Source organism: Fistularia commersonii, chromosome 13, assembly GCF_037954325.1.
Source record: "Fistularia commersonii isolate RoL2024-O1a breed Wild chromosome 13, RoL_Fcom_v1.0, whole genome shotgun sequence".
Taxonomy (NCBI): domain Eukaryota; kingdom Metazoa; phylum Chordata; class Actinopteri; order Syngnathiformes; family Fistulariidae; genus Fistularia; species Fistularia commersonii.
The window spans coordinates 2,720,001-2,945,000 of NC_141296.1; the positions used below are offsets into that span (position 1 = coordinate 2,720,001).

General features: G+C 38.7%; 4 protein-coding genes across 12 annotated transcripts in view; 1 reads left to right on the forward strand and 3 right to left on the reverse strand.

Moving 5' to 3' along the window:
* Nucleotides 1–8,866, reverse strand: part of apbb2a (amyloid beta (A4) precursor protein-binding, family B, member 2a) — a 56,827-nt gene extending 47,961 nt beyond the window's left edge. For 2 of the 5 annotated variants that reach the window (XM_086158264.1, XM_086158262.1), the window contains exons 1-3: nt 8,727–8,866; nt 2,903–4,278; nt 1,866–2,104 (exon numbers count right to left, since the gene is read on the reverse strand). In XM_086158264.1, coding sequence (XP_086014390.1) covers nt 1,866–2,104; nt 2,903–4,247 — 1,584 coding nt within the window. In that variant the 5' untranslated portion in view covers nt 4,248–4,278; nt 8,727–8,866. The remainder of the gene's footprint in view (nt 1–1,865; nt 2,105–2,902; nt 4,279–8,726) is intronic. The other 3 variants (XM_086158266.1, XM_086158263.1, XM_086158265.1) reach the window with 3 other exon arrangements.
* A 1,267-nt stretch (nt 8,867–10,133) lies between these two features.
* Nucleotides 10,134–18,285, reverse strand: dele1 (DAP3 binding cell death enhancer 1). Its single transcript, XM_086158267.1, has 12 exons — nt 18,095–18,285; nt 17,043–17,160; nt 16,217–16,319; nt 15,002–15,149; nt 14,632–14,841; nt 14,459–14,541; nt 14,275–14,365; nt 14,000–14,142; nt 13,229–13,387; nt 11,965–12,057; nt 10,736–10,889; nt 10,134–10,653 (listed from the first exon to the last, which is right to left on the reverse strand). The coding sequence occupies exons 1-12, from the start codon at nt 18,123–18,125 to the stop codon at nt 10,406–10,408; spliced, it is 1,581 nt and encodes a 526-aa protein (XP_086014393.1). The 5' UTR covers nt 18,126–18,285; the 3' UTR covers nt 10,134–10,405.
* Nucleotides 18,286–21,797: 3,512 nt separating this feature from the next.
* bicc2 (bicaudal C homolog 2) lies at nt 21,798–39,136 on the forward strand. Of its 3 annotated transcripts, XM_086158268.1 has the most exons (19): nt 21,798–22,089; nt 23,070–23,113; nt 23,538–23,607; nt 23,746–23,825; nt 23,976–24,137; nt 24,227–24,280; nt 24,481–24,696; nt 24,771–25,022; nt 25,993–26,124; nt 27,015–27,204; nt 27,346–27,479; nt 28,476–28,669; nt 29,363–29,468; nt 30,707–30,746; nt 33,063–33,223; nt 35,149–35,359; nt 35,439–35,605; nt 36,701–36,800; nt 36,898–39,136. In XM_086158268.1, the coding sequence occupies exons 1-19, from the start codon at nt 21,822–21,824 to the stop codon at nt 37,026–37,028; spliced, it is 2,712 nt and encodes a 903-aa protein (XP_086014394.1). In that variant the 5' UTR covers nt 21,798–21,821; the 3' UTR covers nt 37,029–39,136. The 3 variants fall into 3 exon arrangements, with proteins under 3 accessions (XP_086014394.1, XP_086014395.1, XP_086014396.1); XM_086158269.1 differs by lacking the exon at nt 36,701–36,800 and having other exon boundaries at nt 36,898–36,971; XM_086158270.1 differs by lacking the exons at nt 21,798–22,089; nt 23,070–23,113; nt 23,538–23,607 and having other exon boundaries at nt 23,806–23,891.
* A 3,735-nt stretch (nt 39,137–42,871) lies between these two features.
* spock1 (SPARC (osteonectin), cwcv and kazal like domains proteoglycan 1) lies at nt 42,872–194,243 on the reverse strand. Of its 3 annotated transcripts, none has more exons than XM_086158272.1 (12): nt 194,030–194,243; nt 193,477–193,617; nt 139,034–139,079; nt 122,707–122,787; nt 94,988–95,102; nt 91,636–91,768; nt 77,488–77,608; nt 53,482–53,601; nt 52,174–52,395; nt 51,008–51,070; nt 50,291–50,428; nt 42,872–44,182 (listed from the first exon to the last, which is right to left on the reverse strand). In XM_086158272.1, the coding sequence occupies exons 2-12, from the start codon at nt 193,612–193,614 to the stop codon at nt 43,986–43,988; spliced, it is 1,374 nt and encodes a 457-aa protein (XP_086014398.1). In that variant the 5' UTR covers nt 193,615–193,617; nt 194,030–194,243; the 3' UTR covers nt 42,872–43,985. The 3 variants fall into 3 exon arrangements, with proteins under 3 accessions (XP_086014398.1, XP_086014397.1, XP_086014399.1); XM_086158271.1 differs by having other exon boundaries at nt 193,938–194,234; XM_086158273.1 differs by lacking the exon at nt 194,030–194,243 and adding an exon at nt 193,811–193,915.
* Between the last annotated feature and the right edge of the window lie 30,757 nt (nt 194,244–225,000).

Below are 225,000 nucleotides of genomic sequence, written 5' to 3' on the forward strand. Positions count from 1 at the left end.
TGACATATTTATCCAATTGATTTTATTATAAATGGGGCTGTCACTCATTTTGGTCCGGGGGCAACAGACGGCCCATTTTGTTTTAGTGAAAAGGTGGTAAACAGGTAAATTATAAAAATCTTTATTTATGATGAGCTGTTCTTCTAAAAAATGCATGACAAATTAATACTAAAAATGAATATCAAAAAATACCTAAAAAATATTGTTGATTGATAGCAAGTTTAAGAGAAGGTATAATGTTTACAAGGCGATTGTGGTTATTTAATCAATCTTTTTAATTTTGCCTGTTTTTTTTTTTCTCTTTTCTATCATTATCGTATTTATCATTTTTTTTTATAGAAATAAGAAAAGAAAAGATGGTTTTAACAATGTTACTAGATGTTTTTTTTCATCAAAAAATCATATAAAGTTACTCTTCCATTTTTTCCTTGCCCTGTTTTTTTTTCTTTTCTATCATTATCATTTTTATCATTTTTTTTATAGAAACTAGAAAAGAAAAGATGGTTTTAACAATGTTACTAGATGTTTTTTTAATCAAAAAAATCATTTGATTCTGGATTCTTTTCTATCATTATCATTTTTATCATTTTTTTTATGGAAATAAGGAAAGAAAAGATGGTTTTACCCATGTCACTGGATGTTTTTTTTCATCAAAAAATCATATAGTTTTCAAATTTTGAAGCAAAAAAAAAAATACATTTCAAAGTTACTTTTCCATTTTTTCCTTGCCCTGTTTTTTTTTCTTTTCTATCATTATGATTTTTATCATTTTTTTTTATAAAAATAAGGAAAGAAAAGATGGTTTTAACAATGTTACTAGATGTTTTTTTTTAATCAAAAAAATCATTTGATTCTGGATTCTTTTCTATCATTATAATTTTTATCATTTTTTTATGGAAATAAGGAAAGAAAAGATGGTTTTAACCATGTCACTGGATGTTTTTTTTTCATCAAAAAATCATATAGTTTTCAAATTTTGAAGCAAAAAAAAAAAAACATTTCAAAGTTACTCTTCCATTTTTTCCTTGCCCTGTTTTTTTTTCTTTTCTATCATTATCATTTTTATCATTTTTTTTATAGAAACTAGAAAAGAAAAGATGGTTTTAACAATGTTACTAGATGTTTTTTTAATCAAAAAAATCATTTGATTCTGGATTCTTTTCTATCATTATCATTTTTATCATTTTTTTTATGGAAATAAGGAAAGATAAGATGGTTTTAACCATGTCACTGGATGTTTTTTTTTCATCAAAAAATCATTTAATTTTCAAATTTTGAAGCAAAAAAAAAAATAATTTCAAAGTTACTTTTCCATTTTTTCCTTGCCCTGTTTTTTTTTCTTTTCTATCATTATCATTTTTATCATTTTTTTAATGGAAATAAGGAAAGATAAGATGGTTTTAACCATGTCACTGGATGTTTTTTTCATCAAAAAATCATATAGTTTTCAAATTTTGAAGCAAAAAAAAAAAAAAAAACATTTCAAAGTTACTTTTCCATTTTTTCCTTGCCCTGTTTTTTTTCTTTTCTATCATTATCATTTTTATCATTTTTTTTATGAAAATAAGAAAAGAAAAGATGGTTTTAACCATGTCACTGGATGTTTTTTTTTCATCAAAAAATCATTTAGTTTTCAAATTTTGAAGCAAAAAAAAAAAAAAAAACATTTCAAAGTTACTTTTCCATTTTTTCCTTGCCCTGTTTTTTTATTTTTTATTTTTTTGAAACCCACTATATAAAATTTGCAAGATTTGGGGGGGGGGGCACAAAATATTATTCCGAGGGCCGCGAGTCTGAGACAAAAAAAAAAAAATAAAATAAAAAAAAAAAAATGTTGTAAAATCAGCACGCTCAGAATATCGTACGTTGAGGTGAACGCGAATAAACCGCCTGACCTCGCCGGGCGGGAGGAGGGAGTTCTGCGTTCCGTGTTTCTCCGCCGATTCCAGGTCCGGTTCTTGTTTTGGAGACGTGCGCTGGTTACCGGCGGCAACAGGTCGGTGGTACTGCGTGGTTCCGGTGGGTATGTGCCAGAAATAGACCTCTGTTGTGTCTGAGATTTCCCGCCAGCCAGGAGGCAGGTCCCCCTCACCCCACACGTCTGCTGATGAACCACACACACACACACACACACACACACACACACATGAAAACAACGTTGTGTTTCCGATGCGAGCATACGCACGGTCTGCACAGATCGGATAAGCAAACACACGGAAGAAGGTGAAAAGGGTTCATTTCAAGAACGGTCAGACTGTTCCCATTTATTTTCAGTTGTCATAGCAACTAATGGCTCATCCCCTATAGCAGGACCCAGTGGGCAACAGCTTCCTCTCCCTCGCTTATTCCTTGATTTACTCCCCTTTTCTTCATGCAGTTCTTTCTCCATTTACGTCATCTTTCTTTTTTTTTTTTTTTTTTAATACATTCCTGGCAATTATCTTTATCATGCATTTCCCGCGTCTCTTACACATCCTGCATTCAGCGTCGCCTTATACCGACGTTTATTTTGTACGTTTCTTCCCTCACGGGGGGCATTTAAGCTTCCTCCGGTACCGGCGGATTCACTCGCTTTTACTCGAGGAAATGTTTTTTACGTGATGAGCTGTTCCTCTAAAAAAAAAAAAAAATGCATGACAAATCAATATTAAAAAATGAATATTAAAAAAAGACCTAAAAAATATTGTTGATTGGTAGCAAGTTTAAGAGAAGGTATAATGTTTACAAGGCGATTGTGGTTATTTAATCAATCTTTTTAATTTTGCCTGTTTTTTTTTTTCTCTTTTCTATCATTTTTATCATTTTCTATCAGGACCCAGTGGGCAACAGCTTCCTCTCCCTCTCTTATTCCTTGATTTACTCCCCTTTTCTTCATGCAGTTCTTTCTCCATTTACGTCAAACCTGCTTCTCGAGGGGTTTGAGGCGACGGCGACTCCTGGGAGAGGGTGGTCCAGCTGGAGTCTTCGTCCTCGGACGGGGTGTCGGGGGTCAGATCCATCCTCAGGCCCACTTTGGGTGGCCCCGCTTCGGTCCGGGGGTCCGGCGGGGCCGGGGGCGCCCTTTTCCTCGTCGGCGCGCCCCTTTCGTCGGCTTGCCTCGGCTGTTTGGGGGACGAAGGCGGGTACTGCTGCAGGAACTGGTTCTCGTTGTTGGGGTGCAGCTCCACCTTGATCACCCTGGGCTGGGAGCTCCGAGGAGGCTTGGCGGGACTCCGGGGACCCGCCTGGACACAGAGGTCCTCTCTGACCTGGGCGGCGGCGGCGGCGGCGGCGGCGGCTTGATTCTGGAGCTGGTTGTCCAGAAGCCACTCCGGACTGCTGGAGGAGGAGGAGGAGGAGGAGGTCGAGGAAAGCGGGGCTTCCACCACCACCGGTAGCAAAGGTTGCCTCGGCGCCGGGTCGTCCTCCTCGCCGTCGTCGTCGTCTTCCTCCTCCTCCTCCTCCTCCTCCTCCTCCTCCTCCACCACCGGCACCTCTTCCCTCCCCTCCTGGGACGCCACTTTCCCGCCGGGCTTCTCCTCCTTCTGGCTTTCCCTCTCCTTCGTCGGGCTGGCCTGCTCTTTCTCCGGAGACGAGTTCTGCTGCTGCTGCTGCTGCTGCTGCTGCTGCTGCTGCTGCTGCTTCTTCTCCACCTTCTCCTCCTTGCTTCCCCAGTTCAGGTCCAGATCCCACCCTTTCTCATGGTACTCCAAGAAGCTCTTGGTCCTCCTACGAAAGGGAGGCATCTGCGAGTTGTCTTTCCCCGATTCCAGCCAGTCGGAAGTACAGTTGTTGAGGGAATCGTTGTGGATTTTGCTCTCGGTGTTGGCTCTGCTCAGCTGCAGCTGCTGGCTCTCGGCGCGTCGCTGCATGTTGGCGCCGTTCTTGGCCAGTTTGGGATTGGCGGCGTTGTAAAGCGAGGACGAGGAAGAAGACGAGTAAAGGGCCGAACTGGAGGACGACTTGGTGGGGAGACCCCTCCCTCTGTTCCCGGATTGATTTTTAGAGGACAAATTGTCGCTTATTCCCATGGCGCTCCGCACGCTCGTCATGGCGTATCTCTGCCGGCTCTTCGGCAAGGTGGCCGAGCTCCCCGTCTCCGTGGCGATGGACTCCTTGATTATGTCGCGTCCGAGCAGCTGGTTGTACGAGGAGCGGAGGCCCAGGGAGGTGGGAGGGTTGGCGGAAGAGCCGCCGCGATTGGCCAGGCCGACGTTGGAGGGGGAGGAGCCAGAACGGGAAAGAGGCGGAGTTTGTACCGACATCATGGCTGACGGAGGAAACGCTGCGGAGATAAAACTGACGGGAGAGGAAAGACAACGTTAAAAGAAGTTCATTACTTCACCAATCGGGTCGTAAAATAGGACGTGCGGTTAATGAATCAAAAACGGTCGACGCGTGACGTGCACGAATATGTCCGACGCATAAGAAATACTTTTATCTTTTAATATATCTTTTAATATTCAGAACTGTGCAATATTTCATTTCATAACAGCGACACTACAATTTTTCCCTTTATCATACTATTGTGCACTCCTTACCTCACTTGTTACTAAGACACTTTATAGTTTCACTGAGACACTTTATAGTTTATAGTTTATTTTTATTTCTAATATTTCTTTTTCTTTTTATCATTTATTACTGTTATATTTTCTGTAACTCTTATCTTATCTTATCTTATCTCAGGGTAGCGATGGCACCGCAACGTCAAACGACGATATCGCCTGAATCCCGCGTTCGGCAACAGATGTGCGGATAAACTCGCTGCAGGTTTTCCACGTATATTGATTTTTTTTTTTTTTTTTTTTTTTTTTTTCCCCCCCAGTTTTGAGCGCCAGTCGAGCGGGAGGCGGCCGAGCCGTTGACGGCGAAACTCGCGTCCTTCAGGATGCAGAGCGCCGTGGAGGCGGCGTGACCCCGAGGTGTTTCCCGGCCCAGGCGGGGGAGAGTCCAATTATTTTGCGGGTGTGTTTATGATTCTCTCGAGGCCTTTTTTTTATCTGATGTTGAACAGATGGCGTATCTTACTGTACTATAATATAAGAGTTGGCTATAGAGTGGCTGCAGAAGGACACGGGCGTCCTCCCATACAGGTATTTTTCCTGAAACCGCATTTTTCCTGAAACCTGAAAACGGGCAGCGTGTTTGTAGGAGGTTTGATCCACCGCTGGATTACCTGCGACTCAAAACGTCATATTTTAATTACAGGTTGATGTGGATTGAAGAACGGGATTTTTCTTCTGTTGTTTATGGGGTTTTAAATGACACATATTACATTACATTACATTACATTGCATTTGGCAGACGCTTTTATCCAAAGCGACTTACAATAGAGGACATAGAGACTGCAAATACACTTGCAAATACACGATGCACAGGAAATATATACATATATATATGTATGTATATTATATTTGTGGTTGGTTTTTATTTTGTTCCATCAAGATATGTAGATTTTCCACTCCTTTTCTTTTTAGGTGTTTTCTATGTGTCCCGTAAAACTATTTATAAAATTTCCTCTGCTTTTATGCCCTAAAACATTGCACACTGAATCGTAACTGAATCTTTACCAAGTTATTCATTTCATTTTTTTTTTTTCAATCCAACACTTTGTTATATTAGTTATATTAGCATGATAACATTTAATTCATATGGTCTCATTTGCACGATTTGAAATGTTACACACATCAGTCATTGATCTTTCGCTGGTTTGATGACATTGGAAGAGAACCGGTTCACTTTCACATCATTTTGAATAAGAACTGCGTATTTTTCATGCATGTGAGCCAAAACAGGAAAAAGAAAAGACGCAATTACCAAGAAAAAAAAAAAAAAATCTAAGATTGTCGATCATATACTTGTTTTCTTATACTGGATAGGTGGTATCTGATTCATTTTCATAAGTCCACATTTTTCCTTTGTTTTAGTGTAAAGGAGGAAACAGGTAAAAAACAGGTAAAACAGGTAAATTATAAAAATCTTTATATGTAATGAACTGTTCCTCTAAAACATCCATGATGGATTAATGTTAAAAATGAATATTAAAAAAGAACTGATGAACCCTAAAAATATTGTTGAGTTTAAAGAGAAAAACTCATAACCGTGGGGAAATTTGCCACTAGAATTTATTAGAAAATTGATTTATAGCATGTATAAGAGGTGGTATAATGTTTACAAGGCTATTCTGGTTATTAGATCAATCTTTTTAATTTTGCCTGTTTTTTTTTTCCACTGTTTTTATAGAAAAATTAGAAAACAAAAGATGATTTCAACAATGTCAGTAGACATTTTTTCATCCAAAAAAATCATTTTGTTTTCAAATTTTGAAGCAAAAAAATACATTGCAAAGTTACATTTTTTCCTTGCCCTGTTTTTTTTTTTTTTTTTTTGAAACCCACTGTATAAAACCCTCAGATGCGTAACTATCATTCGCATTCCCGTGAAACGTAAAACACTCGGCGGCTGCAGTTTAGCACGTCCTGTCCGCAAACACGATGTGAATCTGATCCTTCTTTTCAAGCCACACTTACACCTAAGGTGTCACTGTAAAAGTGCTAAACACACACTGCATAAAATCCAGTTTGGAGAGCGGGCCGGTACCGCCGTTCTCGTCATCCGGTACCGATACCGAAAGCCGGGGTCGAGCGTTTAGCTGGAGAGGAGGAGAAGTAGCAGCCTGCTCTAGTTAACAAGCTACGCTTCTTATTTATCTCTGGAGGGATCAGCTGCGTGATACTGAATACAGATGGATATGGAAAAAAAAAAGAAAAAAAAAAGAAGACAATGGCTGAGAAATATTAGCATTAAAGCAAAGCGCAGCAAATCTGAATAAGTTGGGCAGTTTATGAAAAAAAAAAAAAGAAACTTTAAAACATATAAACATTTAAATGCAGTTGCAGGTAGAAACAAAAGATATGCCCGAGCACGCAACCATTATATACAAACATCAGTCTGACGCCCCACCCTTTACCACCTTACACACACACACACACACATGCACAATGCTGCAGTCATCATCGGTGCCGTTCCCAGGAACATGGAAAACACACATGCAGCAGATTTTCAACAGTGACAAGATCTTGGGAATAAACAGACACAAGATAGTGATGAGCCAAGACTCCCTTTGTGCATCTGAGCCCTCATCCTCTGCGCCTCCCTGTGGGTCGCCGTCTATCGCCGAGCCAAACAACCACAACAACCTGTTTACCGGGTTCCAGGCACAAACACGACGTTTCCAGGTATGACCCGCCTGCGCTCGGGCTTCTAGTCGTCGATTCAGCACATCATCCGCACGTGTCCAACTCAAGGCCCGCGGGCCGAATGTGGCCCGCCAGAACGTCTTAAAAAGGTCCGACTGTCTCGGAGTGAAACTACATTTCCCGCAATTTACTCGTGAAGGATAAGAAATACAAACGATCCCTAAATGTCCAGGAAGAGAAACGTTGATCCAGAGGGAGGGATGTTTCAAGAAAGATGGGAACGCATATATAGCGTTTTGGATTCGAGCTAGTCAGCATTAAGGAGAAGTTAAGTTTATTTGACATTAAATGTAGTTATATTACCGTTACATGTGGCCTTTTTAGGGAAGCCATTATGCTGATGAGTCCACTGACAGTAAACATCCCGAATATTACGATAGGAGATTTCTGTAAAGTCGATCTTCCGCGCCCCCGAGCGTGGATAATATCTTTGTCTTGCAGGATTCGAGGCGGGAAGTTCTGCAAGGCTGACATTCAGACTTTTTTTTTCTGAAAACGTGTCTCGTACTTTCTGTTTGAAATCGACAAAAATCACCGAGACGGAGGCCTTTTTTTTTTTTTTTTTTTTTTCTCTCATGACTTCATCGTAGCGGGCCAAAGTGCGCGGAGTGCTATTAGCGGGGAGAAAGACGAGAATGACACAGCAGTTCGCAGGACAGTGGACACGTCGACCCACAGGGCTGGTGAAACAAATCCATTGTGTGTGTGTGTGTGTGTGTGTGTCCCGCAAACAGAAGTCATTCATGAGATGCTCATAGAAGAAGCGTCGGGTCGCAAGACGCAGCAACAAGTATCACCCTAAAATAAATCTATCCGATTAAACTGTTTTTTCTCTCCCTCCGATTCCCCGGCCTCGACGTCGGACTATATTTACATTGCCGGCGAGATCTTATTTTTATTTTTTTTTAAAACAATCTCCACAGTGCCCCCCTCCTCATGTTTTGGAGAAACATTTGTCTCCGCCGGTGTGTTTGTGTTGTCTGAACATTGTGTGACTTAAACTGGGGAAACGCCGCGATGTCACAAACATCCTCAGGGATACACACTCGCATCATTTCTGGAGATTTTGGCCTTTTGTTTGGGAAAAAGAGGGGGTGATATTTACCCTTTTTTTTTTGTAAAAGACAAACCCTCCACCCTTCACCCCAATTGTGATCCCTTAATTCACAAAAAGCAACAGATGAGAGCAGGATGAAAATGAACTTGCAAAAGTCAATGATGTCATGGGTGGAGTGCTCCCCCCCTCCCTCCCCGCACACACACACACACACACACACACACATAGACACACACATACAAACTGCTAAAACAAAAGCAGCCTTAGATCATCCACAAATCTGCCATGACGACGAAGATGGAGTTTGTCGTTATCGCGATAGCAAAGCTCCCGCAATGTGCACAAACGCATAACACGCACATCCCCGCCGCCGCCGCCGCCGCCGCCGCCGCCGCACCGGGAGGGGAGTTCATCTATTTCTATCCACTCACCGCCCGGGTCAGCCTCCGTGCTTCGGCGCCTTCTCCACCTCGGTGTGCGTGTGTGTGTGTGTGTGTGTGTGTGTGTGACACAAGCTTTTTATGTGTCAGTCCGCCCGCAGCTGCAGCCCGGCCGCCCGTACAGGATCGGATCACATCATCCTCCTCCTCCTCCTCCTCCTCCTCCCCATCCTGTGGAAGCAGCCCGGCTCCTTCCGCTGCTCCGCGTCCTCTCTGCGCCAGAGCGTCCCGGAGCGGCGGGGCGGAGCTCCGCCCCCTTTCTCTCCCCGCACAGCCAATCAGAGCCGCGGACGCAGCGACGTACGGACGCGTACGTTAAATCTTGCCGGTGTTTATTTTGCAACTCAGGTCATGAAAATCACACCTCGGCGGAGCCTTTACGTCATGGATGCATCCGGATGTTTGTAGTTAGTGACGTTAGAACCGTGTTTAACAAACTTCTTTTCTTTTTCCCTAAAGTCACCTGCAGACTTTCAGTGCACTCATCCTTGCAGATGCACCAAGATGCGCTCAAATGTCTTATCTCACTGTTCGGATTCATATCTAATGTAGCCTTTCGGTCAGGGAAACACCCGGGCGATGGTGAAATGCAGGTGTCGAAGGTGACACCTGGTCCCGCTCAACAACAAAAAGAATTCGTTGCACCCCAAACTACACCCACGTCATTCCCAGCAAACCTCAAAATCAGGCAGAAAACGAGCATCGACGTAAACCCCGACATTTTTGACTCGCGACAATCACATCTATAATGACGTTGACACTCTTCCTATCAGCAAGATTTCACCGTGAATCTTTGAATCTTCAGGCGTCGCCTCCATCTGACCCTTTTCTCCTCCTCTCACACACACCGACTAACTTCATGTCCTCTCATTATGTCCATAAATCTTCTCTTTGTACCAATTCCTGCATCCGTCTACCGATATATTCCCCGTCCCTCCTCTGTATGTGACCTTCTCTCCAAAACATCTAACATGATGGACTCATTCCTGATCCTCTCCATCCTGGTTCCTCCCAAAGAGAAGCTCAACATCTTCATCTCTTCCACCTCCAGCTCTGCCTCCTGTCTTTTCGTCAGCGTCGCTGTTTTTTAGTTAAATTAAATGAACCCGTCACGGACGAACCACGAGCTGCTGCTGCTGCTGCCGTCTAGGAGGAACTGGGAACTGAACCGAGAATGTTGGGTTCTCCCTGTGGATTACAGATTATCACAGAGTGATCGGAGGAACCACAGTACGGAATATAAATTATTTTTAATTTTCTTCGCTTGACAACGCGGATGAAAAAACATCCTCAGATCGCGTCTCGATTCCAAATTTGAAATCCCGACGTTAAGTGTATTCCCCTTAAATGTGAATTTAAAGTCCCGTGCACTCCAGAAAATAAATCCGCAGCTCCAGATTAACGCGAGTAAAGGTGTTTATTGTCAGGAAGGAGGAAAAAAAGTCATAACGTGACCCTTCACCGCATAAGTTACGGGTACGTTCAAGTTAATACGATACTGTAAAGAACCACTTTCACATTATGGCCATTATATTGTAACATCTTGTATTATCCTGGTCACACACACACACTGATACACATCCGCACAGAGACCCATCTTGTAAAAAAAAAAAAAAAATTGCGATTAAAAAAAAATATTTTTGAGTTTAACCGGCACGGACTTGATAAAACTACCCAATCCCTACGGTCCAGCGGCAGGCGGCTCCCTCTGCGCCGGAGGGGTGAAGGGGAGGCGGCGAGGACGACGGCGACGGAGGGACGTCCAAACTCCCGGTGCTCCAGGAGTGAGGCAGGAAGGGAAGGGTGAAGGAAGGAGCGGCGAAGGGAGAACCCACGCCACAGAGCGGCTGCTGGAGGTGACGGTCGCTCAGAGAGAAGCACGGAGATGAACGGATGCTGCGCAACGCGGCGTCTTGTGCTGGAGAAGAAGGAAAAGGTTAGAAAGACGTCTGTTCGTGACGCGTGTTGGAAGAAACTTCCCATCGTGCGGTCGGACTTACCGTGGGTACGACCGCCGGGTGTTAGTAAAGCCTTGGCCCGCTTGTTTCCCGCGCGGGCGGCTCGCTTGTACAATTCCAACGCCGTTTTCGGATTCGGTTGCACCCCGAAGCCGCGCTCGTAACATTGCCCGAGCAGCAACAGAGCGGTGTCATCCTGAGAGGAAATGCAAATATCTCAGAATTTTGTCCAGACATGATCCCAAAAAGTCGGTTAGCGAGTAGACTGAGTGTACATAGGTTCTATTAACATGCATAAGTGTGGTGCAGACAATACGGGACGTTTTCTATTGAGAGATGAGATGAGAACAACTTTGTTTATCCCGAAGGAAATCGTTGTGTCAGAGTTTCAAGCAAAAACATAACAGTAGTAGAAATAGTAGGAAGGAGGAAGAATAAGAAATACAATGACATATAAATTGTCTTAACTGTTAACTGCAGATTTGAACATTCCCCACGGCTGAGGGAAGAGGAATTAAAAAGTCTGATAGCCTCAGGTAGGAAATGATGAGTATTATCTTGAGTATTATTATAAATCTACAGATCAGAGATGAGATGGTGGAGAACTTTAGATTCCTGGGTGTCATGATTGACAACAGACTGGACTGGAGATCCAACACCGAGTCTGTGTGCGGGAAAGGAATGAGCAGATTTTACATTACATTACATTGCATTTGGCAGACGCTTTTATCCAAAGCGACTTACAATAGCGACTTTTTTGTTTTTTTTTTACTATTTCAGGAAGCTCAGGTGCTTTATTGTTTGCAGCAAGATGTTGGAGATCTTTTCTCAGTGTGTGTTTTTTTTGAGGTTGTGTGTTGAAGAATCAGAGCTCCTGCAGACCAGACAGGGTTACGGAGAACTTTTGAGACCGTGTTGGAAAGGAGGGTGCTTGAAAAACTGCCGTCCATCAAGGACGACCCGGATCCACCTCACGCTGGATCGACAGCGGAGCAGCTTCTCCGGCAGAGTCATTTTTTTTTTACTTTTTTGTTTTTTAGCTTGCTGGTATCTCTTGCTGCTGCTGCTAATCAATTTATTTCCCAATCATGGGATCATTGAAGTGCATTTCATCGCATCTTATCTCAAAGAACACACGGTGAGATTCTTATAAATGAATAATTTTGCATGTCAAAACGCTGTAAAGCGAGTTAGCCTTTACTGTGAGGATACACTTGAAGAGGAGGGGAAATCGTTGATAAAACTCTGGAAGCATCTAGAAGGACACTCACTTGGCTCTGTGCTGCCATCTGCAGGTACTTGACAGACTTGTTTTCATTTCTCACCGGCTCCCGAGAGTAAAGAGAGGCCAGACAGATCTGTGCCTGGAAGGAATAACATAAGAGTCTTAAAAAATAAGATAAATAAAATAAAACCCCAACATCACACTCCTCTGAAAGTAATGGAACGCAATGTCGTCTCAAATACAGGTTAATTTTTCTTCACTCGATCTTACGTGACGTTACAGGTCTTTTGCCATCTGATATATTATGCCCATTTTTGTTTATTCATTTTATTCTTGTTATTGCTGTTGTCACTATTTATGTTTAAATAGTCCTTTAGTTCTAGTTGTGTATCCTTCACCCTTACTGTTCCAATATGTTGTCCATTATTATGCCTGATGTTGTCGTTCTCCCTGCAGTCTATCTATTCGTGGAAGTCTTGCTATCTAACTGTCTATCTATCTATATTTATATTCATATTTATTTTCCTTTTTTATTTTTTGACATTATAACTGCTACGCTGCTGTGGCAAAGGAAAAAGGAATTTTCCCAATGGTGATCAATAGTTTATTTTATCCTATATGCCAAGGGTCGGCTGGCGGGTCACATTTCTTTTTTAATTTTTTAGCTAGAACAAAATGAAATATCTTATTGAAATATTAATTTTTTGGGGCATTTTATTTCAACACTAAAATCATTCATGATCATATAGATTTACCAACATTACTTTGTATGTAATCATCCATACAAAATGAAACAAAAGTAAAAAGATGAGGAGTTTCTAAATTCAATATTGAGGATACTTAAAATATGAAAGAAAAAAAAAAATTAAAAATTAAATCAAATTAAAATATTCAAGGAAAATAGTTTGGCGGGCCAGATAAAAAAGCAAAATGGGTCAGATGTGGCCCGCGGGCTGTAAAATGCCCATGTCTGCTATATAGGGTATGCCATATACTGATACACATGATAACGTCTTTAAGCGGCTTTAAGTCCAGATTGAGAGCACTTGAGACGACTTCACAGATTTGTAACTGTTTTATACGTTTTGTATGGCATTTTAATTTCATTTCAAATGTAATTGTATTCTTTTGCTGCCTCTTGGCCAGGACTCCCTTGAAAAAGAGGTTTTTAATCTCAATGGGACTTTCCTGGTCAAATAAAGGAGATATAAAATGAAATAAATAAATTAAACCTTATGGCATCAAAAAAAACCTTTATATCACATTAGTCCTGGGAAATTCATAAAAACAAACATTGTTTTTCCTCCCACCTTGGTTAACCCAGCAGCAGACGCCTGTTCCAGGAGACTAATAGCTGTGGTTAACTCTTCCATACTCTGGTTCCCCCTGCTGGTTAAAAGTAGCTTTGCAAACCGGTACTGAGCCTGTTTGTGACCCCCGACGGCTGCCAGCCTGTAGTAGTGGGACGCCTTCAAGACAAAAGGTAGAAGACATTATAGGAAAACTGTGCTAAAAAAAATTAACTTGGGAATTTTTCAGATATTCTCAAATGTATCTGTAAGACTCGCTATCACAAGTAAGAGTGAAAACGACATTCGTTTGATAGTAAAACATGCGTAAACTCCAAATGTGGTGACTTTACAACGCAAATTCAAATGTGAAGTTGTCACCTGGGGAAAATCAGATTATAAGAGTGATTATAAAATTATAGATTATAAAAAAAAAAAAACTGATCAGATTTCAATACTTGAGATGAAATGACGTGTACTTTAATCATCCCACGGTTGGGAAATTGTTTTGCTCTGGAAATTGTTTAAATTGTTCTATCTGCCAAGACCACAGTGGGTTTAAAAATGCGTGCAAAACCAAGCGTTTGCATTTATCGCGAGCAAAATGTTTGAAAATACTTCCTAGGGCAAGTATGAGGTCAGTCAGTTATGGATGTGGTTTGGGTGATCAGACCACAGAGCGGCTCAGGAAGTGACTTGATGCGTTAACGTTCCCTTTTTTTTCACTTCTTTTCACTTTTGACCTGAACTCTGATATCCGAAGAACTCCCTAAAGATGTAAACTGCTCGCACCTTCTCCTTGTCCACGCGCACTCCTCTGCCCATCTCGTAACACACTCCAGTGTTAAACTGAGCTTTACTGTAACCCTGCTGAGCTGCTGCCAGAAAACAGGCGAAAGATTCCTCGTAGTTTTCGCTTTTAGTGCTTTGGATACCTGTGAAGAACAAAGATATGCCACAAAAAAAAAAAAAAAAAAATTAAAACATCTTCTCCGGGGATTGACAAAATAATGATTGCAGTGTGACAGAGTAACTATTTGAAAACTAGTTCACTTGTAACCAATTACCAATAATATTTAGGATAATGGGTATGTTAGTGTCTCCAACAGTCCTGAAGTTCAGAGCAGCTTCTTCCAGTTGCTCCTCATCTGACATTTCCTGGAAAAAACAAAAATGGAGGAGGCGGCAACAATACAGTCAGTGGTTTGAATAAAGACAAGATTGGTGCCGTAATAGCCTGCTCCGCTTTACCTTGTTATTAGTCTCTTCTGCCGCTGTTATTTCTTGCTTGGGTTCATTTTCCAGATGGAGGTTTGCTGACAGCAGCGATTCATCTGAGTTAGGAAAAAAAAAAAAAAAAAAGCATGAAAACAGGAAAAAAAAAACGCAAATAATTTTACTAGGAAATTCAATTCAAAACTCACCAGCTAAAGGTAAATCCTGGAGAAAAACATGATGGTCTGAGATGGAGAGGTCAGTAGCAGGTGGGTTCTGCTCACTGTTGCTGTTCGGACAGCTGTCGCCTGAACTACTATGACCACCGCTGCCGCTGCCGCTGCTCTGAGCCAATGACTGCTCACCATCCTGCAGACACATTCCTTTCCCTTCTTCTGCAAAAACATCTTTGCTGGATACTAGAAAACCCAAAGAAGATCCAAGTATTACAATTTGCACTTCATCTGGAGAGCTTGTCAGTAATAAGTCCAATAGATCATCCGGGCAGTTGCCTTGTAATGCCATGTGCCATAACTTCAACACAAACGTAAACATTTGTGTTTTGCATCGAATACTTACCGATCTCCAAGAGCATGTGATGACCACAGTTCCTCAAAATTGAAGGTTTTATTGTTAGGGCTCTAGGTGTTGAGCTGGATTCAGTACCAGAAGAGAACTGCGAGTGGATCCTCCTGCAGACATGCAGGAACAGAGCTGCTGCTGCACCCTATGGATAAGATGAGGGTAGAGTCGTCACGGATTCCGTGTGCTTGATCAATGTGCTTGATCAGTGTTTGCCGATAAAAATACTCAGCTTATCTTGGCTTATCCTGGTATTCGATAGTATAAAAGAAAAAGGGTTAACAAGAATATGATAAATACAAAAACTACATGTATTATGTAGCACCGTCAGGTTTCTTTAAAAAAACAAAAAAAATAAAATAAAAAAACAGTATTATTAATAAACCAGGTTTTGTAAATCAGTTAATGATGTTAACATGCACAAATTAAAACTTAAAAAAATCCATTCATAACAAGTTTATAGAGACCCCTACAGTCACTGCAAACTCCAGCTTTCAGATTTGAATATGAATGAAAAATTCAACTGCAAGTTATGAGGAGGATTCAGCTGACAGATAATGTAAATATTCTGGCCTTGTAAGACTGTTAAAACAAAAAACAATGTTGTGAAAGGTCGATCAAAAAAAGTGAAAAAAGGACTATGAAAAGCAAGCGGTAGAAGATGGATGGATGGAATACGAAATGCAGTTTGTGAATGACGCCAGTGAGCGGTGCTGTAGGACTAAAAAACCCTACAGCAGAACGAAATACTTTAACATGGCAGATCACAAGGTCTGACAAGTTTAAAAATAGAAAAAAACAAACAAATAACACTGCTGTTTAATCTGGGGTTCATAACAAAATAACATTAATAAAGACCACTTGAGATTACTCTTGGGGAACATTTTTGCCAAAATATAATGGGAACATATTACTGCTTGTAGTATTGCAGAATTGATGCTGCAAATAACAGCTGATATTTTGACTCCGAATGAGATGTACAGAGATTTAACTTGAATTTGTAGCTTCACTGCATTTACTTTTATTCAGAAAAAAAAAACATTCAAACAAACAAACTCTGGAAAAGCATTTTAACTTGCATTGGCAGTGAAAACAAACGTGTCATTCTTAATACAGAGGGTCACATATGAAGCTTCAAATTAGTTACAGTTTGGTAGGCGCACCATTTACTCATGCAGAGCAGACGTTTTGTTATTGACTCCCAAAACCTACCCATCCGACTGCATCCAGGGCCGTGTAACGGGGAAGGTCCGCGTACCCAAAATGAACAGTACGTTTCTTCTTCTTCTTTTCTTCATCCTCCTTGTTTTGAGAGCTGAGAGAAAAGTTGTAAAGAAAAAAAAACAAAAAAACAATTATAGATGTTTTATTTGGAGTCTTACTATCTATATGCCGCCTTTTACAAGTGTTTTTCTTTCAGTTTGGGGGAAAAAACCTCTGCACCTTGTATTGTTCCTCTGCAACCCTTATCATCTGTCTTCAGACTAAATATTATTCATTTTGCCTGAGCCAGTAATATTGGAAAACCCTGACTTAATTTTCAGTGATACCTTGCATAGGTCACTTTTGACTCCCAACATCTTGACCAGGAATTTCAACTGCATGCACTTAAGAGCTGCTAAATGCATCTCGATGCACACTTGTAAATCTGTTTTCCAAAAATTTCCAACTGCCTGCAAAGCCAGCTTTTTTAGGTCGTGTTTGGTACGTTTTTGAAACAGCAGAAACAAGACGCACAATTGCAAGAACAAATGTGGCTCCTGTTAGCAGATGCTTTTGGGTGATGCAAGAAGTTGAAAGAGTGTTATCTAATGTGCCACGAGGAAGAGAGACAAGTTCAAACATCGGCTAGTGAAAAGAGAAAGGATTAGGATGAGAATAACTTCCGATTGGTTACTCAAAAATGTCCTTTTTCAGCAGCAAGTGCGACACTTGTTCTTTGTTTATTTGCGTTAGCTTGCTTTCTTCTCAGACATTTGTCCTCAGACCGGGTCAAAGTTCTGGCGGTGTTAATGAGAGAATGGAGGTGTGTCGCCACCTGCTGTCAGACGAGTGCAGAGAAGTGGAGAGAACTGTTGAGGTGTTGATGACCTCGTCCTCAACATGGTGGTTCTGAGGAAGTCTCAGCGGGGCGTTTGCATGGTAGCGGTGCAGAACTGGAAAGACAACAGACACAGACAGGAAATTTAGATACGTATGAACGCAGTGTTTCAGAGACAGAGCAAGTAAAATAAATCTGTATGCATATCAATTACGTCATACGGTTTTGTTAAAATCATATCATACTTTCTTACTGGTAGAAAACAAGAGCTTTTTCTGAAGATCAGCTTTTCCACTGGAAAAAAAAGCGATACGCTATGTAATTGGACTGATCAGCATTGGCTTTTTCACTGAAACAATAAATTGCACAGTTTTCATCCAAATCTGGCGATTATTTTACATTGGATATGGTATATAGTAGGCAGTATTTGATAAATCCAATCTAATTTGTACTGATAGAACATGTTATTGTTTTGCTAATGAAGGTTTCTTGATCTAAATGGCCCAAAGGATGAATAAAGATCAAGGATTTGTATTGCTATAAAGGGACGGCGTTTCGACTTTCACTTTCACGTCATTGAATTTGACATCTGTCTGATAAAAAGAATATGTTTAACGTGCTACAAAAAATCCCATGACATTTAAGCTACGCGCATGTTCGCTGTCTTGCATAGGAGATAATTACACCGTATTCAGATTTTAATGTCATCTCATTTCATTTTAATTTTTCGTTATCGTAACATTTGCACAAAGCAGCTGCAGACGTGTTGCTCTTCCGTGTCAAGGCTTTTCCACTCGAGCTGCGCTGCCGGTTAACAATGTTACTACGGATCGCAATTTAAATCTGACAGGTTATTAACAATATAAAACACGTCCGGTTGATGTGTTGCTAATTTAAAAAGTAGTCTAATGGAGTGATATTTGATATAAAATCTCACTAAATGTGCTCTTTGGCGTCACTGTCTTCTTAAAACCTTAACAAGAAGCTAGTTCATACGCAGAATGTTAACATGGCATCCGCGTCTAAAGTTACTAATATATTTCCTTCACCTCTTCCGAAAAGTCCTGTGACTCTCCACATGCTTTCTCTTTTCCTCTACGGCAGCTTCAAACGACGAGTTTTCTTCATTTTCTGTTACATTTAGGCAGACTTCCCTGGCGCTGGACGGCGTTTAAACCGGCAGGTTAGCTTATAAAAGGAAAAAAAATAACAAACTAGCACGGATTGTCCAGACACGAACAATCCGGAAGTGGCACTATGACGCAAATATAGAGTACAGGAGTGGAACTGTCTTGCGCACAGCGCCATCTAGTGGCTGGAAGAGGAATTACAGCTGAATTGTAGAGGCCAAATATTCAGTGATTCAATGATTCACTGATGATTCAATGAGTCAATGAGTCAATGATCTGAGAAGAAGCTAAGATGTATTTTATTGATCCCCATAGTGGAAATTCTTTTGTCACAGCAGTGCAACAATGACAGTATCGATAAATTAGGGTATAAATATAAACAGAGAGACGATTAAAAGATAGCACAAGACATCCACAAATAAAAAGATGAGGGAATGAACAACAACAACAAGGATAAGAATAGAAAACAGAATGGAGAAAAAAGACCTGCCAAAAAGCAATGACAAAGATAAACAGGATGTGAATGGATTCAATGATGCAAGGATTCGAGGATTCACAGATTCACAAATTCACAGATTCAATGATTCAATGATTCAAGGATTCAAGGATTCAAAGTACTTTGGTTTCTGCAGTGAAGCCATATCGGATAACAAGGTATTCAGCAAATAGATAAATAAAAGCAAAAAGACGAATAAAAAAAGGGCTTCCCCTATATTAGTCTTAAAATAATTCCTGAAACATTCTGAAAAACATTAAGATAAGATAAGATAAGATAAGATAAGATAAGATAAGATAAGATAAGATAAGATAAGATAAGATAAGATAAGATAAAATAAATTATACTTTATTGATCCACATGGGGAATTTTTTTGTCACAGCAGTGCAACAATGACAGTATCGATAAATATGAGGCAAAATAGGTGAATTAATAAGGACATTGCAATAAATAAAATAAGTACAATAAGGACAGTGAATGAAAGACGATTGGCAGAAAAATGACAGAAAAAGAAACTGTGAAGTTGTTCCAAGTGCTTAAATATTTAAAGGTGGACGTTGTGCTGTGTGCCAGAGAGTTTTCTGTTGCTAAACTTTAAGACCTTAAAACAGTGAGAATGGAAAACAGAAATACACAAATACATTCTCACATGCATCAAAGAGTCAATAAATCATGTTAATAATTTCAAATAAGTGGATGATACTTTCAATAAATGTTCTCAAATGCAAGAATGCCTTATCCAGCTATGTATCTATCTATGTATCTATCTATGTATGTATCTATCTATCTATCTATCTATCTATCTATCTATCTATCTATCTATCTATCTATCTATCTATCTATCTATCTATCTATCTATCTATCTATCTATCTATCTATCTATCTATCTATCTATCTATCTTGTGCCACACATGATGATATTAAGTCTCATTCCCATCGGACTGGATCGAACCGAGGTGTTGGGATGGATATCGAAGACAAATTAAACATGGCTTAATTAGCTTCTTGACCCGTTGCCATGGTGACACAGTCATCCCCTTGAACCTCGGCATCCTCCTCTGGCTTAAAAACCTTGCTTGCAGTGATTTGTAATGTTTGAAAAAGCTGACAAATGCCAAATAATGATTGCTAAATTGCCCGCGGTCAAATTACTCTGGGCGATATGGAAAATACGGAGTTGAGCAGGAAGCTTAGTCCCACCAGGACTAACTAATTAAACACTTTCACCCATATTTCAGTTCATACCTTAACTCACAACTTTGAGAAATTCCAAGTCGTGAAAATCCATAATAAGCATGGGGTAATTTTTCCCATCCAATGTAGACACCTCTAAACTTTTTCTTGTAAAGCCTCCTAAAAATATACCTGCTTATTTATTCAAAAACGAATTGATCCCAATGTGTTACACTGATAACGTGGTGGCAAACTGCAATATTGTTGGAAAAGCAACCAAATACATTTATTGCAATTCAGTACAATTTAAGCTTTTAATTTGTCAAACCTAAAAGGCCATGTTATGATAGCTAGTGTATATATAGATTTTAATTCTGAATTATCCACAGTAAATGCAGTATTCCTTCAGAGAAGTTTTGGATACCTGTCTTTTGGTTTGGGCAATGCTTTGACATATTTTATTTACTTATTGCTCAAATGATAAATTACCTAACTTTATTCTTGGAATTATATGTTTTACAATTGTCAATGATCTACTCTACAATTAAATTCAAGTAACTGGAAAAATATACAAGGTAAAATTGAATTAACTGACATTTAGAAACAAGGAATATATGTAGTTTAAACGAATCTCACATGCATCAGTGGGTTTCATAAAAAAAACAGGGCAAGAAAAAAATGAAAAAGTAACTTTGCGATTAATTTTTTGCTACAAAATTTGAAAACAAAATGATTTTTTGATGAAAAAAACATCTAATTACATAATAAAAACAATATTTCCTTTTCTTATTTCTATAAAAAAAACACGAAAACGATAGCGAAAAAAAAAAACGGGCAAAATTAAAAAGATTGATTTAATAACCAGAATAGCCTTGCAAACATGATACCTCCCCTTATACATGCTAACAATCCATTTAATATTTCCACAGTAACAAGATTTTCTCTTTTAACTCAACAATATTTTTAGGGTGTAATTTCATCAGTTCTTTTTTAACATTTATTTTAAATATTAAGTCATCATGTGTTTTTTAGAGGAACAGTTCATTACATATAAAGATTTTTATACTTTACCTGTTTACCTCCTTTACACTAAAACAAAGGAAAAATTTGGAAAAATGTTCAAACGTTTCAAGGTTTTCCAAACTTCAAGATTTCCCACAGCAAGAAAAACACAACATTTTTTTTTGTTTGTTTTTTTCTACAAAAAGAGAAGTTCTGATGAAAATGAACAAGAGTTTGACGAATCCAGTGAACTTTTAATTTACTGAAGCGAAGTGTGTATCTTTTCTTTCACCTGTGGTTGTGAAAGATTTTATCTCAGGTACACTACATGCTTTCCTTCTCACACACACACACACACACACACACACACACACACACACACACACACACTCCCTGCCTTTGCCTTCATCTCTGGAATCTTAAGCTCTATACATCTTATTAAGGGAAGGGGAAGGAGGGCAGTTACGGTCAAATGTGTTGGAGCCCAACTGGACAAAGCGTTTATTTTGTTAGCTGTGAGCGCTGGTGTGCAGAATGTGTGTGTGTGTGTGTGTGGGGGGGGGGGGGGGGGAGGGGGGGGGGGGCGATCTTGTCTTATCATAGGCCTTGACTATCTCTCCCCACAATCTATGGACGTTGTAGTGCGGATTACTGGGGATTTTCTCGACGCAAAGTGAGTCTCAGTTGTGGTTGTAGGTTGTATTTGTCTTCCTTGAGCCCCCCGGGTGAGAAGACACGCTCTGCACCATCTAAAGACTCTTCACAGTGAGTTACATTATAAGGCCATTGCAGAAAATCCCTCCTGTTTCACAGGTTTTAACAGCAAAAAGACTAGATTTGTGTACTAATTTAAGTGAAGGGGGTGGGGGATTTTAAAAGGGGTGTTTCTGGCCCCCTCTTTTCTCTTGCTCCTTGTCTCCTTGGTCACACACATCCTTGCAGACACACAAACACCGACGGGGGCTCAGTCCCGCTATGGCCACCGCCGCCGCCGCCGCCGCCGCCGAGCGGAGTTCTCCGGCCCCGGCCACAATAGCGCCCCGGCAGCCTGACTTGGAAAGTAGCTTCGAACCCGGCTCGGCGGCCAAATCCGCCAAAGAGGACAAAGAGGATGACGGTCAGGAGCAGGAAGGGGGGAACCCGGCGCCGGGGCAGGGGGACGCCGGAGGGCAAAGTGCGGACCCGGACTGGGTGGAGGAGAGGTTCAGGATCGATAGGAAGAAGCTGGAGAACATGTTGTACGGTGAGTGCGTTGACGAGACCGGCGTGGAATCGTCGGCCCGACACCTCTCGCTTTCGCTTTGCTCCGAAAAGGGCGGTTTTCTGGAGGCAATTCTGTTTTCGATGCCTATCGAGGCCACCCGCCGCGCTCCTCCTATCTACTTGACCCCGTGGGCGTCTATCAGGGCCTCCAGCTTGCTATTACGATCGCTATAACTGCCATCCTGAAAACTCCCGTCCCCCGGTATCTCCGTGATTTATGACCCGCAACGGCGTATGCATTGAGAAGTCTTATTGCCATTATCATTCCTGTCTGGAAAGCCCAGGTAACTGCCTCTGTTAGTTATCGCAGCTTGGCAGGTTTATAACAAATGCCTCCCCGGTTTTACCGGAGAAAAATGTTTTTTTTTTTTTCCGACAGCGCCCCGTTGCCGCAGATAGGGGCCGCTGTTTGCCTATTTGCGGATCCGCTTCGGATTCGACGGCGTTTTTTCGTCCGTCGGTCGGTTTCGTCGCGTCTCGTCCCTTCAAGGTCGCGATCCGTCGGCTTCCACGCCGTCGCTAAAGACGTCCGACCTCGATCGGATTGTGGTTTTCGGTCGAGTGGGAGGTCTTTGCGTCAGCAAATGCCATCAGTGTGATGAGCTGTCTCCAGTCTAATTTGTGGCTGCCTACAGACACCACCTTCCCTCTCCACCCCGCGCTGTTGTCTTACCATTCCTAAGCTGCGGTCAGGGTTTCCCGTGGCGACGAGAGGGGGCGAGGGCGTTGCCGGGGCTCCTACCGCTCCCTGTAAATGTCACCGCGGAGGGACGGTCTTTCAGACGGCCCACGTTTCCCGTCAACCTCTTGTTCCTTTTGTCCCGGTCGCTCGGCCGATTTCGGAGAGATCCCGCATAAAAATGTTGACGCGTTTTTTTAAACTTTGTGTAAACAGAACGGCAGCAAACGCGTGTTTTGCGTGTTGTTTCATTGACGGCGCTCTTCTTTTGGGGTTTTCAGCTCCGAAGCAAGATGGCGTGACGGGCGAAGAGTTCTTTGAGAGAGTAAGTCCGCGTCTGAGATATTTAATTCACAAGTCAGAAAATAAAAACCAGCAAAGTAGTTTTTGTCGAAGACACTTTTAATCACCGGTGTCCTGGTTAAAACGCAGCCTTCTGATTGGGCGAGAACACCTGTGTCACCTTTTTAACATTTGTTCAGGATGCTGCATCCAGTGATTACAGGTTTTATGGAGGTGAGAATTATAGTCTTTGAAATGCAAATGAGGTTTTGTATTCCTAGACTAAGGGCCGTGTGTCTGTATTTATGTTTCTATTCTGATTGTACAGGGTGTGATTGGTGTGTGTGTGTGTGTGTGTGTGTGAGTGTCTGTATCTTCATAGCATACAATGATAGCTGACAGGCCCTTCCCTCTTCTCGGCGCCGTCTTTTGTTTCTCGCACTCTTCCATTGTTTACTTTTCCACAGGTGATGAAAGAAACTGACACTCAGGTGAAATGGCCGTCCAAGTTGAAGATTGGCGCAAAGTCAAAGAAAGGTGAGAAACTCCCGATACGTCCCCTCGCCTCCCCTTGCACCTCGCTGTCGTTTTTTATTTCTTCCCACACTAAAATTGGTCTTAAACGCGACGTTTTGCGCAGAACCGTAGCCTCAGGATTTGTCTTTTTCCATCCAGATCCACATGTAAAGGTGGAAGGGAAGAGAGCCGATGTTTTGGAAGCCAAAAAAATGATACTAGAAGTCCTGGAAACAAGGGTGAGGGGTCTGGATGATGATTTGTCCTGATAAAAACACAATTTGAAGTGACGTCTCCACCACAAAGTAAAACGTCTCGGGCTTTGTCTTGCGAAAATACCAAAGCGCTGTTGATTCCGAAGATCTAAATCCGGCTGTTTTAATATCCAGGTGAACAAGGTGACTTTAAAAATGGACGTGGCTTATACCGAGCATTCCCACGTGATCGGAAAAGGTGGCGGAAACATCAAGAAGGTGATGGAGGTCACCTCGTGTCACATCCATTTCCCGGACTCCAATCGGCATAATGCGGCAGGGGAAAAAAGCAACCAGGTCGGTTGGATGTTTTAGCGATTGCCTTTACGAGGAAATTCACATCTAGCGTTTGATTATATTTGTTTTTTGTTTTGTTGAACTGTCAGGTGTCTATCGCCGGGCCCATTGAGGGCGTGGAGGAGGCCAGAAGGAGGATAAGAGTGAGTGGTCGATGTGTGATTCAAAACAAAGAGAACAGTCGGATTGATTGTTATTTTTCTCAAAATTCAATTCCTCTGCTCTTGTAAGGACCCGGCGATCAATATGACAACAAATAGAACGTCCGGCGCAAATAAGACGGGTCTGTTTGTCAAAAAGCGTCAGTCTCGCTTCAACGCCGTCGTTTTTTTTTTCGTCCTAGGATCTACAGCCGCTGGCCCTGACCTTTGACCTCCCGGTCAGCCTGACCCCCCAAGTCCTCCCGGACGCAGGTTCCCCGCTCATCCAGCAGGTGGCGCAGACGTTGGGGGTCAGCGTGAACTTCAGGGCCGTGTCGCCTCAGCCTCAAGCGCAGACGCCCTTCTACGGCAGCGGCTGCACCGTCTGGGGCCTGCAGGGCAACGCCGTCGCTATCAAGGTTAGCGTTTTTAGCATAACAACCACCGGCCGCAGATACATCTTCTCATATATCCCTTTATCCTTTCTTGGCAGAAAGCAACTTGCCTTTTGATGGATCTACTTCTGGGGTCAGAGGTCACGGGAGGTATAGTCAGCACCCAAATGGACGTGACCTCGCAGCAGCATCTCTTCCTCCTGGGACAGAACGGAGCTCATTTCTTAAGCGTCATGCATCACACGCAGACTCAGATCATTTTGCCGGACCTGAGCGCTCCTCAGAACCCTCCGTCGCTGCTCATCCAGGGCAGCCCTGACGGAGTGTGTCTGGCCCGGCAGCAGCTAATGGTACCGGGAGGGGTTCGGGGACATTTTCTTTTTTAATTATACCACATTTTGAGAACGTGCATGGTTCAGAATGTCAATCGAAAAACGCGGAATCGAATTCATTTTTCATTTGTTCTCTCAAGAAGTAAACTAATGTGATGTATACCAGTGGCGGACCGTGCATTTCACACCAAGGCCTTCAGTAGTGCTCCATTCATCCCCTTGATAACATTACATTACATTACATTACATTTGGCAGACGCTTTTATCCAAAGCGACTTACAATAGAGGACATAATAACTGTTATATGGGTATAAAACTGTCTGTCTATTTAAGATTTCCCTATTGTTCTTCACCTTTTCGGTAAGTTCTAGATCCACTTTGGTTTCCCCCGGGAAAGTTTTGCACAAACTATAATTGTGTTCATGCAGTTCGCTACAGATGCGGCCCGCTCGCTCTGGCTAGCACGCTGTCTGACGATCCAGTCAAAAAGCGTGTGACACGCTGACGTTAGCGTAGCCTTCTAGAAGGCCTTGGTGTCGCAACTCAAAATCGGATTGGTTGAGGAAACAGTTTCATCGCCTGTGAATCGGATTCTGTTGGCCTCCGCGCCTTTGACTTTGACCCTGCCTGGCAACAAATTACAGCTGAAATTTGATGGGTTAGATGCTCTTTATTTAATGAAAATACATGTTTGGAAGCAGCACACTCAGAGAAAGAGCTATGAAAGGAAGCGGACAGACCATTTGGAATTATTTAATCAGATTCGAGATTCAAAATATAATTGAGATTCAATTGTAATTAAAAACAGTCTGTGATTCAGATTTTTTTCAGGTCAGCAGAGAAGGCCTTGCAGGCCCTGATGGCCCACCACTGATATATACCTTTAGATCTCCCATCGGTAGTTGCAGATTGCCCGGGAGTTTACTTGCATTGGATTTTGGCAGTTTGGATGATTTTTTTATTTTTTTTTTGCGTCTGTCTCTTACAGGACTGTCTGCCCGTATGTTTGATGTTTGACATGCGTGAAGACCTGGAGGCAGATTCATGTAAGCTGGCTCAGATGATGCAAAACCTGGGGGTCTTCATTAGTGTCAAGCCAAAAGTAAAGCAGACCAGCAAGGTACAGTTTATGCTATTGATTGCCTCTATTGCTGTGAACTGTTAGCTTCCCCCTGTTAGCTGTTAGCAAAAAAATTAAAAGCCTCCCCCTAATTTTTTGGAATTCACACGCAGCCTAAGTCAGCACTGGTTTCGTGCCCGCTGGATTTCAAAATGAAACATACCATCAATTTCAATATTTCTCGAAAGAGTCTTTCCCTTTGAATTTTCTGGACTATAAGGCGCACCTGAATATAAGCCGCACCAGCTAAAAAAACAAAACAAATAAATGTATATGTATTGCACTATAAACCGCATGAGATATTCACAAAAAAATATATTTTTTGACTTATGATTATCGGTCACATCCACAAATTTGTCCTAAAAAAGCTTTTTTTGAACAGTGCCTGTAACACGGCAGGACTACTGAATATTAGCCGCATCGGCTAAAAACAAACAAATATATATAAGTGTATTGCGCATGTCTATAAGCCGCAGGCGTCCACGTTGTAACATGAGATATTTACACAGAATTTCTTTTTTTTAACTTTTCATTAAATATGTCCTGGAAATGCCTTTTTCCGGACACTGCCTGTAACACGGCTGATGAAAAAGATGAATAACAACTATGAATCCATCCATCTATTTTCTGTCCCCGCTCTGTCCCACCCCAACCGTTCACGATCTCGGCCTTCCATTTAAGGTATCTTCTTCGGTTTCGGAATTTAACGGCCTCAGACTTTCCCGGCCATTTCATCGATCCGATGCGACGAGGCTAAATGTTTCGCGTGAAGCTCGTCGGCACAAGAGATCCATGAATTAGCCGCATCGTTGTGTTTGAAGAAGTAGCGTCGTTTTAAATGACGGCACTTCACATCGATTCCTGATGAAAAATTATTTCTATTTTTTCAGTCAGTGGTGGTGAAAGGTCTGGAGAGGAACATCCAGTGTCTTTATGAGGCCCGCCGCCTGCTCCTGGGGTCGGATTCCTCTGAATCCACCAAGGTAACCAAGATGACCTCCGACCCCGTGCCGGCAGGCTGCGAGCTAACCAGCTACTGGTTCAACATGCTGCTGCAGCAGCTGCGCATGTCTGAGCAGGGTGAGCCGAGCGTTATTTGGAACTCGCGTTTTACCGTCCCTTCGGACGTATTTGCAAACTAGGCTGTTACGCAGGAGGACAAAAGCTCCTGGAAAGTTTGAAAGATCCCTTTTTTTTTCTTTACAATTTCTTACCCAACAGGCCCGACTGCTGCTCCCGCACCAGAAGCGCCAAGTATAACAAAACCTCGTCCTTCACCTCCGCCCGGCCTCAGCCCTCCTACCGAAGAAGGGAGAACGGGTCTGAAAGGAACAGAAAACCGCCCGCTTGAGAAGGTGTTATATTCTTTATATCGACGCTGCTATCAATCAGGACTGCATTGACACAATGTTCCAGGCCTCTTGTGCCTCCAGTGCCCTCACTTTATTTCTGCACATTAAACTTCAAAAATGGAATTTTAAAATTCCTATTCAAATATTTTTTTTTTGCAGAGGAAATCAAAGCCTGTATTTCATTTTTGGAAATTTCTCTTATATTTTCATTTCAGTTGTTATATGTATTTATATATTATTTGCCCCCACCCCCTCAATTTATGTCTTCACAGTAAACTTAAAATAGAAATGTTAAAAAAAAAAAAAATTCAGAAGAAATCAGCCTGTATTTCATTTTTTCGGAAATTCCTCTTATATTTTCATCTCAGTTGTTATTATAAGTATTTATGTATTATTCCCCCCCCCCCCTTCAATTTATGTCTTTACAGTGAATTTAAAAGTAAAATGTTAAAATATTTTTTTCAGAAGAAATCAGAGCTTGTATTTCATTTTTGGAAATTTCTCTAATATTTTCATTTCAGTTGTTATATGTATTTATATATTTTTTGCCTCCCTTCAATTTATGTCTTTACCATAAACTTAAAACTGGAATTTTAAAAATCCTGTTAAAATATTTTTTTTCAGAAAAAATTAGAGCCTGTATTTCATTTTTGGAAATTTCTCTAATATTATCATTTCAGTTGTTATATATATTTATGTATTATTTGCCCCCCCTTCAATTTATATCTTTAGCGTAAACTTAAAAGTGGAATTTTAAAATTCCTGTTAAAATATTTTTTTTCAGAAGAAATCAGAGCCTGCGTTTCATTTTCGGAAATTTCTCTTATATTTTAATTTCAGTAGTTGTAGGTATTTATATGTGACTGACTAAAAATGCATCATTGGTGTACCCGAGGAACTTAGCTATTAGTTTAATTTGCATCATTGTTTCCCAGATAAATCATATCTCACAAGGTTCGGTTTAGGAAACCAGAACTGAGCAGTGACTTTTTTCATCAGATTCTTGAAAATGAGGACCAGGCTGCCCAATCGGACGACGAGAGCTCGAGGGTTACGGCGATGACATCGTCGGAAGATGCGTTAAACGGCAGGATGGGACTCATGGTTCGGAGGGGAAGTCTGCAGGGTCCAGAAATTAGCAGAGGTTTCAACCAGGGCAGACGACACTCTACAGGGCAGGCGCTAACATACAGGTGAGCATTCTGAGCTTTCTGTTCTGTCTCCTTGCGGAATCTGCATTTTGTCCGTGAAATAATCTTGCAAGATCATGCAAATTTTAATATTTTTGAGCTTTCCTGATTCTATTGTTACCTGCGAAAAAGCCAGCTTGATTCATAATCAGTGGCGTGCAGTCAGGGGAGGCAGGAGAGGCCGTGTCTCACTTGCCAATCTTGGAAAGAAAACAATGTAAATGAAAAGAAGAATGAAATGGTTGTATTTATTAGTGATTTGCAGTATAAAGGTATTTTTCATTTAACTTCAACCGTTTTAGATGGATTTTCACATTTACGGTTCAAATACCGAGAAGAGACGTGCGGTGAGGCTGCGTACTGTTGAGCCTCAAAGATGGCTGACTGTGCTAAGATTGTCTCTCTGTAAACTATTAAAATGTTTAGACACTTTTACTATACGAACAACATTTCCAATGCACAGTGTTTTTTTGTCAACAACTGTATGTGTGTTACCAGTTTCTTGTGCTGAGCGATCATAAAAAGGGCTGCAAAGAGCCACTAAGTGAGGCACAGGGTTGTCCTGCCTCACCGTAGGCGTGCCTCACAAGCCATGAACCTCACCGCTCGTCACTGTTCATAACAATGAGTTTGTCGCATGTAGTCAGAAAACCGTAAAAGTCTGAAAGGTTCTTGTGTGTCCTCTAATCGGGCCAGGATAATTAATTCAGAACTAGAGCGAGGGAGGAACGAGTGGAGGAACGGCCTGAGAAGGGACATGATGCTCGGCCAAGATGTTTGCAATGACTCATCTAACGCCGAGGTGAGAGAAAAAATCCGCTGGCTTCTGGTGCCTTTTCCATTACGACATGAAACGCCGTCGGTGGATAAAAAATGGGAAGAGGGTTTTAGAGATAAGTGTAAGTGAATATGCATTACTGCAAGCAGGTGAGAAAGAAAGAATTGACTTTATATTTGACACGACAAGACTTTCTGACATCCTATACATCTGTGAGAGAGCAAGAAATTGAAATGAAATATTTGAGGTGCTATTGCTTGCGAGCCTCAGAGCGAGAACTTGTTAAAATATGTGAGCACACAATGCTGTGTTAGCTTTAATTCAACAGTGAAAAAAGGTAGAAGGTTTTGGGGCTCACAGGCTGATCTCCTTCATGGAAAGAATTAACTGTATGGAATTCAGGTACAGCAAGTTCGTTTTACAAATAAGTTAAAATAAGAATAACTTTATTGATCCCCATAGGGGAAATTTCTCGGAACAGTTATAAAGTCAGAAATAAAAAAATTTTATTTTCATTTTTTAGAGATTTTTTTAATATAATATAATATAATATAATATAATATAATATAATATAATATAATATAATATAATATAGTTATAATGTCAGGAAAAAAAGAAAATAAATAATAACTTGTATTTTTTAGATAATTTTTTAATATAATATAAAATAATATAATATAATATGATATACATTTATAATGTCAGAAAAAAAAGAAAATAAACATTCATTTTTATTTTTTAGATATTTTTTTAATAAAATGCAATATAATATATTATAGTTATAATGTCAGGTAAAAAAGAAAATAAATATTCATTTTTATTTTATAGAGATTTTTTTTAATATAATACAATATTATATAATATAATATACAGTTAAAATGTCAGAAAAAAAAGAAAAGAAAAATTCATTTTTATTTTCATTTTAGAGATTTTTTTAATATAATATAATATAATATAATATAATATAATATAATATAATATAATATAATACTTAGAATAAATGTGAGGGTTGGAGTCGAACACAAAACAACAGAAAAAACAAGGATAATTAAAATGATAATAATTTTTGGTGTGCTTGTTTGCCACCTGTCACTCATAAAAACACCTGCATCTCCCCGGTAAGTTTAACAAAAAAGCATCCGTGATTTCATGCAAGAATTTGTTCCTGGTGTAAATGAGCTACCTCGCCTCGTCCACAGTGACCGCAGAAATTCAATTTCATGCATTATTTACCTGCCTTATTTCATGTTTGTGCTTTGTAGGATTATGACTATGAGAAGAAGAAACTGCTGGCAACCAGGGGTTCGTATATCTAAATGTTTAATATATTTCCTGTTTCGCCGCGGCTTCCTGGGCTCAGGGCACTGCTAAGGATCCATTTATATTTATTGATCTACAGTTGCTGTGTACTACATGTATAAAAAATGTATTAAAAAACCTTTTGCAGAGAAAAACCCCAGTCTCTCTCGAACCACATGTCGTGTTGGCACATTGAGTGGCTGGTTTAATATAACCCCCCCCCCCACCTAAAAAATAATTTGTTTTTTGCATCGATGCTTAAATAATGTCTGTAAAAAGAAATGATGAAATTCACGAGAGATTTTTGTTGAAATATTCAAACATTTTACCAATGTTACAAATTCTGGATCTGGCGGTATTCACACATACGGCGATCAAATGTCGACGTTATCTTACAGCATGTTCACCGCTTTCATTTATGTTTTTAAAAAAAGGTTTCATGCTTTACTATTCGGTCGGGTGAAATAGCCTTTTTGGTGCGAATGTGGAGGAAACACACAAATATCCCGCACAGAGGTTTGGTTTTGATGGAGAGACCAATTTCGGAGCCGCTTGCTGCCAAGACGACTGCTAAAGAGGACCGGTTTATGGCTCGGACTTTGCCAAAGTTATAATTGAGTAGCGCTGGTGTTCCAACTTACTCCACACAGGGCAGATACACACACACACACACACACACACAAACGCACACAGGCATGCAATCAAGCATAGTTTTGAGTGTACTCTTGTATGGATCCACTGTGTACCCAATCCATCATGCGGAATGAGAGATACCGGGGACGATCCGCGGCCAAATGGTCCTAAATTCCACCAGTGTTGCTTTATGGAATTATGAATTAGCAGTTTGAATGAGCCATCTGCCTTGCAGTCATTAAGTCACCCATATGCCATGGTATGAATGGGAAATTTGCTCAAAAACCACATGCGTACCCACATAAATTACAACACACGCTTTATAGAGCGGATGATATTGCAGTCTTTTTTTCGAGTGCTGTCCAAAGTCTCTCATCCGATAAGGATCCTGAATTACTCTTTAAAGAGAACTGATTTTTCTTTGGTTTTCGATTTGTCCCTAATTTGGTTTTGATGACGAATGCCACGCGGTGACCGATACGTTATCTAACAGCTGCGACGGCATGTTCATTTTAGCATTCGGTACTGTTGAAGCTGTGCATTTTGTAATAAACGTCCAAAATGTAATAACTTTTTTTTTCATTTCATTTTGTAATAAATTACATTACATTACATTACATTTGGCAGACGCTTTTATCCAAAGCGACTTACAGTAGAGGACATAAGCACTGCATAACAATAATATACTGCTGCATTTTGTAATAAATTTTGCCGCATTATGTAATAAGTTATTACATTTTGAGAAGATTATTACAAAATGCGCTTGCAACTTTTTTATTCTCTAGGAAATGTAATAACATGGAATTTATAGAATATTCTTGGTTAATGCAACCTTTGAATATTGTACTGATACTAATTGCTAAGTACTGCTACTAGTGATGCTAATAATAGGCCTAGCTTTACAAACACTTTAATGTAGAATAAAACGCAATTAGCAAACAAATAAACTATGATTTACAATTGCTATTACATAATGCACCATGTTATTACATTTCCTAGAGAATAAAAAGTTGCAAGTGCATTTTGTAATAATATGTAATAACTTATTACATAATGCGGGAAAATTTATTACAAAATGCATTGGGGCAGTTTATTACGAAATAAGGGCTTTATTACAAAATGAAATGAAAACGTAATTACGTGATGGACGTTTATTACAAAATGCGGCTCAACAGGGTCTCGAAGTGAAACACTGAAATGTCGACATATATGTGTGCGTCTTTACGTGGTAAGTATAATAAATTAAAAGACTTGAGGGTTTATCAAGTGCCACAACTGAGTCCATGTCTAAGATAAGATAAGATAAGATAAGAACAACTTTATTAATCCCGAAGGAAGTTGTTGTGCCAGAGTTACAGAAAAAATAACAGTAATAAATAATAAAAAGAAAAAGGCAGCGTTAGAAATAAAAATAAACTATAAACTATAAAGTGTCTCAGTGAAACTATAAAGTGTCTTAGTAAACAAGTGATAAAACTATAAGTGTCTTTGTAACAAATGAGGTAAGGAGTGCACAATAGTATGATAAAAGGAAAAATTGTAGTGTAGCTGTTATGAAATGACATATTGCACAGTTCTGAATATTGCACAGTGAAATGAAATATTGCACAATTTTTTTTTTTTTTTTAGGCTAAATAAGTGAACTTTGGTTGCGCCTCCTTCTGTTTACGTTTGTGCCGCTTCCAGCCATGCAGAGAAAGCCGGTTGTCAGCGAGGTTCGAACCCCGACGGACACCTGGAGCGGCCTCGGCTTCTCCAAGTCGATGCCGGCCGAGGCGGTCAAAGAGCTCCGCAACATTAGCCGCCGCAGCTACAAGCCCTACCTGAGCACAAGCGCCAACCAGCAGGTATAACAAATATAACCCGACAATATATCGGGGCGATGATTTACCCGTATTTTGTTTTTTTTTTTTGGTCAAACCTCGACGGCTATTTTGTGCCGAACCCAGTAAAACAAGCATCCTGGCCGGCTGACGCGGTCTCATTTATCGGTATTTCCCTCCAACAGTCTGAAGCGTTTATCTCACTATGGGGTAAGCAACACCGGTTTGTATGCTCAATTACCCGGAGCCTGATACCATCGCTTCGGTCAGCAAAGCGTTCGCAGCCTCCTGTTTACCTGGGCTGTTTAAACCCGTCTCGACAGCTTTTTAAAGGCCTCCTGAACGGGACGCCCTCCGACTCACCGCGAATAACGGCACGGAGTTAAATTCCCTTCTGAAATCGAGGCGGTCGAGAGGTAGCTTTCGTTTTTCTCGCCTCCTGAGATGATTTCCAACGTGAGTCTCCTCCTGCAATCGACTTCCTGCATTTTTTTTCTTTTTTTTTTGCAAGAATTATTTAGATGCATCTTTGCAAAAGTGTCAGGGTTACTATATGATAGAAGACTATCAGCCAGAATAAAAGGAAAGGAGAACAAGACAGTGGTGAGACCAGCGATGATGTTTGGACTAGAAACTGTCACAATGACCAAAAGACAGCAGGCAGAACTAGAGGTTGCAGAGATGAAGATGCTAAGGTTCTCTTTGGGAGTGACCAGGATGGAGAGGATCAGGAACGTGTCCATCAGAGGAACAGCACATGTTAGATGTTTTGGAGAGAAGGTCAGAGAAGCCAGACTGAGATGGTTTGGTGAGACACTGGTACGGTGTGCTGTAGGGGTAACAGAGAAGTTCTAGTTGGAGGTGGGACTCCATCAGGGATCAGCTCTGAGCCCCTTCTTGTTCGCAGTGGTGATGGACAGGCTGACAGATGAGGTTAGACAGGAATCCCCATGGACCATGATGTTTGCGGATGACATTGTGATCTGTAGTGAGAGCAGACAACAGGTAGAGGGAAATCTAGAGAGGTGGAGGTATGCTCTGGTAAGGAGAGGAATGAAAGTTAGTCGCAGCAAGACAGAATATATGTGTGTGAACGAGAGGAACTCGGGTGGAGCGGTGAGGCTACAGGGAGTGGAGATCAAGAAGCTGGAGGATTTCAGGTACTTAGGGTCAACAGTCCAGAGCAACGGAGTGTGTGGAAAAGAGGTGAAGAGACGGTCCAAGCAGGTTGGAATGGGTGGAGAAAAGTGTCGGGGTACGAAGGGATAGAAGACTATCGGCCAGAATAAAAGGAAAGGTGTACAAGACAGTGGTGAGACCAGCGATGATGTTTGGACTAGAAACTGTTCCAATGACCAAAAGACAGCAGGCAGAACTTGAGGTTGCAGAGATGAAGATGTTGAGGTTCTCTTTGGGAGTGACCAGGATGGAGAGGATCAGGAACGAGGCACATGTTAGATGTTTTGGAGAGAAGGTCAGAGAAGCCAGACTGAGATGGTTGGGTCATGTCCAGAGGAGGGATGGAGAATATATTGGTGGACGGATGCTGGAATTGGAGCTGCCAGGTAAGAGGTCTGGAGGAAGACCAAAGATTTATGGACGTAGTGAGAGAGGATATGAAGGTAGTTGGTGTGAGAGAGGAGGATACAGAGAATAGGGTTAGATGGAGAAAGTTGACTCGCTGTGGCGACACCTGAAGGGAAAAGCCGAAAGAAGAAGAAGAAGAAGAAGAAGAAGAAGAAGATTTCGATGCATCTTTGCATGTTATGTCCAAGAGTTTGGTACATGATTGGGTGTTCATCGCTCATGATCTTGCACTGTGGTCACTGAGTCGCCTGCAAGAGCGGGATGAGCAAACACACACACACACACACACACACACACTGGTATTGCTGTGTGAAGTGTTTGCAAATTGAAGATGTAAAAATGTGGTGCCATTTTCATTCCAGTCCTGGACTTCTCAGACCGGAAAGCTTGGCAACGGGAGCGACTCTGAGAACTGGAGGGACAGACGTGGATCTGCATTTTCATCCCAGCCTCCGTCCTCCTCTTCCTCCTCCTCCTCCTCTTCCTCGCCCTCCTCCCCGCCATCCAACTTCTCTTCATCCGCCTCCTCTTTCCCCACATTTGCGCCGAACAGAGGCAGAACCGACAAACCCTGTAAGTCTTTACAAAACAGACCGAAACGAAAACGCTTTCCTCCACTTTTAAGCTTCTACCGTGAACTTTCCTTTTTCAGCCGAGAGCTTTCCGAGCTCCGGCGGCTACTTTGAAGAAGCGTGCTCATCCAGAAGGGCGTCCACTTGCGGCCGACGAAGCCCCTCACCTCAAATGATCGACGATCTGCCTGAACTTCTCAACCAGCTGGGCTTGATCAAGTACATCGATGTGTTTGAACAGCAGGAGGTGAGTAGCAGTGCTATCGCTGTGCATTGTTAGCGTCACGTATGCATGAAACATGGGGGTAAAAAAAGCTTGTTAGACCATGTGGGAACTTCCTGCGGAGCTGAACACACACAGAAATAACACATAGCAAACACCGTTTGCGCGACAGCCAAAAAAAACATCATCCATCCATCCGCCTCCTGCCGCTTATCCTGTGGGAGATGCTGGAGCCGATCCTAGCTGTCATCGGGCGAGAGGCAGGGTTCGCAAGCACTCACTCATTCGGGGCCATTTCCCCAATTTTTTTGTCTGCGTAGGTTTCCTTTGAGTTTCCTCCCACATTCCAAAAACATGCAGCAGGTTCATTGAAAAAAATGAAGAGGAGAAGGCCAGAGGGAGCTGCACTATGTCTTTGTAGACCTGGACAAATGCATATGCTCCGGTATTGTATGCGGAAGTTTGACGTTGCAGAGAAGTATGTTAGACTGGTGCAGGACATGTATGCTTGCTGTGAGACAGTGGCGAGGTGTGCTGTAGGGGTAATAGAGAAGTTCAAGGTGGAGGTGGGACTCCGTCAGGGATCAGCTCTGAGTCCCTTCTTCTTTGCAGTGGTGATGGACAGGCTGACAGATGAGGTTAGACAGGAATCTCCATGGACCATGATGTTTGCAGATGACATTATGATCTGCAGTGAGAGCAGGTTGAGGGCTACTGTGCGATAGAAGACTATCAGCCAGAATGAAAGGAAAGTGGTGAGACCGGCGATGCTGTATTGCCGTGAAACAGTAACAATGATGAAAAGACAGGAGGCTGAGCTGGAGGTCGCAGAGATGAAGATGTCGATGTTCTCTTTGGGAGCGAGCAGGATGGAGAGGATCAGGAACGAGTCCATCAGAGGGACAGCGCATGCTAGATGTTTTGGAGAGAAGATGTATGGACGTCATGACAGGGGATATAGAGGTAGTTGGTGCGAGAGAGGACGATACAGAAAACAGGGTCTGATGGAGAAGGTTGATGCGACGCCTGAAGGGAAAAACCCAAAGAAGAAGAAGAAGAAGAAGGTTCATTGAAACAAAACTTGGAAAACAAAACATCATGCAGATTGTGCTCCTCTAGATTGACTACCAGACATTCCTCACCCTGTCCGACGAAGATCTAAAGGAAGTAGGTGTATCCACCTTTGGAGCCAGACGCAAGATGTTGTTAGCCATCTCAGGTGAAAAGCTGTTTTTCATTTCACTTTTATTGTTTTTTGCAAGTATCAGATCAACGGGTGCCGTTTGTCTTGACACTTTACCCGTCTTTCTGTCCAGACCTGAACAAGAGCAAGAGGAGGCTGTCGGACTCGTCGGCCGTGAAGACCGGATACCTGGACGGTGGCGCGAGCGGTCGACTCCCCAGAATCGTGGATGTCGAGGTTGCAGCTCTGAGTAACCGCTGGTGAGAGAAGACTTCAAGCTCGTGCCTGAATGATAAAACTTTAACAAATAATCACAAATTGACGCCGTTGGCGGGTCCGATTTCTTTTCTCATCTTATCCGTTGATAAATCTGCCACGAAGAGCAACAAACTGTACGTAAACTTTAGAATCAGTGCCTTTCGTCCTCAGCCGAACCCCAAAGCTTTTTATACAACATCAAAACAAGGATACGATCCTCTAAAACCTCAGATTTGAGGGGAAACGACGACGCACAAATGCACATTTTAAATTTTTTCGGGGGGGAATTTCTTTCGTGCCAGACTGTGCCTTTCTCGTGAAAAATGGCACTTACGTTTGTTACCTATGTTAACCGCTACACTGGTTTAAATGGACATGTTGAAATTAAAGTGAAGTGAAAAAATAAAATCATGTTTTACGCATCGCGATGTGATGATTTCGCATTTTCTCGTACTTATCCCGGCACACCAGATGTTTGCGACGTAGATTTGATTTGTTGGAAATAGGGTACCCCAAATTATGGGCCGCTATACCCCGGGGAACCATGAGCAGATGGGGAATAGACATGAGCGCTACTGAGATATGAGATAAAGTTGGAGAAAGAGACCTGAGTTAAACAACTTTAACTGGTAAAAATGGGCTGGTAAAACCGTAATTTTGGGACTATTGAGCGCATCTAAATACAAGCCGCACCGACTAGCCCAGGGGTCGGCAACCTTGGGGAAAATAAAAATTATAAATGTTTAATTGAAGTGTATTTCATTTGTGTTAATTCCTTTTTTTTAAACTTTAAGTTCTAAGTTGGAAGATTATTGTGATCTTGAAATATTACATAAAATTATATTTATTATTTTTCGACGCTCAAAAATAACGTCACACTGGCGGAAGCCTGTACACCCGCCGGCCGGTAAAGTCCCGATTTGCAGATGCTGTGCGCAGAAGTTCAGGCGCAGAAGTCCCATAAACCAGGTAAAATAAATATTTATGAAGATATTTTGCAAATATTTATTTTTTTATTGTTTACTGACACGGTGATTTTTTCGTCGATTTATTTTTAAAAGTCAGGTCGAGGCTCCGCTACACGCTCTGAAAGCCCAAAGCTCAAAATGAGTTCATTACATAAATAAAATTTAATTTTCTCCGTAATACTCTGTGAATTTCAGAAGCAACACACTTCACACTTATTTACACAAAGTGTAAAGGTAATAAAAAGCAATATATACAGTTGTATCATTATTTTAGACGACAAAAAGTAATTGCGGCTCCCAGCGTTCATGAGCCCAAATGGCTCTTTGGGTTGCCGACCCCTGGACTAGCCGGTCGCTCTCTCTGGCTTCCTCCTGCGCACTAAAACCGTCAAAGTCGTCTTCTTCGGTGTCGGGAGTTGAACGGACTCAAAATTTCTCGGTCATTTCATCGGTCCGATGTGACGAGGATAAATGTTTTAGCGGCGTGAAGCTTGTTAGCCCCCCACCTAATATCCATGAATTAGCCGCGTCTTTGTTTAAGTGTTAAAAGTTGCGGCTTATCGTCTGGAAATTATGGTAAAACGCGAAAAGTGAATTTCCGCAAAATAGAGACGTGATCATTTTATGGTATTTACAGATATATCAACGAAGAAACGAATAAACAAACTGTTATCAACCCACCATTGACTGTATTATGCTTCTCACACTCTCATACTATACAATAAACACTTTTGGATAATTGTAACGTACAATAAATACTGTAATACAATACAAAATGTACAGTAAATGAGTGAATTAAAAATAATATTAAGTGGAAAGTAAATAGAAATTATCTATGGAAAGAAATCACATTTTATATTCTAAATAAATCATTTTTATAGAGTACTCACCATTGAGAATACTTTGCTGTGCCGAAACTTGAATGATGATGAATTTTCTGGCGATGAATGCCGACGAGGCAGCGCGAAGTTCGCGACGCTGGTCATCTTTATTCAGCAAAGGGGATCTTGTATTTTATTTATTTTATGAAAGGAATTTTTGGGGAATTTTTTCTTTATTTTTTACAGTTGTTTTACTCTTAGGCGAGAATTTAGCTATTTTATCCTGCAAAAAATTCAAATACTGCAAAAAAAAAAAAAAAAAAAAAAAAACGCTAAAGAACGATAAATTGCGAGCCAAAAAAAAAAAAAAAAGGCGCAAAGTAGTGCGGGTTCACTGTACTATTATAATCATCAAAAAAAGTGGAGGATTTATCTAAATGGGCTCCAAAAAAAAACCAATGCAAACAACCGAGAAATAAGCCGATTTAAATGATGTCCGTGCACTAAAAATGCAGACGCAAACAAAAACCCAAACAAAACAAAACGTATTAAAAATACAATACCTCTGTAAGGGAAAGTTGATGAAACCAGTCGCCTTAGGCTTATGTCTTAAGTGTTCAATTAAAAAAAAGGAAATAACGGTTGGTTTATAGATTCCCATCGTGACAAAAGAAACGCAAGTGGGTTAAACTTCCTTTCGAGGAGTTCAGCGCAAACGCCTGGCGAGACCCCCAATGCAGGAGGTCATCATCTGAAAGATCAGGCCAGCAGGGGGCAATGGCATCACGCTTTGCGTTTAGCCATTCAGGACGCTTGTGTTGCATGAAAAACCCGGACACAAACGCAAAGAGCGCACGTTGTTGTCAAAGCGGAGCCGTTCTTGAAATATTCAGTAGCATCATCAGATAGGACTAAATGAATTACCCAACCTAAATAGGTAAATACATTCATTGGCAACGAGACTCCTTTTTTTTTAATAAGGTTCGGCCTCGTCTGAAACGTTCAATTTCATTTTATCGCCGCTGCCAGGAGTGAAAACATTGGAGCTGCTTATGACTTGTTTCCTGTTTAATTTATTTAGCAGAGACTTGAACTCTCCAAATTAGGGCCATCGGGGGACCAGAGGGGTGAATATTGAAAGGTAGAAAAAGGCGAGCGCCGTATGGAGTCCCAGCGCAACTTGGTTTGCCGCTACTTAACGTGGAGATGCAACTTTTTGTAGTTCACAAAGCGGGTTGCCGGTGTTCCGGAAGGTCAGGACGCCGCTAGTTTTCTCCGCGGCTCTGGAATCGAGGGCCAATTTAGACCTGACACCACATGGGGAGAGCAATTAAGTACCTGGCAGAATAGAAACCCGGCGGCGCCCTGAGGGCCAGAGAACCATATTTAAGGATCACTGCTCTGAAACCTGCCTATGTAATTGGTAGAGACATTGTAATAAGTAGGGATCATCCCTCCATAATCTGTCACAGGCTACCACTTCCACTCACACTCTCTTTCATGCATGGCTGCGGACACTCCAGCCAGTTTGTGGAGTGTCGGAACAGATCTCCACCCCCTCCTTTAAGTCCCGTCCCCTAATATCCTCCCGCGGGAGTGTTCTTAGATCATCCGCACCGACATGGTAACCGACAACACCGTCGCATCGGGTGGAAGTGCAAGTACCAGATGGTGGAGGGAGGTTTTTGTGTGTTCGCGTGCGGAGCTCGAATCGATATTTCATGTTAGCGATGGATGGTATTAGTCGGAGTGATATGAAAGGTGTAATTCACTCCCAGTTCACTGTTTGTTTCTGTTTTCCGGCCTGCAGCCTATGCAGGACTATCTCAGAAAATTAGAAAATAGTAATAAAGTTCTCTATATTCTGTAATCCAATAATAAATAAAATGAAAAAAAAAAAAAAAAAATCATGATATTATCAATATAATAATAGCCAATATTTAATATTAAAAATAATAAAATTTTGAGATAGGATTTTTCAGTTTTCTTAAGATGTAAGCCATAATTTGCACTATTAAAATAATAAAAGGCGTGCAATATTTCAGTTGATTTGTAAAGAAAAAAAAATCATGATATTAATATAATAATATTAGATATTTAATATCAAATATAATAGTATTTTGAGATAGGATTTTTGAATTTTCTTAAGATGTAAGCCATAATCAGCAATATTAAGATAATAAAAGGCGTGCAATATTTCAGTTGATTTGTAATGAGAAAAAACAAACAAAAATGATATTATTAATATAATAATATCAAATATTTAATATAAAATATAATAATCTTTTGAGATAGGATTTTTGAGTTTTCTTAAGATGTAAGCCATAATCAGCAATATCAAAATGATAAAAGGCTTGCAATATTTCAAGTGATTTCTAATGGGAAAAAAAAATCATGATATTATTAATATAATAATATTAAATATAATAATATTTTGAGAGGATTTTTGATTTTCTTAAGATGTAAGCCATAATCAGCTGTATGAAAATAATAATAGGCTTGCAATATTTCAGTTGATTTGTAATGAGAAAAAACAAACAAAAATGATATTATTAATATAATAATATCAAATATTTAATATAAAATATAATAATCTTTTGAGATAGGATTTTTGAGTTTTCTTAAGATGTAAGCCATAATCAGCAATATCAAAATGATAAAAGGCTTGCAATATTTCAAGTGATTTCTAATGGGAAAAAAAAATTATGATATTATTGATACAATAATATCAAATATTTAATATTAAATATAATATTTAGAGATGGGATTTTTGAGTTTTCTTAAGATGTAAGACATAATCAGCTGTATGAAAATAATAAAAGGCTTACAATATTTCAGTTGATTTGTAATGAAAAAAATATAGTATAATAATATTTAATATTTAATATTAAATATAATAATATGACGTAGATGTAAGCCATAATCAGCAATATCAAAATAACAAAAGGCTTGGAATATGTCAATTGATTTGTAGGACATTTTTGTTTTTGTAATTGCATGACAGAAGATAAAGAACTTTATCACAATATTCTAATTATCTGAGACAGTCCTGTATATTTGCACTAATAGCTCTTTTGATGTACGGGAACAATATAAAACTAACTGGAAACGTATCGAATCGCAAACCGCGACCAAACCCTTCCTTATGCTCGTGAAATTGCGACTAACGCTCGTCTAAAAAAAAACCATTTGGACGGAAAATAAAATGCCAAAAAAAAAAAAGCAACACGTGAGAGAAAAAGGATAGAAATCATCCATAAACCGCGGTTAGTTTGATGGAAATCGCTCCGATAAATTGAGAAAAGGTACAAGTACCGGATTTTCTGGCGTGGAATAAACGTGTCTCGTAGTACGGATGGAAAATGAGGCTTCTTTGGGATTTTGATATGTGAAGTGAAACAATGTAGAATAACAGAAGTGCACGGGATGAAACAGAATCTTCTTTCCAGATGTTGCCTGCAGTCAGTATAAGATGATGCACTCGCCGGGCTCCCAGAACGGGTAATTATACGCTCTCTGAGGCTACTGGCATAATTCCTTCTTTTCAACGTCTGATATTTTTTTCCTGCAAGAAGATTCTGGTGCTTTTTTTTTTTTTTTTTTTTTCATTTGATTGTTGGTACGGTGCGTTTTTTTAAAAGTGCTGAGTGGGCCGTTTCAACCCGGCGGGGTCAGCTGTCCCATTAGGCAGCGATAGTGCAAAAACACTCATTAAGCTTTTATGTTCTTTTTGGACGCCACGACCGGCTTTTGTGATTCTTTTCTCTCAAGAGTAAGCGATAAGAGTATTCTCCGCCGCTGCCGTTAACGTCCGCCTCTAACAGGGGGAGGCTGCTTTCTCAAGGTTGGAAAAGGTCAGATTTGATAGAGGGCTTTTATTATACCGCTGCGGGGAAATCCGCGCTTCGGAAAAATAAAGCCGAAAGCCGGAGGACCGGAATGTCGAGAATGCTCGTCGGTGGGGTTTTTTTGGCGGCGAGCGCGGGCGTAGCCGTTGTCGGGACGGGGAGCGTGGAGGCGTAGCGCCTTACCGGGACAAGCGACACACGGACAAAGACCCTTTAAGGTTCAAAAGACACCCAAAGTGCCGCTTTACTTAAATGTTTAAAGTTACAAAGAAAAAGTCACTCGGTCGACATGGTGGAGATTTAAATTTATAGTTACCGAACATAACCAATTGGCGGGAGGCGGAACAGAGCCTCTTCTCTGCTTCCGTGACGCTATATTTCCTCCCGGCTCAGGAGCGGCGACTTCCTCCGGAGTCCATGCAGAGTCCAACAGTCTCAGAAGCCTCACTGACGATTTAGCGAAATAATAGCCGGCTTGCACGATGCCCGTTCGGACCGCGGGCTCTACTGTTTGCATTTTCTACACCGCTATCGCTCTGCAATGCAATTTTCTACCTCCTGAGATTGGCAGAAGAACCAAAATGACACTAGACAGCATTAACATAGCAACAAAGTATTGTAGCAGCCAAATAGGCATCACCTTCTGTTTGAGATGCATAGAGCTGAGACCTGGCCAGGTAAATCTCTCTTTTACAGAAACACGATGAGTAACATGCAACATCAACGACAACACATCATTAATCTCATTGCTTCCTGGGCTTTCTGGGACATTCAAGATCGACGGTTAAATAATTTACAATCTTCCGAGAAATAACCACGAGCGGGAGAATCTCGGGGTCTGGAAATGTGTCCTTGATATGCAGAGACATCTTTAAACGGCGAGGGGAGTCCGATGGTTGAAAACAGACCGCGATCGTCGACCGCTGATGGAAATACACACTTTTGTTCTCCTCAAGGAAACATATTTACATCCAATATATCAGCTATAATGCATCCGGGCTGACGGATCGATGCGAGGATCTGACACGGACGTCGCGATACAGGAGAGGGGAATATCGGGGACAACGGAGAAGATACGAGGAAGAGAAGCGGAAGGAGAAGACGGGACGAGTTCCATCCAAACGGGGGGAACGTGACGATTACCGAAGCGGAACGCGCTCTTTGTTTTCTGTTTCGGAAGGGGGGGGAGGAGCAGTCGGACGTAATTCACGAGAACAAGTTCGGGAGCCAAAAAGATGAACTGTTGTCAAGGAGACGCTGGAATGGCTTCAAATCTGCGCTGAGTTCATGGACTTTCCTGGTCAGCAGGGGTAAAATGGAGCGGAGCTACCAGACGTAGCCGATCTCGTCGTCCTTATCGTCCTCTTCGTCCTCGTCGTCCTCGATGGTTCCTCTGGGGTGGATCCGGCCCCGTCTCTTTTTCTGTCGGCTCTGCCCGCTCGGTGAGGCTTCCTCCTCCTGGTCGTCCAGGAGAATAACAGCGCCGCCGCTGCCGAAATCGCCCGATGTTTCTTGGTCTTCATCTGTTGACATAAATAATACAAGCGTCCATAAACGGTATGTCTGCGAAAGAATCCTCGTCGATATCTTCTTGCGGCGGCGACCGGACTTGACTTTCTTCACTTGAAGACGTTTCAAACACTCATCCGAGAGGAATCTTCGGTTCTGATGACCGACGGGGGTTTTTCGGAATATAACTGTTTTGGTTTTGGGCGGGTCGAGGTTATGGCGGCTTGTTGTCGATCGGCAGAAACTAGGTCAAGGGGGAGGTTGTTATGCTCAACCTTTCGCAAACGTTCAACGTTTCCAAACAGCCAGGAAAGACTCAGCGCCAGAAGAAGCTCCCGGTAACGTCCACAGTTCATGGGATCCAATGGGTTTCCAATCCAGGTCTTCCCACAATGTTGCTCCCTTGTTCCAATGAACGAGCAACACCCCCGTTAGCATAGCAACCCCCCCTTACAGCTAGCTTCTAGCTAGCAGATCGACTCTTCCATTTAAACAACAAGCCACCGTAGCCTCGACCCGCCCGCGGGTTACATTCGTAAACTCCCCACCGGTCATCGGACCTGAAGAAGCCGAAGAAAGTCAAGTCCGGTCGCCAAGACAACAAGAAGCGTCCATATATTTGCACTTATATTCATGTAGACGCTATTCATGGGAACTACAGATACTCTCCAGAAAGGGCTGTTTGGTCCGATACTACGATCCCATTTCTGAACATTGGTATACAGCGATCCCTCGCTATAACGCGGTTTACTTTTCACGGTTTCGCTACTTCACGGATTTGCATCGTGCATCGTGTTCTGCGTTCTGATTGGCTAAAAAGTCACTCCGCTTCTTCTCTACCTGTGCGTCAATAACGTTGCAGTTTAATATGCACACGTATGTAAAACAGATTGCCGAATTTACATGACGTACGTGCAAATTCTCTTGCGATTTCGAGTTTCTCCAAAACCCATAATGTTGACAAAACGCTCTGGAGCGACAAAAGGGCCCAAAAGGCAGCGGAAGATGCTATCTATGGCAGATAAAGTTAAACTTCTGGACATGCTAAGGGAAGCTAAAAGCTATGCGGCTGTAGGTCGGCATTACGGAATGAATGAATCTTCCGTTCGTTCCATAAAGAAGGAAGAAAAAAACATAAGGACGACAGTGGCGCTAAGTTTTAATAAGGATGCAAAAAGGGTTGCAACTGTCCGCAATTTTTTTCATAATCATTTTTAATTTTCTCACGTTTAATCCAATTACTCGGGTCGCGGTGGGCGGAGCTAATCTCTGCCATTTGAAGCCTTCTGTTCACATTGATGATTAAAATTAGTATTTAACAGTACAGTACAGAAGTTATTTGTTGAAAAAAAAAACGTTTCTAAAGTATATTAGTTTTATTTGTGAAACAAATGATTGAGCCTGTAAAATGTTTTGTTCTTTCTTTTCAATGTATAATAGAGTATTCAATTGTATAATAATTGTAAAAAAAAAAAAAAAAAGGTTTCTACTTCACGGATTTTGCCTATCAAGGGTTCTTTACGGAACATAAACCCGCGCGAAAAACAAGGGTTTACTGTACTTTTATCCACCGCGCAACCACACCGGCGTGACGATGAACGTTAATTCGGTCATGAAATCTAACACGCATTTACGCTGAAACCATCGGCTTGGCGCACGACGCGGCCCGAAAACACCGTATGCAAATCGACGCCGGACGAGATAACAAACGGCGGCGTGGAAATAAATAGATGGAACACCGGCGCTGGTGGGCTGCTTATCTCTGCGGCTGCAGCAATATCTGTCCGTGTTGCATTACACTGAGGTGCAGCGCAAACACAGACGCCCGGCAATTGTTTTCGTATTAATTCTGAACGCTGCGTATCCGTAGAATGCTGGGACTCGTTATCGCCTCTAGCGTTTTTGAAACGTCGCGTTCTTTTCCCGATCACTTCATAACAGCCTATTTGCCGTCGAGCGGCGCTCGTAGAGTTAAAAAATCAGCTTGGCGTCCTCGCGTTTAGGATATCGATCCCAACGCCGTCCCGCCGCTACCTGTTTGCTCCGCGCCGGCAGGAATGGAGGCGCTCTCTGCTTTTCCAGCCCGAGGCCATTTAGTCAGAGTCAGATGAGCTTGTTAGGCTGCAGACAAAAGGGCTGCTGCTGTCAGGGTTTGTGGTGGCTTGAGAGATGCCTCATCAATATTGGAACCTGCAATTACTGACTTTGGACCGGACTGGCATTTGAGGGAGCCGTAATCTTTGATAGCGAGCCGGCTGTATGAATGGTGATCAGCTCGTCTGTCTGGGCTCGTTTTGGCTACTTATTCCGCCGCAAAATCCCCGGGCCTTTCGTTTCGCGATTTACCCGAAGACGTGCAAACCTACGAGGAATACCGACGTTTACGATGCTAACAGGCGCGATTGGTTTTTCTAATTTGATACGAAATACGTCGGGTAGATGGGACACTCTGTCTCTCAATTATCTCAGTTAATAGGTACTGATGTGCATAATGGGGTACTTTTGGCCAGATGCTAATGGACAAACAGGAAGTCAGAAGTAGCATCGCTAGTTATGAACCATCCATCCGTCCATTATCCGCCGCTTAGTCTGCGCTCGGGTTCACGGGGACGCCGGAGACGATCCCAGCCGTCGTCGGGCGAGAGGCTCGTACGCCATCCGACGGCGCCGCTTACGGACGAACAACCGTCGGCTCGCTCATTTAAACATCCTGCCAATTTTTCCTGTTTGTTCCAATTTAGCCGTCGCATGTTTACCGAACGGAGCGGAGGATGACTCCACGCGGAGAAGCCTCCTGTGGGAGTCCAACCGGCGTCCTTCGCACGGAGGTGATGCACTAACCGCCCTAGTTATGAACCGGCGCCAGTTCATCAACTACCCATGTCGTCGTGTCCGTTGCCGGTTTGGTTTTCTTTAAAAAGATCGCATGTTTACGCCGTCGTTCTATCCCGAGCGTTATTTCCTCTCAGACCAAAACCCTCCGTGCGTCAGACCAGGTAAAAGCTAGTATAATATAAATTGATTTTATTACATTTCAAGGATGTGGACACACACGTGTCGTTTTTTCCCACCGATGATTGATGATTGATCTGTATTGAGTACTTCTTTGTGACGGCAAGAGCTTTTCATTGACATTATTCACCCTTCTACTCATTCCTGGATTCATTGATCGTCTAAACCAGGGGTCGGCAACCCGCGGCTCCGAGTGGCTTGGGAAAATAAATTTTAAATATTTAATTGAAGTGTATTTCACTTGTGTTAATTCTTTTTTTTTTTTTTTTTTTGTTCTAAGTTGGAAGATTATTGTGATCTTGAAATATTAAATAAAATTATATTTATTATTTTTCGCCGCTCAAAATAAAAGTCACACTCGCAGAAGCCGGTAAAGTCCCGATTTGCAGATGCTGTGCGCAGAAGTTCAGGAGCAGAAGTGCCATAAACCAGGTAAAATAAATATTTATGAAGATATTTTGCAAATATTTATTTTTTATTGTTCGCCGACACGGTGATTTTTTTTCACGATTTAATTTTAAAATTCTGGTCAAGGCTCCGCTAAACGCTCTGAAAGCCCAAAGCTCAAAATGAGTTCATTACATAAATAAAATTAAATTTTTTTCCGTAATACTTTGTGAATTTCAGAACCAACACACGACACACTTGTTTATACAAAGCGTAAAGGTAATAAAAAGCAATATATACAGTGGTACCTTTATTTTAGACGTCAAAAAGTAATTGCGGCTGCCAGTGTTTTCTTTTCGGAGGAAGAATAGATGGCACATTTTCTAAAAATCTGCTATAAATTTACTCCATATAATGGGGGAATATTGTGTAGGAAGGGAGAGACACTATGCAAACCACAATAGTGGGGTCAGGAGGTTTTCTTTTATTTTGAATGTATTTTAAAGAGACGTTCTGCAGACTTACTAAGTGTCTCGTCTGCCCGGCGATGAGATTTCAAAGGAATACAAAAAGACTGACATGTAGAAGTCCTGCAGGATTAGAGCACTAACACTGAAAGACGGCCGGACAAATTGAGGCAAATACAGCGAACAAAACGAAAACCGCTGGTGCGAACATGTGCATGTATGTTCGCAATAATATATGAAATAACACACTACCGGATCGACAATTCCTCCTCAGCTTTTTGGGCGCCTTCGAAAAAGAGTTCTTGACAACAACAACCTGAAAATCAGCACCGAAGTGGCAGTTTGTGTTTCTACCTGACTGAAACATGGATTCCAACAGCTTGTTTATATGATTTTTATTATATAATGTTCCACATTAGCTGTCTCCGAAAAGCTCTCAACCAGTCCAGGGAAGACCGGATCCCCAACGCTGACATTCGGACTCCAACTAGCATCCATGCTATTTGCATGCCTGGCTTTCGCCTCTTATGCCAAGTCCTCTATGGACACACAACTCTAAGCGGGCAGCTGGTGGCCAGAAAAAGCATCACAAGGACTTTACAAAAGAACTCCTGAGGTGCTGTAACTCTGGCCACCTCGAGGTGCTAGCATTTCACAGACTAGCCTGGCGAGCTACCAGCAACAAAGCAGCTGAACAGATCAACAATGTCTTCATTTCAAGGAGGATCACCAGAAGTGCAAGATGACACCCTACATCAAGACATGCCTGTTCCATCTGTGGACCAGAGTCTTCTTCTTCTTCTTCTTCTCCTTTGGGCTTTTCCCTTCAGAGGTCACCACAGTGATCCAACCCTCTCCATCTAACCCTATTCTCTGGATCCTCCTCTCTCACGACGTCCATCAATCTTCTCTTCAGTCTTCCTCTCGACCTCCAATTCCAGCCTCCGTCCACCAGCCTGGCATTTCTGACCTTCTCTTCAAAATATCTACCATGTGCCGTCCCTCTGATGGACTCATTCCTGATCCTCTCCATCCTGGTCACTCCCAAAGAGAACCTCAACATCTTCATCTCTGCGACCTCCAGCTCTGCCTCCTGTCTTTTGGTTACTGTTTCTAGTCCACAGAGCATCGCTGATAGTCTTCTATCACATAGTACCTCTTTTCTACACTCTCCCTCGCTCTGGACTGTTGACCCTAAGTACTTGTAATCCTCCACCTTCTTGATCTTCACTCCCTGTAGCCTCACCGTTCCACCCGAAGACACTTTTCTCCACCCATTCCAACCTGCTTGAAGGCATTTCTTTACCTCTTTTCCAGACTCTCCTACGCTCTGAACTGTTGACCCTAAGAACTTGAAATTCTTAATCTCCACTCCCTGTAGCCTCTCCGTTCCACCCGGGTTCCTCTCATTCACACACATTTACTCTGTCTTGCAGCGACTAACCTTCATCCCCCTCCTTTCCAGAGCAAACCTCCACCTCTCTAGATGTTCCTCCACCCGTTTCCTGCTCTCACTACACATCACAATGTCATCTGCAAACATAGTAATGATATTGAGGTCACGGTGAATTCTGGTGGAAATCTTCTCGTCTTGGCAACTGGACCTTCCTCCACCCGTTTCCTGCCCTCACTTACACATCACAGTGTCGTCTGCAAACAGCATCATTTAAAACCGATTAAGATGCCAAAAAGAAAAAGAGTTCAGGCTGTGAGATGAGCACGCATAGTCACAGATCAACAGCGATGGTGATGCGTGGAAAAAAACACCTGGTCTCCTTAGCCGCGTTTTTATATACCGTACAATCCACGCCCACACTTCCCCCTTTCTCATTGTGTTCTCTACTACGTCCGCCTTACAATAACACACACACACACACACAAGGCGCACTGAACGATAGGGCGCACCGCACGTTTTGAAGAAAATCTTTGACTTTTATGTGCGCCTAATGGTCGTGAAAATACGGTATTTAAAGAAGTATTTTCGATCAATATTGAATTTAGAAACTCCTTATTTGTTCCCCTTTGTTTAATTTTGTATGGATGATTACATACAAAATAATGTCGGTACATTTATATGATCATTCATGATTTTAAAGTAAAAAAAAGAAATAAAATGCCAAAAAATGTAAATAATTAAAATGAAATTTTTTTAATGAAAAATGAAATAAATGAAAAATGAAATAAGACATGCGGCCCACCAGCCAAAATAATTGCCCACCCCTGGCTAAGAGAGCACGTTGGGGTACGTAGTCTTACCACAGTTGGGGTTCCCCTGTTTTCGAGAACCCGCGATCTCATTGCCGTATTTGTCCACACACCAACACTGGCCGGTGCTGCCGTGACACTGGGTTGGTTTGAAGTAGCCTTCCTCCGTGCAGCGAGGAATATAAGATCCTAGAGATGAAGAGGGGTGAGAAGGAGAGGATTCAGGATGTGTCAGGAGACAGACGTGGGGGGAAGAAGAAAGTAAACAGAGTCGCAAACAGAGAAGTGCAGTGACAATATTTAACGGGTAAAAATAATAAAAAGGAATCAGACTGCACCCCGGCAGTGTTTACGTAACCTGCCGAGTTCTTGAGTCGTCACGGACAGATATCAAGCGTGATTTACTGCACTAAAGGTTGCGGGACAGAAAACCAAACATTTTTCTGCTTCAAAAGAATCAGTCACTTTCAAAAACACACAGAGAAACGCAGTTATGCACATTTATTTTCTGCCCCCTTCATTTGACCTTGTTCAAACTCATTTTTCAAGGCGCCGACATGTATAACAAAAAAAAAAGGTCAGCTTGTGCTTCGTGGTTCCTTCTGTGCGTCTCATGTTTCCTGTTTCGTGATTCTTTTATCACCCAAAAGACTTTCATTTGCCTTTGAAATTGACATTTCAGCATGTGTGTGTGTGTGTGTGTGTGTGCGCCTGAGATGAGAGTGTTGAATTCTACGTGTTTGACGGACATCTGTCAATCAAACTGACCTATGAAGCTCTTCTTTCTGATTTGATTCTGGATCCTGGTCTTCTCGGCTTGACAAGGCAATCCTGCACAGAGGACGGACACGAAACAGCCTCAGACAAAGAGGCTACACTTTGTATTCCACCTAATTTATCCGCATCTCTAATAAAATATCAGACAAAAGATGACATAAGATAAGATAAGATCAGCGATATTGATTGAAATTCTTTTGTCACAGCAGCATAACAAATAAAAAACAAATAAAAAAAGGGCTTCCCCTCTATCAGTCTTAAAAACATACCTAAAAACATTCTGGAAAAACATTAAGATAAGATAAGATAAGATAAGATAAGATAAGATAAGTTAAGATAAGATAAGATAAGATAAGATAAGATAAGATAAAGATAAAGATAAGATAGGATAAGATAAGCGATATTGATTGAAATTCTTTTGTCACAGCAGCATAACAAATAAAAAACAAATAAAAAAAGGGCTTCCCCTCTATCAGTCTTAAAAACATACCTAAAAACATTCTGGAAAAACATTAAGTTAGATAAGATAAGATAAGTTAAGATAAGATAAGATAAACGTTATTGATTGAAATTCTTTTGTCTAAGCAGCATAACAGTTATAATAGTCAATAAATATAAATAAAAATAGAGACAATTAGAAAATAGCAAAAGGGAAAATAGTGGAAAAAAAAAATACAATCCACAATTAAATAGAGAGCAGAGAGAACAACAACAACAACAACAGCAACGACATCGACGATAAGAATGAACAACAGAATGGGAAAAAAAACAAAACAAAACAGTAAAATAGATAACCCAAACTAAACAACAACATAAACAGAGTGACAATAGCAACGACAAGAGTAAAATAAATAAACAAAAATAAGCAGGAAGTGAATGAGCTGAGACCAAGGAGGATAAAATAGACAAAAATTAGGGCATTACACGATATCTCACTATATTGCTTACATCAGTCCACCTCTACATTTCTTTATATTAAAAAAAAGAATATATTAATTTATTAAATATATTAATATATTAAAGAAAAACTAATAGACAAGACTCAATGGATTGTCGATTATATTTTACAGACACTGCAAATGACCGTATTACACATATAAACCCCCCTCCCGTCAACATCCAATAATAATATTATATCAATTTTTTTTCTTGCTCACCCTCAGGCTTTTGGAAGCAGTAACACCACTCGTTGTTTGACAGCTTGCCGTCTTTGAAGGAGTCGCAGGAGTTGAACAGGGGCTTCATGCACAACTCATACTTGTCCATGTAGATGGCGCTTAACTCCGATTGGTCCAGCAAGAGATCGAAGTTCATGTCGAGTTTGTTGAACATCCAGCCCAGAGACTCCTTGCAAATAGGCAAGATGCTTGTGTCAAAGTCTACAAAAAAAAAAAAACAGAACGTCAAAAGGTTAGAGTTCTTGAGTTTTCCATGGGGTGAATTAAATTTTTGGACAAATTGCAGAAAACAAAGGGAGTGTGTGACGGCAACTGCCTGGCAGTGAGGTGCGGTCAGGGGAGGCAGGAGAGGCCGTGCCTCACTTGCCAATCTTGGAAAGAAAAAAATGTGCCATAAAAAAAAGAATGAAATGGTTATATTTACCGGTGATTTGCTCTAAACGGGCATTTTTCATTTAACTTCACACGTTTTAGAATGTTTTTTAATTCAAAATTGCTGGATTTTCACATTGGCTGTTCAAATACTGAGGCGTGCGGTGAGGCTGCGGACTGTTGAGCCTCAAAGATGGCTGACTGCTGGCAAGCTCTGCGCTAAGACCGTATTGCCGTATCTCTGTAAATATTTAAATGTTTAAACACTTTTGCTATTTGAACTACATTTCCAATTTGTCAACAACGGCTGCAAAAAGCCACTAAGTGAGGCACGCAGTTCTCCTGCCTCCAGGTAGGGCACGCTAGTGATTGCAGGGATTTTTCTTGCGACTCCTCAGCTGCAGAATACGGTGCTTCGCCAGCCACGAACCTCACCGCCAGGTTTAATAAAACATTGCTTGTTGATTTCCCCTCAAAGGGCATTTTTCATTTAACTTCACCCGTTTTAGATTGTTTTTTTATTCAAAATTGCTAGATTTTCACATGGCTGTTCAAATACTGAGGCGTGCGGTGAGGCTGCGGACTGTTGAGCCTCAAAGATGGCTGACTGCTAGCAAGCTCTGCACTAAGACTGTATTGCTGTATCTCTGTAAATATTTAAATGTTGAAACACTTTTGCTATTTGAACTACATTTCCAATTTGTCAACAACGGCTGCAAAAAGCCACTAAGTGAGGCACGCAGTTCTCCTGCCTCCAGGTAGGGGGCGCTAGTGATTTTTCTTGCGACTCCTCAGCTGCAGAATACAGTGCTTCGCCAGCCACGAACCAGGTTTAAGCCAGGTTTAAGCCACGAGCCGGGTTTAATAAAACATTGGTTGTTATCGATATCACACACTCAAGGGGATTTTACTCACGTCCAGCGGCCGAGTCAGAGGTGTCGGACGATTTCAGATCTCTGTTGGCATCAAGGTGGAGAACTCCAAACCAGTCCTTCAGCCTGGCAGCCAGATTGTGGAGCTCTGTGTCAGTGCAGGCTACACACACACACACACACACACACACACACACACACACAATACACCAGGAGAGAAGGGTCTGTCAGTCAGACGCTGTCAACGGACAAAGTATTTTCTTGCTCCTTATCAAACTTTCATTTCAGTTATGTAATTTTCCTTTCTGTGTTTCTTATTTCAAACTCTTCTCCTTGAGAAAACACAAAGGAGCGATAGAATAAACTGAAAAGCAGCTGTCTTTGTCAGTAACCATAGGAACGCATAATGGCGCAGACACTGCCACACACACACACACACACTTACAGGACAATTCTTAAAGATCTTCACAAATATACAGTATATGTTGAAAAAAAAAGAGAAATACTCTAAATATAGCGCAATGAAAGGACATTATTACACAATATTTAGAGTTTTTTTTTTTCTTTTTTTACACGTTCTACTGTATATTTGCACCGCTGAATGCGCCGATGTTTTTCTTCCCGCTTCCGTCCTCAGAGAGCGCGTAAAGAAACGATGTATTTTGTTAAAGCCCAGATGAAAACCAACCCCTGATTGTCTTACAAATCCCTGCTTGTTACAGCGCCGGAGGACTCGCAGGGTCAGTCTGCAATTTAAGCTGACCTCTGCCTCGGCTGTCCCTCTTGTCATCTGTGTCTGCAAATCTCCCTTTTTTTTCTTTATTCTGCAGCTGAGCTCGAATGATATTTTTCCCTTTTTTTTTTTTTTTTTTTTATAAGCTTATCGCGATGGATGCCGGGAGTCGTCTACCTCGCGTTCGCTTTGCCGATCCAAGGGAGTCATTTTTAGCTTGAAAAAGATGTAATTCGCGAGGGCGTCGTCGAAGTTCGTGCTTCAAAAAAAAAAATGTGTTATTTTCCCCGACAGGAACTGCTGTGGTGTCAAACATTTTAAAGATAACATTTAAGGAGAATCAGAAGGACGCGACTGCATGCGATCCTGCCGTCCGGCCAGGAAAACATCATGTTATACAGTCGTGTTTTGACATCAAGCCTGAAATTCAGGTGTTTGTTTTGGCTTGTAAAAAGAACTACAGGAGCCGACGGATATGGCAGTTTTATTACACAAGGTTTGTATATTGAAAATAAAAAAATAGATAAAAGAAATGAATAAAAAAGAGCCTTGAAATTTCCAGAATCACATGAATATGTACAAAACAAGTTCCCTTGAAAAAGCGAGCACCATATTTAAAAATGTTTTTCAGTATCAAATAAATAACAAGGAAATTACAATATTTATTTATTTTTATTTATTTACTTATTTATTTTTTATCAATTTTTGGAAAGACAAAGAATCCCTTAAAGCCAGACTGAAACAATACCTGGAATAATGGATCGGTTGTCAACAGCAACAAGTCATCTGCAAATAATTCTTAATAAATACATTACATTTTGAATAACATTTAAAAAAACATGAATATCATTCTGTGAGGCACAATCACACAACTATGGTCACATAATACTAATAATAATGATAATAATAATAGTTATTATAATTATTTATTTTACTATTATTAAGTGACTCTTATGGATAAGAGAACAATTATGCCAAATAAATATAAATCATATTATTAACAATTATGTTGATTATTGCAATCATTGCATATCATTATAATTGCAATCATTGAATTATTAACCATCATATGTTGGCTTAAATAAACCAACAAAATGGAAAAATTGAGTAGATGACATCAACATTTTTGTGTGTTTTTTTTTTATTTTAAATTTAATTATTTTTATAATTGTGACATTTTCCTCTCACTTATGCCGTATCACAATTTAACTACAAGATACAAACTGTCAGGGAAGTGAAATGTATGAACAAGCCATTTTAAACTTCAGTCATATTTTTTTGTATCATTATGAGATATAGCGACATTTATAGTATTGGCAAACTTTAATCAGGTTTATCTGAATCATTTTAGTTTTGCAAATTTTGCATTCTATTATCTGTACAAATGCGAATGCGCACATACAAAACCGCACATACACACACACACAATACGTTTAGTATGTCATATGCGATTTTATCATTATTGCAGCGGCAATGAAAGAACGACGACCCCCAGGTTACCGACTGCAGCCAAGCAGACAAAAATAACATTTATCTAGCTGGCTATCAGAGTGGCATTATGTCTGGAATTCCAATTTCAAGGTGTGTATGTGACTATAATACAACCCTTTAGGGTGCGGCAGACAACATTTCATTCTGCTCATTTCCACTGTCTAGAGAGAAAGTGCAAAATATCAACATTACATGTCTCCTTCTACTAAATATTATAGTTCTGAGAAAAGATGAACACAAAAACAAACTTGACGTTGGCGTATCCTTCATCGTCCCTCGTCCCGTCGCGTCATTGAAATTTTTTTTTTTTTTAAACCTTTCCGAACCGCCCGCCCATTTTCCGTCTTTCCGCCGGTTCATTTCCGATCTCGCCCTCTTCCGACTATCGGTTTTCTCGGTTTCGGCGGAAGACATTTATCACACCTGAGTATTCCTATCTCGGTTTCCTTCTCGAGAGGAGTTCTCTCTCGCTGTTTCTTTATCTCACCTAAATTGCTTTGAGTGCTTCATTTCCCATCTCGTTTCTGATATATCCTATAGGCGCCAAATATCCGAGCCTTACTTTTACCCCGTTTGTCTCCCACCTTTTTACGCTGTTGTTTTCTTCTCCGGACTCTTGCTCCGACCGTCTCCTCTCTCAATCAAGCCTTTACAAGGTTCCACTCGGACTCTTCGGGAGAATCAATCGACCCGCCGAACCTCCCTCTCCTGCCACACAAATGACTTCAAACCGGCCTAACTTCGCTGAAAAGATAGGCTCGAAAACGACGCGGCGAGATGAGGGGCTTATTTGCTCAAATTTTTAGTCTCGCCGGTGTCGCTCGACGCGTCGGACTTTTGTGCTTTCTGTCAGAAACAGGTTTGACTCCACGCCGAAGGGAAAACTGATGAAACGTTATAAAATCGCTGCGCACGAAAAGAGGCGTTACGGCACTTGGTATAAAAATCAAAAGTTCTTTTTGGCTCACGGTTTAAGAAATGACACACATATTAGCTTAAAAGGACGAAGAAACGTGCGTTTTTTTTTATGAATGTATGGCCACAGCTGGAGCGCTACTTTATTAAAGAACCTATTATATATTCATCTCGTGATGAAACTACTTGAGGGAACTTGAAGATGTTTTTGATCAGTGTTGGTTTAACATTCGAGTTCATACCTCATTATGTTGAGCAGAGAAGCATTCATTCTGCGGCGCTCCGAAATCATCCAATAGTGTTCCAATTTATTTTGAAAGGCTTAATAATGCAACATATTCTCATGTTACATTCATGCGACGCTCTAAGATGGATGATAGTGAAAAAGGGAAGGTGGTTGACGCCCGATTCACGCTACGCGCTTTTTGCCAAACCAATAAGATGAGATAATTGATCCCCATAAGGGAAATTCTTTTGTCACAGCAGCGTAACAGTTACAATATCAATAAATATGATTATAAATAGACTATTAGAAGATAGCAAAAGACATCCAGAAAATAAATAGAGTGGAGAGAACAACAACAACATGGATAAGAATGGACAGAATAGAAAAAACAAACAAACAAAAAAAAACACAACCAAAATGACAACAACAAGGATGGGCACATAAACAGAACGACAAAAGAAATGACAAAAATAAACAAAAATAAGCAGGATGGGAAAGAGCTGAGACCAACAAGGATAAAATAGAAAAACATTAGGTTATTACACAATATCTCACTATATTGCTTGCATCAGTCCACCGCTACATTTCTCCATCCCCTTAAGTAACCACCACTTCCGCAATTGGCACAAACATTTGGCCTGATTTTTCACCTTTGTTTACCCGTTTTTGAACCTCATGGGTGGTTCTCACTCTTTGTCTGGTTAAGTAGATTTGATATTAAAGAAAAAACAAACATGGCGGTTCCAGTAGTGAACCCCAAAACAGGTGAATGGGTGAGGTAGGGAGGTCGCGGAAGCACAGATGCACCTCCGGACGGTCAGAGTTGTGATACAGCCTGATGGTCGTGGGCGCAAAGGAGCGTCTGAAACATCGGGTTCTGCGCCGGCGTGGGACGAACCGATGGCCGAACGAGCTGCCCATCGGCCACGGCTCCCGGCGCGAGGGTCGGGAAGGATTGTCCGGGGCAGCTCCCGGTTCGTCCTTCACCCTCAACACCGCCAACCGATCCAAGACGGTCCAGGTTCAGTCCCGACGCCGAGCTTGTTGACCTCAGCGGTCGTGGCACCAGCACACTATTCCCAAGAAGGGCGCGCTGGCTACCAGAGACTACTAGAAGGTCTTGAGAAGCCCGCTACTGACACCAGACAACTTCATTCTCCTCGGGAAAAACATCCTGCTCTGACCCTACCTGTTGACGGCATCTGGGCCTTATAGATGTCAGTCTATTGATGAGGCAATGAGAAAAGGGCAATCCTTTGTATGTTAGCGGCACGGTCAGGACAATAAGGCATTCCTTGGTGTGCAGAGCTCATTTAGCAGCTGCAGGTTACAAGCAACCATTCTACTCATCACCTTTCTTGCACTGCTAACGGCACACGACCGGTTTTGGTTGTATCCTATGTCCGCTTGTTGTCCATAACATGTTTTCTATCGGTTTCATTTCGTCCGTTGGTCTAATTGAGTGACGTGCTCGGTTAGCGACAACTCAGAGTCACGACGGGCGTGACGACTCTGACCGCTGAACGAAAACATCTCGAAGTTGCGAGTACAGTGGCGGCGCAAGAGTGTAAGTGTACCCAAAAGTAGCTGAGTAAGATAAGTTGGGTTTAGGCAACTCACATCTTCTCTCCCTCGGTCACTGAGTCTCATTCAGTCACCAGTATCGTAGTGTACTTGAACTAGTTACCTATTTTTCTACAGTACTTTCGATACCTTTTATCCCTTGAAGATGTTGGGAAAAAAAAGAGGCCGCTAGTTTTGCTCACGGATCTTCCACCAAGAAGCAAAGGAGAGCGATTGATTTAGAAACAAATCTTAAGATCATCGAGGAACAGGAGGAAGGAAGTAAAGTCCAAACAATCCAGGCTAAAAGTGAGCACAGTACAGGTATAAGAAAGGAAAAAGTATAGCGGTTTGAATTGGAAGATAATGGTATAATAAAAGATCTATAGCAATAACACCAACTCTTTTGTCAACATTAGGTGTGGCTAACTTGTAGGCTAACTTTTAAGCTATAGTAGCCTAGCCTTCCATAAGACTATACGGTATGCTACTTCTACATGACAATTTGAGTTGCAATCAAGGGAATCCATGCATTCCTTGCTGGTATTTTATATTATTTTTAAAATACCGAGTATTATTAAATTATATTTATATTTATATGTGCTGAAACTCTTCCATTAAGAATGTTTTAGTTTCCATATTTGTACATATGAGAGCATCAGCTTCTCGGGGTCAAGTGTCAAAAATGGTGACGATAATGTTATAATGTTAATATGACAAAAAAATATGGCAAAAAAAAAGAAGGGAATGAATCAGAAGATCATCCCCTTTAAAAATGGTGCCACAATAACATGTTTGTAAACACAAATCTCTGGTAAGCGTCTGAGGAAGAGCCTATGTTTGCAAAAATATGTGTTTTGTACTATTTGTAGAATAAATTATCATTACTTTTGGAGCAAACATGGTGTGCAGAATTTTTTCAAACTTCTACGCTAAAAGGCCACGGCAGAACTTTACAAGCTCCAATCTGAGTTTAAATGTTATGTTTTTCTAGGCAGGTTAAAATAAGTTCATCTTCAGAAGTGCTTCAGCGATTAGTTTATTAGTTTTTTTATTTATTAGTTTAAGAGCCTATGTTTGCTCGAAACGTCACACGAGAGGGTTTTTTCGTAAAATAAATTATCTTTATTTTCGAAGCACTTTTGGTGTGTTTTTTTTTCAAACCTCTATTCAGTCGTTTTTTTTGATCCGGCTCCCATCCCTAACTGGGCAGCGGATGGGATTGTTTTTTTTTTTTTTTCCTTTTTCTAGTATCTCAAGGACATATTTTTTTTTTTTTAGATAACAAATTCCTTTTTTTTTCTCACCTCTTTGCCACTTCTTATTTTCAGAGTTTCGCGGCGTGAACGCGACAATCATCTGACAATCATCTGACCGCCGCTGCTCGGCTCAAAGAAAGCGAGCTTGACCTGAGAAGTTGGTGTTACCGATGACTAAACCTGCATAAAAAAGCGAAATCTTACATTTTGTTCACCGCTATCGATTCACGGGGAAACCCTGCTGTGCAGAGGGTTAGTGAAACCATGTCAGACTTTTTTTTTTTCCGCAACAATCCTTCCCTCTCAGGTAGTCGGTGAGCCTGAACCGGGATGAAGGAGCGGCGGAAAGACAGTCGGACAAACGGCGCCGTCGACAAGGACTGTCGATCGGTGAATGACGGACGGGGGATTAAACTCTGATCCCTCCTTACTTCTCTCCTGCAAAACTTTTGTTTGCTTTTGCCGGCTTTCGCCGATGTGAATATAGATCAGCGGAGGGAAGATGCGTTCTTCTTGTCTGCGTTTTAGCGCTGAAGTGAAAGCAAAGGCTACTTGTAAATCGGTTCTTGTTTTCATGGATGACAAATGTGGTCATTATTACCCCAAAGCTTATTTTTAATTACCCCGTGTCAACATCTATGTGTGATTTTTTTTTCTTTTTTTAAACCCCAATAAACATGATGGATCACATCAATTATTTTTAGGCATTTCATTTTAAAAAAATTGATCTTATACACCAAAAAGATCAATGTTTTAGTTTCATTAAAAGTACTGACCTACTCATTGCAGTAAGATAGAGGACAAGGGTGTCAAACCTAATGGCCTGATCCCATGTCAAGGGTGCAACCGGTAAAATATTAGCGTAATCACTGTATTTTTCGGATTATAAGTCGTACCGGCCAAAAATGCATAATAAAGGACGAAAAAAACATATACAAGTCGCACTGGAGTATAAGTCGCATTTTGGGAGGGAATTTATTTGAGAAAATCCAACAACTGGAGTATAAGTCGCATTTTGGGAGGGAATTTATTTGAGAAAATCCAACACCAAGAATAGACATTTCATCTTGAAAGGCAATTTTAAAATAAAAATAGAATAGAGAACTACAGGCTGAACAAGTAGAGCCCATATGACACATAAACAACAAAGTGAGAACGTGCCTGCTAGGCTATGCTAACATAACATATTATGGTAAGAGTCAGTCAAATAAGGACAGCATATAGCACATGCTACAACCAAACAATTAGTGTCGCTTGTAATCACTAAATCCAACGAAATCTTCTTCTTCTGTGTCACTTCTAAACAACCTCGCCAACTCCGAAGGTAAACAATGCGCAATCTGCTTCCTCATCTACCGGTACGTAAATACGATATGAACATGATAATATGAACAACTTCATTAAAACAACGTAAGTGCAATTTCAACAACACTAAGCCCGACTTCTGTCTTCTCAGTTCTCTGTGCATTTTGTTGTATTTTTCGTAACTTCCTGCATCCACACCGAGTATGCAGGTTTATTATTAACCTCAACGAACAAATAAGAAGTGGTATTTTTCTTGGAAAACCCTAAACTACACTTTAACAACGACATCTTGCCGATGAGTGTGTCGGGGCCAGCAGAAAATCAATTCTAACAAAATGTAAAAATGCTATTTCCCGACCTGGAAGCAGGTCAGGTGTGCCATGTTGCTAACACTAAAACAGCGACTAAAACGGTGCACCCATAGCAGACAAGATAGGAACTGTTTTTTTTTTTTTTAATTTCAAAAAAGTACATGAGTTTTATGTATTTTTTTTTCAAATTGTAGATTTATTCAACAGGCCAGATTGGACCCCCTGGCGGGCCAGTATCGGCCCGCAGGCCGTACGTTTGACACCCCTGATATAGGAGGTTATTACAAATTCTATGACTGTTGATGTAATCTGATTTTAGTTTCCATTTACTTAAATAATGATCTGATCAGAATTAGAGTGAGAGAATCAGAAAAACTTTATTAGTCCCCAAGGGGCAACATGGGGTGGCCCCATCAAAACTGTGAACATCAAGAATAAAATTAAAAAAATAAAATAAATTGGTGAATAAAAAGAGAAAAGAGAGAATAATCTGCATTTTTATTAACATCAATAAATTACTATACAAAATTGTGGAAATTGTAGTAGTGCTCGCTCTGCATTTATATGATAAATACATCCTGAGCGGCATTAATGAGAAAAAATAAGAAGCCATTTTTAGTTTGAAATTTTTACTTGGATCCAGTTGGATCTAATTTGAAATCTAATCATATTCTGAACAGATGTCAAGGAAGACCTTGACTACTTCATAATTACGTTAAAGCTGTCAAACCTTCAAATCAAAAACCAAATCCGTTGCACTCATGCAGCAATTTGCCGTCTCAACAAATGTTTGTACCAAACTGACAGAAAGCCTAAACTGATAATCTCGTCCGTCCGACAAACACGAAACCCCCGGTCACGCCGTCGGTAGTCTTGGACCTTTTCCAAAGGATCCTGCTTGACGTTCATAAATGATTAACCGAGCCCGTCTCATCCGAAAGGCGTATTTAATTCCTGGCCGGTGATCATTTTGATACGAGCGACGTGGTCCGACAGGATGGAGATGAAGAGGAAAGATGAAAAGTAGAAGCGACAAGATGGAAGCGTTAAGAGCGCCGTCGCGTTTCTAACAAGGTAAGAAATGGGCCGAGGCAGTGAAACGGGAGTTCGAAGGAATCGGGGCTGAGATTCATTAAAAAGATACATGGTCGGGTTTGATTTTCTTTGCCCTCTGGCTATCAGCTCGCCGGCGTGATCTCATTGTCCCCGTGGAAAGGTAGGTGGTGCTCGCCAGCGATGAGTGACGCTTAGCCCAGATAATGATCAGTAATATGCTGTTTCTTTTGAATGTCAGCACAGGGAAGGAAGAAGAAGACAGGAGGAAGGTAAAAGAGGCGCGTTCGAAAGCGAAATTCTTCGGATTTTTAATTCAGGTTCGGTTTTTGAATTCGCCGATCGGATACGATCTCGAAGAAAAAAAAAAACCGAACGAACCGACGGGTGAATTGTATTTTCGGTTCCCCTAAAAAGGTACGGCACGTGAACCCGTGCCTTTCGTTTCGTGCAGAATATTACACCGCTAAAGTTGGAATAATCCCACTGTTTTGTTAACATTTCTGTTATGATTAAATTAAAATGTGAGCGTGGAAAAGTGGTCGGAATTGCAAACTCGGCCCGACATTCTTGCAAATCAGGATAGAGCGGGATGGACGCTGGATAACATTAAGAATACAGCGATCCCTCGCTATAACGCGGTTTACTTTTCACGGTTTCGCTACTTCACGGATTTGCATCGTGCATCGTGTTCTGCATTCTGATTGGCTAAAAAGTCACTCCACTTCTTCTCTACCAAAACATCGGAGGCTCGTTGAAAACCAAATACTGAAAATGTCTTCCAATGTAGTCTGGTATCGAGCAAGAAAGAACAAAAAACAAAAAAAATGGGGGTTCATACATCATTTCGGAACTATTGAGCACACCTGAATATAAGCCGGCTAAAAACAACTAAATAAATACATGTGTACATTTGTACACTTGTCTATAAACCGCAGGTTTCCATGTTTGAACATGAGATACAGAGATCCGTCGCTAAAACACGGTTTACTTTTCACAGTTTCGCTACTTCGCGGATTTGCATCGTGCATCGTGTTCTGCATTCTGATTGGCTAAAAAGTCACTCGGCTTCTTCTCCACCTGTGCGTCAATAACGTTGCAGTTTAATATGCACACGTACGTAAAACATCTTACCGAATTTACATGACGCACGTGCAAATTCTCTTGCAATTTCAAGTTTCTCTAAAAACCCATAATGTTGACAAAACGCTCTGGAGCGACAAAAGCACCAAAAGGCAGCGGAAGATGCTATCTATGGCAGATAAAGTTAAACTTCTGGACATGCTAAGGGAAGCTAAAAGCTATGCGGCTGTAGGTCGGCATTACGGAATGAATGAATCTTCCGTTCGTTCCATAAAGAAGGAAGAAAAAAAACATAAGGACGACAGCGGCGATAAGTTTTAATAAGGATGCAAAAAGGTTGCAACTGTCCGCAATTTTTTCATAATTATTTTTAATTTTCTCACGTTTAATCCAATTACCCAGGTCCCAGTGGGCGGAGCTAATCTCCGAAATTTGAAGCCTTCTGTTCACATTGATGATTAAAATCATTATTTGACAGTACAGTACAGAAGTTATTTGTTGAAAAAAATGTTTCTAAAGTACAGTAGTTTTATTTGTGAAACAAATGATTGAGCCTGTAAAATGGTTTGTTCTTTCTTTTCAATGTATAATAGAGTATTTAATTGTATAATAATTGTAAAAAAAAAAAAAAAAGGTTTCTACTTCACGGATTTTGCCTATCACGGGTTCTTTTTCAAACAAGGGTATACTGTATTAGTATAATAATACCAATAATTAATTTATTAGCCTTCTATTATGAAACCTGGAGTGAAACAGTCCAAGTTATGAGACAGAAGGAGTGACGAAGAGATTGGTAACATTAACGGTACAGCGCAGGTCTCATGTGGCAATAAAATAAAACATGAATGGAAAAAATAATGACGTCCCTTAAAATGAAAGAGCTGAGCTGATGTGTGTGTGTGTGTGTGTGTGTGTGTGTGTGTGTGTGATCTACGCTGCCGTCGTTTTCGTTAGACGTGAATGACATCTTGGACCCGAATCCCTTTTTTAATCTGTCTTTGCTGGGAAAAGGAAAGAGCAAAAAAAGAGCACAATGAGATTCAGCAAATGCTCCAAATAGGTGTTTGTCTTTCACCTGCAATCATTTATGATGCCCTAATTCTAGTGTTTATTTTGTCCCTGTTGGTCTCAGCCCATTCGCATCCTGCTAATTCTTGTTTATTTATTTCATTTTTGTCATTACTATTGACACTCTGTTTATTTTTATTTATTTTTCCCATTCTCTTGTCCATTCTTGTCCTTGATGTTGTTGATATCGTTCTCTCTGCTCTCTATTTTTGTGTTTTTTTTTGTTGGTATTTTCACTTTTGCTATTTCTAATTGTCCTCTAGTTGTCTTTATATTTATGTTTAAATCTATATTCATATTTATTGGCACTGTAACTGTTACATGGCTGTGATGAAAAAAATTCCTCTAAGGGGATCAAAAAATTTTATCTTTTCTTATCTTATCTTATCTTATCTTATCTTATCTTATCTTATCTTATCTTATGTTTTTCCAAATGTTTCAGGTATGTTTTTATAACTGATAGAGGAGAAGCCCTTTTTTATTTTGTATCAAATCTGGGGGCTGCGAAGGGGGCGCATTTAATCACAATTAAAAGGCAGTTAAAGTTATTTTTTAATTTCTATTCTTTTTTACTTCACTTATTTGCTGCCATCAAAACATCTGGCCGCCTCTATTGATGGTACTCTACACTGTATGTGCATGTTTTCTTAAAAAAAAAAGAGGAATAATTTGAAAAAGATATATATATTTGATATTATCATTATTTTAGTAAGAAATATCTAATTGTTAGTTCTAAAATCAGTTAGATAAGATAAGTAAAAAAAAAACAACATATGATATGTAACTTATAATTTTCTGTGTTGAGAAAAAGGGCATATTTAAGATAAGATAAACTTTATTAATCCCCATATGTTTTGCTACGATCAAAACATACGGCGGCTTCTAATGATGATATACTGTATGTGCATCTTTTCTTAAAAAAAAAAAAAAGAGGAAAAATTAAAAAAAGGTATATTATATGATATATATTATTGATATTATTATTTCAGTAAGAGGAGTCTAATGGTTTGTTCTAAAATCAGTTAGATAAGATAAGATAAGATAACAATTCATTAAAATCAACGCTGGACCTACAGCATGTTTTTATTGTCTTATATTTATGTCGGGTGATTCATCAAAATGGTTGAAAAAAGACAAAATGTGTGACTTGTCATTTTCTCAGTGCTTAAAAAAAAAGGACATATTTAACTTAAGATAAACTTTATTGATCCTCATAGGGGAAATTCTTTTTTAAATTCATCTTTTTTTCAAAAAAAAAAAAAAAAGAAGAAAAGTTAGAAAAAAGTATATATATTATGGATATTATTATTATTATTTCAGTAAAAAGAGCTTAATGGTTTGTTCTAAAATTTGTAAATCCCCATGTTTACTATGAAAACATTGGGCAGCTGCTATTGATGATATACTGTATGTGCATCTTTTCTTAAAAAAAAAAAAAAAGGAGAAATTAAAAAAAGGTATATATTATTGATTGTATTATTTCAGTAAGAAAAGTCTAATGCTTCAGTTAGATAAGATAAGATAAGATACTTCATTGATCCCTTGGGGGAAATTCTTCTGTCACAGCAGCGTTACAGTTATAGTGTCAATAGATATGAATAATAAATATAAATAGAAATAAATAGAGAGACAATTAGAAGAATGAAAAAACATCCACAAATAAATAGAGCAGAGAGAACAACAACAACAACAACATAAGGGATAAGAATGAACAACAGGATGAAATAAAAACAACACTAAGGGTGAAAATAGACAACATGGACAGGAACATAAACAATAGCGATGACAAAAATAAATGAAACTAATTATTCCCTTTCTCCGGTGATGTTCTTCATATCAACCATAGAGGTGTTGGTTTGGGTTTGTTTGATTTGTCCAGAAGGGGAAAAAAAAATACAATACATAAAAAAAAAAAAAACATCACATTGCCTTATTTATAATTTTTTTTTACTTTTGCGCGTGGAATATGTGTGTTAATAGAGGAGAGCATTTTGGCGCTGGGCCCCTGAGACAGAATTAATTTAGTAAGATGGGTCAGACCATTCATCCACTCACTTTTCTTGTTCGGTCTTTGTTGAAAAATAGGTAAGCGTTAAAATTGGAAAAAAAAAAAAAGAAAAGGCTACATTAAAAGTTATTATAATAATGAATTTGGCAGAGACACACAAAAAGCTGGACACCGGCGTGGAAAAAAAAAAAAAACAAGTTGGTTTTGTTTCGAGCGTGACGCTGTGATGACATTCTCTGTAAGTGTTGAGTCAGAGAAAACACACCGAGCAGAGAAATATCAAGAATTTATGAATACGGTTAACCTTGTCTTAACATATTACTTCTAGGAAATTTCGAGAATATAAAGATAATAATGCACAAGCAAGACATTGCAAGTAACAAGCTTCCCATCGGGGATGAATATTTCAAAAGGAATTCCTGGCCCTTTCTGCTTTCTCAGGCTTCCTCGCTGCAACATGAAACAAAATCTCCGGGTTTGCTGGAAATTAGCAACCTTGTAAGCAACTAAAATGTTTAAAAACGGTAAGTTCTGAGGGAAGACGAGCTCGGTCGCAGAGTAGTTACACATACGGCCAAGGTAGATGTCAAGTGGGCCGGACCATTTAGATAATAGCATACTCAGCAATAAATAACCAAAATATCATGTCTTTCCTCTGTTTTGGTGTAAAGAAGTACAAGGACTTTAGGAAAATCTTGGAATTTCATGAACAATCCCTTTACAAAACATTTCATGAAACACCTCATATTTCCTTTGACAAAAGTGAAATTTACTTCTATCATTCACATGTTTGCATTGCAATCATGTGATCATGAGATCCCACTGATCGTACAAAGGCACAAAACTTTAACAAGTAATTGATATTGAAAAATACAGTAATGCACTTTAAGATTAAATGAGACTTATAAAGAAAGGGATTTTTAAACCATTTACACATGTGCATATAAAATCTAAATTGAATCCCTGCCTACACCCTACAAACTAAAAAGAGTGCTATTAAATGTGTAAGGAAGAAAGTATTCACCTGTCCTGTAAATGTGTAAACTACATCCATGAAAGATGCAAACACATACAATACATACTGAAAATGCATGGAGTTGCATGAAAATTGAATTCCACCATACTCGTTTGTAGTGAAGCTGGTGACTTAACTTTAAATTGCACATATTCGCTAGCAATTAGCTAGCTGGCTTTTACCGCTGCTTCACTGATTTCTCGGCTATGGGTGAAAATGGACGCTGTTTCCTCGGACCCGCCTGCAATTCGTCGATCTTATCTCTTCTCAGTTTTCTTTACAAGCTGTCATATTTTTCGCTGTGATGAGTCTTGTAGCGGCGCCGTATATTATATTCCTTGAATAACGAAACTTGTTGCACACATGCTAAGCACAAAGGTTTCCCAAGGTTTCCACATATGGTTTCCCATATATCTCCGTAAATAAATAGGACGTAGTCAATTTTTCTTTGAAAATTCGACACTCTTTAACTACTTTTCTGTTTTGATAACGACATTTTGGCTAGTGAGGGCGTAGCGGGGAGGTGGAGAACAGGGTAGAAACAACGTCATAACAAGCAACAGGTGGTGCATTGATAACGTCTGCTGATTGGTCCGTCTCAGTGATGCGGATTGTCGTCTACTCTGACCAAAATAGTGCGCCCCTAGTGGAAAATTCTTGGATTGCATATAATAAAAAAAAAAAAAATCCTTGTCTTATATGCATTTTTTCACTTTCAAATTATCCTGCAAACCCCTTTGCAGGCCGGTTCGGGCCCGCAGGCCGTATGTTTGACACCCCTGCTTTAAAACTACCCTTGACTGACTCAGGGATGAGCCACATGTTTCTCCCAGGCTAGTGAAAGGCAGAAATATATATTTTTTTAAGGAATATTTGACTATGCAATAAAAGTAGACGAGAAAAAGCAGGTGAAAAATGTGAGCCTGGAAGGCTTCTTGTCATTTTTCGCCCACGTCTGCTAATAAAGCAAACAAAATAGGTTATGAATTTAGTGCAGAAAGAGCGACGCAAAAGCCCGACTTGCCTGAGCCTTGCATTATTTCACGCTGAATAAAAAAACATTATTCACTTTCATATTGCTGTACAGTGTAACACTGCATGAAGCATATTCTTAGAACCTAAAACTATAAATCAAAACCACCGGAGTGACAGAGCAATAAAGGACAGAGAGACAAAGTTGAAATTCTGGAAGTTGCTTTTTTGTCTTTTTAGCAAATTTCACACCACTTGCTTATTGTCTCTGCAGCATTTTATTTTGAGAATCCTGTTAAATATTCTCCCGAATCGGTGAAGACGAACCAAAGCGTAAAGCGAGTGTTATATTCGACCTTTGTAACGGCGAGATGATTTTTAATGGCGGCGTTGGATCCAAAATGTTTTCAACGGCTATAAAAAGGATTTTCTGAATCCTGACTCGGCTGGTTTCGTTGCCGCTCGGCCAATCTTCAACGTCATCATCGTTTTTATCCGAAATAAAAGTAATGACATCGGTCCGACTGTCACATTTTCGACGCAAAGCCTCCCGAAGACTTTTTCCGACGTTGTGATCCATCCTGGTTTGTAAATATAATGAAAACGCAAGCAACATTGATCTCCTTTGGCCTGCAAATCACCAAAGCCTGGGGTTATGAGAAGCTCCAGGTGACGGGTCATTAAGTCTCGCTATTGGAAAAAGACCATATGCTGAACGACAAACACTTTTTATTTTATCTTATTTTTTCTTCTACCGGAGTCCAAAATATAACAAACGGCCACCCGCATCGATTCTCTACTCGTGCAAATCTCAAATAATGCTAAATATATTCCGAAATAAACGTCCGCGCACAAAGACTACGACCCGGTTGCTATGATGGCGAGTAAAAGCCAACTAATCAAATGTAATCTTGCCATCTTTTGCCACAAATGTAATTACAAAGGTGCAGCGGCCTCGGGGAAGCGCTGATTCACGATGCCAGGATGGGACTAAATGCCAAGCGTGGGCAATTGATAGACCCTTTTCAAATGATTTTTTTTTTTTTAGGAACTCTGCTCGGAGCATTCGGCAACACGGCCAAAGTCATCAAACCTTGGCTAAAAGTGTGTCGTCTCCAAGTCGGCATCCAGGCATGATATTTGGATGTATAAACCTCGACTCATTCGCATTTCATGGTCTAACTCTGGTTTTTATCCTGGTAGGTCTCAGTTTACTCGCATCCTGCTTATTTTTGTTTATTTATTTCACTCGTCGTCGTTATTGTGACTTTGTTTATGTTGCCGTTTTGTTTTGTTTTTTTTCTCCCCCCCATTCTGTTGTCCATTCTTATCGTTGATGTTGTTGTTGTTGTTGTTGTTCTCTCTGCTCTATTTATTTGTGGATGTATTTTGCTACCTTCTAATTGTCTCTCTATTTATATTTATATTTATATTAAAATAAAATGACACTGTAACTGTTATGCTGTTGTGAGAATTTCCCCTATGGGGATCAATAAAGTATCTTATCTTATCTCATCTTATCTTATCTAACTGATTTTAATAATACTATCAATAATATATATACACCTTTTTTTCTTTTTCCTCTTTTTTTTTAAGAAAAGATGCACATTCAGTATATATAGATATAGATAGATATATAGATATATTTTGAAGCTGCCCAATGTTTTGATAGTAAACATATGGGGATCAATAAAGTTTATCTTATCTTACAAATTTTAGAACAAACCATTAGGCTCTTTTTACTAAAATAATAATAATATCCATAATATTTAATATATATACTTTTTTCTAACTTTTCCCCTTAAAAAAAAAAAAAAAAGATGGATTTAAAAAAGAATTTCCCCTATGAGGATCAATAAAGTTTATCTGAAGTTAAATATGTCCTTTTTTTTTTTTTTTGAGAAAACACTGAGAAAATGACAAGTTGCATACTTTGTCTTTTTTCAACCATTTTGATGAATCACCTGACATAAATATAAGACAATAAAAACATGTGCTGTAGGTCCAGCGTTGATTTTAATGAATTGTTTTACCGACAGACTCGGTATCTTTCTCATTTGACTGATTCGTAGCCATTTGAGTTCGATGATTAAAATCCCTTCCTTCATCACTTTGGTAAAGATGCAGTGTCTGAATTAAAGCGCTAATGGATCTTCCAGGTGGGCACGATTGCTCAGTTTATCATCTTAAATGAAAAGTCCACTCCGGGACAAAACGATTCGCGCTTGGAAAACACTTCTGAACAAAGTTTGGCGCGATAAGACACAGGCAGAGAACAAGAGGTGTTCGAAATTTGTGATTTATCTACGAACGATCTTTTTTTTTTTTAATAACCAACATCGGTTGTGATATTTGTTAAAACCCGTTCTCTGATCTTAAGTTGGATTAATAACAAGATTTATGGGGAAAAAAAAAGACAGGATGGACGTGCAGTCCCTGCAAATATGAAAACAAGAGCATCGGCGGCAATTATCGGACGATATCATCGCATAATTATCTTTTTAACTCAAAGTGGTGGAATTGATGTGGCGATGCATTTGCATTTAAGATAAGTGCAGTGAAGGGTTTGTTACCTGACCTTGCATGGACTCTGGGATTTCTTGTGGCGAATAAATCTGAATTAAAAGAATCACTGACAGCACGGCACTTCTGGCAGTTGTGAGTGATGCCTGAGCGTGTTTGCGCAAGATTTTCGGGGTGAAATAACATGCACTTTGCATACAAACACGCTCGCACTCCATCTAAAATGGTATACAGCGATCCCTCGCTATAACGCGGTTTACTTTTCACGGTTTCGCTACTTCACGGATTTGCATCGTGCATCGTGTTCTGCGTTCTGATTGGCTAAAAAGTCACTCGGCTTCTTCTCTACCAAAACATCGGAGGCTCGTTGAAAACCAAATACTGAAAATGTCCTCCAATGTAGCCTGGTATCGAGCAAGAAAGAACAAAAAACAAGAAAAATGGGGGTTCATACATCATTTTGGAACTATTGAGCACACCTGAATATAAGCCGGCTAAAAACAACTAAATAAATACATGTGTACATTTGTACACTTGTCTATAAACCGCAGGTTTCCATGTTTGAACATGAGATACAGTGATCTCTCGCTAAAACGTGGTTTACTTTTCACGGTTTCGCTACTTCACGGATTTGCATCGTGCATCGTGTTCTGCATTCTGATTGGCTAAAAAGTCACTCGGCTTCTTCTCTACCTGTGCGTCAATAACGTTGCAGTTTAATATGCACACGTACGTAAAACATCTTACCGAATTTACATGACGTACGTGGAAATTCTCTTGCGATTTCGAGTTTCTCTAAAAACCCATAATGTTGACAAAACGCTCTGGAGCGACAAAAGCACCAAAAGGCAGCGGAAGATGCTATCTATCGCAGATAAAGTTAAACTTCTGGACATGCTAAGGGAAGCTAAAAGCTACGCGGCTGTAGGTCGGCATTACGGGATTAATGAATCTTCCGTTCGTTCCATAAAGAAGGAAGAAAAAAACATAAGGACGACAGCAGCGATAAGTTTTAATAAGGATGCAAGAAGGTTGCAACTGTCCGCAATTTTTTTCATGATCATTTTTAATTTTCTCCCGTTTAATCCAATTCCTCGGGTCGCGGTGGGCGGAGCTAATCTCTGCAATTTGAAGCCTTCTGTTCACATTGATGATTAAAATCATTATTTGACAGCACAGTACAGAAGTTATTGGTTGAAAAAAACGTTCCTAAAGTCCAGTACTTTTATGAAACAAATGATTGAGCCTGTGCAATGGTTTGTTCTTTCTTTTCAATGTATAACAGAGTATTTAATTGTATAATAATTTAAAAAAAAAAAAAAAAAAGGTTTCTACTTCACGGATTTTGCCTATCACGGGTTCTTTTTTGGAACGTAACCCGTGCGAAAAACAAGGGTTTACTGTAATAAACAAGGATCGAAGGGAAACCGAGATCTGCTATCGAAGAGCTGCCGATCTGTGAGAGTCAGATGAGCGGCTGTGCCGAAATGAACAGCGACGTTCATGAATATCAGGAAATACAGAGCCGGGAAGGACGGGATTTACATGGAAAACCCTTACAAAGGGCGATAAAGAAGGCAGATTGTGAACATCGATGTAATGTCACATGCCGTTTCAGTCCGAGACAAAGAAAACGTATTTCTTTGGTTCCTCGTTCGCATTTCGGAGCCAAAAACAGGGCAAACAAAGGAAATTATTATGGTTTTCCAAAGCAAGGTTGCGCGGCTCAGAAAGCAGCTTGGCTTCCCGGGAAATTACACCTGCCAAGTGTCAAACTCGGGAACATTTTGAATTTGGCAGATAAATAAACTGAGGTCACCTGCCTGAAATAATTTGTTGTGATTAGGCAAATGATGCACCCTGATCATTTTTTTTCCTTGTTTTTTTTTTTTTTTTTTGCTTTGACACAATTGTGATCCTCCCAGATGGACAAACTAATCTATCTCAATTCAGCGCATCGAATCGCAGCGACCATGTTTGTTTTAAATGACTTTTCGTCCAAGAAGTTTCAAATGCACCTGACGGATTTAAAGAAAAACATGGAAAAAAAACAAAAAACAAACCTGTCACTTAACCAACCATAAAAATACATGAAAAACTAAGTTGAGGTAATAGGAAGTGTTGGGACAGAACCCCGATGACAGACAACACACAATACCATCACATCTTCTGCAAAGCGCTGCCGAAATATGACAAAGGTAAACAAAGAAGCCATTCATTTGTCACATGCACAAAAAAAAAACTAATTTAATGTAAAACAAGGTTGCGGAAGAAAAGGAATGGCTATTATTTTTCCTCTGTTGTGAGCAACTTTTTGATGTGACGGTTGACAAACAATACAAGTTTATAGCTCTGTAATGTCCAAATAACAGAGACTAAAGAGTGGGGAAAATTCCCTTTTTTCCGGTATTATTTCTAAATGAACAGAATATCTTTAGGATGTGGATGAAATAAGACCGTTTCCCTTTGTGGACCATATATATGTAATGCCCCACATCACGATCAGTAGGGGAGCGATGCAATTTTGGCTATTATGTACCTGATTATGGATTAATATAGATATTCCTCAATGGTATAACAAGACAACAATTGCAGGGCACTTTGGAAGTGTAGAGTGGAATAAGTGGAAAAGCACTATGTAATTAGAACCCATTCATCATTTAGTGAGATTGGCAAATGCAAGGAAAAAAAACTATACGTAATGACTGGTTGTCATATTGACTGAGGGGGTTACATGACATGTACAGCGAGTTGTTGAGGCAGAAAAGCAGTGTACTGTTCTTCAAAACCATCGGTCACTTCAAATGCAGACCCAACTGGAACAATGATCGCAACTAAAATAGCACCAATGGGTAAACTGATGTTTTAAAGCGAAATCTTGACTTTCCACTGAAGAAATTCAAGTCCAGTTGTCACGATAAGAAGATTTGGGCAAGAGTTCACCGCCACCCGGAGGACTGGGAACCTAACAGACATCAAAATGAAAGCTAAAGTCGTCTTCTTATTTCGGCTTTTCCTTTCAGGTTCGCCACAGTGAAGTTGATGCACGGTTCATGTTGCGCACCAGTAAAACATACACCTATGTGTTGAATTTTTAATAAATCTTATTTTTCCAATAAAGAAGGGTTCGGTGAATGTGCATGTGAAGCTGGTTGGGGTTCAGCACCTCCAACAAGGTTAAGAACCACTAGGCGAGAGGAACTAACAATCAGTCAGACAGCGAAAACAACAATGATACTATGACAGAAAAAAAAAAAAAACATTATCACGAAGTGAAGGCAGAAAGAAGTCAATTAAAAACTATTAAGTAAACTCAACAACATGGCAGCATGTTTAACTCTGACAGTCCCGGCTCCCTTCCTGTTCACATTCTACACCTCTGACTTCAGCTTCAGCTCGCAGTCCTGCAACCTGCAGAAGTTCTTGGACGACTCGAGGCCGAGTACAGGAGCTGGTGGACAGTTTTATGGAGAAGTGTGGACTAAACCATAGCAGACCCCAAAAGCAAACTTTTCTTTGTGTCCGAGTGAGACAATTCAGAACTGGATGTTGGTATGTTCTTGGACTCTTTTAGGTAAAGGAAGGTAAAGGAGGACATCTTGGACCCAGGTACTAAAACAAAAACAGTCCAATATGGCTCTCTGAATGTCCTCCATCTGCTGTGAAGGTTGGTTTAAAGCAGCTCTTCACACTCTAAACCTCTGACTTCAGCTTCTGCTCGCAGTCCCGCCACCTGCAAGAGTTCTCGGACGACTCTGCAATGGTACTGTCATGGTACAGAGGTGCGGCGGACAGCTTTATGGAGCGGTGAGGACTAAACCACCTGTGACTCGAGGTAACGAAGACAAAAGAGTTGGTGGTGGACTTTAGGAAATGAGGGTCCGGTCCAAACCCCACCTCCATCAATGGGACAGATGAGGACACCGTGGACAAGTACAAGTATCTGGGTCACCTTAAAGACAATAAACTAGACTGGACTGAAAACACACATGGAGTATACTAGAAAGGTCAGGGCCGCCGCCTGTTCTTTCTCAAGAGCCTCAGGTCTTTCAACGTCTGCAGACATTGGTGTCCAGGGTCATCTTCTACGCGGTAGTGAGCAGGGGCCGGAGGCCGAAGGCAGCCGACGCTTACAGACTTAATGACCCGATCACGAAGGCCGGCGCCGTCCAGGGGCTTGAATTGGACTCGTTCTTGGAGTCACATAATGTTGTGCCACATTGCTAACACTGACTAAAACAGCGCGCCCCTAGGAGACAATATAGGAACTGCATTTTTATTTCAAAAAAGTAGTTCATGATTTTTATGTAGATTTATCACCCGGGCCGGGTTTGGGGCCCCAGGCGGGCCAGAACCGGCCCGCGGGCCGAACGTTTGCCACCCCCGCTCTCCGAAGTGACAAAGCAAAGTTGTTAAGGAAAGCTTTACCAGAGCCCAAAACTAAACTTTTCTTTAAACTAATCTTTGTGTCTAAGTGTTCTTTCTCAGGTCTTTCAACGTCTGCAGAGCCATGCTGCAGGCATCAGTGTCCAGCGTCATCTTCTACGCTGCAGTGTAGACTGAAGGCAGCCGACGCTAACAGACTTAATAAGCTCATCAGGAAGGCCGACGCCGTCCTGGGAGCCGAATTGGACTCGTTAGTGAAGACGTCTGGGAGGAGGAGGCGGAGGAAGCCGCTCGGTATCAGGGACGAGGCCTATCAACCCTTGCATGCTGCGCTGAGGTCCTACCAGAGCACCTTCAGCTGCAGACTGAAACCACCGAGAAGCACCACAGAAGGTCCTTCTTAGAACCTTAGGTTACCATCAAACTATATAACTTTCTGCAAGAAGGAAACCTGACAGCAATGAAATCCAAATCAGGTTTCAAGTGAACGGACGCCTCACGGAAAATACATTTCCATCCGGATTAATAAAGGTCTATTCTCAAAATTCGTATTTGAATTTTGATTAATTTAAAAACAATAAATCAAAATTCAAATACGTTTTCAGTTCCATTTGTCTGCGATAAAATTTCATTTCAGTTCATTTTACAAAACTGCAATACCAATTTCACATTGAGATTTACAAAAAAAAAAAAAAAATCCTCCATTACGCCATTACGCTCAGTGTTTAAAAAAAAAAAGGACATATTTGACTTCAGATAAACTTTATTGATCCCCATAGGGGAAATTCTTTTTTAAATGCATCTTTTTTTTTTAAAAAAAGAGGAAAAGTTAGAAAAAAGTAGATATATTATATATTATGGATATTATTATGATTTCAGTAAAAAGAGCCTAATGGTTTGTTCTAAAATGTAAAATAAGTAAGATTACCTTGATCCCCATATGTTTACTATCAAAACATTGAGCAGCTTCTATATATATCTATATATCTAGCCATATCTATATATACTGTATGTGCATCTTTTTCTTAAAAAACAAGAGAAAAAATTAAAAAAAGATATATATATTATTGATAGTATTATTAAAATCAGTTAGATAAGATAAGATAAGATACTTTATTGATCCCCATAGGGGAAATTCTTTTTTAAATGCATCTTTTTTTTTAAAAAGAGGAAAAGTTAGAAAAAAGTAGATGTATTATATATTATGGATATTAGTATGATTTCAGTAAAAAGAGTCTAATGGTTTGTTCTAAAATGTAAAATAAGTAAGATTACCTTGATCCCCATGTTTACTATCAAAACATTGAGCAGCTTCTATATATATCTATATATCTAGCCATATCTATATATACTGTATGCCAATCTTATCTTAAAAAAAAAGAGGAAAAATTACAAAAAAGGTATATATATTATTAATAGTATTATTAAAATCAGTTAGATAAGATAAGATACTTTATTGATCCCCATAGGGGGAATTCTCACAACAGCATAACAGATATGGTGTCATTTTATCTTAATATGAATATAAATACAATATAAATAGAGAGACAATTAGAAGGTAGCAAAATATATCCACAAATAAGCATGTTTTTAATGGTGACGATCCATCCTTTTTCTGCGCCGCCTTCTTTTAGATTGCATTTCTCGTCCACAATCTCTCCGTCCGTCAGATGAAATCCCATTTTCATGACAAACAGCAAAACACACACACACACACACACACACACTCACTCCATCATCGCTCCCCGTGGTTGACAGAGAGAGAAAGGAAGTTTAAGGTGGTGTGTTGATAGTCGGGAAGAAAATAACACGAGTCAGGGAAGAGGAAAGGGAACTCTGTGAATCGCTGGAGAAATTCACAAATCATTAGGGTGTAGTTTTTTTTTTTGCGTGTGTTGGAGAATCCTGCTGTTTCTTTCAAAGACGACCATTTTAACCCCCAAATGGCTCAGGTTGAATACAAAAAAAAAAAAAAAAGGGCTTTTTCTTCAAAAATATCCCGCTGTTTTCTTTTCCGAGTAGCTATTCGTATACCGCAGTCACTCAAAGCGACAAAAAAAAAAAAAAAAAAAAAAAAAAGGTCGTATGGGCTAATATGCATGCTAGAAGCTTCGTTTATAGGAATATGAAATACTTACTCGGGGTGTCTTTCTTGTGCGATGATCTGCTTGGCTCCTGACCCGGCAAACAGGGACACAATCCATCACATTTCACTGAGATCTTCTTCCCAGACAGGCAGCTCTGGAACTGCAGCTTACACTGTAAAACACACACACACACACACACAAATGTGTGATCGATGCTTTCCATCAACCGATGTAACAGTCGGGAAAAGGGGTCGCACAAGACGACAGCAGTATGTTTGATATTAAATATTTGAAACAAAAAAGTGTTTTTTTTTCAAGTTTTATTTATGTATCTTTCAAATTGAATGTCCTTTTTTTATAATATAAATTTCATTGACCCCCCCATAGTTGTCTAATTGTCTCAGTATTTATATTTATACTAATTTTTATTGAGAAAAGAATTTCCACAATTAGCAAAATACATCCACAAATAAATACAGAGAACATCAACAACATTATAAACAATGTTTATTATAATTTAAGATAGGATATACTTTATTGATCCCTATAGGGGAAATTCTTTTGTCACAGCAGTGTAAACATTACAGTATCAATAAATATAATTATAAATATAAATGAATAGAGAGAAAATTAGAAGATGGCAAAAGACATCCACAAATAATTAGACAGCAGAGAGAACAACAACAACAACAACAACAACAACAACAACACAACAACGATAAGAATGAATAGAATAGAAAAATACAAAAAAAAAAGCCAGTAAAGGTGAAAATAGAAAACCAAAACAACAACAACAGCAGGCATATGAACATAAACAGAGTGACAATAGCAATGACAAAAATCAACAAAAATAAGCAGGATGCGAATTATTCCCCATCTCCGGTGATGTTCTTCATCTCGACCATAAAGGTGTTGGTTTTGGTTTCTTTGATTTGTCCAGAATTTCTATTTATTTTTTTTCTTCACTTTTTTTTGGCTGCTATCAAAACATTTGGCCGCTTCTATTGATGCTACTCTATGTGCATCTTTTCTGATATCTTATATTATATTATATTATATCATATTACATTACATTATATTACAGTATATTACATAGTATTACATAATATTATATATATATGTAATATATAATATATTTAATTATATATAATTATTCTGTCACAGCAGCATAACAGTTACATTGTCATTAAAATAAAAATAAATATAAATATAAATATAAATAGAGAGATAATTGGAAGACAATTAGCAAGGGCATCAACAACTAAATAGATAGAAGAGGGAACAACAACAACATCATGGATTAGAATGGACAACAGAATATAAAAAAACAAACAAAAAAAAGGCACCCAAATTTACAACAACAAGGTTGGGAACATAAAAGAAGTGACAATAGCAATGACAAAAATCAACAAAAATAAGCAGGATGCGAATGACTCCCTATCTCCGGTGATGTTCTTCATCTCGACCATTAAGGTATTGGTTTTGGTTTCTTTGATTTGTCCAGAATTTCTATTTATTTTTTTTTTTACTTCACCTATTTTTTGGCTGCTATCAAAACATCGGGCAGCTTCTATTAATGCTACTCTATGTGCATCTTTTCTGATATATTGTATTATATCATATTTTATTATCTAGTATTATATAACATTTTATATATATGTAATATATAATATATATATTTAATTATTCTGTCACAGCAGCATAACATTTATAGTGTCATTAAAATAAAAATAGATATAAATATAAATAGAAAGATAATTAGAAGACAATTAGCAAGGGCATCAACAAATAAATAGACAGAAGATGGAACAACAACATCATGGATTAGAAAAAACAAACAAACAAAAAAAGAGGCAACCAAATTCACAACAACAAGGTTGGGAACATAAAAAAAGTGACAATAGCAATGACAAAAATCAACAAAAATAAGCAGGAAGTGAAAGGGCTGAGACCAAAAAGGATAAAATATACGACGGATTCCGAGCACGACACGTGTGAGGTAGTGATGTTATACGTTCCTTGTCGTTATTTTGTCATTTCCGCGCGGCCCAAGAGGCTTCGGTAATTATCAGGTTTCTCATTGGCGCCTGGTTCCTTTTTAAGCATATTAATGCGCGGATATGTTTTCACCGGTTTGGTCACTTATCTTCGATGAACAGATGTGTCCATTAGCCGGCCAGAAGCCGTACAATTAGACTCAGAGGTGGCCAGTATCATTGTGCTCTTCACAGCAGCGCAGACCTAATGCATTGCAAATAGCAAGACGGTTGACTACAGAATGCAATTTAACAATACAAATCACATTCTGGGTAGGTGAGGAGTAAGAAATTGTTTAGACTAGTTAGGGAAAAAAAAAAAATCCAATTAAACATTATTCCAAATAATATAATGGAAAGTGAGATGGGTTATGTAAATTCTGTTTGTAAGATGATGACTCGAGGCTCTGGTTTTACACAGAACATGACTGTGCATAAAAACCCCGAAAGATATCCTACCAAATCATGCCTTATACCGGCCCGACCTCCACCGGCGAACATTTTTTATTCACACATTGTAATTCAAATTTATCATTTCCTCCCTGTCACCTCTTTGATAGCGATGCTAATGTTGCGTAATGAAATTTGTTGACAAAGGGAAAAGCGAAGCCGTCCTGCTCTCAACATATTGAATTAGCTGCGTGAGAGGAGAGAAAGGGAGTGAGAAAGCCCAGGAATATAGATGACCTCCTCTAATCATTGTCAGCAGACTGAGAGCTCCAATGAATCTTCATGTGTGTCCCTCTCCAGTAGTTAATTTGGTTTTAATGAAACCAGACTAATGAAACTTGATACGGGGGGAGTTAAAAAATTTGGGTTTCAAAGTCCATTTCGATTTACAATTTTGAAGGGACTGGATCCTGCGGCCGCAGACGATGCATTTCTGCTGCCGTCATCGGGATCTCCAGCTCACTGGAACGGCACCTCCGAATCCAAAACCGGTTCGGGGAGGAGGTCCTGCCTCTGAAGAAGGAGCCGAGCCAATCCATCGACGTTCCCGGCAGTGGCGGGCCGTGCATTTCACATCGAGGCCTTCAGCAGTGCTCCATTTGTCACTGCACTCCTCAATAACTCTTTTATGGCTATAAAAATGACCTTTCTTAATCTTTTCTTGAAAAGTCCATCTTGAAAATGGCACCTTCAGCCACCATGGGTTGACAAATTAGCTATTACGTCAACGCAACTGTATTTGTGTTCATACAGATGCAGGCTGCTAGCTCTGGCTAGTACACTCTCTGACTATCCAATCAAAAGTGACACGCTGACGTTAGCATAGCCTTCTAGAAGGCCCTTGGTTGAAACCACAGTTTCATGACACTTGTTTTTTGCCTGAGCACCTGTGAATCTGATTCTGCAGGCCCCCAGGCAGATTTCTTTGACTTTGACCCTGCCTGGCAACAAGTGCCGTAATTTCCGGACGATAAGCCACGACTTTTTTCACTTAAACAACGATGGGGCTAATATATGATTTTTTTTTGGGAGGGGGGCTCAGGAGCTTCACGCTGCTAAAACATTTATCCTCGTCACATCGGACCGATGAAATGACAGGGAAACTCTGAGTCCGTTCAACTCCGACACAGAAGACAACGACTTTGACGGTTTTAGTGCGCAGGAGGAAGCCCGAGATAGCGATTAGCTAACAGCTATGCGGCTCATATTGAGGTGCGCCCAATAGTCCGGAAACTACAGTAATGTCTGAAATTTGATTGACTAAATGCTTTCATATGAAAATACATGTGTAGAAGCAACACAGCCAAGGAAAAAGCTAATCATGGACAAATTATAATTTAAATCAGCTTGTGATTGTGATACTTTTTAGGCCTGCAGAGAAGAACTTGAAGGCCCACCACTGGTTCCCACCCTCACCTGTGGTCACGAGCTATGAGCGTCGACCGAAAGAACGAGACGGCGGATACAAGCGGCCGAAATGAGTTTCCTCCGCAGGGGCGGACGGATTCATTTCCATAGAGGGTCACCAATTTGCACGTTTTCCATGAAATTAAAAAAAAAAAAAAAAAAAAAAAATACAAGATCTGCCGCTCGAGGATAAAAATACAGGTTCTAACACAACTCGCTCATTCATGCCGGGAGGACGTGAATATTCAGAATCTCACTCCAACTCCATTCAGCTACTGGACACTTCATCAGGAAACGGGATCACGGGAGGACGTGAAAAACAGTATTTGCACTATTTTTTTTTTTCAAAATGGCACTGAAAGACGGCAGCATGTTGCAGCAGCTCCTATTATTTAACCTCTGTCTCTCCTCTTTCTGGACTTATTGATCCACACACTCCTCTTTCACAAGTGGGACTAGATACCACAAAAAACTTTGTGGTGAATTTTGTCTATTCTCACCTTTGCTTTTTTTATTCTGATGTCTATTTAACTGTGGGTGTCTTTTGCTATCTTTTACTTTTCTCTTATTTATATTTCTACTCATATTTATTGATACAGTCATTATTGCGCCGCTGGAACAGAAGAAATTCCCCTATGAGGATTAATAAAGTGTATCTTTTATCTTGAAAAGAGTGTTTATCTTTACGAACCCAGTCTGGGATTGTAGCAAAGCACAAAAGACTACCTTCACCTGCAAGTCAGAACTCCCCAGAGGGCGTCCGCAGATGTTGCCGTAATTGTCATTTAATGGCCAACTTTGGTGCCCAAAATGTCTCGTCTCTGAGGTTGAGTCAGCAAATTGCAGATTTTTAGTCCCTACGAAGCTGTCAAGAAACAAAGTTTCCTCCAAAAAAAAAAAAAAAAGTGCAAAAACGGACCCAGGGGCTAATTTCAAATTTCCACAACAAGCAGTGTGGAAGACTTGGCATGTCTGAAGGACACTGATGTAAAGGGCGTCAGTCTAGGACAGCGGTGTTAAACTCACAAAAGCACGGCCTAATTTGGTGCCGGGGGGGTCGGACCAGAAAAATCATAGCATAACTACCTTGAAGGAACACGTAGTTCAATTTTTAAAAATTAAATAAAAAAAAAATCATTAGATGTGATGAACTGCTCGTTTACAAAATTCACGATGAACAACCTGAGAGTCATTAAGAAAAGAAAGTGCAATTTCAACAACACTATGCCTCAGTTCTGTCTTCTCAGTTCTGCCTGCATTTTGTTGTATTTTGCCCCACGGCGAGTCTCATAGCGCCACCAAAACTTGCTGCATTTTCTTGGAAAACCCTGCACTCCATGTCCATTTTTATTTTTTTTGATGACATTTTGCTGAAGAGGGTGTCGGGGCCAACGGAAAACCGGGTACAACTCTAATAATAAGTAAAAATGCTATTCACACACAGTGTTGTGCCATGTTGCTAACACTGACTAAAACAGTGCACCCATAGGAGACAATATGGGAACTGCATTTTTATTATAACATAAGTGTGATTTTTAGATATATTTTCAAATTGTAGATTTATTCCACGGGCCGGATTGGACCCCCTGGCGGGCCGGTACTGGCCCGCGGACCGTACGTTGGACACCCTCGGTCTAGGAAGTACCATAACTTTGGATTCTAGGAGAAAAGTTGTTGAGGGCAGCTTTGCCAGAGCCTAAAACCAAACTTTTCTTTTAAATAATCTTCAGAACTGCATGTTGGTATGTTCTTGGAGTCTTTTAGGTAAAGGAGGAAATGTCGGACCCAGGACGCTAGACAAAAACAGTCCAATATAGCTCTCTGAATGTCCCCGATCCCTGGACCGCCACCGGTCGCCAAAGCAAATCTTTCTTGGTACAAATGATAGTTTTTTTCCAGCTCTTATTTTCGAAAAACGACTGTTTTCGCCTTCGCCTGAATGCCGCACTTGACTCTGCCGCGCCATTTCACACATCAGCTACCACAAGCTAGTCCTTGAAAAAAAACGATCCAGAAACAAAAATCGCCGGAGAGCTTTTTCGGGAGGAAGCGATAAGACGGAAGAAGCATCGCGAAGAGATGACAGCGTAGTGACTCTACATGATGCCGAATTGATATCATAGTGCAAAATGATTGTAATTGTCTAATATAGATGTTTGCCCCAGGTAGACTTCGGACTCGGTCTATTTCACCCCAGTTCTAACAAAGGCCTTTTTCATATATAGGTGGGATGACTACAAAAACGTTAGGTTACAAATTAATCAAAGTTATCGGTGAGTCAGTTAGGAAGCCAATGAGAGACCATCGATTTTATCTCCTTGCTCACAAAAGCTTAATTGCAATGTTAATCTGAGCCAGTCGATTTCCCTACCAGAAAAACCCCAAACATATATTAGGCAATATAGAGACACTAACAATACAAACATAATAATATTCTGACATCTCTGTTGGGAAAAGTTGCCTCGCAATGTCCTGTTAGATAAACAATGCTGTTTATAGCATTATGCCCTGAATATCCTTTTCATTAAATCACAAGAAACATATGAATTAAACATGGCGGGACTTTATATTTCCTATTCCATTAAAGCGCCGTTCACCTTGAGGAAGAGAAATAGCTTTTTTCCAAAAGGGAGACGTTGCGTTCTGAAACGAAGAAAACGGTAAGCGGAGTCGGTCGTTCCCGATTCAAGAACCGAAAGTTCCCGATTCAAGAACTCCTCCTGGCCTTTCCAAGTGTTGTCGAGCAGGACGCCGAACCCGCTGAACCTTCAGCCGCTCCCACGCCGAAGACTTCATCCACGATGGGTAAAAATGCGGTGAATAATTTCCCGTAAGGGGCTGGTTAAAATATTCCAAATTCCAAATAAAAATCCTGCGACATGCCCTTTTGACATTCTGAAGATAGAAACTGTCAACTCCTCGGTGTGATCACTTTCAACAGCAGCTTTCTTATCAAGGCCAAGCTGAAGAAGCCCTTCTGGGCGCTGCTAATGCTACGCCATGCGACAGCGCTCCACTCCAACAAGGTCAGCTGAATAAATGCATGGCAGGGCTTGTCATTTTGCCAGAATTGTGGGTCATTTTGCCACCTTAAGGTCACTTGCTTCATTTTTGGCCCAGATGTCCTCAGCCATAAATGACAGAGCTCAGATGAAACTAAACCTGACAAGAGTACTTTCACCCTCTCCTGCAAGATGGGGCTCAACGTCAACCTCTACTGTCACAGCAAATGACCCGTGGATGAGTCTGGATTTTGATGTGCCACTCTTTTATTAGTCTTAATATTGTTTTCAGGTTCCCAAATAGCCGCCTGGTTCGGGACATTGGAATGTAAGATGTCGTGCTGGCAAAAAAAAAAACAGACAAATGGGTGCCTTAGCCACCTCCTGCTACATCTTTAAACCTCTTTTTCAGCGGAAAAGCTCAAAATGCGGAGCGTTAGAAGTGCATTGCACTGAGAATGTTTGGACAAAAATAGGTCTTAATGATTGCAAGTTCACATTTTACTTTGTCATATAGATCCCGTACAGCGACATTACATTCAGCCTGTTATTTATGACCATTAGAGTTGTGTAGAACAGCGTTGGCAAACCCCCGGGTCGCGGGCCGGTACCGGTCCGTGGGTTCTTTGGTACCGGGTCGCACAGAAAGAACAAATAACTCACATAATTTCCGTTTTATTTACAATCCGAGCTTTATTTTGAAATATGAACGAATTCTCTCTGTTACATCAATCTATGACAATTTATTTAAAATTTTTTTTTCATCTATTATTTAATTTTTTTTTTCATCTATTATTTAAATTTTTTTTTCATCTATTATTTAAATTTTTTTTTCATCTATTATTTAATTTTTTTTTAAATTATTTTTAGTTTAACTTTACCCCCTCTGGAGCAAATAAAGTTTTTCTGATTCTGATTCCGATACTTGATGTCAAGATGCTTCTCTGGGTAACGTGATACACTGACGCTAATAATAAACACCCACAAGCTAGCTAAACGAATAAAAAACAGACGACAGCGCCGAAAACCCTGTTGCTATTTCCGAAATCATATCCGTGTGAGACGGGCTTTTCTGTAGTCACGGCAACCAAAACGAAATCACGGACTTAAGCAACACACCTCAGGTGTCACTGACTCCCATTAGCCCTCCATAGTGTCGTTGCAGAGAAACAAGCTCAGGGTTCATTGATTTAGCTTTATGGTGAATTGTATTTTTCATGTACTTTATATTTGTTTCGTGGTGTATCTTATTTTGAGGGCATGTTTAAGCGTTACCATAGCGACCAGAGGGTGTTAGGGGGCAGAGAGGATGCTACTCTTGTTATGTCGCTGACGCACGTCAGGAGGATGATGCTAATAAAGTTACATACAAGTGCACAGTGGATTTATGTTTATCATTATACAAGATAAGATATACTTTATATATCCCAAAAGGGGAAATTCTTTTGTCAAAGCAGCGTAACAGTTATAGTATTAGTAAATAGGAATAGAAATATACATCGTACTCTCACTTTTCGGGGGTTACGTTCCAAGACCCCCCGCAAAAAGTGAATTTCCGCGAGGTGATAATTTTGATGCTATTAACCCTTTGAGAACCAACCGCAAAATGTATTACGCTTTCCACACTCTACACACTTTTGGATAATTGTAACGTACAAGAAACATTGGAATACAATACAACATTTATTTTGTATCGTCATCACCCGTTTTGCAATTTTACTCAGGCTTAAGGTCGCTGTCCTTCTAATGTTAGCTTCGTCTTTCTTGATGTAATGAACTGTAGATTTGTTAATGCTGTAACGGCGGCCAACTTTTAACATATGGAGAAGTTTTATCTTTTGACCAATAGTTAGCATCTTCCTGCTACGCTTGGGGTCTTTACCAGCATTTTTGGGTCGATGCTGGGTGTTTGGGAGGCATCCTAGAGCGTGGGGTGTCACAAAAAAATTTGACACTTTCACAAACTGAATAGCGCCAAGTGGACAGTGTTCACGCTTACAAGAACAGCAGCCAAGTGGACCTGGACATTGTATGCTGGGAAAAACCTACAAGGAGATCAGCTTCTTCTCTCCAAGAGCCAATCAACATGAGGAACAACATGTGCAATCAGCCAATAGCATGCTGAGCACGGATCTACTTAGCCAATGTTATTCCGTACGAGATCTCGCGTGGGTACAATGGTGGGAGCGAGAGTTTAGCGGGGGAGATCTTGTATTCTATTTATTTTATAAAATGAATTTTAGTTTGATTTTACTATATCTTTTACTGTTTTTTTTTTCTTTTTAGGCTAGAATATGGTTATTTCATCATGAAAAATAAAATTTGAATCCGTGTAGTAGCAAGGATGCGAAAGCGAGGGTCTACTGTAAATATAAATAAAGAGATAATAAGAAGACAATCAGAAAATAGCGAAAGGCATCCACAAATAAATAGACACCAGTGAGAAGAAGAACAACAAGGATAATAACGGACAACAGAATGGAAAAAGAAAACAGCACGGGTGAAAATAGACAACCAAATAACAACAACATGGATAGAAACATAAAAAGAGTGACAATAACAATGACAAAAATAAACAAAAACCAACCCGGGTTCAGTCCCACCGTATTTCCAAAATACCACAGTTTTCCTATCGGTCGTATCGTTTTATTTTGTCGTATTTATCCGTCACACCTTAAAGGCCGGTTTGAAAATATTATCTGACATTAAACCGCTCGGCCGCCGCTTGTGTGTCTACTAGAGCAGTGATTCTTAACCACAGGGTCCAAACTTGAGCGCCACCTAATGGGCCGCAAAAAAAAAAATCTGTTTTGCACATGTGGGCCGCGAAGAGCTGCGGGACGCAATAACAACTCCCGACCATGTGGTGGCGCTAATGCATCGGTCGGTTGTTACTTTAACCAGCTCCATAAATAAGGAGAAAAAAACCACTTAGCTAGCTGTAAACAAACAAGATGGGAAAATATTTAAAATATTTTAATATTTTATATTTTTTATATTTTATATTTATATTTATTTTAATGTTTTATATTTTAATATTTTAATATATATTTAAATATTTAAAAATATATAAATATTTAAAAAATTAAATATTTTTATTTAAATTTATTTAAAAATATAAAAATGTATACAGTGTGTGTGTACGTTTGTGTGTCTCTGTCCAAAAAAAAAAAAAAAAAACCTCACTAACCCAAGCTTCCTATTCTGTATATTTCCTGTGCATCGTGTATTTGCAAGTGTATTTGCAGTCCCTATGTCCTCTATTGTGAGTCGCTTTGGATAAAAGCGTCTGCCAAATGCTATGTAATGTAATGTAATTTAAAACGAAAAAATGAAGACGACCCCCCGTCAAAAAGGACATTTTCGCGCGAGCACAATCCCGACTTCATTAAGTACGACTTCGTAAACGGCGGTAGCGCCCGGTGTGTGGAGTGTGTGTTAACGCTGTCTAACGAAGCACTTAAGCCGTCAAAACTACAGCGGCGCCTGGAGACCGAGTGTCCGACGCTTGTGGGAAAGCCGGTGGAATTTTTCAAGAGAAAAGAAGATGGGCTGCAGATGCGGAAAAGATCGATGGTGTCGCTGACAGGCAACTCTAAAAGTGCACTGAAAGCTAGCTACCTCGTAGCCGGACGTGTGGCACAAAGTAAGAAACCGTTTTATTTCATTTTATTTGACAAGGTTTTTGCTTGGTAAACTGTAAGTGGATTTGGTTTATTGAATTGAATACAAATCAAACCAAGAGTGAGATGATTATAAACCTAGACAGTGTATATATACTGCTCAAAAAAATAAAGGGAACACTTGACCAACACAATGTAACTCCAAGTCAATCACACTTGTGTGAAATCATAGTGGGGAAGCAACACAGATTCATTTTGACTTGTTTTAAGGACATTACATCAAAGTTGGATCAGCCTGGAGTTTGTTTTTACACTTTAATTTTGAGTGTGATTCCTAATCCAGACCTCCATGGGTTGATACAATTGAATCCATCGATCATTTTTGTGTGATTTTGTTGTCAGCACATTCAACTGTGTAAAGAGCAAAGTATTCCATAAGAATATTTCATTCATTTAGATCTAGAATGTGTTTTTTAAGTGTTCCCTTTATTTTTTTGAGCAGTGTATATTAAATAATACATATTAAATAATACATAATATAATTAATAATAATAAATACTATAAATTGAAATTATATTTAATGGGCACTGGGCTACTCTGTACTGAAAAAAATGGGCCTCAGGGTCAGAAAGGTTAAGAACCCCTGGTCTAGAGGACTACAACTCCCGCCCCACTGCAAAGTGAGTAGATAAAACGCCCACTGGTAATGACTGATGATAATTCCTGACCTAATTTTTTTTTTTTTTTTACCAGGATAAAAAAAAAAAAAAAAAAAAAGTACTCTCACTTCATTGATTTGGGGCAAAGGTGTTTGTCCCTCTCAAGGAGCTGATGGGTTTTTTAATGAAACAGTGATTTACACGGGTGAAACTGGGAAGTTAAAATAAAGGGAAGAGGACAGGAAAGGAGAGTGAAGGAGAAACCGACGACTTAGTAGGACGGGACCTCGCGGGAGATAAAAGCCGTCTTCTAGTGATATTGAGAGAATGTGTGTGTGTGTGTGTGTGTGTGTGTTTTCTAGGATGCTAGGATGGAGGAGGCATGTAATGCAATAATAAAACAGGACCAGAGAGCAGAGACCAGTGAATTGAAGAGCAGCTCACTGGTGATAAGAGTTGAAGTTGTGCTTCAGTGACTCATCTCTCCACCTGCTAAACTGAACTCTATCTAAATTATAGTGGAAGGCGCGGAGATGCTGCAGTCCTTCTCTTCATTTTGTTCTTCCTCTTGTTTTCGCTTTCACGGTTATCCTCCCCGGCGAAGGCTGAGTTCAACCGTATGGACCATTAGTAAGGCCTGTATCCAGAAAAAAAAAAACCCCAAAAATGTGGAAATAACAACAGTGTAAGGATACCTCATGCCTCTTTCGCGTCGGAATTTGAGTCAATCTATGTTCATTTGCAGGCGCATTAAACAAAAGGCAAGGAAATGTATACGGGGTTATCAATAACAATCTACAAACACCAAGGACGACTCATAATGGCTGAGCCGGGTTTCTGGAGAAGTCTCCGATATCTGACCCGCTTCCATCTGTCATTATTATTGTCATTATCTGTCACATTGATCACCTTCAGAGGGTGATAAAACGGTAGAGCGAGGAGAAAAACAAGCCGGGGACGGAGGAACGATGCAATAAAATGAAGGAAGGGGGATGATTTAGAAGAGAAAGGAAAGCAGGAGAGATTATTTTGAGGACCTATCGATACCTTGTGGAGGCGACTTAGACCTCAAAAAAACGTATTTTTGTTTCTTACGGTGTTACCAGCAAAAAAAGTGTTGCACCTTTTGGAGCCACTTTCAAAATGTTGATTTTGGGATTGGAGATTGTAGGCTTTATGGGTTTTAAGTCTTTTTGGTCACAGTTCTACTGGTCTTACAAGCCTTCTTTGGTGATCCTCCTCTGACCAACGCAGGCCTTTCGGTAAAGGTAATATTGCAGTCAGCGAAAACTACCTCATTAAGAGCCAAAGTCAGCGGCTTAAAATCTTACCCAAGAAATATTATAAGTCCGAAGCTGGACTTATGGTGCTGTTTGAGGTCAGATCTTTGCTGATTTCCAGGATCAACCCGCTAGTTTGCTCCACAGCACCTGCATCCGTCTCTAAGAAATCTTCAGGTCGGACACAAAGATCCACCAAATCAACTTACCTGGACATCCCTGATTCCTCGCTGCTTATTTCCGATGTCAAAACTTACCTGCTTCTAAGTCTTAGGTCCAGTTTAGTTACACCTTACTAGTCTTTACTTTATGGTTGAACGTTGCACTGGTTCATCTGGGCATTTCCCTTCAGGGGTCGCCTCAGCAAATCAACCTTCTCCTTCTCTGGATCCTCCTCTCTCACACCAACTGCCTTTATATCCTCTCTTGGGACGTTCATAAATCTTCTCTGGTCTTCTTCTAGACCTCAAGCACTCAGGGTCAACAGTCCGGAGCGTAGGAGAGTGTGGAGAAGAGGTAAAGAAAGGGGTTCAAGGAGGTTGGGATGGAGAAAAAAGTGTCGGGGGTACGAAGAGATCGAGGACTGAGCCAGAAGGGAAAGGTGGCCAGAGAAGGTCAGAGAAGCCGGGCTGAGATGTTTGGGTCATGCACAGAGCCAACCCTCTCAGTTTGGCTTCTCTGACCTTCTCTCCAAAACATCTAACATTCTTCTTCTTCTCCTTTGGGCTTTTCCCTTCAGGTGTCGCCACAGCGAGTCAACTTTCTCCATCTAACCCTGTTCTCTGGATCCTCCTCTCTCACACCAACTACCTTCATATCCTCTCTCACTACGTCCATAAATCTTAGGTCTTCCTCCAGACCTCTTACCTGGCAGCTCCAATTCCAGCATCCGTCTACCAATATATTCTCCATCCCTTCTCTGTACATGACCCGACCATCTCAGTCTGGCTTCTCTGACCTTCTCTCCAAAACATCTAACATGTGCTGTTCCTCTGATGGACTCATTCCTGATCCTCTCCATCCTGGTCACTCCCAAAGAGAACCTCAACATCTTCATCTCTGCAACCTCTAGTTCTGCCTGCTGTCTTTTGGTCATTGTGACAGTTTCTAGTCCAAACATCATCGCTGGTCTCACCACTGTCTTGTACACCTTTTCTTTCATTCTGGCTGATAGTCTTCTATCACATGGAACCCCTGACACTTCTCTCCACCCATTCCAACCTGCTTGGACAAAACATCTAACATGATGGACTCATTCCTGATCCTATCCATCCTGGTCACTCCCAAAGAGAACCTCAGCATCTTCATCTCTGCGACCTCCAGCTCCCATCTTTTGGTCATTGTCACTGTTTGTAGAGCATCTCACCACTGTCTCCTCCACCTTTCCTTTCATTCAGCCTGATAGTCTTCTATCACATCGTACCTCTGACACTTATCTCCACCCATTCCAGCCTGCTTGAACCCATCTCTTCACCTCTTTTCCACACTCTGTTGACCCTAAGTACCTGTAGCCTCGCCGTTCCACCCGAGTTCCTCTCCTTCACACACATTAACTCCGTCTTGCCGCGACTAACCTTCACTCCCCTGGTTTCCAGAGCAAACCTCCACCTCTCTAGATGTTCCTCCACCTGTTTCCTGCGTCTCACTACAGCATCACAGTATCATCTGCAAACGGCATCATCTTAAAACCGATAAAGATGCTAAAAAGACAAAGAGTTCGGTGAGGTAAAGGAGGAGCTCACCTTGGAGGAGTAGGTGTGGCCGTCGGAACCGCACACCGGATTCGAATGGAGCGCCGAACATATCTTACAATTCCCACGAGCACTTGCTTGGAGTCTGTGCTTGTGGCCTGAGCTGCCTTTCCTGGGCTTCACGCTGAGAGAGAACAAAACGTAGGAATTCAAACCCAGATAGGAGACTTTCTTCATTAAAAAAAAAAACAAAAAAACGTGGTCATTAGATTATTGCCCGTATGACATCACGTACGGATGATGCTGAAAATGCCGCTTTTCATTTTTTTTTTAGCAAAAAGTACCTTGAAAGAAGACACCAGACAGTCAAGAGGATAAATCTGTTTTTAAACGTGTTGAAAGAAATGAAGACAGAAAATCACACGCACAAAAAAATTTGGATATTTATCGAGGATTTCCACCTTTTAAAGCGTTTGAGTGAATTTGTGTGGGATGGGAAACCGAAGGGCAATCAGAACTCTCCAGACAGGAATATTATCAAAGCTGGGAGGATCAGAACCACACTGAGCAGAAAGTTTGATTTAAGTGTCTCCGGTTGTCAGGGGTAACCGAGGCAGATCCGATCATTATCGGTCGATCAAGACCTTTTCGATAACAAGTGTAATTAAGTGTGATCTAAATCTCGCGGTTATTTTCTATCAAAGAGCTCTCAGATCCGTCCATCAGCACAAACAGAAAAAGCAGACTCAGGTGTAATTTCCCATTTTTTTTTTTTTTTTTTTAAATCTTTTCCCGCATCCACGCTCTTTTAAAACGACGTTCAGAACCTCGACGGCATGTCGTATTTTTTTTTTTTTTTTTTTTTTTGCAGGCTTGCAAAACCCCGATCGGAGCACGAGCATCGCACAGGTAGATTAAAACCGCGATGACAGCAAAGGTAGAAGGAAAAACCAGAAAGCTGATCTGGTCTGTCTTGACGTGCTTCCCTTCATCCGTCTTCCGGCTTTTTTTTTTCCCTCCACTCCTATGGAGCCGCTCTTTGCATATTTCCAGTCAAGCACGAGAACAGCTCAACCATGAAATATGTAGTGCATACTGACAAATATAAATTTGAAATACAGCACCGGAGATATAAGCAGACACATAGACGTATTACCCTCGGAGTTATGAAAGCAATCTCCCGCTTTCCTTCTCGACCCGTGACTCCTTCCTGCATACGTGACTGTTCTCGCGCCGCCCGCTGAGACTTTCAACGTCGCTCTAATTCGGAAAGACTCTGATTTCACGGCGCTCCGGCCCCCTCGCAGCGGGACACGGAGGGCGCAAATTAAGACCGGAAGCCTCGGTAAATGTTTCCGAGTTATGGCTTTGTGGTTATGTAAATGTTCCCGCCGGCAGCTATACGTTATCAAACGATGAGGGAACTTAAATTCGAAGTGAAACACATCGAATGGGGTTGAAGTAGAGGTTTTTGCCTGGAGAAATGTACTTTGACAGATTATTTGGAGACAGGATTAATTTTTTGGATTGTACCGAAACAGAAAAGGCTCTGTTTTAAAAAAAAAAAAAAAGGTCATTTTTAGTGCGAGAGATTAACGGCGGTGAATTAGCGTCTTGTTTCTGTATCTGTATTAAATGTATTCCGAATGTCTTGAGAACACCGATACGTGATTTGACATGAGGAAATTCATGCTGCAATTATTATTTAAAATTATATCATTTACCTTCAAGAAACAGGTGAAAACTTTTCTCTTTCAGGACTTTTTACTGCGCCGATGCCCCAGATCAGGTTAGGCACCAAGTTAGGCTATGTGTGTGTGAGTGTGTGTGCGTGTGTGTGTCTTTGTCAAAAAAAAAACAAAAACAAACAAAAAAAAACAACAAAAAACTCACTAACCCAAGCTTACTGTTCTGTATATTTCCTGTGCATCTTCTATTTGCAAGTGTTATTTTGTTATTTGCAGTCCCTATGTCCTCTATTGTAAGTCGCTTTAGATAAAAGCGTCTGCCAAATGTAATGTAATGTAATATAATTGCATAAAATGAGCACGAAACCGAACAATTAGGATTACAATAAAATGATAATCGTGCTCCAAAGCTACAGTGAAGGTGGCACATAATAGATGTAAGGTGAATCTTCAGACGCAATAAGCAGCAAGTGCAACTTCTAATTAATTTAATATGCGCAAATTAATTAAAACCAAGTTTCATAGGAACTGATGACTTAAAAAAAAAAATCAATTAAACCCAAGACAGTGGCAAAAAGGCATTCAGATGTCTTTTGGGAGAAAATGCTCCTTGAACTGAAAAATTGAAAAACATTTAATTTAATGGCAAACACAGAAAACACAAAAACATTTCTGTCTGATGGAGCACCCAGTCTATGTAAGAGTGCACAGAGGGATCAAATAACAGCATTTATTCCATTGGAATTGACTGTCATTGTACATATCAAACTTAGCACAATGTCAAAAGTGCTTCTAATAAAAAGTTTCATTCACATAATCTAAAAAAAAACCAACAAAAACGGCAAACGACGCAGAAAGAAAAAAAAATTAATTCAAGAATCGATTTTGTGTTTAGTTTCTTTCTTTCTGTCTATATATAAATGTATAAATATATGTATATATCTACACACACACACACACACACACATATATACAAATACACACACAGGACTGTCTCAGAAAATTAGAATATTGTGACAAAGTTCTATTATCATTCTGTAATGCAATTAGAAAAAAACAAAAATTACTTTTTCATGATATTCTAATATTTTGAGATAGGACTTTTGAGTTTTCTCAAGATGTAAGCCATAAACAGCAATATTAAAATAATAAAAGGCTTGCAATATTTCACTTGATTTGTTATGAATCCAGAATGTATGACATTATTGTTTTTGCAATTGCATTACAGAAGATAAAGAACTTTATCACAATATTCTAATTTTCTGAGACAGTCCTGTATATATATGTATATATACATATATATACATATGCACACATATACATACACAAACACATATATGCATTTATTATTATTATTATTATGATTATTATTATCATTATTATTATTACATAGCTAATGCTAAAAGCAGTTGATATGGGGTCAAAAAAAGAAAAACAACACTACCTTTTTTTAATTGTGAACGGTTTTACTAACGTTTCAAACTGCTGGAGGGAGAATGAAAATAAACGAATAAAAAAAAATGTCTTCCTACTGATGAACCGAAGAGAGAACGATAATGAAGACTTGACCTTGGTGAAAGTCATAATTTCTAATCCCAAAATCCATTGCATCCACAGCCCCCAAGTTTCTGTTGATATTTTATAGATAGAAGGCAATGCAGGGTTAATAATATTTTTTTCAATTTCTGATTTTTCTTTTTTTTTTTTTTTTTTACCTGTGAATTGGCTGTTTGTGATTGGTGCAGATGGCAGTCTGGGAGTCGTGGCTGAAACACACCTTGTGAGGAGGGCAGCGTACCTTCAGGCAGGGGTCTTTTGTGGTGTCTGGACCTGCGGAGAGGATAAGGAATAAATTGAGCTCTGAGGTGCAAAAAAAATAGTTATTTGGAGATCGGCAGAGCTGCAGGATTTGTGCATGCACTGCTTAAGTGGAAGGTTGGCGTGGAGGAAAAAAAAAAAAAAACATCCCGCTATTCACCAGTGAAGCATAGAAGAAATTCAAATTTGGCCGCAAAGTCCAGCTTAGCTTTACGTTTGTGGTAGGAGTTTCTAACTAGCATCTTAGTGAATTCCACTTGCATCAAAAACTTTTGATTGTCTACTATTTGTATTTTAAACTTTTTTATTAGTCTCGTCCATCCCTACCGGGTCCTGTACACACTCCGTGATGCACCGCTGATGGTCACATGACCACTTCGGGAGCGTTTGGTTGTGGACGACACGTCCACAGTTCTTCCATTCGATACCACCGACGGAGTCACGCTTCACTTCCCGAGCGTGTCGGAAAAAACCTCGACCGTCCGTTTTGCTGGTTCGGCAAAGGTCGCATTTGAAAGTACTGACAAGTCAAGTCAGCTTTAATCGTCGATTCTTTTCACGTGCGCTGGACGTACAAAGGGGTTGAAATGATAATTCTCACTATCCCGTGTGCAGACAGACAGGAGAGACGTTAGAATATACGACATATAGTAATGAGATGTATTGTGTAACATGAGTAATAAATAACATTTATGCTTAGTTAGTACTGTAACCAGGCTAAAACTAAAGAAATACTGGTGTGCAGTAGAGTAGTGGTTCTCAAACCCTGGTCCGTGGATCAGTTGGTACCGGGCCGCCCAAAAAATAATCAGTAATTTCCACTGGATTTATTATCTAAGTCTGAGCAATCTTTATTTTGAAAAGGCTTTTATTTTGGAAAAATGACCGGAATCTCTCGGTTACATCTCGGTTACGCCAAAAATGTAAGAATAAGAACAACTTTATTCATCACGAAGGAAATTGTTGTGCCAGAGTAACAAGAAAAATGTAATAATAATAAATAATAGTAGAAAATTTTATAAACAGTAAAAAAAAAAAAAAAAAAAAGGGGATAATAAGAAATATAAATAAACTATAAAGTTCTTAAGTAACAAGTGAAAGGAGTGCACAAGAGTATGAACAAATATTGTACATGTAGCTGTTATGACACGTAGCTAGCCCACAAGCTAGCATAATAAGTAAAAAAACAGACGTCAGATGGAAAGTTTCTTTTCGAAGGGGAAAAGGTCTAGTGAAGAGACAGAAGTAGAGCCAACAACTTCCAAGAAAAAGAAAGATTTTCACACTCAATACCAAGAGTTCCACTTGAAATGTGGATTTTTCGTAACGGTTGGTTCCCACAGACCGAGCCGCGGAAATCAGACCTTCATTATACTCATATTATGTTGTTGGCGCAATGCTACGCGGAAGCTGCTAATAAAGTTGCATACGAGTACACAGTGGATTAACGTTTATTATTATAGTCGCAATATAAACAATCTACGGATGGCAGTGGAGTTAGAGTCGGGGTCATACACACCGTGTGTGTGTGTGTGTGTGCTTGCGCTTTTGGTGATATTTGTTCTTGGGCGTTGCGATATCTGAATGCAGAAGTTTTGGAAATGTTCTTTACATGACATCACACTTTGGCTCTTGTTATTAGTTGTGCTTGTTCTTGCCTGTTTTCCTGTCAAAATGTTTACAAATCTAATTTATCCAGTGGTTTTGCAAAGCGAAAATCAGTGTTATTCACTTTACCTGTCGGTCGTCATATTATTACAGCTGACTGATGTTAATTTTCAGGATCTGTCACCGACACGTCGTATGCTTGGAAAATAATTAGCTCCTCATAATTCTCAAAATCCCGCTACTTTGCAAATACCTTTAGACCAACAAAGAACCAGACAAGAAAAAAATGAAATCCAATTGATCTCACTTTTAACTCCAGATGAAGCCCGGCGTTACAATGAATTTCAGCCTTATACGGTCTCTGAGGACCGAGCGCTATTGATATCGTATCGCATAAAGAAGTAATTAATCGACTTTTCTGATAAATTCAGCGGTGCTTTACTTTGTGTTTGGATTATCCGATTGGTTCATTTGATAAAATGCCCACGACTGACAAAATCCGATACGTATACCGTGATAAAGTATTCGCGGTGGTCTGTCTTTTACGGTCTTTTTTTTTGCAAGACTGGTTGTATTCTTCAATGATAAATGATCTCAACTTATATAGAGCTTTCACACAATGTGCTTTCAAAGCGCTTTAGTCTAGACTGCATTCACACGTACGCTCAGCTTGAAAGGTGGCGGAGGTATCGTTCAAGCCGCTAACCGGCCATAGGGGAAAAACACGGGAGTTCAGCGTGTGATGCTGAAGATCATCTAACAATAAAAAGGACTTTTTAATGTTAAGAGTTTTCCAAACTGTGACAGAACGGTGAGATGAAAACAAAACCGACGTCAACTGTCATATCTGACACCTGTTCATCCTCCGCAGTCATGTATCCTTTTTAGGACGATCGTGAAAACACTAACCTGGATGAACCTGGATAGCGGAAACCATTTGGGGTGGAAAAAAAAAAAAAAAAAAAAAAAAAAAAAAAAAAGCCACGGGCTTAATCAGTTTAACATAATATGGATCGAATCGACCAAACAGGAGGTCGATGATTGCCAAGGTTTTTATCGGTCGGGCTGTTATTCCAAGAGCGAATGTCGCTGAAAATAGGAAATCAAATAGTCTCGGAAGAGTCGGACATTTTGTTTTTGCTACAATCAAACGATTCACTGCGCAGGGATTCACGGCAAGTGGGTTCGTTATGCGATACGAGTCAATGTACCGGATAGGAGACAAAAGAAGCACAGCCATCATGCAGAAAATATACATTGGCCCCCCAAAAAATATGGCTTGCCTTAACCTGCATATTATGAACTTAAGAGACATCCTGTTCCAAATTCGTAGGATTCAACGCGACGTGGGTCCACCCTTTGCAGACGGAACAGCTTCACCTCTTCTGGGACGGCTGTCAACAAGCTTCAGGATTGGTTAACGGCAATTGTGGATTATTTTTCCAGAAGTGCATTAGTGATGTTGGACGAGAAGGCTTGAATTCATCCCAAAGGTCTTCAACTGGGTCTTTACGGCGCTTGCTTTGTGCACAGTCATGTTGGAAAAGGAAGAGTCCAGTTCCAAACTGTTCCCGCGGAGTTTGAAGCATGGAATTGTCCGAAATGTCTTGGTATGCTGAAGCTTTCGGAGTTCCTTCCACTGGAACTAAGGGGCCAAAAACAAGGCTGCACCCTAATCCCAGACTTGTCCATCAGATTGCCAGATGGAGAAGTGCGATTGGTCACTCCAGAGAATAAGAGAAGATAACCTTTATTAATCCCCGTAGGGGGAACTCATAGTCACAGCAGCGTAACAGTCAGTGTCAAAAAAAAAAAAAGAAAATAAATATGACTATAAATGAGCATAAATAAATAGAAATGCAGAAGACAGGTGATAGCAAGAAAAAAAATCCCCGAATAAGAAGACAGCAGATAAGTCGACAGACATCAGGGATGATGCTGGGCGACGTGGAGGAACAGTGAGGGTGAAAAATACACGACTAGAATTAAAACAATATAAATAGTGACAGAACGCGTCTCCACCGCTCTGGAATCCAGTGCGCCTGGTGATGAGTGGCTTGGATGGAGCTGCTCGGCCATGAAAACAAATTCGAAGAATCTCTCCGCGCGCTGATCTTCAGCTCATCTGAAGGCCGCGTGAAGTTTGGAGGTTCTGACTCTCTGCGCCTCGGCTGAGATGCCGTCGTTCCCGAGAACTTCCATGTTCTTAGTATCCAGCCGTCATTTGAATATTTAGGGGCGAAGAAATTTGTTGCGCAAGTGGTATCTTATCACATTTCCACGCTGGAATTCATTGAGCTTCTGACAGCTCAATTTTCTGAATGCATACGTTCACAAATGAGAAAAAGAGTTTGCGTGCCGGGTGCTGGATTTTATAGACCTGCGGGCGCGGAAGTGATCGGAACGCCTGATTCCCATCGTTTGGAAGGCTGAGCGAACACTTTTGGACATGTAGTGCATCTAGAAATCATGATATTTGGGAGCTTTTGGTCTCTTTGTTTACAAGAGTTGACCCAATGATGAAACAAGAACACATGCAAAAAAAAAAAACAAAAAAAAACGCTGGTGCTGAACTTCTTAAATAGCACAAACTGTATTTTTCGGACTATAAGTCGCAGTTTTTTTCATAGTTCGGCCGGGGGTGCGACTTATACTCCAGAGCGACTTATGTGTGAAATTATTGAACTCTCTTGCTCTGATGTGTGTGTGTGTGTGTGTGTGTGTGTGTGTTTAATATACCAGCGATCGTCACACACACACACGCCAACCAATCAAAATTCAGCGGGGGTGGGTCATGGCAGAAGTACGTTGAGAAAAAAGATGCTACCAGCGACTTCTGTACCTATGAAAATTGATCATTTCAACATTTGCGCTAACTTATAAAAACAGCTGAGAAGGGCTGAACAAAAATGGCACCGAAAAGAAAATCATATTCTGCAGGTTACAAGCCGGAAGTAGTGAAATATGCAGCCGAAAATGGCGATCGAGCAGTAAAGAGAAAGTTTAAAGTTAGTGAGAAACTTGTAAGGGACTGGCTAAAAGCGAAGGTTACTCTTACTGAAATGAAGAAAACTAAAAAAAGCTAATCGCGGGCTAAAAGCTAGCTGGCTAGAGGAAAGAGTTCACACATGGAGAGGCTTGTCAACAGGACAGTTGCGTCTTCACACCCTGGTAGTTGCCGAGGAGATGGATAGAAATGAGTTTGCGGAGGAGCTTCCTGGTGTTACCGCTTCATGCAAAGCTATCGCCTTTCTATCAGAGCAAGGACGCCGTCCTGTCGGGATCCAGAGACGCTGGAATAATGACGATGACTCTGACGTAGTTACGTACCGGTAGATGAGGAAGCGGCATACAGTTTACTTTCGGAGTTGGCAGAGTTGCTCAGAAGTGACACCGAAGAAGATTTTGTTGGATTAAGAGATTAAGAGTGACATTGATTGTTTGGTTGTATCATGTGCTATATGCTATCGTTATTTGAATGACTCTTACCGTAATATGTTACGTTAGCATAGCCTAGCAGGCACGTTCTCAGTTTGTTGTTTATGCGTCATAAAGGCTATACTTGTTCAGCCTGTTGTTCTCTATTCTGTTTTTATTTTAAACTGCCTTTCAAGAAGAAATGTCGATTCTTGGTGTTGGATTTTATTAAATAAATTTCCCCCCAAAATGCGACTTATACTCCAGTGCGACTTAAATATGTTTTTTTCGTTCTTTATAATGCATTTTTGTCTGGTGCGACTTATAATCCGGAGCAATTTATAATCCGAAAAAAACGGTACTGATGAGCAAAGCTGGTTTTTGCGGGTTGTCGTGGGCGCAGGAGCTTGCAGATACACTTTCGATGCTCTCTGTGAACTTCACCTCGATGCAGGTGAAGATAAACCAGAGGCAGATTCACTGTTGCGCTCACTTACGCTGATTTTACTTGGTAAGCACTAAACCGTCAGTCACACTGTCGCGGTGACTGGAAAATGTCCTGAGCAGGAATGGTTGTAATCCATTCAAGGTCGGGAACTTGCAGGGAGAAGAGTTTCTTCTGGAAATTAAGAATATTTTAAGATAAGAAGCGCAAATTTTATCCTGGAAATATGAACAAAAATTCATGATACAAATATGCGAACAAGAAAATCGAAATACAAAATTCACGCGGTACTCAAATACGCCTCAGCTTCCTTTTTTTTCCCCCTATCTTTGTGCTTCTTTTGTGCATTTTTTTAAATAATAACCCTAAGAAAGCAAATGGCAAACCCAGAAAGAAAATGCTTTCCATGGAAATTAAGCATGAAATAACGTGTGAGTGATATCGCGCTTGAATATAATCGCTGGTTGGAACAAATGTATTTGTTTTAGGTTATTTTAAATGGGAAAAATCCATTTAAGATAAGAAAAAAAACCAACACACGAACCCACATCTGGAGTTGCCATCATTGGTTAATGATGATTAATGGATCTCTTGCCCAATTTCTCAGATTAGAGGTTCGATCAAAATTCTAAGCGTATTTAGGATTCAAGAAAAAAAAAAAAAAATTTATGATATAAGCTCTGGTCTTTGCCCCCAAAAACCATCGCTTACATCCACACAGCGGGAGATTCGAGGTGTCAGTCGTGATTACCTTTCGGCTTGCGAGCGATGGTAAATGACCTGGACAGGACAGGGGAGGGACGGGAGTGTTTATAGCAAACAAAACCGGAGCTCCTGAATCTCAACATTTCATAGTTTGACATTTTTGGCATCTTCGGCGGGGAACCTTAAACCAACCAGAAAGAGTGCGGTGCAGAAGTCAAGTTGTATCTGTGCTTTTCCATTTGTGCTACACTTACACTATTAGCACAGCGCCATCTTTGACATGTTATGAATTCCATTATTATATTTTGTTTTCAATTTTAAATGTTCATATTAATAACTACCGTCTGAATGTGGAATATCACTCTTCGGTGGCATTGAGGCGATGGTGAAAAGCACAGGTGGGCATTGCCAATGTTGCTAAAGCGTAACTAGCTGGTTAATGATAACCACAGTCCTTATGTAGTCCTTATGTTCCCGGCAGAGAGCTGCGTTCCTCTAATTCCAACCTATTAGCAGTACCTTTTGCTCGCTCTAAGCGATCTCAGGCAAAACTGTTCTCAGTTCTACTACCTCAGTGGTGGAACAAACTCCCAGAAGCAACAAGACTAGCATCATCTCTCTCAACCTTCAAGAAACAGGTAAAAACGTTTCTCTTTCAGGACTTTTTACTGCGCTGATGCCCCAGATCAGGTTGGTAGCAAGTCAGGCTATGCAGTGTGTGTGTGTGTGTGTGTGTACGTTTGTGTGTCTCTGTCCAAAAAAAAACCCCTCACTAACTCAAGCTTACTGTTCTGTATATTTCCTGTGCATCGTGTATTTGCAAGTGTATTTGCAGTCCCTATGTCCTCTATTGTAAGTCGCTTTGGATAAAAGTGTCTGCCAAATGCAATGTAATGTAATGTAACCACAGGCACTATAATTTCCAATATTGCCTATTTTAAGTTGACATCAGAAAGGACAAAAAAAAAAAAATGAAATGAATGGCTTCATTAAATTGTGGTCATGAAATAGACAAAAATACAACACAATATAAATGTTTTTAGCGACAGTGGCAGAGATGGGCAAACTACGGCCCGCGGGCCACATCCGGCCCGCCAAAGATCAATCCAGAATCCATACTTGATTTGATCGGATCAATGAACTTGAATGATCGGATCAATGAACGTGGGAGCTCAAACAGGAGATTATTTCATTTTTGGAGCTACTCGAGAGCTGAAAGACACAGATGAGCTTTGTGATTCAGCCTTTGCCGTGGAGGTTCTGACGAATAGAATGAGCCGGACGTGAAGCTACGAGGGAAAAAAACGGTTTGTGCCTTCAAAACCAAGCTGTTTTTTATTTTCAAAGCAAATGTCAGAAAATGTTCAGACAAATGTCAGACGAGTCTGATATGTACTGTTAACAAATGCGTTTTTTTTTTTTTAAATATGTATTGAAGCTTGGGGTGACCCGGCGCATCCGTCGAATATTTGGCCAAAAAGTTTGCCCACCCCTGGATTATGGCAATTACTAAAAAGCATGAATTGTTATGAACGTGTGTTTGGCGGGCGAGATACTTCAACTAGCAGCCCGGCTGGTTGTTTTTCTTCACCAAAGCTGGTTAACCATCATTTCCGGCAGTGCTTTTTGAATGTTTCCAGAGTTTCGGCATGACGATGGCACTCGAACGACATACGAATCAAATGTAAACAGACATGTGTCTGAAAATGAGCCGACTTTGTCCGTCTTTAAGGACAAACAGCAGAGTCTGCAAATCTTAGATGTTCCGATGAAACCGCACACATTCTTTGGCTCGGAATGACACTCCATTTTTTTCCAGGAAGCGGATATAAAAATCCATTTTCAAGCATCTGCAGCAACTGCTACCGGATGAAAGGCCAAACTTCGACCCGATAAGCCGTCATATCGTGGTGTGTCTCTGTCACCTGTATTTTATTTTATTTTTTTTTTCCCCGGTCCGTCATCACTTCCATCTGTTAGCGCTGGAGGAAACCCATCTTGCGTTACTTCACTTCAAATGACTTAATCACTACAAGAAGATGAAACATGAAGAGGGGAAGAGGAGAGGATGAGAAGGCGAGGGGATCATGGGAAAATGAAGCTGGTATCTGGTTCAGAGATGGCTGCAGGACAATTTAGGATTAGCGGATGACCTCCTCTCTCAGACAAAATTGGATATCAGACCCGTACGAACAAGGCGGGAAGTTTATCGGCAAATAAACACGGCGTTACGGAAAACCCGCGCGGCGCGAATGCGTCCCGTGCGGAAGTTCATTTGGGGGAAAATGATCGTGGAGAAGCAATTACACCTGATAATGTTTTTGACTATTTCGGGTGTGTGAAAAGAGAGAACTTGAAGAAAATGACAGGGTGTGGGGGTGTGAAGAAGAAAAAAAAGGGAGAGTAATGTGGGGTAAAAGAGAGTTTCATCCATCTATTTGAAGCCCGAGTGAGCAGCATTGGCAGTAAAAATCAGCCAATCAATTAGAATGCAGAAGCACTGCAGCACTCTTGCCATGTCTTTTTCACTCTCCTCAGTTCCAGAGTCTCCTCTCCTGTCTTTCTACTCTCAGCTGTCTAATCTGAAGCGTGATTTTATTATCATTGTGCGTATATGCATGACAAATGTGGCTTGCCATGTCTCATTGCATAGCCCATCAATCATTCCGCTTAAGTGACAAGTACAACTATTTCCATACCTAAGATCTCCATTTCACCTTGAAGATAATATTGATTTATGTAAATGATCACAGGGCTCCTACTGGGAGCACCTTGCTAATTGCATATTTGTACATGTTTTTTTGCCGGTGTTTGCGCTTAAGCGGGTGTGTGTTACTCTAAATATCAAGAAAACAACATGTTGATATGATGTTTTTTGAAAACATGATTGTGTAAAATAAGAATGTTAATATACAGAGTCATAGAATTCCTTTGTAAGAGTGATGTGACAGCGTGTTTGGTGAAACGTAAACTTGGTTAACAATAGTCATCTGCAAAAATTTGCATAACCCTGCCCCCTCACAGCCTGCTTTACCCGAGGTGAATCATTGAAAAAGTGTAGGAGAGTGAGAGAGTGCAAACCTGATACACCAGATGGTTAGTTATTTATCCTGCGCTTGCAATCTCATCTCAAACCAGCTGCGTTACAAGGTTAAGAGTAAACCTCCATGCTAACAACAGTTAGCATTGAAAAGCTGCAAAGTTCATTATTCCCGGGGTGGTGAAAAACACATCTGACAGCAGATGAAATACATTTTTACGTCATTCTCTCGTGAAATATCTGCAGTATGCAGCGCATTTTTACACTCGGGTGCATTTTACACCCCAAAGCAAAACAAAAACAACAACAAAAAAAATAGGTGTATTGGACACTGATGAAGTTATGAAAGTTAAGGAATAATAATGATAATTATGATAATAATGGTAATAATAATACTACGAGTAATAGTAAAGATGGAAGGCCGTATCACTTCTGTTTTCCAAGTTCTTTTTTTTTGCAATAGATTTTAGTAAACATTTTTTCTGTTTTGTATAATAATAACAACATGAATAATAATAGTTATAATAAAGATGGAAGTTGATATCATTTTTTGTTTTTTCCGAGTTCTATTTAGAGCAATAGATTTTAATAAACATTCTTTTCTGTTTTATATAATAATAACAACAACAACAACAACAACAACAAGAATAACAATTGAAATAATAAAGATAGGAGGAATTTTTTTTTTTTCCAAGCTCTTTTTTGAGTGATAGATTTTAATAAACAATTTTTTCTGTTTTTAATAATAATAATGATAATAATAATAATAGTAATAATAATAATAATAATAAATAGGAGATATAATTTCTGTTTTTTCGAAGTTCTTTTTTAGCAATAGACTTTAATAAACAATTTTTCTGTTTTGTATAATACTAGTACTACTGCTACTACTAATAATAATCATAATAATCATAATAATTACAATACAGATGTAAGGAGATATCATTTTTGCTTTTTTGAGCAATAGACTTTCATAAACTATTTTCTTCTGCTTTTTTTCCTGCAGTCAGCTGTAGGCCTTTGTCACTTTGCTGTTCCTTTTATATAACTCATCTTCTACAGCACTGTATGTTAGTTTGTAGTATTGTTTGCTTTCTTAGAAGAAAAAGCCACTGCCATACATACCGAGGAATTCAAATTAGTTGTTAAGATGATTTGTTTTTATTTCCACTTTGTTTTAGACAATAATAGCTATCAGAGTCAGCCAACTGCTGTCACCATGCATGTAATATGTAAGAGAGACATATAGCTATATAAATAAAAATAATATTCCCAGACAGAAAAAAAGAAAGGACTGAAGTTAGGAGTGTGTTCTGCAATAAATTTGTTTTGAGAACCACTTGATACTTGTTTTTCAGTGAGTAGCAGAGCTATGGTATAAGGCTGGGATTTTAGAGGGAAGAAAAAAAAAAACTTATTTTAAGTTTAATATAAACTGACATCCCCTATTTGTGTTTCTCTTTGCTGAACTTGCAAGTTAGAAATCAATGTCTTGAGAAAGTATTTTGCAACACTAGTTGCCGCCATTGCAGCAGACCAATCAGGGAACGACCGCTTATTGCACATAGCAGTTCGGCTATGATGGAATAAATATGGAAGTTGAGCTGGACCGAAACCGAAAACACGATTTTTTTCCTCCATGTTCTGCAGAAATTCAGGAGCTTAAAGCTGATAACATTTGGTTTCCTTTTCTGGGATAGCGCTAGCGGTCAGGAGACGCCATAACTACAAATATGACGGTTTCTCCGAAGCTTCAGCGAAGGCAGAATAGCAACTGTTTTACGGGAACCGGTCAGAATCGTACATTTAGAAGGCCGAACGTTGATCCGGAAGCCTCAGAAAACGTTGTCGTATTTTGGTTTCCTTCAGAGTGGAATCGCTAAAACTAGCAGGAGACAACTATCGCTGCGCCCAGAGTGACAAACCTGAGCTGTTGGAATTTGATGTCTGATTTCCGAAGGAGTGACAAATGTCAGGACATGTAAGACAAAGGCTTGTCAGTCCGGCTGCTGCTTTCCTGACCACGACTGTCACCTCCCTAATGCCACAGTGTTGGAAGACAGACAGGTTTATCTCCGGGAAGGCATCGATCGTCGGCGCGCCACGGGTCCGCTCACAACCGACAGGGCGCAATCAACCGAAGAAAGGGGTGGTCATTTCAGGAGCCAAAAAGATGACAGAGTGGGGCCTACATCAGACAGAAAATTAGAGCACAACTGTTTCATGAAAGGAGTAAGTGGGCCTGTGAGACTGAGCGACAGTGGCTAAATCCAAATTAGCACCTGTTAACTGGGTTAAGCTGAATGAAGTCAATCAGTTAACCCTTGGCAGAAATGAAAGAAGTGAGCCGCGTCTTACGAGCTTACCCGACTGCGATTATCCAGTTAAGCGTTCCGTCTGTGTGTCCACGCTGACAAAACATCTCTGTAAACTCACCGGGAGGCAGACAGTGACCTTCCCGGAGGAATTCAACCGCTCTGAAAGAACGCCCGGGCTGCCAGGGGTGACACGGAAGTGTAATGCTCTTAGTGCGCTCTCATTGTTTCTGCTGTGGCCTGGGCTCGACGCTGAGCTGCAGGCTGCAGCCTGAGGACAAATTGGTTCGCCTAATGGAGTGCATTTACTGGAGAGGGCCTGGAGGAGACAACTTTAGTGTCCCCAATAGGAATTAGCAGCTGTTGCACACCTCAGTGGCAGAAAATGCACAATTTCCTCCTTTTCCGGGACGGGGATGCCGGGGCAGCAGCAGAAGCAGAAAGGTCACTCTGTCCGGCTCTTTCCGGGGGAATCGCCAGGCATTCCTGGGCCAGCCTGGACGCACAGTCCCTCCGGCGTCTTCCACCCACTTGGACGTGCGCAGGACACATCACCATGGAGGCGTCTAGGAGGTTACCTGACGGATGCCCCGAGCCATCTCATCTAACTTCAAGTGAAGGGGCAGCGGCTGTCTTTTGAACCCCTCCAAGATGGCCGGACACTCATTTCAACTGCTAGGATCCGCGATTTTGTTCTTTTGGTCGCGCCCAGAAGTTATGTAGATTAACGGTAAATCGAGACCTTTGCCTATTGGCTCGGCTCATTCTTCACCAAGACAGAGGGGTACTTAGTCCACACAGAGCGGTACGTAGTCCACACAGAGGGGTACGTTGTCTGCAGAGGGGTATGTAGTCCCCAGAGAGCGGTATGTAGTCCGCACAGAAGGGTACATAGTCCACACAGAGCGGTATGTGGTCTGCAGAGGGGTATGTAGTCCACAAAGAAGCGGTATGTGGTCTGCAGAGGGGTATGTAGTCCACACAGAGCGGTATGTAGTCTGCAGAGGGGTATGCAGTCCACACAGAGCGGTATGTAGTCCACACCACTGCTGACAGCACACTGATCCGCCTGATGGGCACAATTTCAGGTACTTTTTCTCTCTGGTACTGTCCCATCATCAACAGATGAGCATCCTTCGTTCAACGGCACACCTTCAGAGGCCCCTTACAGCAGCTAACAAAGAATTGGAGGAGACGTACCAATCACCGCCCAGGGTGAGGAGGTGGAGTTAGTGGACTCGCACAAGTACCTTGGGGTTCACAATCAAACTGGACACACAACACAGATACACTCTACAGGAAGAGTCAGAGCATACATCTGTGCTACCATGACCTCACTACCTCACCCATTCACATGTCATGCTGTAACTCCCTTGTCTACTATTACACAACTCATTCACATTCTGCTTATTTTTGTTTATTTTTGTCATTGCTATTATCACTCTGTTTATGTTCCTGTCCTATTTGTTGACATTTTGATTGTCTACTTTCTCTCTTGCTGTTTTTTTTCATCCATTCTGTTGTCCATTCTTATCCTTGATGTTGTTGTTGTCTCTGCTTTCTATTTATTTGTGATGTCTTTTGCTATCTTCTAACTGTCTTCTAATCATCTCTCTATTTATAATAATATAATATTATAATATTTCATTTCATAACAGCTGCATATGCAATATCTATTTTTTCATACTCTTGTGCACTCCTTATCATTCACGTGGTATTTAAGACCTTAAGACACTTTATAGCCTTGACTTGTTACTTAGATACTTTATAGTTTGTGTCACTTTTATTTGTATTTCTTTTTCTCCCCCTTACAATTTTCTACATTATTCATTATTGTTATGTTTTACTTGAAACTCTGGCACAACAATTTCCTCCAGGATAAATAAAGTTGTTCTTTTCTTATATTTATATTCTTATACATATATAAATATATATAAATATATATATATATATATATATATATATATGCCCTGCTCAAAAAATAAAGGGGACACTAAAATAACACATCCTAGATCTGAATGAATAAAATATTCTAATTAAATACTTTGTTCTTTTCACAGTTAAATGTCCCGACAACGAAATCATATAAAAATTATCAATGAAAATAAAGTTTATCAACCCATGGAGTCAAACTCAAAATTAAAGCGTAAAAAAAAACAAAAAAAAAAACACTCCAGGCTGATCCAAATTAGATGTAATATCCTTAAAACAAATCAAAATGAATCAGTTTTGTGGTCAGTTTGATTTCACACAAGTGTGACTGACTTGGAGTTACATTGTGTAACTATTTTTGTTGAGCAGTGTATAACTGTTACGCTGCAGTGACAAAAGAAACTTTATTGATCCCCATAGGGCATCAATATAATTTATCTTATCTTATCTAACAGTACTAAAGTGCCATTCAACAGCTGGATAGATGTAAGTGGGTAAGAACTGTGTACAGTAGCATCAGTAGCACAGGGTCCCTTGTTAGTCAGCTGATTCTCATGATGTAAACATCAGGTTACTTATAAAGAAAGGCTTAAAAAAATCAACGGTAACAAATAAAATGCTCCATTAAAAATGATCAGGCTATGGAAAAAAAAAAAAGTTTCGGTATCTCTGCAGGTCAAATAGTCAACGTGAGGATTAGACAAAGAACTCGGCGTGAAGGCAATTACCTGGAAGGTTTGCTATTCCCTGTTGTCTTTTTCTTTGTGAATGGTCCCATTGATCCATCCCAAGATGTGAATATCCCCGTTTAGAATGTGAGCCGACAGGAAAATCTGAGACCCGGCGTAATCAGCTTAAATCCCGACACCGTCAAACCGAAGCTTTTACAGCTGATCAAAAAAAGGTATTCAGTTCGAGAGAATGTGCAGATTCAGTTTGCCTGAGAATTGATTTGAAAGTTCAAGCCACCAAACCAATTGTTTGGAGCCATTGTGTGCGAAAAAGGACCGCGGTCTATGATCATGTTTTGATTTCCCAGAGCTCAACTCAAAAGCTATTCCTGACAGGCAACAGCCACATTGTATCCCAAGTCCTCCTGGATCATCTCAGAGGATACATATGGTTTTCAATGCTAAATAAAGGGAGCGCTTAAAACAGAGGCTTCAAGGAAAGGACGATCACTGCGTTCCATAATTTGTAGTTTTTTATGAATGGTCTGCCTCCCAGTTTGTCTTGGAAAAGCATGTTTTATTCTGATTGAAAATAGCCATAATTTAAGTTGGACACATATTTAGAATAAGAATAAGAACAACTTCATATATCCCGAAGTAAATTGTTGCGCAAGAGTTACAAGAAAAACATTACAATAATAAATAATAGCAGAAAATTGTATAAACAGTAAAAAAAAAGGGGGAGAATAAGAAATACAAATAAACTATAAAGTGTCTTAAGTACCAAGTGAAAGATAAGGAGTGCACAAGAGTATGAAAAAATATTGTACATGAAGCTGTTATGAATGAAATATTGCATAGTTATGAACATATATACAGATAAATTATTATAATTTACAGTAAGTGGGTGAGATTTTTTTTTTTAAGTTCACATAAGATAAGATAAGATAAGATAAGATAAGATAAGATAAGATAAGATAGACTTTATTGATCCCCATTGGGTGGTGGGGGGCAATTATTTTGGCTAGCGGGCCGTGTTTCTTATTTTATTCTTATGCATTTTTATGCGCAGGCCAACTAGGTATCATGTAAATTGAACACAATGAAAATTGCATTTCAAATATTTTGGCATTTTATTTCATCTTTAAAATCATTTATGATTATATGAATGTGCTGACATTATTTCGTATGTAATCATCCGTACAAAAATAAACAAAAGGAAAAAATAAGGGGTTTCTAAGTTCAATATTGATTGAAAATACAGGATAATAATGACAGACAGGAACAGTAAGGGCAAACGACAATATAAATAAAGTGACAATAGCAATGATAAGAATAAAATGAATAAACAAAATAGAAAAAATAGGCTGGATGTGTTCGAGCAGAGTTAGGGCATGACGTGTGAAAGAGTGAGGTAGTAAAAGTAAAAAAGTAGTGAAGTAACAAAGAGTAGAATATGTTGTTTAAAACACAACCCCCCCCCAAAAAATTGCCTTAAAACTCGTTTTTGGAAAATTAATTCAACTTCATTTGATTTTTGATGATGAAAAGCGTTTTTTTCGCAGAGTTTTGATTTTTTTTTCGTGATGAAATAGCCGTAATCTGTCTCGAGAAGAAAAAAAAACAGTAAAAAACATAGTAAAGCTAAACTAAAATTGATTTTAGTTTCATATTAAAATATCTGTAAATACCATCAAAATTATTTCTAAAAAACAACTACATCAGCATAACTCGTTTTCTGTGACAAATTATTCATGATTTTTTGTACTTTTGCATGTTTGGCAGTATTGACAATAAAGTTAACTTGGACTGGAAACATTAAAATTGCATCACAGTTCTGTTTAGTTTGCCAGTGCTTGCTATCCAAAACATTGACAGAAAGACAGTCGTCTCAAATGCTAAAATTCAGAAAACAATACCAGTTTCGGGGAAATAAAACTTGGGGAAATAAAAAGCTGGAATTATTGACTCAGGAGCCAAAAATGAAACGGGAAAATACAGATTAAATACACAAGATGGGTAAGAAAGGACAGGAAAATTGTGACAGTTATGATAAGCATATCCACCATAATTGCACTAGGTGTAACAAAAATAAAAGAAAAAATTGCATTTATTCTTTAATACTGCATTTATTCTTGAATACTGCATTTTTTCTGTAAATATTGCACATTTTTTTAACTTTTTGGCATTGCATTTCCTTACTCTGTATCCTTACATGCATGGTGACAATAAAGTTGAATCGAATATAATCTAATATATGGTGAATATTATAAGAGAAAGCAGAACATGAATCATGAAAAACGACCATCTTGAAAAAAAAAACACCTGACTTTTCAAAAAACACCTGACTTTTCTCAACAAAAAGCTCTTATAGTGTTAATAGAGGTCTCCGTACGGTCAGTATTTTTGAAGAAAATACTTCATGTTTACTCTTCCGCGGAAATGACAAGTAACGCTTGTTCACTTGCGTTTATTCTCCCAACACAGTAAAATAAATATTTACGAATGTGTTTTGTCAATTGCCCTTAAAATGCCGCGTAAAATCAAAATAGACAAGATAGCATTTGCAGAGCGCAATAAAACGGTGACATTTTCGATAGGTGGCATTATTAAGCGGCTGATGAGATTTTACCGATTGTCGTATGAAACACATCTCGCATACTGAGAGTTTGCGGCGTTATAATGTATAATTTAGACGTGTATAGTACACTCCGTTATTTTGCTCGATGTCTCACAGCTTTACTATGACGGCGAACCCGGCATTAAGACAGACGCCATCTGTTTTTGATCTGCGTTATACTAGGGGGGAATCAAGACGCTTCTTGGTTGGTAACTCAAGCTCAGTGAGCACAGACACGATATAAAAGACAAAGCACTCCCTGCAGAAATCAAAAGATGAGCCGGAGCTTTAAAATAGAATAATAACGTAGAAGGAAAAAAAAAAAAAAAAAAGGCCTTCATCAGAGTGGGCATGAAGATTACAGTCTTGTTCATCAAGAACGTGTCAAAATGATAAATATATATGTGCATATATTATTCATATGAATGTTTTTTTTTTTTTTTTTGTGCATAATGGAACTTCAGTTTTGTTTGTTTTCCACTATTCTCAGAAGGTGTTGACTTTCGGCTGAATATGCCGTCGTGTCTATTGTTGTATAATTTGTTGCTCTGGGTATCTGCATGTGTGTTCAAGTATGGCAGCCTTAAATCATTTTTGTTCGTTGCAGAAAAGATGAAGTGCTGCCATCGCCAAGAAGTGCGTGCAGAATATATGCATTTTAGAATTTAATATGGTTTCATAAAGTGCGTGCATTGTTTGCATCCTGTGGTGCTGTCAATAACTATTCAATTTAAATTATTTTTGTGACCTGTAATTCAAGGTCCATTGCCATTAGAATTTCCCCTCTGAGATTTTTGATGCAATAAGGTGGATATTACTGCGAGATTAAATTTTAATCATTCTCCTTTCAGAGGCGTCATAAAAGATAGTGAACCAGCGCTAACAGTCTGTTGCTGTGTTACGGCTGTAGATCAGAAGAGGTCTTGTGATTTCACCCTGTACTCCACAACCAAACACTAAAGTAAGGTTTTCTGATATTAAATATAGATATATGCTGATCTACAAGCAACCTCATAGCTTTAGATTTTCTCTTGTGGAGTCCAAATACTTCCACCTGAGTAACATTCCCTCCAATTACTTCCCTCAGAGCTGCGCAGGAGAAATAGAGCCTTTATATTTCTTCACTATATAAATATGATACAATCTGGCCTTCCTTCACTCGGGATGCTGAGAATAAAGTTTATTTATTTATTTATTATTATCATTTTTTTTTTTTGTCTTGCTATATCCTGTCTTCAGCGTTTCTATTTATATTTATACTCACATTTATTTCCTTTTTTTTTTTGACAGTATAACTGTTATGCTGCCGTGAAAAAGGAATTTCCCCGATGGGGATCAATAAAGTTGATCTTATATTCATTTTTTTATACATTAATTTATATCATATATTATTTATAAGATATAGATCCTATAAAGTTTATCTTAGATAACTTTTTATATATCAATTGATATAAATTAACTTATATAATTTATTTTGTCTTGCTATATCCTGTCTTCAGCATTTCTATTTATATTTATACTCATATTTATTTCCTTTTTTTTGACAGTATAACTGTTATGCTGCTGTGAAAAAGGAATTTCCCCGATGGGGATCAATAAAGTTGATCTTATATTCATTTTTTTATACATTAATTTTTATCATATATTATTTATAAGATATATATCCTATAAAGTTTATCTTTGATTAATTTTTTATGTATCAATTTATATAATTTTACTTGTATTAATTTTTTTGTCTTGCTATCTCCTATCTCCAGCCTTTCTATTCATATTTATACTCATATTTATATTCATATTTCTTTGCTTTTTTGACATTATGTTACGCTGTTGTGAAAAAGGAATTTCCCCAATGGGGATCAATAAAGTTTATCTTATATTCATTTTTTTCCCCCACAACAACATGAAGACCAAGAGAATAAATTGGTGAGCTTTTCCAGTGTGTGTCCTTTGAAAACTTTGAAAACACATCCGAGGAGAGTGAATCCAAATTAACTCCCTAATAAAATCTTTCATTAAAAAAAAAAAAAAAAAAAAAAAAAAGGCAAAATGAAATCGCAAAAGCACGGTTGTCATTTTCAGGGATCAACAATTGAATTGTTTGGGAAAAATTGCAAGCCTGTGTACAAAACTCGAAAAGACAGCGAGGGATATGTTTGCCATTCCGTAGCTGATTTGGAAATCCAAACAAAGAAAACCGTCGGTGCAGCAGGTGCTCCGGTATCAAGAGGCTACAGAGCAAGTCTTTTGCAATAAAGAGTTCCCTTAAAATAACCCTACTTGCAGATTAGATCGGGAGTATAAGCCACTCCACGGCGCAAATATCCCCGAAGAGGCAGTTTCGGGTGAATCGATAGTTACGGCTTCCAGGGCAGATCCGAAGCACACTTTTCCACCCGCTTTATCGGAAGCTATCGCTTGTCCCTGAAATTACAACAAACAAGTAAGAATCTGAGCAATGGAAGAAAAAAAAAAAAAAATAGCTCGAGGCTCTCCGTACTTGGAGATTCCATCTGACCGGGCGATGCGTCTCGGCAACGAAAGACGCTTCTCCTTTTCAAAAATCCCCGAGGTCGGATAGAGGACTACCATCACGTCCGGTGAGCTACCGATACTAATCTAGAAATTTCTAAATCCGTTGGTTCAACCGCATCATCGCAATCGTACTGAAGTGCAGACCGATTCATTTTCTTGGTGTCTCCGACATCTGCAATTAATCGCGAGCATTGAGTTCTCAACCTCAAGCTTGGTTTCGCAAATCATGATGTGTAGAATAAAGACATTGCCAACGGACAAAACCGGGAATACGAGGTTACGAGAGTCTGCTGCGCTTCAAAAAGACAAAATATACAACAACAATAGCAAATACAACAATAGCAAACTACAGGCCGCTTCAGGCACATTCGACAATGAGTAAGACGTACTTGTACGCCAGTCACCTTTCACAAGATATGCTGCCGAGCTAAATCAGGTTTATAATAACCTCACTTTTCTAAATGCCAAGCTCTAACCCTTCTAACCCTTTGCCGCTTTCCATATAAGATATATTTTATTGATACCGGTGTCGAATCCCAAGAGGACAAACATCATCCTGAAGTTGGCAGACGACACCGCAGTGACAGGACGCGTCGCCGGCGGCGACGAAACGGCCTACGGGATGGAGGCGGCCTGTCTGGTGAAGTGACGCGAGGGCGACCACCAGACCGAGGAGACGATGAGGAGACCTCATCGGACACTGTTCCTGCAAGGTCTTGAGGTTGAGAAGGTGAACGGCTTTAAATACTTGGGTGGCCACGTAAGGGAGGACCTCACCTGGTCTCTAAACACCACCCAGATGTTCAGGAGGCTGAGGAGGTTGGGCATGTAGCCTAAGATCCTCAGCATTGGGGTACAGGAGTGTGACATGCAGACCGACGCGATTGAGGAACTCTTTCTACCCGACTGCCGTCAGACTCCTAGACAGCTGTCACTCATTCTTCTTGCACATGTAAAGATGTAAAGTCTACTGGCCATTTAAACAACACTGGGCTTTGTGAGCTGCACACCAAGATGCCCTCATATGTCTTATCGCACTGCCGCTGTTCAATTGCACTGTTCAGATTCATATCTATAATCGTATTTATAATCATGTTTACCCTCTTCCTATCGGCACATATACGCAAAGTAGGAATATCACTGGAGAGAGAAACACGTTTCTGCACTTTGCATGTGACAATAAACACTTTGAATCTTGAATAAGATACTCATATATAATAAAGATTTATTATTTATTATTATTACAATTTTATATATATATATATACAGAGAGAGAGAGAGAGCAGTGTGTGTGTATATATATATATATATATATATATATATATATATAGTAGTGTATTGTATATATAGAACAATGTTTTTATAACAGTTTGAAAAATGCTATATCTATCTATCTATCTATCTATCTATCTATCTATCTATCTATCTATCTATCTATCTATCTATCTATCTATCTATCTATCTACTATCTATCTATACATATATTTATATAATTATATACATATAATAATATAAAAAAGTTATAGTTTAATAGCAATATAATAGTTTAATATATTTGTATATATATATATATATATATATATATATGCATGCATATGTATGTATCTTTATATAATTTTTTTCAATCCATTATCCAAAAAATACGGAGCACTAAAACAACACATCCTATATCTGAATGAATGAAAAATTCGTACTAAATACTATTGTTGACTTTTATAAGACTTTTATTGTCATTACACAGAGTGCAATGAAATTTAGAGCTCTCGGGTTCAGTAGAATCAACACAACAATACCACAGCAGCATCTCTGGGGTAGATATAAGATAGGTATAAGATATTGACATGAGAATGAAAAAATATAAATCAAAAAAATTAAAAATAATATTACAACAAATATAAACAGAATCTTTTTTCAACATCTTGAAGAATATATATATATATATTCTTCAAGATGTTGTTTATATTTGTTGTAATATTTTTTTATATTTTATAGATATTTTTTTATATTTTATATTTTAAATATATTTATAGTTTTTATATTTTTGGATCTGTATATATATTTATACACATATATATATTTATATGCATACATATATATCTATGAAAGAGATATTCATATATGTATATATATATAAATAGTGTATATATATAAATAGTGTGTATATATATATATATATATATATATATATGTGTGTGTGTGTGTATACATATATATATACTGCTCAAAAAAAAGGAACACTAAAATAACACATTCTTGGTATGAATGAAAATGAAATGAAATGAAATATTCTCATTAAATACTTTGTTCTTTATATAGTTAAATATGCCAACAACAAAATCACACAAAAAAAAAACGAGCGATGTAAAATCAAATTTATCAACCCACGGAGGTCTGGATTTGGAATCCCACTCAAAATTAAAGTGGAATAAACAAACTACAGGCTGATCCAACTTAATGTCCTTAAAACAAGTCAAAGTGCTGCTTCCCAAGTGGACACTTTGATTTCACACATGTGTGATTGACTTGGATTTACATTGTGTTCCCTTTATTGATATGAGCAGTATACATTATATTATAAGATTATATGGTATTGTCATAATATTATATTGCATCTATGTAAACATACCACATTCAGTATCACGTGTGCTTTATTTAACCCTATGAAAATGACAGGCTTCTCCCTGGGTGTCTGCAGACAGGCAGGCTGCTCAGCAACTATGGGGTTGTTTATATGGTGTTGCTTTTGGCATCAGTTCACGGGGGGTGTAATGTAATCCGTCAATTACCTCCTAAAGCCTTGTCTTCATCTTCCCGGCTTGGCTTTTTTTTTTTTTTTTAAGTAAGGTCTCACCCAGGTATGCCGCTGACAGATAATAAATCAGAGCCATTACCGCCCAGCAAGTGTGGCATTAACGCCGATCCCGCCTCCTTCAGCATAAAACACGTAACACCTGCTCTCAGCGACGACACGGCTCTTCAGCAAAATTCTCTTACTTTGCTGACGGCTGTGTTGTAAAGATACTTTTACGCTGAAATATGACTCCGACGTCCGGGTGACATCATGTAGAGAAAAATCCGAATAGTGTTAAAGTTATTGAATTATTTCTAGACCTTTACTGATTCTTTTTTTGTTTTTTTGCACGAGCCGGCACTTCAGCTAAAACGACTTTTAGAGAAGGAATTTGAGAATCGCTGTACAATCTGTGTTAGCCTAAGTGCGTTAGCATCCCGATCTTTGCAGCTGTCCAAAAATGGACCTCTTTAAATACCAGAGCACCTCCTAAAAGCAATTTTTTTGTGACATCTGACAGTAAAGTGCCCTTCTCATTTTTTTGGGAATTTATTTGTTCTAATTTATTTATTTTTATGAATAATTTATTTATCCCTCTGGCTCCCGAAGAGACAGAAAATGGGTAAAAAAAATAAAATAAAATAAGAAAAAAAAAAAAAAAAAAAAAAAAAAGCTGTGTAAGATAGAACAGTCTTTCAGTGTCCTTAAGTACTGGCCAGGGTCCAGGAGGCACGGCATTGATTGGAAAAAGTCCGGTAAAAGAGGCAGAATCCCAACAAGCCCTATCGGACCGAAGGGTGACCTCGGATTCATTACCGCTGAGCCGGACAAGAAGCGCCGGGTGTTTTTGCAATCTGTGTGTGGGTGTATGCGTTTCCATTGTTTACTCTCCGCCACCTGTTCCCAAGAGCTAATACCCAAGTTTAAAACACAATAAATTGGAGATTCAACAACCGCTCCCCAAGGATAGACTCCTGATGGTTATGAAATTACGAATATCACCATCGCTTCCCGGCTTTTATTAATTAAAACGGTGTTTCTCCTCATTTACCTCGGGGGGGGGGGTTGAGGTTGCGGCTACGGAGCGAAAAGAAGCTCCGAAAGACAAACGGATGATAAAACCTCCTTTCCTGCGCTCTGTCAATGTTCCGCAGGGTCTGGATGTTTGGCCTGTGAGAGTTACTGGAGCAAGAGATGAGGAATGATGGAGAGATGAAAGCATAGAGAAGGCCTCTGGGAGGACACAGTGATAGAGCCGATTCGCCATCCAGAAAATTAATTATTGAAAACATGGGCAAATCATATTATTGTGAATGTAACTGAGGAACGGGGGGAAGATAAAGCGCCAGAAAGAAACACATTGGCACGAGGGAGAAAATATCTGGAAAGAGAGTATTTTTATTTTTTTTCGCCGTCGCTAACCAGCTGCATATTCATCATCCGCACGCAACCGTTGGAAACACGCTTGTGTGTGTGTGTGTGTGTGTGTGTGTGGTGTCTCGTAAACTCCCACATCACTGCGGAAGTCCTGAAAGTGGGCATTTTATGAAGCTGTTGCTGGCAGCGAAATGTGTTTTAAAGAAGAACTAAGAAAACAAATAAAAGCTTTGAAGACAACTTCAAAAAGACGTATTTAAGGACAAACATATGCATGAAGGATTCATTTCAGGTGGAAGCTGGTAATTGTTTAGCCCTACATCTACTTAAAATAACCCACATAACCTTTTCAGCTCAAACCGTGTTAATTCTAACTATTTACGGCGGAGAATTGCCGAAAGCGGAAGGTGTGGAATATGCGAGGGACGCTTCAAATCATTCATGAAGACGAGTTGTCGGGTGTATCCGCCGACGCCAGGGTCGCGGTGTAAGTCGGTTGGAGCAACATCGGGGTTTCGGAGGTGCTTATCGTTTCCACCTGGCCGGGTTCGATGTCATCGACGCTACTTTTACGCCGTGATACAATGTCTACATTGATATCTTTACGGTGGTGCTGCTGCCGGCATGGAAGTCCATGTGCAGGACGTTCTGACTGTGTTTGTTGTTGTTTTTTTTTTTTTGGGCCTGAAATGGAATTAATGGCGGGGTTATTCTCGAACGCGTCTGCATCATTTTTTTTTTTTTTTGGCAAGATGGCAGGCGGGAGGACGCTGGCGCGTTTGGCTGCCGCTTCCCGCTCTCCAACCAATCAACCAAACCAAAGACAAAGGCTCACCTGGACAATCTCCAGCAAGCTACTGTTAAAATTTGTGCGAGATACATGCGCGGGAATGCATCACTGATGGCAAAGGTGCACCCAACTTTGTATTTTTCCACTAACACCCCCAATGCACTAGCGATGACGAATCCCAGAAGGCCTGGAGGCCCAGTTCATGACACGGCCTGGTACCAAGTTGACCTCTTCCAAAGGGTGTGAAAAACAACTCCATATTAGGAAGAAATCTTGACCCTCCAGATAGTGGGATAAATCACTACCACTCCTTGAGTTGGGGCCAAAATCTCCTCATCTGCACATCCGACTGGACGCGCCTCAGCGGACGTTTAGAGAGGGTGAACGATCCCCTCGGGGTGACATTCATTTCAGCCCGGGAATTCTCGTAAGTGTATTTCCTGACCTCTAATAAACCACTCATTGCTTAAACAGTTCCTGATAGCGCTAATGTTTTTCTTGGATCACATCTGAACACACCGGGACAACAAAGTCCGGTCCCGTGGTGGAGACCGCAAAAACGGACACTACCCAACTAGCTTGCCGACCTGAGCAGGCTGGCTGGCTAGCTAGCCTCTCGAAACTCTGGATCTCGACGGCGACCTGAGCTGGCTGGCTGGCTGGCTAGCTAGCCTCTCGAAACTCCGGATCCCGATGGCGCCTAGCAAGACGGCATTTCCATCGGCCGAAATCTTCTCGCTCCTCCTGCTCCACCATCTCTCCCTCCACCAAAAATCCATCTCCGACATCCAGCTCCAACACTTGCCTCCTCACAGCAGCACGTCACTCAGCTGCACACCGGCGAAACTCCTCCAGCTTGTCCCTGGACTGGCGCTCATCGCCACACTCTGCAATCATGGACTTCTTCCTAATAATTCTGTGTATGTTCCGTTCCTTCTGTTTTTTACTTGTGAAGCGTCTTTGAGCGTCATGAAAAGCGCTATAAAAATCCCGTGTATTATTATTATCTGCATATTTCGTCTATTTGCAGCATTGAGGTGCAAAACAATTCAAAATCAAATTGAAATCACATGTCATGCCCTAACTCTTATCCTTGTCTGTCCCAACACGCACACATTCTGCCTATTTTTGTTTATTTATTTTATTCATTGCTAGTGTCGCTCTTTTTCTATCGTCGTTTAGTTCTGGTTGTGTATTTTTCACCCTCACTGTTCTTTTCTGTTGTCCATTGTCATCCCTGACGTTGTTGTTGTTTCATGTCTTTTTTATTCGTGGATGTCTGTCTCTCTAGTTATATTTATTTCACTTTTTTTGCATTTATTTTTTTATGACATTATAACTGTTACACTGCTGTGACAAAGAAATTTCTCTTATGGGGATCAATAAAGTTTATCTTATCTTAATTTGAATGGGCTCAGCGTGTGGGGGTCGAATAGCGTGATAACAATACCCCCCCCTTTTTTTCAACTTGGTTTCTTCCATTAACCTCGACGACCTCGACGTAAACGCCACGGTATCTTAGACCAGAGTAGAAATGAGGTCCTCAACACGACTTGAAACTTCAACCGTGATGTTTAAACTGAATTTAAGGTTTCAAATAAGCGTAATCCTGCACTTTTAGTGTAACACGTATGCATATAAACACCCACGGATGAACGGTAGAACTGCCTTTCCCTTATGATTTGTTTCAGACTTAACAACTTTATTTGGCTGTGGTGCCTTTTAATGCAAATATGTTGCACGTACAGGAATTAGTTGAATGGATTGAAGCTGTGAATTCTTTCATTATATTCACAGTTGTATAAATATGTCCATGCTTTTATGATACGCTGAGGAAGAGCAGACAAATATTATAAAATAACTTATAGGAGGACCAGACAAATCATTGCTTGCCCTTTATCCCATCTCTCTGTTGATGTGTTAATAAGCATTAAATGAAAAGTAAATGAGTCATATTTATTTTCCAGATCTCCAAATAAGGGGTCAATGCAACGTGACTTATTTTCATACCTAAATTATTTTCGCTGCTGGGACTTTACTTTTGATAAAGAAACAAAATAGTCAAAAAGAAATAATATCCAAAACGAAAGTCCTTACATTCAAGATTCAAAGTGTTTATTGTCACAATTTAGAAACGTGTTTCCCTGGACGGCGAAATTCCTACTTTGCTTTCCGCCGTGCACGTGCTGATAGAAAGAGTGTAAACGTTGTTATAAATATGATTACAGATATGAACATTAACATTGCAATAGAACAGTGGCAGTGCAATGAGACGATCGAGTGCAGGTGTGCACAAAGTCCACGTGCACGGATGAGTGCGGTTCAAATGGGCTGTAGATTTTTTTGAATGAGTGTCAGCTGTTCAAGCGTCATGCTCGTGTAAAAGTAAAAAAAGAAAAAAAAAAAAAAATGAATGCCTCAACAAATTGAAATTTAAGTGGGAATTTTTTTTTTGTAACCGTCATGCATGTAATTATATCATATTCCTCGGCGGTTTCATGAGTGTGAAGTAAAAAAAAAAAAAAAAAAAAAAAAAAACTTTACATCTGAAGAAAAAGTAAAAAGAAACGTTCAAAGAATGAGGAAATAAAATACATGGAAGCTCGAACAAGAAGACGATTTCAGCCCTCTTGCCAACATCGGTTTGTCGAGGCGCGCGGAAGCACGAACACCAGAACTGACAGGGTTGCCGCGGAGGATGTTTACAATCTTTACTCCGGTGTAATGTAGCCTTCTTGCTGAATTTGATATTACACATTTCATGTAGGCTGGCACTAACGCTAATGATGTTCGCGCCGAAGCTAACCCTGGAAATAGCTCCGTGTCACTGAAGGGTCTAGCTTTGATCATCCCGTGTGCATTTGCCATGCTCTATCTGGTCGGGATGATGAACCGCGAGCTCGGTTTATCTCTCTCCTCCATACTGACATCTCGGCGCCGTACCTGAGACGGGATGGAGAATCAATTGCAAAACAACCCTGTGTTACACCCACGGTTAATAAGGAGGGGGAAACTGAGAAAAAGCGGGGCGGAACAATTAAAAAAAAGTGAATGTGAAGAAAAAGGGAAAAAAAAAAAAAAAAAAATCACAAACTTTGGTCTATTTTGGAGCCTCGGCTGCTTTCCAGGTGTTTATCCCTTATCATTATTGTTATTATTATTATTATTCAAGGTTGTTTTGGAATGATGTGACCGTGTTTCTTGAACATCTAAGTGTATTAGCGCTGAAAATACCCACAAAAACACTAACGGAGCTACTGAGACGCATAAACAGAAGGGTTGCAGGGATCGGCGTGCAATTATACGGTTCTAGTTGTGCAACACCGGGTGAATAAACCTTCCCGTCTTGATTAAAGTGATCTTTCAAACTTACCGTCATGAACTGACTTCTTGGCAGAACCAGGATGAGGTTTGAACCCCGGGGGTTCATATCTACCATGCTCAGCCTCTCCCTCTGAAAAATACATACAAGAAAATATTAGTCAGATAAATAAAACTCTGAAAATCCGATCTGTCTTGTTCCGCTACCTAAATTCAATTGTAATGTTTTTTTTTCCCCGGTGTTTGATTTTATAAAGATAAAACTGTTCATTCACACGACTACGGCGACAAAGAGAAGAACAAGCTAACGTGGGCACTGCAAGAAAGTTTTAAATAATTAAGCTGGAAGTGTATACACATACATAAAACAAAAAAAATAAAACAAAAATAAAAACACATACACACAGAGAGAATAATGAGGGGAGGAGAAGGTTATTGCCTCGTATTTTGCTGTGGAGATAAAAAAAAAAAAATGTTGTTTCATTACTTGTGAAAAGGAATCTAACAATTAAACCGTGGAAATCTGATCCTGCAGAATAATACGGGACAAAAGCAAAGCGTTACGAAACAGCGACGGTACAACAAGAAATGAAATAGCGTGAACTCATCTTACACACACACACACACCGTTTGGATCGACACTGTTTTAAGCGTCGTTTTTTTTTTTTTTCCCTCATGCCAATCTACCTTATCGTCCCCCAAAGCCTCTCACAGATGCAGCCTTTCGAGGGAAAACGGTACAAATTAAATGATTCCCGGGCCTCAGATTACCGCTTCATTGACATCACACGGTCGGGGGTGTCGTTCACTGAAGGGGACGGCGGCGTATTGATTATTGGCGGGCGACTCCATCATGTCACTTGGTTTATGCTAAAGAATGATGATTCAATCTAACGTGCAATTATGTTACTTCAGTGTAATGATGGCGGCGTTATGTTGTTTCGCGTAAATTACACAACGGGCGGCTCGGGGCTCTTGTCATGCTACTGCCGTGTCTCCGCGCTATTTATTCTCCAGTCTGTGAGCTGGCTGATGACATATATTGTTCCTCACAGCTGTCACATTGTTGTTGTTTTTTAAAACCGCGACGAAACCGAGGGAGGAGACGGCCTTAATTATCCATTCAGGCTTTTCCCACATTCATATTCACAGAAGATACAGACTCCATCCTGTCAGCGGGGGTTCTCAGTCATCCAGTTCAAGGTGAATTCTTGTCAAAAATCTTCTTGTCTCGGCGACTGGGCTTGAATTTTTTTGGCTTTTTCAACCCGAGAGGCTTCGGTTCTGATGACCTGCGAGGAGTTTTGGGTGGATCGAGGTTATGGTGGCTTGTTTTGTTGATCTGCAGAAACTTGAATTAAAGTGGTTGTGATGCTTACGGGGGTGTCGTTCGTTGGAACAAAAGAGGAATTTAGTGGGATTTCCTGGATTGGAAGGTGAAAAGCTCAACAAAGTTGACGTTATGTCATGTTGACGTTACCGGGAACTGGTTCTGGTTGTTTGGAGGGTGCAGAAGGTCCTGGTCCGTGTGTGCAAATCCATCTTGGTATTGATCCCTGTACGCCGTTGTATTGTAGGGCATTGCTATCTTCAAACGAATGGCCCTTGTCGTGACCGCGGTCCTCCTACACCTGAAGGACAAGGGCCATTCGACAGCAGCGCCCGTGTTCTGCCCGGAGAAGACAGATGGTTCGAGGGCGGAGTCAAAGAAGCCGTCTTTATCAAAACAGAAAAACATCTCTGAACAGAGGAGGAGACCTCAGACACAACCTTTCACAAACCTACAATGCCGTAAACGGGGATCAGTACCAAGACGGATTTACACACTTGGACCAGGACTTTCTGCGACCTCCGAACGACCGGGAAAGACCGGCGACGTCCACACGAGCCTCCGTTCATGGGATCCGACAGATTCCACTCCTTTGTTTTGGTTGAAACCACAAAGTTGCTCTTTTGTTCCAATGAGCGACACCCCATCAGCATAACAACCACTTTACGCCCGGTTTCCGCAGTTCAGCTCGTCCGCGGACACAACAAACCACCGTGATCTGGATCCGCCCAAAAGCCTGGCAGTTCAGAAACTCCCCCAAAGGCGATTCGAACTGAAGAAGCCTCTCGGCTGAAGCGCCAAATGAAGAAATCCAAATCCAGTTGCCAAGACAAGAAGATTTTCAACAAGAATACTACATCCTGTGTCAACATTAGTATGAACAGTGCATCAGTGGGCTCTTGTAAACATTATTTCCAGTATATTATTCGTTCCTTTGGAAGGGCTGTCTTATCTTTAACTTAATCTCTTCAGAGGAAATCTTTAAAAGTCCTTTCTGCAGGCATCGCAGTACGTCTTTATCCCGCCGGCTTCCCTCGACACTATGTCACACGCTGGCATTTGGCCTCGAGGCCGGGGCTGAGATTGCGAGCCCCGTCTGCCCGCTCGCACCTTGAAGTTTGTTTTGCTTAATTTACAATGATCACCGGGGTCTCTGTTGACCGTGGGGCATAAAGGGCCGAATCAGAAAACATCACACACTCACATTCATCCACACACACACACACACACACGCTGTGATCTACCGCGGTGTGTATCTCCGCTCGAAAAAAAAAAAAAAAACGGCCCGTTCGGCGGCGTTCACACACTGCCAGCCATTGATTCACGGCTTAATTTTGCGCCGGGTCTTGGCTCTGCCTTTGCAAATTGGAAGTGCACCACGGTGACAATTCCCTTTACTCCCCGTGGCTTCGCCTGCCCACATTTATCCTTTTGTAATCACAATTTCTTTTACACTGTAGTTCCTCTGTGACCGTTAAACTATTTCCTTATCTTTTTAGTCCAAGGTTTAACTTCTTCAATGATGCGACCGGCTTCATCTGTTCTTTCAATTAACAATATCTGTGCAAAGGATATTGCGCAGCGTGATCGTGCACGCTCCAGGTATTATTAAAGATGACCGTGTGTGTGTGCGTGTGTGTGTGTAGAGGTTCACCATGTTCATCATTGTGTGAGAGTAGTTGATTTATAGCATTTCCCAAAAAGTCACTGTGCCGTATGTGCGTTAAACTAAATAGGTCCATTTACATTTGGATCAATCAGCAGAACCACTCAGCCACTTAACGCTCCAGATCCGAGCTGACTTAACGGGATTCTGGATACGTGTCACTTTTCGGTCGCGGACAATAAACCGTAACAGTCAGTGTGTCACAATCTTTAAATTACTGAGGTACGTTTATCAAATTCACACATATTAAACACGAAATGGAAGTTAACTGGCTCATTTTCTTTCTTCATCATGTCACTTTCGTGCTGATAATGATAATAATAATAATACTGCTAGTAATAATAACAATAGTTTTTATTAGTATTATTTTACGGTGTCACTTTTCGGTCTTGGCCAAAAAACCATAACAGTCAGTGTGTCACAATCATTAAATCTTTAAATTACCGAGGTTTGTTTCTCCAATTTACACAAATTAAACAACAACTGGAAGTTACCAGTTACTGGCTCATTTTCTTTCTTTATCATGCCACTTTCTTGCAGATAGCAACAATAATAATAATGATAATAATAATAGTTATTATTATTATTTTTAGTAGTAGTTGTGATAATAGTAATAATGACAATTGATGAGAATTAATAACCTACACTAACAATTATTATTATTATTATCATTATTGTTAAACCTATGATAATAAAAACCTATGATAACAATTTGTTACAATAATCAAAAATGATCATATAATTACTACTAATAGTATTAATAAAACGAATTTGTAATAACAATAATAATTATAATTATTATTATTAGTAGTCATAGTTAAATAATAATAATAAATAACCTATAATAACAATTACTATTAGTAATTAGTAGTAGTATTAGTAATTGGTAGTAGTGGTAGCATGTTTATATTATTATTATTATGTTATCAATATTGATGATAATCAATAACAGTAATCATCAATACACAATAAGCATTAACAATAATAATAATAATAGACTTAGAAACGTAATGAAATATGTTGCAACTTCTTTTTCAGTTTATTGTATGAAGTGTGTCTTCCATTGAGATCACAAATTACAATCCCACCCACATTGAAGGGCACAGTAAATGTCTTAGCACACCCTTCCTCCACACATACATTTAACAAGATAGGATCCTTCATTTTAGAAATGTTTGACTTGGCACGTTGTTTCTTGGCGCAATTTTTTATTGATTGACTTCATGCACCATGAGCATTGATTATTTCACGGGCAAGATAAGAGAGGTATATAAATCACGGTTTGAAGGTGAGGGAGCTCCATCTGGTTCGTACCCCTGTTAGATGCGAGCAACTGACCATGTCTGGTTCATTCAATTCCTTGTGAATTAAAGATATGAGAATGTATGTGGAAACCAATCGAGTGCACAAAGATGGACAGATGAGAAGCGGGAGCCGGCAGACTCTCGACAGAGTCTTTTCAGAGGGATGGGAGGTTAATGAGTCGGGGAAATAAATCATGAAATGGATAACAATGGCGAACGCTATGGTAAAGGGACGATATCAGAAGCGGAATTGCTTTATTCGCCGAGGAATTTGCTTTGGTCGACGGCGCCGAACGGATAACATGTAACAGGCATTAAATAAGTGTAAAATAAAAGCGAGATCAGGGCGACGGAGGTGGGTTGCGCCAAATGGATGGAGGCGGTGAGGACGGACTGGATGACGGAGGTGTCGAAGCGCAACCATGGTGGTGAAACTGCCTCGGGAAGAACATCCTCTGCTGGCCTTACCTCCAAACATGTTGAATGACAATTTGTGGAAGCTTGATATTTCCAAGGGTGTTGCACTGCTAAAACAGTGCATCGCTAAAGACGGTTGCTATAACAACCTTGCCGGATCGAGCTCGGGAATCGAACGGGAGGAGTAACCACCTGAAAGTTGCAAATATTATTATTTTTCAGATCTTTGACCGTTGGTTAAAACCCAACCCTTTCTCCGTTTTTGTCCTTGCGTTGGTTTTCGGTGCCGGTTTACTCTCGGGTGTATCACCGGACGGGCTGCCATAACAGAATCCTCCCTCTGACTCCACTCCCTGGATGAAATATTACAATCGCAACCTCATAAATCTATCGGGCATGTCAATATAGAAGAACCCGGACACGAGTGCGAGAATACCGATTCTGACTTTGGGCCGCTGTCTTCTTACAAAGACAAACGGGTTTGTGGTTGCGGTTTTTCGTCACACTTTTGGACACCCGTTATTTCTGCTTTAACTGTGAAAAAGCAAAAGATTAAGATGTGGCTGAATTTTAATGAACGGATGACAGATGCTCTAACTTCAAATTGCTGCTCTGATCAGTCAAGTGGGTGCAGATTCAAAACAACTACGGAAGAGGATGAATATATATTGGGTTACGGGAAAAAAAAAAAAGATGTACTCGGAGAGCGCGGACCTCCTCCGAGACCTATAACCCGCTGTGACGTAACATGCAAATCTTCACGTCAAATATGTAAAATACACCCAGAGGTATTAACAAATTTGGACAGTGCACCTTTTTGTTCAGCACCTTCCAATATGATGAATTTGAAATGAGGCCGGTAAAATCTGATTAGAATGCAGACTTTGTCCTTGAATTTAATATGATATTCATAAAATGTTGCGGACATATTTCAAAATGATTTTTTCTGTTAAAAAAAAAAAAAAAAAAAAAATTTAGTAAAGAGTACAGGATGTAGAGCGAAGAACATCATTATGACATCGTGACATCATTTTCCGTATAAAAGGGTTTACAGCATCCATAAGAATAAAATTCTGATAGAACAGATAAATTTATGTGTATTTAAGACACAAGTATACAGAAGGGCAGTGGTTCTCTTCCCGGGCCTAAAACTTAAGTAACTTTGAATAAAAACGGGTTTGCGGGGTTGAATCCCTGCTCGGATTTCAACAAAATTCTGCAAAGCAAATACTTGTATATCAATACAAAGACTGTGAATCGATAACAAAAACAAGCGATGGAAAATATTCTGAAGTTAAAGAAATGAGATATTCTTCACCGTTAACGTCAGTCAACTGCTCTCAGCCCCGTGGAGTGTTTATATTTCCCTTTAATTTGTTTATCCATTAATTTGTGAGGAAATGTCTGGTGAGATCATCGGCGGCTGACTGCATTTCCCGAAAGTATTTCCTCACTAAATCCCTCCATGACCGAAAAATCATGATGATGATTACTTTAATTAGGAGTAGAAGTTCGGAGCCATTACAGTGTCATAGAGAAAAAAAAAAAAAACAACATGAATTTCCAAATTAATTTATGTCATCATCTTCAATTATACATTTAGATCCGACTGCCCGGTTGCGTTTTTTCAGATCCAGATCCATGAAACGTAACATTTGGATTTTATTTTTATTTTTATTTTTTTTTTATATCAAGCGACCGGGAAATAATTAACACACGCTCTGCTGTTTTTTTTGTTTTTTTTTCCTGTTGTTTTAATGATGACATCTTCAGTCACAACAGCAAAACCCCCTATCTGGTTTTGCATGATTTAACATCTGAATCGCTGGTCGTATGCCAGTTTGGTATTGTGTGTTGGAACGGCATGTATGAAGTCCCAATCGCAGCGCAGCAGATGCATGTCTGATCCACCCACTGGGTGAGCTGGGCTCTGTGACACGGGCCAACGTCGCCCCCGTAAAACACCTCCAGACCTCCTTTCCTTGCTATAGATTCCCGGTGTTAATTATAACATGCGCGGAAGACTTCCAGGTTAACCATCCATCACCGGTAAACATACGGGTCAATCGATTGTCACCATGGAAACGCCATAGCTGCAACTGAAAAACGATAAGTCCCAAAATAATGTTTTGATGATGTGAAACGTCTTCTTGGATAGATTGAAGCGTCTCGTTGTACAAGGCATGTCTTATACATCCTGCCCGGTTCGTTTAGTGAACATAATATCCTGAATTTGTTCACATTTCTTACTTTTACATTTCAATGTTTGTTCCGGGGCTAGTATTCAAATATTACAAAGAGCAGAAAGCTTGCTTTTATCTTCCTCCTCTTCGTCTCCTTTGGGCTTTTCCCTTCAGGGGTCGCCAGAGAGAATCATCCTTCTCCATCTAACCTTATTCTCTGTATCCTCCTCTCACACCAACTAACTTCTTATCCTCTCTCTCTACATCCATAAATCTTCTCTCCGGTCTTCCTCTAGACTCCCTCATGACAGCATATGTCCTTGCCGTGTTGTTTGTTACCCTCTTGCTCTGTACCTCTTATTCCAACCGTTTCCCATGTCTGTATTACAGGAGGTTTTTCTTGCCTTACAGCCAAATTGTTGTTTTACTTCATCAGTACCGATGTGTCTGAACACAAACAAGCCCTAAAGAGCACTGATGGGCATTTAACTCAATTTCAAATATTAGACAAACGCTGGATTTCTAAGTTTGGCCCACTTACCAGAAAGGTCACAATGCTAAGAAGGCATCTATCTCATAGAACCTCGGAAACTTTTCTCCCCGTTTTCTCCTCTCACGACAGATTACAATGTCATCTTCAAACATCATGGGCCAGAGAGACTCCTATCTGACCTCATCTGTCCTTCTGTCCATCTCCACTGCAAACAAGAAGAGGCTCAGAGTTGATCCCTGATGTTGTCTCGGTGACCCTACGGCACACCGCACCACTGTCTCACAACGAGCATACAAGTCCTGCACCAGTCTAACACACTTGAAATCTTGCTTTTATATCATTCATTGGTGATTTTCTTCTGTCTTTCTTTTTTTTTTTTTTTACTCAAACAGATTGTAAAAATAATTGGTAGTCAATTAATTTAAATGTTCCTTTCAAGCCACAATGATCAGCTCTTCGGCCGCAACACGCTTCAGCACTTAGGCGGTCAGATTTGCAGCGTAATGGAAGTACAACCGCGTCTGTTCATGCAAACAGGAGAAACATGTCCGTGTGAGTGATTTTGGGATATAGTGATTCACTTTAATCCAAATTTTTCCAATACTTGGTTAAATTTCACGACCTCAGCCATTCAGTCATGTGATCTGCCCTAAATCTGTTGTCCTTTTTTAGCCTGTTGCTCTCAGCCCACTCACTTCCTGCCTATTTTGGTTTACTTATTCTATTCTTATCATTGCTAATGTCACTCTGTTTATGTTGTTGTTTAGTTTCGGTCGTCTACTTTCACCCTTACTGTCTTCCATGATGTTGTTGCTGTTGTTGATCTCTCTGCTGTCTATTTATTTATGGATGTCCTTTGGTTTTTCTAATTGCTTCTCTATTTACATCTATATTCATACTTATTTGACAATTGCAATCTGTCACGCTGCAGTGACAATAGAATTTCTCCTATGGGGATCAATAAAGTTAATCTTATCTTGAAAGGCATCCATCAAGAAACCTATTCAAAAGTAAACTCATCCCTCTATGTTGGTCTTGGGATCTAAATGCAACACCAACACTTGAACTCAGTTCAGAAATGTGCTTAAAATAGACCCCCCCCCCCAAAAAAAAAAAAACATGGATAAAAAGTCATTTCCAAAGTCCTTTGAATATTCTAAGAAAAAAAAAAAAATTGTGCTCGATAAGCCTCAGAAACTCATGATCCCATGCAAACAAACAAATCATTTGTGATCCTAAAGATTGAATTCATTAGATGCTACAGAGAGAAGCATTAATCACTGAGTGATTCATCAAAGTACTGGATTTTCTCCATCAACCTCCCTGCTGCTGATTAGTCTCTGAGGGCAACCGGTGATCTATTAGTCAAACTGAGCGGCAGGTTGTGATGGATGCCAGTATCTTTCCACTGTATTGGCCCGCGGTCAAATGCTATAGCGAACCTTTTTATTTCTTTGAGATTATTGTTGCCTTTTAACGGCATACATTGTACATTATGTGACTGCTATTCCGTGGTCAAATTATATATTTTGAAAGTGCTCTTGTATCTAAGTGGTTTTCATTAGTCAGTTCAATCAAGGTCTTGTCGACAGATGATTTCTAAACGCGCGTTGGTAAATCTGGGTACCTTTATTTCTGTCATTTCCTATAGAGTTGGCCAGTTCTATTACCAAAATGTCACTTTCTAAACCCAGCTTAATGCAGTCTCCGGGTTATAAACTAAATAAGTGCTATCACGGCTCTTTGATGCCTCTCAGTAAGATTTGTGCAGAGTACAGCCGAATTTAAGGAACACTCTGTACTTTATAAAAGATATAAAGTTTTCTCTTTTTCTCTTTTTTTTGGGGGGGGGGGGGGACAATTCCCTGTATTAGGGTCTTATATTGGATAAGTCATATTGACATGCCGGAGTTAAACGTGTGATGTCTGCTTTACCGGGAGTGAAAATTCAGGTCTCTAGATGCAATTCAGACACGGCAAATGATAAAATGTTCCCAAAGCTTGCCAAATTGCCCGATTGATTTCCATTATTTAGTTGCTGGTCTAGTTGTGCTGTCCATTACTCCCCGGTGTGCTGTTTCAGCGAGAAAAATCACTATGCACGGTGTATGGTGATGGAAACAGAGCGCTCATAGCTCTGCGGCAGGGAAACAGTCGTGCCGCTGCAGCAGCAGCAGCAGCAGCAGCAGCAGCAGCCAGGTTTTACCACTTCCCATAAAACTGCTCTTGGTTTAAACTACTACATGAAATCATTCTCCTGACAAAGTTACCGGTTTCACAGATTGAGGGGCACGTCATCGGGTGCCGTCAAAAGTGACTCGGATGGATGAGGTTTACCGTTCCTTTCAAAACAGTGCCTTTCAAATATTTAACCTCTTCGGTGCATCGGGAAAAGATGTTCGGGACGTTTTTTTTTTTTTTTTTTAGTCCATAAGACAGTTAGTACTGCAGCCCGCCATTGGACGACAATAAACCACAAAATCAAGAAACAACCGCTAACGAAATGTGTCAAACTCAAGGCCCGCAGGCCAAATGTGGCCCGACGTGTCATTTTATGCAGCCCGCGAGAACGTCTGAAAAGGTCACTCTCTTGAGTGGGCTGTCAACAAAAATACATTTCTCTTGATCTCGCTCTTGAGGTTTTTTTTCCTGAAAGCACATCGCTGCCATGAGTTGCCCGTCGAAAACATTGAAAACGATGTTTTGGATCACACGTGTCAAACCCAAGGCCCGCGGGCCAAATGTGGCCCGCCACGTCATTTTACACGGCCCGCGAAAATGTCTTAACTGTCTGATTGTCTTGAAATAAATAAGCGTCTTTTGTGTCACGAGGCAAAGAGTAAAATCTACAACGGCACTTTGACACCAAACACAGTGCTAAGTATGCTAAAGTTAGCCTTGTCCGAGAATTAAAAGCCAAAATGTTACATCTGCATTTACGAAGAATCCATGCAAATGCAGATATAACATTTTGGATGTGAATGAGTAATAAAGTCATTTATTTAAGAAAAATAGGAACATAAATATACTGCTCAAAAAAAATTAAGAGAACAATTGTAACTCCAAGCAACACTGCTTCATTTTGTCTTGTTTTGAGGACATTACAACCATGTCGGATCAGCCTGTGGTTTGTTTTTCCACTTTAATTTTGAGTGTGACTCCAAATCCAGACCTCCATGGGTTCATACATTTGATTTCATTGATGATGTTGGTGTGATTTTGTTTTCTGCAAATTCAACTAGGTCAAGAACAGAGTATTTAATAAGAATATTTCATTCATTCAGATCCAGGATGGGTTATTTTAGGGTTCCCTTTATTTTTTTGAGCAGTGTATAAATAGAGAGACAATTAGAAGACAATCAAAAGAGAACAAAAGGCATCCGCAAATAAAAAGACAGCAAAAAAAGTGGACAGTGTGCGGTGGACACGCGGTTAGCCGCCAACTTGGTTGTAGCTTCCTTATGCAAGGTGTTTAAAATGCATTGGGAAATCTTTTTGAGACGACTAATCATGGTTTACTAGCTGACCTTATGAATACAGCTCCGGATATTTGTCACTCCGAGCACAACTTCAGCCGAGGGAAATTCTGATCAAGCATATTTCAGATGTACATTCATGTCAACCTTTCGTGTGAGACTAGGTACGGCAACACTCGTGCACACCAAAATCACAGTTAAATAAAACGTCTGACTTATCTCCTTATTTTTTTGTTTCAAAGTTCAGCAATGATGGAAAATGAAGGGGCTCAAAAATGATCTAATGCCGTGCAGCATTCGAGCGTGATTTCTGGTCTGCGGCTGCACGTCGATGCCGTTTACAAGAAATAAATGAAGATGTACGGTCAACGGCGCTCCGTGGCATTTAAGGAGATTCTATAAATATTATTCTGTGGGATTTAGTTGCATATAAATCCTAAGCGATAGCTTCAATATTTATTCTCGGTCTGGCGGTGGAACGCTCTGTTTACTTTGTCTTAGTTGTGTCAAAGAACTAGTCTGGATGGTGCTTGGATACAGGGCTTTTCTCAGGCACAGTATCCACCAGGAGCCGTCCCAGATAAACCTGCGCAGCAAGTTTTTCCCTGTAGAGTTACAGTTACTGTGCTAGATATGCAAACCCATCTAGCGCAGAGAAGATCAAACCCCGAAAAAGATTTAGTGTTGTGCTTTTCAGAGAGCCGCGGTCCAATCAACACTCTGAAGTGTGAACGAATGCCTCGGTAGGAAAGAGAAAGTGACGAAAGGGGGCTGAACGGGAGTCGGTTAACGCTTGAAATATTACAGCTCTAAGTGTGATCAAAAGCTCATAAGCAGTACGCGGAAAACTTAAAGCGCCTCAATGTGGAATATATACTTACTCAACATGCGTGCACGCACGAGCGCGCGCACACACACACACACACACACAGCACCACTATGATGATTAGATTTTTGGCAGTAGCTCACTAGACAGCAGATTTAGTCATGGAGCCTATATAATATCCGTCTTGCAGACTGCGATTTAAAAAGACTAAATGAATGATATACGGCGTGGAGGGGGTTATACTTCGTATAAAAAGTCGATCCTAGGTACATCGAGATGGGTTTAATTTGCGGGAGGCGATTATTTATATTTAAAAACAGTCGAAAAGATCCTCGATCCTCGCAGACTCCGCCGCCCCGCCTGCAAAACCCAGAGAAGAGCAACCATTGGCCCCCAGAGCCGTCCAGCAAGCCTGCAAATTTGATGTATTTATACTTTTGTATACAGTATATATATCCATCCATCCATCTTCTGTTGCACTGAGGGTCACCCTGAGCTGGTCGCCAGTCGGTCGCAGGGCCACGTGTACAGACAAACAACCGTTCGCTCACTCACTCAATTTTTTTCCGATTAACCTGCTGCATGTTTTGGGACTGTGAGAGGAAATCCAGGTAGAACACGGGGACAACATACAAACTCCACACAGAAAGGTCACCCTTTGTCGGAATCGGACCAGGGTCCTTCGTGCTGTGAAGCCGAGGCGCTAACCACTGCACCACCGTGTTGCCATAATCTAAATATATAATATAAAATAATATAATATGTGAGGCCGAAGCACTTACCACTGCACCACTGTGTTTCCATAATATAAATATATAATATAAAATAATATAATATGTGGGGCTGAAGTGCTAACTGCTGTGCCACCAATATATAGATATACATAAATAATAATATTTATAATATAATATAATAAAATATAATTATAATGATATAATGTGTGAGCGCTATCCAGTGTATCGCCCAATAGTATATACACTTCGTTATGCATATATATATATAGTGTTGTGCTTTTCATATATATACATATATATATATATATATATATATATATTTAGTGAATAAATGAGGTCAATACGCTAACCACTGTGCCGCTCATATATATATAAACATATATACATAAAATATATTTATACACACACATGTGTATATATATATATATATATTTTTTTTTTTTTTTTTTGTGTAGCACCCAACCCAAGTAGCTTGGTATTAACCTCTTAGTTGATGCAGTGATAGTACAATGGGTGGGGCCCTGGGAACGTCATTAAGGTGAAATTTTTAGTGGTCAACAGGAGAAACAATAATACTTTTTTTTTTTTACTTAAACTTATTTATTCTTTTTAATTATGGCAGTGCCTCCATCTCCTAAGGACATATATATATATATATATATATATATATATATATACATATAAATATATATACATTCTTGTTCTTGGTTAAATATGACATTAAAACCAAAAATCTACTTTTGAGAAAGTTTTGCTTGTGCAGCCACACCAGTCCCGTGAATGACTGGACCCAAAGGTTCACGCAAGATGGTGATCCAAATCATCACTGCTGGCTTGCATTTTCCCTCGAGTCTTTCCCGGCACAACGTCTTCCCCAGGCAAGCGACGTAAGGACACAGCCGTCCATAAGACATAAAAGAAAAATGTATTCATTAACCATCATGTGTCCATCGTGAGTCATATCGGACTGAGGCGATGGGGCTGAGTGTGCGACACACTGCAATGCGATGCGATGATGTTTACTCTCACTCCCTTATTTCAGAGCGAATGTAAGTTTTGCATTGATTTGAGCTGCACTTATCCTGCCTCCAACTCATCACATTAGGACAAATAAGTGCCGCAGACTGCACATCCTTCAAAAAATGAGGTCACATTTTAACCAGATAACACACGTTATTCACCTAGTGATGCATTTCAGCGAATCCAAACAGTGTTTTGGTATCTTTTATTCACCTTTTAACATCTATCTTCCATCACAGATTGTTAGTTCTGTCTGTAGGAGACCAAAATATCCTTTTTGTAAATGAAATATGAAATACCAATATAATAATAGAATTTTTGGATTGCCCTTTAAATCATCCATGCTGGAAATTGTTGCACCCAAATTCCTAATGGCTCGCTTCTATTCTAATTTTCCGAGGACTGCCCCCCTCCATCCCTTTTAATGGAAAAATACAGAAAATGTCATATATTTAATGCTGAGTGCTGTTTTGTTCATAGTATTTCTTCCGACAGAAGCCCCCTAAACTCAATGTAATTGTTCTTTAATTAATAAAAAAAAAAAAAAGTACCTGTTGCTCTAAGTCTGTTTTCCTCCTACAGCCTCTGCATCTCGGTTTAGTATGGATTGCATGTGCAAATGCTTTTGTGGTTGCAGGCCAGTGAATGTGGCACTGCATACAAATAAGTCCAGGCCATATTATCAACGGGTTTCGAACTTAGGGAAATCAAAGTAAAGCTTAGGTTTTATTGTGCAAAAAAAAAAAAAATCAAATGGAAAAAAGCCATGAGAAGTATTTGTTGCTGTACACAAATGTGATTAAGCAAATCACACACACACACATGCCCGATAGATATAGGGAAATCTTTCCTGTAGGTATAAATCCGAGCCCAATTCCTGCACGTATTTTTACGGTTTTGATCGGAATTACTGGGGCTTGTTACACATTTCATGTATAACCCAGGATGTCTCTTTGTTCTGCAAAACTCAAACACTAGTACAAAATTCATTACTCCGGCTCGATCATGCAACTTAACCTTAATAGAACCTTAAATTGTATCAAGAAGCCGAAAGGTCTGTAAAGGTTATATAAATGTCAAAATTTTACAAAGCAGAAAATTCAGCAATGATAGTTACACATACTATTCCAACAAATGTGAAATCATTGTCCATTTGGGAAATAGCAAACTGGAGCTGGAACATTTTTATAGGATGATAAGTGACCAGAGTGAAAAACAGAAAACCTCACACTTGAATTAGCCCGTTGCAAAGAACGATGAGTTCAGGGTTGTCGCCACAATACGCGGAAAATACAAAATCTTTACTTATACTTACTATTTTTCAATCCGTGTGAGAAAATTGGAGATTCAAAGGTACAAGACTTCTAAATGACACATGTTCATGAGAACTTAAAAAGAGGTAAAAAAAAGAAACCTCTTGAATACTGTATGTTTCTCACATTACCAATTATACAAATTTGCTAAAATATTTGAAATAGTAACATAAAAAACTGATACTCTACTGTTAATTTCATATATATTTTTTTTTTATTCACATTAAAATTTAACATTTAGATATTTTTTTTTTATTTAAAATTTCCTTTTGAATTGATAACGGAAGTATTTCTGTTTTGTCATATTTTACAAAACCACAGAGCATCTCTCCCAGAAAAAAAAAAAAAAAAGTGCTCTGGAAGAAACTTCGCAGTTTTGAGACAAATCCTTTGACTTTTTTTTTTTAATTTAAATCTAAAATTTAAAGATATAAAGTTTAGATACATATGTATATATATTTTTTTAAATTCAAAATGTGCATTTGAATTGAAGACAGAAGTGGATCTGTTTTGTCATATTTTACAAAACCAGAGCTCCCCCCCAAAGAATGAAAGACCTGGATGATATTTGCCATTATGAGACATATCTTTTGATAAATATTCTGAGATTGATTTTAATTTTTACAAATTGAGCATTTATCTTATATTTTTTCCTGTTACAAAGCTGATGTTTGATTGTGCTGAATTTGACTGTTCTCAATTTTCTTTTTTTGCCCCCCTCACAATTTTTCTAATTTTTCCACCAAAAGAGACAAAAACAAAAATCAGACAAATGATTGGTAGCTAGCAGACAATATTTACATTGAGGGATGAATTTTGATAAAAATTGCTGTTGAAGAACTTTAATCAAAAACAGGAAATATGAGGCGGCAGGGAAGTTATCTTCAACTAAAAATGCTAGAAACTTTTCAGATCTTGTTCAGATTTGTAAACAATAAGATTCGATAAGATAAACTTTAATAAATAAATGAATACTTAAATAAATAGCAAACAAAAAAAAAAACATAAAAAATATAAATAAACAAAATAAACACATTTTTGGCTCATGAAACTCTGAAAACAGTTAAAAACAATCTAAAAAGATTGCATTTGAAGTTTCTCCTCAATTTCTAAAAGCAGTGTAGCCCCATTTGTTGCTTGTGTGTTAGGATACTAAATTAAGTATTTCCTTTGTCAAATAAAATCATTTTCCATCGCGAGCAGAGCCGGGAAAGTGAGATCTGATTAAAAGTGGTCACGTAAGATACCCGCTGATGCATTATAATGCCGGGTGTAAAGACGAACACTGACGGCGACTAAGATTGGATGAACCGGGAAACGTTTAAATGCAATCTGCACAAATGAGACACAAATATTCTGCCAGGTAAGAGCTTTGTTTTGACGCTTTCAATTTCGAACCGTCTATTCTATTCACGGAGATCAAGAAATTTGATCCGGGAAGTTGAAGAATGAGAAAAGGGGGAAAAAAAAAGGCTTAATACAACGTGGAGAATAATAATTATTTAACATTCAAAATTTTAAACTCAGACTTCTCAGAGCAGATATCTTAAATTTCCAGAATAACACCTCTGAAAATGAGCCCTGATATAGAAAAAAGAAACAAAATGTAGAACTCACCGTGGACTAGAGACTTGGCGGGAACCCAGCTTTTGAAGTAGTCATCCTAAATGAGAAAAAAAAAAAAAAAAAAAAAAAAGTTTTAAAAGTTCACACCAAAGATACAATCGGGATTTTTGTAAAATCGAGAACAGCCTAGACTTTTAAACTTGACTCCAGAGAGAAACTTTTCAACCTCTTAACGCCTCTGAGATGAACTGTGTACAGATTCGCTGATATTGTGAGGCGTCACCGATCTTGTATCTCACTCGGGGAGAGTTTCTGGAAAAATCTTCAAACTATTAAATGGCTAAAAGCTACGCAACTAGTGTAGACACTTCTGCCGGAGCCGCTGTGTACGAAAATAGCCTTTTTAATTCAATTTATCGTTTCAATTTTTAGCTTTTTTGACTGGAAACATCGAGTATGATTTTTTCAAACAAATACTGGAGTGTTTTGTGGAAATCTGCATCATACTTTCTGTCATCATTATTCTTATTTTTTTTTTTTTTTCAGTTAACTATTCCTTTGGGGTTCATCTGCTCTACAAAACTTTTAAAAAACACATTTCATAACAATAGGCTTATAGAACATGGTTGCACGTTGCGTGCCTGTAATCGTACAAAAAAACCTCATGTTTCATAAAAAGAAAATTACATTTAAATTAATATGACGGGTAATCAAGAACAATATCCGTATAATTAACATCCACAGTTCTGGTTATTAATCATCAGCTAAGAGAACAGGAAATTGTCAGTTATTTTTGACTTAAACTACTCCGTTTACCCGTCTCAAGTTGCTGTTGGACTCGGATTTGATGGAAAAAAAAGGAAGGCGAGGAACGGATGTAATACTATGCTATACCTTCTGTTCCAAGGTTCCCAATTGTCGGCAGGTAAATAGCTGCCTGTTCTAGTATTTTGGTTGAGTTTTGCATATATATGAGGTTGATTTGGTTAAGTCCATGAATCTGCTTATCTCAAAGATGAAGACAAGAGGTTTTTTTTTTCTGTGACAGTTACACAGACACACACAAACATGCATATGAATTTCAAGTAGAACCCAGACCGAGCCGGGTGTGTTTCTGCAGGGGGGGTAGCCGAAACCAGCAGGATAGGTGTGTGTGGTGGGAAAAGTGAAGCATAAATTAGCGAATTGATTGGTACAATCCAGAGAGAAAAAAAAAATGAATAAAAAAAAAAATAATAATACTAAAAATAAGAAAGAGAATAATTGTTTTTAATGCTCCTTACGTAACACTCAATAATACTCTATAGACAAATGAACATATAAAACTATAAGTGATGTAAAATATATCTATATATGATATAAAATATAACTATATATATATATATATATATATATATATATATATATATATATTTTATTTTATTTTTTTTAACCACTTTATCTCTCTTATTGTTTTTATATGTGCATTTGTCCGTAGACAAATAAGTAAGGTGCCTTAAATACAATCAAATACCACTTAAATACCACCTACATACCTTAAATACCACTTCATCATGTTTATTGTTTTAATATGTGCATTTGTCTGTGGAGTGTTAAATAAGGTGCCTTAAACATAATTATTATTAGTATGACATTCATATTTGCATTCATATATTCCATTTTGCACAAACGCACTTCTTTTTGCTCTTCTGATTAGATGCTAACTCCATTTTGTTACTCTGTGTCCTAACATGTGTTATGACATTACGTTGAATCTAATCTATTATTATTATTATTGTTATCATTATTATATCATTATAATTATTAACACCTACAAGTGAACCAGCCATTGATTTTGAGTTCCATTAAAAAATAATTGCAATTTTGCTGTAACGGACGAGGAGATTCAAGCTACTTATGTTCTCCCTTCAGTCCTTTAGTCATGTTCTCAATTTTTTTTTGTCTTATTTTAAAATAGCCGTCACGAGCATTAAAGTTAAATCAAAGCTAAAAGAAGCGCTTCCCGCAGAGTTTATTAAAGCATTCAGCATTAATCAAAACTGACAATATTTTGAGCATTAAACCTTTGATCCTTTCAATCTTTCTCTCTGCAGCCTGTTACAAGATAGTCATAATTTTTGAGTGCAAAAAAAAATTTCATTTAATAGCACTATTCCACTAATCTTCAACACAAGGTCACCGGAGGGGGACGATCGCAGATGACAACGGGTTTAAGACAGGGTACACGCTGGATAATCGCAGGGTCACATAAAGACACAACAACCACATAGTCTCACGTTTACACCTCCGGGTCAGTGAATCGACTGCGTGTTTTTGGACGGTGGGAGGATGCTGGAGAACAATGTTCACTCTAATTTTTCAAATGTCTGTGCATACAGACAGTGTGAGCACACTGAGGACCACTGTGAGCAACATTAGATGTGCAAGCTGTGGCCACACCTGAGATCATAGCTTGCGTCCCCGGAAGAGACACATACCGGAAGAGCCATATGCCGTCACCGGAAAAGTGACTAACTCCATCTTCCGGTGACAGTATATGGCTCACAGACAATTTTGAGTTGAAAAAAAAAAAAAACTCATTTTGGAACTGATTTTTAAAATACTTGTGATATTTCTTCATAATACTGTGTCATTTTAAAGTAAACAGAAATTAGATTTGAAGATAAATTTCACGGGTCACCCGTCGTTCGGATCGGGAAACAATGGCTTCCGGGTCATTGTAAAGGTGAAGAAATTAATTTGATCAGATAGCAAAGTAGTTTATCTATTTCAATCCTCGTAACGGAAAAGATGGCAAAAAGAAAAAAAAGGGGATTACCGTGTATTCCAGGCTGCGTGGACAGAGGAATTTACATTTGGATCTGCGGTATGTCTACTATGAATAATATGATAAAACTGCCTGGATGAAACGATCAAATATAAAGCGACACTTCAAACAAATCCATGCAGCACCAGAGGTCGCAATAAAATTAAGACATATTTAATTTATTAAATGTCAAAAATACAATGAAATATATTTAGAAACATTTGTCTTTTCTGGCTCTCCCAGTCAAAAAGGTTCCTGACCCCTGACTTAGTCCATATTTTTCCATCAGAAAACTCGCTCGCTACTTTAGCTTTGCTGCATGTTTTGCATGCAGAGCAGACTTTTCTCACTCAAAAAAAAGAACAAAACTCACCAGTTTCACCGCTTGTTCTATGTGTATATACTCCAACAGCCATTCCTAATAAAAATAACCGCATTTTTCACTGCCCGCTCGTTTTGCCGTGATAAGGAGTTAGCATGTTAGCATTAGCGTCACTTAACTCGCCACTGTTATTAATTTTACACAGCGTGTATGGGCAGAGCACGTGCGCAAGTACTATCAATGCCGTGATTGGCTGTGTATCATCGTAGCATCGTGACGTATGATTGGCTGGACACCTGTCAATCACAAAGTTACACAGCAAAATGATACAGAAAAAAATGTTATATGTCTAATTCATACTCAAACCAGGCAACATCATACATGTTGCATGAAATAAAATTCATGTTTCCCTAACTTTTTCTTTCTTTGCATGAGGCAATGCCATTAAGAAATGATCTTAAGATAGCTCTTGAAGAACTTGTCTAATCTTGAATATTTCCTGTGCTTTTAAAATGAAGAATAAAGCGAATATTAAGTTGAGGCTCAATATCATATTGATTTTCATAAATTTTCAAAGTTAAGATAAAAGAAACCCTATGGGTCAGGCAACAAAATCACAAGATTCGACACTGAGAGAAAACATGAAAACAACAACAACAAAAAAAAGAAAGGAGTTTGAGAATAAAGATTGGGCAACATTTGCACCGCTTGATGGCAGAAATGGATTCCTGTTTATTAATATTAGGACTGTCACACCAGATAATTCACAGGATAGATCTAGGACTTAGAACTCGAGTTTACAGAGGGATGATTACAATTAACTGAGATAGAAAATTAAAATAAAAAAAAAAAATCCCAAAGGCAGTTCTACTGCATGATAATGTACTGGGTTGAACGCAGCTTCGCGTCCGGCTCTACATTTTAATCAGCAACAATGCCCAAAGCAAGCACCAGACAGACACTGCAATATGGTTAAAATAGGATAATGACATGGCAAATAATGGATTGACTTACCTCTGCTTCCTTTAAATGATTGCAGAGGGTAGCAACAGAGGGATAAATGGGAGAAAGAGAAAAAAGAAAGGTCAGTGATAATGGCACATAGCATGGTGCTTATCAGATCTGCGCAGTTACTCACTATGAATTCCATCTGATAGAGATTTGGATAAAAGGTGGTGGATAGACAAAAGGGTCATGCATATGCGCACGCAAGCGCGCACGCACTTGGATTCAGCAAAACCATGTTTGATGAGGTGTGTAGATAAAAAAAAAAAAAAAAAAAGAAAAAAAAAAGCATCACACAGGCTTGATGGGATCAACGGGGAGGTGCCTTTTTCTGGGAAAACAATCTCGTGGAGCCAAACAACGCAAAATAATTCTCCAGTTTCTATTCAGGTCAATGAGATTCCTAACTTATAGGGTATGTGCTACTAAATATGATCTTTTAGTTTCATTTACAGCTCAGCTGACATTGAAATATTTATATTTATAAGCCAGACATCAACACAAACCGCTCATGGAAATCTGTAAACACACAAGTGTAAAACAGACGGTGCGAGTGGAAAGTTTTAAAGCACCGTAGAAGAGTCCAGTCCATCAAAAGGTGAACAGGATTTTTCTCAATATGAAAATGACTTTTGATGCGGAACAATTTAAACACTGCAGCAAAAGAGCAAGAATTATCATCTCGGCTGTGTGGCCATTTTTTTTTTTTTTTTTTTTTATGGAAACGCTCATCAAATTTTAACACATCTAAGTCACACGTTGTTATTTACTTCTATTTCTGTGTTTACTTTCTTCTTCTTGCCTCGGTGGATGCGCGCGGCAGGTGCAAATTGCGATTCATACCCTCAGGCTGCATAGAAAATGTAATAGTTGACTGTATATTTGCTGAAAAAACAATTTCTCTTCATTTCATCTACTCGTTGAACCTTTTTCTACATGGACAGGGAATTTAAACAGAGCGCATTACAATTAGGGTATCATATTTAATGAAGACATATTTAATAATCATAAAACCAATATTATTCGTGTGAAAAATGCAAAGTAGTATTCCCTTATCAATTTCTATCCTTTATTTATTTTTTTTACTTGCATTTCCATTAAAATGGAACCTAAAACACGAGCGTTTCGTGCGAAAACGCATAACATCATTCCGAGATCTTCCTCCGGCTTTTTCGCTAGTCCTCTAATTATTATTCAGCGCTGGTCCCACAGATGACCTTTCCTTGCCCAAGACCCCTGTTAATATTTTAGTGTGCTCATCTCAAAAGCATTAACTGGCTGTTTAGTGCGCTGTGACACTACCACAATGTCATTCAAACCCTTCAAAGTGATTACAAGGAGATAAAACTCTACCATTATTACCATATTGTCTTGAGCGGGGGCCGGAAGTGTTCGGTAGCGAGCTTTACGTCCAATGAATCCGTCGTATTTATTTAAATGCTCTGCAAAGCGGTCGTTCGATCGTGTTTGTTTAATGAATAAAAATTTGATGTAAAAAAAAAAACAAAAAAACTGATATGTAGAACAGGTGTTTGCGAAATAGGGATCCTTTTTATTTAGCCGCGTTTCCATTCTAATTGAGGTTAACTGATTGTATGGCTGTGCACAAACACCGTTACGAAATAACTGTTTTCATCAGAAGTTACTGTTATTTTCTAAAAAAAAAAAAAAGGGATCAGACATATAAATAAAGGAATTAACTGGCCTCTTGGGCACTCTCTTGGTTTTTGTTGACACCGGGCCAAACCTTTCTCTGCAAAAACCCCTTTATTGTCGGGAGTAACAGAGCATGGCACATCTTGAAGTTGCTATTAGGTCCCCAATGGGTATGATGTTAAAGTGATTTGAAACAAAAAAGAACACAGAAAACATTGAAAGAGGTTAATACGTTGACTGTTTCTCCATCAGTCGGACGGACAGGAGATGCACTTTCAAGGAAAATGCTTAAGAAAATCAGCCCGTGTGTCAAATCCGCTCGCAAATAATAAAACAAATGCCCGTGTAGGTTTTCGGTGCGACCGGATTCGAATTTCTTCCCTTGAAGACGTTTCACCCCCTTCCTCCGATCAATTTCCGACAAGCTAACGTGACCAAGACCTGAACGAAATTCAGAAACTCCCCACGGGTCATTAGTAGAACCGAAAAAAGAAGAAATTCAAGCGCGGTTGCCAAAACGAGAAGATTACGGCGAAAATGAAACAAATGTTTTCCAATAAGCACCAATACTAGCGATGGTAAAATGTTTTGTCTCCAATTGTACCTCAGACTAAGTACTTATATCGCCAACGGCACTCGCTCTTCAAATTGTAAACGGCGGCCTCAGTCCCTGAGCGTTTTCTCAAACATGCACAAAACAAAGCAAAAACCAACACGGCCGTGTTTACGCATCTCCGGGCCGACACCTACCAACAGATTTACCTTTAGACTTCATCGCATCCCGAGTCTAATCCTTTTTGTTTTCTTATCCCACCCAGAGATCCTTTCAGATGGCTTTGAGACAGCTATCCTACGCTCTCCACACCAGAGTTTATATTTATTTATTCGCTTTTATGGAAATACGATGTTTCGAAACAAACGCTCAATGTACCGATCGAGACAATCGCAAGTGGAGGAATCAATTAACCGGTGTTTTCTATATGTGACGGATGTTGAGGACAAAGAAGAATCGGGATTTTTGAAGCAGGGATTTTGACAGGCTGGTGTTTTTTCACTATTAATTGTTATTATTTGGATTTATATTTCAGCGCTGTTCTTTTTCTCGGTGCCGTTATCTGAACGGGAGGATTTAAAGAAAGGGGATATGGTGGCAAAAATGCGGCGTTAATTTCCGTGATGGCCTTTTCACTGTTTCATCATCCCTGTGGACATTTACAAGGTCAGCTCATTATTTCTTAAAGTAATGAACCTAAGATGTCACCTAACAGCACATTCTCTGGGCAGGAAAAGGTAAAGGACGCTTTGAAATTATCCTGATGGGAATCAAAGTATGACTGTTTTTTTATTTATTTATTTTTTTAACTCAATTTTTATTTCATTTTTCTCTACAATCAAAATGGGGGGTGCGGGCAAAAAAAAAAAAAAAAAAAATCTAGTTTTTCTCTGCATCAGAAATATTGAGGGTGGAAAAAAGGGGTGTGTGGGTGAAAAAAAAAACGTCAATTTTATTTTTATTTTTCTGTGCATCAATATTGAGGGTGGGAAATAAATCAGAGAAAAAAGGGTGTGTGCATGAAAAAAAATATCATTTAGTTTTTCTCTGCATCAATATGACAGGTACATGTACCACATAATGAGATGACATGAACATGTCATGACATGAAATAGTTACAGAAATATCAGGTGGGGCAAAAAAAAAAGAAAAAAAAGGGGGGGGGGTTGTGGGGGAAAAAATAATATTGTTTTTCTATCCATCAATATCGGGGGTGGGGAAAAAAACAAAACAAAACAATTTTTATTTTGTTTTTCTCTGCGTCATGATCACGTTATGACATGAAATAGTAACAGAAATATTGAGAGTGGAAAAAAAAAGGTTTTGGCGAAAAAAATGTCAATTTTAATTTTTTTTTTTTTTTCTGGATCAATATCAGAGATTGAAATACAAAAGGAGAAAAAGGGGGTGTGGATGAAAACATTTTTTAATTTTTATTTAGTTTTTTCTGTGCATCAATATGACAGGTATATGTACTACATACAATGAGATGACATAATAATGTTATGGCATGAAATAGTGACAGAAATATTAGAGGTGGGAAAAAAAGAAAAAAAAGGGTCTGTGGGCGAAAAGATATTCAATTTTAATTTTATTTAGATTTTCTTTGCATCAATATCAGGGCTGGGGAAAAAGAAAAAAAAGGGGTGTTGGCAAAAAAAAAAAAAAAAAAATTATTTTGTTTTTGTTTGCATCACCTTGATAGGTTTATGTACCACATATAATGAGATGACATGAACATGTCATGACATGAAATAGTGACAGAAATATCAGGTGGGGGAAGAAAAAGAAAAGAAAAGCGGGGTTGTGGGTAAAAAAAAAATTATCTTGTTTTTCTATACATCAATATCAGGGGTGGGGAAAAAGAAAAAAAAAGATGTGGAGGAAAAAAAAATGCAGTTGTTATTCAATTGTTCTCTGTATCAATATGACAGGTATAAGTACCACATACAATGAGATGACATGAACAGCCATGACATGAAATAGTGACGATGAGAAATAGTACAGAAAAAAGAGGGTGGGTTGAAAAAAAAAATTATTATAAATATTTAAAAAAAAAAAAAAAAAAGAAAGAAACACTGTACATAAGTTGTCTGAAAGGATGTGATGCTTATGTCCAATAAAGACATAGTCTTCTGAATTCTCAATGAATATGTAATTTGCTCCATCTGGTAAATGTCCCATACTCTTTGTGGTGACTGAATTTTGAGAGAATGAACTTTCTCTGATCTCCCGTGTTTGTGTGTGTGTGTGTGTGATTTTATACAAATAAGTGCAGATTAATATTAAAATAGGCAAATCTATGCCGAGAGTGCTGACTAAAGATGTCATAATCAAGGGATAAGGATGCAAATCCGGCATCTTAGTGGAAACTAAAAAAAAAAAAAACAACTCGACGTTGTGCTTTATGCGCTCGAATTTCTCCAGAATTTATTCTCTTTCCTGCCAATTTTGACATATTTTCTTTGCTTTGACATCTTAAATTTAGTCTAGAAAATGCAATAATGTGGGATATGATCTGCAAGAAGTTGATGGACAAGGCTGGAGGGTTCTGTTTTATCGCAAGGATTCTATGCACACGAAAACACTTTGATGATATTTTTTTGTAACAATTTTCTTTCTCATTAGTTAATGAAAGAAGAATGGTACTATTTTGCGACCTCATTTTCAACCGAGCGCTGCGACTGAAGGAGTCCCCTAATCAATTCCCATGCTTTTGAACTGATGTGGCACAAACCAGCACTTCATGTTAGCCTTGAACTTCACTTTTTAAAGATTACTTGCTATTAATGCTATGAGCAGCACTTAAAATCCTCACTGATCCACTCTATTGTGTTAATTACATGCTCTTTGATCATGAATCAATATTAAACAAACTATGCATAGTTTCTTGCATGGATAATACACAAATGTCTAATAAGTAATAAAGACGTTCATTCATTTTAACTATGTAAACACCTGATTCTGTGCAGGTTCCCTGGGAGCTAGTTTAAGTCATAGCTAACTCTGGCTTGCAAGCCAAGATAAAAAAAAAAAATATATATCTTTATCAAAATTTATTGCAAACTGTACCTTCCGAAATGGTAACATAAACACTGGTCTAAATAGAATAGAAGAAAATAAGATAAGATAAACTTCACTGATCCCCACAGAGGACATTCTTTTGTTATAACGGCTATAGATATGAATATAAATAGAGAGACAAATAGAAGACAATTAAAAGATAGCAAAAGACATATTAGAGGATAAAAGAATATAGAAGGGTATAAATAGGAGAATAAAAGTATCTAAGAATATTAGAGGATATAAGAATATTCCTTAAATTGGCCCAAGGTGGTTAAAATTTCAACCACTCACAGCAGAAAGTGGACGGTGCAAGAAAATAGAAAAAATAGAAAAACTAAGAATAAGCAGTGTTAACACTGCTCAAAAAAAATTTATGTGTACATGTATTCGTATGTATGTATGTATATATGTGCATATATATGTATATGTATGCATATGTATATGTGTATATACGTGTGTATGTATGTATGTATGTATATATATATATAACAAAAATTACTTTTTCATGATATTCTAATATTTTGAGATAGGATTTCTGAGTTCTCTTAAGATGTAAGCCATAATCAGCAATATTAAAATAATAAAAAGGCTTGCAATATTTCAGTTGATTTGTAATGAATCCAGAATGTATGACATTTTTGTTTTTGAAATTGCATCACAATATTCTAATTTTTTGAGACAGTCCTGTATGACAATTTATAAACATTATAAACATGTGCAAAAGTGGCAACAACAGCAATACTTGCAGAGGTAGTAGCGCAGCAGAGTGAGAGTGAATGAATGGACACATGAATGAATGAATGAATGAATGAATGAATGAATAAAAGACAAATCTATTGAGAGCAGAGCTGGGTGTTAAATTGTCAAAGGACCTGCAAAATCCCTCCTTCACGCACTCGGAGTGTGTCGCCGAAGGAGCTGCTCGGTGCCGTGGTGATGCCCTGCAAGGGGTGGGAGGCGTTGGTCATCAGAGATGATTAGCTACTTAGCTAAGCTACTTAGCTTAGCTACCGCCCTCCTCTCTCCCAACACCTGCACGGATCGTTTTCAGTGCATCATCCATCTAAAGCAGGGGTGTCAAACTCATTTTCACCTTGTGCCACAGCGGCATAATGGTTGCCCTCAAAGGGCCACATGTAAGGCTAACTGTATAAATGTAATGTAGAATAAATCTAACTACTCCTTCATATTCAATAACTGAATTTATAACTCATTCAAATCCAAACAATCTATGCGAATGCAGATGCAACATTTTGACTTTTTAATTCTTGGACAATTTCTTGTTTTTCCTGGAAGGCTAACTTTAGCATACTTAGCTCTGTGTTTGGTGTCGACATGTTAACATATTAAATAACTCATTTGAATCCATAATGTTACATATGCATTCTTGAAACTTCCATCTGCATCAACTTTTCTCTTTTTGGACTTCTCAATTCTCAAACTTGCTGAAAATTATACATGAATTACGAAAATTAATATTAATATTAAAGTGGATGCACTGCTACCTAAAGGCGGGTAACATGATCGGCATGAAATGTAGTTTATGGTCAATGCACGTGTTTGACTTATTTTGTTTAAGACAATCACGCAGCTAAGACGTTTTCACGGGACACATAAAATGAAGTGGCGTACCACATTTGGCCCGCGGGCCTTGAGTTTGACACGTGATCTAAAACATCCTTTTCTATGTTTTAGATGGACAACCTACGACGGCGACGTGCTTTCGGGAAAAAAATCCCAAGAGAGAGATCAAGAGAAATGTATTTTTGCTGACAGCCGTCTCAAGAGAGAATACGTCACAATGAAAGAGAAAGGAGAACAAAACTCATGCCAGAATGATGGGGATAAAATGTGGCCTTACTAACTATAACTTTTCGCATTTCTGGAGTAATTTTCCTTTCCCCAAGTGGTCAGTTATCATTTTTGTCTGAAATTTCTGCTCCCTATGCCGTCGTAGAGACCCTCGTGTTATCATCAGGTTGCGAAAGAGATACCGCCGTCCACTTGTCAACAATCAGCTGTAAAATAAGCTGCTCTGTGAAAAGCTTTCTATAAAACGGTTATTTAACTCTTGACATATGAAGCTGGAGATGTGCTGCGCGTCACCTCGTCCCGGGTTCAAGCACGGACACTAAATAAATCTAAATAAATGGATCCAGATAAATCAGGAACTCTGCTCGGTGAGAATTTGTGTCAGCTATCAAAAAAAAGCACCTCTATTCGATAAAGATAAAGATAAAGATATGACAAACTTTATTGGTCCCCATAGGGGAATTATAGTGTATATGGTTATAGTGTATATTAATATGAATATAAATAGAGAGACAATTAGAAAATAGCAAAAGAAATCCACAAATAAATAGACAGCAAGAGAACAACAATCACAACATCAAGGATAAAAATGGACAACATAATGTGAAAAAAAAAGACAGTCAGGGCGAAGATTGACAACCGAAACAACAACATAAGCAAGAATAAAATAAATAAACAAAATTAAGCAAATGTGCTGAGACCAAGAAGGATAAAATAGACTATGTTACATGTTATTCAGCGTAGTATATTTTTCAAGTCAAGAGCGATCAGAAGCACTGCACTAACACCACACTTGATATAAGTTATATTTTTGACGCCTAAAATAAAGGTATCACTGTATATATTGCTTTTTGTTTCCTTTATACTTTGCATAAACAAGTGTGTTGTGTGTTGCTTATGAAATCCACGAAGTGCTACTGAGAAAATTACATTTTATTTATGTAATGAACACATTTTGAGAGCGTTTGGCGGAGCCTTGACCTGAATTTTAAAAATAAATCAGGAAAAAAATTGCTGTGTCAGTAAACAATAGAAAATAAATATTTGCAAAATATCTTCATAAATATGTGTTTTACCTGCTTAATGGGACTTCTGCTCCTGAACTTCTGCACACAGCATCTGCAAATTGGACTATACTGGCTGATGTTTATTTTGAGCGTCGAAAAATAATAAATATAATTTTAATTTAATATTTCAAGATCAACATGATCTTCCAATTTAGAACGAGTATTAAAAAAAAGGAACTAACACAGAAAAATATACCTCAATTAAATACTTATAATTTATTTTCCCAAGCCACTCGGAGCCGCAGCGTAAGGCTAGTTGAACCTAGCAATGACATTTTTCTTAATGCAAAATTTCACTGTTTCTGCACAACGACAATTAAAAATCTTGATTCTTCTCAAAGCGAGTTCCTTTTAGTTTTAAAAAGTTGTGATTCTGATTGGGCTTTAACCAGTCACTTGCCAGTTTTTGAAACATTCAATGATTTTGTCACACATTGAATGTTTCCTACTATTATTTATTATTGTTATGTTGTACTTGAAACTCTGGCACAACAATTTCCTTTGGGATAAATAAACTTGTTCTTATTCTTATATTGTATTACAAGTTGGTCGCTGGCAGGTGTAAATACATGCAAAACCATAGAATCACTCCGTAATAAATCATTAAAGGTCTTTGATAGAAAACCAATGTCATTCCGTGTTTGTAACATTTTAAAAAAAGTACAATTTATTGAGCCTTGGGAATTTTAAAATATTTAAAATGGCTTGTCTAATGTACAAGGTGTTACATGGACTTGTCCAACCTCCCATGTCGGACTTTCCCCACTCAGAAACACAGCCTTCGGACAAAATTGTCTTTCTGTAAATGCAAGTGAGATCTGGAACGGTCTTATTGTAACCTTTTGCTCTTTCTCATGTCTTGTTGTGTACTTAATTAATGTAATTAGCATTTTTGCTATAACCCGGCATGTTTACGTCTATTAGAATGGATGTTCATTAATGTGCGCTGTCCTTATCAAATAATAAAAAAACAAAACTGTAAGTAGTTGAGCAGACAGATCCAGCTCATTCTCTTTTAATACTTTTCTCAACATATCGGAGAAACAGAAACTAGCCTCTAGCAACGTAGCCGGTAAGGAGGGGGCATCAAGCCAGCTTCCTCCCCGGCGAGCTCGCTTTAACCCGCCGGCCCCTGGCAACCGTCCTGGCCTCGCATCAAAGCTCCGGTCAAAACCCGCGGGTTCTGTCCTCCACATTATCAGGTTCCACCTCCTTGGAAGTCTAGAAATCAGTCCTCCCCTGGAGCCCCGCGCCGGCCGGTGGTCACCTATCTGTTTGTCCGGTCCGCCGGAATTTTCTCCATCAGAACCCGAGGCCACGCGTCTGAAACCCCCTTGCCCTCAAAATGAAAAGCAGCTTTGGCATTCTTCTGAACTTTGAGGACTTCTGGAAAAAAAAATCCCTGTGCTGGTTTGTAATCCTGTTTTTCCCTTGTTGAAGGTTGGCCGAAGCAAAGCTCCAGACAGGTTTTAATCTTTAAATATGCCTCTTGTGGTGCAATTTGTTGACTTATTTAGTTCCGTCTTATGAGTTTCTGTCTTTGTCAAATCATCTCCGGCGTGCGTCATTCTCCCTGACACGATAATGGATTTTTTTTTTTTCAAATAATTGGATTTAAAGCCATAACAAATACATAATCTGACTTTTTTTTTTTTTTTTTTTTTTTTGCAAATCCACAAGACGCAAGGACTTTGAGATTGATAGACCAAAATCTTATTCGAGGCCAAAAGAGAAGCTGAAGTAGTGTGTGTACTTATTGTTCTTATGCTGGCTGACACGCTGCTTGAGAGGTGAGCTGCACACAAAAACGAATTAAAATTTCATGGGAAGACACACAGACTTGGAAAAACTTCCGGCTCGATTCCAAGCCTGCTTTTCTTCCTCTTCATCTGTATTTTTTTTTTCTTTTTTCTAGTGATAATGAGGTAAACTCTGGGAGAAGTCTGGTATTCAAAAAAAAAAAAAAAGCGATTTTCACATTCTTCCTGCTCTGCAATATATTCTTCCGCTTGATATGTTTTTTTTTTTTTTCTTTCATGACTTTTAGGACGTTAAAGTAAAAAAGTTCAAAAGAAAAAAAAAATACTATAATTAAGCAAAGGAGGGAAGGATGTAGGAGGTTGAGATTTTCAATAAAACCTACTGTTTGGTTTTTTGGAAAGTGTGAGGAAACCAGAAAACGCTGCGTAGTCGGAGGGAGAACCTGCAAAAACCTCCCTGTGGGAATCCAACCGGGAACTTCACCGTGCCATCATGCTGCCGGTGATTATGTGCCAGTTTTGTTTGTAAACGGAGACGGAGTTTTGAACTCTTTGTTTTGGATTCAAGGCTTTTAATGTCATTACACAAAGTGCAACGGAATTTAGAGATAGCAGCTCTCAGGCTCTCAGGTGGAATTAAAAACAACACAGCAATACAATGATAGAAGCGTCTCTGGGGTAGAGATAAAGAAGAAAAAATACCAAAAATAAAAAGAATATTTCTAAATAATGAATAACATCTAGAAGTATATGTATCTTTTTATATATATGACTATTGGAGAGCTCCAAGGTAAAAGTAACAAATGTGATGCTCAAAATATGTAACATACGGGGGGTTTACAATGTTTTAGCTGTTTTTACAAAAATATAAAAAAATATATGAATAGCATCTAGAAGAATGAATAAATAAATATATACATAAATTTAAATATATATTTATATGTATGTATGTATATGAAAATTGGTTGTATATATATATATATATATATATTTATTTATATATAAACATATGTATGTATATGGCTATTGGTTAAATATATTTAAATATTTTATTTATATATACGTATATACATATACTATATATAAACATATACACTTTATATAGATGTATTACATGTATGTACTATATATAGATGACTATAGATAGTTATATCGATGCTATGGATGCTATATATATATTCTATACTATATATTTTTTTTATACATTGTACATATATTGTATATATGTATATACTGTATGTACATATGTACATATATAAAATATTTAAATTGTTTTTTTATCTATCTATCTATCTATCTATCTATCTATCTATCTATCTATCTATCTATCTATCTATCTATCTATCTATCTATCTATCTATCTATCTATCTATCTATATAGATATAGATAGATAGATAGATAGATAGATAGATAGATAGATAGATAGATAGATAGATAGATAAAAACAAAAGAACAAAACAAAACAATAGTCATATATATATATACATATATATATATATATACATATATGTATAACAATTAGAGAGGCCGAAGATAAAGGTGACAAATGGGATGTTCTAAATATATAACATACGGGGGTCTACAATGTTTTACTTGTTTTTTACTCTTTTTTTGTTGCATGCATCCGCTTGTCAAACTAGCGTGCCTGTTGTGCACCTGCACATTGTACCAGAGTCAGTGCACCCTTAAGTATTAGCCCCCCCGACACCCATGAATATTCTTCGATCGGACGACTTTAAGTGTTTCCAACTGTAAATGTCATCAAGTGGTTCCGTAAAACTGGAGGAGTCATTCATTTCTCAACTGCTTAGAAGTACTCCAATGTGCTGGCTTGTGCACACACTGCATCCCTCCCGAGAATCCCAAGAGACTATTAACAATCCTGTCTGACAGTCCTTCAGCTTCTGTGATTATCCCACGGTGACAGTGCAGCCGTGGCGTGAGGCCAGGATTTAAGCCAATCATACACAAGCTCGCTTATCTGTCTGCTCCACTGCAAGGCGGGGGGTTGGAGGACGGAGGAACAAATGTCTTGTCTTGGCTCAGGAGGAAGAGCCGTCCTCCCCGGAACCGAACATTTCCGGTTCGAATCCCGGCTCTTCCTTTTGTATTATTAAGCAAGCCTTAGCTGGTTCATCCAGGATGGGTCAAATGTCCGGCCCGCGGGCCGGTACTGGCCCGCCGGGGGGTCCGATACGGCCCGTGGAATAAATCCACAAATTGAAAAAATACATAAAAATCATGAACTACTTTTTTAAAATAAAAATGCAGTTCCTGTATTGTTTGCTAAGAACACTAGCAGATGGCAACAATGCAGCTTCTGGGTCTGTAAATAGCATTTTTACTTTTTTCGTTTTTCGTTTGCCCCGACACCCTCATCAGCAAGATGTCGTTGCCAAAAAAGAGTAAAGTGGACAAAAAATTGACCATTTCTTATTTGTTCATTGAGGTTAATAAGAATCTTCATGCTTGTCATGGATGCAGCAAGTTCTTGGCAAAAAATACAACAAAATGCAAGGAGAAATGAGAAGATATAAGATATAAGAAATTGCATTTACTTTTCTTAAAGAATCTCAGGTTGTTCGTCGCGCAAAGGAAACATGACTCGGTGTTACTTCTAGGTAATTATGCAATGATTTTACTGTTTTGGCACAACAAGGTCAAATGCAGAGGAGGAATTTCTCATTCATAAAGTATAAATCAGCATGGCGATTTTTTCGAGCGATTGACATCGGAACCGAACATTCCTGCTTCTCCTCGCCAGTGGAAGTGGCGCTGTTGTCAAAAATACTGCTAAAAAAAAGATCAAGGGAACACACTGTCACTCCAAGTCACTCGAAATGTCCACTTAGGAAGCAACACTGATACATTTTGACTTATTTTAAGGTCATTACACCCAAGTTGAATTAGCCCGAAGTGTGTTTTTCCATTTTAATTTGAACCGTGACTCCATGGGTTCCATAAATTTGATTTCCATTGATAATTTTTCTGTGATTTAATAAGTATTTAATAAGAATATTTCATCCATTCAGATCTAGGATGTGCCATTTTAGCGTTCCCTTTATATTTTTGTGCTGTATGTGACACTTTGCATTTCTTATACATTATTCTGCTCGCTATAGTCTTAGCTTTTTTTTCCTTCATTAAGTTTTCCGACTTGGAGATGTCATGAACCGGCGAAGGCCGGCGAGCTCTGGGCTGCTTCCCCCTCTCCCGTATTTCCTTTTTCTTACTTGCCTTCGCTCTGGTCTGACTTTCTGTCTTTCTTCTTGTTTCCCTGTCAGCTCACAAAGCAAATGCCAGCAAAAAGTTCAAAGTAAGCCGGTGGGAAGACGCTCTCACAACTCCGTGTGTGTGTGTGTATGTGTGTGTGTGTGTGTGTGTGTGAGTTTTTCTTTGTGCTGATATGTACCTGTCTCTATGGTTTTGTCAAACTAAATACAAGACATTTGAATGCAGGCGAAAGAGCCAAATGAAACCCCAGACGCAAAACATTTCAAAGAGTCGTTTTATAATTAATAGGAAATAAACATCTGTCACCCCCCCCCCCCCCCCCCCCCCCCCACCCGCCGCCGCCGCCGCTCCCCGTTATTGTAAGATGACGGCTTACTTTTTCGCGGCGTGTCTGCTGTTCTGAAGGTCATCGAAATATTTCTTCTTTTTTTTTTTTTTTTTTTTTCTTTTTAAATCTAAATACTCAGCTCAGCTAAAATGCAAAGCAGTCAATATGCATTCAGCGTTAGCGCTACAAAAGGCACTGTGTTGTGTTTTGGTTTGTTGCAGCGCTTCATGTTCAGTCAGCGTTATGATATTAATGCTGAGTCATGCAAAGGCAATAAATGCGTGTTGACTTGTAAAATGTGTGGAATCAGAGACAAATAAAAAGCGAGCTGACATCTGAATTACCTTTCTACCTTCTACTTACACTGACATTTAGAGCTTTTTCAAATGGTAAAGGCTTGTGAGGGGGAACTTTATGAATTGGTGAAAATGTATTACGAAAGGGGAATCGTGCAAAAAAAATGGCATGACATAATATTTAAGGCAAGGGCGTCAAACTCATTTTGATCCGGGGTCACAAACCGACGAATTTGATTTAAAGTGAGCCGGACCAGTAAAATGATAGCGTGGTTACCTAGAAGTAACACTAAGTCATTTTTTTTTTCCCTTTGTTTTAGTGTAAAGAACACCTAATGATAAAAAAAATCATTATATGTAATGAACTGCTCCTTTGAAAAAAATCATGATGAACAAACTAAGATTAATTGAGAAAAGTAAGTGCAATTTTAACAACACTATGTCTCAGTGTGTCTTCTCAGTTCTGCGTGTATTTTGTTGTATTTTTGCTGCATCCACACCAAGCATACGGGTTACTTATAAACTCAAGGAACGTATAAGAAGTCGGACGTTTTTCTTGGAAAACCCGACACTCCAATGTCCATTTTTCCCTTTTTATGACGACGACATCATGACGATGAGGGTGTCGGGGCCAACGGAACACCAGATAAATTTTTCAACAATATATAAAAAATTTTAGTGTAAAAAAACAGGTAAATTATAATAATCTTTATGTGTGATGAACCGCATCTTTCGAAAAAAACAAAAAACAAAGAAGAAAAAAACAACAAAAAAAATAAAAAAACAACCTGAGACCCAGAAGCCACATTGCTGCCATCTGTAACATAGTGTTGTGCCGTGTTGCTAACACTGACTAAAACAGTGCGCCCCTCGCAGACGATATAGGAGCTGCATTTTTATTTTAAAAAACGTAGTTCATGATTTTTATATATTTTTTCAAATTATAGATTTATTCCACGTGCCGGATCGGACCCTCTGGTGGGCCGGTACCGGCCCGCGGGCCGTACGTTTGACAGCCCTGATTCAAGGTCTGCCGTAGCTTAAACAAGGAACAGAATCGGGAAAAGAGAACAAATTCTGATATGCAATCGCTGAATTAAATCCACCTAATTAATCCGACTTCATGAAATCTACACGTGATGCACTTTGTAGCTTTCAGCTCCTATGCTATGCTGTACTAATTTTATACTACTTATACTGCATAGTATACACGTTTATTTTATTTTATCTTTTGTTGAATTTTATTTTGTTTTGCTGCATGCCATTTATCTGAACTGAATACGTGAATTAACATTTGCTAAAAAAAAAACCAAAAACAAAGTAATTTTAACAATGTTAGATCATGAAATCATATTTGCAGAACTGTACAATTCCAGACAAAAACAAGTATTAGTGGGAGAAGAACATCTAGCCGACTCACTGAAACATCCCTGCATTGGAGAACAGCACTCTCCTCTGATTCCCTCTCTCTCACACACACACACACACACACACACACACACACACACACACACACACACTCCTTTTGGCTTTCAACAAACAAACACCAGGTCCCTAACAAGCCCCCGTGGGGTTAGCCCCTCCAACATGGCGATCAGCAGAATGATGTACTTGTTCTCCACAGACAAGATGATCCATCATGGTGAATATTTCCAGTTATTACGTTTTTCCATATATAGCACAATTTTAAGTCGTGTCTTATCACCGACTACAATTCATATCTTGTTTGAATGACAGACCAAAGGTCTTTTTATTTATTCCGAGTTAGCAAAAATAATTTCTTGTTTAATGAGCCCTCCAGGGAGGAGCACTCTCTAATGTTTTTATTGGTCGATTGAAACCTTATTTTACCCCGCAGAGCTGAGATGAGAATTTCTGACGCAAGAGCCGTTCTTTTGTTCACCTATTTACCGTTAATGTGTATTGCGGACGAGAAGCGCTATTTTTGATTTGTGCACAGTTGATTTGAATGGGAATGACCATCTGGCTGTTGCGCTGGCTCTCAAATTAATGGTGTTTACTTCACCGATATCCTGGGAGCGAGTATCGGAAAAATATATACGCATCGCTGTTAAATTACGGAAAAAAAAAAAAAAACAGAAAAGCACCGACGATAAAACAATATATCCGCCTTTAATGTATTTAATGAAAATTTAAAAACCTATTTCATGGTCACATCCGTTGCTACGGTGGTGATAAATCTTTAAAAAACAAAAAAAAAAGAAGCAAACAAAGGAAAGAACCTGTCTGAACTCTAGACAGCCGCAGAGGGACAGCATTTATTTTTCAGTCTCCAGGCCTCATTCCAACTGTTACTCAGAGGAAAGAAGTCGGCTTTCGTCTGAAATAACAAATAAATTTGGACCCTTTAGTTCTGTCGATACCAATTTCAAAATGATTGTGGGGAAACTCCGACGTCTATTTATATCCTTGTCGCTCTCAGTCCGTTCGCATTCTGTTTATTTTGGTTGTTGTAATTTTTGTCATTTTGTTTATGTTTTTATCCTTGTTGTTGTCGTTTTGGTTGTCTATTCTCAACCTTCCCATATTTTTAAAGAAATCGATTAATTAATCAACCAATTAATTAATCGGCCAATGATTTAATCGATTAATTATTTCTCCATTCTGTTGTCTATTCGTATCCTTGTTGTTGTTGTTCACTCTGCAGTCTATTTATTTATGGGTGTCTTTTGCTATCTTTTAATTGTCTGCATTTACTATATTTATACCCATATTTATTGATAGCGTAATTGTTCCGCTGCCGTGACATCAGTGGGGATCAATAAAGTATATCTTATCTTAAACTCAATTTTCTTTGGAGATCATGGTTTTATACCCGACTTGAATCCCCTTAGGTAGACTGTTTAGCCAAGGTAACCTTCACGCTTTTTGCAAAAATCCTGCTTTTTTGCAGAATAATAAGGAGATCAGTGTAACGGCACTGATGATATAAGCCTGATGGTTAAGAAATTGAGATGGTGCTCAAGCCTTCGGTGACCCACTTAAGAGAGTAGTGCCTCTGCAGAAGAGCATTTACCGGATCCATGGAATCATCAGCACCGAGAGCTCTGATACAAAATCTCTCTGATTAGATGTTAAGAATACTGTTAAAATGTAGAATATACGTCATCACCGGGATATATTTCCACTCCGGCTGTTGATACAATGATCCCATCAGTGGAACAATGGTGCAAAACGATTACCACTGGCTCAATTGTCAAAGCTAATATGTTTTGCCAAGAGCTGAAAGGGGGCAGATCGACTGATATGCGCGCATCCGATGTTGTTTCCCTCAGTGTGCCTAGGAAAAAATGGCAGGAAAACATGGCGGGGTATGTAAATGGACGACACCTGGCTGAAACTGAGATCTGTGAAGCCCCGGAACCAGTGACGTGCAGTGAGGTTCATTGCTGGTGAGGCACGCCTACCATGAGGCAGGACAACCGTGTGCCTCACTTGGCGGCTCTTGGCAGCTGTTTTACAATTGTTCATGGCTGGTGAGCCACTGACTTCATCACAATCAGATATTCGGTGCTCTGCAGCCGAAGAGTCGCAAGAAGAATCCCTGGAATCGCAAGCGCCCCCAACAATGAGGCAGAGGAACCGTGTGCCTCACTTAGTAGCTCTTGGCAGCCGTTTTATGCTCAGCACAAGAGACTAGTAGGACACATAGAGCTGATGACAAAAGAAATCCTATACAATGGAAATGTATTTTGTATAGCAAAAGTGTTTAAACATTTTAATGGTGACAGCAATGCAGTATTAGTGCAGTGCTTAGTGCAGTAAGCCGTCATTGTGCAATCTACATTGAGGCATGATAGTCGGCTGCCTCACCGGACGTCTCGTCTTGGTATTTGAATGGCAAATGTGAAAATCCAGTGATTTTGAATAAAAAACATTCTAAAACTGGCAAAGTCAAATGAAAAATCACTGATAAATATAACCATTTAATTATTTTTTTCATTTTACATTTTTTCTTTCCAACATTGGCAAGTGAGGCACAGACTCTCCTGCCTCCCCTGACTGCACGTCACTGCCCGGAACACAGAATGGTTGTTTATGGTCCCTCTTCTGAATACGGGCTTTTTTTTGTACCATTTCAAAAGAAACAAACAGTTTTTATTCATGCTTACTGACTTTTTTCTTACTTCATCCCCTTCCATGCGTGTGGATTACAGTTTGGACTGGACGGGTGTTTATCGTCTCAAACTGGGTATAGTTTGTCCATATTCCCAAATCTAATTCCAGCTTCTCTTTTTACCGACAGGACAGGATCAGGTCTGCTATCAGTGCCAGTGTAGCTACCTGGGGAAAGCTTGATAGCATATTTATTATGTTTTATTTCTTTCAATTTGCTTTTTAAAGCCTGCTACTCGAAACCTATACTTTTCATTAGCAATTGGATGATCCTCTTTTTTGTAAAAAACATATGCAAATTGTATAGATGTTTTATGCATTTTTATGCATCAAAACACGGCATTTCCCGTATGGGAAAATTTCAACAAACTAGAAGAGTTTCCATGCTTTATTTTTCATTAAAATTGTAAATATATAATGCAATTTACAATTTCCTAATGGCTGAAATCTTTTTAAGAAAATAAAGATGCTGCCGTGCTGTAAAACCCTCCATTAGGAAGGATAATTTCATTCAAGGTTGAATAAGATTTGAATCACCGATGTGAGCGTGTAAACAAAAAATAAATAAATCTTGGCGAACTGACAGAAAGAAACAGTTAAATGTGAATGCACTGCTCCTCTATCTGCATTACTGGCTTAGTTAAAGACACAAGAACTCTGGCGACAATCAGCCTTGGTTCTTCCATTGAGCCAGAATGGGTGATTTAGTTTCAAATGGCAGGATGTTGTGTTTGCTGGTGAGTTTAATGCATTTTTCTCTTCTTTTTCTGTGGAAATAAGGAGCCGAAAACTGCAAAAGCTAACCTTTCTTAGCCATGATGTGTTGTTTCCTTTGCAATGATACTATTATGTTATTTTTGATATTAATTTTAGTTTTTGCCGTCATTGGACCCGCTTTAGTGTCATCTTTCATACAGGGTTAGTAAATGTACAGCAAATGTTTGCTAAACCACTCAGAAATTGATTAACCATAACAATCACCATCCATAGCAACAAATCAAATTTTGGATAATAAAACGCATTTTCTTATTGTGTCCCGCAGCTCCCTCATTTTTTTTTTTTTTTTGACAAAAACTCGTGATTAAAAGCTAAAGCAGAATTGAAAAAACAGCTATTTCTTCTCATTCAATGCAAGTTCCGGAGTTGCAACACTAACAAAAGCTTCATATGCTAAATTTGGACATTTTTTCTTTGTGCAATCAGTGAATTACAGTTACCTTTATATAAATGTTTCCTCTATAGTTTTGTTGGCTTATTAAACTCTCTTCTGTTTGTGATGAATCTCTGTTATGGCATAACTATTACTGTTTTTTCCCATAATTTTTGAAGAATTCCTGGTTGGGATATGTAAAACCCTATAATATAATATTTTTAAGTGCCAGTACAGGGAAACAATATGAAATAAAAAACAACGTTTCACAGATATAACAAGGAGAAATCCCCGAAACAAAAAAAAAAAAAAAAAAGGAAAGAAATAATGCTCCCAAATTGAAAGATGCGCCTTTGGTACAAGTAAGAGAGAGAGCAAGGATTTTAAATTACAACGATAAAAATTGAAGTAGCCCCGAAGCTCCATGAAGACAGTGACCTTTCTGAGTCGAAAAAAACCATCAATAATCCCCCTTAGGCATATCTCATGTCCTCTGGCACAGCAGACACCAGCAATACCCCTCTTGAGATAAAGAAAACACTGATAATTCCCAATGTGTGTGTGTGTGTGTGTGTGTGTGACATGAAATCTAGAATTACCATAACAAAGATCTTGCAAATATGCTTCTTTGATTACCCAGTCATTCTGTAATCCTATTTTTATTGCTGAATAACAACGATAATCACGCGCAAGTTCTATTTTCTATTTTCAAATATACGTTTTGACACTTCCATCTTTCCTCACATCTCCAGCTGTCAGAAAGCCATTTTTTTCTCCTTACAGAAACTGTTTTTTTTTTTTCCTGAAAAAAAAGTTAAGGCTCATTATTTTTTTCCTCCTCCCAGATAAGTTGGCAAGATGTTTTCTCGCATTTTGACCAAAAACACTATCATCAACACAACAGTTATGATCAACATTATCATCATCATAAAACTGACAGCCTGCTGATAAAAATGCTGAGCGGGGGAGGAAATATAATTGAAATGGGAGTGCGGGTATTGATTGAGATGCTAAAGTTTTTCTAAAATCAAGTCATAGAAATGAGACCGTGACGAGGAAATTGCACGTTTTTCCGTGCAAGCTGAGATGTCTGCGGCGTAATCACAACCGGGAGACGGTGACGGAAAATTGTTATGATAATGCGGGTGAGAGGAGAGAGCGAGATAAGATATTTATTAAAAGAAGGCGATAACAGATCAGCTTAGGTGGGACACAAAAAATACTCACATAGCGTTAGCTTATGTTTCAAAGATGGTATCAGCAGTAAATTGAGATTTTGAAATTATATCAAGTACTTGGATGTTTATGGCTTTGACAGACTTGACGCTCACCGTACAAAACCCTTTTCACATGCTTTGTAAGCTTTTGTGCTTCTCTTTTTCTTCAAAATTCAACATATTCACTTCCTGCTTTGACTCTCTGTAGGTAGAATTTGCCAAAGGTACAATACAAGAAAAAAAAAAAAAAATCACCTGACAATTTCTTGAATTTGGTTTCGGGTTTTTCATATTTTTTTTTTTTCTTGCCTGAAATGTTACAGACTGACTGTGTCTGTAAAATGATGACAGCCTTTTTGGTAAACATGACAGAAGGCGACACGCAGCAAACAAATCAAAGTTTGTGTCTGCGAAAAAAAAAAAAAAAAAAAAAAAGTCACCCGGGTTCAACGGGAGAAAAGAAATCGCTGCAAGAACAATGCCTGCAAGGTTTCAATTTGGGAAAATGGACGATTGCAATTCTTTACTTTTAAGGGGGTTTAATTCATGGTAAGATTCAATTTTGTCCACCTTTTTATTTTTTCGTTTTTTTTAAATAGATTGACACAACAATTGTTTTTATTCTTTCTTTCTTTCTGGAAACCAGGGGTGACGGTCCCATCTCCGGGTTTAACAGCCGATCTATATTTAAAAAAATACAGAGATATGAACTAATAAAATAAAACGAAGCAGTGTTAAGTTGAAGGTATAAAATAAGCAGTGGCGTGCAGTCAGTCGAGGCAGGGGAAGCCGGGCCTCACCTGTCATCATGGAAAGAAAAAATGCAAAATGAAAAAAATGAATTAAATGGTTATATTTATATATTTAGTTGTTTTTTTTCAAAATCGCTGAAAAAAAAAATCACATTTACCGTTCGTATATGAAGGAGAGACGTGCGGTGACGTAGCAACCAACTGAGCCCACTATGGATTGCGCAATGATTCTGCTAACTGTGCTAGCATGCTATGCACTGAGACTGTATTGCTGTCTCTGCGGATGTCACTATTAAAAAACGCTTTTAATATATGAATAAATTTTCCATAGTTTAGCTGATGTGTCTAATGTTTTTCGTCAACAACTGGAACGTGTTTCTCGTAATCATAAAACATTAAGTGAGGCACGCAGTGACGGTGCCTCATGTTAGGGGGCGCCGCTGATCCCAGGAATCCTTCTTACTACTCGGCTAAAGAATAATAGAATTAGCAGTAGAAAGCTACAGTAAACAGTTATCCAGCTATTTTTTTGCCGATCTCATGGGGCTGCATAGCTCACAAACGCTGAGGGATGAATGTAAATCTCCTGGGCAGCTTCTCAACTTTTTGGCCCAGAAGGATCTCATTCAAACTGTGCCAGAGGCGACAAAGTCGCTCCGGCCGGCGAACACCGTTCCGGCTACGACAGCATCGGTGGAGCGCCCAATCTTGGCATCGAAAAACTCAAAACACACAGTCGGAACAGGGGCGATCGAGAGACTTTTAAAACTAAAGAAAGAAAAGACTTCTACTTGCAAGTAAATGATGCTTTTCTTCAGAAGGAGCGGTGCATGGATTTCATTTATAAGTAAAGGTAAGAGTTGATAACGTTTTTTTACATGTGCTTTTTTTCTATGCGACAGTTTGTATATGTAAAGAATGCTGATATGATATTTGATATATTGGAAGGTACATACAGGGAACCCTAAAAAAAAAAAAAAATCCTAGATCTGAATGAATGAAATATTCTTATTAAATACTTTGTTCCTTACATAGCTGAATGTGCTGACAACAAAATCACACAAAAATGATCCATGGAAATCAAATGTATGAACCCATGGAGGTCTGGATTTGGAGTCACACCAAATTAAAGTGGAAAAACACCCGACAGGCCGATCCAACGTTGACGTAATGTCCTCAAAACAAGTCAGAATGAATCAGTGTTGCTTCCTAAGTGACGCAAGTGTGATTGACTTGGAGTCACATTGTGTTGTTTAAGTCTTCCTTTTATTTTTTTGAGCAATATATTTTGAATCCTGATGATTAATGACATTTACGACAACGCATCTGCTGGAATTCGACGAATTCCAGCGCTTCTTTTGGCTTGGAATTACAAATTTGGTGGTTGAGCTCATTACAACCACCTGTTTTTAGCCAGCTTTACTTGGCCTGGGCACACCTGAACACCTCAACACAAGCTTATTTCACATTTTCAACATGCTTTGTTATCTTCTTATCAAATAAGCCCATATACACTGGCAAATTAAAAACTAAAACCTAAAAGAGATTGGCTCTTTTTCACGGTGAGATATTCCTCAAAGATTGCAAGGTATGAAATTATTTTCCAGGAAATATAACCAGGGTTTGACATCCAGAATACCGGAATAATTCATTTACATTTTTGTCATACATGTTTTAAGTGTTGCAAATTGTGCCGCTGCAACAGAACCCATTGGATAATGAACCAACTCACTGTTTTTTCTCCTGTAAAGATAGAAAATATTTTGCGTCAGGATTTCCTCCCTGCTCATTTTAGAGAGCGGATACCTGTCCTTGTTAGCGGGAGATAGCGGAGGGTGTTTGCGAAACGATTTTATAAGCAGATAAAACGATACGCTGCATGTTAGTTGACACTGTTTACCACTATGAGCCTAAAATGGGCTTGCTGAGAGAGAAAGGTATCGATTGTATCAGTTTGTATACATCCAGGAGTGTGTTTTGGTCCATTTATAAACGGTATTCGGAGGATATTCGTGCAGCATTTAACTTTAAACCGCATATATCATCTCAAAAAAAATTACAATTAAAAAAAAAAAAAAAAAAGACATAATGTGGCTCACAACTCAGATGTTTAATGAGAAAAAAAAAAAAAAACAACTCATATTGCGAGGTTTACTGAAGTTAGCTTGCAGCTATTTTACAATTTACGAGCATTTATTGGCCCGTACACACATCTCATACACGTGATAGCGGCTCGCCTGCGGGCACAAACAGATATATTAATATATATTCTTGTTTGTCTGTCAGCAGGAGACCTGCTCTTTCTACTCAAAAACATCAATTGCATTTTTAAGATTTTTCCTGTCAGAGCGAGAGAGAGAGAGAAACCCGGCGCATCGTTTGGACGTGCGGCGAGAAAATGTAAGGAAAGGAACAAAACAGTTTTTCCTCCCCGTGATTTGTGGACACCGAACTGGTAACGATGCTTGGAGGCAGAACCGGCGGACCAATCTTCTTTTCTTTCCTTTTCATCGTTTAATTACCACTCATCCCAAGCACTACATACAGTAGATGATTGGCATTTGGGCCGAGGCTTAAGATCAGTAGAGGGTATGTTTGATTGTGCGAGGCAGGATTCATTTACGCCACTAATGACTTAGTTTTCTCCCCTTAGATGATAGAAATAATGGAGCTGTCACTACCCAAATATGAAGTCCTCTTAAAGAAACCACACTGTTTATTTCACTTTTCGTTCTCTTCTCCGCCTCTCCATTCCCTCTGATAACTTGATATCAAATTCTATTAATCACGTCTATCAAAAAAAAAAAAACAATAAAAATAAATGTCCGTCTTCATCGGATGGCGGTCGGAGAAGCTGATGACGGTTTTCGGTTTTTGTCTCCTTGGATTCTTGAGGCCGACCTCGCCGTTCACTTTGCATTCTCCTCATTTCTGTGGCTCTGTTGACACTTTGTTTGAGAACTCATATCACCATTATGTGTGTTTGTCTCTGCGAAGTGTCGAGATTCATTTTTCACACTAATGACCTGGATATTTATTAATGGATGAGGGCTGTAATGAAGCTGTCACTTTCCACATTTGTATTCTTCTGTTTAGTTACCCCAACTTTTGCAGCTACTTCTTTTCCTCCCTTTCCTCCCTGCAAATTTTTTTGGTATCATCATTTCCAAGATATATGTTTTACGTGCAAACTACTGTATATGTGTGTTTTTGTTTGCTATCGTGGGCAATAGAAGTGTAATTGTATATGCAATTTATTGATTTTATAAACAAGAATCGAATCAAATTCTGTAAATGACAGGAAGGATTAGGCTACAGGAAGTCAAGATGAAGAAGTTGAAGGATTTTGTGTGGTTTTAATAAGAATAATAGTCTTTTAAGAAAACAGAAAAAAGCAAAGAAAAATAAAAGTGGATTTTTTTTTAAGCTAGTAAAGACATGTAAAATCACTAGTAGGGAGATCCTCATATACTCCATCCAAGTTTTATACTATTTTATACTATCCATTTGCAAATAATGACAGAAAGTAATACTATAGAATATAAGTTTTGATATGGTATTTTCGTGTGAAACATGATATTTTTGTGCAGCTCTGAACAGAACTTTGAGGTTACTAGACAGTCCCAGAATATATACCAGTTTGCAGATGACATTGTGATCTGTAGTGAGAGCAGGGAACAGGTGGAGGAAGATCTACGGAGTTGGAGGTATGAGCTGGAAAGTTGGAGGATTTCATGTGCTTTGGGTCAACACTCCAGAGCAACGGAGAGTGTGGAAAAAAAAGGTGAAGAAACGAGTTCAAGCGGGTTGGAATGAGTGGAGAATATTGTCAGAGGTACGAAGAGATAGATGCCTTTCCCGTTAAGTGGGCCAAACTTTGAAATCCACTGTTTGTCCAATATTTGAAATTGGGTTAAATGCCCATCAATGCTCTTTAGGGCTTGTTTGCCCCCAGACACATGGCTTCTGATCTAGTAAAAACAACAATTTGGCTGTAAAGAAAGAAAAATCTGTAATATAGACGTGGGAAATGGTTGGAGTAAGAGGTACAGAGCAAGAGGGTAACCAAACATGGAAAGGACATGTGCTGTCATGCAGAGCCTCAACAAACATAGGATTAGCAATTAGACTCAAATTAGCTTGTGCTGCTACGTATACTGAAAGTTAGAAATAAAAGGTCTGTTTGACATTTGTTCAGTGCTTAATCAGCAAGGGGAACATGAAGGTTAGTCACAGCAAGATGGGATAAATGTGTGTGAATGAGAGGAACTCGAGTGGAACGGTGAGGCTACAGCATCATGGTTGCCCTCAAAGGGTCACATGTAACGGTAACAGCACAAAATATGACTAAAGGTAACCAAATGTAATGTAAAATAAATGTAATTACTCCTTAATGTTAAAGAACTCATTCAAATCCCAAATGTTACATATGCATTCCCATCTTTCTTGAAACAGCCTTCCATCTGCATCAACTTTTCTCTTCCTGGACATTTAGGGATAATTTGTCATTCTCAATTCCACTTGTTGAAAATGGCATTTATGTGGATACACGGCGAGAAATGCAGTTTATGGTCAATGCACACGTTTGATTTATTCATTTTAAGACAATCAGACCTTTTAAGACGTCCTCGCGGGCCACATAAAATGATGCGGCGGGCCACATTTGGCCCGCAGACCTCGAGTTTGACACATGTAGGCCACAGGGAGTGGAGGTCAAGAAGTTGGGGGATTTCAAACACTTAAGGTCAACAGTCCAGAGCAATGGAGAGTGTAGAAAAGAGTTAAAGAAACGGGTTCAAGCAGGTTGGAATGGGTGGAGAAAAGTGTCTGGGGTACTAAGTGATAGAGGACTTGTATGCTCTAGAAGCAGTGGCAACAACCAAAAGACAGGAGGCAGAGCTGGAGGTCACACAGATGAAGATGTTGAGGTTCTCTTTGGAAGTGACCAGGATGGAGAGGATCAGGAGTGAGTCCATCATGTTAGATGTTTTGGAGAGAAGGTCAGAGAAGCCACACTGAGATGGTCGGGTCTTGCACAGAGGAGGGATAGTGGATAAATCGGTATTTGAGGTCTAGAGGAAGACCAAAGAAGGGTAAAGCCAAAAGGAAAAGAAGTCAGAACGACAATCTGAACCAGATGGTGTTGACCAGCGCCGAGCGAATTTACAGACTTTCCCTTGTTTCCCTACGATCTCGATATTAGCCTTTAAAACCACTTTTTCAAATTCCAGCTCCAGCCGGCTCCATTTATTCTTGCCTTTCTTTTTCTCTAACGACATGCACATGAACAGCCACCCACCTCCCCACAAACCCCCGAAGCCTCTCGGATGAGAAGTGAAGCAGCTTCAAGGGATGAAACTAAGTCCAGCGGCCACAATAAAATTTGATAAACGATAGAGGCAGACGCCGCTGCTGAATCCTTTATTAGTGGATTGAAGAACGCAATCGCACTTTTGGCATTTTAATTAATCTCCAATGAGAAGGTGGTTTACTGAGGAATAGATGCTGATTGTACGCACAAGTAAATTAGATGATAGACACAAATACAAATAAAAAAAAAAACAGGTTTTCAAACTGTTGCGCTAAAGTGACAATATGACAAATCTGAGTAAATATCCTTACATTCAATTTGGGAATGGAGTTTTTTTTTCTTATACACCTAAGTAATGGGAATGATTGTCCTTAAAATGTGATTTACAAAGTCGGACATTTCTAAACGCAGCCTTTATTATGAGAGAAATAAATGTCCATGTATTTGCACCGTCCAATGACAATAAAGCATTTCTATTGAATTATAGTAATATAATATGATATACATGTATATAGCTTAAGCTAAAATGCTCTTGATACCAATCAAAAACTATGAGGCTTGGTCAGGTAAATATAATAATAACGATAATAATAATAATAATAATAACGATAACAATAATAATAATAACGACAATGATAATAATAATAATAATAATAATAATAATAATAATAATATAAAACAATATATCATAATAATAATAATGATGATGATGATGATGATGATGACAATAAGAATAACAACAACAACAACAACAACAACAACAACAATAATAATAATAATAATATAAAACAATAAATAAAAATAATACATAATGAGATGATGAGATGAGAACAACTTTATTTATCCCGAAGGAAATTGTTGTGCCAGAGTTTCAAGTAAAAAACATGACATTAATAGATAATAGTAGAAAGGAGGAAGAATAAGAAATACAATGACATATGAATTGTCTTAACTGTTAACTGTAACTACAAAGATTGAAGATTCCCTGCGAATGATATAATAATGATAATGATATTAACAAAAGATAATAATAAATATTTGATATATATATATATATATATATATATTATTAATAAATACTTGGACAATGAAGAGATGCATTTTCATCAAGATAAGAGGAACACTGACTGCAATGTCGAACGTTTATGTCCATTTTAAAAACTGGCCCTTTATTCATTCTAGCCCTTCCTTCACCACTGAGGTTGTTTGTCATGCTTGCACGAATCCCTGTGGTTGTGGCCGTCTGATATCTGCCTGATGACAGAGATACTTATTAGCGTGCAGCTGTTTCATCATTGCAAAGAGGTTTTAGTTGACTTCAGCCCCGCGGTTTGGAACTCTGATATAAAATAAAAGACAAGCGTGGTCTCTCACCAGATTGCTGCTGATTGCTTTTTCCTGATGTGTACAAACTGCGCTGTTTTTGTTTTTGTTTTTTTTTTTTTGCCCGAGCAGGATCAAACTGTATTGTGAGACCCACAAAAAAAAAAAAAAAAAAATGCCCGGAGGACTCTAATAACCAAGACTGTCCTTCCTCGCACACAACTGTGTACAAATGCTAATATATATAATCGCATAATGCTAATTCCGACCGATCACACGCTCGTCTTTTCGTGTCCTCTTCAAACATTCAGAGCCGTGTTATGATGACATAATGCGCAAAAGTACTCGAAACTGTGAGGTTTCATTAGGTCAAGTGGCGGGCGAATCACTTTCTGCTATTTTAAAGCGGTGCTATATCACGGTCGGCGCCAGGTGCGTTGTTCAAAGAGGTTGTCTAAGTCAGTTTTTCAATTCGACGGCTTATTTTCGGCGCGATGGGCGAAACGCAGACAAACAGATACATGCGAGGGTTTAACTGGCAGCTGTGCGACCTGTACAGGCGCATCTGGACGCAAACGTTAAATCAAGATTAATCGCACGCTCATGACAGGCGGTCAGCTGTCATAGATTTCCTCCATTTTAACACCAGCGCTTTCGGTCACAATTGCGTCTTCGCACTCAGAGCCATGAAACGACAGACATGTAAAACAACAGGACGGAATAAAGATGCACCCGTCGCGGTAAGAATTCTCCAACCGAAACATCCGGCGACACACAGCCGGGGGCGGAAAGGTCGGATTCTTCAGAGACTTTTAGCGCAATGAGGACTTATTAACTGCATAACCCCTTCCACCGATTATGCCGGGTCCAAAATAGAACTCGAGGGAAATGTGCTTTTGTGTGACATCTTGAGGATTCGACGTTTAATATGAACATGTGCGATGGACTTTCTCCTCTCGACCAGCTGTGGGATGAATCGCAAGATGCGCAGAAATTAATGAGCCGTGACTCGATGTAACCCAACACGCATCTTTGTCAAGCAAATACGTCTGGTGATAATTGGAAGTTATGTCTGCTACTTAGGAGACTCGGTACACAGCTCGGGTATTATTTCTATTTAAACGATGTAATCGGACGTGGGGAAGTCAGATTTGATCCCAGTCGACAACTTATAATGCCAGGTGTAAACATTGTGTGTTTCCTGAGTCGTCAAATCGGAATCGGTTTATTCGTCAGGAAACGTCGCAAAATAAAATATGAAAAATAAAAAGGTGAGGTCGTGCAAAACGGGTTTTGTCGTGCGACGCGTCATCAAAACGCCGCTCAAGAGACGTATCGGCTTTCAAATCAAGATGCGTTCAGGGAATGATCAGAACCAACAACGGGAGTAATTACTACACATACGTATTGATGTTAAAGGCTCGCGACCACGACTGCGGGATAAGCGGCGAACGATGGATGGATGTATCGATAATAAACTCTAAAAAGTTCAATACCGCCAAGTTAATATCATAACATATATGCTAATTACAGCATCTCGCCGCCAATGTCGGTCGGGCTCGACTACAACTGAGACGAAGCACTCTGAAAAATGAATTCCCATTGTGTTTGCTGATATTGGCACGGGCGGTCTACTGATTTGCTGCCATCCCGGCTTACCTTATTATGCGGCTCTAAAATCCCAGAGAGCGAGCCAACAGACAGCCGGTTCTTTCAAGGATAGAACACACACACACGGAAATACACACAATCGCATGCGCTGTAAATATGACCTGGATGACGCGAGGAGGGAGGTTTAAGGAGGCGCGACTTTTTTTCGACGCGGACGCGCTGCATCTGCGGCTCATTAAAATGTGATCGAAGCGGCAGTTCTAAAGCCGACGTCGCTGAGTTTAATTAAAACAAGCCATGTGTCACCTTCAACCGTACACGTGCATAAATGTGTCTGTTCTCCAACCCGTCCTCCTCGATCTATCGCTCGCATTAATCCGAGCGGGACGTTCGCGTAATCAATCTTGCTTTATTCCGAAGTCACGACTGGCCATTTGGGTTCATTATTCCCCCCCTGTGTTCTTCCCTCACTCGGCGCTTGATCCCTGAACCCGCCACCGTCGTCATGTGTGACGCGTCGGAAGAACCGGAGTTAAAGAAAAAAAAATTGCAAAAAAAAAAAAAATGAGGAGAAAGCGACGGTGATCGTGGCGATGGAGAATCTTTTCGTGATTAAATGTAAAACGCAATTGGTGTGTTTAAAGGCCATCGATCACCGAGAGTCCGGGATATTAGAAGGATTAAAAACAATTTATATCAAAATGTCGGCGGACAATTTTTTTTTTGAAGTGAAGTTAGCAAAAAAATTGCATCAATTGTTTAATTTAACATCTGCATTTTTAGCCGCTCCCCTATTTAGACTAACATCAATCGGCGCACATGTATATATATCTATGTATATATATGTACAAAAAAACATTTCATATAAATATATATATAAAAATGTTGGCCAATTTCTTTAAAGTGAAGTTATTGATAAATGAGTCATTTAATTTTAAAAAAAAAAATTACATTGTTTGATTTATTATCTCAATTTTCAGCCTCACTCCTATTTAGTTAGCAAAAAATAAGTAATTGAATTTAAAAAAAAAGGAGCCTAAATTATTAAACTTTGAAATCTGCATTTTCAGCCGCTCTCCTTTTTAGACTAATATCAATCAGCGCGCATGCATAAATATATATATATATTATCTATACATATTTATGTAAAAACAACATCGGGCAATTTAGCAAGTTAGCAAAAAACAGGTAATTGAATTAAAATTAAGTAGCCTAAATTTTTTAATTTAACATCTGCATTTTTAGCCACTCTCCTATTTAGACTAACATCAATCACTATATATATGTATGTTTATTTTTTTTAATGACAAGCATAATCCATATATTGACAGAAGAGTCCCCTGTTAGTTCATTAAAAACTCAGGCTCATAAATCCCACTATTAGACATGCACGTCATGTAGATGCAGCTGAGAGGAGTCGTCCAATTGTTTCACATATATTTCTAATTACAGCGTTCATGGACCGGTGACTGTTCACATGAATTACTTTCTTATAAGCTTTTGTGACTTGATGGCTATTATTTTAATCTTTTATACCAAAACACATTGTTTAATCGGAAAAACAAAGCACAGACAACACGAAGATGAAATGCGAGCTTGACTGTTTGTCGGAACATAATAATATCACGACCCAATATGAAACATATTGCTGTCCGTCTTTTTGGAAAAAGAATTTTCATTAAGTCTGTTTTTCTATTTGTAAAACTAAATAGCGTGTAATTCTCCAGCACAGTAGAAATGGATTATCACTCTGATCCAGCCACCCCTAACAGGATCCACCAAAGCTAGTTTGTTATAGTTTTATCTCAGATTTACGACAAAAGCATCTGCACAGAATCAATCACAGATTATTTTTCAATAAAAACAATTCAACATTTTACCACCGGAGCTAAATTCCCCACCAAAGACACATTCAAACTTTATTTATGGTTCTCTATGGAACTTCATTTAATAACTTGCTTCAATAAAGCGCAATTCAACTGTATGCAAAAAACATATGGCGTCTTAAAAAATAGCTTTTGTATGTTGTCCGATGGGCTAACTGGATGAAAATAATGAATTATCTGACGAAAACAACAAAAAGAAAAAAAAAAACAACCGCTGGCAAAACAATCTTTGTTGGTTTGATATCAAACGTGAGGGTCTTCATTATATTTTTAGTAATCTAGGTATAAATTGGTTGAACGCTAACTGTGCCATCCATGCTGGGCTGGGATTTAGATTTTCCATTTTAGCAAACACTTGGAAATAGAGGTTCATTTTAAACCGTAATTTGTTCTTTTGCAGAGTGAATTAAAATATTCAGTGGTATTTAGAAGGAGAAAACATTTCTGAATGGAAGAGAATTCAAGGTAGCAGGCAAGTGTCCATGTTTATCGTCACTGATTCTGATTCATAAACTGTCCCATAACATAACACTGTTTACTCAATAGCCTATTAAATCAGCTAAAAATTAGCTTTACAAAAATATAAAAAATCTTTTCAAATGAAATAAAAACAAATCCCCCAAAAAATAAACAAACAACAAAAAAGCGAAACAATAGCTGATTCGCTGTTGCTGCCGTTGCTGAATGGTAGTTAACAATCTTTTGTTTTACGAAAATTTAAAAAATAAAGTAATGTATCAAATAAATGAATATTTTTTAAATTAAGTTAAAACAAAAATGAATAAAAAACAAACAACCAAATAATAACTGATTCACTGCTGCTGATTAGTACTAAACAATTAATTCATGAATAATGTCCTTTTTAAAAATGTTTTTTCTACAAATTAGCTTGAGAAAAGGTAAAAAAGTTATGTGTATCAAATAAATGAATATCTTATTAAATGAAATTAAAACAAAATAATAATGAAAAACAACAACCAAACAATGACTGATTCTCTGTTGCTGAACAGTAGTAAACAATTAATTCATGAATAATGTCCTTTTTAAAAATGGTCTTTCTAAAAATTTATTCTAGAACAATTTATGAAAAAAATGTATGTGTATCAAATAAATTAATATATTTTTGAATGAAATTAAAACAAAATAATAATGAAGAAAAAAAACAACAACCAATCAGTGACTGATTCTCTGTTGCTGAATAGTAGTAAACAATTAATTCATGAATAATGTCCTTTTTAAACATGTTCTTTCTACAAATTATTTTTAGAAAAATGTAAAATATATATATATGTATCAAATAAATGAGTATCTTTATAAATCAAATTAAAACAAAATAATAATAACAAAACAACAGCCGAACATTGACTGATTCGCTGTTGCTGAGTAGTAGTAAACAATTAATTCATGAATAGTCACCTATTTAAAAATTATCTTTCTGAAAATTACTTCTAGAAAAATGTAAGAAAAAACATATGCATATCAAATAAATGAATATCTTTTTAAATGAAATTGAAACACATTCCAACACAATTAAACAAACAACCAAAAAATAACTAATTCGCTGTTACTGAATAGTTATAAAAAATTAATTCATGAATAAATGTCCAATCCATTTACCCGGAACACAGAGTTCCATCAACTGCTAGGAAAGAATCCCAACTACTGATTCTGAAAAGATAATTTCTGATCAAGACAAACCAGGGGGAAATCAATTATAGAGGGAAAATAGGTGAACAATTACACACAGTTTGAAATTCGAGGTTACTGAATGACCGCACAGCCAAATCACCACCATACATATGTGAAAATCAGGTTGCGTTTCTATAAAAAAACAAGATTTTGCCCCACATCTTTTGTAAGTTTGCCTATTTTTGTGTTTTTAAGGGATACTTCTGCTGGGTTACGGAGGTTTAGATGATAACTGGTACATGAAACTCTTTAAATCCACCAAGGACACTCTCAGCTAATGTCATCACAGCAGTCTATGTCCATTCTCCAGCAAACGATAAGCTTACTGTAGCCAAGCTAGAAAAAAAAAAATGAAAATAAATAAAATTGTGCATGCACAATTTTAGAAGCTAAAAATTTGCATTATGAAATTGTCAATAGGATAGCAAATTCCAAATTTCCAATAAAAGCCTGAAATCAGAATAAAAATAAATGCTGCAAAAATTGTTCATTTTTAGACTCTATTTATTTTAGTTCAGCATTTTAATTTTTCTAATTCTGATATGTGATTCTGATCTAATTCTGTTCATTTGCTATTTTATATTTATAATTTTTTTTTTTTTTGTTGTGTAAGATATCCAAGACTTGAAATGACAGGATGGCGCCAGTTCAATGTCGGTGGAGAAAATGGCCTATGGGTCAATTCACTTGGAAAAAAAAAAAAAAAAAAAAAAAAAGCTCTTTAGCCGTTTGGAAAAGAGCCCGGTATGTCAGACGACTGGTCGAATCCTACTTTGGACATCTTTCTCCGAATTAAAGTCAACCCTGTGTCCATTACTATGCGTATCCACTTTCACACTTCATTTCTAAGCAAATTGGGGCTCGGACGACAGCAGCGATCCACTAACAAAGTCACAAAATGTCAACAACATTCCTCTCCCGTTACGAATGCTGCCCGCGGTACCGAAAAAGCGGCGATCGGCTCACGTAAAAACCCGATAACTTCCTCTCGCGGCCGTCCTGAGAGGCGATTCATCGTTGCCGCACGATTTGTCGTCTCGGGCTTCGTCGAAGAGGGATTTGTTCTTGACGTTTTGGAGTGAAAACCCCTTTTTTTTTTTCCGCTTTATGTGCAAACACAAGTCTTAGATCTTGGATGTGCATAAATCTTTTCTGATTAAATCATCACTGCTCATCCTGCGTTCAGGGTCCCGGTGGGGTTGGAGCTTTTCCCGGCTGTCACCGGGTGACGGGTGGCTTTCACCCCGGACCGATCACCCTGTCGATGAATGGTGAATTTAGAGTTTTAAATGAGCCTAATCCGTGTTTTCGAATTCATTTATTCAACCTATTAAAAGTACAGGGACAGTGTACGTCGATGAACGTTTCTCTAAATGCGCCAGTATTAGCCAGTTGGCTCGTTTTCTAACCGAGCAGATGTATTACGCTTAAAATTCAAGGCCGTCATAACAAATACACGGAATAAAGTCACTAAAAAACGAGGCCACGATCCCTAACACACCCTTCGGGTTGCAGGGATCGGTCGCGTATTTGATCACGGGAGGAAAATACGTGCACGGACGTGGACAAAACATGCAAAATCCACACGATACAGGAAGCAGCGGGGCAGAGATGCCAACAGGGAACATTTTCCGCTTACTAATCATGCAAGAAATATCGCTTTTTCTGATATTTATGTCGACAGATGTACAGGATGTTATGGGTTTACCGTTCCCGAATACATTTCTGCATTTTCTCCTCCAGCACTGAGGCCTCATGCGATAATAATATACAGGACTGTCTCAGAATATTGGGATAAAGATCTTTATTTTCTGTAATACAGTTAAAAAAATTTTTTAAAAAAAATCCTACATTCTGGATTCATTGCAAATCAACTTGCATTGCAAGCCTTTTATTATTTTAATATTGCTGATTAATGAGAGAGAGAGATGAGAGATGAGAACAACTTTATTTATCCCGAAGGAAATTGTTGTGCCGGAGTTTCAAGTAAAAACATAACAGTAATAGATAATAGTAGAAAGGAGGAAGAATAAGAAATACAATGAAATATAAATTGTCTTAACTGTTAACTGTAACTACAAAGATTTGAAGATTTCCTGCGGCCGAGGGAAGAGGAATTAAAAAGTCTAAAAAGTCTGAACTAAAAAGTCTTAGCGCTTACATCTTAAGAAAACTCAAAAATCCCATCTCAAAATATTAGAAATTTTGTTATTTTATTGCATTACAGAAGATAAAGAATTATGACAATATTCAAATTTTCTGAGACAATCTTATAAGTGACCGAAAGAGAAAAAAAAAGTCCAATTTCGGTGTGTTTCACAGTAGCACGGCGTGATGAATAAAGGTTTTTGCGAACTTCAACATGGAACTTAAAGGAAATTTGATTTCTACCTCACACAAGCAAATAAAAGTGGCACCTCGGCTGTGAAATTCTTGGCGAGAGCCGTTGTCTTTCGGGAGTTTTCACTTCCAATAAGTTCCTCAGACTCTCGACCCGAAGGGCTATCGGTTTATCCGTCCAAACACGTACGACCTGCGGGGCCGTGACTCCACATGCGGTATTTTCCCGTTCCTTCGAGGCTCTACGATGGGTTGCTATTATCAACAAATACGTCGTAAACAAGTGCGCGGCGCGTGTCGTCGGTAGTGATCTATAAAATAACGCAACGGGCGGAAAAAGGAAAACAACATGGAACCGATCGGCCACGTCTTTTTTCGTCTCCTTTACCGACTCTCAGGAGAACCAGGAGAGCTGCGGCGGCAGAAATCTCCTGAATTATTGAAGTAGACAAGACATCTCTCAACCCACACACACACACACACACACACACACATACAACACTCGCACACATAAACAGTAAGTATATCCCTGCCCTCGGGGGGAAATGAGATAATGACCAATTCAATCTGACATGGTTTTAGAGACCATAAACATCGAAGTGAGAGGAGGAGAGACAGAAGGAGAGCCAAGAGATTTTTGACACTGATCGAAAGGAACTCCGGAGAAGCGTGATAAAAAAGACCGCGTGATTTATTTCGCACTCACGGGCTGAGAGGGACACTTCTGAATGTGATCGGAGAGAGACGGCGCCGTTGTAAATAAAATCCGACGCATAATTGATCGCGCCTACGCCGAAACGTTGTGGAACAATTTATTTCGGCGATGATTTGTAAGATGATTCCTGGCGTCTTCTGGAGGCGCCACTGCGTCCTCAAGACATACGTTCGATCACAGGACGAGGCTGCTGTGCGATGTAGATGTAGTCGGTCCGGTGGTGATTTTGCGATTTGATGGACGAAAGAAAGAATTGGTGAAAGAGGCAGAAACTGTGAAGTATCATCTCATATGTAGAATCTGTCTCGTGGGTTTTGTTATACAGTGATTGGCGCCATCGCTATTTCACAGATTTTTTTTTTTTTTTTTTTTGGAAGAATTTATTGTTCGTTTTTTCCCGTTCACTTTTAAGTCTTAATCAAGAAGAAAAAAAAAAACTGAAAAAAATATAGAAAAATTTAACTGAAATTCATTTTATAAAATAAATAAAATACGAGATCTCCTTTGCGAAACAAAGACCCCCAGCGTGGTGAACTCTCGCTGCTATCGTTGTATCGCCTTATCAGTTTTCATCGCCATAACTACTGTGCAGCAAATTTATCATTCAAGTTTCGACGCAGAAAAGTATTCTCAATGGTGAGAACCATATAAAATGATTTATCAAAAATATGAAATCTGATTTCTTTCCATAAATAATTTTCTATTCACATTTAGTATGATTTTCAATTTACTCATTGATTGTACATTTTGTATTGTTTTGTTTTTTGAATGTCTCAATACCTTACAAAATGATTTATTAAAAATATGAAGTCTGATTTCTTGCCATAAATAATTTTCTATTCACATTTAGTATGATTTTTAATTTACTCATTGACTGTACATTTTGTATTGTTTTTTTTTTTAATCTCTCAATACCCTATAAAATGATTTTTTAAAAATCAGAAATCTGATTTTTCTCCATAAATAATTTTCTATTTTCATTTAATATGATTTTTCATTTACTCATTGACCGTACATTTTGTATTACTGTTTTTTGAATGGCGTAATACCTTATAAAATGATTTATTAAAAATATTAAGTCTGATTTCTTTCCATTTAAAATTTTATATTTACATTTAATATGATTTTTCATTTATTCATTGACCGTACATTTTGTATTATTATTTTTTGAATGGCATAATACCCTATAAAATGATTTATTAAAAATATGAAGTCTGATTTCTCTCCATAAATAATTTTCTATTAACATTTAGTATGATTTTTAATTTATTTATTGACTGTACATTTTGTAATATTTTTTTTTAATGTCTCAATACGTTACAATTATTCCAAAGTGTTTAGCGTACTGTATAAGAGCGTGGGATGCGTTGTAGTTGATGGTGGGTTGATAACAATTTGCGGGAGGTTCATCGAGGGTTTTTATATCTGTAAATACCATCAAAATGATCACACCGCTGCAGAAATTCCCTTTTTGCAGGGGTCTTGGAGCGTCCACTGTATTTTTCAGTGGCTCTTTCAAGGCTCGTCACGCAACAGGAAGTTAACCGTTCCTCCGAGGAAAAAAAAAAAGTTTGTATCACACTGAAAGGGAGGAAAACAAGTGTAACTTTTGACCTTCGCAAAACCTAAACAATCCAGAGCAACAGATTGCCGCCTCATCCATATGCATCAAAATCCAAACACAGCAGAAAACGACCCGTTTTTTAGCGATGAAAAATCATCTTGTGCAAGAAACAGCAAGGTGAAACTTCTGCTGCATGAAAATAACGGTTCTGCCTTTCAAAACATAAACACCTGAACAATGAGTGTATCAGGAAATAGCGGCTAAAATACATTTTGAATTACAGATCACGCAAATAGAAACAAGAACACTAGATTAACTGACACAGGCCATAACTTTGATTGCTTGCAAAAAGGAGCTAGTAGAAACAAGCCCAGCATGACATCCCCACTAATGAATAGGTCCAAATAACTACACCAACAAATAACAAGAACAAATTTTAAGTCGGGTAAAATGAAGTAAAACCCAGAGGAAGAAGCATCTGACGAGTCCCAGCTCACAGCGAGGTGACAGCCTTATTTTACAAAAGCAAAGGAGACACAAACATATGTAAACCTATTTAGGCATATATATATATGTCTGTATTCTAACTGCCATGATCAAAACAAGCTGTGCATTTAAGATTCATTCACTTCCCCTGAAAGTATTAAATAACCTCCTACTTTCTCTCTTTCTTAAAACGAGAATTCATAAACCCTGGCTACTTGGCAGATTTTTTTCTAACTTGGTTGTCGTGTTTTTTTTGCAGTATTGGAATTATTTGTCATGAATAAACAGGCATATTCTAGCCTAAAAAGAAAAGAAACAGTAAAAATATTGTGAAATTAAACTAAAATTCAGCATCGGGAACTCTTGCTGTACCATTGTGCCCACGCGAGATCTCATACATTGGATAACATTGGCTAAGTAGATCCGAACTTGCCGTGCTATAGGCTGATTGAGCATGATGTGCCATTCGAAGCAGGTAGTGCCGAGCATACATGTCCTGGTCCACTTTGCAGCTGTTCGCATACTTCATATCAATATAAAGGCTCATGTCTATTAAGGTTCTCAGTCGTCCGAATCCGAGTTAATCCTCAAACCATCTGTCCTCCCTGGCTAGAATGCGGGCATTGTATTGGTTAAGGGAGTGTCCGTTGTCCTTCGGGTGCAGGTCCTGTCCGGAAGGGGTGGCTCTCCTGTGCCACCGTCAGCTCTGAGGTTGTTTTGTCTTTCCAATATAGAAGTCATTGCAATCCACTTGGCAGCGTAAACCGTGTTCTCGTCTGTTGCTTTGGCATTTTTGTCCTTGGAGTACCCCAGTCTTTGCTTTTGCGTGTTTTGGGGTTTGAAGCATACCGGCATTTGTAAAAAGCCCTTGCAATGGAGGACATGGCAACCTTCTCACGTTTGTTTTTGTTTTCCTCCTGTGCTTTGAGTGTTCTGCAGGTGGTTTCTGTTTTGGCAAAGGCCCAGACAGGGTACTATAGGGCTTTCCGAACATGTTGGGCCTCTGCTTCTCTAGCTTTGGCAGACATCGGACTTTTTTGGATTTGATCACCCCTAGTTTGTGTTCAAGGGGTTGTTGAGACCCAAACAACATGGATTGATTGGTCTACATTGGTTTCTGGTAGATCTTTACATTCAAGCCTCTGTTCTGTTCAGGTGAGTCCAAAATTCCTCTAATGACCCTGACATTAACATGGCAACCCTATTAAACCCTGTTTCCACAAAACAAATCACAAGCCAGCTCAACTTGGAGCGATGCCCCGGCCCTGCAGGGAAGTTATAGGAGTCAAATAAGCCATCATCTTCAAAATGGAAGAACAGAGTAGGGGGTCTCACACCACTGACATGAGGTCAGGGGAGGCAAGTGAGGCAGAGCCTCACCAGTGATAATGAAAAAAAAAAACAACAAAGAAAAAAAAACAATAATGTGAGATAAATAAACCTTTTTCCACTGATCTCACATTCATAACTGCATTTTCTGAATGATTCAAATCTTTTTTTTAAGTGTTCTCACGTACAAAGTTGTGTATTTCCTGTTCAAACAAGCCGACCTCACCTCGCACTCCCTTACAAAGTGCTCATTTCTGTTCCTCAGCATGTCGCCTATATAATGATTGTAGGAAGATTTATTGTATTATGATACACACCACCACCTTCTACAAGCTGTGTCATGTCTTCAGCGTCAGTGCGCGATAAAATTATTCTCACTGATCAGAGAATAAACTGTAGAAAAAAGTCATGAGGTGAGGCAGAGAATACTGTGCCTCACCTGAAGGGGGCGTATGTGAGTTGGAAGTACTCTTGACTGAAGCTGTCCCTCTATAAGCAATGTAAGATAAAATAAATAAGATAAATGAAAGAAAACAAGGACGAGCTTACAGGAGTATTTGCTTGCCGACTTCATACAGAAATAAAGAAAAGACCACTAATTTTTAGTTCTATAAAGATTAAAAAAATGACTCTGGATATAAAATTAATGAGTTCAGTCTCGAATAAATATGTTGTACGACTATCACCACGCATTTGAAATGTAGAACATAAATTCTTTATCAAGCTTCTTCTTGTTGACTGTATTCTGCTTTCCCGATGCTGGAATTTACTTTTTAATACCTTTATTTATCTTGTGTTTTGTCTCCTAAGCGTCTTCTATATTCAGGACCACGGAGTGCTTTATCAGCCCGATCTCGGTTGGCTCGGGAGCTAAAGAGCCCCATTTCTTTGCCGAATCCAAATGGCTGATTCAGACGCATCGGCTTCTCCTCCATGTCTCTTCCTGTTAAAGCTAAGAAATTTATTGACACTTTCAACAAGTTCCCGCTAAGGAGGAAAACGTTGGCTCCATCTAAATGAACTAAAGATCCTCCACCGCACTTGAAGTTTAAATAGCGGTATAATTTTAACATCGAATAAGAATTGTTTCTTTTCATCTCTTAAAAATTGTAATATTATTCATTGATAAATTATTGACAGAATTGGACGATATTCTGTGTGGGATATTTTTCATCACTATCTGTATTTTTTTTTTTTTTTGGGTGAATCTTGAGACAAAAACACTCGAAGCAAACCCGGCAGCACGAACAAGAGCAGCGCAAAAAAAAAAAAAAAAAAGCCTCCAAACAAGTCTAGCCAAAGTGGGTGATACCCAAAATAATCCATGCATTTGGACGAACTTTGACTTTAGACAAATTTGCGTATTAAAAATAAGGTTAACTTCTGACCAATCATGACAGACTTGGATGTTTTAAACAATCCCGCTGGCAAAACGAGTAGGTTTAACGTCAACACCAGCTCGACAACAAGCAGAACAACTTTATTTATCTCAAAGGAAATTGTTGTGCCAGAGTTTCAAGTAAAACATAACAATAATAGATAATAGTAGGAAGGAGGGAGAATAAGAAATACAAATACAATATTATTTATCCAATAGAATTATCCAATTATCCAATTAGAATCCAATATCCGATAAATTATCCAATAAATTCCAATATAATCCAATAAATTATCCAATAGAATCCAATAAAATAGAATTCATCCAATATAAGCTTGTCATCCTTCTCACCACAAATTTCTTTTATCTGTTTCCTCTTTATTATCTACATCCAAAAATGACACCGGGAAATCATTCATCTCTTGTGCTTTGTCTGCCTACCCAACAAGACATACACACACACACACACACACACACACACACACACACACACACACACACACACACTCACACACAGGCTGGACAAGGACAATTTCAACAGGCTACACAAAGGTCACTGCTCCATATGACTTGGATAAATAGGCTGGTGTGTGTGTGTGTGTGTGTGTGTGTGTGTGTGTGTGTGTGTCTTCCTGGATTTTCACACTCATATTGATTATATCTAGGCTCAAATCAGAGTTACCAGGCCCTGTAAATTTACTGATCGATCTCACCTGAAGCCTCAGGCTGGATTACAGGAAGTGTATGTGTGTGCGTGTGTTTGTGTGTGTGTGTGTGTGTGTGACGGGAAAAAGACATTCAAAATATCTATCAGCATTTTTAAACCGATACAACAATAAACGGAATAGCGCGATGTATGATTTCCTTCGCACAGAGAAGACGTACTTATTTTTACATTTTGAATTAATTACTCAATGAACAGCAGCGTTTCAGACGGTGGAAAAATGAGGTCGTGGAAATATAAACACAGTGATGGAGAAGGTTTATTTTGAACAGCGCCATTTTCTTCTCTAGTCACGTGTTATAAAACAATAAAAATGTAGCCTCAGAAGAGTCTGGAGATAATACATAGTTGAGGAAAAATAAAAAATAAAAATGTAGCGCCAGCTTAAGTGTAGACAGAGACGGGAGCGAGATCAGAGAAAATGGCAGCCGGTTTAAATTGACAGAAATATCGCACGTCTCCTCACACTTGATACCTGTGAGTGTGTGTGTGTGTGTGTGTGTGTGTGCGTGTGTGTGTGTGTGAGGGATGTGAAGGTGACTCCCGGGTTCGTCTGGTCCAAACCAAAGCACACCCGGCCCCTCCCCCGCTGTTCTAAAAACAGCCGAGCAAAACGCACACATACCGACTTGGGCGGTCACACACACACACACACACACACAATAAAGGTCCTGTTAATTACAATACAGCAACAGCAAGAAGGTCCTCGGTAAGAGTGTGTTGATAGTAAGGCTGAAAGATTTCGCCTCCTCAGCAAAGTCTTTTCCAAAAACCCATGATACGGCCTGCCAGGCTTGAAAACAAAAACGCTACCATGCTATACCGTTCATTTGCTGAGTAACGCTCAGATGACTTTGCAGACACACACACACACACACACACGGACGTGAAAAGAGACAGCGGGGTGTGTGTGTGTGTGTGTGTGTGTGTGTGTGTGACTGGCAGCCCCGGAGAGACTGTCATCGCCGAAAAGAGAAGACCGCTGATAAAAAATGACAACCTTAAAATCTAACCGAGACTCCGAGCAGCGACGAGCCACATTGTCGATGTAATCCGACCGCGCGAAAACAACAAACAAACAAAACAGCGTGACTGTAACGTGCGAAAAACAAAAAACAAAAACAAAAAAAAACCCTGCGATCATCTTGGAGTGAAGAGATGGCCTTGCAAACATTTGCATAATTATATAAGGTAACACACACATCGCAAATACTAAGCAGCAAAGCAGCAGAAGATAAGAAGGATTGGACTTTGCACAGCTGACAGACGTCCAGGAAGGGAGTTTTCAACTGAAAAACAAAGAATAATGCAAAGAAAAAAAGACTTGGACGAGCAAAAACATCTGTTCCGTGTCCTGGAAATAAAACCTGGCTCCCGTTGGATGATGCGAGCTCCTCTAACCGTATTTACATACAAATATTCCGACACGAGACATGGGAGGGGAGGCAGCAAGAACACGCTTTCTTTCCATGTTATGAAAAATACAACGTTTTCAAGCTTTCTACACAATTGTTATTATTCCATTTTAATACCCGCCGCTTGGTTCGAGAATTTTTTTTTATTTTTTTTATTAAATCGGATTAATCAGAGCGAGTCAAACATAATTTAAATCTTCAACTTTCAGGTCAGACTGATCTTGAGTACTGCTTTTTTATGCTTTTTTTTCTACGGTTTCATTTTCTTGCAATCGCTGTGAAATTGCGCAAAAAAAACAAAACAAAAAAAAACAAAAAAAAACGCACGTCTGATAATTTCCATGCATCGCCCAGTAATAGATCACACAGAGAGCAGATCCTTAAATTTATAATAATAGTATGAAAATTAAATGCGTGTATAAAATGCAAACCTACATTCCGGCATACACACACACACACACACACACACTCTCTGATTTTGTGTGTTTAGCCTCTCCCTGCTTTGATTTCGACAAAGGCCGAACATTATTTTTTTAAATCAGATTTATTATCAGTGTCTGTTAAAAAACAAACAAACATTCAGAGACGTGTTTTCATTCATCTGGTCAAAAAATATTACTGATGGAGTTTGTTTGCATTTTACAGTCGCCCAGCCACATGCGGCCCGTTTTGCTTTTTGTTTCTTTTTTTATTCGGCTCGCCAAACTATTTTCTTTTGAATATTCTAAAAATTATTTGCGATCAATATTGAATTTAGAAACCGGATGGATAATTACATGCAAAATAATGTCGGCATATTGATATAACCACGAAGGATTGTAAAGTTGAAATAAAATGTTCAAAAAAAATTCAATATTTAAATTGCAATTTTGATTTTTCTTCTATTTACAAAGTTGTCCCGCGCATCAGAATTAAATAAGAAATTTATCCCGCCGGACAAAATAATTACCCGCCACTGTTTTAGAGTCCAGACTCAGTCAGTCTTGCACATGTTAAGTTTACCAACCATTTAAACTACACTCATATTTGCACCTTCACTTTTTGAGTCGCACACCGACATCATATTTATAAAAATATTTACACTCTTCCTATCAGCACGTTTCTACGCCGTACGCGTGATAATAAACGATTTGAATCTTCCAAAGCAAAGATTAGGAACAAGCTTCTTCACATGCATCGTCTTACGAACTGCACTTTTGCACCAAATCAAATGATCCGCTCATTCATCCTCCATTGATATGAATTTGCTCGCCGCATTTTCAGGCTCGGGATGGACGGCTAATGCGTTGTGTTGCGCTTGCATCTGTGTTTTGGTGTGATATCCCATATTCACTTTTGCTCTTGCCAGAGCACTTTGATGCTGCCAACAACACAAGGCAGCTGCAAGCTACAGAAAAGTTCCCCTTCCTTAAAGAGGAAAAGCAGTCACACTGAGTGCTGCATATAAAAACCTTAGCTATTCTCCATTTTCACATCATATTTTTTAATCAAAGGCCAATATGATGCCGTTCCGGAAACTCCGGGGTTTTGAAACAACCGAATGTGTTTTAGTGATCGAATAAACTCAATAACCTCCATAAGCTCAAGCGCATTTGTATTGCAAAGAGGAAGCGGAGACATTAAAATAAAACACAACGGCGCCTATAAATAATCCGAAGGCTATCAATTATAAAATTTAACTGGAGTGAGCTTCACCATACTAATAGCAATGCTGTTATTGAGGAATGCTTTTTTCACGCCTCCCATGGAGCAATTGTTTTTTTTTTTGTTTTTTTTTTTTGTGCAGGTTTTAAAACCGTTAAGTTGGGAAAACCACATCAAAAAAAAAATATTTTTTTTTTCTTTTTTTGAGATGAACAATCTGAACTGTGTTTCATTAGTGTACCTGCCGTCGCCACCCACTACAAATACAGCAGCAAGCCGAGCAGGTGGATCAGGAATGAGGGAGAAAAAGAAAATATATAAAAGTTATGGAGACAAGGAAATGGAAGAAACAAGCAGAATTTTTTTTTTTTTTTTTTTGGAAGTCATGTCTCAATGTGGAGCGAAAAGAGGAATTGAGCGATGTGGGAACGTCCACGACACATCGCAAATAAAAGTGTCTGCTTCAGGAACGTAAAATGATAAGAGACAAGAAGACAGATGATCTTATTCTCGAATGTAATTCTTTCTCTCACGTGGACAAGGTTTTCTAAATCAGGGGTGTCAAACTCATTTTGGTCCAGAGGCCATTTGATGTCAAGGGGGCCGGAGCAGTAAAATCATAGCACATTTACCTAGAAGTGACATTAAGTCCAAATTTTTCCTTTGAACAGGTATTTTATAAAAATGAAATAAAAATGTTAAAAACAGGATCTGATTTTTATGTTTTTTTTTTCTTGTAGATTTATTCCACGGGCTAGATTGGACCCACTGGTGGGCCACTACTGGCCCGCTGGCCGTGCGTATATTTTATAAAAATAAAATAAAAATGTCAAAAAAGGATCTGATTTTTATGTATTTTTTCAAATTGTAGATGTATTTTTTCAAATTGTAGATTTACTCAACGGGCCAGTTTGGACCCCCTGGTGGGCCGGTACAGGCCCGCTGGCTGTACGTATTTTATAGAAATAAAATAAAAGTGTCAAAAAAAGGATCAGGGATCTGATTTTTATGTTGTTTTTTTTTTTATTGTAGATTTATTCCACGGGCCAGAGTGGACCCCCTGGCAGGCCAGTACTGGCCTGCTGGCTGTACATATTTTATAAGAATAGAATAAAAATATATATAAAAAAAAAGATCAGATTTTTATGTATTTTTCCAAATTGTAGATTTACTCCACAGGCCAGATTGGACTCCCTGGCGGGCTGGTACTGGCCCTTGCACCGTACATTTAAAACAAACAAGCAGTAAAATCATAGCATAATTACCTAGAAGTGACACTAAGTCAAAATTTTTCCCTTGAACAGGTAAATTATAAAAATAAACTAAAATAAAATAAAAATGTTAAAAAAAGGATCTGATTTTTTTTATGTAATTTTTCTAAATGTAAATGTATTTTGTCAAATTGTAGATTTATTCCACAGGCCAGATTGGACCCCCTGGTGGGCTGGTACTGGCCCGCTGGCTACATGTATTTTATAAAAATAAAATAAAAATGTTAAAAAAAAGGATCTGATTTTTTATTTATTTTTTAAAATTGTAGATGTATTTTTTCAAATTGTAGATTTATTCCACTGGCCACATTAAACCCCCTGGTGGGCCGGTACTGGCCCGCTTGCTGTATGTATTTTATGAAAGTAAAATAAAAGTTTCAAAAAAAGGATCTGATTTTTACATATTTTTTTTAATTGTAGATTTATTCCACAGGCCAGATTGGACCCCCTGGCGGGCTTGTACTGGCCCGCTGGCTATATGTATTTCATAAAAATAAAATAAAAATGTTAAAAAAAGGATCTGATTTTAATGTATTTTTTCAAATTGTAGATGTATTTTTTCAAATTGTAGATTTATTCCACAGGCCAGATTGGACCCCCTGGCGGGCTGGTACTGGCCCACTGGCTATATGTATTTCATAAAAATAAAAAAAAATGTTAAAAAAAAGATCTGATTTTTATGTATTTTTTCAAATTGTAGATGTATTTTTTCAAATTGTAGATTTATTACACAGGTCAGATTGGACCCCCTGGCGGGCCGGTACTGGCCCACTGGCTGTACATATTTTATAAGAATAAGATAAGAATAAATATATTAAAAAAAAAAACAACAGATTTTTATGTATTTTTGCAAATTGTAGATTTATTCAACGGGCCAGATTTTACCCACTAGCGGGCCGGTACTGGCCCCCGCGCCGTACGTTTAAAACAAACAAACACACAAAAAAAAAAAAAAAAAAAAAAATTGCACTGCACGTTTTCCCTAGACCCATCTATTACGGACAGTGCGTATCCTGGTGACAGGGTCATGTGGGGCTGCAGCCAATCCCAGATGACATTTGCCAGAGGCAGGGTTCACCCCGGACCAGTTGCCAGTTGATCACGGGGCTGACATGCAGAGAAGGACCACCATTCCTTCACAATTTATAGTCTTTCCGTGACTGGTATCTAATCCCTCTCTGACCAGAACTGGACTGGAAAAAACAAAAATGCCGTCCGAGTAAATATATTTCTGCACCGTATCCAGTATTATTCCCCTCAGGGGTGACCACTGCAAAAACAGCCTTCTCCGTTTAACCCTATTCTCTACATTCCTCCTCTAGAAAGGAGACCAACTAGCTATCCTGTATTTTTACAGGAGTAAAATCCAAATATTCCTTGAGGTCAGACCCTCGATTGATTGAGAAAATAAATACATCTATTTTATTCCAAGTCATGTTATTGTATTAATTATGCCTAATTTTTTTTTTTCAAATTTTCATCATGGTGATCTTAAATTTGTCAGAATCTGAGTAAAAAAGGCATACAGTTTGAAAATATTAATACTTTTTTTTATTTATTTTACCGCCTCATTTGACAGTATTTTGAACAGTATTTTGAATTAAAAAAAAATGAAAGTACGTATGAGGGACAGCATCTTATATACACAACGTGACGTTTAAAGAAGCACCTGGGAGTTTTTAACTTGAAATATTAGAAGAAAATGTCATCGCCTATCCAATATTTTTATTTTTATTTTTTTCAATCGCTTACTATCCCCTAATCCTGTCCTCTGCACTCTGACAGTTTACTGTTAATGAGTTTCAATTGAACAGGAGACCACAGAGAGGAATCAAGAGTGAGCAGCATGCACAAGCACACACACACACACACACACACACACACACACACACACACACAGACTCAGCGGGTAGGAGAGCACTTGCTGGGTGTAGATCAGCAAGAAGGATACCACCGCTCACATCATCTCCAGTAGATGGGGATGGAAGGGTCAAAAATGCATTTCTTTACGCTAAGAATACCACAAATCCATCGATTTAATCCACGTTAGCATCATGGTAGCCCTCAAAGGGAGCTACGTGTAATGCTAACAGGATAAATGTAACTAAATATAATGTTTAATAATAGAACTACTCCTGTATCACTCATTCAAGTCCAAAATAATGCAGATGCATTTGCATAGATGTAAAAAAAAACAAAATGTTTAATAGTTGTTCGGTTCCAAAGTTAGCTTTCATGGACGCGTTCCGCCAACATCGTAGTTCGGCTTTTAATTCTTGGACAATTTGTTGTTTTTCTGGAAGGCTAACTTTAGCATCCTTAGCTCCGTGTTTGGTGACAAAATCTGTGCCTCACAGCGCAAAAGTCGTACCGTTTTTTCTGCTTGAAGCACAAACATGTATTCGCCTTCCATCTGGATCAACTTTTCTCTTCCTGAACATTTAGGAATTATTTGTATTTCACAATTTTTGAAAATGGCACTGTGGTGGATACACTGCAAGCTAATGGCGGGAAGCAGTAACTTTGCGGGGTTAACGTGATTGACAAGAATTGCGGGAAATGTAGTTTACGGTCCCTTACGCATTTGATTTATTTATTTTAAGCAAATCAAACCTTTTAAGACGTTCTGGTGGGGGGCCACATAAAGTGACGTGGCGGGCCACATTTGGCCCGCGGGCCTTGAGTTTGACACATAATAAGAATAAGAATAAGAATAAGAACAACTTTATTAATCCCGAAGGAAATTGCAGTGCCAGAGTTACAGAATATAAAACAGTAATAAATAATAAAAGAAAGGCAGAATTAGAAATAAAAATAAACTATAAACTATAAAGTGTTTCAGTGAAGCGATAAGGCTAAATACACCAAAAAAAAAAAAAATTGGGGGAATCATCAGTAGATGGCTGTGGTGGACTTGAAAGGATGTGCACAAAAAAAAAAAAAAAAGATCCAAAATTATTGCGTCTTAAACTCAGCGTGGTTTGTTGCATCATAACAAGTACTTTACATCACTGATTTATTGAAATGCTGACACTCAAATCAAATATTTTTGCGTGTACAGCTGTACATCCCATGTGTCTCATTTTTATTTGGAGCTTTTTTTTTTGAAACTGTAACACTGCTGTAATTATGTAATGTATAAGCGCACACGTCGGAAAATGATTATGAAATTGGTGGGTTTAGGGAAGCTCTAATTATGATGATGTGAGGTCAGACAAACACAAGCATATTCTAAATCTAAATAACCTCGTGCGCTAAACTGCTTGAATATCATCACTTTTTTCAAATATTGCCTATTTTTTTCCAACTCCTGATACAACTATGGCTGATTTTTCGTGCTTATAAAAAAAAAAAAAAAATCGGAAATCGGTGGGTTTAGGGAAACTCTAAATATGATGATGTGAGGTCAGACAATAGCAAACACAAGCATATTCTAAATCTAAATAACCTCTTGTGCTAAAATGTTTGAATATCATCACCTTTTTCAAATAATTCACTATTTTTTTCCAACTCCTGATACAACTATGGCTGATTTTTTGTGTATATATATAAAAAAAAAAAAACACATCGGAAATCGGGGGGTTTAGAGAAGCTCTAAATATGATCATGTGAGGTCAGACAAACACAAGCATATTCTAGATCTAAATAACCTTGTGATCTTAAACTCTTTGAATATCATCACCTTTTTCAAATAATTGCCTATTTTTTTCCAACTCTTCATACAACTATGGCTGATTTTTTTTGTGTTAAAAAAAAACACATCAGAAAATGATTATTAAATCAGTGGGTCTAGGGAAGCTCTAAATATGATGATGTGAGGTCAGACAACAGCAAACACAAGCATATTATAAATCTAAATAACCTTGTGCGCAAAAATGTTGAATATCATCACTTTTTTCAAATAATTGCCTATTTTTTTCCAACTCCATGTACAACTATGGCTGATTTTTTGTGTATAAAAAAAAACACATCGGAAATCAGTGGGTTTAGGGGAGCTCTAAATATGATGACGTGAGGTCAGACAACAGCAAACACAAGCATTTTATAAATCTAAATAACCTCTTGCGCTAAACTGCTTGAATATCATCACCTTTTTCAAATAATTGCCTATTTTTTTCCAACTCCATGTACAACTATGGCTGATTTTTTTGTGTTTAAAAAAAAAAACACATCAGAAAATGATTATAAAATCAGTGGGTTTAGGGGAGCTCTAAATATGATGACGTGAGGTCAGACAACAGCAAACACAAGCATTTTATAAATCTAAATAACCTCTTGCGCTAAACTGCTTGAATATCATCACCTTTTTCAAATAATTGCCTATTTTTTTTTCCAAATCCTGATACAACTATGGCTGATTTTTTTATGTTAAAAAATAAAAGAAAGGCTACTTTACTCTCAAATGAAACAAAAACTCCTTTACTGGGACTCAAAGACAAAAAAAAAAAAACAAAAAAAAAAAACCTTACACATTTATTCTAAGACAATCCTGCTGAGTCTCTCCAAGGTGGATCCTACCTGCTGGCAAAAGCCCATATACTCTCAGGGCTTATGAAGGGCGTAGTGAGCTTTCTGTCTCTCTCGCTCCCCTAAACTAATTATAATGCTCCTTTTGGCTAGAATTTGTGTGTCTGAGTGAAACTCACATCTCTGAATCTGTTCCAGGATCTGTCCTTGGAATACTGAGCCACGGTGCTCAGCCATTTGTCGTTATTGTTCCCGGAGACTGCGGCGGCTTCTCTGCTCAGCAAGAGAACCACGACAGGTAACAGAAGGACGAGCATCCTCTGGAAAAAAAACAAAAAAAAAAAAAAGCAAATGTGAAGAGGAAAAATTAAAAAAAAATAAAAAAAAATAAAAAAAAATATAGAAGCAGTGTGTGAGACAGGTAGAGTGTGAGAACACACAGGGAGGAAGCTGCAAAGTGCGTCCAAGTACTTTTACTGAATTAAAAAAAAAAAAAAATAGAAATAATCGCACCGAGGGGAGAGTGATCTCTTCTCTCTAATCGGATTAGGAACATTGGAGAGTTGTCGCAGCGGCAGATGGGGCGTCGATTTAAATTGCAATTAGTCAAAACAACACACACACACACACACACACACACCTCGCATCCCATGCTTTGTCTGCGCTTCTCTGCTTTCACGCCTCCATCCTACTCACTTTCGCCGGATGTCAGAGCAGAGGAGATCCGCTTACCTGGGACACTTCGACCTATTTGCAAGCCCGGGGAGGAAGAAGAAGAAGAAGAAGAAGAAGGAGAAGAAGAAGAGGAGGAGGAGGTGGAAGGAGGTGGAGGAGGTGGAGGTGCTGCTGGGACGGGGGGGGGGAGGCGGATTAATCCGAGCTGCGGGCGCTCCGGCAGGACCCGACTGCTTCTTGGATTGACGGTGAAAAAGAAAAAGGGGGGACCGTGGAAGACCGAGGGAGGAGTGGAAGCTCTCTCTCCTCCTCCGCTGTCACCAGACGCCGCCTTCCTCCTCCTCCTCCTCCTCCTCCATCTCCTCCCCCCATCCCTCTCTTGTCCTCTCTCTCTCTCTCTCTCTCCACGCACTGAGCGTGTCATTGATTTTCAGTGGTGGGATTTCGTGTGTGTGTGTGTGTGTGTGTGTGTGTTGAGGCTGAGCGTTTTTGTTTTTTTTTTTGGAGCGGTTTCCAAAGAGGTGTTTTTCTTTTTTCGTTTTTTTTTTTTTTTTTTTTTTTTTTTTGGGATGTACAAACACACATTTTTAATTTAGTCACGCCGCCTCTGTTGTACAATTCATGCAAAGAAGTTACATAAAAACCGTGAAATCGGTGTATGTGTGTGTGTGTGTGTGTGTGTGTGTGTGTCGGTGCTGTGGTTCAGCACCACGGGCAGAGACAGAATACAGGGAGACTACCATGTATGCCACACACACACAGGCACACACACTGCGCTGGTGTGTTTTATTGACCTGAAAGGATGTGTGTGTGTTTGTCCATGTGTGTGCGTGTGTGTGTGTGTGTGTGTTCTAAAACTAGAAAAAAGTGACAGTCCGCCCCCTCAAACGTTACATTGTATATTTAAACTCATTTCACTAAACACTTACAAAATGAACACTCCAGTTTTGGGGTCCCTTTTGTGTGTGTGTGTGTGCGTGTGTGTGTGTGTGGGTTCTGTGTGTCCTGGGGCTGCAGTTCAGCACTAACGAGTAAGATGGACACACACACACACACACACACACAAAAGAGGCACCCCAAAATTGGGGTGTTAAGTTTTTAAACACCCAAAACTTCTGATGGGACAGACTTTTCTTTTTTTTAAAGAGTTTTCTAGTTGTCGAACACACACAGGCACACATAGGCACAAACACACACATTCACACACACACACACACACACACACACGTTTATTTTGTTTATTTCAGTGTTTGGTAAAATGAATTTAAATATGTCATCTAACTTTTGTTTGGAGAGACCGTTACTTTCTTTCTTTTTGAAAGGGATTTCCAATTGAACACACACACACACACACACACACACACACACACACACACACACACACGTGCAAGCAAATGCACATGCACATGCACACCCACGCTCACACACAGAAAGAGAGAGAGAGACTTTCTGGTCAATAAAACCCACACCAGAGCATTGAGTGTATGTGTGTGTGTGTGTGTGTGTGTGTGTGTGTTTGTGTTTTGTACTGTTCCTCATCTTACCAGCTTTCATATCAAATGATTCTCCCACTCCTTGACCCCTCCAGCTGACTTATTGCCTCCTTTTTGTGTTGCTTGCAGTTTTGGGAAGAGGTGGATTATTGCTATAAAGATTGCAAAAAGAAAGAGTAAATATATATTTTTTGGGGGGAAATTATATATAATTTGATGAAAATTCAAGAATAAACTGCTCTGTGCAAGTAAGACTTTTATACTTTCTTTTTAATAATATAATCACAAATCATATAAAATAGTAATCAATTGGTAAAATATTGAAATTTATATTATAATTAAATATCCTGATAAAATGATAGATTGAAATTAAGATAATTGTTATCTAATAAAAATTACACATGATGATAGAATGATTGATTTAAATAAAATGTTGCTTTATGTAAAAAAAAATCACATTTTGATAAAATGATTACTTTAAAATGAATTTTAAGCGATATCATGTATAAAATTACACATCATGATAAAATGATCGATTTATCATAAAATAATCAATATCATATAAAAATTAAACATCATTTTAAAATTATTGATTCATCATAAAATAATCAATATCATATAAAAATGACAGATCCTGATAAAATGATTGATTTAAAAAAATGTGAATCAATATCATCAAAAAAATTACACATCATGATGATGATTTATCTATCAGAATATAATCAATATCATCTGAAAATTTCACCTCCTGATAAAATTATTGATTTCAAGGAAAAGCTTCATCAATGTCATAAAAAAATTTTACATCATGAAAATGTGATTGATTTACAATGAAATAATCAATATCATATAAAAATTACACATCTAGATAATATGATTGATTTAAAATAAAATATTCAATATCATCTAAAAAATTGCCATTGCGATATACAATTGATTAAAAAGATTTTACTAATCAACATCATATAAAACAAATGGACCATGACAAAATGATTGATTTATCATAAGAGAATCAATATCATATAAAAAGTACACAGTGTGATAAAAAGATGGATTTAAAATAAAATTTTCATCAATATCGTATAAAAATTTCACATTGTGACGAAATGATTATTATTATAAAATAATCAATATCATACAAAAATGACACATTCTGATAAAAAAAAAAGTTGAATAAAATATTTATCAATATCACATAAAAATGACACATCCTGACAAATGATTGATTTTAAATTCAATATTAGTGAATATCATATAAAAATTTCACATTGTGATAAAATAATTTATTTTAAATAAAATATTACATAATATCATATATAGATTTCACATTGTGATAAAACGATGGATTTAAAATAGCATTTTTATCAATACCATATAAAAAGGACACATCCCACATCCCAATAAAATGGTTGATTTTTATCAATTTATTTAATATTAATGTATATCATATCGATTGATTTAAAATAAATCATGATCAATATCATATGAAAATAACACATCCTGATAAAATGATTGATTCATCACAAGATAATCAATATCATATAAAAATTACATCTTATAAAAAGATTGATTCTAAACAAAATATTCATCATAACATATATAAATTTCACATCCCAATAAAATGATTGATTTCAAATACAATGTTAATGAATATCATATAAAAAATTCAAATTGTGATACATTGATTGATTAAAAATAAATCATTAATAAAAATAACACATCTTGATTAAATGACTGATTTATCATAAAATATCAGTATCATATAAAAATTACACATCCTTATAAAAAGATTGATTTAAAATAAAATATTAATCAATATAATCTAAAAAATTGCCATTGTGATAAAATGATTGATTTAAAATACTTTTTTATCAATATCATATAAAAATTACGTATCATGACAAAATGATTGATTTATTATAAAATAATCAATATCATATAAAAATTACATATCCTTATAAAAAGATTGATTTTAAACAAAATATTCATCAATATCATATAAAAATTTCACACTGTGATAAAACGATGGATTTAAAATAAGTTTTTAATCAATATCATATAAAAATGACACACACTGATAAAATAATTGATTTTAAATACAATATTAATGAATATCATATAAACATTTCACATTTTAATACATTGATTGAGCTAAAATAAAATGTTAATTGATATCATATGAAAATTACACATCATGATAAAATGATTGATTTTAAATAAAATATTAATCATTATCATCTAAAAAATTGCCATTGTGATAAAATGATTGATTTAAAATACTTTTTTATCAATATCATATAAAAATGACCTATCATGACAAAATGATTGATTAATTATAAAATAATCTATATCATACAAAAGTGACACATCCTGATAAATGATTCATTTTAAATACAATATTAATGAATATGATGTAAGAAATTCACATTGTGATAAAATGATTAATTTTGAATGAAATATTAATTAAAATCATATATAGATTTCACATTGTGATAAAACAATGGATTTAAAATAAATCACTATCAATATCATATAAAAATGACACATCCAGATAAAATGATTGATTTTAAATACAATATTAATGAATATCATATGAAAATTTCACATTGTCATACAATGATTGATTTAAAATAAAAATGAATCAATATCAAATAAACATTACACATCCTGATAAAATGATTGATTTAAAATATATATATCATTTTTCGGCTGCAGGTTTGTGCCCCTGCCTGTGTGACAAAATGAACACCTACAGAAAAGATAAAAATAAATGAAGTAAAGCTTAGATTCGTCAGACCGGATCAGATGCGGCGTCAGAAACCCCAGCTGGACATCAATTTGGTTAATTCGCGATTATATTTGATTGAATGTCGCTTGTGACGTTTAATGAAAACGAATGTCAGGACAGCTGCCCATGTCACTTTCATTAGACACGATTCTTCAAATCGCACGGTGTAAAAATCTAAATCCGACGCCCCGATGTGTGTGTTCTTTGTGGGTTTTGTGTTGGTTGTTAAAGTTAAGTGTGGGATCGACTGCGGCGGTTTAACTCTGACGCCGCTATGAATGAAAAACAAGCGCAGACGCAGCGTCTCCAAAAAGACATAAAATAAAATGGCTTGTCAGAGAAAACTCAATATGAGAGGGATTTGTGCAAACAAACAAATTACATTTGGAGAAAGTCTCATAAACACATTTTTGCCACCTGAAAATCTCATGGCAGGATTATTAAGTTTTGCTCGGTCAAACTTTACATTTTGTAAATATGGTTCATAGGTTTTAGAATTTTCTGTAGAATCACTTTTATTGTCGTTACGCAGTGAGGGCAACGACATCAAAAAGAACCTTAAAAATAATACAACAATAGCAGCATCTTTGGATTAGAGATGTCTATTCTTATCCTTGTTGTTGTTGTTGTTGTTGTTTACTCTGCTGTCTATTAATGTGTGGATTCTTTTTCTATCTTTTAATTGTCTCTCGATTTATATTTATTACCATATTTATTGTTGCTGTTACTGTCGTGATAAAAATGTTCCCCTATGGGGATCAATCTTATCTTACATGTATAAGACAGAAAAAAAAAGACAAAATATATAAAAAATAACATCAAGAAGAATAAATAAATATGAAGAAAGAAAAAAGTTTAAAAAAAAAGGATATTTATGATCATATTTATTAAGAATGTAATTATTACACTGTAGTGATAAAATAATTACCACAATGGGGATCAGTAAAGTATTTCTCATCTTATCTTATCTAAGAGGTATAAGACAGAAAAAAATAAGACAAAAAATATAAAAAACAACATTGAGTAGAATAAATAAATATGTGGAAAGAAAAAGTTAAAAAAAAAAGGATATTTATAACCATATTTATTGGTAATGTAATTATTACACTGCTGTGACAAAATAATTACCCCTATTAGGATCAATCTTATGTCATCTTATCTTAGAGGTATAAGACAGAAAAAATAAGACAAAAAATAGAAAAAAAAAATGAGAAGAATAAATAAATATGTAGAAAGAAAAAAGTAAAAAAGTAAAGAAGTACATTTATACCAATTTTTATTGGTAATGTAACTATTACACTCTGTGACAAAAGAATTTTCCCATTGGGGATCAATCAATGATATTTTATCTTACCTTATCTTATATTATCTTATCTTGGAGATATAAGACAGAAAAAAATATGAGACAAAAAATACAAAAAATAAAATCTAGACAAATAAATGTAGACAGAAGAAAGTGATAAGTAAAGAAGTATATTTACACCCATATTTATTGGTAATGTAATTATTACACCCTGTGACAAAAGCGTTTCCCCTTCTTTTAGTATAAGACAGAAAAAATTGAAAATATTAAAAAAATAACATCTAGAGGAATAAATATGTAGAAAGAAAAAAAGTAAAGAAGTAAAAAGTGGACAGAGAATATTTACAGAATATTTAGAGAATATTCAAAAAAAAAGAGTATATAATCTATAATGTCCTACCCCTTCCTTTGTTAGATAGTCATAGCAGTTTTTTTATCCACTAAATCTCAGCATCCGCAGAAGAACTTGTACATTTAACGCATCCCAAAAGCACACGGAGACGGTACAAGGAGAGCGTCAGGCACACAAAAAAAACACAACAAAAAAAAAAAAAAAGGTGACACGACGGGGAAAATCTGTTTGATACGTTTGACGGCGAACAGCCGGCTTGACAGACAGTTTTTGTATTTGCAACTAAACTCATGCATGAGGACTTAATTTCCACTTTGGTGACTCCGGATAAAAGTTCAAAAAGCTTTTGCCAGAGATAGAAGCCAGATCATGAAACACATTAACGTCTGAGATGATATCTGCACGACGTGTCCCACTTTGGAAGGTGTAAAAAGCCACGCATTCTTCACAAGATTCACATTTACGCCTGGCGCTCTTGGGGGCATTTTGTAAATCCTATCATACATCTGACGTTCCACATAGGATGAAGAGAGAAACCTCAAAGAGCGCGAAACCTCCGGCAAATCTGATAGAGTAGAAATGTCTCAGCCTCTGGCTTTTCATCCACGGGATGTGTATTCTAATCAGCTCCTCATCAACAACTTTGATGACAGTAAAAAACACTATGTTGACATGCCAAATCGTGCAGAAAAAAAAAAATGAATTAAGCATCCAAATAATAATTGGATCATGTTTTGCATGAAAATACAACAAACATCTGACTTTTTTTTTTTTTTTTTTTTTTTTAGATATCTTTGATGTTTTCTGCTGCCGCTTGGGCATTGCTGCATTTTTATATCGTCTTTTCTTTTTTTTTTTGTAATCATTTATCATCTCCCTCAATCTGAGCATATATTTGGGTATCCGTCGCTCATTAAATGGGGACAAATTTTTATTTTGAGTTCAACACTGGGGGCTCTTTTTTTTTTTTTTTTTTTTCGCGTGGAAAGAAACAAAGTAAGAAATATAACACCAGCTTGTAAGCCTTTCGTAACTAAATAGAATTTTTCAAACGTTTCCCAGTTTGATGCATGACCAAGACGTACTCAAAACAATAAAAAGACAGATAGATCCAAACTGCTTCCATTTTTTGATTTCTTGCTGTTCATGCTTAAAATATGTGATATTCACCTGCACTCACCTACTCAAATACATGCATGTTTGCTATATATTTTTTTAACATGTTCAACAAAATGATCAATCGGTGTCCGGTCTTATTCACACACATGTTAGACTTGTTCCGGCTAACCTTTACTGCTCAAGATCACGCATCAAACTCGAGGCCAGCGACGATATTTGATGTGGCCCGTCTTAAAATGTCAGATTGTCTTAAAATAAATCAGTCGAACGCGTGCATTGACCATAAACTACATTTCCCACAATTCATGCTCATCATCTTACACATGATTTGAGCGTCAGCAGAAGATGTACTTGTACAACAGTACTTGTTACGATGCAACAAAACTACACTGAGTTCGAGACGTAATATCTTTGCGACCTTTCAAGTCATTGCAATTGTAATTCAGAGCAGAGAAGAGTTCGGCAGACTGGCATTGGGAATCCAGTGGAAACCCGAATTGCAGCTGTTGGATGGCAACTAACCAGCTGAAGCTCAACCTAGACAAGACCGAGCTGCTCTTTCCCCCGGGGAAAGGTTGTAAAAGGTTGAAAAGGTTGAAAAAAATGATAAGTAAAGAAGTATATTTATACCCATGTTTGTTTGTAATGTAATTATTACACTCTGTGACAAAAGCATTTCCCCTTCTTTTAGGATAAGATGGAAAAAATTGAAAATATTAAAAAAATAACATCTAGAGCAGGGGTGTCAAACATACGGCCAGCGGGCCGGAACCGGCCCGCAAAGGGGTTCGACCGGGCCAGCAGGGTAATTTTGAAAGTGAAAAATGCATAAAAGACAAGGATTTCTTTTTTTAATTAAATACAATTCAAGAATTTTCCGCTAGGGGGGCACTATTTTGGTCAGAGTAGACGGCAATCTGCATCACTGAGACGGACCAATCAGCAGACGTTATCAATGCACCACCTGCTGCTTGTTATGACGTTGTTTCTACCCTGTTCTCTCCCTCCCCGCTACGCCAAAATGTCGTTATCAAAATAGAGAAAAGTAGTTAAAGAGTGTAGAATTTTCAAAGAAAATTTGACTAAGTCCTATTTATTTACGGAGACGCACGGGAAACCTTTGTGCTTAGCGTGTTTACAACAAGTTTCGGTATTTAAGGAATATAATATACGGCGCCGCTACGAGACTCATCAGAGCGAAAAATATGACAGCTTGCAAAGAAAACTGAGAAGAGATAAGATCAACCAATTGCTGGCGGGTCGGAGGAAACAGCGTCCACTTTCACCCATAGCCGAGAAATCAGTGAAGCAGCGGTAAAAGCCAGCTAGCTAATTGCTAGCGAATATGTGCAATTTGAAGTTAAGTCACCAGCTTCACTACAAACTAGTATGATGGAATTCTACTGTTCATGCAACTCCATACATTTTCAGTATGTATTGTATGTGTTTGCATGTTTCATGGATGTAGTTTACACATTTACAGGACAGGTGAATACTTTCTTCCTTACACATTTAATAGCACTCTTTTTAGTTTGTAGGGTGTAGGCAGGGATTCAATTTAGATTTTATATGCACATGTGTAAATGGTTTAAAAATCCCTTTCTTTATAAGTCTCATTTAATCTTAAAGTGCATTACTGTATTTTTCAATACCAATTACTTGTTAAAGTTTTGTGCCTTTGTACGATCAGTGGGATCTCATGATCACATGATTGCAATGCAAACATGTGAATGATTGAAGTAAATTTCACTTTTGTCGAAGGAAATATGAGGTGTTTCATGAAATGTTTTGTAAAAGGATTGTTCGTGAAATTCCAAGATTTTCCTAATGTTCTTGTACTTCTTTACACCAAAACAGAGGAAAGACATGATATTTTGGTTATTTATTGCTGAGTATTCCATTATTTTAACGGTCCGGCCCACTTGACATCTACCTTGGCCGTATGTGGCCGCCATGAGAAATGAGTTTGACACCCCTGATCTAGAGGAATAAATACGAAGAAAGAAAAAAGTAAAGAAGTGAAAAGTGGACAGAGAATATTGACAGAATATTCAGAGAATTAGACTATTAGACTAATTAGACTAATTATTACACTCTGTGACAAAAGAATTTCCCCCGCTTTCTGGATAAGACAGAAAAAAATAAGATGAAAATATTAAAAAAATAACAGGAATAAATGTGTAGAAAGAAAAAAGTAAAGAAGTGAAAAGCGGACAGAGAATCTTTTATATTTAAATTTAATATTATATATATTTTATTTTATATAGAGATATTTTATATTTAATATTTAGAGAATATTTAAAAAAAAAGTATATAATCAACAATGTTCTACGCCTTCCTTTGTTAGATAGTCATACATCATTTTTTCAGGTGTTTTTTTGCGTAATCACAGAAGAGCTGACAAAACAGAAGTGGGTGCGTTTGAAAGGACAAAGATACTCAGAGGACGGCAGAGCCGATCCATCGGCCTCCCGCCAGGACAGGAGCGAACGGGTGACGTCCAAGGTCAAAAAGATTTCTCCACGTGGGCGAGGCACCGGGAAAAAGAGGTTTCACCCGTAGATGTGTTTAAAACAATTAAAGTGCCTGCCAGCGACGCAGCGTGGCACCCTCCTAGTCTTCATTTGAAATACACTTTCCTCGCCGGTGAGTGTATTACAACGTACCCTCACTCAAATTTTGATGGGATTTACAGATATATTAACCCTCAATCCTTTACAAATCTCCCGTAAACTGTAAAAGTAGACAGAAGTCACGCATACGCGAACAGCAAAGACGTGGATTAGGATGTTGTATGCTGGGAAAAACCTACAAGGAGCGATGCTTGATATCGGAGATCTTTATTTTATAAAATGAATTTTTGTTTCATTTAACTATATTTTTGACTATTTTTTTTTTCTTCTCAGGGTAAAATATGGCTGTTTCATCATGAAAAAAAAATAAAAATACTGCAAAAATACAGCTATAGAAAGTAGCGAAAGCACGAAAGCCAAATCGAACGGTCAGAAAGATCGTTCTAGGCGGTCGTTGCCTCTGGATCTTTTTCTGGTCGAAAACGGTTTTGGTAAACTGCGACGACAGTTAGAAATAGTAATTTTTTTCCAATCTTGCGATGTATTTTGCATGGATTTTGCAGCATTTGACATAGCCGCAATTTGTTCGAGATTGCGACCGCTCTTCGATTTCTTCCCCTTCTTCTCGCTTCTCTTCTAATTAAATTTTTGTTTAATTTTCTGTATTTTTTTTCAGTTTTTTTTCTTCTTCGGCTAGAATACAGTTATTAAAATAAATAAATAAATAAATAAATAAATAAATAAATAAATAAATCAAATACCGCAATAAAAAAAAGGACAAAAAATCATGCGAACAAAATAACAAAAAAAAAAATCCGCAAAGCAGTGACGTCATGATGGCCGAACCACAAAGTAGCGATGGTCCACTGTATTTCTAAGAATAATTATATTCTCCTTTATAATTTGCAATATGACGGTTGCTCCTCGGTGTCTGACAAAGATTATTTAAGATGGAGTATGAATGAAGTAAATTTAAAAAATGATACACAAACCCCCCCCCCCCTTCCCCGATATCACAAGAGACCAATTAAATTTTTTGAAAAGGTGAAGTTTACAGTAAAAGTGAATCATATTGGCTGTTCTGCAAGTCTCTTATTGTCTGCCACTTTTTTCATTAGAAAAGACAGCGATAAAGTATGTAGAATTTGAAATGACAAGCTCCCTAAGAGGCAAAAAGAATGTTTGTTTTTTTTTCTTGATAGAAAAAAAATAAAATAAAGAAAATCAGTTATAAAACAGCTCAGAGCAAAAAATAACTATGATCAAATAAAATAGAAAAAAAAAACAATAGAATATAATAAAATGTGTGATTGACCACAGCAATGCCTCCAGGAAGGGAAGAAATAGATCACTGCAAGCTCTCGTGTGTCCAAGCTCCATAAATATATTTATTATTACTATTATTTTCAAGCACTTCTCAGTGGAAAATCGCAGTAGAGAAGCTAATTACTCTGTGGTTCAATAGAGGATAAAAAAAAACAAAAAAACTTTTCTCTTACATTCCATTATCGATGAACTCTGCAGACTTGTATGTGTGCACCAAAAAAAAAAAAAAAAACTGTCTTTGAATGCGATGATGCCCGAATTTCATGAGCGATTTCAAAAGCAAGCGAAAGAGCCTGAGTATTATTATGTAAACTTGTGACCTAATAACCAATTATCCCCGCAGAGACAGAACGGGGGCATCGGGGTAGAAAGAAGAGGATTTCGGATCGACACGTTCGCCCACGCATGATGGTTGCGGAGGGACTGTTCAGTGTCACTTAATAATGTCCTCAAAACACCTTTTTCCAAACCTGTCCGATTTGTATTTGCGAACGGTTTTTGAATCATATATTCTCAGGGCCGCGCAAATCAGTCTCTTTCAGACGACTGACATTGACAGCGATTGACCGCCAATTAAGGAGGCTTTTCTTGCCCCGTCAATCAGCCTTCGGTACCTTCGAAATGCCTTCCCTTCGTTTTTCTCTGTTTGGCGGGTCAGAATAATCCCCGAAGTGTGCTCAAACCTCCCATCGTGAAAGTCAATATGAAAGACAAATTTTTGACATGCCTGCTCAAGTTTGCGTGAATACTCCGGGAGAAGCCCTTGAAAATTCCGCGAGCATTTTTCTATTGGTTTGCTTTGCTAACTTCGCTTCTTGCGCAGCCCCGATACACACATCGGTTTCGAAAGTCAACTGAAGTAACGTTACTGAAGATCATCATCGCCAGTAAACCGTCCTCAAATATGACTGATTTTTACTCCTGTAGGGATCTCCGATGGATTCGGAATCAGAATATTTTATTGATCCCTCAGGGGGAAATTGCTTTTCCTTGTAAGCAGCAACTGGGGAAGAATAAAAATAGCGAATAATAAAATTAAATTAAAAAAAATAAAAATAAAAATAAAGTTAAAAGTATGGAAAAAAATGTATAAAATATATGTAACATATATACAATTATTCCAATGTTGTGTGGTGATAGTAATGATTTTTATTTTTACACGGAAACGCTATCTTTCATCAATGAGCAAATTGAATAAAAATATCGAATGATAAAAATAGAATAAAAAGAACAGTAAAGATTGAAATAAATAAAGAAAAATAAAGTTAAAGGTACGGAAAAAATGTCTAAAATATATGGAACATATATGCAATTATTCCAATGTGGTGTGGTGATAGTGATGATTTTATTTTTACACAGAAACACTATCTTTCCTCAATAAGCTAATCGTATAAAAATAGCGACGAATAAAAATTGAATAAAAAGAACAGTAAAGATTGAAAGAAAGAAATAAAAATAAAGTTACAGGTATGGAAAAAATTTAAAAAATATATGTAACATACATGCAATTATTCCAATGTTGTGTGGTGAAAGTGATGATTTTATCTTTATACGGAAACACTATCTTTCCTCAATAAGCTAATTGAATAAAAGTAGCGAATAATAAAAATAAAATAAAAAGAACAGTGAAGATTGAAATAAAAAAATGAAAATAAAGTTAAAGGTATGGAAAAAATGTACAAAAATATGTGTAACATATATACACTTATTCGAATGTTGTGTGGTGCTAGTGATGATTATTTTTTTTACACGGAAACACTATCTTTCATCAATACCCTAATTGATAGCATGTTTATTTTGGGCATTTTCATAGATTTTAAATAATACAATTGCTTGTACTAGAAAAAAATATGTAATTCTTTACAAAAATGCAATTGCTAAGGTTAGATGAACATGTATAAATAAATATGATGATACAGACAGTTACTGGTGACTGTTTGTAAACAATTAATTCCGACTGTGCTCTATTAATAATTCTGGTGAATTTAAGATAGTTTTTATTAAGAAAAAAAAAAAATGTAGGCATGAATTCAAACTTGGAAAAAGACGAATCCTACATGACACAGCGATTTAATGAAAGAAAGTTCTCTTATCTCCAAGAACACACAGATTTTTTGCATGCTTGGCAAAAAAAAAGAAAATTGAATTCATGACCATTATATCGATTTAATTAACCACTAAAGACAGATAAAAGTTGGTGGTTTACCATATAACTCCAGCTAGCTGGTCACATTAAAACCGAAGCTGAAGCGAATTGAAATAAAATGCCGGGAATCGTCTTGCTCGGTGGCACTCGACCCATCTTTCTCCACCAAATTAGAATGTTATATATTATATATTTCCAAAAACTTCAGCTCAATGATCTCCGCAAAGAGGCCAATACTTTATTTGCTGCGATTCAGAAAATCACCCGGCGGCGTCACATCGTACGTTACGTTGAATTGCGAGACGCTCGACGCTGCTGCATCTATCAATTCAACGTTACAGATAATAAATATTATTTTTCCATCGCCAACTAAGTTGTTTCCAGTTCATCCAATGCAAGTAAAGAGAAAAGTAAAGGTATTCGTCGGTCAAAGATATTTCTCTGTCGGGAAAAAAAAAAAGAACTCGGGTCGGGAATAACTCGTGGGAATAACTTCCGGGACATCAATGTCTTGAGGTAAAACATTTATGGGACTCGAAAAAAATCAATTTTCAAACGTTTCCCAGCAAGAAATGCGTGAAACAGGATTTCAATAAGTGGAGGAGATGGAAAGGACTCGGAAAAGAGAGCAGCTCGGTAGAATCTGTTGTTATGCACGTCGGATAGAGCGTGCATTGACCGAAATATCCAGGCGATGATACACTCCCTCTCCATCGCCGACTTAGATCTTCCATATTCCCTTATCATATATTGAAGAATAGCCTGCTGTGCACGTACAAACACACGCGAGGGGTGGAAGCTTATCCTCGGCTCCAGTTACTGCAGCCGTCACCTGTGAAGAAAGAAGACTCCCTTCTCTCGCTCTCATCTGTTTCTACAGGAAATCAATCCAATCACCGAGGAGGAAAAAAAATGATAATAATGATAAAAACATTGGGAAACAAATGGAAAAAAAAACAAAAAAAAAAGGGGGGGGGGATGAAACATGCATTCAAGGGTGCTAAGCAACCAGCTGATTGACATTAAATCACTATAAATTATCATATTACTGAAAAAAAAAAAAAAATTATAAACACAGATGTAGATTAATAAGTATTCAGCAGTTCTCAAGAGCCCTGGATATATTCAAGGCTAAGCTAGATCTGCTCAAGTAAAAAACATTCAGGACCTGAACCGTAGCAAAGGTGTTTGTTTTGTTTTTGTTTTATAGACTGTGCGGTGAGCTGGGATCAGCTCAGGAGCGGCTGAGTTTTACGGTGAAAATATTAGCCGGGGAAATAATTTCTCAGCCGCTTTTGTTTACGGATAGAAATTCTAAAAACCCCAGACCTTTATTTGCCTTAATCATCAAGTCAAGCCACAATCTAGACTTCCGAAGGAGACAAATCAGTTTAATTTTGCATCCAACTGAGAGGGAGTTTGTGAATCCCGGGTGGACGGCCGACCGGCTGCGGCATAAATTCGTTGGTTAACCCGAGTGCTTCGACGAGACTGACGAAATTGTCCGAGCCAAAGCTAAATATGAAGGATATGAAACATTAGTCATCGCTAAATTCAATATTGCTTAAGAAGCAACCTTGTTGCCACCCGTCAGAAACCAATCGTTTTGAATTTAAATTAACAAAGCAGTCAGGATCACATTGAGCGCTTGAATAAAGTGAGTCGTGAGTCGTTTGTTTTGATATTCTAAGTTATCAGTTAATTATGAAGGTTAATTTGTTATATGTAAGTTTAAGTTAATTCATGATTAATTATGGAAAGACTATTCTCATAGTATGTATGCAAGTTAATGGCTAAAATGTTGCGCAAAATTAATATGACACTGTTTTATCGGCAATAAATCAAAACCCTTGAAGGCACTTGGTTGCATTAGTGGTTCCTTCCAATGTTCAGGATGTGTTGAACTCACACGATTCGATCCAATGAACCTTGAAGACGATGTGTATATAAAAAAAGTTATGTGTAAAAATGTTCAATATTTGACTATTTTCACGATTGCCGTTTCAGTTTCTTATCCAAAGAGCCCAAACTTTAATAATCGTCATAGGAAGGGTTGAATTCTTGCATAGAAACTTTCAAAACTACAATTCGAAGGTAAAGGAGCTCGAAATAATACTGTCGATATTTTGCCTTCCATAAACAATGTTGAAATGTATTGTACACCGAACCTGCAAGACTACTATAAACTCCCGCTGCGATAAGAAAATTTAATGGATACAAGATGATGGCTGGACTGTTTTTTTTTTTTTTTTTTAGTTTGTTTGCTTCTCCATGCAGAAACCTGCCAAAATGGAAACAATGCAAAATGCATTCACTGTTAACCAGTCGTAATGAAAGAAAGAAAAGAAAAGAAAAGAAACATTTGTTGGCATGTATCTATTTCCAGATGAATGAATGCTCTGCTTTGATCCGTTCAATTTATCCCCTGAACGAACAATTCTGTTCGACTGTGGGAGCAAATTATCGTTAAATATACGACGACATGCAGCAATTATGTGATCAGCTGCGAGTTGAGTGCATCCGTTGTAAAATAAAGAGACGCGGCATTGAGCTCTCTGCAGGTTGACCGGGCAGCTGTTAGCGCTGCCCTCTCCATTGCTGGCACATCTGCTCCCTGAGAAGGAGACCCTTTAAAAAATTGGAGAAGTCAAATATTACAGAGGTGACTTTTGGGGGTCACCAAGACATGCCTTGAGGAACATATGGTTACTCGGTTACCGGGGCTCGGTGTTTGAGCTGTGCGGCAGCACCTCGAGTTCGGTTCAGTCCTATGGTATGAAGAAACACTGTTTGAGGCAGTGATGTGCAGTCAGGGGAGGCAGGGGAGGCTGTGCCTCACTTGCCATTCTTGGATCCAAAAATCACTCACTCTTTCAGTGCCCCCTTCGCACGATAAAAAGAGATCAGGGACCGAGGATTTGAAGTGAGCTCATTGACAAAAAATTAGGAAAAACCCTTTCTGTAACAATCTATGCCATTATCAAGTCAGTGCTGTTGCGTAGTTATATTGTACAATGCTTTCTGCTATATTTTAGCTACTTTTCACAACACATCTTTTGATGCTTTGAATGCAAACCGTGGGTTATAATAGATCTCACTATTCATTTAGACAGTACTATAACTTAGCAGTTATTAGTAAGTTAAATGCATATAGGAGGTGACATAATAACCGGATTGCGTGTTTCAAAAGCAGTGAGGTGCAGTCAGGTGAGGCAGGAGAGGCCGTGCCTCACTTGCCAATCTTGGAAAGAAAAAAATGTAAAATGAAAAAAAGATTTAAATGGTCAGATTTATCAGTGACTTACATTCACCGTCTAGAACTTCACCAGTTCTAGATGTTTTATATTCAAAATTGCTAGATTTTTATATTTATTGTTCAAATACTGAGAAGAGACGTACGGTGAGGCTGCAGACTGTTGAGCCTCAACATAGATCTCACAATGACGGCTGACTGCTGGCATGCTCTGCACTAAGACTTTATTGCTGTCGCTGTAAAATGTTTAAACACTTTTGCTATCTGTACTATATTCCGAATGAATGCTGTTGTTTTTATCAACAACTCTGTGTGTGTTACTACTTTCTTGTGCTGAGCTATCATAAAACAGCTGCCACTAAGTGAGGCACGCGGTTCTCCTGCCTCATGTATCCAGGGATTCATCTTGCTATCGATGCTTTTGTTCAGAAGTAGCGGCACAAAGACTTTATTTATAACTAAACCATAAAAACGCTCTTTTAAATTACTTTGTTTTTTTATATGCTACAGCTTGTACGTGTGAAGAAAGCTGATATGATATTTTAAACATCACCCGTTAACTGCTACCAATCAAATGGTGAAAAAGCTACTATGTAGGGTTCATATGTTTGTAAATCTGTTAGTGCCTCACCGCACGACACTAGAGTGTGTTTGGACCCCCTGCCTTACGTATTCAAACACAAAATACAAGATATGGAAGGTGCTGATAGCACATACATGGGAAAGTGATAGACTGTAAAGAAGCAAGTGTTAAAGATAAGAAGCGGTGCCTTGACTGACAAACAAGCCCTACATATTGTGTAAAAAAAAAAAAAAAAACATTATTACAAGCCACTGAGTCTAAATCTGTATGTTATTGTATCACAAAACCCTGCCACCCTAAGAAATCCACTATCTGTGCGAATTGTATACAATGTATTTACAAGCAGGCACAGGAAGAAGTAAGGCATTTAAAAAAAGAAAAAAACAATAACAACAACAAAAAAAAACAAAAACAAATTCTAAGAAGCAGGAAATCCTTTCCGTTCAGTTCATTCTATGCACGCATTTGCACCACAATACCTCCGGCCAGCAGCAGGAAATCACATTTCGGGATATTCTAGTACAATGTTTGTGTCTGCAAAGAGAAACTGAGTGAGGGAGCGGAGAGTCGCTGAGAAATGGCGGGTTTATAAAGGAGCTGACGTTAGAAAAAAGATGCTACGGGGGCTCCGGGTTGCTTTCGCCAAATGAAAACCGTTCTTTATTCCTGTTAATTTTCCGATTTTCTTCTATAAAAATGATCACGCGGTGTCAGACGGTAAAGAAAAACGTCCGAGGTTGAAAATAACAACGACGACTGCGTCTTCGAGATAAAATGTCTCGGGGGGGAAACAAATCAGAAATACTCGACGCACAAATCGTAGCGCAGACCTGATACACGCCATTTTTTCAGGTTTGTAAAATGATTCATGAGGAAAACGAGTTTCGTATTGGATTATTTAACTAAACTGCCCGCTCCCAAAAGAAGAGGACACATATCACCTTCCTTTTGAAGCTTTGGAAATTTAAGATAACGCCCTGCCTTCATCCCACAGCCAGCCACTCGCTGACAAATATAAATTTAGTTTCTACTGAGAAGAAAATAAGTGGCTATTTATTGGACCTCAAAATATTTGGAAAATGCTCTCTTTAAATTCCAGCTGTCACTCAATCTTAAGAATATGTAGGTGGAATGAGACGTTTCAAGAGTTGTTTTCTGTAAATCGCGACTTAGGCCTTGATTCTTTCCGATTAATTGTCTTTTTTTTTGTTTTTGTATATGATCTTATTTTTCAGAATAGCCGAAGCTGACGAATAGCTGTTTTGGTGTTCTTGTTAAATGTGTTCTCCTGCTCCCCATGTGTTTTGTCACTTCCCTCCATTTCACTGTTTGCAGCCTTTGTCAGCTTTACCATTCCCTGATATGTTGGGCCATTAAGCTCCCTTGTGTTGTGTCCAAAAATCACTCAATCATTCAGTTCTCCCTTCACGCTATAAAAAGATATCAGGAATGGAAGTTGTGCAGTGAGCTCATTGACAAACTGAGAAAAAAAAACGTTTCAGTCAGTAACCTAAACCATTATCAGGTCAGACTTGTTGCGCAATTATATTGTGCCCGATCAGTGCTATCTAGCGCGACGCTTTCTGCTATATTTTACTCGGTGAGCTACTTTTCACGAAACATCTTTGGATATTTTGAATGCAAACAGTGAGTTACAACAAATCGCACTATTTATTTAGACAGTACTACAGCTTAGCAGTTATTAGTCAGTTAAATTCATATAGTAGGTGATGTATAATAACTGGAATTTATGAGTCCAGAGCAGTGAGGTGCTGTCAGGTGAGGCAGGAGAGGCCGTGCCTCACTTGCCAATTTTGGAAGGGTAAAAATGTAAAACAAAAAAAATAATTAAATGGTTCTATTTATCAATGACTTGCACTATAACTTCACCAGTTTTAGATGTGTTGTTTTATTCAGAATTTGCTGGGTTTTCACATTTACTGTTCAAATACTGAGAGGAGATGTACGATGAGGCTGCAGACTGTTGAGCCTCAACGTAGATTGACAACTGACTGCTAGCATGCTCTGCACTAAGACTGTATCGCTGTTGCTATTAAAAAGGTTACACACTTTTGCTATATCAACTATATTTTTGAATGTAATGTGTTTTTTGTCAACAGCTGTGTGCGTGTTCCTAGTTTCTTGTGCTGAGCAATCACAAAATGGCTGCAAAGAGCCACAAAGTGAGGCACGCAGTTCTCCTGCCTCAGGGTAACGGACGCTCGTGATTCCAGGGATTCTTGCGACTCTTCGGTTGCAGAATAAAGTGAATCTGATTGTGATTAAATCAGTGCTCCATCAGCCATGAAGCTCACCGCACGTCACGAGTCCAGAGAACATTGCCCAAAAATATCAAGGCTTCACAATAATGTTTGCCCACTTGTCTTTGGGAAATAGATATTTTGCTGGATGATAGATTTACTCACACTGCTGATCAACTGTAGTAATATAAAGAAAATTAATTAAAAAAAAAAGATAATTTACTTTTTAAAGCAGTGCTTTTTCACCATTGTGCCATTTTTCTTTCACAATGCTGTGATGAATTTGTAGTCTGCTCTCACTTCAAATAATTTATTTGACCAGAGCAGCAGCGGCAGCAGCAGCAGCAGCAGCAGCAGTATTCCATCAGGCTCTGCAGGCGAGCCTGGACAAGCACCTAGTGGGTCACTGCTGGGAAAAATGCGATGATGAATTCCATCGTGTGCAATTTGAGGAATTATGTCTTCTGACTGACTTTGGGGATAATTGATATTTGAAGCTCGTGTTGACACCGATATACTCCCAAGACACAACAATATGGGTTTTGTAACAAACTAGACAATTTTGAATCATCAAAGTTGACCTGAGTTCATGTAAATTCTAGTAAATGACGCTATGCTACAACTATGCTATGCTACAACTATGCTATGCTATAACTACACCACAAACAACTACAATCAGCTATTTTAAATGGATTAGATTTTTCACACACACACACACACACACACACACACACACACACACACACACACACACACACACATTATGTGTAGACTGTTAAATGTTGGTAGCAATCCCGATATTAAAATATAAAGCAACTGAAATAAATAAATGAATATATGCCATTAAAAGTGGTTGTATCCACTTTCGCACCTGATTTCGCAAAAATATATTTTGTTTTTAAGTCCATCGTGTAGTTAACACGATGGGTTTAACACAGTTAACACTGTTTGAACTCACGAAGGGTTGAACAAAGTAATCATTCAGATGCAACATAAACTTCTTGGCAGACGGAACAACATGGACATTTTTCTTTTCAGAAGGACCATGGGAAAATAGTTATCATTCACGGGTTTTGTGCGAGGAGTTTGATAGTTAAGCTAATATCCTGCGCCACCAGGAGGTAGCAGCCAGGAGCGCCAAAGCGGGAGTGTGTGGAGAGGAGGAAAATCACAGCATGTAGCTTAATAGGCTAAGCTTCAAGGCGACATATGATGTTCTGCCCTCTCTGTCCAACCTCCATCTGTGGTATGGAGAAGACCCAGCGGCCCAAGCAGCACATCTTGGTCGGGTGCAAGACCAGCCAGACACCAGGAAGATACACCTGGCGCCACAATCAAGTGCTCAAGTAGTTGGCGGCCGAACCGGAGAGCAGGAAGGTAACCACCAACGGCATGCCTCCAAATGCCCGGATTACCGTCCGGCAGATGACAACCATCGTCCGGGAAGGGCAGAAACGGCAAACCAAGCTTCAGACTCAGCCCGGGATTGGGAAACACGGGTAAACCTCAGCCAGAGACTCACTTTCCCGTCCGAAAAATGCAGCGACCATCCTGCGCCCAGACGTGGTCCTCCGGTCCAAGTCCTGTCGGTAGGTCTTCATTGTCGAGCTTGGAGTCCAATGGGAGGACGCCATTGGCGAGGAGTTCCAGCGGAAGAGGCAGCGGTATGCCGACTTAGCAGCTGAAGCGGAGCGACGGGGGTTGGAAAGGGAAGGTGTGGCCAGTGGAGGCGGGCTGAAGGTGGCCAGTTCCACCACGAGGCTACTAAGGGAGGTAGGATGCAGAGGACAGGTCCGATGGAGGGCAACCAAAGAGCTCGGCAGAAGGGAGGAGTCACTGGCCAGTTGGACAATCGGAGTAAACGTCCAAAACGCCCAATGAAGTCGGGGTGCACGACTGGTGAAGGGGTCGTATCGGAAGCACCGCGCGATTTCTGCAAATTCCATCCCACCCAAGTGGACGCCTACAACACCGTACAATTGTCGTGCTCAAATTTGGGGATCTCAAAAACTCCTTTTTAAGAATCCTTCGATAGGGAAAATTGACTAGGATAAACTTTATTGATCCGTATCGGGGAAGTTCCTTTGTCACAGCAGCGTAACAGCTATAATGTCAAAAATAAAAGATAAAAAAATAAATATGAATATCGCTTTCTGCCCGACTGTTTTGATGTTACAGACACAAGCGCACACAAATAATTAAAAACTATAATTACGGGAGTTGTATATTATCAGTCAGAGAGTGGCTGTGCGTGCTTTAGATCGAAAATATCAGATTATGGTTTGTCAAATTTTTTAGCCCGGTGATATTTATATCGCTTTATGTTTATGTAGTCAGTATGGCGATTACATTTTACACTTGTCACCACCCACGTGAGTTAAACATCAAGCACACGCACAAATTCATGTCGTATTTAGGGAACGTGCCAGCAAATGTCGAAAGTACCTCATCAGTGAGCAGTCAAACAAAACGCCCACATGAAAAATAAATGTGTCGTAGCTTCTCATTTAGACACAGCAAGCTGCAAACCAACCATCCGAGCTTTAATATAGAGTTTTAGGATTTGTTGGCTTTTTCAAAATTTCCATCCATCCGCTGAGATCTTATATACACGACACAAAAGAAGGTACAAATTTATCCTCCTGCTTAAAAAGTGCCTCAGAACAAAATAAGGAATTGGGTGCAAATCAAAAATAACCTGGAATTATTGGCCATATAATTTACCGGAGTGCGGCAATATGTTGAGTATCTTAATATTACAATCTGTATTAAAATTTGATTTGATTCAATCCAAAGCTTTTGTTAGACAACTGAGATGATTTTTTGGAAATCGAACATTAAAAATGTTTAAGTTTAAATTCAGCTTTATCGTCAATTTCTCCGCATGTGCTGGACATCCAGAGGAATCCAGAAGACGTTTCTCAGGTTCCCACGGTAACAACAAGCATCATCGGAATCAAGTGCAAATTAGCAATAAAGTGAATTGTTACATTAAACTGTAAACATTAAACCATGAGGTATGAAGTGTTAAGTGCAGGTGGATATTCAGGACTGTCTCAGAAAATTAGAATATTGTGGTAAAGTACTTTATCTTCTGTAATGCAATTACAAAAACAAAAATGTCATACATTCTGGATTCATTACAAATCAACTGAAATATTGCAACCCTTTTATTATTTTAACATTGCTGATTATGGCTTACATCTTAAGAAAACTCAAAATTCCTATCACAAAATATTAGAATATTGTGAAAAAGTAATTTTTGTTTTTTTTAATTGCATTACAGAAGATAAAGAACTTTATCACAATATACTAATTTTTTGAGACAGTCCTGTATATATATATATATATATATATATATATATATATATATATATATATGTATGTATATATATATATTTATGTAAATGTGAGACTGATTTATCTTATTTGGATACTCAAAGTGGATACTTACATGTGGTTTCATCTGAAACCTTCATATTTTGACACGCCATTGCGAGATTTTTTTTTTTTTTCTGATCTGATCGCTTTCCTCTCACAAGTGAGAGTCATAAACTCAAAAATCCTATCTCAAAATATTAGAATACCATGAAAAAGTAATTTTTTGTTTTTTTGGTTTTGAAAATCTAGAGAGGTGGTAGTTTGCTCTGGAAAGGACAGAATATGTGTGTGTTAATGAGAGGAACCCGGGTTGTTCATAAAACAAACATTTTACCGTTACACTGGTGTTTTCCCTGACTAGCAACGCTATAATATAAAATAGCGGAATCTTGCTTGAGGTGTTTATTAAAAATGTTCGAGGCTGCACGTATGCAACCCGGTCTGCGGTCCCTGCCCTCTGCTGGAATGTAAGCGCTGCTGCATTAACAACAACGAAAATGTTTTTAGAATAAACTTCTCGACACTGCTCGTTGTCTCAATGAAATGCAAAAATGTTTTTTTGTTAGGCTCTTCACCTTTTCTACATTTACAACATAGGATGAGCGTTTTGAGTCCTGCGTTCCTATTCAATGTCAATTCCATGATTTCTTATCAGAGCTGATAGGCTTTTTGTTTTTACCCCCAATTTATGGGGGTTGCTAGTTTGCCTATCAATAAACCCTAGAGCTTACCGGCCATCTCAGCCAGATGGAGTACGCAGTTTTATGTTAAAAAAATAAAAAAATAAAAAAAATAAGCAGCCTTTTGAATTTGGGATTATTTTTAGTTTTTTTTTCTTTTTTTTTTTCTGTAATAAAATACTCATACAGGAGTCTGACTCCAAATCCAGGTTACAAACAGAACCTTGTTTTTAATTTATTCTCATTCCGAAGTCACTTCTTTCTTAATAATGAGGTGAATACATATCTCCTAACGGATCAATAATTAAACTTAAAAACTCCCCGCTAATTCATTTTATTTATCATATCAAATACTTGTAGGGAAGCCACGCCGCTTGTGATTGAAATCAATTATTCCTTATCCATCTCTCCGTTATGTCATTCAGTCAGGAAGTCTAGGCTTTATTCTTTGTGAAAGTAAGAGATTTATATATATTATATATTTAAATTTTCAACATCGGCAGGTGAAAACACAACAAAATGAAAGTAGAGTAAGTGGTTCATCATTTGCAGGTCGACATTTTTAGTCTTTCAGGTTGTCCTATTCACAGCAAGAAATTCGGAAAATGAATGACAGTAGTTATTCATAAAAATAATAATAACATAATTTAAATCTAATTTAAAATCAATGTAATTTCATAATGATAAAAATAATCTTAATTTGAAATTTAATGTAAAATCCATTTTAATTTCATAATAATAAAAATAATTTGAATTTGAAATTTAATTTGAAATCAATCTAATTTCATTATAATAAAAATCATTCGTATTTCAAATTTAATTGGAAATCAATTTAGTTTCATAATAATAAGAATAATTAGAATTTTAAATTCAATATAAAATCAATTTAATTTCATAAAAATAGAAATTATTTTGTGGATAGAGAAAACAAAATGAAAATAGAAGATTGTTGTCAAATCTTACAGTTGCAACTGGACTCTGCTTCAATTACTTGAAGATGTTTCACCTCTCTTTTAAGAGGCTTTAAACTGGGATGTAAACCTTCAGCGGCGAACAAAAGTAAACACTTGAATTTCAATTTAATATTTCAAATCAGCGATTAATAGTCTGATCACAAATGAGAAGAAAATGGCATTCATCACAACCCTGGCACAAGTACCAGGCGAGTTTAGGGAAGCGCTCACCCTCTATTCCCGGACAAATCTTATTTTTTTAATTTTCTTTTCCCTCTGAAACACTGCATCAGCCTTGTGCCACTGCTGTTAGAGCACAGCAAAGCAGAAGTGGTACAGAACGTCTCAAGGGATAGGGTGAAAAGACCAAAAAAAAAAAAAAAAAAAAAAAATGTATAAGAATTTTTAAGCTCTATATCAAGTCCCGCAACACAAACCGTCATCAGCGGGCAGATATTCCTGTTGAGCACGCCGTATTTTGAGTGAACCGAACCACTCCACATCTTTGTCATTGTTTGCATAAAGTTCAGCGGACAGAAAGCTGGAATGATCAGAATTTGAATACATTCAAAGTATTTTCCAGCACTTTTGTGGAGTTTGACGGACACTTTCTGCAGCGATCCTCCTGTCGTAACCCTGCCTTTCAATGTATTCAGCACTGTCTGTTTTTCAGGATTATTATATTTTTTTTTGGTCGTATTTTTCAGTTTTTTTTTTTTTTTTTTTTTTACGGATTCTGTTACAAACGAACAAAACCACATTTGCGAATATTTACTTTCCCATGCATTTTTCAAGATATTTATTCCCATTTTTTTAACGGACAGTTGTAAGCCTTTAACCACTTAAAATCGTTACAGTAATATAACAGGATTTCTCCGCTTGTGGAAAATGATGGGCAAGAATTTCAGAGGCAAAGGAAACCCAATTACAAAATCATTGCAACAGAAATAATGAAAATTTAAATGGGTTATGTAAATGTTTTTCTGTAAAGAGGCAAGGGAGCAGTATGAGACTACACACACACACACACACACACACAGAAAGAGAGTGAGGAGATTAGTCGTTTTACCTCTGCAAGACTTTCATTTTCCATATTTTAATCGGAATCCATCATGACTTCATGTCACTTTTTGATAGCATTGCTAATGTTGCTTAATGAGAATTGTTGACAAAGGGATGGAGCTCCGTCCTGTCCTCAAGATATTTAATTAGCTGTCTGGGGAGGGAAGGCACGGGGAAAAACTCGGCATATAGATGACCTCCCCGGTCTTTGTGAGCGCACAAAAAAAAAATTCTGAGACGCTCTACAGAAACCAGTCGTTCTCCCCTACATAAATACGGTTTCTATACCGCGCTCACTGAAAAAAAGACCGGTGAAAGGAAAGAGAAAGAGTGTAAAGCAAGAGGATAAAGGATGAAAACGGGGAAAACAGTTGAAGATGATGGGTGGAAAGTTGAAAAATGAGAGATGGGTTCATGCTACGGATGGAATTTGGAAAGAAAGAAATGATGTGTTGAGAATGATGCAAAACTCCACAATAGAAATTGTGTGTGTGTGTGTGTGTGTGTGTGTGTGTGGGGGGGGGGGGGGGGGGGGGGGGGGACATATCGTAATTGTTTATGAAAAAAAGACTTGAATGAGATAAGAGCACGGTGACGGCTAAGAGGGAGGATAAAGGCATTTGAGTTCTGGTTTGTGAACTTTGCTAAAATGAGGGCGCTTTCAAATTAAGTTCCAGAGGATTTAGAGACTAAAAGGTGAGGCAAGTGTGTGCGCATAAATTATTACTTCTTGAAGAGCAAGTTCTTGGTTTTACTTCTGAACATTAAATCAGCAGAGGATCCAGAGGTCATTGCTTAAAATCTTGGTAAGTGGTAATTGGTGGATTTTGATCAATATAGTATTGCAATGATGCTGCGCCTTTTAAGAATAACTATGATAGGATCCTTTCTTGCTAGTATTAGCAATGCAATCTTCTTCCTTCTCATGTTAAAGACATGTTAGAGTTTGTCACTGTATTGACAGCACACTGAATAAAAGAGGAATGCATTGTGCGATTACGCAAAAGTTAATTTAGTCGCCTTCATATAAAAATTCAAGGCATGATGAGTGAGACAAGTTGTATAAAGCTCGAGAAAGCATAACCGAACAGGAAATGAAATCGGTGTTTGCTATTTAAAAACTGACTTGCACGAAATTGTATGAGGAAGTCCGGAGTGGCAGAGAAGTATGTTGGACTGGCGCAGGACATGTATGCTCGCTGTGAGATAATGGTGAGGTGGAACAGAGAAGTTCAAGATGGAGGTGGGACTTCATCAGGGATCAGCTCTGAGCACCTTCTTGCAGAGGGGATGGACAAGCTGACAGATGAGGTTAGACAGGAATTTCTATGGACCATGATGTTTGCAGATGACATTGTGATCTGTACAGGGTACAGCAGGGTACAATTTGAGGAAAATCTAGACAGGCGGATGAATGTGCTGGAGAGGAGAGGAATAAGACTAAGACTAAGACTTAGGCTAAGGCTAAGGCTAAGGCTAAGCCTAAGGCTAAGCCTAAGACTAAGAACAAGACCAAGAACAAGAACAAGACCAAGACCAAGACCAAGAACATGAACAAGAACAAGAGCAACTTTATTTATCCCGAAGGAAATTGTTGTGCCAGAGTCGCAGGTTAGTCGCAGCAAGACAGAGTATATGTGTGTGAATGAGATGAAGCCAGGTGGAACGGTGAGGCTACTGGGAGTGGAGATCAAGAAGTTGGAGGATTTCAGGGATACTTGGGGTCAAGCAGGTTGAAAGGGGTGGTGAAAAGTGTCAAGGGTACCATGAGATGGAAGACTATCAGCCAGAATGAAAGGAAAGTTGTACACGGCAGCGGTGAGACTAGCGATGCTGTATGGACTAGAAATAGTTACAGTGAAAAGACAGGAGGTAGTTGGAGGTTGCAGATATGAAGATGCCAAGGTTCTCTTTGGGAGCGACCAGGATGGATAGGATCAGGAATGAGTCCCCCATGTTAGATGTTTTGCAGAGAAGGTCAGAGAAGCCAGACTGAGATGTTTTGGTCATGTCCAGAGGAGGGAAAGTGAATATATTGGTAGATGGATGCTGGAATTGGCGGTCTAGAGGACGACCAAACGGCATTGGCTGTTCCAAACCACCCCATTGGTGGATCTCACTCGGGGATATCAATGCCCAGTGGAATTTTCACCAGCCGAAGTCATGTCTATTTTGATCCTGATATTCTTTCTAATCTTTGTGTCTGCCGACAGCCACCAAGAAATCCTCTCTACATGTCCCTGGGTACTACTTGGCCAGGTATCTGTGCGATAGCTACTGTTTGATATTCAAGAAGACTGGAAAAAAGTCAAAATAAAAAAAATACAATGAATAGCTTTCCAACACGCAGCTCATTCATATAGGTCTTGACAGCCATGAAGGCTAACACAGCTTCCCACACCGCTTGTCAAGAAACGTCATTCTAAGCCACTTCTCCTCCAGAGGGGATTATAATGTACCTTCTTATTAACATACGTATTATGTGCTGCAATACTTGCCTTAACGGAGTGCACTGCCCTTTCAGTAACATCTTAAATGCCACCCTGCTGAGGAGCTGTCAAAACCACCAGCTACTTTCCATTACTCTTCGCATCATTGTATTTTATATAAGATTAAGATTTAATAAAGAAAAAAAAAAAACAATTAATTTGGAAGAATGTGATTCTGACATAGAGCTGATTGAACTGATCGCTTGATTTATTACACTTTTCTGCAATTTGATGCTTAGACTTTTTTTTTTCTTTTTTTTTTAGAATAATCACCCCGAGTCAATTTAACTGTAGCATCCAAATACGTACCGATCAACCATAACACTATAAGAATGACCACATGGTTATTATTCTTAAAGCCCCTGTTTTTTTACCAAAACAATTCAGGCGTTGCCACCGGCTGACCTGTGAAGATTTGCTGAGGCATCTGACTCTGAGGTGGTGGCGGCAGATTGTTTAAGTCCTGCAGGTTGTGAGTTGAGGCCTCCGTAGAACGCAGATTAGATAAGACGGCAGGCTGGTTGATATAAAGGCCAGGTCGGTATCTCCCACTTGCTGCTGTGTTACTTAAATAACTCCTTAGCCGTTTCTGTATCGTCGCAGGGTGCATTATCTTACTAAAGAAGGAAGGCCAATGCCCTTTGGGAATATATTTTTATTAAGGGTCGTACCTGGCTTGCAACAAAAGCGGTTTGTATCAAAGTAACATCCAATTAGAAATCCCAAAACCCAAGTTTTCCAATAGAACATTATCTTTTCCTGTTTGGTATCAACAATGTAGATAGCCATCAACGTAATGTACTGGAAAAGCAGGCATCTGGCTTTCCTTCCTTTGTTACCATTGGTTGGTACAAAACGCTCCAAACCCGTTTCTTTCTTCAGTTTTAAAAGTTTTTCTGTCTCGATGGAAATCACTGCCAGTGAAGACAGTCGTCCTCGATCGGTCCTGTTCCGACTGTATGTTTTGAGTGTTTTTGGTGCCAAGAATGAACGGTGACCAGCAGCTGGAGCAACTTTGTTGCCTCTGGAACAGTTTGAATGAGATCCTTCTGGGCCAAAAAGTCAAGAAGCTGCCCAGTAGATCTACATTCATCCCTCAGCGTTTGTGAGCTATACAGCCCCATGAGATGGGAAAAAAAAAAATAGCTGTATGGCCGCACTTGACTTGCTAACTGTTTACCGTAGCTTGCTATTGCTAATTCTATTATTCTGTAGCCGAGTAGTAAGAAGGATCCCTGGGATCAGCGGCGCCCCCTACCATGAGGCACCGTCACTGCGTGCCTCACTTCATGTCTCTTCGCACTTGTTTTGATTACGAGAAACACGTTAGAGTTGTTGACGAAAAACATTCGACACATCAGCTAAACTATGGAAATTTAGTTTATATATTAAAAGTGTTTTTTTTAATAGTGACATCCACAGAGACAGTACTATGGTCTCAGTGCATAGCATGCAAGCACAGCTAGCATAAATATTATGCTATCCATAGTGTGCTCAGCTGGTTGCTGCGTCACCGCACGTCTCTTCTTCATATGCGAACGGTAAATGTGAATTTTTTTTAGCGATTTTGAAAAAAATAAAATCAAAATAGTGAAGCTACGTGGAAAATAACTTTACAGTACATATCACTGAATAAATATAACCATTGAATTACTTTTTCATTTTGCATTTGTTTCTGTCCATAATGACAGGTGAGGCCCAGGCCTCCCCTGCCTCTACTGACTGCACGTCACCGCTAAAAACACAGTCCCTTATTCCTCGATTACAGTGGTTCTTAACCTTGTTGGAGATTCTGAACCATCTACGCATTAACCGAACCCTTTTTTAGTGGAAAAATAAAATGATTTTTTTCAAATTGAAGAGACACGTATATGTCTTCAAAGAATAAAACCAGCAAAACATGATTTTCACACAAAAATATAATAATGAATAGGAAGGAATAAGGAAGCGTTCCTTTAGTTTTGCCGGTGCCAGAGGAGAATGGCTCAACTCGGCATTGCAAATCATGCAGTTAGAACACCGACTCCCATCATGTTGTACGTGTGAATCCATATTTTGCATATTTGACCGTCCACTCTCTGTTTTTGCACGACATAATTAGTATGAAAGGATTAAAATATTAAAAAAAATCACACGACCACTGAGTGCACCAAAATCCCGGCAGCACAAGCGTGATCTATTGTGATTTGTAGCAAAATACCCCAAAAAAGATACTGTAAATCTGTGTTATTTGAATCCACCCACTAATGTCATTTTGTTTTATTTTATTATAATAACATTAGCAATCACAGCATCAGCTGAAAATGTTTGCCAATGTTGAATATGAATAACAACCTTTAGCAATATTTAACTTGCACATACCAAGAGGTATTTCATATAAACAAACCCGATAATTGAAATAATATTAATTTAGCATGATAAAAATGATCTTAAAGGCCTCCAAATGCCCTGGGAAATTATTTGTCAGTAGATCCAGAATAACTGTGGCCTCCAGCAGCCATGAAATTGACACGACTCAAGTACAAGCTCTTGTTCTTTGTCTTTCAAATCTGGCTGTGCTGATAACGCGCGCTTTGAGTCTGACTTTAAATTATGACGTAAGTATTCATTATCTGAAACATAAATTTTATAGCTCCATCCGTTGTCACTGTCGATTGCCTTGGCTCGGTCGAGTCTTTTGTTGTTAATTGAGGTTGCCGAATCAAGAGCGGAGAATATTTCATCGCTGTTTTCAGTGAAAGACACAACGCTTTGTAAGGAGATGAAGTGGAAAGTTCACAGAAAAGGCTGACGAGGAAGGAATCGAGGAGGTTTAAAAGTGAGATTGTTTACGTAACCGGGTCATCGGCAGGTGCTCAAATCTGAATTTAACCGTCCAAGTGCATCCCGGTTTTCTTAGCTTGCATCCTTTTGATTCGCCGACCTCCCAAGGCGTTTTCTAGACACTGGGCTTTGGGTATATCCTAATTTTCCGATTCGAAATTCACATTCTGATCTCTATCCGCTTCTGTTAAGTCAGAGGCGTCAAACTCTGGCCCGCGGGCCAAATTTGGTCCGCATTGTAATTATATTTGGCCCGCAAAGCCATACCAAATGAATATTAGAGATACAGTGCATGTATTGCTAATTATACAAATTCCAGAATTTTCTGCTGGTGTTTTGGCACGAAAATCAAAGCATGACCCACAAGCACCCTCTCCTCTGAGTACAGTTGTCATAGCAACCTTATGCTAATACTGGCACCCTGCTACTCAGGCAGAAACAGG

Excerpts from the sequence above, each read along its gene's own strand:
- dele1 (XM_086158267.1), bottom strand. The coding sequence starts at position 18,125 with ATGTGGAGAGTCACAGGACTTTTCGGAAGAG. Across the intron at positions 17,161-18,094 it reads CACAGGACTTTTCGGAAGAG|TTCTGCACCGCTACCATGCA; the intron begins GTGAAGGAAATA and ends TTGTCTTTCCAG. Across the intron at positions 16,320-17,042 it reads CTGCACTCGTCTGACAGCAG|CTCTCAAAACAAGGAGGATG; the intron begins GTGGCGACACAC and ends CTTTTCTCTCAG.
- bicc2 (XM_086158268.1), top strand. The coding sequence starts at position 21,822 with ATGGCCACCGCCGCCGCCGCCGCCGCCGCCGAGCGGAGTTCTCCGGCC. Across the intron at positions 25,023-25,992 it reads TGGCCCGGCAGCAGCTAATG|GACTGTCTGCCCGTATGTTT; the intron begins GTACCGGGAGGG and ends TGTCTCTTACAG. Across the intron at positions 30,747-33,062 it reads GAAACTGCTGGCAACCAGGG|CCATGCAGAGAAAGCCGGTT; the intron begins GTTCGTATATCT and ends TGCCGCTTCCAG.
- spock1 (XM_086158271.1), bottom strand. Across the intron at positions 77,609-91,635 it reads GCCACACCTACTCCTCCAAG|TGTAAGCTGCAGTTCCAGAG; the intron begins GTGAGCTCCTCC and ends TGTGTTTTACAG. Across the intron at positions 52,396-53,481 it reads CTCTGACTCGGCCGCTGGAC|ACTTTGACACAAGCATCTTG; the intron begins GTGAGTAAAATC and ends TTTTTTTTGTAG.